General features: G+C 31.6%; 10 protein-coding genes and 1 long non-coding RNA gene across 19 annotated transcripts in view; 4 read left to right on the forward strand and 7 right to left on the reverse strand.

Annotated features, from left to right (window-relative positions):
• The first annotated feature begins 13,077 nt into the window (after nt 1–13,077).
• LOC143048326 (uncharacterized) lies at nt 13,078–19,971 on the forward strand. Of its 4 annotated transcripts, none has more exons than XM_076221958.1 (5): nt 13,078–13,206; nt 15,543–16,167; nt 18,491–18,573; nt 19,135–19,241; nt 19,746–19,971. In XM_076221958.1, exons 1-5 carry the CDS (start codon nt 13,194–13,196, stop codon nt 19,956–19,958), a joined length of 1,041 nt encoding a protein of 346 aa, XP_076078073.1. In that variant the 5' UTR covers nt 13,078–13,193; the 3' UTR covers nt 19,959–19,971. The 4 variants fall into 4 exon arrangements, with proteins under 4 accessions (XP_076078073.1, XP_076078074.1, XP_076078072.1 ...); XM_076221959.1 differs by lacking the exon at nt 13,078–13,206 and adding an exon at nt 14,363–14,447; XM_076221957.1 differs by lacking the exon at nt 13,078–13,206 and adding an exon at nt 15,346–15,366.
• Nucleotides 19,972–21,569: 1,598 nt separating this feature from the next.
• LOC143048328 (uncharacterized) lies at nt 21,570–34,776 on the reverse strand. The gene is made up of 6 exons (XM_076221961.1): nt 34,700–34,776; nt 33,593–33,659; nt 32,011–32,106; nt 30,027–30,131; nt 22,432–22,557; nt 21,570–21,793 (listed from the first exon to the last, which is right to left on the reverse strand). Exons 2-6 carry the CDS (start codon nt 33,606–33,608, stop codon nt 21,645–21,647), a joined length of 492 nt encoding a protein of 163 aa, XP_076078076.1. The 5' UTR covers nt 33,609–33,659; nt 34,700–34,776; the 3' UTR covers nt 21,570–21,644.
• A 158-nt stretch (nt 34,777–34,934) lies between these two features.
• LOC143048325 (IST1 homolog) lies at nt 34,935–38,822 on the forward strand. 2 transcript variants are annotated; one of them, XM_076221955.1, is made up of 3 exons: nt 34,935–35,302; nt 36,033–36,513; nt 37,593–38,822. In XM_076221955.1, the coding sequence occupies exons 1-3, from the start codon at nt 35,034–35,036 to the stop codon at nt 37,905–37,907; spliced, it is 1,065 nt and encodes a 354-aa protein (XP_076078070.1). In that variant the 5' UTR covers nt 34,935–35,033; the 3' UTR covers nt 37,908–38,822. The 2 variants fall into 2 exon arrangements, with proteins under 2 accessions (XP_076078070.1, XP_076078068.1); XM_076221953.1 differs by having other exon boundaries at nt 34,936–35,302; nt 37,590–38,822.
• Nucleotides 38,823–42,583: 3,761 nt separating this feature from the next.
• LOC143048318 (uncharacterized) lies at nt 42,584–44,558 on the forward strand. Its single transcript, XR_012969790.1, has 3 exons — nt 42,584–42,718; nt 43,378–43,495; nt 44,013–44,558. It is a non-coding gene; the product is annotated as an uncharacterized LOC143048318 (long non-coding RNA).
• Nucleotides 44,559–49,125: 4,567 nt separating this feature from the next.
• On the reverse strand, nt 49,126–70,951 carry LOC143048319 (protein mono-ADP-ribosyltransferase PARP14-like). Its single transcript, XM_076221942.1, has 22 exons — nt 70,567–70,951; nt 68,625–68,725; nt 66,652–67,681; nt 66,035–66,208; nt 64,970–65,272; nt 63,766–64,002; nt 62,977–63,213; nt 60,929–62,653; nt 59,594–60,064; nt 59,152–59,237; nt 58,106–58,336; nt 57,299–57,520; nt 56,771–56,846; nt 56,283–56,423; nt 55,730–55,795; nt 54,872–55,051; nt 53,767–54,006; nt 52,564–52,766; nt 51,591–52,008; nt 50,689–50,837; nt 50,137–50,311; nt 49,126–49,717 (listed from the first exon to the last, which is right to left on the reverse strand). Exons 1-22 carry the CDS (start codon nt 70,754–70,756, stop codon nt 49,425–49,427), a joined length of 6,948 nt encoding a protein of 2,315 aa, XP_076078057.1. The 5' UTR covers nt 70,757–70,951; the 3' UTR covers nt 49,126–49,424.
• Nucleotides 70,952–72,921: 1,970 nt separating this feature from the next.
• LOC143048324 (xaa-Pro aminopeptidase 1-like) lies at nt 72,922–100,096 on the reverse strand. Of its 2 annotated transcripts, none has more exons than XM_076221951.1 (21): nt 99,968–100,096; nt 97,918–98,009; nt 93,265–93,381; nt 90,835–90,990; nt 88,084–88,188; nt 87,723–87,830; nt 83,929–84,075; nt 83,457–83,555; nt 83,010–83,103; nt 82,306–82,438; nt 81,482–81,598; nt 80,506–80,589; nt 79,863–79,913; nt 78,918–78,985; nt 78,437–78,586; nt 78,157–78,217; nt 77,643–77,826; nt 76,439–76,516; nt 75,714–75,790; nt 75,287–75,385; nt 72,922–74,880 (listed from the first exon to the last, which is right to left on the reverse strand). In XM_076221951.1, exons 5-21 carry the CDS (start codon nt 88,091–88,093, stop codon nt 74,692–74,694), a joined length of 1,749 nt encoding a protein of 582 aa, XP_076078066.1. In that variant the 5' UTR covers nt 88,094–88,188; nt 90,835–90,990; nt 93,265–93,381; nt 97,918–98,009; nt 99,968–100,096; the 3' UTR covers nt 72,922–74,691. The 2 variants fall into 2 exon arrangements, with proteins under 2 accessions (XP_076078066.1, XP_076078067.1); XM_076221952.1 differs by lacking the exon at nt 99,968–100,096 and adding an exon at nt 98,305–98,467.
• Nucleotides 100,097–101,526: 1,430 nt separating this feature from the next.
• Nucleotides 101,527–149,411, reverse strand: LOC143048320 (xaa-Pro aminopeptidase 1-like). 4 transcript variants are annotated; one of them, XM_076221943.1, is made up of 22 exons: nt 149,253–149,411; nt 141,880–141,980; nt 139,074–139,184; nt 138,353–138,416; nt 135,552–135,656; nt 134,708–134,803; nt 134,049–134,195; nt 133,674–133,769; nt 132,757–132,844; nt 130,234–130,366; nt 129,556–129,675; nt 128,978–129,061; nt 128,106–128,156; nt 127,551–127,615; nt 126,662–126,811; nt 122,319–122,379; nt 115,654–115,732; nt 109,411–109,515; nt 108,420–108,497; nt 106,620–106,696; nt 105,432–105,530; nt 101,527–102,390 (listed from the first exon to the last, which is right to left on the reverse strand). In XM_076221943.1, the coding sequence occupies exons 1-22, from the start codon at nt 149,302–149,304 to the stop codon at nt 102,199–102,201; spliced, it is 2,154 nt and encodes a 717-aa protein (XP_076078058.1). In that variant the 5' UTR covers nt 149,305–149,411; the 3' UTR covers nt 101,527–102,198. The 4 variants fall into 4 exon arrangements, with proteins under 4 accessions (XP_076078058.1, XP_076078061.1, XP_076078059.1 ...); XM_076221946.1 differs by lacking the exon at nt 115,654–115,732 and adding an exon at nt 115,905–115,974; XM_076221944.1 differs by lacking the exon at nt 126,662–126,811 and adding an exon at nt 126,835–126,984.
• A 4,224-nt stretch (nt 149,412–153,635) lies between these two features.
• On the reverse strand, nt 153,636–162,955 carry LOC143048321 (lambda-crystallin-like). The gene is made up of 6 exons (XM_076221948.1): nt 162,866–162,955; nt 160,911–161,145; nt 158,441–158,602; nt 155,435–155,629; nt 154,699–154,804; nt 153,636–154,054 (listed from the first exon to the last, which is right to left on the reverse strand). The coding sequence occupies exons 1-6, from the start codon at nt 162,901–162,903 to the stop codon at nt 153,831–153,833; spliced, it is 960 nt and encodes a 319-aa protein (XP_076078063.1). The 5' UTR covers nt 162,904–162,955; the 3' UTR covers nt 153,636–153,830.
• Nucleotides 162,956–163,163: 208 nt separating this feature from the next.
• LOC143048322 (uncharacterized) lies at nt 163,164–184,646 on the forward strand. Its single transcript, XM_076221949.1, has 7 exons — nt 163,164–163,266; nt 166,548–167,782; nt 168,942–169,442; nt 170,010–170,207; nt 172,271–172,344; nt 173,447–173,704; nt 178,852–184,646. The coding sequence occupies exons 2-7, from the start codon at nt 166,594–166,596 to the stop codon at nt 178,894–178,896; spliced, it is 2,265 nt and encodes a 754-aa protein (XP_076078064.1). The 5' UTR covers nt 163,164–163,266; nt 166,548–166,593; the 3' UTR covers nt 178,897–184,646.
• A 30,328-nt stretch (nt 184,647–214,974) lies between these two features.
• On the reverse strand, nt 214,975–242,107 carry LOC143048323 (uncharacterized). Its single transcript, XM_076221950.1, has 2 exons — nt 241,943–242,107; nt 214,975–216,620 (listed from the first exon to the last, which is right to left on the reverse strand). The coding sequence occupies exon 2, from the start codon at nt 216,608–216,610 to the stop codon at nt 215,234–215,236; it is 1,377 nt and encodes a 458-aa protein (XP_076078065.1). The 5' UTR covers nt 216,611–216,620; nt 241,943–242,107; the 3' UTR covers nt 214,975–215,233.
• Nucleotides 242,108–286,862: 44,755 nt separating this feature from the next.
• Nucleotides 286,863–288,358, reverse strand: part of LOC143049573 (uncharacterized) — a 4,420-nt gene continuing 2,924 nt past the window's right edge. Inside the window, exon 3 of the mRNA XM_076223175.1 lies at nt 286,863–288,358. This exon is cut by the window's right edge and continues 139 nt beyond it. Within this exon, the coding sequence (XP_076079290.1) occupies nt 286,863–288,358 (1,496 nt within the window).

A 288,358-nucleotide genomic window follows, 5' to 3' on the forward strand; every position in this document is an offset into this window, starting at 1 on the left:
CATCAACAGAGCAATCTAAAACCGTATTTGAGACAACAGTCAACATGATGACCAATAGAGAAATGAAATGGAAATAACAGTCAACGGCTGACAATAAGACACTACACTGAGACCTAAAGTCTATACGATGTGAACACAATGATAAAATAGGTTAAACATAAGGGGAAAGTAAAATCACACAAATTCCGAACACCGAGAATAATTCAAAATGCAAAGTACCTAATCAAACGGTCAAATCCAAAGATCAAACGGATGGATAACAACTGTCATATTCATGAATTGGTATAGGCATTTTCTGATGTAAAAAATGATGGATTAAACCTGGTTTGATAGCCTGCTAAACCTCTCAGTAATATGACAGTTTCAAAAAATTTCATTATATTGACAACGATGTGTGAGTAAATCAGACAGACGTATTAGGTAGAAATGTCAAAATAGAGGTACAACAGTCAACATTGTGTTGAATGTGTATGATTTGCAGAAGTGAAAACTACAAAATTGTGTCTATTCTAGCTTTTTATCCTATTTGATTTTTTCAGCTTTTGAACGTTCACATTGGGTTTTGATATTCAAATATGTCGGCTGCGAGCATCGCTGAAGAGACATTAATGTTGGAATGTCCATCTGGAGCAGTGAAGTTATAACCATTAACATCACAGTGTCACTTGCCTAATCCGACACCTTAGTATTCCAGAATTCTGCTTCAACAGGCACACTTTCATGGTCCCAAAATATGCCTATCCTTGAGGACAAAAACCTGAGTGTTCTGACACCCGGCTTTTTTTTTGCTGGTCCCCTAGTGTGTCGAATTACACAGGTTACACTGTATTACTAAATTCGGTGGCTATATGTGCTGGTGGACTTTAAATCCCCGCGGATATCACCAGCCTGATAGCCAGATTCGGTAACGATTTGAAAATACTGGTATTGTTTTTTTTTAAATTAAAACTTTTGACATCATTTTAGACAAAAGAATAATTCCCCCTAATGCAAAGCTCTGGTTCCTTTCCGGATTTGGGTATACTCAAGATCCGTTTTGTGATTGATCATAGATTTTGACTTTTGGCATCATAGAAGAGACATTTATTATCGAAATGCACATCGTGTGCAGTAAAAGTGGAACCCGTTATTTCATTCATTTGTCAAACCAGGACTGACGTAATACAATTGAGGCAAATGTCATTGATAAGAGCAATGATCGTAAGTAGGTTATCCGCCTTCAGTCAAACTTACTAATTTTACACGTTTTTCTTCAAATGTTAGCTCGTCATTAAAAATTGGGACACAAAACTGTTTTAATTGTCATGAAGTTCATATTTAAGTTTAATGATCGTTATTAGATTAGTAGTCCATCGGTCTTCTTTTGATTAAAAGTAAGTCAAACTATTATATAGGTCAAACTATTATATAGGTCAATTGTAATATGTAACTACTCGTCATATCAAATACTGTGGATTCATGTGTTTTCGTGGGTATCAATTTCCGTGAATTGTTATAAAGTTGCATATTCGTGGATATTTGATTTTATTGTTTTGCCAATCACTGTATACAAAACCTATCTAAAATATGTTATTCGTCGAACATTTGAATACGTGGTACACCTGTACCCCTGAAACCCACAAAAAAAATGATATCCAACGAATAATAATGAATCCATAGTACCTGTTTTTTTCGATCTCGGCATCACTTATTATATATTTTTTGCCGAAGTGCGTATCTGGTGCAGTAAAATTATAATCATTAATGTTAAACCCCGTTAGGCAGAACCTCGATATTGGTATATTGTTTTATTGGCACCATTCATATCATACATATATATCTTAAACACAGCGAGAAAAATCCTGATTTCGGAGGTGGCCTCCAATTGGCCATTAATAAAAATGTGTAGTAGTTCAGTGAAAATTGAAGTCATACTAAACTCGTATGCATAAACATGAACTGAAATCAAAAATAATATACAAAACTAAAAGCTTCTGACTTTGAACAGATGCAAAAGTCCGGCGGGGTTGAACATGTTTTGTAAGATCTCAACCCTTTCCCTATACATGCTATACATCTAGCCAATGTAGAACAATCAAATACACAGCAAATTTACTTACTATATGTTTGTTGAAGTACGAATATGGTTCAGAAAAAATATTATCATTAATGTTAATACTTGGTACGGTATCTTTGTTGCTTGACTGCTAATCCCCGGTAGACAGGACCTTAATATGAGTCTGCAAATACTGATTTTGTTTTATCGGAATGTCTTGTTATAAAATTAATGGAGTCATTTTAGCTTTATGCATGTATCTCCTTCATGCGTATGCCTAATAAATTGTACAGTTTAGTCTAAGCTTAATTTGATTTAATCCGCTGCTGTCTTGGGCTTTCGATTTTCACATATGTTCGCGTCTGGTCAGTAAAATGCATACCATTAATGTTAAAACTAGCACTGGTTTGATAACTCTACTGGTATGCTGTTAATCCCAGGTAGCCAGAACCGTGGTATTAGTCTGAACATATTGATATTGTGTTATTGGAATGTCTTGTTATGCCATTTTGGATGTCAATTTGCATGAAATTCTTACATATATCTAATTAACTTTTTGGTTTGGCTATTCGTATCTTCAATCTTGGTTAAATCAAATTTAATTAATAAAAATTTGACGCTTGTATTGGGCTTTGGTCTTTCAAATATTTCGGCCTCTAGCATCACTAAATAGACATGCATCAGGTTCAATAAAATGCATACCGTTAACGATGTCATGATAAGGTTTAAGAGAAAATCTCTATAAGAACCAACCAAATTCTGGCACGCATATTTTTCTTCAAATTTGGTGTGTTGGAAAAAGTACGTATACGTTCAACACCTTCAAACCTACGGAATCATTACACAAGTTTTTTGGTATTAATATCAGCTCTTTATTAGAGATTGTGACAGATAACTGGTGTGAATATTGTAATTTACACGACATTATAAGTCAAGTCTAATGAACGTTAGTAGCTTAGTAGTCCATCAGTCTTGTGTTTGGTAAAAGGAGGTCACACTTTACCAAGCTCATACGTTGTATGTAACTAGTAGTTATAGAACTATTCATCAAATATTAAGTCAATCCTAGGACTGAGGAATAAGAAAAGATAAAAAAAAATAATGTATAATTCCAATGCCCATAATCAAATCAATTATCTCAAACGAACTTTCAGGTCATCTGTGAAAAAAATGAAAGTTTGTTGTAATATTTTTTTGTAAATGTATCTCCCTTATACAACATGTACAAGGCTCTGTTTGTCTTTATCAGATTTGCAACGTTTTTGTTTGGTTTTCTTTTTCAAATATGTCGGCTTCAACCATCACCGCAGCGACATTAATGTCGAACTGTCCATCTGATCATTAAAGTTATAACCATTAACATTATTACTAAACTGGGTCGATATATCTGCTGGTGGAATGATAATACTCGCGGATATCACCAGCCCGGTAGCCAGAATCTCGGTACCAATATGTAAATAACAATATTGATTTTATTTAAATTCGCTGTTATTAAATTATTGTACATCATTGTAGACAAAGAAATGTGTTCCCATCATGCAAAGCTCTGATTCTTTTTCCGGATTTGGCTATACTTGTAAGTCCGTTTTAGATTATGATTAATTCTTCAATTATATAAAAGAATTTGTTTGGGTTTTCAAATATCTTGACATCGGGCATCACTGAACAGACATTTATTGTCGAATTGCACATCTGGAGCAGTATATTTGGTACCATTTATGTCATTAATATGTCAAACTAGGACTGACGTCATACAGTTTATGCGAATGCCATTTAAGGGCATACGATACAGTTACAGGGAAGGTAATGACGCTGCTAACGTAAAATGTTATTTTGGCGACGTCAAACTATGACATATCGGGAAAAGATGCATTTTCGACTGATTTTTATCATTCAAACTGATTTAATTTGAAAACGAGTGCATGGACCCCTATTTTTTTAAAACGACATTTTGTTTCATATTCCAGGGAGATTATGTGGACCGAAATTTTATAAAACTGTAAATAGAGCAATTTTTTTAATTTTGATAAATATACAGCAAAAAAAGACGTTTTTTTCTCAATTCATGACAATTTGATAAATATGAGTTATTTTTTAATAAAACATGCATAAATTTTTAGGATACTTAAAATACAGAAATTACAAATTATTTAACAAAAAACAATTTGTGTTTATCTTTTAAAACAAAAAAAGTTATGTCTTTCTTTCGAAAGGAAAAATTCGTCCACAAATCCGAATTTTGAGCGAATATACAAAATTTCGACCTCATTTAACTCAAAAAGTAGCACATGGAAGTATAATTTTTATTACATTTTTGATTTAATCAGGCAAAAAAATAGCCTATATGGAATCTTCATCAAACTGTAAATACAGGATCAAAACTGTATCGTATGCCCTTAATAAGAGAAATGATCGTAAGTAGGTTATTCGCCTTCAATCAAACTTATTTATTACACAAGCTTTTTTTTTTCAAATGTTATTTCGCCATTCAAAAAACTGTTGAAATTGTAATTATCATGAAATTCATATTTAAGTCTAATGATCTTTATTAGGTTAATAGTCCATTGGTCTTCTTTTTTTGTCAAAAGTAGGTCAAGTATTATCTAGGTCACATTTAATATGTAACTACTCGTCATATTAAATACCTTTACGGGTTTATTACCTTTTTAGTGTGTGTGGGTGTGTATAGGATTTTGATTTTCAAATATGTCGGTCACGGAATCCCTTGATAGACATGTATTGTCGAAGTTCGCATCTGGTCAGTAAAACACCATTATTAATGTTAAAACTAGCACTGGTTTGATACCTCTACTGGTATGCTGTTAATCTTGGTGACTATGTTGAACGAATATATCCCATCGAACTTGAGATAAAGGATACAACAGATACAGTTAAGTCTGCCTCTTATCTTGACTTTTCATCAAGAAATTGACAATGTGGGTCAGTTAAAAACAAAATTTAACGACAAAAGAGAAAACTTCAGCTTCCCAATTATGAACTTTACATTTCTCTGTAGCAACATTCCAGCAGCGCCTGAAAATTGACCTTTTGCTATCACATGAAACCAGTTTTAAGTTTGGTATTTCAGACTATAGGGCCCTTATCATATTTGAACGGTAAAGGGAAATAATGTTTTCGGATCAAGTATATTCAAAATTTTTTAGGGAATATCTGAAGATTTGCGAACACTTTAGGCAAAAAAATCTAAAACTATACCCAGAAAATATGTTTTGACATGGAGTGAAGTTCCCTCTTCAGTTTTTGCCCTCATACTCTAACCGTGTAGCACATTTAGGCCGTGGAGGGAAAATGTGATTAGTTTTGGTCGGGACCAATCACAATTTTAAGTTACCCTGAATTACTTGAGAATAAATTGTATAGAAAAAAAAGAGGTTTGCGTAGAGAGCAACAGAGAGACATAAGCAAATGTACCTGTCATTGACCTATCATGTGTTACACAATTAAAATGATCAACTGAGAAGGGCATGCAGTGGTTGGTACGAACGCCAAATTTATAAAATAGGAAAAGTAAGAAAAATTGAACCTATTATAATAGTTAATATGTTATATAAAATACACAATATGTATTCTTAATTACGGCCTCAAGTTGGTCAATATTAAAAAAAAACAAATTAGTGGGTACCAAATATCGGTGTAAATTGTTAAGTGACAGTTGGAGGTGTAAATTAGTGGGGGACACATTAGGTGCAACATCTGGTGACAAGTAACATTTAATTTTATTGTAATAAATCTTGGATAAATCTTGGATAAATCTTATATAAACCCCGATATGTGTGACATATAGGGGTTTATATACGTGGTGATAACATATGGTGTGAATTGTGCCAACATTGTAAGTGTTACTGTTATACATGTCTTTTATCATATGTTTAGCAGTAAATACAGTAAGTTTGCATATTTGATAAATAGCCTACTGTTTAATCCATATCGCGCAACTTTGATGCGCACCCTTTATCGCATACCCTTTATCACACCCCTACCCTTTATCGCATATCCTTTATCACATCCCTACCCTTTATCACACCCTTACTTCTTTTTTTTTATACATAAAGTCAATTTATTTATGTAAGCTTAAGAAAAATAGTCCAATAGAACGGTCTTTCGGGCGTGACGCAATTTATTGAATGACGTCATTGTTTGGTATGTGACGTCACGAACGTCAAGTTTTCATATTTTATGGCACACTAAATGCAACTATGAAAAATACAAAACAAACAAAAAAAAATACAATAATAAACAAAATATTTAAAAAAAAAAAACAACAGCACACAAATTGTAAGGTAACCCAGGTGCTTCGGATAAGTAATTGAGCAGTTCTTTTAAGGCTTTTGAAACAAGACAAAAGTAGAACTGATTCAGAAGGTAACCCAGTGCTATGGATCGGAAAACAGTTCATATAATATAAAACTCTCCTGTTGAAATATATGATAAAGTGTATACAACATGGCAAAATCCGTATCACATGCCGTATCACCCTCGACCAATATCATCCCTCGGGTCTAAAGGCCCTTGGGCTGATATTGGTGTCTCGGGATGATACGACATATGATACTGATTTTGCCATGTATTATTACTCTATTTAATGACAATATTAGCAAATAACTGAATGATGATATAGTTATTGACAATCAATGCTGATATTTATAAAATTAATTGTTGATATTTATAAGAAAAGAATGCCGATAGTTATTAGAAATTAGTTTGATAAAAGACTGTGTATGACTTTTAGAGGTAGTATTTAAAACCACGGTTATAAGTTTGTTCTAGCTCTATGCTACCTGTAGTTTTGAAAATAGTCAAGAGTGGTGAGTGACTGGATTGATATGTTCATTAGGCAACCCCAGTCATACCGGGGACCAGACCGATCAATAACAAAGCATGTGCTCTCTGTGTATATAATTGTACAAAATATTATAAAACTTACATGTCATGTCTTTATGTCTTATGCACATGTAAGATATAGAAAACTTTATAAAAATATAATAAACGAATCTGTAAAGTTAACTGATTCGACGGTATACTAACTAGACGTCGAGCCAACGCCCGTAGCCAGGAATTTCCAAGGGCAGTCAGGATTCTATTTCGTCAAAATTATCTCCCCATTACGCCAGTTCATTTTCACAATCCTAGAAATGGAGGCCATTATAGTAATGGCGGCTGGCAATTTTGCTCTTGAAAACCGACGAATTTATCCACATAGCACTATTACGATACTTATATGTCAGTTGTATTTTAAAAGACAGATGTATCTACTAGTTATTGAGCATCAGTTAATGATCTTGTCTGCATTGAGCCAACTTAAAAATTATTGTCTGATCGATTGTCAGGTGGAATTTTCGAAAATTCTTAAACATTTAAAAAGATTCTAATTAAATATTTCGTGGAAGGGCAAACTAACAATTTCCAGTGGTTGAAGATTATAAATAAACTCATCATAGATACCAGGATTAAAATTTCATATTTACGCCAGTCGCGCGTTTCGTCTTCATAAGACTCATCAGTGACGTTCGAATAAAAAAATGTTTAGAAAGGCCAAATAAAGTACGAAGTTGAAGAGCATTAAGGACCAAAAATTCCCAAAAGTTTTACCAAATAACCCTAATTATCACACAAAAAAAAACCCTTTTTTCGAAGATATACATTTTCATCATCCAACTTAAAAGACTGTCGTCAAGTTCTTTTAGTAAAAAAATAGTTGTTCCAACACACCTACTCTGTTTTTGTGATTCATTAGGGCCGAGTTCACTTGTAACTCTTCAATCGACTTCAGAGTTAATAGATTATCACGTGAACGCACTAGAGTTGATATTCGGAACAACTCTAAGGCCGAGTTCACTTGAAACTCTACAATCATCTTCACAGTTAATAGATTATCACGTGAACGCACTCGAGTTGATATTCGGAACAACTCTAAAGTAACTCTAAGGTAAGGCCCTGACCAAGCATAAAAAATAAAATAGTCTCGTTGGTTTTGACGTCATTCAAGAGTTTCTCGAGTTTAACCCTGGCTCGGTGAGGGTTGGAACCAGAGTACGAGGGGTTAACTCGAGTGGTTAAGTAAAATCGTATTGTTGAAACCCGAGTAAGTAAAGTTAACTCGAGAGTTTCAAGTGAACTCGGCCAAAGTAACTCTAGGGTAAGGCCCTGACCAAGCATAAAAAATAAAATATTCTCTTTGGTTTGACGTCATTCAAGAGTTTCTCGCGTTTAACTCTGGCTCGCAGGTGAGGGTTGGAACGGTCCGGTTGGAACCAGGGAACGAGGGGTTAACTCGAGTAGTTCAAGTAAAATCGTTTTGTTGAAACCCGAGTTAGTAAAGTTAACTCGAGAGTTTCAAGTGAACTCGGCCTAGATAGGTATTTCACTTGCCCCATATATTTCATCTTTTCGTACTGTAATTGTTTTATGTTGTAAAGTCAACCTGTAGCTTTGATATATAAAAATGATATCTGAAGCGAGATGATATATCAAATACTCTTGCTTTGTACGTTTTAAAGATAAAATATACACCTCAAACAAAACCTAACATAAAAAGGTGCACTCGATTTTCTCTTTTCGATACAATTGTTACCCATTTTTTTGGATTGTTTTCTTGAGTCACATAATGGAAAGGCAGACACGAAAATTACTGAACTAATTGAATGATATGTTCTCCGTCCGTGAAATTTTATTATTTTTTTTTTAAATCGGAGGTTATGCATTTTGTACATTCAACTTGATAGATATCCATGTCGTCGACTTGATATCTAATTGTTCTGCATTACTATGTAATAAATCAATTGAAAACTTATGCAAATGGTGTTTTTAAAATAAAACACTTCGTAATTGAGAAGAAAATTGTCGTTTTATTTGTTTCTATTAACTTTTAAAATTTTTGTTACTCTAGTAAACATTACAGTAAGCATTTATCGCCTTCTCTAACAAAGAGCTTCGATTCTTTTGTTCTATTTCAACTGGGTTTCCGCCTGAGGGTAGCTACATGGAGTTGCGATACAATCATACTCAACTTTAACATTTACAATTCAAACAGAACGTCCACTTTAACAATGCTTATTTACGTTCAAGGGGTTACGTACGAACACCTCGAACACCAACCCCAAGCCCTGGCTACGGGTGTGGGGCCTTATAAATATTTACAGTCATACATATTATTAGTTAATGATCTTCTTTCTCTATGTAACCTGTGATCTTTCTGGTGGCCGACTATAACCCAAAGGAGGCAACGCTATAATAGTTTGCCATGCAGGGACAATTTTCACCTATTAAATGTGTCTGGTCTCCACTGTAACAAGAAATTAAGTTACACAACAGATCGACAAGTAAGTCACCATAACCGAAATCGACTCGGTTTAAATGTTTAGCAGCTTTAATTAATTAATTAATCCTTACTCAAAATGAAAGGATTTTCCATGTTTTGTGTATTTGGCTATTTTCTTGAAAACTATATTATCTATAAATAATTACATAAGATGTATGTTTGATCATAATACTTTATTCTGATTGGCTAACAGCACATCACGTGTTATTCCGTAAGCAATTGCATCACTCAATAAAACTTTTTATTCAAGATAACACGTGGTCCCACAATAAAGTGCACAGGTGAATTAAATAAAAACAATATAAAATTCGTTTTTTCTTGATCATAGCTAAAAAATGTAATTATAAGTATTGAATGCTTCTTTTTGTAACTTCATAGGGTTGTAAAAGCGTTGACCGTGCGCACATTTTTAGAATGAAGCGCTTCCGCGCTTCATACAAAATGTACTTCGGTCAACGCTTTTACACCCCAATGAATTTACAAAAAGAAGCATTCAATTCTTAAGGTTCATCATAACAAATGGACAAATATGGCTGTATTTTCACCTCAAAAACTACTATGTGTACAGACTTACCTGTGCTGTTTGGAAAGTTTTAATGCCTAGCATCCACTAGATATATAAAAGTTAAATGCATTTTGTGATTAGGAAAGATAAAATCTTTCTTGGTTTTTGATGGGCATTTTTTTTCCTTCCTTTCTGCAGAAGCTGTAAAAATAAACAAACACCTGAATTACTTTGATACTGTCCACTCACTGACTCAGATAAACTCTTTAACTCACCTGTAGTTGTGAAGATAACTCTTGTCCATGTCAATTAAGGACAATCAAAACAATGCAAACCAGTTTTTTACCTGAGGGAGCATCTCATAGTTGTACCACAACTTAGTTAATTTTCACACCTTTTGGATGAAGGAAAAAAAATGCCCATCAAAATCCAAAAGAGATTTTATCTTTCTGAAACACAAATGCATTTAACTTTATTATATCTAGTGGATGCCAGGCATTAAAACTTGTCCAACTTCACAGGTAAGTCTGTACTCAGAGTAATTTTTGGCATGAAAATACAGCCATATTTGTCCGTTTGTTATGATGAACCTTAACGAATTCATTAAAGTCGGGAAAAAAGTAAAATGAGATAAATTATGATGAGGTTATTGTCCTGAAATGATCAAGTTCACTGTTATTTTGTTCTGACTGATATCTAAAGGGGAATTACCTTGGTTCAGGGAGATAACTTTTTAAATTATTTATGCGTTTGTACAAGTAAAGCTTCGTCAATGTATTTTAAGCCTATATCTGAAACAGTTTAGAAATAACCTATACATGTATTAACCTAGAAGCTTAGAATATATCTATGGTTGACACAAAAGTACACTGATGATTTTAAAAGTTATTTCCTTTAACTGTTTAACCTAGGTCTACCTCCTTAAAGGGGAACTAGCTGTCAAATTCATGTTCACCGATTCTAATCAAATTCTCATATTTGATTTATAACAATGTAAAACATTTATCCAAACTATTAAAAGTCTAAATAAAACAATAAACAAGGCACAGGCATGACAATACGTAGCTTGAGTCTAGACGCCATCTTATTATTTATCGAGTTGACCTCTATATGTCATCCGATGACCATACAAGCGATGTAAACATAAATATAGATATAAATAGATTAAGCAAACACGTGCTGTTGAATTATACTAGGTCTATTTGATTTCATATTACAGATAAAAATTAAATGTTTATCATCGTTTTTACCTGTATTAGAATGTTTATTTGTGTATCGAATCAGTCAATCAATTGATTTACCTTTGTTTCAATTTCAATGTTGACATTCTCTTCCTTTAAATACGTGTACACATACATTTTCCGTGTTATCCATCTCAAGCTAAGGGATTAAATTAAAGTTCACATGAATACGGAATCAATGAGGTTGAATTATTCACTTTCAAGTGAATAATTCATAATCAATGGGTTTTTGTTTTTTGTTTGCTTATTTTGACAAAACTGAACCTTATTGGCTACTAAATGGGAATTACTATTTCACTATTTGTATTTCATTACTGATTGAGCCAAAAAAATAATATATTAGGTTCAATGTTCATATATCTCGTAGCTTGTGCCCCTTTAAGACCTATACAACGTCAAGATAGAGAATCTGTTTCTGAAAAACGGGATCATCATTTTAAAGATTTAAAAATAAATTGACATAACTTAAATTGTCAATCGACTGCTTTAATTTTACAGATCTTTATAGATCATTTACCCTTTCTGTGTTATATAAGCATACAATCAAGAAACTTAGATTTTGACGATCCAGTTAATGCAAATTGCCAATGTATGTTCATTATTATTATTATCATTATTATTACAAGGCATTTTTATAGAGCATTATACACAAGTTCGTACATACACAAAACTACAATGGGAAAAAAGGAAAATCCTAATTGAAAGAAAGAAGTGCACGTTTTGTATCATATGTAAAAAGTTTTTTTTTAATCTTTCTGAAACTTTCTCCGCTTTTTGTGGCTTCTATCTATTACCATTTCTGACCAAGGTGACTTGTGTCAAATTAATCAACATTAAATGTTTAACTTCCGCACTAATACTCATTCACTACCAAACTTTTAAACTGTTGAATAGCAAGGTCACATTTTTAGAAAAAAATGATAAATTTATGGTTAACTCCCTGAATCCAAAATATTTTGTTGTAAATTATTACAAGTGTGGACACAGATCAGTGTGGATAGTATGTTTGAATGTTTGACAGTATTTTCTGATAAAAAGGGTACTCTGGTTTTCCACATAGGGTCCTTTTTTTTTTATCGCAACCAAAATTTAAATGGGTACGGATGAAAAGTGTGTTACGCCTTGGTCCATGTAAAATATGTATTTTATAATAAATATTTTTATAAAAATATTACTGTCCCTTTTAAAGTGTAAATAATACGATAAATGTGTTTTGGATACGGCATTGTTGTATAGATGATGAAATGTTTTTATGATAAGGCATTGTTGTTTTGAAGATGAAATATGTTTTGAAACGGCATTATTGTTCTTGAAGATGATTTTTTTTTATGATATGGCATTCTTGTTTTGAAGTTGTAGTGTTGTTTTGTTCGTTATAGAGTTTCATATTCCTGGGTAAAGAAAAAAAATACAACAAAAAATAAACCTAAACTGTAGGCTAAGACAAGCTATAGGGAATATGTGATCATGTGTTTCTAAATCTTAACAACCCCAACCCTGTTTGCTATCATAGACATAGAGCATAAATGCTCTTCTTACTGAAACGTATTTTAAATCAGAAAATATATAATCATGTAAAAGAAAGCGAAATATATCAAAGGGACAATCAAACTAGTATGTTGAAAAAACTAACACCGCCATGGCCAAAAAACAAACGAACGACAAAAAGACAAAAACATTACCTAAAAAACACAACATATAAGGCTGAAGACTGACAACTGCTGTTATTTCTAGTTTGTTCCAGTCAGATATATAACTTTTCGTACATTATATAAACCAACTTTAAAATCTTCAAGCATTTAAATTATTTAATCAAATATTCTAGTCAGGACATTCATATTCAATTCGAAATGAAATGTATACGTATGACACTTAAACATGTTAAAGTTGAATGGGGAAATTGTTCAAGTTCTCAACAAGCTAACAAATCAGTTTAAATCTCCTATGTCAATTTGTTTGTGTAAAGATCTTTAAAAATTGCATATCTTTACAGATGACTTCCTTTCAATGATTACATGATTTTTAATAAAAGTGCGAGTGATAAATACAAGTGATTTTTTACTTACTTTAAAAATGGCGGAACAAGGTATGTTATTTTGATAAATTTTATGAAAATAATTATAGAAACACAATATTCTTATGAAAGTTCATCAAGAAACAGTTGTAAACATGTTATTTTATTATTTCAAATGTCACCAGTTTTGTGCGTGTATTCATTATCATAAATTTGAAGAAAACAACCGTAAAAAAAAGAAAGCAGCTGTTGTTTTCAACTGTCTTAATAATGTATTTCTACTTTTAGAGTTGACCTTTTACTAGATTTTGACATCCATCATCACCGATTTTTTTCTCTGGTGTACGTGTTAAATATGTCGTTCTGTCTTTAGTTTTCTATGAAGTGGTATGTGGACTTCTTTTTCTATATCTATTCTTCTTTCTTTTTTATATTGACTGTTCTTGGTTTTTGTGGGGTTTTTAAAGAGTGTGCAATGGCTATAACAATTTCTTTTGACTATGAAGTTTAGACTATCTACTTGGTACCTCCCTGTCTTTTATTCTTATTAGGAAAGTTTCAAAATACGAAATTGTTATAAATACTTTATGTAATTCTGACAAAAAACTTTGGATGATAAACATCAAATATGTTGTATTATTCATGGCACGAAATAACCAAACGTCATAAAAACTACAAAATAAGAAACAGTGTTGTATTGCAGTTCTCCATCTCAAAGTCACTGTTAGCCTTTTAACTGATATATAAATGATGCTGATGTTTATTATACTGCATGATCAAATGTGACATTCAGTTAATAGTATCGTTCAGTCGATATCTTGCTCGATGTTTTAATAAAAATAAAAAAAGTCGTTATTTTATCCATCAATGAACTAATAAGTTAATTCAACATTACAATTTAATAAAAATTGTTGTGTAGGCTTGTTAACACTTGTTAATTCTATCATAATACATGTCAATTTTATTTATCAACTAGAGTCAAATGAATGTTTAGATCTCGGTGCCCGTTTGCAGGTCTTAGTATGTTGACGCATAGATTAAGTTCAATGCACGACTTTAAATTCTTAAGTTAGCAAATAAATTTATCTCACATTATGTTTAATTTGTAATTCTTTCATGGGTTTTCATTGATTCTTCTCAGTTAATTTCGCCAATTATTGAAATGTTAGAAGAATATAATATGATAATCAATAATAGACTACAGGAACATCGATTTTTAACTGTAGCATTTAATACATTTTATTGGATTCGATAAATAAATATATGTATTCCAGTTTTAATGGCACATTTTCTGTAAATTTACATATTTAAAGGTAAGTGTGTGTTGACAAGGATGCAATACACAAACATTGGCAATATATCTCTCTTTCTTTCTTTTTTGGGTGGATTTGGGGGGGGGGCAACACAATAGCATTGCCAGTTTAATTTTACCCTTTTACTAGCTAGTAACATTTCTTTATTTCCTATGTGTGATGGGTATTGGATAACAAATATCGTCGAATACCTACCAGTAGCTATAAAGATGAACACTCTTTGTGTGTATTTTTTCTTAAAATCAATCTGTATTTTATGTTCTATACGGAACCTTTGTATTTGTGTTTCTATGTGCAGTATCGCCCATGCTACATAAATATGTCTCTGATATTTTATAACTGCACTAGTGTCAGTCCGAATGTCCGCCGTCATTTCATTAAACACTATAACAGTAAATCAATTAGTCATTTGAAGGGGTTTATACTCATCGTCCGAACTTTAGTGCGTCACATTCCAAAAAATCCATGATATTTCTCCAAAGTCATTTAGCTATTGGGGATTGCTATGAATAAAAGACGACGTATGGTATACATCAATGAGACATCAACCCAAACGTCACAAACAACAAAAATATATCTACAGGTGAAATTATATAGGTGCTTTATTGCGTTACAATCTCTTTCTAAAATCCATTATGCTGTAATTAAATTTTGTTGAAAGTTTAATTAGGCTAGCAATATCAAAGTCAATTAGTAAATATCGTTTTGATATTAGGGTTGAAGCCGAGTACTTCTGAATAGTCCAAATTAAGACTTAATTAAGATTAAATGTTGTTTTGAAACTAATTAGTGCCATTTTTAATTAGAGCCATTCGAAATTTTGATTAAAACGGGCTTTTAGGAAGTATAGACATTCAGTTTTCCGAACAATAGAATACAGACTCTATGTGGACCTTTCCATCGGACTGTGCCCGTTTATGTAACTTTAAATAACTTAAGTTTTTTTTTTGAACAATTTATAGAATATTTGATGTACTTCCATTTCTATGAACACTTGTAAATACATGAGCCAAGGAAAAATATCAATGTGATCATCTCTTTTAAAGTCAGCTTACACGTCAATGTTGTGCTCTAAGAAACTACAATATATTTTAGCATCAATGAAAGGACAAGTAACTTCTAGTAGTGAACAGACAGAAACAGAAACAGGAAGTGATAATATTGCTATAGGAATACCAACTGGTGGAACTCAAAATGAACAAATAGTAGCTATTCCATCAAGTGATCCTCCAATGGCTACCAAAAAACCAGCAACACCAGAATTATCTTCAAAAGAAAAGATGGTCAGAGAATTAGAAAAAATGAAACGAGCAGACTCACTTAAGGAGGAATGGCGCACTTATGAATATAAAAAGTTATGTAGAAAGAATAAAGATGATTTAGAGAGACAAAGACTTTCAAAGGGAGTAGAATTAAATGCTGGTGTAAATGAAGCTAAACAGGCCATTAAAAAAATAACAGACGATGAAGAATTTTTCGCACTGAAGAAACAGCGAAGACATTTTAGGGAAGAATCAGCATTAATCAGAAGAAAACTTGAAGAGAAAATGGGAATTTTGATTCGGAGAGATAACCCAGAACTTAAGCAAATGGTGGAAACATTCATATTCAAACCAGAAGATAATTCAACAATTCCTGAACATATATTGAAGGTTTTGTCGTGGTCAGAAATTGAAGATCTCAAAAAAGCTTTTGATTTATTTGACATGAAGAGCAAAGGGTATGTCATAATATTTACTTCCATTTTTTTGTACTTGATGACGAATTAGAATTTTTAAAATGAGACATACGTATACATTTACATAGATAGGAAATATAAATACGTGTATTATTATCGTAAATACCAGTAATAACCAAATGGTATTAGCTTTATGACAGAGTCTGAAACTTTAATGACTGTCTTCGATGTACATTTTTGAACCGTGTGTCTGATTTCGTGTCCCCGGACCCTTTGAGACCCTTTTTAAATCACTGTGGGTTTTGCTCACTGTTGAAAGCTGTACGATGACTTATAGTTGTTTACATACTAGTTTTGGAGAGACTATGACAGAGTCTGAAACTTTAATGACTGTCTTCGATGTACATTTTTGAACCGTGTGTCTGATTTCGTGTCCCCGGACCCTTTGAGACCCTTTTTAAATCACTGTGGGTTTTGCTCACTGTTGAAAGCTGTACGATGACTTATAGTTGTTTACATACTAGTTTTGGAGAGACTCTTTTGATCGTTTAACTTATTGGTAGTCATACCATAATTACTCATTTACTTTCATAGAGCTAAAGGCTTCAAATGATTCACAAATTTATGTTTTATACCTATCTTTGTCTCCTATACATTTCAAGATAAAAATGAGAAGTACCTTACATGTAACTAGTTCAACTCAATTACATGACATATCGATGTGCCTATCATAATCCCAAGTCTCATCAAAGTTATATATTTTAGTGTTTGTACTTTAAAAGAGTGTGCTGTCAATGTCAAACACTGTTTCATTCATAAGCACCTTATCTACTAAACATTTGAAGATACAGAGCTTGACAGGGGTACAGAGGCAAATAAGAGATATACCAAAGGGAGGATAGGAATGCCCTTTACCGTCAGGCGTCACACGGTCAATTTCTGATACCGTTAGCGTCAAATTGGTTAATATTTTTCCTTGATTCGTCAGAAGTCTCAAATAATTATCGTTACCGTTATTTTTTGAAAAATTATTATGATTCGTCAAAATCAGTCGATTTTTTTTATCTTCTATTTTAGAAAGTGTACATTTGATCGTTATGTTCCAAACATTACCGTTTACGTCATTTGGCAAGACATTTTACCGTTATTCGTCACGAAGGTGTCCCCATTACTATCCCCAAAGCAAAGGGATATCCAAACTCATAAGTCAAAGAAAAACCCACAACGTCTAGGTAAACAACCAAAAACGATCAAAAACGTACAACAGTCTACAAAACACAACCTGAGACTGTTATGTCATGTGTAATTATAGTAATCTCAGACACAACTGAGTAAACTTCGTCTAGATTAGGAACTCGAACCCTCTAAATACAGATATATCCATACATACTAAAAATACAGACCTTTTAAAAATAAACTCATAAGCATATTAAATGTTAAAAAAAAATCCATGTGTTATAAACATTTCTGGTAAATAAGATTAACTAAATAACAGGATCAGTACAAAGAGTGTAATAAAAGACAAATAACTTGAATCAAGATGACCAAAATAAATCGAGTTTGATGTAATGCTGGCGTCACACATTGGCGTATAGACCGGCGTGCACCAAACGTACAGAGAAAATTGGCAAAGTCGGTATACGCTAGTTGCACGCCAGAGGAACGCTAGGTAATCGTTAAACGCGCGTTGTATAAGTTTGAAGTACGTCGAAATACAAAGGTAAACGCTTGGTGAACGCTACAACTAGAGGAAATTTTTATGCTGATAAAAATGTTCATCCAGCTCAAGCGTGTGTCTAGCGTATACCTGTACGCTAAACACACGTTATACATACGCTACAAGCGCGTTAAACGCGCTACAGATAAGTTTGAGACACGTTTAGGGCACGTTGTATACGCTTCGAGATCGTTCGACTTTAACTAAAACGTATGCGGGTGTGTTTGTAACAAACACCCCATAATAGAACTTCCAAGATACGACCAGGGCGCGTCTCAAACACGTTCAAGAAACTTTTTCGCCTCGTAGCGTACATTCCATCTAAGTTAGACAAACGCCAGGCATACGCAACCATACGTTTTTTGAACGCCCGGTAAACGATTGGGTACGCTTCTCGTACGCCCAACACACACTTAAAGCTCGTTTTGGACACGTTACAGATATGATTGACAGGTTGAATATATCCAAAATTACTAGCGTATTGGCAGCGTACATGATAGTTTAAAACGCCCGGCATACGTCGGAGCTATACGCTGATGTGTGACGCCGGTATAAGATTACTATTTATTAGTATACAAGAGGCCTAAGTTGTGAGAATAGATTGAAAAGTATGATATTATTATATACATTAATGTAATATTTTAACAGATATATAAATGCAAGAGATGTCAAAAGAATAGCAAAGATGCTTGGATTTAGAGCAACCAAAGTAGTGTTTGATGAAATGATAAGTATGTATTTAATACAGTTACTAAATAGGTCTATAGAAAACAAGGAATATATAATATATAGAAGATGTGGTTAGAGATTGATGTACAATCTAGGGGACAACTGTCTCTATATATAAATTGTCTTATTAGAATAAACATTTATGCTGCCATCAGAACACTTCCAAATCAAACTGAAAATTCTTGGCCAGTACATATCGTCACATGAATCTGTTCACCTACACATTTGGACAAAGGAAGATAACTCTAATTTAATATTGCAAAATACTTGTTTTCTTTCCATATTTTTTTTTTAATTTAAGCATTTTTTCAGCTTTTAGTGTCCTAATTAAACAATAAAGTAATTTCAAAAGAACAAACATCCTCATAATTGTCTGTTCTCTGTAGCATTGTTCATTACAGCAAATTTCAATAAGCATTTTAAAGTTTGATAAATGTTCATTATTGTGTCCAAGAACAGACTTTATGACACATTTAAGAAAAAAAAACACTATTTTATGTTCCCATCTGCTATAATGATGGGATATTAAAAAAATTATATATATAAATGGATATATTTCATAGGTGAATTAGCAGGTCCACCTAAAGATAGAGTGACATTTATAAACTTCCTAGATTTCATTGTAAAGAGTCAAGGAGAAGGTCCTGATCCGTATGATGAAATACTTCAGGTAAGATTAGGTATATAGCAATATTGTCCTGAATATGCCGGAAAAATGTGCCTCTGGACATAAAGCAAACAACAATCAATCAGTACCAATACTATCCTATCCATTTAACATATCAAATTACAAAAGACAAAATCCTATTGGAAACAAAATATTACCACAATAATCAGAAATTAATGCGAGGTTTTTATCCTTGCGAAAAAATGCGACAGAGTTGTAAACGCAATAATTCCAACTCGCATTGTGAAATATTTTATATGAATTAAACATGATTTTTCACAAAATCGTAAAAATTAAAATGGCATTTAAGTTTAAAATGACAAAATCGCAATAATAAATGCACGCATAGTAGCAAGAGATCAATTAAAATAGATCTTTAAGTCCTAGCCATACGTAACACATGCTCATTGACAAAACAACAAGGGAAAATATGATGCAGTATACTAGTACCTGTACATTACACATTTTTTAAATTATATTTAAAGTGCAAATGTATTTTTCTTGCAGGCTTTCAAAATAATGGACACAGAGGAAAATGGTTTTCTGACATTAGCTGATCTTAAACAAATATGTGAGAGTGTAAACTTAAACTTTTCCAATAAAATCATACAAGAAATGATTGAAGAGGCTGACAATACTGGAGATGGAAAGATCTCATTAACAGAATTTACCAGTATCATGTGCCAAACAGGGCGCTTCAAATATTGTGCTCCAAAATAAATATTTAAATTGTTATTTTGTTGAACTTATAACAAATTTGATCATGTCTGTTAACAAAGATGTTCGTCCATTAAAAGATGTCATAATGAAGAACCTAAATGCACAATTTAGCAAGTCGTTATTGTAACTTAAGGAAGTTCGCTACTCAGTTTAAAAATAAACAACTTTTCATAAAATTAGTATATATTGATAGCGGATTAATTGAGGAATCAAAAAAGCAAAAAATATATAGAGGTCAATGTTCTTGTTTTCGAGATATTAGCCATTGAAATTTTGGCTGGGAAAATGTTCTCTCTTGATTTTTCATAGCTTTATCATTGACAAGTTAAAGTTCTAAAAAACTATTAAAAAATAAATCAGATTTTTTAAGACTTTTACAAATGGTTATAATTATACATGCAAAAAATTTATTAAAAGAAAAATGGGGGTCAATGGGCAAAACATTTTAAAGCATTCAAATGGATAAAACCAGAGGATTCCGAAAATCTGACAAAAATTCCGAAACATAACAAGCGAACATCCTTAAAAGCAATGATGAATTCTATTAGACTTTGTGCAAGCATCAATTAGTAATGAACCAAATTTATTTTTGACATACCGGGGTATATGATATCCGAGTTCAAAACACAGTGTCTGGATTTACCTTCATCAGGTATACTTCTGACCAATAGTTCCAAAAGTCAATTATACAAAACAAGTGTAAACAAGTTTTTAAAGGGTCTAAACAGGAATTGCTGAGGTCGACCAGGCGACTTTAGTACACGTTATTGAGTGACTTTTGTAGATATGTTCACTTCTGTTTTTTTTACCTTTATTTGTCAAAAACAACAACATCTATATCATAGAAAAGGATATCCATGATTAATTTTGCCTTATTAATATATTCTAGTCACAAATCAGTTTCAAAATAATTAATACATGTACTTACTTTGAATTACACATCTTTCACTAATCCAGCTATGTATAGATTATTGGGTTTTCTACACATTGATATCGTAAAATATCAGCCACAAGCCACAATGTGAACCTTTTTGGTAAGTGAGTGAAAACTGATTATTTAAGTGAATTTTCTCAAGTCCAAGGACCATAACTCTGCACAAATTCATCAGCCTGGTACAAAATTCAAACTTGATCTGAACTTGTCATGACAAAAATATATACCAATTTTCAAATCAATGTCTTAAAGCATGACGAAAGAAAATGCAGAAAACTGATCATTTAAGAGATTTTTTAAAGTCTAAGGACCATAACTCTGCACAAAATCATTAGACCAGAACAAAATTTGATGTTGATCTGTAACTTGTCATGATAAAACAATACACTAAATATCAAATCAATATAATCTACAAGCATAAAGAAATGTGTGGAAAACTGATTTGCTGAAATGACAGATGGACAGACAGACAGACAGAGTGCAAACCTAAAGTCCTGTTTGATCTCCTCAGTCGGGGACTAAAAACCAGTGGCCTCATAATCATTTGATGTAATACACTATATGTAAATCAGATCCAGTTGCTCATGGTCAAGTACATAACATAACATGCAAGGCAAAAGGTCCAAATCTAGAATAAGAACTTCTAACAGAAATATTATTACATTCATAGCAGGAAAAAGTATTGATACTTTTTTATTTATTTCTCATAAATACAGAATACTGAAATAAATCAAACTATGATGTCTTTATCATCAGCTGTTGGGAGAGTGTTGTGCAGCCTTTTTATAGTCCTCTGCTAGCTTTGGATTTTCTTGGACCCATCTCTCAGCTGTATTCTCTTTCAACCAATCACCAGATTTAATGTTTTTATTTAAAGTCTTTAACATATCTTCTATGGTATCTGCAAACAGATTCAACAAAATAACTTCTCTTTTTCATTTAAAAACTTCAGTTTATTCAAGTTTCCCCAAAAGTGATAGTAGGGGAGATAACTCCAATGTCTTACTATAAAGAAATCATTCATAAACTCCAAGGTGAAAAGTTGGTAGATAATAATATAAGGAAAACATGAATTGTGTAATATATTTTAACAGCGAAAAACACAAAAGAAAGCTTCGGTGGCACATGGAAACAAACTTCTTGCACTTGGAAATCATTTGTTTAAAATTTTCATTTAATAGATTTTATCTAAATGTTATTTCAAATGTGAATACATTTCTAAACATTAAGTATCTTTTCTGACTGTGGTATTTTTCTTACCATTTAATTTTGCTAAATTAACATCTATGTCATTTGGTCTCTGGTGGAATGTTGTCTCATAAACAATCACATCACATCTTCTTATATATATTTTTTTTAGAGATACATGAGGTTTGTTTTTATGTGTTTTCCACATTATGAATTGCTAAAGACTTGATATAAGGCACCTATTCATCTTTAAACATTTTACCCTGACCTTTAGATATTGATTTGTAATAGCCATGATGAGTTAATGATTTCTGTTTCATTGAATTTAAGTTCCAATTAATGATTACAAACCTTTTCCTTTTCCTCCTCCTTCAGCAGCTTCTCCTTTACCATCTGTTGTTTGATCCCCAGAACATTTTGATGTTCCTTCTAAGTTTTCTGCCACTCTGTTCAGTAAGTTCTCAAGTCCTGGAAGTTCTGTAACAAATAGTTAGTTATATATTATCCAAAATTATTTTAAATTTATGAATATCTATACAATAATCTTGCAGTAGGTTTTCATACGCCCGTCAAAATTTTGACGGGACGTAATATGGTATACAAATGTCCAGCGTCCGTCCATCCGTCCGTCCGTCCGTCCGTCCGTCCGTCTGTCTGTCTGTCTGTCTGTCTGTCCGTCTGACTGTCTGTCCAGCGTAAACATGTTGCACCGTAACTTGAGAACGACTTATCCAAATTTCATGAAACTTAACATAGTTGTTTCTTATGATGATCAAATGATCTGTATACTTTTTGGTGAAAATAAGATTAAAACTTTTTGAGTTACGGCACTTTGTAACTAAAACAGGGGTGAGTTTTTTTCACATGTCGCACCGTATCTCAAAAATGATTCTTGATTATGGCTTAAAACTTTAAACACTTCTTAGTTATATTAATCTTAATATCTGTATACTTTTTGGTGATGATTCAAAATTTTATTTTTGAGTTATTGAGTATTTTGTAAAAAAGGGGGAAGTTTTTTTTTACATGTTGTGCCGTATCTCAAAAACAATTTATGATTATTGCTTAAAAACTTTACACACTTCTTTGTTATATTAATCTAAAGATCTGTATACTTTTTGGTGATGATTCAAAACTTTATTTTGAAGTTATTGAGTATTTTGTTAAACAGGGGAGGGATTTTTTTACATGTCGCACCATATCTCAAAAACGATTTAAGATTTTTGCTTAAAACTTTACAAATGTCTTTGTTATATTAATCTAAAGATCTGTATACTTTTTGGTGATGATTCAAAATTTCATTTTTGAGTTATTGAGTATTTTGTAAAAAAGGGGGAGTGTTTTTTTTACATGTTGTGCCGTATCTCAAAAACAATTTATGATTATTGCTTAAAAACTTTACACACTTCTTTGTTATATTTATCTAAAGATCTGTATACTTTTTGGTGATGATTCAAAACTTTATTTTGGAGTTATTGAGTATTTTGTTAAACAGGGAAGGGTTTTTTTACATGTCGCGCCGTATCTCAAAAATAATTTATGATTATTGCTTAAAACTTTACACACTTCTTTGTTATATTAATCTAAAGATCTGTATACTTTTTGGTTTTGATTCAAAATTTTATTTAAGTGATATTTAGTTTTTTGTAAAAAAAAAAACAGGGTTGGGGGTTTCACATGTCCTGCCGTGTCTCAAAAACAATATATGGTTATTGCTTAAAACTTTCTCAGAAACTATTTATGATTATTGCATAAAACTTCCACACAAGACGTCAGGCGTATCATGCGCTCATGGCGAAGCTGTTTATTTATTGATATCAAATAATTAATTTAAAACTGATCCCCCCCATAATCTGTATGTAATTGTGGTGACAATCTTTCCCATAAGTGTGTTGTAATTGAAAAGTAAATATTTTGATGTGGGAATTCCATATTAATTGATACAATAGTATATAAAGTACAGAACTACATAAGAATAAGAATAAGAATAAGAATTTTATTAGTCAAAAATCCAAACAATAGGATTGTTACTAAAATACAAAACAAAAACAAACAAACAAACAAACAGACAGACAGGCATATTAAGGTAGCACAATACAAAGATTTTATTACTTCCAATCACTAACCTTTAAAATGCTGTAACTTTCTTATGAATGCATAAAAAATAATAAAAGAGGTATATATAGATAGATAAAAGATTAATCTTTTATATGAATGCAATATTTTTATTATGCAATCATTATGTAATCAATTATTATGTAATTAGTGACAAAATCTTGGTCAGTTCACTTGAATGAATTTAGCTCTATCATCTCTTTAACAATACAGAAAATTTTAACGAAATCTTAATCAACACATCATGGGCTTCAAAAGGGTGTCTCAAATTGTCCCTATGGGATTCCATTCTCTCATAAATCTATAATTAGTGTAAACATCCTAACCTCATAAAAGAAGATACTGTTTAATTAGGTGTAAAATTTGTTCTATACATTCTATCTGAAATCTGAGACACCCTTTTGTAGATAATGGCCATAGGAACAAAATATAATGAAATCAACTCTCTAGGAATACCTATGTAGAAGCTAATTTCATTTGAAAGTGGAAATTTGGTGAAAAATATTTTAGACACGGTTAACATTATAATTGGTTACATAATTGTTGCATAATACTAACATTGCATTAATTTGAAAGAGTAATCTGTTAGCTATCCAAACATACCACTTTTATAAATTTACAAGCATTATTAAGAAAGTTACAGCATTTTAAAACTTGGGAGTTGGAGTTATGAAATTTTTGTATTGTGCTACCTTAATTACAAAACAATAGACATTAAACACTACAAATATGTAGCATTGAAAGAAAAAAAATATAGATTATTAATAATAGTTATAATACTATTTTTGACAGCATGCCTCCTCTTTAAAATTATTAACTCAAATATTATGCTTACATGTATATGTTACAGTAAATAGGTGAAATTAGAAATTACATGTAATTACTAAAATTTAGGAATTACATGTAATTCCCGATGCACTTAGTAAATACAAGTAATTCCTAAAACTGCCCAGTTATTACCAGTAATTACTAATTTTTAAATGATTTTTTACACCTATTTACTAACTGTTAAAACAATGTTGTAATATGGTCAGCTGATCAAAAGTTATGGTAACACCTACTAAAAGATCAATGAATACTCTTCGAAAGTGATCAACCTAAAATGTTCTTTTTTGTTATTGGTGCATAAGCTACGAAATATATAGCAAATTAAATATGATTTTTGTGTTGTTAAGTCATTAATTATAATGAAATTAGAATTCACTTTTAGCAGGCAATCTCACTGGTTCTATTTTGTTAAATATGCTGAGAAACATGGTTGAGTAGTTGTGCACTTGCAAGTTGATAATTGAATGTATATTAATGTTAACTTGGAAAAAACTAAGATCAGCTATAAGTAATATACTATAAAAGTATTATTTTACAAACTTTACTTCAAGATATTATCTTATGATCATAAACAAGCTTCTGTCCAAGTTTGGTGGAAACCCAGTCATAGTGAAAAGTTAATGTTAAATGGCATGAAAACTACAAACAAGTTCTTTATAACATGTATAATAAAATGCAGAAAAAAAAGGATTTCATTTTTACATGATTTATTTACCTCTTAATATTTGTCTTATGATCATAAACAAGCTTCTTTTCAAGTTTGGTAGAAATCAAGGATAATTTAAGAAAGTTATCAAAATTTAGCTGCTGATGACGGAGCATAGGTTGGTTCGCTATGTCTAGCGTTTTTGCAATAAAAATCACATGCATGCTCGATAAAAATGAAAATTATGTCAACAAAAGGGTCGAAACTTTTAGGTGACTTATTCAATCCACAAAAAGATTAGATTCATCACAAATATCCGACAGAAGAAGTCATTGTTGTCGCTTTAACACATTCCTCATTACCTTTCTCAATTTTATAGTTAATAGATATAGGAAGATGTGGTATGAATGCAAATGAGAAAACTCAATTCAAGTAACATATCTTTTTTTTTAAGTAAACCATTGTATGTCAAGGTATGGCCTTCAATACTTAGCCTTGACTCACACCGAACAGCAAGCTATATGAGCCTCCTAAGAATACTAGTGTAAAACCATTCAAATGGGAAAAAGAACAGTCCCCCTATATAAAAACGAGAAACTAGAAAAACTAATGAACTATTTAGAAAAAGAAATTTAACTTTTGTCATTGGGCAACTTGAAAAGCAAAATTTTCCAGTTTCGATTCACAAACTCTAAAGAGTATGCACTTTTGATGTGCTTTATATTCCTTAATCCTTAAGTATAAGCCCTAAAAATCCCTATCCCTTTACTTTCTTGTTTGGTATCTTGAATTATGTCTTTAATTTTAAAACAAAAAATTCAAGTCAGTAAATAGCTGTAAAAATGACAAAAATAATCAGTAAATACCAGTAATTACTGAATCAAGTAGTAAATACATGTAATTGCTAAATTGGCTAGTGATTACAGGTATTTACTGAAATGTTTAGTAATTACGTGTAATTCCTAATTTCACCTATTTACTGTAACATATATATAACATTATAAGTTGAGCCAACAGTTCATATATTGACATTATAATTGTTTCTCTCATTATACATTTTACTTATATAGTTAACAATAATAAGTAAAATATCACATTCTTCGCAGGAAAATATAAAATCAAATTTGTTTTCTTCACTCATTGAATTAAAACTGGGAACAACTTTTTACTAGAAATTTCATTAAACATTTTGCTCCTAGTTTTATTAATTTCTGAACATGTTATGATAAAATGAAATTCATCTTCCACCTCTTTATGGCATAAAGGACATATTCTATTTTCTAAAGCTGTTTTGTTGTATCTACTGCCTTCAACAGCCAGCATACTATTACTTATTCTTATTTTAGCATAATTTTTTGTAACATTTGATCTAAATTCAATAAAAGGTACTTTTCTAGTTCATACTTTACTTTAAATTTTCTGTAGGTTCTTAGTTTATTTCCATTTACTGAATTATCATCATTAAAGAGACCATTTTTCCAAAATATAATGTGATTTTCATTGAGCTTCTTCACGACGGCTAAAAGTAATCGTTTTTTTGAAATGATACATTGATTTTCCCAAACATGAGTGAAATTCAATTTTGAAAGTAGCATTTTAACTTTTGAAGCAAATCCATCATTTAAATGCTTGTTAGTTTTATAAACATTATATAATAAAGATTCACTTTCATTTGACTTTAAAATATGTAACCAAAATCCTACAGAAGACTTAAGGGCCTGTATACCAATAGGGTACATTCCCAATTCAGCTAATACAGCTGTATTTACTGCCTTTGAATTAACATTTAGAAGACCTTTCGCAAATTTGATTTGGAGTTTTACTGATTCCATAGATAAGAATTGATTTTCAAGAGTTTTGTTGTTCTTCACAATATTTAGCGACCATATCTCACTACAATACAGTAATATTGGGGTAACACAAGAATTAAACAGTTTCATATGGGAAAAAACATCCATCTTATCTGAGTAGAGTATTTTTTTAATACAAAACAATGCCTAAGAAGCTTTTTTAAAGAGGAGATTTACAGCAGTAGTGAAAATTCCTGATGGCTTGAATAGTATACCTAAATATTTATATTCTGTGCAACATTCAATTACTTCATTATTCAATACAAACTTGTCTTTAGTAAGTTTTTTACCACTTTTATTTTAAAAATATCATTGTTTTTGTCTTGTCAAGATTGACAGTCAAGTTCCATTCTTCACAATAAGTATTTAACTTATTTAGACAATTTTGTAAACCTTCTGAAGATTCTGATATCAATACTAAGTCATCAGCATATAAAAGACTAGACAATTTTATGTCATGTAATGTTACAGGATCACATGTGTTATCAAACATTGAGGTTAAATCAGTTATATAAAAAAAATAAGGTAGGGCTTAGAATGCAGACTTGTTTTACTCCATCTGTGGAAGGGAACATATTAGTAATTGCCTTCAGTGACTTTAACTGCAAATAAAACTTCTTTGTACATATCTTTTGGAATATTAAAGAATGGTCCATTTATGTTATATTCAGCAAGTTTGTGCAACAGAGCCTCTCTATGTATAGTATCAAAAGCTTTTTTAAAATCAATAAAACATGCATATATTCTTTTGTTTGATTCAAAAGCTTGATCAATAACATGATTTTTTGTCAACAACAAAAAAACTACAATTCAACAAAAGAATGGAAACTACCTATGAATGAATACATTACGTTGAAAGTCTTAACATCTTAAAGGTAAAGATTTCACTACAAGTATAAAATAAACCAAACATTTATTAATATCCATGATAATGTGGTAACCAGGGTTTCCCCTGGGTCAATTATTTTTTTCGCCACCTCTTTCGCCAAAATAATATATTTTTCGCCACTTTATTATTTTTTTCGCCAAGTAACAAAACTATATTTTTCATTTAGAATTTTACTTTTTTACCCCCCCCCCCCTTCCCTTAAATAAGATGATTTTGCCCCATTGTGTCTATGATTTTTCTCTCAAACTTATTTTAGAGTGAACATTTTAATGAATATACACTAAACATTTACTTTAAAACAACAAATTTTTTTTTAACTTAAAACTTTTCTAAATGAGGGGCCACTATACTTTTAATAATAAAGAAGGTATAAGTCCTGGAATATAACAAAATTAATGGATATGTTTTGATTATATAATACCAGTATAGTTCATAAGGAAAGTTTCTTTAAAAGAAAAAAATGCAGGATGTGCCCTTTTGTACTATAGTAAAGAAGTGGTTTGTACAACAAGACAAAAGATTTTATCACATGAAATTGATCCCTCATTTCATGTGTAGTCATTTCATTGAAGGGTTACTCTCATTCGAGGGGTTGTTTGCAACCTTTTGGATAGATTTCTTCATAACAACTGTTTTCTTTTCTTGACCATCGTAAATGAAAAGGTTGATCCGTTAAACTATGCTTGAAACACACGTGTCACGCAAATGACTTTAAAGTAGTCTACCTACTCAATTACCTGTATTAAAGTCAAAGGATAATTATAGTTTTAAATCGGAGATTTATTCTGATTTTGAATATTTTTCGTCACAGCAACAGCTTTTTTTTAAAAACTATCTTTAAAAGGAGAGGAGACGTCAAAAGTTTGCTCCAAACACGTGCGTCGCAAAGTGGTAAAACAATTCTGAATGTGACATTTATCGGAAACCATTTAACCATATCATTTTTACAAACAATTCAATCAACACCTTTATTAATTAGTCCTTTGTTGTCTATAGCTATAAATGCAATCAGCTGATTATTGATTTTCTGTCCAAATCTTAATGAGGTCAAGGTGAATTCCGAGTATTGTCTGATCGGGTAAAGTCCGAGAAACTCGAAAAAAGTAAAGTAGTAGATGGAGGAAAATAAATCGTTATATATTTCTTTCGCAAATGACAAATTTTTATCGCCACAATTATTATTTTTTCGCAAATTGCGAAAATGGCGACTGCCAGCAGAAACCCTGGTGGTAACGGTCACAAAAGTTCTGTCTAACAGACATATACACTCTTGTATTTATTCCTACACCTCTATTGCTAACCCATATCAAACATAGTCATCCTTTTGCTCATCATAAGTGAGAAATTCACATGACAAAAAAACTATTTTTTTTCAGTCACCAAACCATGAAAGTGAGGTCAAGGACAAGCCACATATGACTGATGTAAATTTCATATCATAAGATATCTGCATACAAGGTATGAAGACCCCAGGTCTTCTATCTTCTGAAATAAAAAGTTTTATTCAAATAGTTTATGCTGCTGCCAGATAGTAATCCCTATCTATTGCATAGTGTGACTTTTGTCACAGGCTAGACAAAAATTATGTTATATCTACATTTTGTAGTTCTACCGGTACCTTTAATTTGAAGATCTCCCTCAACAGGTTTAGATGCTGGTTTTGGTGGTGGTAGACTATCAAGCTGACCAGTGAAATCTCTCATCAGTTCCTCTAGGGATTTATCTGTAGCAGATAGTAAAAAAATGTTAAAAAAATCTAAAACTATCTAATTCATTTATTGAATTTGTCATACATTACAACCTTTTGTCTCAGAATTATTTCATTATCTCAAAACAGAAAGGTGTAGGTCCAGTAAGACCCCTTTTTGGCCCCAAAATATAGCAGTTTTACAAAATTGTTAAAATGTTAACTTTTAGTTATTCATTGGACAGAAGAATGCTTCTGCTACATAAATATGAGCTGTTTTTGACAATACAATGCACATATATCGGGTACTAGCACCATAAAGTCATGCTAAATTACTGAAATCTTCACAATTCTAGCATTTTAGTTAAATTTTGGACGGTTTTCGTGTAAAACGAAAGTGCCCGCATTCGTGTTCATCCTTAATATTAAAATGTAAGTTGTATTTTATGATAATACATAACATATATAAAGGTTGAGGATGAACACGGATGCGGCCACTTTCGTTTTTGACAAAAACCATCTGAAAATTGACATTTTTCGCATATTTGGTAGATTTTTCACATTTGAGCTTGAATCAGATCGTTTTTAAAGACTAAATCAGTTAAAATCTTTCACATAAACTAATTTATTCAAATGAAATAGACACTTAAGTGTTTAAAAAGTGGTCAAAATCTTTCGTCAGATGAACCTGAAATTTGAGGCCAAAATTGGTCCTTACCGGACCTACTCCTTTGTAAATGCTATGTTACTTAATACTTTTATTAATGCAAAAATGTGTCAAACAATCTACATTTCTATTTTTCAAATAATTTGACAATTAATATAATATTATATTATACCATGTACATGGACCACATTTAGCATTCTGAATTCATTATTTGTTGAAGACTATTCACCCTTATACATGCAGTCATTAACTTAAAAATATTTCACAAAAGTAAAAAAAAAAGATTTTTTTTATTCTATCATCTTCATAAGAAACTAGAAACATGCCAAATTACACAGCACACTGATAATTTGTTGACTGATTAACACTGCCTTTTTCACTTTGAATCTCATTAAGGATATTGACTAATCTGTGAGAAATATATATTTTTCTATTCATAACATTTGTAACAGGAATTTCCAAAATTAAAATTGAATGCAAACATAACTTAATGTGAAATGTTAAAATTATGTTTTTTAACTTGATTGGTTTATTGATTGCTTGTTGCCCAGTGGAAATAATTAATTATTTCATGCATATTCAAGATAAAAACTATTCTCACTTCAACACAAATTAAGGCTTTTGCAAAAGCATGGACCAGAATGAAGGGTGGAAATGTTGACGTCACATTTTCCCTATGCAACAGTCAAAACATGTATATGCAAATGTTTGCACCTGTCTCAAGTCAGGAATCTGATGTACAGTAGTTGTCGTTTGTTTATGTAATTTATATGTGTTTCTCGTTTCTCGTTTTTTTTTATATAGATTAGACCGTTGGTTTTCCTGTTTGAATGGTTTTACACTAGTAATTTTGGGGCCCTTTGTAGCTTGTTGTTTGGTGTGAGCCAAGGTTCTGTGTTGAAGTCCGTACATTGACCTATAATGGTTTACCTTTATAAATTGTTATTTGGATGGAGAGTTGTCTCATTGGCACTCATACCACATCTTCCTATACCTACATGAATCCTTCTGAAATTATGCAATGTTCTGCAGTACATGTATGCAGAGAGCTCGACATTCTCCCAGCAAGAGGCAACCAAATGCAGTTTAGTACTTTTATAATGACAGCCATAAAGACACTGCCTCATCAAAGTATTACTGCCAGACAGAAAAAATCCAGATCACACAATTTCTGTACTTTTATGGTCAACCATTGAAGATATACCTGTAGCATATATTTGCCATATAATTGAGAAAATACATATTAACCTATTTTTCCTGTAGATCTATCTACTTCCTGTTCATTGGAATGTTTGGGTTTTGGAGGTGGTAAGTTGTCCAGCTGTTCCAACAAATATTCAACACCTAGAAAATTATATATAAATATAAATATATATTAAACATAAATAATAGACCACCTCTGTCATTGTTGTCTTTTTCTAAATAAATTTGATAATTTTTAACTAAAATTTTTTGAATCGTTCATTTGATGAATTGCTTGATTGTCCCAATAGGTCAGGATCCGCTTGAATTGTCTTTTTTCATATATCATTGTATATTGGTGTTGTTATTTTTGTTATTTTAAGAAATAAATGTTTTTGACAGATAATTTAAGGGGTCTCTGTAGACTTTGTTCCTGTCTTGTTTTGTGCTCATGGCAATATATTGCTTGTCTTCATGTGTAGATGTCTAATGATGATGAACTTATGATGTTATTTGGTTGTCTTTGTTATTGAGTTAATTACTATCAAACTAATGTATTCCTATTAAAAATATTCCTTATTCTATGTACTCAATTTGAATTGAACAATTAACAAGGAAATACTAAAGCACTGGAAATGAGCTTTATGAACTTCCCAATACGTAATTAGTGTTTCATTTACATGTACTTGAAAACAGTAAATTGATGATGTTTTAAACATACAAATCTTAGTTTAAAAGTGTTCAAAATCAGAGGATGCGAATAAAAGTGAAGGACCTCTATATTAGGGGGTAAGGCCGGAGGCCGAATCCCCTATGAATTTTATTCACCCTCTATGGTCTGTAGGGGTCAGTAGTTAATCGTATAACGAATTTATCGCACGCTGGACTTTTTCTGCTGCGTTATGTTGAAAAATAAACAACGAAACACAACAACATTAATAGATGACATCACCATTAACGTGTCATGAACCCCCTATGAATTTACTAACCCCCTACAATCTCATAGGGGGTCACCACGTGACGGCGTTAAACGAATCACAACGTGATATTTTACCTGCGGTGTGATGAACATTGTAAGTCATCTTTTTGACATTAAAAAGCTGGTAGGTTGAAAAATAAAACCCTTGTTTAAGCCTGCTTATAATTAATGTACATTGTACATGTGTCTGCTCAAAGACAGAAACCTCTATAGTGATTGCATATAAGTCATTTCTGTTGTTTCCATATAACTATCATGCTTATGTCATATTGTTATGTCATTATAATTGTTAATATATTAGATACCCGGTATTGTTGTTATAGTCTGTTTTGAATATATCAATTGTGCCAATTTGTGGCCCGAGTTTCTTTTTAATATACATATTTCTGGGACTATTATCATGATTATACTAACCATGTGACATGATAAGCTGTTAATCAAAACAAAAAATCAATAATTCTCTACATGGACAATCATGACAATGAAATCTCAACAGACCAATCAGTTTCCAGTTCTGTTAGTATAATAGTCCCAGCATATACAAAATATATAGGGTATTTTACAGGTTGAAATGAACAATGTATAGATATTTTATGTTTTATGATTGTTTGATATCTATTAGCTTGTACTTGTAAGTTAGCAATAATATTAATGCATTCAATATTATACCTTTTCCCTCAGCCATAATGATTATAAGCTTATGCCATTATCTGCTGAACAATAATTCTAGCATGACCTACAAAAAAATAAATATCTTTATCCAATTCTTCTATAAATCAATTATGTTACTCGATAATTTACAAGAGTAAATGAGAAACAAAAGATGAAAAAAGTCAGCAGCATATCAAACTTGAAAGCATAAAAATATTTACACTTTAAGTATTTAGCCGAATTTTGTCTCTGAATCACCTTAGATCTACTCTGAACAATGCTGAATAACCTTATGAGTCACGACAACAAACAACTTTTTAATTGTGCTGTCAAAGTTTACGGGAACCTGTGTTATTGTACGTAATGGCGGACAAATTTGCATACAAGTTTAAATACGTCTATTGGGTGAACAGTTCTTATGTTATTACTCAGTTACACCTGGAGCAGATCCACAATTAATCACCCCCGAATGTAGATGTTTGCACAAAATTGTAAATACCTCATTCAAGTGCATGGGTCTCATTGGGGTTTAAGCGTGACACGGGATTGGCAGATTTTTTTGAAGCATGACACATGAAAGTCAAATACTTAAGCATGAAAACGGGAAACAAAGTATGATGGGACACAGGAAATGACATGTGCTATAATGGCAATGAGAAGCGGGAGGTATACGAGATTCTAACTAACAATACGCAGGATCCAGATTAGGCCAAATAATTATGACGTCTTGAAAGGCTATTATAATTTACTGCGTCAAAGAAAAAAATTATAATAGCCTTTCAAGACGTCATAATTATTTGGACTAGATCCAGATCAGACCTTCCCCAATGAGACCCCCATTCATATGGAAATTTGCAGATATTGAGTCAGACAATATCTCATATCAATAAACACTAATATCTAATTATGTTGAGTTCTGGTGTCTTTATTAATTTAACATTTTTTGTATCATCTTATTCATTTAGATTTTCTGCTCAGTGTTTTTATCTTAAAATGTTCCTTATTATTCCCCACCCCTAAATTATAAAAGAGTCACTTCATATTTGTTGACCCAAGGATTTGTATACAGTAAGATCTTACTATACAAATCCTTGGTTGACCCCTGTATATAATGTTTTTAAAAACCTGTAAATCTAAGACTAAGTTCTGATGGTCTTTTCGGTATTAGCCTAAACCAAAATAAACCAAAGTAAGATTATCTTCGTAATTACTTTTATGATTTATAATGTATTCTGATAGATATTGATTTAAAAATAAAACTTCAAATTTATCTTGATTCATCTACAATTGATTGCATTTTACGTTAATGATATGATATTTCTATTTTTTATTTTCGTACGATAAACAGGGAAGTGACGTCAAACACAAACAAATCCTGTCAGGGTCGTGTGACTGTGATTCTATATGTTGAAATAAAACTGTGACACAGTGGTTACAAACTTACAAGGCATTCGACAAAATGTTCAGCAGTAGCGCAAATTACAACAAACTGAAAACCAATCTGCGATTGGTGATAAATCGGTTAAAACTACTTGAAAAGAAAAAGACAGAACTTGCTGCTAAAGCCAGAAAAGAAATAGCTGATTACATTTCAGGAGCAAAAGATGATAGAGCAAGGATAAGGGTAGAACATATTGTTCGAGAAGATTACCTGGTTGAAGCTATGGAACTCTTAGAAATGTACTGTGACCTTCTGTTGGCACGATTTGGTCTAATCCAAACACAAAAGTAAGCATTTCACATACTTGTCCAAGCACTTGTTTTTATCCATGGGAAGGTGGCTATCCATATACATGTTTGTAGAACTCTAGAATGCAATGGTACTCTGAACTGCCATGGTCAGGCTGAGGTGCATCTGATGGTTTGACCTCCGCAAATAGTAAAAAATTAACTTAAGGACCTAAGAGCTACAGTTCCGCCGCTAGCTACATGTATTGGTATGCTTTTCGTGTTTATATAGAGATCAATGTGTAAAAGCAGTTTTTATGTTAATAAGGGCTTACAATATGTAAACTGTTGATGCAACAAGAAACGGGGGGATGGTCTTTTCATAATTATATGACCATCAATATGCTGTTACTGTACACTCGTACATGTACATGTGATGTGATTTAATTCAACAAAAAGTGAAACCCATATAGAATAAGCTGCTTATTAAAGGCCCTGTACATGCTGTAGTCCATTCTATTGATTGTTTTTAGTTGGTTCAATATAAGCAAGAATTATTTCTCTTTTCTTGGGATGTTTGATGTCTAAAATATATGTTCTTTCAGGAAGCAATTTTAATTTCCATGTATGCCTTGATTATGTTGATTAATTAATCATTAGTCTACCATGATTACAATTATGATAATCTAGTTAGGATTCATTTATTAAACCTGTTTGTAGATTCTTTTTCATTTGCTTAGTTTTCTTATTAAAACGTATATTAAAATGAGTCTGTTTTCTAACTTTACAGAGAACTAGATCCTGGTTTGGAAGAGCCAATAGCAACACTGATCTGGGCAACCCCAAGATTACAAGCAGATGTTCCAGAATTAAAAATTGTCGCTGACCAGCTATCAGCTAAATATGGCAAAGAATTTGCCCAGAGTTGTAGAACAAATGAACTGAACAATGTTAATGAAAAAGTTATGCATAAATTAGGAGTTCAAGCACCACCCAAAATTTTAATAGAAAGATACATGATTGAAATAGCCAAGACATATAATGTACCGTTTGAACCTGACCCCTCAGTAATGGCTCAAGATGAAATATTTGCTGCAGAGAACCTGTTGATTGATTTGGACGAGAAGAAAGGAGGTGGTGGTGGGGGAGGAGGGGGAGGTGGCATGAGTGTGCCACAGATACAACCATCAGCATCAGCACCTTATCCACCAAGAGCCCCACAAGATCCTGCCTATCCTCCTCCACCAGGTGGAGGATATCCACCTCAACAGGTAAGAAATTTGTTAAAAAAGAAATAGATGGAAATATTGTTATTAAAAGTTTAACTATTCTTATCCACATCCACCTACATGTAACAATCTCAGCTGGAAAGACATCAGGGCAAATTTTGTTTGAAAGAGTTGTTGTGGATTGTTGTCTCATTGGCAATCATACTACATTTCATGTCTGTGGACCTCAGCAGGAACATGTACATTTGATCAAACTCAGTATTGTATATCTGTACATAAAAGAGAATGGAAATGGGGAATGTGTCAAAGAGACAACAACCCGACCATAGAAAAAACAACAGCAGAAGATCACCAACAGGTCTTCAATGTAGCGAGACATTCCCGCACCCGGAGGCATCCTTCAGCTGGTCCCTAAACAAATGTATGACTTTTTATTTTGAAAATTATACACCATTATCATGATTATTTAACATGTTTAATGATTGATGTATCTGAAATTTGGAAAATCACAAAATTTTCACAACTTTTGTTATTACTCAGGAGGCGTAGAAGTGACATCATTGAAAATATACTTCAACATGTATTTCACATCTTTATCAGTCTATACCTATGGTTATGAAAATAAGAATATGGAACTATGATTGCCAATGTGAACTCTCGATTGTCTATATTCATATTACATAACGAGCAATTTAAATTTTAATCCATTTGGCTGATGGATTTTTCCTACCTTAAGTTCTTTGTCTTCAACATTGACAACATTGCATATATATATTTATAATATTTATTCAACTGAGATGCATGGATGGATAATTGAGGACAAAACAAATTTTAACAACACAGCAACCTTAGGATTTAAAAAAGAACTTCACAAGCAGTCATTCGTCCTGAACATGCATGAAATATTTGCCACTGGACATTAAGCAACCAACAATCAATCAATCAATCATGGTCATACCAGAATGCTATGAATGCAGCTGACAAAAAATCTGGAACTATGTTACTATGTATCAGGTACCAGTACATTGAACATTCTGCAGACTAAAACTTAATATTCCTAATTATTTGTCTTTGAAAGTACAAACAATGTAATTTAAATACAATTTACTATATTTCAGCAGAATCAACCAGGTGGGTTTCCACCACCAGTTCCCCAGTCAGGACCAATTGGACCAGGGGGCTTTGTGGACCCAGGAGCAGTTCCACCAAAACCATCCTATGATGATTGGTTAGGTGAAGACCCAAAGAAGCAGGTCCATAGTGCACCCAGTGGACCCCCACCTAATGTAGGCTTTAATTTACCAGATCTACCAACAGTACCTAATAATACATTACCTGACCCTGGTAATTCTGTGGGGACATCGTCAGCAGGGGGAGAGGACATTGACTTTGATGATTTAACAAAAAGATTTGAAAAACTGAAGAAAAAGAAGTGAAAATACTTGGATGCTTTTATTTCTCATGTAGGAACCTTGTAATCTTTTGTCCTTTCTTAAAATTATAGCAACTATTTATTTGTTTTGTGACACATTGAATCATTTACATGAATACACTCTTTGTATTTTCCTAATTAATCAGTGAAATACTTTGTCAAACTCATAACTTGATAATTTATGTTTTATATACTACTAACAAACAGTTTATTATGAAAGACTCTTAAAGAATGGAGAAATGTGTCCTTGTTTACACCAAAATAAATTGGTTCAGGGTGCACATATTAAATTACTTTTGTTGGTAAATAAAGTAAAACTAGAAATATTCAATGTGAAAGGCAAATCCAAATTTTTCACTTATAATGTATCATCCCCCTATCATGTCCTCATAATGAACTGTAATGGTATGATGCTTATGTTGTTACATGTACAATTTGAAATGTATGCATGCAGGTGTTAGGTTATTTTATGTCTCACATTAGGAGTGAGGGGCTCTACTGCAATAAGTTTGTCTATTGGTTTTTACAACTATTTTAATTTCCCGGTACATCTTTAGTACTATTGAACAGAATTACTAAACAATCCTGTCTATAGATTTAAAGTGTTAGCACTTTTTAGAACTGTCAGATACCTTCCTGCTTTCAAAACTTTTGATTATTGGTGAAATTATACATTGTACAATAACATGCACAACCACTTGTTTGCAATTGTTTTATATCTGATCTGTATTTATTCTAATCCAATCTAGTTCAAATGAATTATATAATCATATATGTTACATAATGTGACTTCTTATAGTAATTAATTTTGTTGAAATATTCATATCAGAAAAATATGATAGATTGTACAAACCAATATTGTTAAATTAAGTCTTTAGAAAAATTGACAACTGATTATGAGTAAATTAATCTTTGTATACCTTTGTGTTTGGTTCTCTTCTGTTTAATATATTCATACAAACTGTATAAGGCATAATTAGAAATGGATGTTGCTCCAGTAAGACAGGTTTACAGAGATAAATAAAGGCAACAGTAGTATACGGCTGTTCAAAAATCATAAATCGAAAGAGAAAAAACAAAACCGAGGTTACAAACTAAAACTGAGGGAAACTTATCAAATATATAACAGAACTACAACACAACAGAGACACAACACAGAAATGTAACACACACATAAACGAACTTTTATGTAACAATGGCCATTTTCCTGACTTGGTACAGGGCATTTTATGAAAAATAGTGGGTTGAACCTGTTTTGTGGCATGACAAACCTCCCGCTTTAATGGCAGTGTTAATTATAACATTAAAATGACAGCATTACATGACAGGGTTACAATAAATAAACAGATAAATGGGAGAAAAAATAGGACAGAGAAACAAACGAATAATAGCCATTAAAAGGTAATAGTGTTTTTTTTAAATGTATACGCCAGACACGCGCTACGTCCACACAAAACTATGCTCAGATGTAAAAAGTTTGAAAGCCATAACAACTACAAAGTTGAAGTTGGCATAGGACCAAAAGTTCCAAAAAGTTGTGAGGCCAGGTTTATCTGCCTGGGACAAAAACATCATTATTATCAAGAATAATGCATAGTTTTACAAACAGTAAATTTTATAAAATGACTATATAATAGATATACATGATTAAACTGAAGTGGTGACTAGCTATAAAATAAAAACGAATACATTGCAAAATCACAGCCCTGTTAGCCATAGTCAATGCAACGCCCAAAGTGACATCACATTTAAATTTCTAAAACATGTTCTGAAAATTAAGAAAGAATTTGGATGAAATTCAAGATTAGATTTGTATGAATTATCTAACTTATATTAATAACAGTGAAAATTACAATACTAATTAATATTTAATTGTAGTAGTAATTAGATAATTAAATGTATTATCTAGCTTTGTGGGTGTTTCTGCTGATCAATCTGCAAACCAAATATATCGTGTAAATTTCGTTGATCCAAAACTAAATCTACCAAATGAACTGAATGAGTAGTTATCCCCAACACAACACACGAATACAACAGAAACAAATATGATTTACAACTACAAATGTTTAGACATTTGACAAAATCAGATGAAAACAACATCAAAACCCAACAAATTAATTTGGGCTGGAAAAGTACCGTACCATGTCTTGAAGCAATACGAGTTCACACTCATCAAAACGAAACATTCGGGAATGAGTCATGTTTGGTAATAAAGAGATCAGACGACGTAATGACAAACCACAATCTAAAACGTGGTAAAAATGTCCATAGTTTGGACAAAGATACATCAAATGGATCAACCAATTCGTGATGGTGTCCGTAAAATTTACGGAGTGTCATTTTTAATCTGTCCTCATAACTTTGTTGGATCAGTTTCTGTGTTAGGAGCACACTCCTGTATATGAAGTCCGTATAGTGGGAACATGCACGAGAATAACATATAAATAGAGCTATGTAAACACCTTAGAAGGGGCAGTGGGTATGTTACTGCTGAGAAAGGGGAAAAGGATAATTGGGAAGTTGGTTTCGTCCCGTTTATCATAGATTTTCGTTTGAAGTCGTCCATCTGTGCCAATATTGAGGAAAAGGTCAAGGTATGAAGCAGTCCTTCTAATATCAGTAGTATACTTAATTGAAGTTCACTGGGATATATGAGATGCAAGTATTGGCTGAAATATAGGTTATTCTGTGATGGGACATCATCAATATATCGGAAAGTGAAATTAAAGAATTTTGCAAGGTGCTTTTTCTGTTTGTCTTTTAGATGGGTTTGAATGAATTCTGCTTCACATGAGTACAAAAATAAATCGGCTGGTAGGGGTGCACAATTAGTACCCATTGGAATATCGATTGTCTGTTAAAATATGAATCCTCCAAACTCCACAAATATATTATCGATCAAATAGTCCAGCATTTTGATAATATCATCTTCCGTATATTTAGTGTGGTTCTTCACAAAATATGAATTATTGTAACCCAAAACAAGAAATTTGTATCTACGATTCCCCATTTTTATAGAAATAGCTCTGTTTAATGAAATGGATAGCAGCTCTTACTTGTTTAAATCAGACTTGTGACCTTGATGTATGGCAAGCCGTTTTACTATTTATTCTAACTTCAAGATATCTTATATAAACTTAATAAGATATCTTATATAAACTTAATAAGATATCTTATAAAGAAAATTATATTAGATATCTTATAAATTATATAAGATATCTTATAAACTTTATAAGATATCGTATATACTTTATAAGATATCTTATAAAGTTTATAAGATATCTCATACAATTTATAAGATATCTCATATAATATATGATATCTTATATAAGCCAGTTTTTATAAGATATCTTATAAACTTTAGGAGATATGTTATAAATAATTTTTATATAAGATATCTTATAAAACATATAAGATATATTATATAATATATAAGATATATTATATAATATATAAGATATCTTATAAAGAAAATTATATGAGATATCTTATAAACTATATAAATATATAAGATATCTTATATAATTTATAAGATATCTCATATAATTTTCTTTATAAGATATCTCATATAATTTTCTTTATAAGATATCTTATATACTTTATAAGATATCTTATATACTTTATAAGATATCTTATATACTTTATAAGATATCTTATTTACTTTATAAGATATCTTATATATTATATGAGATATCTTATAAAGTATATACGATATCTTATAAAGTTTATAAGATATCTTATAAAGTTTATAAGATATCTTATAAAGTATATAAGATATCTTCTAAAGTTTATAAGATATCTTATAAAAACTGGATTATATAATATATCTTATATATTAAATGAGATATCTTTAAGTTAGAATAAATAGTTAAACAGCTTGCCATATTGATGTCTCATTTATAAGTACCTGTGACCTTAAAAAATGTTATTAAACTAGTTATTTTATAGTTTTACATTGCTTTTAGATATGCTCAAAAGTGACCTGGTGTCGAAGTAGCAAAGGGGACTTAAAGTTTTACCCTTGTCAGTCTGTACATCCGTTGGTTTCTGTTCTCCTACTTTAGTTTGACTCAACTAAATGTTATGAAACTTAAAAAAAGCAGTGCTTATTCACGCAAAACACAGATCAAGTTTGAATTGTGGTGGTGTCACTTTAACCGTTCTACACTGCAAATATTGCAGACGCCTGACGCGTCTGGACGCGTTCCAATTTTAAACACAATATGTTCAGTTATTAACATTAGTGTTCCACATTGAACACCAGCGTTAAAGAATATAACACATTGTGTTCAGTCTTTTAACGCACATATTCAAGACAAGTGTTCTAAATTGAACACTAAAAATGTTCTTATATTGTAATGGGGAGTGAAAAAAAATTCATCATTTCAGAGTCAAACAGACGATGAATAAGGGTGATTCGTACTATGATTTGACGATAAATGTATTTTAGCTGTATCGGCATATAAGCAAATTATAGTTTGGTAAAAAAAAATGAAACATTTTACAAGAGCGTATTTATAAGCGTGCAAATGATTGATTTTTAATATGAATCTTTTTCTAAACGACTTAAGTTCTTAAGGTATTTTTTTTAACAATGTAAATGCGTAAATGCTCATGAAAACGTTGCTCTTGTAAAAGCGTTCTGGTGTCGAACATGATGCGTTCAAATTTACCATTTTCCCTGAACGCCATGTGTTCCAAACATATCCGCGTACATAACAGCGCGTGACGTATTAATGTACCGGAAGTTTGGTTTTTGATCGTGATTGAAGAAGCTTCACTGAAGAAAATTAACAACAAAACTTGATATAATAGGTATGTTTATCTATATTTATCTACACATGACGAACATAAAAAATATTTTTTTTAGTCATGAAATCAACAAATGTCTACTTGGACAGGACACACTGAAGTATAAATGGAAGAACGTTTTGTTCGAACATAAAACTGTCCCCTCCACTTCCACTTAACTGTGCTGTCATAATTCGATTAAAAAAGTAGCGGTTCTTTGAGAGATTACATTCAAATTATCATGTTTAAAAAAAAATTAACCTCTGTAAATTTATACGTAAATGTTAAATGATATCGTTGCTATTGTAAATGTGTTCTGGTCTCGAACATGATGCGTTCAAGCTAATCGTTTTCTCCGAACGCCATGTATTCCTAACACGACTCAAACATTGTGTATAGAAAGCATTAAGAAGATCAAACGATCATCTACACTTTTGAGGATGTACATTTTTTAATTAAATAAAACCAATGCATAAAGATTTGTTCACAAATGCAAAAACTGTCACGACATTGCAATGTCAAGACAGAAGTTTGTAAAAAAAGGCATACTGCAACACTAATTTTAAATTTCTCATGTATATGTTATTTATAATAGCTTTGTAATTAGTAATTCATTTTAGCAAATGTCCACCCTTGTGCACTGCATTCATGTATTGTAATGTATTCCTCTGTTACTTTTATAGGGTACAAACCCAACTATACTGTACTTAAGGGTAATTGTTCGTGCATACCTCTAGAATAAAGAGAACATGTTGCAGTTCAAGAGATGACTACTTATCCTGCACCATAAAAGTACTATATGTAAGTTTAAGAATTTTGAATAGGAGTGCATGTCCATTGACTTCTTACAAGTGTTGTTATTGCAGATTTATCAATAAAATGTGCACCATTCACTTGTTTACATTAATCAGAAAGCTATTTGAGCTAAATTTGATGCAATTACATCATCCGTCAATTATCCGTATACAGATCATAAGTGAAAAAATTACTAAATATCTTTCAAAATAAAGGCAAATGGTTATTAGTTTCTTGAAATGTTAGCAGTTAATTTAGTGACAAGTCTAAGTTGACGATAAAGTTTTGCCTAAAAAACATAATAGCACTTGCTGGACACTTTCTATCATTTTTTTTAAAAGATATAGAACACGAGAGCACATTTGACCACTCAATTACCACTCATTGGCAAATGCATCTTATCTTATAATGCTGACAAGTATAATGGAATTACAAAAACGAAATAAGATTTTCTAATATTCTTAAGGAATGTCGACATGATGAATAATTTGTTTACTCATACACTTCATATTTCACATTTTAGAACCTACGGTTGATGGATAACAAGGTTAAAGAATAATTATAACCCAAGGAGACGAATCCTCTAAAAATGGAAGCTCAAAATCAGTTGTAAATGACTCAAATCATGTTTAAAAGTGTCCAAGGAAGCAGTGTTACATGAACACCGACTCGACTACTAGCATCATATACACAGGGTATTTTATGTTTGATATTGACTATCTGAGTGCTATGCAGCCAGTGGATTATGGAACATTTTGGTGATAAAAGAGTCAGTGGCATCAGTATTTTGTAAAGAAATTCAGAACAGTTCTTGACTTAGGAAGTTGCAAACGATGAGTTAAACATAAGACACTTGACTTTGTTGTAACATAATAATTTTAAATATATGACGAACATTTTGTTTATGAGTAAATATTTGGACACATTTTGCAAATTACAAATGTTATATTTCTAACTTGTCTAACTTGTCATTTTAAAGTTGCTTCAATATTTCACATTTTATTGTACTTTTTTTTTTAAATGTTGCCTTTTTTAATCAATTAAAGACGTTTTTAATCAATTAAAATATTTGTTTTACAAGACCACAATAATGTTTCAGAGAATATAACACTTTTTCTGGAACATGTAAAATTGTGTTCCAGTAATATACACTATGTGTTCTGGATATTAACACATATTTCTGGAACACAGTCCGAGCGTTCCAGAAGTGTTACAAGGCTTAGAACGCGTAACGGCATACAATTTTGCTCACAAGGACATGTTCCAGATTCAAACACTAGGCGTTCAAGAAGTACACGCTATCCGTTCAAGAATAACACATAGCGTTCGAAAGATGCACACATGATGTTAAAAACTGGAACACGAAAGTTAATATCTAGAACACTGTTACGCGTTCCAGATTCAAACACTAGGTGTTCAAGGAGTACACACTATCCGTTCAAAAATAACACACATAGCGTTCGAAAGATGCACACATAATGTTAAAAACTGGAACACCAATGTTAATATTGAGAACACCGTTACGCGTTCCAGAAGTGTTACAAAAGGGCGTTCAAAAAGTGTTCAGATTCTTAACACTTTTATTTACAGTGTAGAGTTATGCCCCTCTACAAATGGAAGAAAATGCTGAATTTTTTGTTTCCATTCTCTTAACTTTAGTTCGGCTCAACAGACCGTTATGAAACTCTCACACAATGCTTATTACCACAAAATAGATCTAGTTGGAATGTTGGTGGTGTCACTTTAACTGTAACAGTTCTAGAGTTATGCCACTTTACAAATGGAAAAATTGCTAAATTAAGGTATAATCCACATTTTCATAAAAGGCAACACAGGAATTCAGAAGCAATTGCATGTCAAAACTGAGTGCTCATGAAAAGCTCAAGATTGCACATGCAAAAAGATCCTCCAATAACCCTTTCAAAACTTTTGTGAAGAAATCTGTATTTTACTGCCTCAAACAGTATATCTCACTACAAGTCAAATGATTGATTATACATGAATTCCTGGTCCAAGTGTTAACCTGTGTCACTGCATGCAATTTATATTGGTAATATGTATACTGGAGCATATATGAGGATTCCCTTTCACCTATGCCAAAAAAAACTGTGTAGTAAAGGTTCGTTGTACAATGAGTGTTGTATTAAGCTGCAAACCAAATATCAAATCATTTTCCTTTCGTTTGAAGCTGTAGTTTACCGATTGTTACCTTATAAGATATTTATTGTAAACAATCTACTAAGACGCATGGGTATTTAGCACGTGTATAACACATACAATAATGTAATAGTTTATTTCAATGACTGATCCATGTGTATTGCGATAACCAGATTTTAAGAAAGGTCACGCTGTGTTCACTGCATACGAAAAAAATTTCGTCGAATTGTTTACTAGAAGCAATTTTTTATAATAAAAACTAGCCATTTGTAGAAAACTTTCCTTGAAAAATGTGTGTTGTATTAAGCTGTGAACCAAATATAAAAGCATATCCTTTCATAGAAACCAAAACAAATTGTAGAAAACTGTCCTTATAAAATTGCATAACCCCTACAATTCAACATTATAAAGATGCAGACCAAATATCAAATCAATCATATAGAAGACAAGAAAACTTTTATACATACGAGTCATCTTTTTTTTTCTTATGGAATTACCGGTATCCCTAAAAGAAGCAAACCGTCTTGTCTTTTTTCTTTCTAATCATGAAGTAATAAACATTATCAAGATATCATTAAAAAGCTGTCACAATGGCTAAACTGAACTGGAAGATTAATTTTTACGGATAAATTGCTCTGTACTCCGAAGTCAAAGGTTTGATTTAAGTGTGCTCTCATGCTGTGACTGTGTTATTCATTTGTTAAATTGATTAGGTCAGTTTCCGGGAAACCCCTTATTATAACAAAGTAACTAAGTATTCGCCTAAGTCATGTAAAAATTATAGTAAAAGTAAGTCAAGTGAATTTGGTTTGCAGCTTTTAAATACAACACACATTTTACCATGAAAAGTTTCTACAACGTATTATGGTTACTATGAAAGGGAAATCATTTGATATTTGGGCTGCAGCTTAATACAACACACATTTTACAAGGAAAGTGATAAATTGTACGATTGTCTAAAACAAGAACTTGATGCTCAGTTGCATATGTCTCCAAAATGTTCTAATTATAAATATATGTTAGATAATTTTTATCTGCAATTTTATTTATGCAAACCAATTCCAAATGTTTACAAAAAATGTATAACAAAAATAAGTTTAAGTAGTCACAACTTAGCTATAGAAAACGGACGATTTTATGGTATAACAAGAAATAATAGAATATGTACTTTTTATAAAAACGATATAGAGGATGAGTTTCATTTCATCCTCAAATGTCCACGTTTTTAAGGTTTTAGAACAATTTATATTAAGCCATTTTATTGGAAAAAACCGTCGTTGACAAATTTATAAAACTGATGAGTACCAACAATGTAAATGAATTGTGTTATATTTGTTATTCTCATCGGATTTTGTCTAATGCTTAGTCCGTTTCTGTGTATGTTACATTTTAATGTTGTGTCGTTGTTCTCCTCTTATATTTAATGCGTTTCCATCAGTTTTAGTTTGTTATCCCAATTTTGTTTTTTGTCCATACATTTACGAGTTTTGAACAGCGGTATACTACTGTTGCCTTTATTTAGGAACATCTATGTTTAGATTTTTTAAGCTTAGATCCGAAATATTAAAATAGTGTTTGTTTATTACTACAACACCTTCTGCTGTCACATAGTCTGTGTTTATGTATGTATTATATGTATTATTGATGTTGATATAATTGTATACCTATAGTTTATATAGACTTTGGTAATAAAGATATATACTTTAATAGGAATCAAAGCCGGGCTTCATTGTTATTGTGAAACTGCCATCTTCTAGAGATGGCGTGAATCAGATGGGGATTTAAAAATTCCAAATATCTTTTTGAGTATAAACAATCTAAGGCTTTCATCTTGCAATAGCATTAGAACATTTGACTTTTCTACACTTTACACTAGTATTCCCCATTCCAAACTAAAAGACAGATTGAAAGAACTTGGTATTGCTTTATTTCATAAAAAAGAATGCCCAACGTAGATATACGTATCTTGTCATAGGGAGGAATAAATCCTACTTTGTAAAGAATCACTCTGATTCAAACAAAAAATTCTCTGAAACTGAAATTATCATGATGCTAGATTTCTTGATTAACAACATATTTGTTACGTTTGGAGGACGTGTTTTTTCAACAGACTATCGGCATTCCAATGGGAACCAATTGTGCCTCTCTTTTTGCTGATTTGTTACTTTATTATTATGAGGCTGACTTCATACAGATACTTCTTGGGAAGAAAGATTAGAAGTTAGCAATATCCTTTAACTTTACTTTGCGCTATATAGTTGATGTTCTCTCACTAAATAATTCAAAATTTGGTGACTGTGTTGAATGCATTCAGCCCATCGAACTAGAGATACAGGATACAACATATACAGTTAAGCCTGCCTCATATTTTGACTTAAATCTAGAAATTGATAATTAGGGTCCGATGAAAACAAACTTTGCATCATAAGAGACGATTACAGCTTCCTAGTTGTGAACTGTCTATTTCTATGTAGCAACGTTCCAGCGCCTGCATACGTAGTATATATCTTCCCATTTAATATGATATACCTGGGCTTGTATTTCCTATCTTGATTTCCTTGATAGAGGGTTGCTGCTCACAAGGAAGCTATCGAACCAAGAGTTCCAATTGTGAACTTTCCATTTCAATGTAGCAACATTCCAGCAGCGCCTGCATACAGAGTATATATCTCCCAATTGATACGATATTCCAGCGCTTGTATTTCTTATCTTGATTTACTTGATAAAGGGTTGCTGCTTACTAGGAAGCTATTAAACCAAGAGTTCCAAATGGTGAAGTTGCAATCATCATTTGGCTTCGTAAGTTTTACGGACACCATCACAAGTTTGTTAACTGTTATGAAATAACCGTTTCACTGATAATATCGGATATGTTCCCTATGTGGTAACTACAATCCCCTTCCCTTTTCACGAATGAGACCTACAGAATTAGACTATTTACTAGGTCTGTAATAACATGTGCAACACGACGGGTGCCACATGTGGGGCACTTTCTGCTTGCCCTTCCAGAGCACCTGAGATAACCCTCAGTTTTTGGTGGGGTTCGAATCGCTTAGTCCTTAGTTTTCTATGTTGTGTCTTGTGTATTATTATTTATCTTTTTTCTTTTTTAGCCATGGTGTTGTCAGTTTATTTTCGATCAATGAGTTTGACTGTCCCTCTGGTATCTTGAACCCCTCTTGTATAATCCTCTTATTATTTGTAACTTGTACCAATTGCAACTTATATAAATATTGAAAATATAGTGCTATGTATATTATGGAATGATTGAGTATTTTACCTTAACTTTTAATACGTGTATTAATTTGTCATGCAGTATAGGTTTTGTTATTTGGTGAAGACCATACTGTGACCTACAGTTGCTAACTTCTAAGTAATTTAATCTCTGGTGGAAAGTTGTCTTATTGGAACTCATACTACACTTTCTTTTTTTTATTTTGTAAATGTAGTCATATTTCAAGAAAACATACAAAACTGGAAAATATTTACCTTCTAACTTATAGAGAAATTGGTCACATATTGATGTTGTGCAGTTTAAATAATCATCATTTAAGTGTTTACAGATATATCAATATGAATTACAAAATGTATAACTGATGATTTCTTGGCAAAGCATCTGTCAAAAGTTAAATACAATAACTGACTCATGGATGACAGGAATTGAAAAAAAAACAAAGAGAATTGACAACACCTAAAAAAATAGAGAGCAATTAATATATCTGATTATATTTCTGAGTTTATAAAAAGTTTGAACAAATGACAACCACCATAATTTCTTCTATTTAAAAGTAACACGATATTCTGCTACAGCTTGCGAGTCATGATATATTACAAACATTATAGGACTGGTAACATTATTCGTTGTAGAATCATACAAGATATGGCTTCCTGCTGCAGATTGTGTCTTTGGTGGTGGTGTTTTCATTGCGCTGTTACCAACTGTATATTCTCCTGCTAAGACTTTGCACATGAGCATACGTTTCAACCCATCGGTGGGGTCAACACTCGAGTAACCGGATGCAGAGTAACTAACATTTACAGCAAAGTATACTCCTTTTCCATAAGCAGTAACTAAAATATTCAAAAAGATAAATCAGTCTTTAATTATCTATAATGAGAAGAAGAGTAAGAAAAATCGTTTAAAAGCTGCCTTTCAAAGGAACTATGATTAGGTCTCTGTTTTCGAACCAAGAGCTCCAAAATAATAAAACTGAAAATAAATTCAAATACTACTCAGTACTAACTCAATTTCAATATAGAAAAAAACGGCTTTATCTTGTTATGAATGTATATAGGCAGCAGCCTCTTCAAATCATACATGTTCTAGAAGAAGTTTTAAAATACAATGATATTTATCTAATTAAGTTTAATTATGTCAAGGTCAAATGAACTCGCCAGACAACATGCAGCTGTTCCATCATTACATATAGCTGATCTATTACTTAGTCTTGATATACATCTTGTATAATCAAACCAAGAAATAGTCTTACCATTACAGTAGCTCCTATTAAACCCAGTATTTATGATGTTTTCTAAAGCTTGTTTATTAGTTCCATGCCAAACTGGTCTTCTTTCATTCTGATAACCAGGTGGATTTGTAGCATCCATTAAACTTTTCTTTGCAATATACTGCTGGTTTAGGACTTTGTTCTGAATTCTCTCAATCTGAAATTGTAAGGATATCTATGATAAATATTTTCAATTAACTACTCAACAAGGGATGTATTTTGTAACAGAACATGCATTTAAATAAAACAAATATTTTGTACTACTTTAGAAAGTTCAAATCACTAGAAACCACAGAAAATTATCTTTCTTTATAGTAAATAGGAAAAAGTCAGCATACACCTTTTGTTCAAAATTTTCACCGTTTTGTTTTGATCAGGTATCTGTTTTTGGTTTGAGGCCTTTTTATGTGATACATTGTTCTGAGGGGTTAAGTTTATTAACAAATACAAAATAACACACAAACTAGCATAACAAGTTGGCTTATTTCATGGACTGTTTAAAATGTTATCGGGTTATTTCAATGTTTAAAATACCTTTACAACAGTGTAGCTGGTTCCCCCTGTTTTGTTAAACTCTGTAAGGACACTATTGTATTCTGTGGATGATTGTACAAGGGGAACAATCTTTATATACTCATCGTCTGCCATGTCGTCCCAGTGATCTGGTGGTTTGAAATCAGAATCTATAAATAGATATACAATTTCCTAGAACAGGTAGAATGTCCATGCAAAACTGATTTGTTCGTTAAAAACTGTTGTACGAAAATGCCAAAAATTAATTAACCACTGACCCAAGATTATTGCATTTTTGGTAGCTGTATATATTTTGTAAAAAGATTAACAGCTGTCAATACAATATGATAAATCAAATAGATTAGAAAATTCAATTCAACCCTCATTTTATGAAGATCAACCAAAGTTTTTGTATATGCACATCTCCATGTGCTGTACATGTTCTAGTTTTTGTGTAAAATTTAGAAATTTAAACATCAGCTCAATTATCTCCCCTTTTGACATAAGACCAGAAATATAACCTTCATGCACACATTGAAATTTACCCGACCATTTAAGGAAGGGTGTTCTCACAAGATTCAGACAGACAAAGAATAATTACTCGTATTATACCAAAGACTATATTTGTTGAGGAAAAAAAAGTACGGTTATTGAACCAAAATACAAATTATGTATCAAGTCACCTCATTAATATAATCATCTTTTCTTCTATTAATTGGTAATGTTTTTCATGTTGAAATGAATTATTAACTTGCCATTGGAAATTATACAAGCAACAATCACAATGAAATAGTGTTCCATAACAAAATTAAAGATGTGTGTAACTTTTTTGCCGGAAAGTGCAAAATGGGTCTAAATCAAGTTTTATCTGCCTAATAAGTTTTGTATCTGTTAACAACGTACATCCTTGATTATGAACTTACCACTGACAAGTTTTGTCTTCCTGATTACACCATTATTATCGGTGGGATCATCTTCTGGGAACATTTTATAAGACGTAAGGTCAATAACCATCTTACTACCATCAGAGGCCAGAAATGTCACCTTTGAGCTATCGTCTCTAAATGCCTCTTCCAACAGGAGATTAACATCATGGGGAAATTCTACAAAAGTTTTCTTTCCATTTTGCTCCTCAACAAATGACCATTGAACCATGTCTGTTACTAACTTGGCTTTCTGATTTAGCTGTTTTTGTTCTTGTGCAGTTTTGATGATTTTATTTGCTGCTGTCATGGCTGAGGAAATGTTGTCAATAATACCAGTGAGAACAATTTCTTTATTTCCTTTGTCTACATGTATTTCTACATTGTCAGACTTTCCTATAAATTTCAAGGCAGTAATCTGCAGAAAAATAATAATACATAGATTATATATCACATAATTATTTTTACTTTCCAGTCAAGGATTAACAAGTAACAATCATATGGTAACATATGTAAAGGGTTCTATGGAACCTTAATTGTGGCTGGCCTGCAATTGCTGCTGTCAGTGTAAACGTGAAATGTTTATGACAAAATCTTTATCACATTATCAAGAGAAAACATATTGTTGTTTTTTTTAATTCAAAAATGTTTCTTATGATTCTACTACTTGATCATGTTGATTTTGAAAAAAGCATTTGACAATGTTGCATAACATTCCAGGAAGGTTTAACAAAGTTACGCTAAATTATTTCATTACAGGCTACGTGTGCATGCTAACTGCAAAACAAATAAGTCCATCTATCAGTAACAACCTAAAATCATAAAATAAAATATTTTCAAAATATTGCTACAAACAACTGACATGCTAGCTCTTAATACTAAAAACCTTAAAATAAACTTTAAAAATAAGGATTTCATTATCATATGTATATTTATTTGACAGTATACTTTAATAAGTCTGAAGTTCCTATACCTGCTCAGAATTGAGTTGTGCTACCATCTTATCTTTTATTTTCCTTGATACATATTCTTGATCTAATTCTGTTTCTAGTACAGTGACTGCCCTTTCAGCGTCTTTCTTGTTTTTGGCATATATAACAAAGGTTACAGCAGTGGACTGTTTTTCCATAGACATCTTTGGTCTGGTCTCAGTCAAAATCTTAGTTTGGTTGTCACCTATCATAAAAAAATTTAAAAAACATTTTATAACAGTAAGAAGTTTTATAGATTTTTTTGTTTTTTTCAGTGGACAATGGCAGTGGCCAACCAAGATCTGTAGCTCCTTAGCGATCTGATTTCCTGAAGTAGCAAACAAGTTTTCACCCGCCTTTTCAAATTATATGCTGTTTTTATGTCCTTGTTCTAGAAGGGTTAATTCTTGTGGCAGTTTTACTGTGCAGGTATTTATTATGTGTTTTAGTTTTAAAGTAATCTGCAATGTGTATGAGTTTTATTAAATCTTGAGGAGTCAAGAAACAAAAATGAGATGTACAGAAGGACAGAAGGAAGGCAAGACGGACACACAACCAGGGCAGCACTTGATAAAAACAAACTTTAAATGCCTTTATGACAGTTCATTTCTCTGTTAAGTTATACAACCATTAAGTTAGGATATTTATTTTTACTGCAGCTAGCTATTAAATTATACCTGTTTGCCATTTCTTTTTTCAACTTTTGAAAATGAAGATGTAATGCTGACAGACAGAAACATTGAATGGACACAAATATCACTATATACTATGGTCTCTGTAATCAGGCTTTTTATTTACGTTTTTTGATGGAGTTAAGCCTGCCAATTGATATTTTATTGTATGTTTTTCTTTGTTGTGATGTTATGCTATTGTTTCAGAAAAAGGGAGAAGGTTTGGTACCATTAAAACGTTTAATCCCGCTGCAAATGTTTGCACCTGTCCTAAGTCAGGAATCTGATGTACAGTAGTATGTAATTTATACGTGTTTCTCGTTTCTCGTTTTTTTATATAGATTAGACCGTTGGTTTTCCCGTTTGAATGGTTTTACACTAGTAATTTTGGGGCCCTTTATAGCTTGTTGAAGGCCGTACATTGACCTATTTATATTTTAAATTTAGCCTTTTGTTTACAATATTGATTTAGGCACAAGAATTGCAGCAATATAAAAAAAAAACTCTTACACAATAAATCAACTCTGTACTTACTTAGTTGACCATATCCTAAGTAGTCTATTGCATAATCATATACATAATCCATCCAGCCCTTTTTATTGCCAGTACTAACACATGCTTTAATAGTTTCCATAAATGTCTTCATATGGTCATTCTTGAAAATAACTACATGCACCTCCTTCACATGTTGTGGAGATGTACTCTGGAACTGACGAACTGCAATATACATTTCTTCTGCTGCATCTTTTATTGTTATGTTGGCATTTGATGTTCCTACAAGTATAACAACAAACTTCATATTTGTTCTTACCTAGAAAGCAATTGGCCTGTTCTAATTTTGTAATACCATGGAAAACACATACAACCAGGTTTATACAAAGTATAGGTGTACATGTATTTAAATTATATATTCAAAGAGACCTTAGGTAATCTTGCTTTCCAAGTGACTTTGGTCAAACTATTAACCAAAATATGGATATGTCTACAAGATTAAATTTTATTGTTAGTGAAATACAATTTACAAGATTAAGTGAAATACAATTAACAAGATTAAGTTTTTAAGTGAAATACAATTTACATGTAAATCAAATTTTTGATATCTCAAAATAATTGTAGTCATCTTCATACCTTCCAACCTTTCAAAATGTTCATTTTGGAATTTAAGCACAAAAGGACCTACATGTAATGTTGACTATGAATGTCATTAGTGTACATCTATGGGTTTGAATATATATACATGAGTATGAACATATGTTTTACTCCTACGAATGCCTTATTTAAAGTATTTTAGTCTAAAATAATTGAGTTTTATTAGGCTCAGGTCAACACCTTTTATAAGGAATATTTCTATACAGCAAGAAAATCGGCTGGTCTGCATCATCAACTGTTCTAACACTGATGGCACAAATATACTGGTAAAACCAGGTTTAATCCACCATTTTCTACATTTGAAAAATCTGTACCAAATCAGGAATATGATAGTTCTTGTCCATTCGTTTTTTATGTGTTTTGTTATTTGATTTTGCCATGTGATTATGGACCTTTCGATTGGATTTTCCTCTAAGTTCGGTATTTTTGTGATTTTACTTTATACAACATGCAAAATTTATTAACACAAATTGTAAAATTTCTTTAATACCTAAAGCAGGAAAAGCCACGGATATCTTGCCAAGTTCTTCTGTCTTCTCTAAAACGTATGTAATTTTCTCTTTAAGTTTATGTGTTGTATCCTGCATGTCAACATGTATCACTACATCACAGAGTAACCCACTTCCTTTACACGCTGTTACAGCTATACCATCATTCTTCATATCTCTTTCTATATGATTGATTTTAATATTTTTATAATGATATATACAATCCTATAATAGTATAATAAAAGCACACAACAAGTACAACTTTAATTTCAACTATCAGACATATTCTTATGTTTATTCTTCATGAAAGTGCAAACAAAATAAATCAAAGATACCAGGCTGATGTTGTTGTATGGATGATACATGTTTTTGTATGGCAGAAGCACGTTTCCTCTGCAAAATACTCATAATTGACGCCCTAAGAAACATTGAATTTAATTTTAAACTTTTGAATTTTCTCCGAGAACATAAATAACCATGTCCATATAAACAATATCGACAAAAAAAAATCGTAAACCCACTTTTGTCAAAACAATTGATCAAAATTTTAGTCACAATATCAGCAAACCTAAAATTTTAATGGAAAATAATGTGAAAATGTCAAGCAGCATAACTCAATATCTTTTCTTTTGTCTCTTAGCAAAGCTACTAAAGAATACATAATTGCTGTATTTTCTTTTTAATTTACATACTTAAAAATAAACTTCAATCCACTGCTACACCATCCAGACATCAACATTCAATCAGCAGTTTTTATAGTTAGTTAACACTGAGTATACTACATGAAAATATTTTTCACAATATTTCGATCTAAAATTAACTTTTTTAAACCAAATTATAGTTTGCTTCGAACTGCTTACTTTGATTTAATAGTTGTTTCTTTATTTTATCTCCTCCTTTCTGCAAAATAGCTTTTGAAACTTCACCTAAAACGATGCAATAGTTAAATTGAGAATGAAAATGGGGAATGTGTCAAAGAGACAACAACCCGACCATAGAACAGACAAGAGCAGAAGGTCACCAATAGGTCTTTAATATCAAATTAGTTTCCACTTAAAAGAAACCTGTAAAAGTTATATTTCAAGGGGGATACCTCCACACAAAATATCAATTTATACAAGTTTTAAGACATCTTTTTTATTTCTATAAAACATATCAAATTTATCTTATTTTATTTTCTAGGGTTTACAACCTCTTTTTTATTTATTGATATTATTTCATTGTATCTAACACATTGGGGAATCTGGGAGTACATATGTTCCAAATTAAACTTCTGAACTGTTGGGGAAAGCGAGATTTTATAACAAACTGGTACCTGATTCTTTTGTCAAAAAGTAAAAAGCAAATAAAAGTCTGAGAAATTATGGCAAAGTCATCATAAAATCATAATATATTTTCTTAATACTGACATACCTAAGGACATATCTAGGTTTGTGTTGCTGCTGTTTACAATGACCTCTACTTGTACTGCAGTTATGTCCCCTTGGTAAACTTTTAGCACAAGTTTTCCTAGATTTATACTGTATACTTTGTCGTCCTCAGGCTTCTTATTGCCTACAAAATTCGACCAAGAGTTAATGTTTTAATTTACAGTAGAAAAACGATTAAAGTTTTATAAAATTTTAAGATATCTTTACACGACGGGTTACAACTGAAACTGATTTAATTTTTTGTCTTATTTTTAAAACAGGAATACAGGTCAACTTTCTTGGACCAAAAACTGTTCTTAAATATCCAATTAAATAACTATTTTTAGCAACATAAATTTCTTACGGCTAAAAAATCACAATAATAAAAAGACAACAGCATTAATTGTTGAGTTCCCAGTAATGCATATTCAAAATGCTTGGTCAAGTATTATTTTTATTAGAAAAAAAAATAAACTAGTAAAATAATATTACCTTTTCCCTGAAATGTTGTTGGCGTTTCATGCTCTACTCTCGATTTTACTTGAATTTTCTCCTGGTCTTCGAAAGCCTGTACAAAATCAATACAAATCTGTTCACAAATATGACTGGCACGATTGTTAGAACTATAAGAAAATCAAACAATTGAGAAATCCTGTCATCAGCAGACCTAATATTCTTTTTAACTTGTTTGCTTTATAAACTAAAATATTCAATTTGGTAAAAACAATTTGTGAATCCACATAATGATAATGACCACAACTTAATGCTTAGCTTTTTTGACCAAAATCTATGATGAGCACCAAACTGAATAAAGGATGGACAGAGTATCTTTTACATCGACCAGAAAATTTAATGTCTCCCTACTATCATAGGCCTGGCACAGAAAGCGATACCCCTTAACTGCATCAAGGAGTAAACATACTTTCTTAAACATTATACATTGTATTTTGCATGCGCATAGTCATGCATGAGTTACCACCAATATGGTACACATTCTATACCATAATCATAATATTTTACCTGAACTGTAAGATGATCTTTGTAATAAAGAACAAAAAAAACCTCTGTAATTGTTGACTTTGGATTTTTACTTGAAAAGTCTTCGACACATTTGTACATGTGCTTTGCCACCAGATTCCTCGGATAATTCAACTTTCCAGTTCCCATAGCTGGGAATGCTATAGATCTAAAACCTTTCTTATCTGCAGTGTGCAGACAGTTCATTATGAATGATTCAAACACCTAAAAAAAAATTACATGTATGTCAATGTATATAATAAATTATTTCAGATTTGTTTTTTAAAAACATATTTTGTGAAAATCCTTTTCCATAAAATGACTGTAAGGAGGCACATGGTGGAAAATCATGAACTAGTCAATGGTTTGAGAGCAAACCATGAGTGTTTACATTGTTATTGTTGTTTATCTAATTATGCAAAAAAATGGTAATGCATAAATGTATGCCGACTCAAGCATTGAAAACTGAAAAAAAAATGTATATTCCAACAGCAGGTAAGGACATTATATATACTATCTAACACAATTTTCAATTCCTTTGCCTCTAAATACTCAGCAGCATTAATAGTCATGAAAAATTAATCTCAAACTACTGTATTCAAAAACTACCACAACAAACCTTTATATTTTCTGACAGAATTATTAACTTGTAATAGCTAAAATCATAAAAACGATGAATGGTGAGGTACTAGCAGTCTATTTTAGATGAGTTGGTAGGTTGTCTAGGTTTTCGAAACTTAGTGTAAAAAACGTACCCTTTTGCAGGTGCATGCAGTCTTCTTATCAAAAAACAATATTAGTCAAACCTACCTTTATTGACGATCCATCTGATTTCCATTGCTCCAATGACCCATGACAGACAATTTTACAGTGTAACCTGCCACCAGAAGTTACAGCTACCTTTCCATACTCGATACCATTGGGATGTTTCTGGTAACATTCTCTCTGAAGGACTGAACCTCCATGTTTTAACAGTGAAGCAGATACAATACCTTTACTTAACTCTAGGTCTCTGGATGTTGTGTTTACAATAGCATCAACCTATTGTCAAAAGTATTTATATCTAATTATTTTTTTTAAATTCCTATACTCTAAACAGTCACCTTTTCAATAGTTACGTTTAGATACATTAAAAATTAGACTCAGGCCTTTCACAGTCGAATAAAGAAATAAAATAATAACTATAAATAAATGTCTAGATCTATTTTGATTTCTTCCATTTTCTTTATTAATAATGATGAATGATCATAAAGGACATACACAATCAAAAAAGAGTTAGAATGCCAAAAAAAATCTTTACAAAACTGAAATGAAATGCCTGTTTTTACAAAGTATAACAATGATCTACAAATGATGTACATATATCATTACAAGGTAAAACATATAAAATATAAACTATATTGGTTGAATAACTAAAGACTAGGATCAGTACAAAAGAATAGTTTGGTCGAAGAAATCCACTAGAATTTGAAATGTTTCCCTACATATTTAATGGACCAACAATGTTTTTAATCATTTTTCAACTCCTACAACTGCTGGAATTGCACTGCAATCATCCACCACAAACTAAGAGTCCCATAAACAGATACAAAATTAATAAATTATATATGGATCACTTCTGTCAATTCACAGCAAAATATTTTAACGAATTATAAAACAGTATTTATCAACCATAAACATAATGATAATGAATGAACATGACTACTTCTAATTTAGAAAGTCAAAAATGCAAAAGCCAATACTCTATCATTGTTTATTTTAGATATGAAGAAAATGTTTAGTTTACTCTTTAGATATTTTCATTTAAAAGTTTGATACAATCAGTCTGTTTATAATTTATATATCATTAACTTTACCTTCATCTTATGTAGGTCTTCTTTCCGTATTTTAATCTTGATATTTCCTGATGTAATATTTTGCCTTCCTTTATTGTGGGATGCATCTGGAAAAAATATCTGCATTACTCAAAATTCTGTTATATAAGCAGAAAGGACAATTTTTGTGAATGCAAAGAATTTTATCTGAAAGCTTACACAATCTGAAAACTTCTTGTCATTTGATGGACAGATTACAGCATGTTTTTGTCATCTGTCTTATAACGAACAAAACACTCATATCCAAACTTGAAACAAATGTTTTGTAAATCAATATATATCTATATCTTGTCAGAAAGGAGAGGTTACTTTTTAGACTAAATGAATGTATTCTTTTATTTTGGCTTGATAATATGTATTGTATGTCTGTCAAAAATACACAGCAATAAACTGTTAACTAGAAATCTTGCATAATGAAAATCACCTTCAAATCTATTTGCAGAACGTCCTCTTCCAGGTCTACTATGATATTTACTATCAGGCTGATTAAAGAACTTATTTGCAGCTTTTACAAACAGGTCTACTGTACTGGTAACTATGTCACACAGGAACACAGTCTTTATACTACTGGAGTGGGGTCGCTTGAAATAATCTCTAACTGATTCTGTTATCACCTTGGTTGCTTCTGATGCAGGATAACCAAATATACCAGTACAAAGAGCAGGTATGGCTATACTTGACAGGTTTATTTTGTCTGTTTCTTCTAGAGATGTGGTAACACAATCATATAACTGTCCCTCTTCTTTATTTCTACCACCTTGCCAGATCGGTCCTACTGCGTGGACGATATGCTTACAATGTAAAGATCCAGGTCCAGAACAGAAGACTTCTCCTTCAGACAACTGACCATGATGTTTGGTATACTGATCACACTCATGTTGGATACTAATACCACCTAAAATAATAGAAAATGACTTATACATATGGACTCGTGATACAATCATACTCAACTTTAATATTTACATTCAAACAGAACGTTGACTTTACCAGTGCTTATTTGTTTTCAAGGGGGTTCATAAAACCCTTCGAACCCCCTTGGTACAGTTGTGAACAATGATAATTTTATCTATACGCAAACAATTTATTTACCAGACAAAATCATGCAAATATATTTTTTGACAAGCAAGATAAATATTTTTGGCAAAATTGAAGAAGTTCATCACAATTGTTCCTATTTGTTATAACGTTAAATGGATTTTTTATATTTTGCCTTGTGTCTAAAATTTGAAATCTGGAAGAAAACCAAGACTTCATTAATAATATCTTTGACAAACAATTATCATAACATATTTTCACTTTTTTACTAATTTACTTTAATCTACTGAAAACTACCTGGTTATTCACATATTAAATTATCTGTGGTTTGGATAGGGAAATAACTACTAGAAACTGCAAAATACTACTTCTTATACAAATACTATCATCGTAAAATTTCAAGATAAAATGCATTGGTTTTTCCAATTGAGATTAATATGAAAATCTCCTCCTAAAATAATATTAATTTCTACTGATGATTTACTGTCTTATTAGACTTATATTGTATTTCCATGAACAATTAATTGAACCAACTATCTCTCAATAAAAACGGAACAGTACCTACTTTCACATTTAATCGTTGAATGTATAAATTTCAATTTTTTCAAGATGTAAAAAAAAATTACCAAACATTTTTTTAGTGACCTTCTTATTCATTTAATTCTCAATTTCTTTTGTAACTTGCTGTCATTTATTTACTGGTTAGCCATAAAAATGAAAATACCTTTATTGATTAAAACTTTTGCAAGCCCACCAGTATGGACAAGATCCTTATTTGCTGCATTTACAATAACATCGACAGAAAGTGCAGTGATGTCGGCTTTGATGACTATGACTTCTTGACCTCCGGCTGCAATATAAATCACTCTACCATCTAAGTTTGTAGAGGACTTGGATCCCTGAATGCTTCTGTCCCCACCTTCAATGCTGATAATAACTCCAGCTTGCTTACCAATCATTTTCAGCTTACTTTTACCTTTGTCAGTATCCATGAGTTTGTGTAAACCAGGCTTATCTACAGAATTTTCTGTCCTATAAATATTCTTCACCAATTCATTTACACATTTTTGTGCTTCTTGAATTCCTTCTTGATTAGCTTTGACCAGGACATTATCACTTTTCACAGCAACAATAATCTGCTGTTGTTTCATTCGTCTTTCCAGATTTTCAACTTCATCTTTCATGTATTCTTGAAGAAATTTTAATTTGGATTTCTCTACCTCTAATTTCAATTCTATTTCTGTATTTGAATAGAAAAAGTTTTGAATTTCCTCTTTTATTGTAGCAGTTTCAGCTTTTGAAGTGCACAATAAAATAATATCCTCTTGTTTATCTGCAATGATTTTAACGGATATTAATTTTCGATGACATTCATCTTCTATGGCTTTTAAGTGCTGAATCCACTTTTTTGAATGCAGCAAAGATTTTTGAAAGTTGTCAACATCAACCTTTGTTTCAATAATTGAATCTTTGAAAACATCAGCAACTTTACTGACTTCTTCATCTGATGTAGAATACAAAGTGATCTTCCTATTGTTAACTTCCCATACCCCAATGCACTGTTGATCCTTCATTCTTTTCAACACAGATTTTGTAACTTTTGGCTTGTCTAAAAACTGTATAAACTCTGGGGATCTGTAACCGAGTGAAGTTGAAGAAATATTTCCCGTCACCTCATACATTTGCAGCTTTGCGTTTACGACAGAACTTGAAATCCCTTTAAATTTTATCTTCAGAGCTTCAATGTTTATGTTTATCTCAATATTGCCTAGTGTGTTTTGAGTATTGCTTGGGAAATCTGTTAAATCTAAAATTACCAATTGGTGATGTTTTAACTGTACATCCTCAGTTACTTGTTGTTTCTTTATATTCAGGTCTTCAGTAATTTCATCAATGACGTTCTTTATTTTTCGGGAAACTGCTGCTACATCAGACGTAATGCCAACAATTTGTATTTCACATATTGGTGGCTTTTCTACACTTAGAATAACATTATCTGGATTAGGAATGTCAATTTCCCTGACCTTGTTCATAACTTGATCCCAGGATTCTTGTAAAGTGCTGAGTTTTTCCACTAACAATTTCTGTGAAAAAACATCTACTTCTTTTCGAACATCTACTTCCCAAGTTTTGGAAATTTTCTGCCAATCTTTGGTATTTCTGGTCACTGTTGGGTGGATTGTCAGAATGCTTTCTTCACCATGAGATGGCCAGTGAACTTCAGCATGCATTTTGTTTAACTCTTTTTGAAATTCTTCTTTACTGGAATTTAAATGCAGCATGAACTTGACCTTTTGTTTATCAAAGTTGTGAACTGTCACTGGTGGTAACGGTTTAAACTTGGACCCCTCTTCATTATCTGTTGGTATCCCAAGACAATCATAGAATATATTTACGCTCAGTGTACATTTGCTTACTACATGTTCCCTCTGTGTTGCCACTATTGCATCTGAAACAGAGAAATGATAGAACAATTGTGAGACCAAAGCAAAATCATAAACTTGTAGCGAGGTGATAGTTGTTTTTGCTCTGTGTTGAAGGCCTCACTGTGACTTTAAGATGAAGAACAGCAATAAAAGCACTGTGCCTTTCCTTTTTGTGTTGGTTTTTTGTTGTTGTTGATGTGCTGATTTTTTGTCATGTATGGATAGCCCATATGGTTTTTTTTCTAATATCCGTTTTGACAACTGTAAGCCTTCTTTCATATTGCCTTTATAAATTGTCCATTCCTACTGTATGCACAAACATAAAAACATATTTTTTCACGAATACCTTTTGGGTCTTCAAAGTATATCACACAATAGTTTTCCTCTTCATTCATTTTGCATTCAGTAACATTCTCAACTCCAGATCTTCTTTTGTTATCAAAGTAATTCTCTATGGCTTCATATGTTGTTTCTTCACTGTACCCACGGACAATAATACAGTTGCTCACTTCTACTGGATGCACTTTTAAGTGGTTCCCGTCAAAGGATTTGTTTTTAAGTGCAGACTGTATTTCCTCAATGTCTGAAAAGAAAAATTCAAAATACCATACCACTGTAGACAAATGCACATTTAAACTTGTTTCCTTAAATGATTTTTCATTCAGATAGTAGAGGTCCATTTGTAATGGTCAGGACTGTTTCATGGTAAAGTGCTTGCTGTTACTGTGTGAGATTGTGAGGTTTTTTTTTTTAAATTGCTGCCCTTGTCAAACCACAGGCTTGAAAATTAGTATATACTGAATATCTGCTATATCCCCGGGCACTTAGCAGTATAAGATCAAAATCTAAAGTTTAAGAGAATTATAGACCTAGGCTTATATTTCATGAAATTGTTTATTTTTAAAATCTTGTATAAAAATAGAGTTTGGTGAAACTTGGTTAAGCTTCCTGATGCATATTCACTGCATTTTGTATGTTTTACGAAATTTATATAATTTTTCTTATAGAGTTTTCAATATTTGTACCTTTTCTACTGTTTGTTGTGTCAATAGGATATCGTGTCCCATTCACAATGTATTGTAGGGATAAGCATAACAGTAAGATTAAATTTAAAAGCACATTTTTCAAAACTAACCTATAGATTTCTCAAATGTTACAATGGCTTTTCCAAAACCTTCTTCGCCCATTTCCACAGTCTCTACATCGATCTTAGTCTTAGCTTCCAAGAAGTTGATCAGACCATCTGCTGATATATTCTCTCCAAGTCCTGATATTAATACCTTATTGGGGTATCTTTTTGGAGGGACATGCTTCTTTACATGAAGTTCAGCACCATCAATTCTGTGTTTCTTTGCCATGGCAGTATTTACAGCTAAAAAGACAATAATAACATTTTAAATCAGCTTATCTGAGGTTTCCAAGAGTGTAAATCCTCATCTGTTTGGGTTTTTACTTTATGAAGTCCTGCTACCTGGACCATACATGGGTTATTTATTGTTTATTTTGTGGAGGAGTCAAAAGTTTGCAGTTTGTGGACTATTGTACAGTTCAATATTTGTTGTCATAACTGTAAGACTATATATATTTTATTCTATGTTTATTCAATAAGGTTATAAAATACTGAGAGTGAACCATTACCCCATGAACTATCCTCATTCTTATGAAACTTATTCTCAATGACTAGGTAGACGTTATTCTTTGCATGACAATCAACATGGATCATTGTACAATTAAAAGACGACTGAACTACCTTTTGATAGGTTTGATTGTAGAATCATTTCAAGAACAATCCTGTGAAAGAAACTAACAACTGAATTTTCGTCTTTTGAGTAATATTGGATTTACAGTAAACACCAGTAACTTTTGATTTTTAATCCATGTTCATAAACATTTTGAATTTTCATCTTTTTTTACAGATACATAAAAAAAAGAAAAAAAACTGACTGGACATTATTTTTTTTTAAATTTTGGTTTATGATCATTTATCAATGCAATGATATGTCTTTGGTTATTTTTAGATACATTTTGATATTGGTCGAAAATGCTGGCATTTATTTCCAATATGCCCGAGCTAAGACTTTAGGGGACATTTCTTGTAAATTTGTTTTCTTTTATCAAGTAATTTAATTTGGAATGTTACAGAAGCCTGTACATATAAACTGGTTATCTTAAAAGTTAAATACTCCTTTCTCAACAGTGAAAATAACACAAGTACCAAGATTTGTTGATATACTATATGGTCATGTTCAGTTGAAAAAGTATTTGTTTTTACTAAAAGAAATATATATCTTAATCATACTGTACCTCTTGATTTCGATAACCTTTAAGACTTATCTTACCTTCTTTATTTTCAAAAGTCACCAGATACATATTCTTGTTCTCAACGAATTCAATACTTTTAACATCATCATGGGCTCCTTTTCTACTTTCAAAATAATACATGACAGTATCTTCAGTGGTGGTCTTTTTCATTCCAGAAACTTCTATAGTACATACAGTCTCAGCTTCAAAATCACTCTCAGGAGAAATGTAGTCATCTTCTGTTGACTCATTTTGAAGTGACTTGTCTGGTATATAAGCTTCTACTTCTAAGATGGTTTTACCAAAAAATATTGGTACTTTTTTCAGAACTTTTTCAACACCTATAATAAAATAATTGCTTATCGATATAAAAATGATATCTATATTTTTTCCTAAGCTATTCTAACCTCTCTATTTTTTTCTTGTTGTAAATCTATATGTCTGTTTTCTAAAAGTATAATAATTTTGAACTAACAGGGTATAAATATTAGAATTAGTTGTTAACAAAGAATATATATTAGGGAGGTAAACATTTGAAATTGAGAAAAGGGATTTGCTTTTATTATAGCTGTGTACAGCAAATATTTTGCATTATAAAGGTATTTAACCAATTATAATTTATAAGGAGTTGTCTCACTGGAAAAGTGAGGGAAACCCAAAATATAATTGAGACCCTCTCCCCCCATCGCAAATCTACACTTTGGTATCGGAAACCCTTAACAAATATGGATATGCACAATGGTATTACATGTATATGGTATTATCAGTTCTGAGAATGTTTCATTAAGTTATGATCATTTGGGATTTTGAAATAACTGGATTTATTAAAGTGTACTATTGTGTACAGGTATAAAAAAAAGGCTTAATTTTCCTTTTCCAGTGTAAACCCCAAATTCAATTTGATGAAGAAATGAGAAAAGAAGTGTAAAGCTAGTACACCATGTTGGTAAGATTCTGTGAGAGTTTCACAAATTCTTAAAAGTAACATGAATGGACCAATGAATAAAAAACTACTTCACTTATCATTATAACCACCAGCGTTAGAGACCACGGGGCATACATAATAAGGCATTTCACAGAAGAATTAAATGTATGCTAATTACCATCATCTTCTTCAAAAGTTATAATGGCTGTTGATGATCTTTTATCATAAGATATACTCTCTATATCTCCTCCGCCGTACTTTCTTGTGTTCTCAAAGAAAAAGATCAAAGCGTCCTCTGTAGAAGTTTGGGGAATTTTTGAAACTTTTAGCATCTTTGTTTGGTGTTGACAATCTGAGGTATAAAAATAGCATAAAATAATAGGTTCTACTCATTCAGCATTTTTCTGCATGTTAATATATGTCTTAAGAAATTACATATACGCAAAATATACTATTAAAAACATTTTCTTGGACAAGTGATTTTGGGACACTTGAATATTGACATCATACAGCAATCACGTTTGCATTGCTGCTTCAAACATTTTTTCTTATGATGTCAAAATTTTACGGATATGGTCTGTGATGACAGACAAATAATATAGTAATTAGATGTATACTTGCATTTCCTAAACAAATGTAGGAACAATTTGTGCAAGTTGTTGCAAATCTGTATTTTTGTAAATTTTATGCAATGTATGAGCTGACCTGAACCATTCATAATATAAAGTACAAGTACAAAATGTATAGGGCTACCATATTTTATTTTAGTTGATAATTCGCAATGAAATATCCTACCTTTGTCTTCATCATTATTTGAATCATTTCCAATAACTTCCCAGTCATCATTTGGTACTGTTTCCTCCATGGTTTGATCAGATCCCTGTTGATTTTGATCCTCATTCCTTACCCCCTGACCTTCAATCCTTTGATTTTCATGACCATCGTCCGATGCAAATTGTTGTTGATATGCATCCCCATGATTTCCAGGAGGAGGGTAGTATCCACCATATGGACTGTATCCTGCCTGGTGCATTACATATTGTCCATGTTGTGGCATGCCCATATGAAATCCTTGTCTGAATGGAGAAAACTGTTGCTGTGGACCCCAGTAGCGAGGAACTGGGTAATGAACCTGCATGTTTGGATGTTGAGGAACTTGTCCTGGAGACACAGCTTTTTGTGCTTGGTTTGCATTTCTTGGTTGTTGTGTTGGTGTACCATCATCAGCCACAGATTGCTCCTGGTTTTGGTTTTTTACGTTTGGCTTTTCAGCAGTTTCCTGGGACTGTGCATCACCATCATTTGTATTTGGTTGGTTTGGTGATCTAGGATCTCTTACAGGCTGCGGAACCAGAGGACTATACTCATCAGTACGTTGTTGATACTGAAACATAGGATTTCCTCCAGCACCGGGTAGACTATCATTTTCTTGATGCCTTTGTAATGGACATATTGGTTGTTGATTAATTCCAATGCCAAAACTTGTTTTTTGTAGTGGAAACCTGGGGCCTATTATAGGCTGAATAGTAAATGGTGCTCTGTCATTTCGTCCCTGTTGGCCTGTAAATCTGTTTTCTTCTCCTAGGTGTAAGTGCTTGGGTACACTATCATTTTGTACACATGGATATCTAGGAGCTCCTGTAGGTTGATATGTAGAATAGTTATCACTATTATGACACAATCTAGGATCACCATCATACTTCTGTGTAGGGGGGACCCATATATCGGTCTGATGTTGGTATGAACTGTTGTTCTCCAGGCTTGACTGTGCTGTAGATCCAGTTTCATTATTAGCAGATAGTTGTAAAGAAGGATACAAACGTGGCTGAAAAAATGCATTAAAATATTATTAGAAATACCAATGGTACTGCACCAGATGTACAATTTGTGATGCTGGAGGTCAAAATATTTGAAAAATCGCAAAACCTAATGGAAATTGTTGAATAACTTGAGACTATTGACACAATTATGATGCTTGATGGAAATTGGTGAGCATCGTTCATTCACATTTAGATTGTTTTTCCTCTGGTAATGGGTTCCTGTCTTATTCAATAACCCAACCTCCTTTGTTAATGTGAAATTAGAAAATTATGGCCAATATCTTTCATGGGATCCATATAAGTATGCTTAATCAGTAGCACACAACTAAATAGTAATCAAAGGTACCAGGATTATAATTTTAATACGCTAGACGCGCGTTTCTTCTACATAACACTCATCAGTGACGCTCAGATCAAAATAGTTATAAAGCTAAACATGTACAAAGTTGAACAGCATTGAGGACCCACAGTTCTAATAGTATGCCAACTACGGCTAAAGTAATCTATGCCTGGGATAAGAAAATCCTTATTTGTTCATAATATTAGAGTTTTGTTAACAGGAAATTTATATAAATGACCATATAATTGATACTCATGTCAACACCGAAGTGCTGACTACTGGGCTGGTCACGTGATACCCTAGGGGATGAAGCGTCCACCTTCTTTCCAAAATAATTTTAAATCATTCATAAAAAGGGCAGGTTTGTAAAGTTGAATTGAAGGAGGTTATATGTAACTGTTTCATTTTTAAGGGGATGGTACAAATAGTGGAATTATTACTACCCTTCTCTAAACTTTACTTCAAAAGTCTCAATTTTAATCCAGCATTGTTGGAAATGAGCAAAACATTATGAAATTTCCGTTTTGGGGAAAAGAAAGAATGATTTCCATGCTTTTGTTGGAAAATGTCTCTAAAATGTTTGTGACCTGTTATGCAACTATATTTACCTGTAACCATTCCTCAGGAATATCACAAGGCAATTCACAAGCATTCACTTCAAGACATCCTGGAGGACAGTCTATCTTTTTCCCTATGTACTTCTTTGTTTCTAAACAAAATTATAAACATAAAATTTCATATGTGTTGAACAGGAATACAAAAAATGTTTCTTAATGTCAAGCGGCAAATACATGAATAACTGTTTTTTTTACAGTGAAAAGGTGTCTTATTGAAAAACAACCTTTACAGGACATAATTTAATAGTATTTCATCATGAAATTATTCCTATTGATTGAACACTTTTTCACAGCATCGGACACATCTAAATATATAGCTTTTCTGCCTTTTCATAGGACAATTTTATGGCTCACATAGTTGCAATAAAGTTTTGATTTGAATTGCATTGAATTTATTTATATTTGTTATTTACTTAATAATTCAAGTTAGTCAACCCTTACAGATTTGAAAAGGTTGCTGCAATATTGCAACAAATTTATTGCAGTAATATTGCAGCAAACGCATTTGTTTGCAAGAAAGTTACAGGGTATAGCAGCTTCTTGCAACATTTTTGTCAATGTTACAGCAACGATATTTGATTGCAAGAAAATTGCAGCAATTTGGTGCAATGTTACAAGAAAGAATTTGTTTGCTAGAAAGTTGCAGGAACCTTTTCTTATATTGTCTAAAGAATAACTATTTCCAACAACTTTACAAGAAACTTTTCTTTAAAAATGTCAGACACGATAGTTTGCCTAGTCTTTAGTTTTCTATGTTGTGTCTTCTGTACTATTATTTGTCTGTTTGTCTTTTTATTTTTAGCCAAGGCGTTGTCAGTTTGTTTTCTATGTATGAGTTTAAATTTCCCTATGGTATCTTTCGTCCCTCTTGCTAATTATTTCAAGCATTTGAAAAATTACACATGATTATTTTTTTTAAGATTAAGTTCAATACACAACATTTTTCTTTGAATTATTGGTTATGATTCCGTAAGAAATCTAAAATTGAGAGTGGAAATGGGGAATGTGTCAACGAGACAACAACCCGACCATAGAGCAGACAACTTGTTTTATACTATTGGGGTACTAGAAGTATTTAAAAAAAAAAAAAAATAATACTTTAAATCAATTTCTTAACCTCAATTTAATACATTTTTGATATTTGGTAACAAAACGAATTTCAAGAATACTTTGGTTTTTATATTTTCACAAGTTTATAAATACTGAATAATTGTGACACATTTTTTATTTTTATCCTTTGACTTGTTGGAACTTTTTTCATGAGCTTTTTCTGTTAACAAAATTTTTATTTTATATTTTTCATCAAATGGAGTAACCCTAACTTGTAGCAGTTTGATTACAAGTATAATTATCAAATCGTGTATACACAAAATAGATTCAAATACCCACCATTTTGAATATTGAAGTGCATCAGCTCTTTTACTAATTTAGTTTAAAATAGTGATATGTAAATTTAAGTGTCTTCGTAATTTCTTAGAGTCAAGAAAAAAATAGACAATAGATTTATGCATATAAATATTATCAAAATTGTGTAAGACAGGGGACATAATTTTGTAGCTTTATATAGTACACAACTAAGCACCAAAAGTTAAATGTATATTTATCAGGTAATGTTGCTGATTCAGAATTTTGAAAAATGGTTGGGGAAAAAAATTAAAAATAAAAAAACGTTTAGATTGCAACATACAGTCACTCTTCAGTAATATACAAATCTCCATACAATATATTTCATGTATATTGAGCAAGTGTTTTTGAAACAAGTTGACTCGGGAGTATTACAAGGATGTAAAACAGGAGCTTTACTTTCTTTTTCAAATATTTTGTTTATTCCTGTGAATAGGTCCTCCTAAGTAGCAATTATAAATTTAAAGAATGAAAAAAAAATATATATATCCCGACTTCACATGGCTCTTTGTAATAAACCAATATATACCATGTATTACACGAAACTGGACGATCCATTCTTTCTCAGGTAGTTCAAAGTTGACTGATCTGATAACTGGTGCCGACCGAACAGACTCCGGGAAAATAGTTCTAATGATGTCAGCATTAGTTTCTTTGGTAAATCCTTTCACTATAATACAAAGTCCACACAAATCTTGTCTTACTTCCCAGTTACTCATCGTTGCTGTCCAATCTGGGTTATTGCCATTTTTGATTACAATAGAATAACCTCAATAATGTTTCGATCATTAATATAGACGCCAATAAAACACGCTGTAATACTTCATTTGTATAATATCAGTTAACTTCAGTTACGAGATTTACCAGACGGGTACTTTCGTTTTCTAATATTAAATGCACCTTTAAAGTCACGTAATTTTATCATGCATATACTATGTGTGTGTGTCAAAAGATTACATCTATAAGATAATGGCCTTCAATCTTTTTGTTTAATATCATATCATTATCAGCATTAATGTATTACAGTTTGAGACGGTACTGTTTTACACTTTAAGTACTTAAATTATGAAAACCCAAATCACAATCAAAATATTTTATCATAAATGTTAAAATTAATATTTTAGTGGAACGCATCAGTGATCATCAAGACAACAAAGATATATCCATACCAGTACGTAACCTTTTTAACGGGAAATCAAGGGCGGATCCAGCCATTTAAAAAGGGGGTTCCCAACCCAGGACAAAGGGGGGTTCCAACTATATGTCCCCATTCAAATGCTTTGATCGGCCAAAAAAAGGGGGTTCCAACCCCCGGATCCGCCAATGGAAATCATATTATAAACTTTATCATAAAAGACACTCGTCTTATAGATTCCTTGATGATAGAAACTCCTGCCTTTCGAAGAAGAAAAGACTTGGTGTGTTTTTAGAGAGGAAAATATAAGAATAAAAATTTGTCAACCAATAGTTTTGCGATAATTTCCAAAACATGCCGTTCTGTGTAGTTTTTGAAGGCAATAGAACGTTTGGGCTTTAAAATTCCATATAATCATTGATTTTATATTCAAATTTGCCCTTGTAGAATATCTGATGTTTAATCAATAATACATAGATACAAAGCAAAAACATTTCTTAAAACGCTGCAAAAGATTTCATTCTAATTTGTAGTTGTATTCTCATTAAGTATATATGTGGTGAAATGAACCGTGGTACAGCAAACATCGAATTCCATCACAAAATGTTATCACACATTATAGAGTAAAATGTCTACTGTAAGAAACTGTTACAGAGAACTGTTGCTGAGAATGTTCTATAATGTTGTATAAAGTTTTTGGTTTTCAATTATTGAAGTCGCGATCGAGTATCCCAATTTATAACTTATAAATTTATAAGAGGATTTTGGACACGTTTACTTAATTTAAGAACCTATTTTTGTGATTACTTTTGCTATTTACAATTTCTCTCTATCTATCTACTTATATATCTCAATTAATAACTGAAAAGATAATTGTAGGCAACTGATGATTTTGGACACCTAATTGATGATTTTCATTTCTACATAGATCTCTTCTCGGCTAATAATAGCCTCTATGGCAAAATCATAATAAAACATGATTATTCATTTTTTTTAAAGTTGTATAACTATCCTATCCAATCTTATATCCAGGTTACTTTGTTCATACCCTTAAAAGTACATTTTTTAATATAATTCCGGTTTCAACTATAGAAATATATATCGTAAAACTGATCTAGAGCTGAACAGCTACTGTAAGAAGCTGTTTTAATGTGTCAGGTGAACTGTTGTAGAGAATTTTCAATAATCTTTTATTTCGTTTTTATTCAAATGTTTATTCAAATGTTAAGGCCTGGAGTATCCCAATGTCTATCCATAGATATTTAAATTGTCGAAATGCATACCTGGTTCAATTCAGTTGCTGCTTTCAATATCAATACTACCAATATGATACCTCTGCTGTTAGACTGACAGCCCTCGAAATTATTACCAACCCTGAATACCTCAGTACTATCGATGTAGGTATCTTCCTCATGCATAGTGACTTTTTTGGTTTTGGCGATATATTTAGTTTTTTTTTGGTGATGAAGTTTTGTAGTAGTCTTATAAGCTGGGTTTGATTTTCAACAAATCTTTACCTCATAATGTAACAGTCTACAGGAAGACCTATAAAATACTTTTTTGCACCTTATTCTGATATTTTGCCAACTGGTCTTTCATGTTTATCAAAAATTCAATGTGATAAGTAGTAAAAAGGAAATTCCCCATACAAAAGATTTTGGTTTGACTGAATAATCAGTTATAGCGTTAAAACATTGAGAATATAATCATTGCACAATTAATTGGTTTCTACAAAAAATAAAGAACAAAAAATGTAGTTCTGGTTTATTAATCATATTTGAAAACAAAATACATATATAGACAATAGACAATATAGACAATATTTTATTCGCACATAAATATACATATTTACAGTATAAATAAACATATGAAAACAATATGTTTTCATTGAACTAACAATAACAAACAATGATTCTCCATGATTATTAATATGTACATAACATACAACTAATGAGATACTGTGTTAGGCACCTAGCTTTTTCTTGTAATATTGAATAAATATAAAGTAAATGTAATACATAATCATAAGGGGTCATTAACACATTTAATTAACTGCAAGACCACAAATTAATTAGATGTTTTTTTTAAATAATACAAACAATGTAACAGGATGGAAGCTGGAATAGTTTAGAACTACGATTTAGTATTTGGTATTAATCATGTTACAGGTTCAAAAATCTGTCTTACTCTTGTGGCATTAAAAGGTATGTGGAAATTAAAGTATCAATTTACAGTATTCAATTGGCTTTAGCGGTCAAATTTATGTTCATCAATTGGACTCAAGTTCTCAAATTTGATTTGTAACATACTAAAACGTATATCCAAATCACAAAAAGTCCATGGCAAAAGATACAATAAAATAGCATGGGCTGGCTATAATGTACCAGCAAGTTGTGTATATTTCAGTAGACTCCAAATAGTTAACCATTAAGATTACCTCTGAATAATGCAGATAGCCATATTATCTAATGTAAACATAAATATTTATATAAATACAGACAAGCACTTATAATTGTATAATGAAAAATTTTCCTGATGATTTATTTCATTTCTAAGATTCAAAAATATGTCAATCATCTTTTTACCTGTATAAGTTCTTCAAGGTATCTCCGTTTGTTTACATTTTAGACATTAACTAAACATACTTAGCAGAAGGTTTAAATGAATAAAAATGCAATAAGAATTAAAATTGACTTGAATTATTTACTTGCAAGCCAATAAAACAACAGTGATGTTTTTGAGCTTATTTTACAACCAAACTGACTAGTAACATATTATTTCACAATTCTGCTTTAATAAATGTTTGAAATAAAACAAATCATATTTTAATTTTTTGTCAAAATTGAAGCTAATCACCCATTAAAACTGTTTTTCTTTTTTTTCGTTTTCTTTTTTCCTCTTTGGAAGCAAGAAGTTATGATTTCTTTGCCAACTTCAAATTCCTTTTATATAAAATAATCTATCAGTATCAGTTTGTACATGCATCATTTTAAAGTATTGTTGTATGTAGAACTATAAATTTATTATAAAAACAAAACTTCTGTTTCAAAATTTATGATGTAAGGGGAATTATTATGGGAGTATTTTATGTTGTTATAAACTATCAGTAGATCAAGGAAACATTATTGTAAATTGAATCTAATTGCTTTATCTAAACATATTTTAAAAAATATATCATTTACAGATATCTAGATTAAAGTACAAGATGAGTAAAACATACTATTCTTATATCTTATGCCTGGTTAAATTCTCCCCAAATACACATAATGACATATAGCAAATTTGAAATGTGAAATCTGATGAAAGCAGGTTATGAATATGACACTGACAATAAGTGCAACGACTTGACATCTAATCTAATGATGAATTTGCGATTCACAATTACTAATATGGAAGAAATGATTTTTCTCTCTCACTTTTATAAACAATACATTATAAATTTGGTAAATATGGTGTAATTATGATATAATGATACCTTATAACATTGCTTTCATTCTGAATTATAATGAAATAGATTGCTTATGAAATGCCTAAAATAAGACAAACAGAGCTAATTAACAAAATAAAATTAATTTTCAAATTATCTCCCTTGTTGATATTAACTGATACTGTTCTTGCCCTTAGCCATGCTGTGGCTAAAGTATCATTAACAATCAGCGGTCCTATTTCTCTCTGTACTTTGTTATGGTAATTGTTCATCCAATCAATCTACAAGAAAATTCAAATTACTTTAAACTGTTTTTCTATTACTAAAGGCAGACTTGCCAACTTTTGAAATTCTCCATGGGTGATTTTACCTTTGGAAAGAAAATTGAAATGTGTCGCTTTTTGTAATTTTTTTTTTAATAATGTCCAGTAGAAAAACATAACATGTATATTTCGGATCAACTTTAGTTTGTTACTGTATTTATTTATTAAGTAAAGACCTTGATGGAGTTTATAGAATAGAGAATAATTTAAATAAAAATATAGAGAGAAGATAAGATGGACAAAAAGAATAGAATATAGAGAATAATGGGATGCTAAATAATATACAAAAGATGAGCAAAAACATCAAGCAAAGAGAAAACTGATCTAATTATTTTAATAAATTTCATAAATGAGATATACCAACCTGTGCAGGACTCATAAGGCTAAAGTCTATCAGAGTCGGTTCATATGGTACTAATGTCAAGGTTTCAAATCCTAGAAATACACTGTCCATAAACTGATACTGAAAATATAATATATTGAAATTATTATTGGAATTCCATGTAATGGTTATAATTCATTTAGAAGTCATTTTTCTGATTGAATAAGCAGTAGTCGCAAAATTGATAAGATATGATTCATTTTCACCACCACTGTAAATTATTTCATATTGAAGGGCTGCGTATTCAACTTATAGAAAAAAAAATTAACGAAGGACTCATATAACATTAACATGATTATGCCAGACTTCTTGGATTTCATAATTTGCCTAGATTTTCTTTTGAATTGAAATATTAACAGAAATCATGTACAAACTGCCAAAAAAAACCAATGCTTAATATTTCTCTCACCTTTGTACTTTTTTTCACTATCATCACCATATTTTCTATTCTCACTCCAAAACCATTTGTTTCATAATACCCAGGTTCTGAAATAAAATACTAATCAATTAACAAACTTCACAGCCAAAACACAAATATGTGTTTTATCAATATGTAATTTAATCTTCAAGGAACAATTATATTATTCTTTCTGTCTATACACTTTATCGCTATTTGTCCGACATTATTGGACATCAAAAAAGTTCTCATAAAATTTTGATGTCATAATAGAAAATATTTGATGCCACAATGAAGAAATGATTGTAACGTACGACGTCAAAAGCTCATGCAGGACAGATTCTCAGGTCAAGCAAGACAGATTTCCAAATAGCGATAAGGTGTAGTATAAATTCTTTCCTTTTTCAAAATAAGCTATTTTTGTAAAGCATGTGCGAAAACACCGGACATTGGAGGAACTCTCAGAGCAGAGGTTTCCCTAATTTTGGACACTCTTTACTCAAAATCCTCAGGATGAAACCATACAAACAGAAGATTTAAGAAATAAAAGTATGTTATGAATGATCCAATTATTAGTTTTATTAGTTGAATGAAGTGGTCATGAGTCTTAGGTGGGCGGATACACCAGACTGCACCGTACTTTTCTTCCTTATTGATCTGTATAAATTTAGAAGAGAAAGTATAACTTAATAATTTTCTTATACAGATATCATAAATACATGTGTGTGCTAACATACCATCAGAGAAGACTTGGAATTCATCTAAAGGTATATCTTTATCTACTCTGGGATGAGCTAGGGATATTCTTCCTGGTCCTACAAACAAAATACATTAAAATAAGTTTATATGGTGTTTCCTAGATTTCCTAGCAAATGTAGTTTTTTTAAATTTATTTCCTTGAATAGTGTGTGAATGTCTATGCTTGTTTAAAATGGAGAATTGTTCATCAATTTTACAGCAATTGAAACTTTTAAAATGAACTAGATGTGTCAAAGCAACACAAATGGCCCCGTCTCAAAAAGTTGAAAAATCTGCAATTTCAATAACACATTTGGACACAAACATGATGGTAGTCTCACATATCAAAAATCAGCTCAAAATCTGGAAGTGTATAGAAAAAAATCTGTATAACTGTGATTTTCATCAATTTTCAAAGTTGTAAACCCATAATTTCAGCAAAAATAAGTGGAGCGGAAGGAAACTTAAACTTGATCTGTAACTCATCATGGTTAACTCACATACCAAAAATCAGCCCAATATCTGAAGGCGTTTAGAAAAAACTCTGTATAATGGTTTGTTGCGGAATGATAGAATTACGGACAAGGGTAAAACTATATGGCACCGACAACTTCGTTGCGGTGCCATAAAAAAATTTATTGGTCTATTTTCAATGAATTTCCTTATACTCATTGATTTGAGACTTTTTTACTTTTTTTTTTACAGCTTTTCATGTGATACAATGCAATACAAATTGTCTTGATATAGAAAATGTTTTGTCCTCTTAGATTTTCAAGAGTAAATATTTGAAGCCATTTATTTGGTCTACCCAAAGATTGATTGATTGATTGTTGGATGCTTAATGTCCATTTACCCAAAGAATTTAAGTATCAAACATAAAAACTCCCATTAACAAGAATGTGTCCCAAGTACACGGATGCCCCACTCGCACTATCATTTTACATGTTCAGTGGACCATGAAATTAGGGTAAAAACTCTAATTTGGCATTACAATTGGAAAGATCATATCATAGGGAACATGTGTACTAAGTTTCCAGTGGATTGGACTTCAACTTCATCAAAAACTACCTTGACCAAAAAACTGTAACCTAAAGCGGGACGAATGGACGGACGAACGAACGAATGGAACCCACAGACCAGAAAACATAATGCCCCTCTACTATCATAGGTGGGGCATAAAAATATATTTCAACCAATAAATACCTTCATGCACACTTAGATATGCCCCTACTCCATGACCAGTCCCATGCCTATAGTCTAGTCCAACTTCCCACAGTGGTCTCCTGGCTATAGCATCTATTTCTCTACCATAGGGTCCATATGCTCCTTTATAGAAAATAAATCTAGCCAGGTCAATATGTCCCATCAGAACTCTAGTGTAACATTCCTGTCCAAAATAAATTTTCAATTTTTAGTATGTACAGTAGTTCAAATGATGTCAGATGATATGTTCTTTTATGACACAAATAAAACCTTTAATTTAAAGAAATCATTTGATGATATATAAATAACACAGAAACAGCATAAAATATGGGAACCATTTTTTTTTATTTTCAAAGAAACAATAATTCTAGTGTCGTTCTTCATATTGAGAACTTTATTTATTGTATATGCTTCTCACAGCATTTCTAATCTTTAACTTATACAAATTCTCCAAAAAATTACCAACAATACACTCAATATGATTGTTTGAAAAATGATTATCAAAATTATGTACCTTCTGACGATTCGTTGGTACTCCATAATGAAATGTACGTGTCACATCAGTGGTTCCATCCCTGAAGAAAAAATAACAATAAAAACTCCATTATCTCTGCTAAAGTAAGGTAGTATTCATTCTGAATCCAGGAATTTATCTATATACTATTTGCTTCCGGGACAAAACAATTACTGACATTAATACAAGGATTTCAATTCAAAACAACTACTAAACAAGTTTAAATAAAATGGATGTTTAAATTTCATCACAGTAGATTTTTTAATTATTTTGTACTTACAGATACTGTCCGCCAGAATCCAGAAGATACATGTTATCTGTTTTGATCTCTACATTTGTAGACAAACTTGGCATGTAATGTATGATAGCAGCATTAGTTCCGTAAGCTGACAGGGTTGGGAAACTGGTACCTCTGTTGTAGATCTCCCTTCTGAAATATGGATTTTAGACTTTAAAATTGAGAATGGAAATTTTAGACTTCTTCATATATAAAGTACAAAACAGAGGATATACTTTTCACAAACAATGCTACATGGACAACAACAACACCAGGGATTGCCATTGAAGCCGGTAGACGGCGGAAATCCGTCATTTACGGTGGCTTCAAGTGCCTGCTACTTCACTGACAAAAATATAAATTCAAAAAGAAAACAATATCTTTTTCAAATGTTTACAAGCAGCGAGAGACGTATTGTCACAAAGTCGCGGTCACGATAAACAAGGATGAAAAGTAGATTAAATGACAAAGACTATTAACTCACCCTCTGAATGAGTCTAGTTGGTTGGCTGCAGATAGCTCAGTTGCAACAGGAAACTGACCACTTTTCACCTAAAACAATCATAAACATTCAACCGATTATGTATGAGCCCTCAAAAAAATGACCCATTAGAGGTTTATCCATTTTAGAAGAAGGGTTTTATTTACATTTACTGATTCTTACCTGAAGAGGTGGAGGATTTTGGGAATCTATAACATCTACATATAAAATGGGAATAAAAATAAAAAATTCAAGGAACCAAACATGAGGTAGTCACTTTTCTCAAATATTTAGGTAAAGATTTTATTTTCTGCAGGATCTTTAAATGCATACACAGAAATATATTAATGCATGTCTAACTTTTGTGTTATGACAATAGTATAAATGCAAATGTTGAAATTTAAACAACAATACTGAATGACTATGAGCAAACAACAATCAATAAATCATGTATAAGTGTATAACTTTCTTCCTCATCATATCTCTGCTACATGTGTATATAGATTTAAAATAATTTTACTGTGCAAGAATTTCAAAGTCAATGGACTGCATTTACAGGGCAACATTATACCCATGGACATAAGATGTGCCAATGCTATATTAGTGACCTTAAGTAACTTTAACACAAACTTTAACAATGCCACAAGAAACAGCAAGCTCAAGTCCTTTCCTACATCTGTTGCAGCAGAGGCAAAGAATAACTAATGGTGGATTCATTATTTTGTTGAGTGAAGATTTTTAAGTATGGACGTAATATTCATACAATTGATTTCAAGGTTTTTATAATGACTGTATACAAGCTGATAGAAAATCTGTACTATTTTTACATCTAAATTCATGGTTCCCTTAGAAACACAAAAAACAAGAAATGGTATCCCATAAATAATGAATCCACAATATGCAGGCAAACTGGAGATTAAAGTATGCATTCAATAAATTATATATTACCTGATTCTCAAGTCTTGCAGCGAATGTGATAAGTGCAACTGCATCTCTTTTCTGAAATAAAAACAAAAGTCAACTATACTTCCATATGTAAAAAGAATTTCAACATGTGTTTCTAATCTTTTTAATGCCAAATTCAATAGATCTTTTAAATACGAAAATTAACATGTGTGATTCCATTAAAAGTACTAGTTATGTGATCAGTACTAAATCATTCTCTTAATTTTGGAAAACAAATTATGATGAATACTCCAGTAACTCTCTCTACCTCAGAATGTGATGTTTATTCTGAAATTCCCCACTAATGCATATACAAAACTAGTAATGTGATCATAAGTGCTTAAAGATAAACGTCTATATTATATACATTTTAATCAAAAACCTTGATAGCTAGAATTTAAAATCTTTGGCCCATGGTTTTATTATTGCTTAAAGTTGGACTGGATAGATTTCACAAAAGTAAAACTAACTTTTTAAATTTTGATAGTACAAATCTCATTTTAAACTTTGATAAAATTTATAATTACATAAAGAATTTTCTAAAACTTAATATTTATTCTCAAATCTTTGTTCAATGTTCTACAACTTTAATTTTAAATGTAAGCAAAAATTTTCAAATCTAATTTATTTAATCGATAAATCTTACATGTGCATTTCTAAGACCCTGTTGCTCTGTTGGATTTTTCTGAAACTTTTTCAGAGCTGCTGGTGTATTTCCTTGATATATTTCCTGTAAAATAACAATATTCCCTAATAATGTCTGTTTTTTGTCATACAATAGAATGATCACAACATAATTCAGTGTTATACAGTGACATACTGATAAGAGGAATACTTAAATTTTTCATGATGTACTATATATAAACATATTCTGATTTACTTCTTCATTTATTTCAAAATACATTTAACTTATATTATATTGCAATACTTTCAGCTAGCAATGTAAATTGTCAGGCCCACAATACCATTTATTGAGACAATGAACAGAAGTGCTAGCTAGTGAATAATGTGGATTCATTATAATTGGTGAGATACATATTATTGTGGGTTTTGTTGATAAAGATGAACCACAAATTTGCTATTTGGTGTGGTTGTAAACAGACTTTGACAACACATAGAAATCAAATATTCACAAAAATGCAATATTTCCTCAATCAACCATAGTTGATACCATGAAAATAATTGATTCCACAGAAGCATCAAGTTTAAAATAGGACAAGACTTGAAACAAGTATTTTCAAGACAGCGTCATTTGTCATGATATTATATATCTACACAGTGTCATAGTCACTTTAATAGTAAGACAACTTACCTTTGTCATGATATTATATATCTACACAGTGTCATTGTCACTTTAATAGTAAGACCACTTACCTTTGTCATGATATTATATATCTACACAGTGTCATAGTCACTTTAATAGTAAGACCACTTACCTTTGTCATGATATTATATATCTACACAGTGTCATAGTCACTTTAATTGTAAGACCACTTACCTTTGTCATGATATTATATATCTACACAGTGTCATAGTCACTTTAATAGTAAGACCACTTACCTTTGTCATGATATTATATATCTACACAGTGTCATAGTCACTTTAATAGTAAGACAACTTACCTTTGTGATGACTTTATAAATGGCATAATTACACTGGAAAGGTATCCAAACTTTCTTTACATCTCTTTTGTTAACTGTGGCTATAACAGCATTTATAAAGGTGTTGTAATCTTCTACCTGTAATATTAAAAGCAATAAAAAGCACCTTTTTAGTATTACAAAATAAATAGGCAAACAAGAAGTTGGCTAGTTTATGGTATCATGTCTCCAGCTATAAAATTAATAGACTTTCTGCTTTCTTTGAAACCCTTATTCAAGCAATTATCAGGGTTTTTACCTGTTGTTCCTCTTCAAATGTTTTACTCAGACCAAACTGTAAGATTTCAAAATAAATGAATTCAAGAATCAAGTTGTCAAATAAAAGTTCTTTTTTAACATTATTTAAGAGAAAAGGAAACAACAAAGTCAAAAGTATTTCATGATAAAATGTTGACACAGATATATGTCTTACTTTTTTGTAATTTAATAGTCTAGTGCAAATGTTGAAATTTAAACAGCAACATCTTAACATGCAAACTATGCAAAACATTTAAACTTTGTTGAAGTGACACATAAAATCATCAAATATTTCCCAGCATTGAATAAATAAGAACCTTACAGTGATAATCTTCTGTATTTTGTGCATTTATTATTGCAATTTTAATTTTCGCGATATTGAGAAAAATCCTGTTTAACTCATTTAAATGAATTTCAACATGCGAGTTTTTAATTAATACGATTATCACCTTGTTGTTATTTCGCAGATATCAAAACATCGCAATAAATTCTGAATTTACAGTAATTGTATTAATTGTTTTAAATATTCTTAATGACAGTCACTTTACCTCCACACACATTCCTATCCTGTCAGTACATGACCCACTGACTCCTGTGTTAAGGAACACGTTCAGTTTTGATGTAGACTCTGGATCTGATGGCTGTTCTGTTAACTTCCTTAACTTATCCCATAAAAATAATCTGATGAAAGAAATTACATAACAAAATATTATTTCTACTTTTAAAAGATTACTATAACAAGTTATCCACTCTGTGTTAGGACAATAGGACAATAGGACAATGGGGTACTGAGTTAAGTAAAACAAAAGAGTGCAATTTGGGGGAAATAACCTTTGATGTTTTCTGTATACAACATAATTTTACAAAACAGTTATTTTTTCCCCAAGTTGAAGCCATTGTAGATTGTAAGCTTGGTTTTACTTGTTGTTCTTTTTTACCAAGTACCAGTAGCATTATTTTAAATACAAAATCTTTAGACTAAATGCAGAGACACAAAAATTATCTACCCTTTATGACAAAAGAAAACCCTTTTAATCAAAGTTTCTAAATTTTAATTTATAAAAAAATCTCTCACTTGCGTTGTACACTTTAAGTTCAATATCTTGCATAAATAGTTGGAATTGGAATGGAATAGTTGTAAGAAAAGTTTGTTAACACACATAGAGTCTACAGTATAACAATGATTATAAAATTAATCTAAAACCTTCAAACCTGAAATTTTTAAAAGAAATGTATGCAGCTCATATCATACCTAATTCTAAGATTTCCATTTTGGGTTTCAAGAATAGCATATGACATGAAGAAAGGGTTATATTTTACATCTGATCCTCTCAAATTAAAAAGCCCTGTAAATAAATAAAGGTAAAAACAAATGTATAGGCACTTATAAAAGACAAATATTTTTCATTATTGCAAACCAATTCTTGCAAACGATTTCTATTGTTTATTTTTAATATTTTCTGAGAAACCACTTAAGTATTCATTTTATCTAATAGTCAATGCTTTTACTATGTACACGTTTCATCTTTAATTCAGTGATTCATATTATAAACTGGAAAATACTCTTGACATTTTATAACATTAGTAAGTGACCTTTGAAGCAAACTTTATTCAGATACATCTTTTGTTGGGGTAAACATAATTATTATATAAAGTCTGAACCGTTAAGAAATTAATAAAATGTATTAACTAAACCTACATGCAATCTCATCTAGTTGTGTGATAATTAAGACATCAGCTTTACGGTCCAACATTGCTTTATATACATCTTCTGTTACCTTCTGTTGCCAATTTTTACCTTCAAAAAATGTCAAACTTTTAAAAATTCACAATTGTTTTTTTGGGGTACAATTTTGCATCAGTTGTAATTCCCAATTTCTCTCTTTCAAAACAATTAAAAATTTACCTTCAATTTACCTGGCATTTGTATCAGATTATCTATTTTGACAATATTTGATTTTTCCAATAAATTTCTAACAAAAGTACAATATTTATAATATTGGAGTATGAAAACTTTATATTTTTTGTTACACTACTTCATTACTCAAAACAGATTTCATCAACTTATTTCATCCTATCAAATTTATAGAGGATAAAACAAAATGTCCCCCAAGGTAAACACAATAATACTATTAAGGTTGACTGTTGAACAATAACTAACGAAGCCTTACCTGAAAATCTATCTTCTAAAACATGAATTTTACTACTAGGCCTTCCTGGTCTACCAAACTGCCAGATTGCATCAACTAAATCTTTATTCATCTGGTATAAGTTGATGTTTTCTGCCTTTAAATTTCTATCCATTGTAATCCAAGCACCTAAAGCATAAAATTAAAGAGAAAATAAAATAAATGATTATAACAAAAAACTACATTTAAACTTATACAACTTTCAATGCATTATAACTACATTAGTTGTATGTTTCATTATTATATGCTATTATTATACGCAATCTTGCATCATTCTTCATTTCAAAATGAATCAGTTATGAATACAATCAAATTTTTGGGTCAGAAAGGATCTATAATATTTTTTCCAATCAGAATAAATATTACTTAATACTTTTTCCTATGGGAATAACTATGACATAAGATTTTTTTCCCATTTTTTTCTCTCATTTTAATGAATGATATGTCAAAATGATACAAGTCAAAATGCTATACTAGTCATAACATGAAATTTCGACCATAATATTTATTCCAAAGATAATTTATTATGTGGAATTTATTTTAAGGGATAAAAATTCTGAGGCATTCGTCCTTTTATTATGCTGATGGAATAAATATCACATAACAATAATTCCAATTGGAACTTTTGTTACATAATTAATTATCTTTGGAATAAATATTATGACGGTACTTACTTTCTGTGACACTGATCCCAAAATACTGGGCTAAAAAACACGAAATCCTGAGGTCCTGAATTTAAATAAATTTAAATCCCAACATCTCGAGTTTTAAAAAAAAAATATTCCTGGATCCCTAAAGGGTCAATCCGGAAATCCCGCGCTTAAAAACACCCGATCCCAGAGTCCCAATAAAGGTCCTATCCCCTCTTCATAGCGTTGTAAAATCGTTGAATGTGTGTCCAATTTTAAAATAAAGCACTTCCACGCTTCATACAAAATGTACTTCGGTCAATGCTTTTACACCCTAATGAATTTACAAAAAGAAGCATCAATTCTTCAATATATAATCAATGTGTTGTCATCTAAGGTAAAAATAAACTCACTTAATGGCACCTTCCCCCAAGTATGAAAGAAACTATCAAATTATTTAACACAATAATCTAATGCAGGGATCTCCATGGCCTGTTTAACGATGGAGCTCCGCCATCGTTCAAATGTCTTGCGCCATCGTCAAATGACTCGCGCCATCGTTAAATTGTCTTGCGCCATCGTTAAATTGTCTTCCGCCATCGTTCAAAACTTCATCGTTTTTTGTAGCCCGACGCCATTTTTTTATCAATTATAATCAAATGCATGTAATTGCATAACCCTTAGGCTTTTTATGTTATAATCCAATGCCTGAGGGATATCCGGATTAAGATCGCTAATTACTTGTACCTGAGCTTGTGTAACAAAAAATTTGTTCCGGCGTGACATTTGTTCCGTTGGAACAAATTTCATAGGAAATATGTTCCATCGGTACTTATATCACAGAAAATTTGTTCCAGCACTATAAAATTTGTTCCGGAACTAATTTTTTAACTAAACGTAAAATAAGTTCCGGAACAAAAATCACAGCTGCATGAGTTTTGTTCCAATATTAAAATTTGAAAAAAAAAGTGAAATAAGTTCCTGTGATATTAGTTTTGAACGAAATTATTTTTCAGGAATCAATGAAAATGTTCTGCTCGGACCTATTTCACAGAAAATAAGTACCTTTAACCTATTGCACAGCGAAATATTTTCTTGTTACACTAAAAAAATTATAATGCAAGCTGAATGCTGTACTTTTCTTGCATTGGGCATTTGCAATTAAGGCATGACTGTAGGATGAAAATAAGAAATAAAAGCAATGATTATGTATCATTATTTATCTACAATGTATGTTTTATCATTTATATGACTGAATAGTATTCAACCTTCTTGTTTCCTGTTGATCTGTCATGGGTGTTCTAATCATACATGTACCTAGCTATGGTCGTTGCACAGTTTAAAAAGAGTGTGTCTTTTGTTTGTTTATGCCTTTAAAATAATTGATCAGTTACATTGTCCTTTTCAAATAGGTACAAATGTTCAACTTTAACTATAATACTTTTTTACGAAATTACTTTTATTATTATTTCTTATTCTACTATTTCCTAGTTCATAAGTGTAATTTTTAGTATTAATAATTGAGAATGTTATTAAACTTTTGATTTACTCCACAGGATCCAAATTGAATGTTTACACTTATTATTTATTACATTATCAATATACTACACGTTTTTTATAATGACTTTAAACTCACTGATGACAAGTGCTCAGTATATATATAAGATAACTTGTTTAACCAGCAGAACATATTTCATAGACGAGGAACTTATTTCACCAGGTGAGGAACAAATCTCACAGATCCAGAACTTTTTTTACCAGGTAAGGAATAAATCTCACAAACATGGAACTAATTTCACTAGGTAAGGAACAAATTTCACCAACCAAGAACTTATTTCACTAGGTAAAGTGTGGAACTTATTTCATAGAGATGGAACAAATTATATGGAAATTGTCTGTGAAAAAAGTTCTCTCAGAACATATTTCATGTGAAATTAGTTCCACTGGAACTTTTTTCACAGGAACAAATTTTGGCTCACACTTGTACAGGTAGATCAACAAACCAGACAGGAGAATACTATCTGAGGATAGACGATCCATTTGTCGAAGTAATCAACTAAGTTTCAGCAAATGATTATGATCATTTAGATTAAATAAATAATTTAATAAATTAATCCAGTTACAAAGAAAACAGTTTAACAAGTCGAACACGTGCTTTATTTTGAATTACGCAATCAGCATCCCCCTTTTTTAAGAAGTACAAAATAAGACGCAAAACAGTAAATATTATTTCATCGCAAATAACTCGAGTACTGCTGTAACGATAATTTAGAATTACTTTAAAAGTTTAAAAGTGAAAACTTAAATATTTCCTGTAAAGAAATATCGTATCTAAATTCCGAATTCATTTCGTATATTACAATCAAATTGATACATCCGCGTTTCCGGTTTCTTTTCAGACTCGAAAGATGCATGTTGCACAGCATCAATTTTTCCAGATAAAGTCATTAAAAACCTTTTCATTTGTCAACGTTTGCTTTACAAATCTCTTTAACCTTTTACATAACCCGTACGAATTGTTTTGTTGTTGCTGCAAATCTTTTCCAGATAAAGTCATTAAAAACCTTTTCATTTGTCAACGTTTGCTTTACAAATCTCTTTAACCTTTTACATAACCCGTACGAATTGTTTTGTTGTTGCTGCAAATCAGCCATACCGGTAATGGGCTCTGAATTTGACAGTGTCCACGAAAAATAAGCTCCACATCAGATGATTTTTAACCCCCATAACAATTACCAAAAATAAAAGAAATCTGCATGGGGACCTTCATGACAGCTTTTGGTCATTCTCGACTAAGGGGGACCATGAAGACTTGGCATCTCAGCTTGGCATTTGAATGGTTAAAAACGGCAATAAATGAAAATATTGATACTTCTAATTCTATAATGAAAATTCAAATAAATATAATTTAAATAAGCAATGAATTAGCATGTTCACCATTCCTTGTATGGAGGGATAAAATACTTCCGATCGCGCTACACTGTACAGCGTAGACAAGGTTTGTAATGGTGAAAGTTCCTCCATGGTTCAATTTTCATCCATGGAGATCCCTGTAATGGTAAGATTTTAACACTCAATCTGTAACGAGAAGCCTGGAATTATCCATGTATAACCTCAATTTATTCACTGTTATACTAATATACTTACTGCTAGTAATAAACAATGGATTTAGACCAATATTTCTGTTGGACATTGTTGAACTGGTTCCCAGGTTGGCTAGGATCCATTCTTCATAGGTTGGTGTGTTTGGTTCATCTGAATAAAAACATAAAATGTTATAGATTCACAAGCAAATTACCCCTTCCCTCCCCCTCCAATAAATAGAAAATATATCTATAGGTAGTTTTAAAACTGTATTTTTTTTCTCTTTCAAATCTACTTATATTGAAAAATCTGAATATTTTATTCAATACTTTGAAAAATTTTGCCAAGTTCAATTAGTTGATTTTAAGTTCTTCGGATTAAAAAATACCAAATCAACTAAAAATAAATTTGAAGGCATTCTAACCTTGTTTCATAAGTATCCAGTTACAGTCTAACTGGTTCTCAGCCTGGGTATAGTATCTACCATCAGTCCATAGTGCAGCTTTGTCCTTCAATACTATAGCTAAACCTATCAAAAGGATACATTATATGAATTATTATCATCTTCATGGCTGCCAGGTCATCAGCCTATGATAGAAGGGAATAAAATTACCCTTTTCCTATGCTCTCAAAAAGATTTTTACAGTGTAGTGTACTACTATCTGAACAAATATTATCAAAATTATAGCATATATATACAAGAGGCTGTCACAACGACAGCAAACCGGATTTATTAACATTTATTTGTGTCCTGGCTATATCACAAGAACCATTACTGATGAATGGTGAAAGTGAAAATCATCAATATCAAATTTGACCTCCATTTTGTCATCAGTATCAACATATTAAAATTTAAAAAGCTTAGATTGAATGGTTCATGAGTAAATGCAACAACCTGAATGGAAACGCCATTTTACGATCTTTCAAGAACCATAACTCCTGAACGGTAAAAGTCAAAATCGTCATTATTGAACTTGACCTCTATTTTGTCATCAGTAACAACATATTAAAATTTCAAAAGCTTTGGTTGAATGGTTCATGAGAAAATGCACGGACACGACGGGAAAAACCATTTTTCAATCTTTCAAGAACCATAACTCCTGAACGGTAAAAGTCAAAATCGTCATTATTGAACTTGACCTCCATTTTGTCATCAGTAACAGCATATTAAAATTTCGGAAGCTTTGGAAGAACAGTTCATGCATAAATGCACGGACACGACTGGAAACTCCATTTTTCAATCTTTAAAGAACAATAACTCCTGAACGGTAAAAGTCAAATTCGTCATTATTGAACTTGACCTCCATTCTTTCATTAGTAACAACATATTTAAATTTGGGAAGCTTTGGTAGAACAGTTCATGCGTAAATGCACGGACAACTCCATTTTTCAATCTTTCAAGAACCATAACTCCTGAACGGTAAAAGTCAAAATCGCCATTATTGAACTTGACCTTCGTATAGTTGTCAGTAATAACATATTAAAATTTTAAAAGCTTTGGTTGAACGGTTCATGAGTTAATGCACGGACAACATTTGATTGCCGCCCGCCCGCCCGCCCACCCGACAGCCCGACCGCCCGCCCGCCCGCCCGCCCGCCCGCCGTAAATCCCCAAATCAATAACCGACATTTTTGTCACAAAAATCCGGTTAAAAATTAAGAATGAAAATTGGGAATATGTGAAAGAGACAACAACCTGATCAAAGGGTAGACAACAAAAGTCTATGCACTGGCTCTTAAATTTAGTTTGATAGCTTCAGACAATCTATGTTTTTACCTTTTTCAATTAGGCCAAATCCCTTCTTAACATTAATATTCAGCACCCAAACATGTATGTATTACTGAAAAATTATTACACCAGGGTTTTCGATATCACAAACTAGTCAAAACATTTACTAAATTTTATCATCGGTATAAGGACATCATTCGTAAATATAGCTCAACATGCAGACTTCTTATACGTTCAGATATTTCACATCCAATTTTTTATGGAAATATTCTTTATAAAGCACAAAGGTGTCAGTGTTCACCTCAAAAACTAACAAAACCTTTGAATAGACTTATTAAGAAGGGATATAGTTACGATACTGTTGTCAGGTCATTAAAGATTGCATATTTTGGCATTAATATTGATTCACTTATAGGGTCTTTGCATCGGAACTAAACACATTTATTCAAAAACCAGTTGTTGGCATGACACGGGTTATGTTCTTCTCATATATGTTATGATGGTATGATACTAAACCCCTAACAGGAAGGATTGTGCCTGATGTTCATATGATGAAATCATAATCTTTCAGTCAGTTTAATTGAAGTCTGGAGCTGGCATGTCAGTTAACTGCTAGTAGTCTGTTGTTATTTATGTATTATTGTCATTTTGTTTATTTTCTTTGGTTACATCTTCTGACATCAGACTTGGACTTCTCTTGAATTGAATTTTAATGTGCGTTTTGTAATGCATTTACTTTTCTACATTGGCTAGAGGTATAGGGGGAGGGTTGAGATCTCACAAACATGTTTAACTCTGCCGCATTTTTGCGCCTGTCTCAAGTCAGGAGCCTCTGTCCTTTGTTAGTCTTGTATTATTTCAATTTTAGTTTCTTGTGTACAATTTGGAAATTAGTATGGCGTTCATTATCACTGAACTAGTATATATTTGTTTAGGGGCCAGTTGAAGGACGCCTCCGGGTGAGGGAATTTCTCACTACATTGAAGACCTGTTGGTGACCTTCTGCTGTTGTTTTTTTCTATGGTCGGGTTGTTGTCTCTTTGGCACATTCCCCATTTCCATTCTCAATTTTAACTTCATCCCTATACTTAATATTTCATGCATAAAATATCAAAAAATAAATTGGGAAAGTATGTGAAAAAAAATTACAAGTTATACACCGATCACACTTGGAACTATATTTGTAAACAACAAAAACCCAAAGGGAAATAACTGTGTCCTCAGACTAGTTACTGAGGGTATTAATCATTTCCGATTTGTAAATTTATATCCCTGATATTAGACAGGCAAACTTAAGATTTCATTCTTATTAATTTACACTTCAACAATCAGAACAATAATCTGATACAAACCATGAGATCCATTGAATCCTGAGATATAGGCTCTTCTTTCATCTGATATTATGCTGGGAACTCACTTTAAAATCGTAATATATTGTATACTTACCATGTGATCCATCGAATCCTGAGATATAGGCTCTTCTTTTATCATACTCTGCTGGGAACTCACTCTAAAATTGTAATACATTGTATACTTACCATGTGATCCATCGAATCCTGAGATATAGGCTCTTCTTTTATCATACTCTGCTGGGAACTCACTCTAAAATCGTAATACATTGATATATGGATGTGTTATTTCATTTGCCAAAAATTGCATGCACCTCAGGATGATAACATGTAAAATTAATTTGTTCATGAGCCCTTTGTACTTAATTCTAGACATATGTGTAAAACACATTTATACATAAAATTAAAACAAGCCTAACTTTTCCCAACAAAAATTCAAGCGCAAGGGATGTAATTTGGCATCTTGTATGGTGACTTATGGTATTGATAAAAGAAGAAGGGCTCACATTAATAAATCAGTGACCCACAACACAAAAAACCAAACATAACAAAATCAATTGATCAACATAGTATTCATCAATATATAGGTATGTGTGCAAAAAGTTACTGCTTCGATCAGAATAATGATAACAAATATGTATCTATCTTTAAACAATTTCCATTGAGAAGTGCCATATCAAAAATCAGAATCAGGGCCCAAGATCTCAAAATAGAAAGAGACAGGTGTATTAAACTTTATATATAGAAAGAGACCAAAGGCTTCCCCGAGGGTATCACCAGCCCAGTAGTCAGCACTTCTGTGTTGACTTGAGTTATCATTGATATGTTCATAATTATAAATTAAACTGTTAACAAAACTTTGAATTTTTGAAAAACTAAGGCTTTTCTACCTCAGGAATAGACTACCGTAGCTGTATTTGGCAAAACGTTTAGGAATTTTTGGTCCTCAATGCTCTTCAACTTCGTACTTTATTTGGCCTTTTAAAATTTTTTTTGATTCGAGCATCACTGATGAGTCTTTTGTAGACAAAACGCCCGTCTGTCGTAAATAAGAAAATTTTATCCTGGTATCTATGATGAGTTTATTTGTAAGGACATCTAGTTGAAGATGAACAACATTTTATTACTAGTTGTTCAGCATTCAAAGAAATGTTTCAAGGAGATAAACAGTATTTGTCCTTATTTTTCATATTTTTCAAATGAGACAAAATTGTTTGGTTATTTACCAAAGTAATGTGTTTGTACTTAAATATTTAGGAAACTTTATAATTACATGTGTAGATGTTAGACAAAATGTCAACTAACATATTTCATAACAATTATAATCATAATGATTGTACAGTTCTCAGGTCCTGTCTGGAATTAAATGTAAGTGGCTTATATAGAATGAAGATAATAACATCTGTCTGAACTTTTAATATATCATTTCAATTGTATAAAAAAAAAATAAAAAAATTCTGTTACAAATCATGATGTATTTTTGTATGTGTACATGTCATGTTACCCATCAAGGGCCCTTGATTAGAATAATAAATGTTTTTATTTAACAGTACTACTGTCAGAACAACTGACCACACTGACCACAAACTGTCTGTCCTTCAAATATATAAAACTGGCTTAAAGTTATTTTTATACTTTTATGTGTTGTAGTAAGACATTTTATCTTGTAAATTTTTTTGTCAAAGTAATTCTCTTAATTTAAGCTTGACACAAGACTAAAATGATGCACTTAATTTCTTTACTTTTTAAAATTCTCTATACAAATATTCTTTCAAATAGCTCAAGGTCATCTCTGGGACAGTATCATATTCAGTATTGTTTAAATACTTCTTAATGAATTTGCATTTTTGTGGTCAAATTTTGAAATTGCTATAATTTTACACAATGTATGAATGCATGAACGAATACTTTATTTGCAAGCAGCATACACATGCTATTTCAAAAGAAAATATGTACAAAAATTTCGTAAGGGTTCCACAAAACCAAGTGTCTCGCCTACTTTTTCTGTAAATTGCAGGCTCAACAAAAATGAGGAAAAAAATCATTAAAAATATTCCACTTTCATCTTTTGATTGTTTCTTTCCAAATTTGGTAAAAATCCAGGATAGTTTATGAATCTAATAAATGTTTTTAAAACTTTAACTGCAGACTGTATGTAATGTTAAATGGAAGAAAAATTAAGTAATTTTATAAATACAGATACACAGGTATAAATTTTTAACAAAACTTCCTTCTAGATATTAGCTTTTGATCATAAACAAGCTTCCGTCCAAGTTTGATACAAATTAAAAATAGTATAAGATATTTATTAAAAATGTATTAACTTTAACCACAGAGTGATAGAAATCCAGTATAATTTAAAAAAGTTAATGAAATTTCAAAAACTTTAACCACAGAGTGAATATTTGTGGACACCACCGCCGACGAAATGTAGGATCTCTATGCCTCGCTTTTTCGACTAAAGTCGAAGGCTCAACAAAAATGTACATGGTATACATTCCTGTTGTAAAAATTAAAAAAAGCATACCTGGTGAGCATCTTCTGATGGTATTATTACCCCTTGTAAGTTGACACCATTGGAATTAAACTCTTGTCTCAGATCATATAGTCTTTGTGATGAATCAACTCTTACCAGTGGAACTTGCTGTTAAAATACATGTAGATAAGAATTAACATACTGTAAACATTATATTTTTTCACAACTTCAATGCATAAACTTTTCACACAGGATTAAATTCATGAATCAAACCATAACATAAATGTTGTTTCTTTCTGTAAACTAACCTGCTTCCCAAAAAAAACTAGATGTGTCAAAGCGACACAAATGGCCCTGTCTTAAAAAGTTGAAAAACATGCAATTTCAATAACACATGTGGACACAAACATGATGATAGTTTAACATATCAAAAATCAAAATGTGGAGGAGTATAGAAAAAAAAGGTCTGTATATAACTGTGATTTTCAACAAATTTCAAAGTTGTAAACCTTTAATTTTGGCCAAAATTAACAGGCGGAACGAAACTTGAACTTGATCTGTAACTCATCATGAGTAACACACATACCAAAAATCAGCTCAATATCTGAAAGTATTGAGAAAAAAGTCTGTACAACGAATTTTCAACAATTTATCAAAGTCCATAGCCTGTAATTTCTGCAAAAATTAGATGAGCGGAAACAAACTTAAACTTGATCTGTAACTCATCTTGGTTAATTCACATGCCAAAAATCATCCCTGAATATCTGAAAGAGTTTAGAAAAAAAAGTCCTTATAACTGTGATTTTCAACATTTTATCAAAGTCCAAAGCCCGTAATTTTGGCAAAAATTAGTGGAGCATAATGAAACTTAAACTTGATCTGTAACTCATCTTGGTTAACTCACATACCAAAAATCAGCCCAATATCTGAAGGCCTTTAGAAAAAAACTCTGTATAATGGTTTGTTGCAGAATGACGGAATTACGGAAAGGGTAAAACTATATGGCAACTTCGTTGTGGGGCCATAAAAACATTTCCCCTTTTAAGGAAGTCAAGGTTAATTGGGTTCATTCTTGCTTCAACGAATTCAAAATGTCAACTGGGTCAAACATAAAATTAGTTCACATTATATTTAGCACTTAAGTCTCAATGAAAAGCCCTTGAAGTAAACACTCTGGCTGCCTCCATCAATACAAATGTAGAAATAGTGCTGAATGTGGCATTAGGCACCAACAATCAAGTAATTAATCAGTATAAATCCAACATGGTAACAAAGTACAATTATTATTTTTAATCAAGAAAGCTTTGGTATAATTAACTAACTTTGGCATTGAAATAAGGTCAAGGTAAATGTCATAAGGAATGTCCATAAAATCAACTTGAGACTGGGGACAAGGTACAATCAAAGCGCTGCAAGCGCTGAAGGCAGTTAACCAAAAACCAAGGCAACCGTAATTATGAAAACTGTGGCAATGTTGCCTCAACATTAAACATTCATATATAGCACATTCATGTTTATCTAATGATTTATTTATTAAGGCAAATAATTTATATGTTATCAAGGTTTCAAAAGCAATGCATATATCAATGTATATTTTTTTATGGTGAGTCTGCAGTGGTACAAGTTCCCAATGATTGCAGTTGTTCTACTTGGTAGTTAACCTTGGTTTTATTTGACTGCTAGAAGTTCAAGTTGACTTAGTATGAAGATGTAATAGTATGAATGGACTGGTTTCCCTGGAAAGAAAACTGAGTTTGTGTTCTATAGTACAAAAGTTATGAGACACGAATCAGACAAATGTTCACTACAACAGGGATCAAAGGTGAGGTCTGACTGACCTGCCCATAGTAAATGTAAATGATTTGTTATTTTGTCCCATACATATGAATATATATAATTTAGGGGTGGGGATCTCAACGGTTTTCAAGTTCTCAAACAGGTAGGGTAGGCCGAGGATTTATAAAACTGTTATATTGTCCCATACATGAATATATATGGTTTAGGGTGGGGATCTGGACCATTTTCAAATTCTAAAACAGGAAGGGTGGGGTGACCCCCAGTGACCCTTCCTATATTTCATTTGATTTTTCATATAGTCACAAACATGAATATATATGGTTAAGGGGTGTGGATCTCGACCGTTTCCAAGTTCTCAAACAGGAGGGGGTGGTGCAACTCCAGGGACTCCCCCTATATTTCATTTTATTTATAATATTGTCCTATACTTGAATATATGCAGGGGTTCAGGCGGGGGGTTGCGGGCTTGCACCCCCCTTAAATTTGCAAAGCATGGGTTGTTCTCAGCTTAATAAAGAATATTCCGATAATTTTACCTCAAAATTTTTTTAGCCTCGCTCTGCTCAGCGAAAATTTAAGTTTGCGCCCCTCCTAACCTAAAATCCTGGATCTGCCCTTCATATGGTTTAGGGGTGGGGAGCTCGAGTTATCAAACAGGAAGGGGTAGAGTGGCCCAAAGAATGTCACCTATATATCATATGATTTACTTACATTTAGGTATATATAATATAGTTGCATTATTTGTGAAAATAAAGAAAGAAACTTTCAGCTACTTTAAAATTGAGAAAAACAAATAACCCTTCGAAATTGCAGTAATATGTTTACACCTTAAAAGCATCTCACATGCATTATCATCATTTATCACTGATAAAGAAAATTTAGACTGTGACCATGAACATGGATATTGTTAGATATACTGTTCCCAGCTGTTACGTTGTATTGGATTTTTAAATTAAAATTTGTCAAAAAGTAATTTTGAGTTTCTGTATAAAATATTTTTCTGCTTTTTCTTTCTTTTACATATATCTTTTGGTTTACAATTCTAGTGTTTATATTCATTTACCATGCATAGATTTATTTTTTCACCTGCTTTGATTTATTTTGTAATTGATCGCCGAACCCGGAATTATCCTTATCCGCTTCCGGAATCGGATCCGATATTGTAAAATTTTGACCTCACGGCCGACATTGTTATGTGTTTACAATGTTGTTTTTGTCAATCAGATACGATTTTACTCGAATTTATACAACATTTGTCGGCGATTTTCTTTATAAAGCTAGCGGTTGAACAAAATGAACATCGCTGTCATGAATAATAATGATAAAAATAAGTTTTTAGCTCGTTTAATTGGAGACTTTGGTGACTTGCATGGAAGGTTTGCAAAGTAATTTAAAGTAATGACTACGTCGGGCGTAGCTAGAAACCAACTATCCTGGTCGAAATTCCGCTTGCAAAAGTGGAAGGTCGCGGATCTCGGACCACCGCTAATTTGCACACCTGCCTGCAAATTCAAAAGCTACGAAAATTTCTTTTTCTAATTTGAAATTGCCGCCAACAGCATGAACAGTTGAACTTATTATATAATAGACTACTGACGTAGTTGTACTACGTATTGATGACAAACAATATCCCTACGACTTTTGCCATTTGGGAAATCTAAACTACTTGTCTTAAGAGATTTTCGGCGATTAAATATTTCATACAATTGTTCTTTGACATCTTAGCTAAAAGCACAAGTCATAATGAACTACACAAGGATTCTTAATAAGCACTACTTCCTATGTGTAACTTCAAAACTTTTGGATAAATCGACGATCATTTAAGGTTTTTCTGGTCATATTTTTTGTAATCCAGAATAAAAAGTATTAAAAAAGTGTTCAATTAGTTATATATATCATAGTAGCGAGCTAGATAATAACAATGGCAAGTATTTCAGCATTTATTGGGTAGAACACAAATCTAGGGTGCTCGCATAATGCAGCTTAACTGCATAAAAATGTTTATAAAGTACGTAATAACAATGATTAACATATCCTCTATAATAGTTACAAGAAAAATACTCACAGCTTACCACAGATGAGGCAATACATTCATCAGTAAACAACAACTGCTTATAATTGTAACTTTAAAAGTCTTTCTAATGTAAAAGTATTAAAAAATACTGGGAAATAAATTCAGTTTATCAAATTCTTCTTTAACAAAATTTTGATTCTTAGTTTTAATTTAAACTATATGTACATGCATGTAATATAAAAATGTGTCTTGAGGTAACATTCACCAGTAAACAACAACTACAATTTACTTATAATTTTATATTTTCTAATGTAAAAATATAAAAAAAAAATAGTGAGAAATAAATATAATTAATCAAATTCTTCTTAAACAAAATCTTGAATCTCAGTTTTAGTTTCAACTACATGTACATGCACAATTTAAAATGTGTCTTGAGGCAACTATATAATTAGAATGAAGATGTTAGCAACTGAAGTTCACATTACAAATATTTTGTTAATGATCTAACATTATAACATTAATAAGTTTTTAAAAGTGCAACACACTAAATATTTAAAGTGATTTCTACAACTACTGCTTTGCACCAACTTAAAAAAAGATTTATCAAACTGACTGTTAATTGGAATTAAAGGCTTTCAAATCGAATTTTCAGAATGTAATCAACAATGCATATTATATATTGTAAAATGCAATAAAAAGTTAATAGATCAAATTTAAGTCTCATGTTATTGTATTTTTTTTTTAAATATTTAAAAAAATTCCAATAAAAACAGCCAAGAGACATTTGATCTAATAAAATTATGGTCAATAAACTGTTTATCATAATGTGAGATCTCAGAGATCTGTAGCTGACTATTTGTAAACATCAGATTTATCTATAAAAATCTACATACTGCTCCAGGCTTGCAACTTGGACGATCATCTGGTGACATACTCTTAATGCTGGTCTGTCTCTTAAATCTTTCATGGTTGTTGACAAATTCAGCTGCAATAACAAAATAATTAAAAAAAACTTCAGTTTAACAAAAGTTTTAGCTGTTCAGTTCTAGTCATGAGTTTTCAAAATTTACCTTCTGAAGTTTATGTAAGGTTTAATCATGATATTTATAGAAATAGTTTTATAACTGCAAAATTAATAAAAAACAGATATTTAATTAATTTATCTTGTGTATTGGTGCAACACTTAGAACATGTTTCTACTTAGTGAAACACAAATGTTTAACATTTCCCTTCAATTCATTCAAGTTGTGTAAGAAAACAATGTAAACTAATTTTCTTACCTGATAAAGTTTTATTCCGATTTTCCAATTGATTTTCAAGAGAAATTATCATAGAGAGTATTATCATCATAAGCATTCCAAAAAATCATGGTCAAAAGTAAACAATAATTGTGTTCATTTATCCCTCAGACAAAATCTTCCATCATCTTTTACATACACAACATGTACATTTACCTGTTCTTTTCTACATTTGTTACGCTATTTAGATCTACATTTATCATCATTACATTTAGTAGAGGTGCTTGCACTCATTACTGTAACACAGTCATAATTCATGTTTTTTCATTGTGATAAATTTACAGGACTTTCTGAGAAAATTTTAATGAACTTTACAAATTTTCAGAAAAAGGGAAGGTTTAAATATTAAACCAGGCTCCATGCAATATATTTTTCTGTTTTTCATCTTATCTTATCTAAGACAATTAATGTATGCATTTGTAGATCTTCAATATTAAGACCATTTTGTTTTTTACTCAAAGGATATTGAAATGTCAAAAATATTGAGAACATTTGGTAATGTTGGGGACTAGAATAGGAATGGGTTTTGCCCATTGTTTAAGGCTGTTTAAATCAACATCATTTGAACAAACTCTTGTGGAATCTCTCCTTGGCAGTCATACCACATTTCCTATTTATTAAAGCTTATGTTGAATTTAATTCATTTAATTTTCAATTTCAATGAAAAAGATCTTGTGTATAATGTTGCTTTGTAAAAAATTGAATTTGTCATAACTATTGCGCAATATAATTTATAAATTAATAATGGCCTAACTACTAGTACAAAACAGGATTCTGACAAGGTAAATAATAATGTTCACTACAAAACATGCAAGAAGTCTCTAATTAGGGAAACTGTTTCCTTCATGTGTCTCCCTGTACCAAGGCATTGATTTATATCATTTGTTATTACATAAATAATGCACTGAAACACTGTGTGACTCCTGTACTTTGTAAAACAGCGTGGCTTATAATTATTCTTTCTTGCTGCTGAAACTTGGTGAGAAAGCATAAGACTTAAATTGAAGCATTTTTACTATCAAGTTTATATGACTTCACTTCAGCTCAAATCAACTTAAAAAAGAATACTGCAAAAAAGTTAATACTAGCAGTATTATAGTCCCTAAGGTTTATAGGACATTACTTCAGCTAAAATCAACTTTAAAAAATACAAAAAAACTTAATTCCTTCTATCAATTTCAATTTAGCAAAATCAAAACATGAAATTACAGTTAAAATATTATATCAATACATTTAAGAGGGAAAATGTCAACAACCCAACAACACAAAAAACAGGTATATAATATATCTATGTTTTATCTCGACTTCATTTGTAAAATTAAATCTTTAAAATACCTAAATCTAATTTCATTTCAATAGTTTATTTTGATTTTTTATATGAGAATATGCTCTTTACAAATTTAAATGATTTAGATAAAATTACATATATACTCAACCCAAGATAACACATTCAGTCTAGAGAACTATTTAAGGACAAGACTTTTGAAATATTTACTTTATTAATATTAATGATCTTGTTGCCATTGTTTCTTTTTTATTTTGTTATGTTATGTTATGTTACATGCTATAAATATAGGCAATAAAGATTTAAATTGAAAAAAAAATTGAAAAAATAATTTCGAAATATCATCTTTATAAACCTCACCTGCTTCGGCACAACAAAAGACTAATAAAACACAGCTTATCCACATGTATTCCATCATCTTTTAATTCCACTGTTTACAATTCAAAGAAATTGACGCGCTGTGTTTATCATAAAAATAATATATAACAATGAGGATAGATCATTGTCCTTATTAGTAAATCTAATCTGATGACATTTTATTGCCTTAGGACAATTTTTCAACATTTTGATATAGCCGCATTTTTTCATCATAGTAACAAAATTCACAGAAATAATAAAACTTATTTTTAACACTGGATGTTAAGCAACCAACAATCAATCAATCTTACTTTAATAAATTGAAACTTTACTGTTCCTCAACCTTTTTTAAATGCAGAAACTGACAAATAATTTATACGAACTTCATGATCAATCTTTTTTTGCTTACTTTTACCTTCCCATGATTCTGTTAACAATTTTCAGAAAATTAAATTGTATTTTTGATATCTATGTATTTCAAATAAGCACCAGTTTTGTTTTCTTTAACACTAAATTTACATTTTTTTACCAGTAAAAATTATTTTTTAATTATTCAAACTGCTACAGTTTGTTAGATCTTATGAGTACAAACAAGTGAAACTGTGAGGTACTGCTCACTGATTATAACCAAAATACTTGACAGTTAAGGATGTTCACTTGTCATGTTTTGGATTTTTCATCAGATTTTTGGAATCCTCTAGTTTAATCCATTTGAATGCCTTAAAAAATTTGCCCATTGACCCCCTTCTTTCTTTTTATAAATCTTTTACATGTATAATGATAAGCCATTCATAAAAGTCTTGTTAAATTTTTTTTTTTTTTAAATATTTTTGAGAACTTAAACTTGTCAAATTGATGATAAAGCTTTGAAAAGCCAAGAGAGAACAACTTCCCGCCAAAATTTCAATGGCTAATATCTCGAAAACAAGCGCAGTGACCTCGATATTTTTTTTTTTTGCTCTTTTGATTCATTTATTAATCCCCTATCAATATAAACTAGTCTTTTGAAAAGTTAATTATTTTTAAACTGAGAAGCGAACTCCCTTAACAAGAAGTTGTTGGGTGATAAATTTATGAACACATCGCACAGTATAGCTGACTTATATAAACCCTGAAACAAACTTTCAGCAATCCTTTTAATGTAGTTCCAGAGAAAAATTTTCAACTTGGATGTCATGTGAACAATGATGTAAGTGTTCAGTAAACAGCAAGTTGTTGAATGATGAATCTGAAAATGCAGCACACAGTTTAGCTGACTTTTATAAACCCTGCAACCAAATTTCAGAAAACCGTATAATGTAGTTTCTGAGAAAAATGTGACGAAAAATTTTCAACTTAATTGTCATGTGTCAAATGATGTAAGTGTTCTGTAAACAGGAAATTGTTGAGCCACGAATCTGAAAACAAATCACAGGGTATAACTGACTCATATAAACCCTGAAACCAAATCCTTGTAATGTAGTTCCTGAGAAAGATGCAATGAAAAACAATCATGGGACAGATGCACAGACCGAAAAACATAATGTCCATAAACAGAGCATAACAAAAATAAAGTAAGAAAATAAAGAAAATTATTTTATTTATATAACATAAAATACTTTTGAATGTACAGGTGTATTTAACAATGATGTTATTTTTACAATGTATAAAACATATGGATATATTATAAATGAAGTGCATAGGAAAGAAAAACATCCATCTTGATCAATATTACCTAAAATATAATATAATTAATCAAGAATTTGCTGAGCAGAGTGTTCACTTTGAATTTTCTTGACTTGGTACCTTGTGGAATGAGGAAAAACCTTGTAGATACTTGATTTGGTCACACAATCTGCATATATACTTATTACGAATTTGTATTCGGTTGAATACTTAAATTTGAGGATCACATTTATATAAAAGGATTTGAAACCCATGAATCAAATAATAACGATTCAATAATCTACAAGGTATTTTGTTGTTCATATTTTGATGCTTAATATGTTTCTATTAGTACAAAATTGTGACAGAATTCAAGGCAGAGTATTAAAACACTATTATTTCAATTCCCATGATGCATTTTTCAACCAAAGATCCATCTGAATGATATGATATTGAGTTTCAAGATCTACCAGAATCGTAAATTCATAAACAATTCAACAAAATCAAAATGTATAGAAACAAATAAAAAAGATTATAAATATAAAATTTGTACAAGTAGGAATTTACACATAAATATATTTTGGATTATTTTACAATAAAGTTGTCAGTATAGCACACAATACGAGGAAGACTAAGTTTGTATGAAGATTATCTCCCATGTTGGTACGTCCCATCACTATCTGTGTTCTAGAACTTAACCATTCGGATGCAACTGGATCACTGCTGACCAAAGGACCTATCTCTTTCTGTACTTTTGAATGGTACGTATTTATCCATTTAATCTGAAAAACATGGATGATCCTAATCAGAACAAATCTTTAACTTGAGGGTAATAGTAGTAATGTTTGTAAACATTCTACTGATTACCATCTTTACCATGTGACATCTGTGACCTAAGGTGCCTAGGACTAATCATTTTGGTATTTCGAGGTAAGGTTCAATAGAAATGAAATTAATAATGATAAAATCTATTATTACATAAATTGCAATAAAATACCAAGATTTCCCAGTTAATTAAATAAACACTGATAATTTTTACTTTATTTCTATCAAAAATTCAATGGTCAAATATTAACTTCTCCAAGAACACAAAAAGCAGAACAATTATTCAACTTGTGACCAACCAAACATTTAGTTAAGGCATACATTATGCATATTCATAAATAAATGTGTTGTTTGGTCACTGGCTGAATAATTTTCAAACTTTAAATTCTTGGACTAGTAATCCTATAAAATGTTTTTCAATATTTATTATGTGGTTGAAAATAAAAGTGTTTTGCCTCCTAAATTTGAGATTTTATCATTATTTTAAAAGTCATAATGTACAAGACAGCTAATTGAGAAATTTCAAACATTTTTATTCAGTATGTGATTACTAAAACAAGAGTGCACACACTAAAATGTCTCGCCTTCTTTACTAATCATTGATATTATGATAATAGCCCTAAATATAAAGCTTTATTACAACTGTCACATAACCTTAACATTAACTAAAGAACAAGAAAACTAAACATTGACCAATGAACCATGAAAATGAGGTAAGGGCAGATGAACCATGCCAGGCAGACATGTACAGCCGAATCACTATTCCTTTATCAAACTTTCTGTGACAAATGTCGCAGGCTTGACAGAAACCATAACATTGAAACAAACACACTATGATAAACATGTTTTAGTTATATAAAATTCATGAAAAATAGCTGCTTATCAAACCCCCTCTTTGTCAAAATAAATTGCTAAACATCTGTTCTTCTCTGTGCTAATGTCAAATATATACTACATGGACTAATTAAGCTCAGTTTAAATAAAAATTGTTAACATTAAGACTTATTTAAAATTTTGACCTAGCAAATAAAAAACAATTCCACAGATCCTTACCAGTAGTTACATATATAAAATTTCATAAATCAATAATGCTCTTTTAATGCGTTAATTCGGTCACAAATATTTTACCTAATTCATTCAAAGTTTTGATTGTTATTCAATTTATTCTACATCATTTCCTATCTGATTGCTCTGTAGTTTGTCAAATAAGCACCCGCAGCAATAACTGAATACAGGTATATACTAGATTAGCAGTCAGCAGGAAAGTACGACCAGGTTATTCAGGACAATGCCACTAATTTTGAATTACTGCAGTTCTAACATTTTCTATTGTTATCTAAATATAATACATGTACAACAAAATCTTGATCAGCTTCTCTTACGAATATCATAAGTGTTTTCTAGTAATTTTAACGAGTAGATCTTATTTATTTTTATTAAAGACACCAAACAAACTATTTGTAAGAAAACTTAGCCAGTCATTCTTTTATTAAACTCACAGATGCACTTTCACATATGTTGAGGACAATTTTATCTGTTATTGATATTAAAAGAAAAGGAAACATTTATTTTGACATCATGCACAATCTTGAAATTTTATCTTGAAAACATTTGTCCAATGAAACTCATCCTTAAACAATTTTGCAGTAAATATCAAAATGACCAACAATAAATTAAAGATCTCTGACTTCCTTGAAGACCATTTCGTTTTATCTCTAATCTATTCTTTGACTAGAGGCTAGCTAACACCCACCAAATGTTGCTTATCTGGCTCATATATAATACATTCTGTGGTAATGACCTCATAAATTTCGCTATGTAATTTGGGCATATTATTCAATAATTCTAACATCTTATCATGAATATATTAATCTACATTCTACTTAAAACATATTGAGGTCAAAACAAAATTTAAAATTGCATTGCATTCTTTCCTAAAAAAATTATTCAGGTCTATGTAGACAACTATTTGAATTGCAAAGTCAATTTAAACTAAAAGTATATTGCATAATTGTTTAATCTGTATATTTAACCTACCAATCAGATAACAGATATGTTAGGACGGCATGGCCTCATAATTAGCTTTAAGTAAAACATGTCCTTTGCTTTTGCTTTTTGAATGCCATATTTTTTGTAGGGTGGCTTTTTATCAGAGGGGTTAAATCAGGGGCATATAAATGTTACCCTTTGTAAGATTATCTCCCCTGTTGTAAATAAATTTGATTGCTTTTAATAAATGACATTTTGGTTGGAATCTTTCTCCTTGTTACTAATTCCCCTCCTTACAAGAATGTGTCCCAAGTGTATGGATGCCCCATCCGCACTATCATTTTCTTTATCAGTGAACCATGAAAATGGAAAAAAAACCTCTAATTTGGCATTAAAATTAGAAAGATCGTATTATAGGGAACATGTTTCCTAAGTTTCAAGATGATTGGACTTCAACTTCATCGAAAATTACCTCTACCAAAAACTTAATACTGCAGCGAAAACTTTAATCTGAAGCGGGACAGACAAACGGAAGAACGAACGACACAAAGACCAGAAAACATAATGCCCATAAATGGGTCATAAATACAGAGCAAGGTGTGTCCTAACATAAGTGTTCATGCACTCAGATATTTAGTCATGTTGGGTGGCTTTCTGTATTTGGTATCATCAGCTTTGATTTAAATTGATAACACTGTTCCCATCAGACATAAACAAGAATGTGTCCCAAGTACATGGATGCCCCATCAGCACTGTCATTTTCTGTGTTCAGTGGACCGTGAAAATGGGATAGAATCTCTAATTGGCATAAAAATTAGCAAGATCATATCATGGGGAACATGTTTACTAAGTTTTAAGTTGATTGGACTTCAACTTCATAAAAAAAACTACCTCGACCAAAAACTTTAACCTGAAGCAGGACAGACGGATGAAAAGCAAATGAACTGACCGATGGAGGAATGCACAGACAAGAAAACATAATGCCCATAAATGGGGCATAAATACATACCTGTTCTGGACTCAACAAATCATAATCAATCAAGTTTGGTTCATAGGGTACCAGAGTTACTGTTTCAAATGTCAGGAAGGTACTGTTCATAAAGTTGTACTGAAAACATAAAGTTGCATAATAAAATTACTGTTCATCTAAATTATCCTGAAATAGGGCTTTTCTATGGCACAAAAACATGTTTGGGTGCTCATTAAATTGATTTAAACCAACCACATTTTGTACATGAACAAAGTCTGGTAATCTGGAACATGTTTTATTTTACATGTCTGTTTTTTCAGAGGAGTTGGGTGTTGGTATAGCACTGTAAATAAATGAGAAAATATGAGGTCTAAAGAATTCCAAAAGTGCAAATGCTTTATATGTCATCTGACTGTCAAGTTGCAGTCTAGATTTCAAGTCACTCTGTATTTAAAAGTAGAATTTAAGAAATGTGGTAACAATATTAAGTTCATTCAACATAGCAAAAACTCTTAGTTTTGACAAACATATAGATATCTGACAGATTCTAAAAGTGCTCAAATTAAACTTCATCACTGTTAACCTGCAATCAAAATATTAAATTCACTCAAATGTAACCAAAAAAATCTGTTGAACAAATAAATAAATGCAATATAACGTCTAATCCTATATAGCTAAATGTTTGTGCAGATAACATCCCAACACATGCATGCTCAATAAAATGGCTAATTTTTAAAACGTGATATCATAAGAAATTTCATCTAGTAACTTAGATTATGACAAAATTTTAATCCATATATAGCTGTAATATTTTATAAAAGATTTCTCCAGAGCAGTGATATACAGAATTCCATTGGTTATTTCATGGTTTTTGAATGAAAGTCATGAAGATATCTTTTTCTTCACATATTTCAAACAAAAGGTATCATCTTAAAACCAGTTGTTTCAACCTATGGATGGACAAACAGAAAATAAGCTCACAAGGATTTTACTGTAAATGAAAAAAAGGTCTGATATCTTGTAGGCAGTTTGAATTTATTTTATAGAAATATTTTGTGAGATTTCCAAGCCTGCATCTTTTTAATTGTTTAATTGTTGAGCATACAAAATCTCCCTAGACCTGGTTTTTGATTACCTCATATAACTTCTAAAATATTATTTTGACAAATGATTTTCATAGTAAAACACCTCTATGGACAAATAAATATATGTATTACATAACCTTACTGTAGTTTCTGCCTCTGTTACCATGACAATATTTTCTAATCTGATACCAAATTGTCCAGCTTCATAATAACCAGGCTCTAAATATAAATAATACAAGAGTGCACACGCTGAAATGTCTCGCCTTCTATACTAATCATTGATATTATGTTGATAGTCCTAAGTATAAAGTTAAGCTTTATAACAACTGTCACATAAACTTAACATTAACCAAGATAACTAAACAAAGACCAATGAACCTTGAAAATGAGGTCAAGGTCAGATGAACCATGCCAGGCAGACATGTACAGCTAGCAATGCTTCTATACAACATATATAGTTGACCTATTACTTATAGTTTAAGAAAAATAGACCAAAACACAAAAACTTAACACAGTGCAATGAACCGTGAAAATGAGGTCACGGTCAAATAAAACTTGCACGACTGACATAAAGATCATAAAATATTTCCATACACCAAATATAGTTGACCTATAGCATATAGTATTAAATAAAAAGACCAAAACTCAAAAACTTAACATTGACCATTGAACCATGAAAATGAGGTCAAGGTCACATGACATCTGCCCGCTAGACATGTACACCTTACAATTATTCCATACAACAAATATAGTAGACCTATTGCATATAGTATGAGAAAAACAGACCAAAACACAAAAATTTAACTATAACCACTGAACCATGAAAATGAGGTCAAGGTCAGATGACACCTGCCAGTTGGACATGTACACCTTACAGTCCTTCCATACACCGAATATACTAGCCCTATTGCTTATAGTATCTGAGATATGGACTTGACCACCAAAACTTAACCTTGTTCACTGATCCATGAAATGAGATCGAGGTCAAGTGAAAACTGTCTGACAGACATGAGGACCTTGCAAGGTACGCACATATCAAATATAGTTATCCTATTACTTATAATAAGAGAGAATTCAACATTACAAAAAATTTGAACTTTTTTTTCAAGTGGTCACTGAACCATGAAAATGAGGTCAAGGACATTGGACATGTGACTGACAGAAACTTCGTAACATGAGGCATCTATGTACAAAGTATGAAGCATCCAGGTCTTCCACCTTCTAAAATATAAAGCTTTTAAGAAGTTAGCTAACACCGCCGCCGCCGCCGCTGGATCACTATCCCTATGTCGAGCTTTCTGCAACAAAAGTTGCAGGCTCGACAATAATGTATATATTTCAACATTACATTAATTTCTAACATGTTGCATATATATGCCAACCTACCAATATTGTTTTTATAAAATTATATATGTTTTTTTCTATGGTCGGGTTGTCGTCTCTTTGACACATTCCCCATTTCCATTCTCAATTTTATTGAAAATGAATACATTTTTTTGTATATGTTAAACTTATTATCTCAAATTTGTCTTTTATGGTGTAAATTATTGTAAAACATTTTTCAAACAAACTTATTTATGTTGTAATGTTACACTCCTATCTCAGGTTATGGTGAAGGTTAGCGCCTGTTAAAACGTTTAAACTTGCTGCATTTTTATGCATCTGTCCAAAGCCAGGAGACTGTTATTCAGTGGTAGCTGTTAGTTGAAGTGGTTCATAAGTGTTTCTCATTTTGTATATAAATTAAACCATTGTTTTTTTCACTAGTCATTTTGGGAGCCCTTTAAACCTTGCTGTTTAGGTGTGTTCAAAGGCTCTCTGTTGAAGGCTATACTTTCACCTATATTGGTATTCTTTTTACAAATTACGACTTGCATGGAGAGTTGTCTTATTGGCACTCATACCACATTTTCCTATATCTATATAAGACATTCGGACTTACCATCAGAGAAAAACATGAACTCATCCAGCTTCTCATCACTATCAAAACTGGCATGAGATAATGAAATTCTTCCTGGACCTGTTTAATAATAAAATAATATACCGGTACAACATTATCATTGGAAATCTAGTAAATAGAGTTTTCTATGTGTTTAGTGGCAAATGAAAAAAAAATAGTTCTTAAAGTCTCAGTTCTTTTTCTCCACCTTATCTTAAATTCCTTAATGTTTAATGCATGCTCAAGCATTGCATAAAGAAGCATATTTTTTAAATTCATCTTTTTATTGTTTTTCAATCCATTTTTCCATTCATCTTATTCATCTCATTTATATATGGATAATCAATTTTCATCATACAATCTGGAACTGGTTAAAACTTAATATTTTTTGATCATTTTTGTTAGATATATATTCTACCTTCATGTACACTGAGATATGACCCTATACCATGTCCTGTGCCATGTCTGTATTCTAAACCTACCTTCATGTACACTGAGATATGACCCTATACCATGTCCTGTGCCATGTCTGTATTCTAAACCTACCTTCATGTACACTGAGATATGACCCTATACCATGTCCTGTGCCATGTCTGTATTCTAAACCTACCTTCATGTACACTGAGATATGACCCTATACCATGTCCTGTGCCATGTCTGTATTCTAAACCTACCTTCATGTACACCGAGATATGACCTTATACCATTTCCTGTGCCATGTCTGTATCCTAAACCTACCTTCATGTACACCGAGATATGACCTTATACCATTTCCTGTGCCATGTCTGTATTCTAAACCTACCTTCATGTACACTGAGATATGACCTTATACCATGTCCTGTGCCATGCCTGTATTCTAAACCTACCTTCATGTACACTGAGATATGACCTTATACCATGTCCTGTGCCATGTCTGTATTCTAAACCTACCTTCATGTACACTGAGATATGACCCTATACCATGTCCTGTGCCATGTCTGTATTCTAAACCTACCTTCATGTACACTGAGATATGACCCTATACCATGTCCTGTGCCATGTCTGTATTCTAAACCTACATCCCATAATGGTCTTCTGGCTATTGCATCAATTTCACGTCCTAAAAATAATTAATATGGAAGTAGTAATCTCGACATAATAAAGCTTTAAAACTTGAATGTTATGTAATTGAAGTGTACTATGCACAGATATTTAAAAATGTTGTGTGCTAATAATTTATCCTTAATGCATTCTAGCTCAAAATTGATCCTACAGAAACAATTCCATTCGTTTGACGTCTGTGTTAAATTTTTTCATTTTGCCATTTGTTTAGCGACTTTCCTTTTTCTTATTTGACTTTTTCAATGTCAACTTAAACACATTATAGAAGGCAGTGTAAAACAACGAACACAGTGTGAATATTATACTGCCTCTTTTTTCAACTTAAACCACAAAACGCAACCAAATGTTAAAGTAACAAGATATAGGTATCATAGTTTAAAAACTTTTCAGGTCAAAGTCAAGGAAGGGAACTGATTAAATTTTTCTTTAGCATCAAATATTAGGTATGATTATGTTTCTCCTCTGTAAAAGTGAAATAATGTTTTGAATTCATGTGTTATGTACTGTACAGTATTCTTGGTGACAGTGTAGTCAAACTATTACAGGCTAATTACATTTTTTATACAATATCAAATACATGGTTTTTTTTGTTTTAAAATGAAATACATGAGATTTTGATATATGATTTGATCTTCATATTATGAACTTAACTAAAATGTGCTGGTTTTTGCATTAGCAACAACAAACTATGATTATAAAAATAAACTATTGGAAGGATTGTGCCTGATGTTCATATGATGAAATCATAATCTTTCAGTCAGTGTAATTGAAGTCTGGAGCTGGCATGTCAGTTAACTGTTGTTATTTATGTATTATTGTCATTTTGTTTATTTTCTTTGGTTACATCTTCTGACATCAGACTCGAACTTCTCTTGAACTGAATTTTAATGTGCGTATTGTTATGCGTTTACTTTTCTACATTGGCTAGAGGTATAGGGGGAGGTTTGAGATCTCACAAACATGTTTAACCCCGCCGCATTTTTGCGCCTGTCCCAAGTCGGGAGCCTCTGGCCTTTGTTAGTCTTGTATTATTTTAATTTAAGTTTCTTGTGTACAATTTGGAAATTAGTATGGCGTTCATTATCACTGAACTAGTATATATTTGTTTAGGGGCCAGCTGAAGGACACCTCCGGGTGCGGGAATTTCTCGCTACATTGAAGACCTATTGGTGACTTTCTGCTGTTGTTTTTTTCTATGGTCGGGTTGTTGTCTCTTTAACACATTCCCCATTTCCATTCTCAATTTTATAGCTCTAAATAAATAAAAAGTTATTTTGTTATTGTTACTTGGAATATTTTTTCTAGTTATTATTAATAAATGATATACAAGGGAGATAATGTATGTAAAGGAAGTACACCACTAATTATGGTGACTTGAGAAACACCGGTATCAGTCAGATTACAATTCTACCTTGACAGGTAAGTTTGTATTTAGCCTATAAAATACTTATTTAGCCTTGAGAATTGAAAGGTCAGTTTATCCCATTCATACAATAGAAGTTTACCTATGAGGGTCAGAATGGGGTTTACAGAATAGAGAATACATGTAATAGCAACAAAAAATAGAGAATAGAGAAAATTAACAACAAAATAAAGAATAGAGATTAATTTAAAGCGGTGCAAAAGTATAAAGAATAACTGTGCAAAATAAAAAGGTAACTTAGGTAACTGTAATGCAATACTGATAATATACTGATCAATGTACAGAATTGATAAATAATCTTGTAACAGCATGAACAGAAAGACTAAAATAGTAAAATCATTTACATGATAATTTTACAGAATGAGAGTTATTTTTAAGGCTATTAAAAGAAAAATGCCCTAAAATTTAAAGAATACAGATATTAAAAAAAACCTTGCAGGTCCTCATGTCATTTAAATTGTCAAAATTTGGGACACATCTAGTCAAACTGGTTTTAAACTAGACATCTAGTCAAACTGATTTGGTATAACTGACTGTTTCTTGCCCTAGATGTCTATTTCACAGTGACCTTATGTGTGTGTGCTAAGAGTACATTGTACTGTCATATTTATTGGTTTTCTGTTGGGACATGACCAACATTGTTAACATGCAAAACAGCGGCTTGAGATTTCAACTGATATTAGTATAATAAATTAATATTTTTAATTATATATCCTGGTTGATGATGGCTTTTTTGGGACCAAGATGTTTCCTTCATTCTTGTTCACATTATGATTATTTTAACCTTCAATGCACATATAAAAATAGAAAAATTTCAGATCTCATTTAAAATATTTTGCAACTAAATAATAATCTGTCAGATTTGGTGTAAACACAAAACAAGACAGTGTTATAAGATAACCTGCAAGCATTGTCTATTTCTATAACAGTCAAGCAGATAGTTTTTTTTATAACTGAAAAAAAAACGACCTTGTAAAGAAATATTCAATAAAAAGGCCGAAAATAACCCCAAAATTCAACATTAACAGATTTTTAACAATTAAATCAAGATGCACAAAGTTTTAAGTATTGGTAAGAAATTATAGGGTTCTTTTGTACTTTAAACAATATCACAATAACAATAAAGTGACCTTAATTTTGGACAAGGTAAATGGCATGAAGCCAAATTTATCAACTTCTATTGTATGAATGGGATAAACTAACCTTTCAATTCTCAAGGCTAAATAAGTATTTTATAGGCTAAATACAAACTTACCTGTCAAGGTAGAATTGTAATCTGAGTGATACTGGTGTTTTTCAAGTCACCATAATGGCCCCATTGGTTTCTATGTTAAATTCCTCAATTTCGAGTGGTCACAGCTCTTTTATCTTAAGTTCAAATAAAGTGACAATCATTGCATGTCAAAGCAACACCTTCTGGTGTCCTGTACTGAAAAAATCAACATACCTTACATTGCATATAAGAAAGAACTGGTTCCTGGAACTTCGGATGTACCAAAACAGGTACTTCCGATCTGACAAAAAGGCAAAATGTACCCTCCTTTTTAAATTTCATGCTATTTTTTTATTATTCAAATTTATCAGTCAAAAATTGTTCTGCAATGATCACCAGTCATGCAGCTTTCATTTGATACCAAAATTAATAAAATATTCTAAATATATTGAAAGTTATGTCCATGCGTAGGAACTATTTTGTGTTAAATATGTACTACTTTCTGGTATGTGCTTTCTGGCCGGGCCTGAATTAGTGGTGTTACACCTATAACAGAACCAAACTTGCTATATTGACTTGAGCATTACTTTATTTCATTCTATGATCTATTTCAAGCAATAAAAAACATATAAAGCTTTAGTCCAAATACTATTTTATTAATTTTAAGCTCAAATTGGACTGGTAGTAACATATGGGTTATTCAAAGAAAACTGCATATGGATATTACCATTGGCCAATATACCTTTTTTATTCTCAATATTATTGTTTTATTTATTAATTTCTATTAGGAAAGCTATGTGCTTACTAATAGTCATATTTTTATCAGAGGTTCTTCATTAAATAAAAATATATCAGTTTAAACTTAAGACATAAATGAGAAATTATCCCCCCTTTTTTCTTGAAACTGGAAAAGGTTTTTTTTTTTTGTATATACCATAATTCTGAGGTAAAACATAGATTAATAAGAGCAATTTATATATCCCTCAGCTAGATAACTTGCTAAACTGGTTCAAAATTGCATGTACAGTGAGATTTTAGAATTCTTATATGAGTATGTACCATTTGCCTTGATTGTAAAAGGCTACCATAAGAAAAACAAAAAAACTTGAAAAATCATAAGATTATTTTGACCAAGAGCTATTTTGTTCCATATACAAGTCATAAAATACTTGTTTTATTGATTTCAATCAGAAAAAATGCAAAAATAAGAACTTGGAGTCAAGTCTTAACTGCATGCATGCTGTATGACCATAAAAGGCTAACATACTTGAGTATGCCAATTTAAGAGCTTAAATTTCCCATAAGCAGAACGGTTGACCAAAAAAAGATGATTAAACATGATTACTAACATCAAATTGGACTTATTTTCATTGGAATAGGTACAACTTCTAAAAATTGGATTTCTGGTGATTCTCTTGTAATAGGAAGCACACCACTAATTAATGGCCCCATTGCTTTCTATGTTAAAATTCTCAATTTCGAGTGGTCACAGCTCTTTTATCTTAAGTTCAAATAAAGTGACAATCCTTCCATGTTAAAGCAACACCTTCTGGTATCCTGTACTGAAAAAATCAACATACCTTACATTGCATATAAGAAAGAACTGGTTCCCGGAACTTCGGATGTACCAAAACAGGTACTTCCGATCTGACAAAAAGGCAAAATGTACCCTCCTTTTTAAATTTCATGCCATTTTTTTTTATTCAAATTTATCAGTCAAAAATTGTTCTGCAATGATCACCAGTCATGCAGCTTTCATTTGATACCAAAATTAATAAAATATTCTAAATATATTGAAAGTTATGTCCATGCGTAGGAACTATTTTGTGTTAAATATGTACTACTTTCTGGTATGTGCTTTCTGGCCGGGCCTGAATTAGTGGTGTTACACCTAAAACCACAACAACCAAGGTTATCTCCCATTCATTACTTGTTTTCAACATTTTTCATTTTCCGGATTTAATAGAATTATTGAGAATATTAACTGGTTTATAATCACTAATAATTTGTTTAAACATTGTTTTTAGATCAAATCCAAACTAATGAGCTGCATTTTACAGATATATAATATGCACAACAAATGTGGTACATAACACTACAGGGAGATAACTCTGTAGAAATCAGCTGAAAATATTCATTACGTTCTATTGTTCAGGAAATATAAAGCTTTTAACAATCAAAATTGGTGTTAGTCAAACTGCTATTTGTCCAATGAAACTTTTCCGATATAGTGTGGGTTCAATTTTTTTGAAATATTCATATTTTTGTCTTATGGTTAAAGTAAAAATTTGTCAAAATTTTATGAAAATTAAAATAAGTCAAATATCTTTTAGTGAAGGTGTTTGGTACCACCTTAATTGGCTTCTTACCTATACATTTTTAGTTTTTGTACATTTACAAAAGACATTTCTCAAAGTTTGTAAAACAAAAACTAAACTTTTTTTCAAAATTAAAGAGCTGAATCTCACCAAAATATAATAAGCATATTATGCACAATTATTGAAAATTCCATTTTCCTCCTACATAGACTTTCTAATTATTTGCTTTCACAAAAAAATGCAGATCGACAAAGGGAAAACTACACGACTCCGAAATGTTTGCAGCAGGGCCCTATTCTAAATTGTGTTACAAACTATTATGAAATAAAACTTATAATATCCTGGTTTTGTTCCCTTAATGACATCTAGCTGTATAATCTTATGCATAACATATTGGAGAATTGTAGCTTATAATGTACAACACTAGTTACATCACTTTAACATCTATATTAAATTATAAATAAATTATACATGAATTCAAATCATGCCAACACTAACTCACTCAAGCATGGTGTCAACATTCTCAATAGATTTTACGTGTTTACTTTTACCCTCACAATCTAAGGTTATGTCATGCAAAATTAAAAAAAAAGAATAAGTTATATACAAAGGCTTCATTTGAACAAATTTAAAAAAAAAACCAAAAAAAAACAACAACACATCCTTTCATTTTCATGAATGACCTCTAAAAAATAAGACAATGGGTGTAATGAAAAGACAACATTTCAATTTATCAAAAATATAATTTCAGTCAGATGATTTTATGAATTAGAATGAAATTATTTTCTTCTGAATTGTATGCCCATGGATAGAATTTTAGGTTAAGTTTGTTGTGTGATTTTTGCAGTTTAATCAATTGGCACAACAGGGTCTACTTGATAGGCCATTTTAATTTATGTATCCATGTTATTTGATATTTTGTATCATGCATGAAGAGATTGATTGATTTATAATGATTGTGTTTATTGAAATATATATATGATAAATATTATTAAATGGTTGTTATTAAACCAGCCCTCGACTCTGTCGTGTGGTATTGCACTTTACTCTTTTCTGTTATTTATTAGTATGATTATTATCTATGGTTGAGATACATGGGTGTTAACAGAAGAAACTTTTAAATAATAAAAAAAAAACACTCTACATGCTTTTCTATATGTACAAACAAGGTGCATAACTCACCATAGGGACCATGGGGCCCCTTGTAAAACTTAAATCTGGCCAAGTCAACCTGACCCATGAGGACACGAGTGTAACATTCCTGCAGTAACAAAGAAGTGCATTCATATTTTAATTAAAATCTTTTAATCTTACTGTAATTATCATACTTAGTTCACATAAACGTTAAAATCCTAAACCCAATATAGAGACACATTGTTATTTTAAGTTTCACATTGTGACAATTTTGTGATGGAAATCACATCCTAACTTACCATATAATGTGTTAGGAAATAAAATGCGAGCTAAATCAACTTGTCCCATCAGAACTCTTGTGTAACACTCCTACAAAATCAATCATTTCAAGATCAATGAATACTATCATCAACATATAGATGTTTTAATTTAAAACCATAAAATATCTTTATATTCACCATGAATAAACATATGAAGAATTACAAGATATGCTCATAATTCAATTTTTTTTCAAAACATAAAATAGGTATCAAACAGACCTGAAAATACATTAAAACACAAACTTAAGCAAAAGGAATATAAATTGATTGGTGGTGTTTTAACGCCACTTTTGGGTTATTTTGAGGTTATCAGTTGTTATGGATGGAGGAAACCAGAGTGCTTGGAGAAAGCAACGACTTTCGATAAGAAAACTGACAATGCTAGCTAATTAAAGATTGGAGTTAAGTGCACCAGCACAATTGGGGGTACAAACTCATAACCTAAAAGTTTACTGGCCAGTGATAGAACTACTTATGACAAGAATGTGTCCCTAGTACACGGATGCCCCATCCACACGATCATTTTCTATGTTCAATGAACCGTGAAAATGTGGGAAAATCTCTTAATTTAGCATTAAAATTAGAAAGATCATATCATATGGAACATGTGTACTAAGTTTCAAGTTGTTTGGACTTCAACTTCATCAAAAACTACCTCGACCAAAAACTTTAACCTGAGTGGGAGCGACAAACGGACTAACAAACAGACGCACAAACCAGAAAACATAATGCTGTTACGGCCAGAAATCGCCTTTAAATTGTAGCCAACAAAAGACACAAATCAATAATAAAATTTAACAATATTTATTATACAAAAGTTTACAAGAAGTATTACACAAATATTACTGTCAACTTAACTGTCAAAATATGAGTCCAATCTTTTATCTTTGTCTGTATCAGGAAATCTTTCGGAATCCAATCTGCATATTACGTTCACTACTAAGGTCACAATCCAGTATGATGTTGTTTGCAGAATAAAAATGTCAATCCAAATGCTATGAATATTAATGTCTATCGATGTCTAAGTCCAAATCCAAGAGTGAGCGTTTAACTTTAGTGTCTGCATATATATAATTGTCAAGGAAAATTCTAGAACAATCTATACTGGAACATCCTAGAAAGTTACAATGGAAGTTTCTAGTAAAATGTAGAAGTTTATATAACACATCTTTTATTAGGATCATTCTGGAAAGTTCCAATCATTCTGTAATTGTTCCAGTGATTTCTAAACTGCACAGTTCTAAGATTATTCTGTAAACAACTATCAGGCCATACAACACAAATTAGGCCAACATAAATAAATACAATAATTACAATATCATAACACCTCCCCCTTAAAAGAAGTTTTAGTGTAACAAAAACTTATCATGAATAATATGAACAAAAAAACATAGTATATACAAAGTGTTTTAATAAGCTCTAGATAAAGCATCTGCTATTACATTATCTTTACCCTTAATGTGTTTTACAATTACATCATATTCCTGTAACAATAAACACCACCTAGTCAACCTCTGATTCTTGTTTCTCATTTTATGTATGAAGGTGAGAGGATTATGATCAGTACAAACAAGAATAGGATATACAGTGGGATTTAAATATACATCAAAATGTTGAAGTGCTGACAACATTGCAAAACACTCTTTTTCAATAGTTGAATAATTTTTCTGATGTTTATCTAATTTCTTAGAAAAATATGATATAGGTTTCTCAACATTATCATCTGTCTCTTGATATAAAACAGCTCCAATTCCTACATCGCTTGCATCAACGGCAAGTTTAAATTGTTTTTCAAAGTCTGGAGTAATCAGAACTGGACTATTAATTAAAAGTGATTTGCTATTTTCAAAAGCGTTTTGACAATTTTCACTCCAGATAAATTTAGAATCGTTTCGTAAAAGATGAGTCAATGGTTGAACCACAGTAGCAAAATTTGAACAAAATTTTCTGTAAAATCCAATCATGCCTAAATATCTCATAAGTTGTTTTCTATTTGTAGGAGGAGGAAATTTGGAAATGGCTTCCACTTTAGCCATAATAGGTTTCACTTGACCTTGGCCAACTGTATGCCCTAAATAATCAACAGTGGTCTGACAAAATTCACTTTTACCAAGGTTAATAGTCAAATTTGATTGTGACAATCTATCAAAAGTATTATACAAATGTGTTAAATGCTGTTCCCAGCTATCACTACATACAATTAAATCATCAATATAAGCATAACAACAGTTTAAATCTTTTATAACATTATTGATCATTCTTTGAAATGTAGCTGGTGCACTTTTCATGCCAAACGGCATTACAGTATATTGAAATAAGCCATCTGGTGTAACAAAAGCTGATATTTCACGAGCTCTCTGTGTCAATGGAACTTGCCAATAACCTTTCAACAAATCAAATTTGCTCACAAATTTTGCTTGACCAATGTTGTCAATACAATCGTCTATCCTTGGAATCGGATAGGAATCAGATTTTGAGACTGAATTTACTTTTCTGAAATCAGTCACGAAACGAAAGGTTTTATCTGGTTTTGGCACAAGGAGACAAGGAGAGCTCCATTCACTGTTACTTGGCTCAATAATATCATTGTCAAGCATATATTTAATTTCTTTTCTCATAGCTTCAAGTTTGAGTGGATTAAGCCGGTAAGGATGTTGCTTAATTGGAGAAGAATCTCCTACATCAACATCATGACAAACAGCAGTGGTTTTGTTTGGCACATCTGGAAAAAGATTTTTAAAAGAAAATACCAAAGTTTTTATTTCTTCTCTACGATCAAAAGACAGATGTGCAAGTTTTGAGTCTAAATTTGACAAAATTTCTGTATTTTTCAATCTAACCATCTCTTCCATAGTTTTAGAACTAAAAGGTGGTTCAATTACATCTGGTTTGTCATGATTGTTCTCAAATTTAACCATGCCTAAAGTGTCAACTGGTTTACTCTCACATTCATTAGTACGCTCAAAATATGGCTTTAACATATTAATATGACACACTCTGTTTTGTTTACGCCGACCTGGAGTTTTTACAATATAATTCAAATCATTGATTTTACTCTGTATTGTATAAGGACCACAATATTTAGCCTGTAAAGGATGTCCAGGGACTGGCAAAAATACAAGTACCTTATCACCAGGCTCAAAAACTCTATCCCTGGCATCTTTATCATACCAAATTTTCATCTTGTTCTGTACATTTTTTAAGTTTTTCTGAGCAATTTGACAAGCAGTATACAATTTTTCTTTAAATCTAGATACATAGTCTAAAAGATTCAAGTCAGTATGTTCAGTAAGCCACTTTTCCTTAATCAATTTTAACGGTCCCCTTACAGTATGGCCAAATACCATTTCAAAGGGACTAAATCCAAGGGATTCTTGAACAGCCTCTCGGACTGCAAAAAGTAGAAAGTGAACTCCATCATCCCAGTCTCTGTCAAACTGAAGACAAAAAGTTCTCATCATGTTCTTCAATGTTTGATGTTCCTTATACCTAAGTGTCCAGCCAAGGGGGTGTCATGGGCAAGACCAATAATTTCTTGCCTATAAACTTTAGGCACCACCACTTGGTATACCACTCTCCATTCCTCCTCCTCCTTCCTCTCAGGAGGCCTCCACTTCCTCATTAAAATGCCGTCCTGATGGTAATAGCATTCGGCCACTTTGACTGCTTCCTCCTGTGGTTGAGCCCTCTTGCAGAGCTGAAGAACTTCAGGGTCTTTATTTTGTTCTTCGAAAAGGTTCTTTCTGGTTAATGAATGGCTGTTTACGTCTGGCCATGGCATAATTACATTCTTGTTAACATTAGGAGGTCTTATTATGGCCTTTTCTGAGCTACCAGGACCTTCAATGTCTGTTAGGAAAGTGTCAGAAAGGTCCATGTAATCAAACTTGTTTTCTTGCAAATCCTCATCTTGTTGTTTTCTAGCCATCGCCCTAGTTACAACACAAGCTGGATACTTGAGCAACCACTTTGTTCCTAGCTAGATCATTTCCTAGCAATAACGTAACACCCTCAATGGGGAGGATTAGGACGAACACCCACAATAACTGGTCCAGTTATCAAATCTGACTTCAGATAAATACGATGGAGAGGAACATCTATACAACCTAACTCTACACCTTGTAACAAAACGGAGGCACCAACAGAAGTCTTCTCGGACAAAGGCAACACACCTTCTAACAATAAAGACTGAGAAGCTCCAGTGTCCCGTAAAATCTTAATAGGCTGAAGAGTGGTATCATCAACAATAGAAATAAACCCATCAGACATAAAGGGTTTATATTCCTCCATGTTATCACAAAAACTGGACTTAAAAGCCTGACTCGCAGGACATTCCAACGTACTGGTAATATAAGGTGTCGTACAAGCACTGGACTTCGGCTTATTATCTCGTTCATTCTTCTTCTGGAGTCTAAAACAATCAGCCATCAGGTGACCATTTTTCTTACAATAAGCACAAATCAGTGACTTCTTCTCAAAGGTATCAAATTTTGGACTAGACATATTATAAGTGGACTGACTCTTATTCTGTGCAACAGGCTTACTATCAGTACGCTCAGTGCTTTGATTTTTGTAATTTCCACTTGAAGTATTAACATTTTGACCCTTGAAACTTCTTTTATGTGAAAGGGTATAATTATCTGAAATTACAGCTGCATCATGTATTGTCCCAACAGTTTTGTCGTCTAAATGTGTTTTTAAGTCTAAATGAACACATTGTTTGAACTCTTCTAATAACATCAATTGTCTTAGGTTATCAAAATTGTTATCTGTTTTCTTTGAAGTAAGCCATTTATCAAATAGAACATTTTTTTCCCGAGCAAATTCCACATAGGTTTGTGAATCAAACTTTTTATAAGATCTAAATTTCTGTCTATATGCTTCTGGTACTAGCTCATAAGCTTTCAAAACTTCCTGTTTTACCGTGTCATAATCGGAACTTTTTTCTGATGGAAGTGCGGAGTATATTTCAGCGGCCTTACCCTCAAAAACACTTTGTAGCATTGCAGTCCAATATGGCTTTGGCCAATTCAAATTATGAGCAATTTTCTCAAACTGCGGAAAATATTTATCGACTGTTTTTTCACAAAATCTGGGAACCAAACGTATATTTTTTGCTGTATCAAAATATTCTGATTTTGACTGGACTTTAGTGTTGCTTTCTTCTTTGACCATTTCAAGTTTTAGTTTCTCCATCTCTAGTCTTTCCCTCATTTCAAGTTCTGCCTGTTTTAACTTTAATTCATCTTGTTTCAATTTAAATTCATCTTCTTTTTCTTTTTTATCCATTTCCAATCTTTCCTTCATTTCTAGTTCTTTTAATTTAAGTTCATGTTCTAATTCAAGCTGTTTTAATTTAAAGGCGTCAACATTTTCGACCTTAAGTTCAAGAGCCTCTTCACCTAAAATTTCTGCGTCCACTAATTTGTCTATAACCAAATTTTTTATAATTTGTTTTCTCATAGATACTCTAAAATCTAATTTCAGATGTTTAGCAAGCAACACTAATTCCTCTTTCTTTAAATTATCAAACCCCTCCAGGTCTGGCGTTTTCAAAAATTTATTGGCATCAAATGCCATTTTGTAGAATTTTGTTGGCTAGTTATAATAAAAATTACTAAACAAATTTTGAATAAGATATTTTTAGTCTCCCGGACGAGCCCCCAATTTCTGTTACGGCCAGAAATCGCCTTTAAATTGTAGCCAACAAAAGACACAAATCAATAATAAAATTTAACAATATTTATTATACAAAAGTTTACAAGAAGTATTACACAAATATTACTGTCAACTTAACTGTCAAAATATGAGTCCAATCTTTTATCTTTGTCTGTATCAGGAAATCTTTCGGAATCCAATCTGAATATTACGTTCACTACTAAGGTCACAATCCAGTATGATGTTGTTTGCAGAATAAAAATGTCAATCCAAATGCTATGAATATTAATGTCTATCGATGTCTACGTCCAAATCCAAGAGTGAGCGTTTAACTTTAGTGTCTGCATATATATAATTGTCAAGGAAAATTCTAGAACAATCTATACTGGAACATCCTAGAAAGTTACAATGGAAGTTTCTAGTAAAATGTAGAAGTTTATATAACGCATCTTTTATTAGGATCATTCTGGAAAGTTCCAATCATTCTGTAATTGTTCCAGTGATTTCTAAACTGCACAGTTCTAAGATTATTCTGTAAACAACTATCAGGCCATACAACACAAATTAGGCCAACATAAATAAATACAATAATTACAATATCATAACAATGCCTATAAATGGAGCATAAAAAAAGAGGACGACTTGGCCACCTTGGAGACCACAAGCAAAATGAATAAGTTTTGAACTAGTACTATGTCCAATATTAAAGATGTAATATAAGTGACAATGTCTTACTTTCTGGTATGCTGTAGGAGAACCAAAATGGAATGTTCTTGTCACATCAGTTGTTCCATCCCTACAATATAATGGAATATTCTAATATCTTTTATTCACTCATTACATTTTTGCAAAACAATATATAGCCATCTACAATAAATATTGTTCCTAATATTAAATAGCTTGGGAGAAAGATTTTGTTTCATAAATAATTACACATCCCTTCTATTCAATCCTCTTTGCAGGCCATTTTCTAAGTTATAAAGAATAGTTCTATGATTTTTTTTTACACACATGAAATATGAGCAAATAGGTACCATACAACCATGTTAACTTTTTAAAATTCCTCTCATATGGAACTAATGGGTACTTGTGTCATCTATATCTATTTTATTAGAAAATGTTTCGAGCTACAAAGGGCATTAACTCTAATGTAGAATTATACAGCATACAAAAAACAATTAACTGCCATACATGATATATTCACAACTAAGTTTATGCTACTGTATATTCATTTTACTTTTTCTATTGGATATACATGCAATACTTAAATATTATCTAAAATTCCAAAATATTTTTCTTGTTAAGTTGTCTTTCATGTTTAGCCACAAAAACATTTTACTGTCATTGGAACTTATGAAAAGGCATTTATTATATGTTAACTTTTCAAATGTCCAAATGTGGACTTGTATGCAATCAATGATATATTAATTTTGTCAAAAGAACAATGCATTCCATCTTTCTGCAATTAGATGTCAAGAATTTTTTCAAGCAATAAATTAAACATTAAGATTGGAAGAATGAAACATAAATGTATGCAAGAAAAATATAAGCAGTAATAAGAATAAGTCATTTCAGCTGAACAAAATAAAGCTGTAACACAAAGTTTAAAAATGCACAAAAGTAAAGTTTATGGTGAACAGAGAAACTGTCATTTTAATGATAAAGATTATATGTGTTCAGAGTGGAGAAATCATAAATTGTAAGGCACATTTATAAATAATTCCCCTTTGTGACAGTCTTCAATGCACAGAAGTAATATTATCAACATCTAACAAAGAGTTTCTCCTAGGCCGAGTTCACTTGAAACTCTGCAATCGACTTCAAGAGTTAATAGATTATCAAGTGAACGCACAAGGGTTGATATTCGGAACAACTCTAAGTAACTCTAGGGTAAGGCCCTGACCAAGCATAACTAGAGGCTCTCAAGAGCCTGTGTCGCTCACCTTGATCTTTGTGCATATTAACAATGAACACAGATAAATTCATGACAAAATGGTGTTTTGGTGATAGTAATGTGTTTGTAGATTTTTCTTTACTGAACATTCTTGTTGCTACAATTATCTCTATCTATAATGAACATGGCCCAGTAATTAAAGTGGAAAATATTTCCTAAAAATTTACAAAAATTAACAAAAATTTATGAAAATTGTTAACAATTGACTATAAAGGGCAATAACTCCTTAAGGGGTCAATTGACAATTGACAATTTTGGTCATGTTGACTTATTTGTAGATCTTATTTTGCTGAACATTATTGCTGTTTACAGTTTATCTGTATCTATAATAATATCAAAGATAATAACCAAAATCTGCAAAATTTCCTTAAAATTACTAATTCAGGGGCAGCAACCCAACAACAGGTTGTCTGATTTGTCTGAAAATTTCAGGGTAGATAGATCTTGACCTGATAAACAATCTAACCCCATGTCAGATTTGCTCTAAATGCTTTGGTTTCAGAGATATAAGCCAAAATCTACATTTCACCCGTATGTTCTATTTTTAGCCATGGCAGCCACCTTGGTTGGTTGGCCAGGTCACGCCACACATTTTTTAAACTAGATACCCCAATAATGATTGTGGCCAAGTTTGGTTAAATTTGGCCCAGTAGTTTCAAAACAAAAATTTATAAAAAATTGGTCAAAATTGACTATGAAGGGCAATAATTTAATTTTGGATGTAACGCCTCTTCTGATTGGCTGACGTTATTTTGTTATGAGCCCATAGATATAATTCAGTCATGTGACCGTGACGTCATCAACATTTTTTCATGGTTTTCTACGGTTTAAAATGGAATTTAGAATTAAATTATAAGAAATGACTGTAATATTTTTTCTGTCTATTCGAAATAACATAAAAAATGTGGTGCACACTGTTAAATAACCCGCTATGCGCGTTATTCAGTGTGCACCAAATTTTTTATGTTATTTCTTCATAGACAGAAAAAATATTACAGTCATTCCTTAAATAACTCCTTAAGGGGTCAACTGATAATTTTGGTCATGTTGACTTATTTGTAGATATAACTTTGCTGAACATTATTGCTGTTTACAGTTTATCTCTTTCTATAATAATATTCACGATAATAACCAAAATCTGCAAAATTTCCTACAAATTACTTATTTCGGAGCAGCAACCCAACAACAGGTTGTCCGATTCATTTGAAAGTGTCAGGGCTGATAGATTTTCACTTGATGAACAATTTTACCCCCATGTCAGATTTGCTCTAAATAATTTGGTTTCAGAGATATAAGCCAAAATCTACATTTCACCCCTATTTTCTATTTTTAGCCATGGGGGCCATCTTGGTTGGTTGGGCGGGTCACGCCACACATTTTTTAAACTAGATACCCCAAAGATGATTGTGGCCAAGTTTGGCTTAATTTGGCCCAGTAGTTTCAGAGGAGATTTTTGTAATAGATTACCTAGATTTACGAAAAATGGTTAAAAATTGACTATAAAGGGCAATAACTCCTAAAGGGGTCAACTGACCATTTTGGTCATGTTGACTTATTTGTAAATCTTACTTTGCTGAACATTATTGCTGTTTACAGTTTATCTCTATCTATAATAATATTCAAGATAATAGCCCAAAAACGGTATAATTTCCTTAAAATTGACAATTCCAGGGCAGCAACCCAACAACGGGTTGTCCGATTCGTCTGAAAATTTCAGGGCAGATAGATCTTGACCTGATAAACAATTTTACCTCCATGTCAGATTTGCTCTAAATGCTTTGGTTTTTGAGTTATAAGCCAAAAACTACATTTTACCCCTATGTTCTATTTTTAGCCATGGTGGCCATCTTGGTTGGTTGACCGGGTCACGCCACACATTTTTTAAACTAGATACCCCAATGATGATTGTGGCCAAGTTTGGCTTAATTTGGCCCAGTAGTTTCAGAGGAGAAGATTTTTGTAAAAGCTAACAACGATGGACAACGACGAAGGACTACGATGCCAGACGCAAAGTGATGAGAAAAGCTCACTTGGCCCTGTGGGCCAGGTGAGTTAAAAAATAAAATATTCTCATTGATTTGACGTCATTCAAGAGTTTCTCGAGTTAAACCCTGGCTCGTTGAGGGTTGGAGCAAGGGTACAAGGGGTTAACTTGAGTGGTTCAAGTAAAATCATTTTGTTGAAACCTGAGTAAGTAAAGTTAACTCGAGAGTTTCAATGAACTCAGCCCTACTGTTGCTAGGGGTCATCTTAAAACTTGTGATTTTTTTACTCTCTGTTGAAAATATTGTGCATTAAAATGAAGAGCAGCAATTAAGATACTGTTTCTTAGCTTTAATTAACTTAGGAGAAAGACTTTGTGTCATGAATAAGTACACATCCCTTTTAATCAATTCTCTATACAGGCCATTTCTAAGTTATAAAGGATAGCCGCTATGATTTTTTTCCACATGTGAAATAAAATAAACATGTGCCATACAACCATGTCAAGTGTAATTCCTCTCATATGAAACTAATGGGTACTTGTGTCATCTTATGTTTTTTATTAGAAAAGATTTCAAGGTACAAAGGGCAGTAACTCATTTGAGAATTGTTACATTCACAACTAAGTTCATGCTACTGTACATTCACTTTACTTTTTCTCTTGGATATACATGAAATACTTAAATACTAACTCTAAAATTTCAAAATATTTTTCTCATGTAACCCGTCTTTCCTGTTTAGCCACAAAAAACATTTTACCATCATTGGAACTTATGAAAAGGCATTAATATGTTAACTTTTCAAATGTATGCCATCAATGATATATTAATTTTGTCAAAAGAACAATGCATTCTATCTTTCTGCAATAAGTTGGCAAGACTTTTATCATTATGAATTTTTAGAAATAAAAGAAACAATTGTTTAAGATCTGAAGAATGAAAAAAAAATGTATGCCAGGAAAATATAATTAGTCTGAGTGCAGCAGTGAAAGAAAAAGTCATTTCAGCTGAACAAAATAAAGCAATAAATCAGAGTCTGAAAATGCATGAAAGTTAAGATTGTAGCAAACAGAAAGAAGCTGTCCTTTTAATGATAAAGATTATATGTGGTCAGAGTCAGCATTAGAACAAAGCTAACTTACAAATACTGGCCACCAGAATCTAACAAATACATTTCATCAACACTTAATTTCCTATCAGTAGCTGGTGTCGGAAAATAATGTATAACTGCCCCATTAGGTCCACTTCCAGATATACTGGGAAAACTTAAACCTCTGTTATGTGTAGCATTGCTGGAAATAAAATAATAACTTACAAATATTGACCACCAGAATCTAGAAGATACATTTCATTGAGAGATAACTTTTTGTCTGTGTCCGCAGATGGGTGGTAATGAATAATGGCTCCATTACTACCAACAGCTGAAATACTGGAAAAACTCAAACCTCGGTTTTTTTCTTGAGATCTAAATTGAAAAATAATCATACATCATTTTATCAATCCTCTTTAGAATTTACACAATACAATATGTTCATGTGAATATGAAAAAAAAACACAAAGGAAACAGGCTTCTATCAGTCACATTCTGTGACAATATAAATAAGGTCAAGGTGAATATTTTTTCAAAGTTATAGGAAATTCCCATAGCTATTTATATGCAAGAATATTTTTCCATAGTTGGCACCATGCCCTGCTCGCACTCACATTTCCATTTTCAATGAACTGCAGATCAGTAATTCAGCATATATCTTTATAATAATTATGCATACTAACTTATATGCAAGTTAAACCAGAACTTTGACCTTTTGTTAACCACAGCCACAACTGTATCAGGCAACAACAAAATCCGAGTCAATACAATAATTTGTCATTAAAACCTATTTGAACTCCATGGTCAACTTGAAAATGAAAGCTGAAGACTTAAAAATTTACCAAAATCAAATTTCTGGAACTTCCTCAAATGTGAGTTATCTTAGTCTATATCTTAAACATGCAGCAGCAGATCTATCTAGAATATCAAATATATCTTACAATCTATGCTCTTTGAGGTCTAATGCTGCTGATACCTCTGTCCATTCCTTTGTACCATCTTTCATCTATCAAAGATACAAAAAAGAGATGTTTCACTGGTCGAGGTTTATGAAATGATCCTACATAAAGACAGTTTATATTAAACTAGCAAAGTGTATGAATGTTAGATAATTAAATGAAATAATGGTAAACCCTACTGCTCTTGTCACTTCTGTATCCCTATATATATAGCTATGCTGCACTTAACTGTCCCCCATTTATGACTAGAGATAAAATATAATACTTGGTACCCCACAGTACCATGTAATTGTTTTGGTAGACACACTTTTTTGTAAAGTGTGATACAAAAAAGTGTGATCACAATGCTATCAATGATTTTTCTTGACAAATTTCTATAAGTTGGCGAGATCACCATCTTGCCAAATCTACTGGTCCGATGCAAATTCTACTGGTCTCCGACCACTGGACCATTGCTTATTTGGACCCCAGGTTGAAAAGCAAAAATTTATCTCTCAAATGCAATGAATGCACAAAAATCATGTCTTTTGTACTTACAGTTTTCTCTAAATTGGCTATGAAGGTAATCAGTGCAACTGCATCTCTTTTCTAAAAATATATAAATCACTGAAAAGTCAAATGTCATTCTAGAAGTCATAAATCTAAAAAGATCTAAAAATTGACATACTTTGGTTGTGCTGTCGTTAAAATAGAATCTGGTATTTTTCCATTTTAGTATCATAAAGAATTATATCTATATTTTTAAAGTAAAATAATAATATGGCAGTTTGTTTTGTTAAACAAACATTCCTACTGATGCAAATGTGAAATAAACAGAATACATGTGCTGGCTGCCATCTCCAATTAATACAAGCAGAAATGACAATGCCCAGACAGATCTCAGCATATCAGTATCTTCATTCATTCAAAATTTGTATGTCTTGTTGCTTCTTGTTCAGCTGTTACCAAATCTGGTACTAGAAATGTCAAAATGTTAAAACTAAGCAGCACAAAAATTAACTTCAGAAGAAATTATAATTCATGCCCACATTTTTAAAATTTCTAATAAAAATTGCTTTGATTTTTCTATCTTTCTTTATCAAAATGAGTGACAAAATAAATAATTCTGATTTGAAATGATATCATCATAAATCAGACAAGGAAGAAGTTCTTTAAATTCCCAAAAATTTAAGCTTTTATTATTGTGCTATTTGATCAATGTACAAAAATGCAAAGATTAATTATCAAACTTCAGAAATCACTGCCAACAAATAATGCTAATTTTGAATGTTAATGTGCAAATTTGCAAAAATTTAACCTATCCCATCACAATTATCATAATAATAAAACATTGCACACATTTCAGAATTGAAAGTATTAAACGAATAAACAGTTTTAACTTTCTAATATTTGAAAGAAATAAAACTTACATGTGAATTTCTCATGCCTTGTTGTTCTATTGCATTCTTTCTGGTCTTTATCAAGGCAGCTGGAGTGTTAGCTTGATGAACTTTCTAAAAAAAACAAAAATTTCAAATGCACATACATAATCTGCAAAATTGTGAGCATTTAGAGAATGGTTGAACATATGTAACCTTTTGTAGGAGAAATTTTTGTAAAAGATTTTATGACTGGCGAATTTTATGAAATGTGACTATGCATGCATGGTACCTTTGGAACTCAAAGGCATGATGATTAATTTATTGGGATGAAGGATGAGAAGCAACAAACAAAATTAAATCTTCTGATCTAATAGTATAGATATTAAACATTTCTGACATTAAAAGCAATAACTGCCACAGACCTATTCCCCTAAACCTTTTTTAACAGAAAAAATGGTTCTGAATCAAAGTCTTACTTTGGTTTGAGCAATAAACTTAATTTTTTTAGCTGGCATTATGTGTTTTTTGGATGATACCTTATAAAGGCTTTTCTTCAGGGCCTGATAACTTTTACTTTTCTGTAAATTCCATTATATTTCAAGACTTATATTGTAATGACTACCAACCTTTGACCTAAGAGCTGAATATAGAGCATAATTACATTGGAATGCCACCCAAACTTGACTGATACCAGAATCTGTATTTATATTCTGTACTTCTGTCAGCATTGTGCTATAATCAACTACCTAAATAATAAAATACAAAAACATACAGTTTGTGTCAAATAATTCCTGTTTTAGCGAGGTCAAGATTAATGTTAGGCCGTGTTATATTTAAAAAATATATTAAAGTTTTAGAGGGGCCTCAGAATATCTACTGTATCACTAGCCTGTCCCCACTAAGCTTGTGAATTCAAAGCCTGCGAATTTCAGGTGCTTCTGACTCTCTTAATTGACCATTATAATCAACAATCAATCATCAAGTTTAACATCATGACCATTATTTTTGACATTTTTACCTATTATGTTTGTTTGTTTTATTCACACATCGTTGTCAATTTGATAGAATTTGATGGGACTGTCATACAAGTGAGAAGTTTAGATAGCTATAAAACCAGGTTTAATCCACCATTTTCTACATAAGAAAATGATTGTACCAAATTGAGGAATATGACAGTTGTTATCCATTTGTTTCCTGTGTTTGAGCTTTTGATTTTGCCATTTGATTAGGGACTTTTCCTAAATGTTGAGTATTTTTGTGGTTTTACTTTTAGAAACCATTATATATGGTCAGTTTATACAAACCTCTACACAGGGTCCACTCATACCATTACAATTACCAGTATTCCCTGTATTAAGATGTAAATGAAGTTTCTGTTTCGTGGCATCATCTGTTGAATTTTCTGTTAACTTTCGGTTCTTATCATTCAAGAAAAGCCTGTAAAGATGTAACATTGCATTTGCAGTTATCTAATTGAAGGGCTGTGTCCAACATGGCTAGAAAGAACAGCAGATAGTATATTAATAAACTTGTTTGTGACATAAGAAAAAAGAAACTGAAATCCTGTCTTAAAAAAGAACATGAAGATGAGGGTTTGTGATGCAAAACTTTTCAAAGCTGGTCATAACAAGTTGAACTGTGGTCTATAGCTCAATAATGATGCATACCTTTTAAAGTCTTGTATAGTCTGCAGTTTTTATTTAACCTGCCAGACAGAGGTGCGGAACACAGAGTACAATAAGCAAGAAATAAGAGAACAAGTTCAATTTCGCGGCGAGGTGGTTTGTTTACGTTCCGCCATGTTTGTTATTGATATTGTAGCAGGCACTCTTACCATTTTTCAAACTTATAATTTTACCTCATTCATATTAATTAGTTATTTTTATTCAATATCAAATTAATAGTGATAAATTAAACAATAGTGCACACACTGAAATGTCTCGCCTCCTTTACTTATCATTGATATTATATTGATAGTCCTAAATATAAAGCTTTATTTGAACTGTTACATAAACTTTACATTAACCAAGAAAACTAATCATTGACCTTTGAACCATGAAAATGAGGTCAAGGTCAGATGAACCATGCCAGGCAGCCATGTACAGCTAACAATTCTTCCATACAACAAATACAGTTGACCTATTACTTATAGTTTAAGAAAAACAGACCAAAACACAAATACTTAACACTAAGCAATAAACCATGACAATGTGGTCAAGGTCAAATAAAACCTATGCGACTGATATATAGATCATAAAACATTTCCATACACCAAATATAGTTGACCTATTGCATATAGTATTAGAAAAGAAAAATAAGACGAAAACTCAAAAACTAAACATTGACCTTTGAACCATGAAAATGAGGTCAAGGTCAGATGACACATGCCAGCTAGACATGTACACCTTACAATCATTCCATACACCAAATATAGTAGACCTGTTTCATACAGTACAAGAAAAACAGACCAAAACACAAAAACTTAACCATAACCACTGAACCATGAAAATGAGGTCAAGGTCAGATGACACCTGCCAGTTGGACATGTACACCTTACAGTGCTTCCATACACCGAATATACTAGACCTATTGCTAACAGTATCTCAGATCATGCAGATATGGACTTGACCAATAAACTTAACCTTGTTCACTCATCCATGAAATCAGGCCGAGGTCAAGTGAAAACTGTCTGACAGGCATGAGGACCTTGCAAGGTACGTACATACCAAATATAGTTATCCTATTACTTATAATAAGAGAGAATTTAACATTACAAAAAATCTTAACTTTTTTTTTCAAGTAGTCACTGAACCATGAAAATGAGGTCAAGGACATTGGACATGTGACTGACGGAAACTTCATAACATGAGGCATCTATATACAAAGTATGAAGCATCCAGGTCTTCCACCTTCTAAAATATAAAGCTTTTAAAAAGTTGGCTAACACCGCCGCCACTGCCGCCAGTTCACTATCCCTAAGGAGAGCTTTCTGCAACAAAAGTTGCAGTCTCGACTGCAACAAAAGTTGCAGTCTCGACAAAAATTAAACCCTTCATTACAAAATTCTATTTTCTTTTCAATGCATTGCTTAAAATAAACTGGTATCTGCTTGAAACGGTACAAACCAAGTAAAAAAGACAACCCTAAACCAGCTTTAATACGATATGCAAACTACAAAACGTATTTGGTTATTATTCGTTTCGTTTTGGTGTTTCATACAGAAAATATGTTTTGTATTAGCTTAAGACCCTTCAAACATTAATGTGATAATTATATTAAACACTGTTTTACATAAGGATGGAACTGTTTTACTTTCAAAGTTGTATTAAAGTGATATCTATTATGTATGCATTTTGACTCTCACTATTTTTTCCCTTCTTTTACTCATGCTATTCAAAATTCTGATTTAAACATACACAAGTTTCTTAATTGATTTTTGTGTGATTTAGACTTTTTTTAACAATCATAAATTGTTCTAGAATCATTTAGAAACAATTTTAGCTTCTGTCTGATGATGGAAAACAGTTTTTTCAAAGAAAATACAGCAAACAACCACAAACGATTTGAAATTACCAGAGTTTCATTTGACATTTTCTAACAGTTACAAAAAGTTTTGTTAACTGAAATTTTATGGGAAAAGGGCGATTTGGACTATATACCAGTGCAAACTATACTGAATATGGTAGCATCATTTGTTTATAGCATTTCCTTAAATCACAATAATAAAATAAGCATTTGTGTAGATTGTCCAACATTGGTAAGTAAATGCACACAATAATTTCTGATTTTAAGTTATTTATATTTCGAAGACAGCTAAATAACCATACCTTGTTTTACTGTTTTTTCTATCAACAATAGCATATGATATGAAGAAAGGATTAAAGGCAATGTCCTTAGCTCTTAAGTTAAACAACCCTGTAAAATAAAATTATTATATAATCAAACTTATAAGGTTTCTATTTTTTCTAAAATATGCCACATAATTCATTGTTATATTTTTTGCAGAATACAAATATCCATCTTATCACAATGGAACAAAAACTGAGTCTCTAACACATATTTTAATTTCCATATGTACTGATGGGCTTTCAAATGAAGATAATATGTTTATGTCATAGAGTTCCATTTCATACAGTCACAAAAATAACTCTTTCTATTTCAAGGATTTTTGCATGACATGTTGTTTCTGTTAACAATTATCTGTTTTAACTAAATCAAACTAGTATCATAAAATTTCATAAAATATTTAAATACTGTTCCAAACAGTCTAAAACTGTTTGCTGATATTTAACAATTTGTAACAAAGAAAAAGTTTTTAAATTCTACTAATAATTATTTGAATCTTATGTGCCACAATATTTCTTATAAATTGCTGAATTTTTATAGTGTCCTATTGAAAATTCAGAAACATAGGGTCTGAATGTTATATATTGACCTTGTTATTAGGTTAAGAGAGCATAAACTGTCCAACACAACAGAATTTATGTCTGACTGAAAAGGTTTTAAATAATAAAACACTAACAATTTGCTCAAATGAAATGTGTAGGACTAAAGGTAGTTTAATATTATAAGCTTGCATACTAAATTACTTAAAATATTTCAAACAGTTTAAACTTCTAGATCTGTAAATGGCTGTTTTTCATTACAACTTATAACAGTAAAAAAAAAGTACAAACATTTTTCACATCACAAATTTGTAATGTGTTTAGCTGAAAACTCCAGTGATCACTATAAATAAACCTACATGCTGTTTCGTCTAGTCCCGTTACAATCAAGGTATCTACATTCTGTTCAGCCATAGCTGTATGCATGTCAGTTATTTTATCTTGCCATGACCGTCCTGTAAAATATGTTTACCATTAAAACAGATTAACACAAAAATATTGAGGCATGGTCAAATTTCATGAGAAAAATTCAATGATTTGAAATAAGAGTTCTTTTTTATGATATATGTTGCAATCAAAAACTTTGTTGCAAACATGGAAATATTCTTTCTTTAACATTGTTGTTCAGCTAGTAAGCTAAAACTAAAAAGGCCTACGTGAAAGTTTATACTAGAATATGCTAGGCCAAACTAATAAGTTTTATTTCCGAAATAAAGTCAAATTTAGTTTCTCACCTGCATATTCCATAGGTAAGGCATTAATTGTACTGTTGGGTTCAGAAGGTCGGCCTGTTGTCCAAATCTGGTCAATTAAATCATTTGTGATTTGTTTCATATTAACTGTCCCTTCCTTTAAAGTACTCTCCATGGACAACCAAGAACCTGGAAAAAGATAAAATAAATTTAGTTATTGTTTCTAGAATGTTCAGAACTTCAGAGAATACATTTTAAAAGTCTGTCGAAATGAAAATTATGATATACCTTTTTATTTCCATTTCAAAAGTTGACTCTTTCTTTTAGAAATGAAATCATTTTATCGAATTCAAATAACACATTAGACTTGTTAACAAAAGACTGCATAATATACTGACATTATGGGAGCACATATATGTTGCTACGACTCAAGAATATAAAGTTCAACCAAAGCTCAATTTTTAGTTGTATGTAAGACTTATAAGTCGCTGCCAGCTGTACATCCCAAAATCAGTAATTTAATTTTTCCTTCAGAAATTCAGTTAAAATTAAGATGATTGCCAGCAAGACAACTATCTCCAAAAGTTCAAATGACTTTAATATAAGCAAATATAGGTCAAAATGCAGCCTTCAACAATGAGCAAAACCCATACAGTATAGTCATATGGATTCTTTATGCATTTTAAAATATATATACTTACTACTGCTTGTAAAGAAAGGACTAGCTCCAACAGTACCATTTGTTGCTCCCAGATTATCTATTAACCACTTTGTCATAGTTGGTGTATCACTTTCACCTGAAATATCAAGATTAAATTAATAGAGATTTTGTGTAAAGCTTTTTATTAAAATGTAAATATTTCAAAAAGTTAAAATAAGCCATTAGCTGATTTTAAAATTAATGTCATTATTGCACATATTTCTTTTAAATCCAACTTATTCAATACTACTGTATTATGATTGGATGAGAGAATATTTTTGAGAAAAAGTTTAGATTTCATTTAAAGTACAGTCAACACCTGCATATAAAGATATAAAGAACAAGAGACAAGTGGCCTTATGAGGTAACCGTTGAATTGGGGTTCTGATGACATGGTTTTCTTATTAAAGAACAAGAAAAAGGTGAACTGACAAGAAAGGTTTTTGTTCAGTAGAGGACACTACAGGTGACCTTTATGGCAGTTTTACTAAGACAGTTTCCACAAAAGACACTTATCTTTAAATCACCTATCTACATCTGGTGCACTTATATTTTCCTTATTCTCTTTATCATTAGTCGTTTTTGGGGCCCTTTATAGCTTGGTCTTCAGTGTGAGCAAAGGCTCTGTGTTGAAAATGTTGAAGGTAGTAGTTTTACCTATAATGGTTTACTTTTCCAAATTGTGACTTGGATGGAGAGTTGTCTCATTGGTACTCATACCACATCTTATTTTTTATATTTAAACAAAACAAGTTTAAATAGCATTCCTAACTTAATATATTCATAACAGACCTCAAAAATCTTTGTACTGAGTTTTCGCAGCAGCAATTGTTTTTATGACTGACCTGCTCTCATTAGTATCCAGTTACAGTCCAGTTCATCTTCAGCAGCTAGATAATATCTCCCATCTGTCCATAGAGCTGCTTTCGTCTTCAGGACAATAGCAGTTCCTTTAAAACAATTACAATTACTTTAAAATACTATAAACACATCCCAATTCTTCGACATGAAATAAATATACAATAAAAAAATAAAATGCATACATATGTAACAATGTTTTAATTTTTAACGAGAGAAATTTATGTATTACTGAAAAATTATTACACCAGGGTTTTCGATATCACAAACTAGTCAAAACATTTACTAAATTTTATCATCGGTATAAGGACATCATTCGTAATTATAGCTCAACATGGAGACTTCTTATACGTTCAGGTATTTCACATCCAATATTTTATGGAAATATTCTTTATAAAGCACAAAAATGTTAGTATTCACCTCAGAAGCTAACAAAACCTTTAAATAGACTTATTAAGAAGGGATATAGTTATGATACTGTTGTCAGGTCATTAAAGATTGCATATTTTGGCGTTAATATTGATTCACTTATAGGGTCTTTGCATCGGAACTAAACACATTTATTATTAATAAACCAGTTGTTGGCATGACACGGGTTATGTTCTTCTCATATATGTTATGATGGTATGATACTAAACCCCTCACAGGGAGGATTGTGCCTGATATTCATATGATGAAGACATAATTTTTCAATCAGTTTAATTGAGGTCCTAAGCTGGCATGTCAGTTAACTGCTAGTAGTCTGATGTTATTTATGTATTATTGTCATTTTGTTTATTTTCTTTGGTTACATCTTCTGACATCAGACTCAGACTTCTCTTGAACTGAATTTTAATGTGCGTATTGTTATGTGTTTACTTTTCTGCATTGGCTAGAGGTATAGGGGGAGGGTTGAGATCTCACAAACATGTTTAACCCCGCCGCATTTTTGCACCTGTCCCAAGTCAGGAGACTCTGGCCTTTGTTAGTGTTATACTATTTTAACTTTTAGTTTCTTGTGTACAATTTGGAGTTTAGTATGGTGTTCATTATCACTGAACCAGTATATATTTGTTTAGGGGCCAGCTGAAGGACGCCTCCGGGTGCGAGAATTTTCTCGTTGCATTGAAGACCTGTTGGTGACCTCCTGCTGTTGTCTGCTCTATGGTCGGGTTGTTGTCTTTTTGGCACATTTCCCATTTCCATTCTCAATTTTATTCTACATTATATGTATTAAAAACTCCTTTCAAATTAGAATATGTGTCCATTGATAACATGCCCTACTTTCTCTTGCATATTCATTGCACTGTAAAATCTGGGTCACATCTTTGATTTGACGTACATTTTATATTTTGAAGCAATTCATGTTGGTAACTATTTAGTTTGTAAAACATTTTATGAACTTGCTAGTCAACAGGTTTTGTCAGTTTTTCTTTCACTTAGTGGCTTTTGATTTCCCCATTGGTATATTTCCCCCTATGTCAGAGACATGAATTTAAAATTGTGTGTCTATGGATGGGTATTAAAGTGAATTATGATTTTTCCTCTTTTTTTATGCTCTGGTACATAATTGTGTAGAGCCTTGGTGTAGTGGTTAGTGCATCAGACTACTAACACAAAGGTTCCTGGTTTGATTCCTGTACCGGAATGAAAATTTCAGAGACTTAATTTTTTGCTTTCCCTTGACACTATTTGCGAGTATGGTCTTGAGGAATCGATGGTAGTCTGTTAGAAGGTGACAATAAATGCCTGACCAGTGTTAAGAGTGAGCCATATCTTTTGCACATTAAAGACACCCTTGTAGATTTCGAATAACTTAAGAGAAGGCTAATGCCGCTACAAGGCAGTACTTGCATCTGCAAAGTGGAAAGAGATTATTATAAGTTGCAAAACCTGTTTCCCAATCCACTATCCACAATCTACAATTGTGTGATGTAAAAAGGTACATGACACACTGTAGATATTTTTATCAGAATATTTAAACATATAAAATTATAGAAGTGTCTTTTTCTTCAGTTCTCAAGTCAGCAGGATTCTCAAAAAAAAAAAAAAAATTGAGTAGATTAACATCTTCAGAGACAGTCTTAAACATAAGTATTAACACATTTTATAATTATATTGTCCTATAATAAGTGCCTGTGAGTTGTCAACAATAATCTATTCTACAATACTGGACTTGGAAAGCGTGCTTGTTTTTGGTTTTAATGTTAAATGGGTCCAAATTTGATAATTTGTATTTTATGTTACAATACATCATAAAAATTTACAGGTACTTTTTCATTAAGTAGATTTGAAAACACTTCAAAAACTTCATAAATTAAACTTTATGACTGTAATAAACCTATTAGCAAATAAGTGGTCTGTTTGAATATCAGTCTAACAGGTAGGTACTTTACCAAGATATCTCCGACAGATGATCTACAGCTGAATACAGATGTTGATTTATTTGTTCATTATACAATGTTATGGCTTTGTTGTCTAGGGATAAACAATTTATGGGACAGTATGTAAACATGTGTGCAACAGATCTTTGAAAATTATTGACTAATAAGTATAAATATGTTCATTCTCACATCCTCCAGGTAGCTTTAAATCATTGACCTTTTAAAAATTAACAGGGGATTATTTCCCAAAATTACATAAAGCAAGGTTTCAATATTTTTTCAAACTCTTGGTGACATCATAGCACAGATTTATGAAGATTTTTTTACAAATAAATTATATATGCACTACTGGAAAAGTTGAAACAAACAGATATGAGCATTGAGAAATCTGCTTAATGATGAAAAATTAAATGTTTACTACTGACCTGCTGAGCCACTGAACCCAGAGATGTATCCTCTTCTGAGATCATAATCTGATGGATATTCACTCTAAAACATAAACAACATATACATTGAATGGAATACCTTGTACGACATTCTTCACAAAAAATTAATTCAACATTATTATTCTACTTTGTATTTGATGCAAAGTTTAAATTATAAGACAAAGCAATAGTTGTACTTATGGGTTCTTTTCTAAACATAAGCATAATATCACCAGTCTTTTTCTTCTTCTTTTTTCCCAGGGGGCTAGTACAAGGTAGGTGTTACTTAGAATTTCTTGGTTATCAGATATATAAATTTGCAAGGAAATCTAAGCTTTTAAGATTTTAACCTATCGGTCTACAGAGTACAGCACCAGTACAAATGTTGTAAAAAAAACTCGAGAAAGATAGTACATTGATTCTTACATTGGTTTTTCTACTGTCGTGAGGACTTTGTCCTATATATTAAGTTGACCCCACGGTCCTGATTTTTCTACTGTCGTGATGACTTTGTCCTATATATTAAGTTGACCCCATGGTCCTGATAGACTTGATCGAGACACAAACTGTGGTGCCTGGTTAAACAAATTTAATTTGTACACTAAACTTCTCCTTTTGCCTTTCTTAACTACATTGTGTTTTTACTAAATACTTGTTATCAATAGGCATAACTTTTTTAGAATTCCTTAACAGATAAAAGTCACTGTGACTATGTTTGTACCTGATGAGCATCTCCTGAAGGTATAATATAGCCATCAATTCCATTACCAGTAAACAAGTCTCTCAACGCTCTCAATCTTTCTGTGGTGTTCACTCTAGTTACAGGAGAAGCCTTGAATAAAACAAATACAATGTTTACGGTCCATTAACATCTAACACTAAAGCAGTAAAAAGTAAAATCACAAAAATACTGAACTCAGAGGAAAATCAATTCGGAAAGTCCATAATCACATGGCAAAATCAAATAACAAAACGCATCAAAAACGAATGGACAAGAACTGTCATATTCCTGACTTGGTACAGGCATTTTCAAATGTAGAAAATGGTGGATTGAACCTGGTTTTATAGCTAGCTAAACCTCTCACTTGGTCATAAATAGAATAAAATTTAGAAAAAATATATATAAACATGTACCAGTCATAGCATTGACAAAGTTTGAACATAACAAAGTATTCCTTTTTTTAAATTTTGACAAAATTCATCTTAATTAGTTCTGGATGAAAAAAAAAATTGTAGTTTTAAGCAGTCCATTTGTATTGATTTTATGAAATCTTTCATTTACTAGAATGACACTATTTAACAAATATTGTGCCTATATTATATCAAATTTGTGCTTTCTGAACACCCTAGACTATGTAGTTATAGATTATCCGTTTTTCTACACATTAATGTTGTAAAATATCAACTGTGAGCCACAATATGTGAACTTTTTTGGTGAGCAAAAAGCTTCACTATGTGTCCAGCATGTGATAAGATATCTATAACTAGAAAACCTGATTATCTGTTTATAGTTCTAGATCTATAACTGGTCTTTTAACATACAAATGACAGTTTTACTTCAGACATTGCAATGTATTGATAATGCCTGCTCTCATCTCAATGCTGCGAAATAGATGTAAGAAAGGACAATAAACATTTATATACATGCATATGATGAAGAAATATTTTTTTCGTTGGACAATTATATTTTATTTCGAATCATTTATTTTCATAAATTCATGAAAACTTGTATTTTCATGGATATTTAATTTCATGGATTCATGGATATTTATTTTTATGGATGGGCCATTAAAAGTCAACACAAGCTGTTAGAAGTTGTGTCTTATGTTGAATATTAAATACCATGGTTACTCTATTCCACTAAATTCAAGTAAATTGGTATCTCATTAATTATCATGATAATAATGAATTCACAGCAGGTTTGACAATAAAAAAAGAACACAAAATATAATTGTCACAAATTTGTCAAACATGCATCTTCTCTTACCAGGTACATGAAATATCAAAGGCACAAAAATAGTGAAAATTAATAACCTTGAATATGTTGAAATCAGCATGAAAAAGTATAAATAAAAATTAGTAGGTTTAGAGTATTTAAAGAATTTACAGAGGTACTAATGACATGAATGAAAACATTATGAAAAGATAAATATTTAGTAATGGTAGTTGACTTTCAATTTATGGAACCTGAAATCAAAGTAGGCTTGGGACATATTTTGAGGTTAATACATTAGTTACCTTGCTTGAAGACTTTAAAAAAATGTTAGCCCATATGAGAAGTGGCTTATTATCTGCTACTCTTTTCCAGGACTTATTAAATGGTAGATTCTGATAAAAGTTTGAATAAATAATTTCTATGTGTATAATATGTGTATAATATGTGTCAAACAATAGCTTCTTGCAAACTTATGAACAAATTATCAAACTTTCATGGAAAAAAAACCCACACAAATTAATTGACATATCCTTGCTATTACATATCTCTGTGTGTTAAACTTTAGCCATCATGAAATTTGACCACATTTACTTAAAGATTCAAATTGATAAGACTATGACTTCATGGTACATTACCCTAAACAAAACTTAAACATCATAAGTACTGATTTCATTTTTTTATATTTCATTTTATGTTTAGAAGACCAACAAACAGCAGATACACAGTCCGGAAAACATAATGTTCACCTAATATTGTAGAAGAGGCATATAAATTTGACCACCAGATGATAGTGAATTACATCAACATGACCTTTTCCCCTGAATATAAGTAGAATAGAAGGCAGATAAAATATTAATTTGGGCCAATAAAACAGGGCTTTAGTACAACTATCAAAACTTAATTATTTTAATAAATAAAACAATGATAAAATGTTGAATAAGAAACAAACTCAGTCAAGAGTATTCTATTTCTATTTTAAATTTTACATTTGAATTACGTCAAACTGTCCCTTTATACAAAAGACTATCTGTAGAGTTGAGTGTCAAGTGTTAATATTGATAATGAAGAAGGGGAAATGATTATTTTGTTGACAAACATAGAGGTCATTGAGGTCAGGCACTTGATACTGAAGAACACTTGACTTCCATATAGAAAGGTGATAATATTAAAGTAACTTGAAGGAGTTTCCTTGTGATCATAAGTCTTATTAACAATACAAATGATACAATACATTAATTTTTTTAGCCACATCTTATTTGATGTACACGTAGTACAGTAGTACTGGATCTTTTGGAAACGTCTACATGTATGTTAAAAAATCGAAATTCCAATGGATATAGTCTTCTTTTATGGATTTTTGAACTTTTGGGTCCAAATGTCTACATTGCAATCTTTACTAAACAGACAAAAAATTAAAAACGATTTAAGGACATTTTGACAATGTCGCTTCATAAATCATTCTGTGCGTAAGCTTCCTGATAGTGCTGTAATCCCAAACTCATTACAAAATATTCTAACTTTGATTTCAGATTCAGAACAATGAATTTTAACTTTAATCTCATTTTATTTATTTACTTCTAAATAAACTTACTACTCCTGGCTTACAACTGTCCCGGTCATCAGGAGATTGAGTTTTCAATCCATTGTTTCTTTTGTATCGGTGATGCGAATGGTCTAAAACAGGAACAGCCTCTGAAATACAAATGTTTGACAAAATATTATAACAATTGTTTCAAAGTAAGCACAGTAAATGCATTGTTAGGATGAAAACCAGTTAAATTTAATACTTTTTAAGCACAATATGACAAACAAGTATGATGTCAATGTTATGTACATGTAATACAAAATTTTTCTCTCACAAATTCATTAAACCTAATTCTTCTGTCCTTATAACATGTATAATGCATATATTATATTCTTTATCCCATTTACTTTTTATTGATTTTGCTATTTTTTGGGATTTTTTTTTGTGCAATATAGAGACAGAATGCAGTGTCCATTCAAAACAGGAGATTCACATACAATTTGTTTGTGCTGGACTTTTGCTGATTTTAAACATTTTTCAGCCATCCTTACCTATGTATACACTAGTACTAGATAAACTGTTTTTCTATATTTACATGTGATAACTATGAACAATGATCTTTCTGAGTCTACAAAATCTACCTTTTTAACTGGTAGAGAATGAAAGAAGAATGTCATAAAATTTTAATGCAGACTATCTAGGTCGTTGTTCATTGCAAGGCACATGAAAATAGAGAAAACACATTTATCTACATGTATTAGCACATTGGTTAGGTATATTGGTACAGATGAATGAAAAATGTATAAAATCAGCAAAAATCGAGCACAAACAAATTGTATGCAAATCTCCAGTTTTAGAATGAACACAGCTTTCTTTCTCTGAGGGGGGATAGGACCTTTATTGGGACTCCGGGATACGGTGTTTTTATCCTCAGGATTTCGGGATCCAGGTGCTTTTTTGAGAATTTCAGATGAATTTAAATTTATTTATTTAAATTTGGGACCTTGGGATATCGTGTTTTTAAGCCCACGTTTCGGGATAGGGACCCCTCCAACCCCCAACCTTCTCTATATATGTATTGCACCAAAAATATTCCAAAAATTAGGAATTATGGGGACAGAAGAATTTGGTCTACATAATCTATACTCAATCTTGGAGTCAGAAACATTCCTAAAAGGCATCATTATTCACCTGGTATTATTATTTTTTTTTTGGGGGGGGGGGGGGGGGTTCTTGAGAATTTTTTTTAAATAAGGATATAAGATGTGGTATTAGAGCTGATGAGACAACTCTACAAGTCACAATTTGTAAACTTGTTTTAAATAGTCTCCTATTCACAATTATTTCAGACTTCACGTGATTTAAAGTTTGGCATTTATTACAGATCTTTGCTGTCTAAACCTGGATTTTAACTTCTTAATTGTCCTTGATATTGGAATGGACAATAGACAGGCAATAGATATCTACACAACTAAAGGGGATTTTGAAGATGTAATTGAGTGGGCAGTATTAAAAGCAAATTTATTCAGGTGTTTGTTAATTTTTATTTTAGACACCTTTTGTAGGAACGAAAAATAAATTGTTCAAGACATCATAACTATTTGGACTTTTTCAACTGTACATGTAAGTGTGTACCCAGAGTAGTTTTTGAGGTGAAAATACAGCCATTTTGGTCTGTTTGTTATGAAGCTTAATCTTGAGTATATTCACACATATACAGTCGATTTGAAAAGCTCACTAGAGATTTCTTTATGTAGTTTATTGGATATATACTTTACAAAAAGTTTGAATTGAATTGAATTAAGGTTCATCATAACAAACGGACAAATATGGCTGTACTTGCATGCCAAAAACTACTCCAAGTACAGACTTACCTGTGAAGTTGGAGAAGTTTTAATGCCCAGCATCCACTAGATATATAAAAGTTAAATGCATTTTGTTTCAGAAAGATGAAATCTCTTTTGGATTTTGATGGGCATTTTTTTTTTCCTTCATGCATAAGGTGTGAAAATTAACTAAGTTGAGGTACAACTTTGAAATGACTATCAAAAACCAAGAAAGATGTTATCTTTCTTAAATATAAAATGCATTTAACTTTTATATATCTAGTGGATGCTAGGCCTTAAAACTTTCCAAACAGCACAGGTAAGTCTGTACACAGAGTAGTTTTTGAGGTGAAAATACGGCCCTATTTGTCCATTTGTTATGATGAACCTTAAATTTGTAACTTTACTTTGTTTGGGTCAAGGATTTGTATAGTTAGCTACATGAAACCTTGTTTTTGTCATATATATATGTCGGATAAAAGCTCTACAGAGCTTATGTTGTATTGTTATATGTATAACCGACTTTAAATAAATCTTTTATGCTTTTATGCTTCACGTATTTTTCTGTTTTGCAAATTGTGGCGGGAAAATGGTTAAAATATCTCTACCGTGAAGAACACCGACAGATATGACTAATTACCATTATCTAGAAAAGAAAATTTATAAACAATAACGTACCTGTTAAGGATGAACTGATTGCATTATTAGTTGATTGACTAGCTGCCGATAACTAAATCATTGATTATAGTAAACCGGACTATCAAACGCCCCCTTTTCTTTTTTTATAAATAAATGAGGGTTTGAATTAAGGTAAATCAAAACACTCAAAAATAGATAACTCTAATTTATTATTAACATAGATATATATTATGTATTATATGTATCTGTTATTAATCATGACACTGGCAGTCACCTTGTTCCCATGTCATCGAGCAAGGAATTGTATTTTCGTAATTTATAAAGTTTAATTTTGTTTCACTCAGGAGGGGAATACATTTTCATTTGTAATCTTTCGATTACATTTTATTTTTTTATTGATTTGGAATATCATCCATTTTTTAAAGATTTGTATAGTGTGGGTCCCGGTTTTGAACATATTTTTTTGTTGTTGCGAAAATGACGAATTGACCCATGACAAAATCTCAAATAAAATAATAAATGCCTTTGAAGTTTACAATATAAGTCATTGTTCGTCCTTCAACAATCGGAACAAAACCCTTGAGATATAAAAGGCTCGGCAGAAATCATCAATGAAAATCTATTCGTACGCGAAAACTAACGGCCTGGTAGATGTAGAAAGCAATTGTAATGTTTATTTGTCATTAAGGGTACAGTTGAGTAGAATCTTAATTTAGAAATGCATGGTTTACGCTAGAGAAAGAGTTAGGCAGATTTAGACGTTTGGCGGGAAAGTTAGTGGTCGGGTCGAAAGTTATAGGGGTGATCGTAAAGGACTCTCTATGCTCCGTAAGGGTAACATATAGAGAACACCCCTATCAAGGAAATAGTGGTATCGACCACGGGTATATAAGAGAGTGAGAAACGGCACTCGAGGCTGTCGGTTAGCTGACGATGAGCCGTCATAAGTCAACAGAGCGTACGTCGGTAATATTAAGGGCTGAAAGAGCTTTAATATTTAGAGGACTCTTTGTACTGGGTACAAAGTAAACGTACGAGTTGATTGGATTGACAAGGCAGACTGTCCCACTCGGAGGACAAGTTGTACCAGCCCGCACTGTCTGGAAGTGACAGACTGTCCCATTCGGAGGACAGGCTGTAACAGCACACACTGTCTGATACAGATAGACTGTACCAGCCATACTGTCTTTTAGTGACACATCGTCCCATCTTGAGGACAGGCTGTTCCATTGTATTATAGTTGTACATTGTATATATATTTGTCTGTTGTAACTTTATTTCGACAAAGAGTCAGTGTGTATATTTTAGTTCATTGTGCATAACGTAGATAGTTGTAGTTTTAGTATTGCCGTATTGATTGTAGACAAATTGGATCCAAGTATTGACTGGAACGGACGTTTGGGATATAAACGCCTGGTTACACGTTACACAATAAACGAAAAAATAATACGATATACAGCAACAAACTAAAACCACTGAATTATAGGCTCCTGTACGATAAACTTATAAAAAAGTAGCATATATTTTGTATCTCCATTTTACACAAATATGTGATATAATGAGGAAGTGCTACCTGACGAGCTCTAGTCTTGAAAGGTTATATATTGGTTATTATACTACGTTCATTTGTACATGATTGTCTTAAGTCGTGCCTATATATATATATATATATATATATATATTCATGATAATCTGATATGCTATAGGAATCTTAAGCTGTTTTTTTTTTTTAAAGAACTATGTTTTATTTAGATCATCATGTTGATAAGAGATGGTCCGAGCCGGGGGTCTACTCATGCTGTCCGACGCGGATATATTTGACGGATATGTTTGTGTCAGATATCAGGGAGTGGCAACTTGGTTCCTCTTGTCAACTGTGTTAAAGTTTGTTTACGTTACTCATTATAAACCATATAATTCGTAAAATAAGGAATTCTTTGGACATGATACGACAACTGAGGTCGAAGTCAAAGGTGAAGGTCCCATTCTTTATTTTGACATTTGACTCAGAGTGTGTCCATCTTGAATCTTAAAATATGGGTTAAGAAGAACTATAGTCAAATTCAAACGTTTAAAACATAGAGTTTCGAACTGAGCACCTCTTGAAGTATCAATGCTCAGGCCCTGAAATGTTGTAAATGATTATTGTTGAGTTATTATTATTAATAATAATAATAATATGAGGAAGGCGCTACCTTAAATGTCAGCTTTATACCAAGACTATGTCCTATATATTGATTGATTGTTGGTTGCTTAACGTCTAGTGGCAAATAGTTCATGCATGTTCTGAACGAATGTCCTACATGTATATAGTTTTTGTCTAAAATAATAATAAATGCAGATGGAAAACGTTTTTGGAACGATCATTGAACTTCAAAAGACAGGAGGGGGTATGGTATTTTTTCTTAAAAAAATATTCGGATTCCCAAAATTGATTCGAAAAAAAAAATATTCTGTTCAAGCAGAGGACCAAAAAAAAAAGAGTTTTCCAATACACAATATACAATACAAAAGAAAGAAAGTCATAACACATACTTTGTAAAATATAATGGCATTTTATGAGTTTAGTACCCTTAAATGCATTGAAAAAAATGCTGATATTTTAACAGGGATAACCATTTATAACCCATGAACGCTATAAATATATATATGAAAAAAAAAGAAGATGTGGTATGATTGCTAATGAGACAACTCTCCACAAGAGACCAAAATGACACAGAAATTAATAACTATAGGTCATGGTACGGCCTTCAACAATAAGCAAGGCCCATACAGCATAGTCAACTATAAAAGACCCCGAAATGAAGCTTGTTTCCAGCGGGATCGGCCTTCATGTAAACGGCTTAATTACAGTTTAGACATACAAAAAATCATAACACACAAATTAACATGACAAAAAAGCTTCATATAAAAATAACTTTTAATAAAAAATAAGTCAAATAATATAAAAAGAAGTCTGATTAGTCACATGATAGTCTCTTGGATTGGAATGGACGATTTCAAACACGGAAATGGCTACATACCAGGACAGTATGTCATGTTTTTATGTTATTCAAAAATATTTAGAATCAATCTTTTTTAATACTGATAACTCATATGAGACCCTCATGTGAGTACGAGCACATCTGAATTTTAATTTGATTGCCGCTATACAAACTGATCCTTGAATAGTAAATTCGAATGCAAGCATCTTTTAGTAATTAATCAGCTCATCATATGACCAACTACCGGACACATCTAACATCAAATATAAATTCAAAAGGCAACCATATTTTGGATAAACTATTAATGGCCAACAAAAAACTATGTGAAATGTATGATGTAACTTGAATGTAAGCTACACTGTACTGTGTACATATAGTGTGAACAGGGCTTGTTTAGCAATAAAATGCATAAGTGATCACCTAAGTCATATTGGATAAACGAAGTAGTGAACTCCCGGATGGACGTTGTGTTTTGTATCATCACCACCTTAACTACTTGGTCAGGATATCCTTTAATCATCGAAACTGTACATATGTTATTTTTCTGTGTATAATTGAAGTCTGTTTCATCTTTCAGCTATGCAATTGGAGCATAATGAATTGTTATTTGTGTAACCTTCGGAGCGGTTGGTGTCAACAGTAAACAAGTGTCTCTGTTCAAATGAAACCTAATACGGAGCTTATTTTCCCCATATGAACATAATAAACGACGACATTTTGGGGTCAAAAACGTTTATTTACGCAGTTTATTGGTCTATAAATACACGCACAAGGTTTTAAAGTATCAATGAATGAGTTATACACCTACATATTGGTCTATAAATACACGCACAAGGTTTTAAAGTATCAATGAATGAGTTATACACCTACATGTAAGGGTAGCATCTAACCTAAAAATTCAATTTTTCAGTTTCGTGTATAGAAATAAACTGCCAGTTAACCATGCTAACTAAATGTATACAACTCCTGCACTCAAGTTATTCAAATCACGTTCATAGTCAAATCAAAGGGTTTTAAGCAAGTTGACATTCCATAGCGATATATTTGAACATATAGATAATGATATAAATTGCCGAAACTGGAAGGAAATTCCAAATTAAAACACAGTAATAAACCGTGACCGTGCTTGCATATTATTCAGATATTGTGAGTTTTACATCACTGCAATGCTTTTCATGAGTACTGTTTTAATAATAAATGCTCTCAGAAATCTATAAATGTACGGTTTTTAAAAAATATGATTGTCTTAGGCTATGCATGAATCTGAATTATAACTTTTCTTTTACTCATTTCCAAAAACAAAACAAACGTACACTGATTTCAGCTAGGGGCGGATTCAAGGTAAGGGTTCTGGGGGTTGGACCCTCCTTTTTGTACAATCAATGCATTGGAATGGGGATATATTGTTAGAAACCCCCTTTACCGTAGAATGTGAACCCTCCTTTTGAAAATGGATGGATCTTCCCCTGAAATAAATGAGCGTTTCTGTTAAATATAATTCTGACGTCTATTATCACTGAACTAGTACAGACTTTTGTTTAGGGGCCAGATGAAGCACGCCTCTGGGTGCGGGATTTTTTCGTTGTATTGAGTATCAATTGGTGGCCTTCGGCTGTTGTCTGCTCTTTGGTCGGGTTGTTGTCTCTTCAGTGAAACATTCCCCATTTCCATTCTAAATTTTATTACAAATTTGACGCATATAAACTTACGAATTTTGCGGTATATGCATGATAACATATTGTTGTCTATTTCTTTATTGTTAAAGCTATCAACAATAAAACAAGCCAACGATAAAACATAAGCCAAATAAAAACAAAATAAGAACAAAAATGTACTTCATAAATAAAAAAGGCAGCTGAGGATAGAATAATGAATACTGTTTTATTTATTTTTGTTTTCATTTTCTTGATGGTCATCTGATTTGTCCTCTAAAACTGAAAATAAATTTCTAATAATTGTACTTTTCTAAGGAAGAATAAAGTTTTCCTACCTGCAAAACAGATTATTATAGATATTCCAATTATAATATTTAGGTGATGCATTGTACTACCCAACTACTATGATACTACACTAAGACTGGCATGTGTATCTGTTTATCATTTAAAGTACTATTAATCTGCCAGATTTTATAGCCTGGTAAATAGGCTTTATATTGTTCATGCTGAAGAAGTTGATAAGAAATGTTAACAAATGGGTTGATAAAGCTAAATCATGAGCAAATAATTACCAATTATTAAGTAGGATAGCATGTAACTCTTCAATAATCATGCTAATGAAAATGTAACTTGTTACAAAATGTACGTCAATTCTTTTCATGTTTCAATGACTGAGAGGAGTCATGGGGATGTAACAATTCGTTACTCTCAGAAGTTATACAAAATATTGAGTGCCGATCGTCATAAATTCTCTGTAGAGTTCGGGTAGACGAAAAAATTGAAATGAGAAAGTTAATTACTTGAGTAATAAACAATGCTTGGCATAATCTGCATACGTGTAAAAAAAATCCAACTTTTTCTTGAAAATATATGTATTGAAAAGCAGTTTGACGATGCAGACGAACAATGTCATCGTGAAAGAGCCATACATGTTAAAAAAATCAATGATGATCTGAAAAGCTTGGCAGATCCTCGGTGATTTCTCGAATTTATTCGATTTAGCAAAACGAAGCAAGAACTCAAAATATTTAAATGATGTCTATATATTACTCTTTTTGTATTGGGTATTTCTTTAATGATACATACGTCATAACTGAAGTAGCAATGCATATTGAACAAACATAATTTCCCTATCATAAAATTGAGAACAAAAAGGGGCCGAATGTATAAAAAAGAAGATGTGGTATTATTGAGACAACTATCCACAAAAGACCAAAATGACACAGACATTAACAACTTTAGGGGACCGTACGGCCTTCAACAATGAGCAAAGCGTCAAAGAGAGATATCATCTTTTATTTGTTCAACATAGCGAAAAATCCCACACCTGGAGTCGAGCTCTAGCTGGTCCCTCAATGTGTACTAGTTCAGTGAAAATTGACGTCAGACTAAGCTCTAAATCATATAAAGGAACCAAACTCATGGCTTCATAACCTTTCCACATTTGTCTATACAGTAGTTCCTTACAAGTATCACACAGTATATCGTGCAGGGATCATGCTAATTTTACGGCATGAAATGTTGCATTGATGAAATTTTTGTTATCATAATTAAATCATAACTTCGTTATTATACTGTGCATACATCAGCCGACAGCGAACAATAGTATAAGCTGATTTCCTAATTACTGCCTAAGAACAAAACCTCAATATTGACAGGGTGTATGTGAATGCTATGCACAATTTACAATAAGACATGCGATATACGCCTGTATGTCAATCTATATGTACATGTGTGTAGACATGAACATGAAGATGACTACCAGTTAACTTAGTTGATCATTCAACTGTTAAATCTGCACTTGAATATTTCTTGATTCGCACTTTTTCGTTAATTCCTGATTTAATTTCTTGTGTTATATGCAGAATCGCCGTTAGATTGGACTTAGATTTTACTCAATCTTAAAAATGTTTCATTTTTTGCAAGCTCAAATTAGTTCTTGTTTTACTTTTAAATTTGAACATATCATTATTCATGTACCATACTCTCAAAATTTCCAAGATTTTACATCCAGGACATCGAGACACAGAAATGAAACGTACGGATGTAATTGTATAGGTTACATATCGTAACAATAATGCATAGTAACTACTAGTGTTATGCAGTGCGATATTTTAAATAAGACATATCCTTTTTATTTATCATGCAATGTTGATTAACGCATACATGCTTATTTTGTTTGTGTGGCAATCTTATTACCGGATTATCAAATAAACACCACGAATCCCCTTCTTTTCCATGCCATTGAATAAACAGGGTACATAATAGATCATATTACCTATGCAAAAGTAGATGTGTATAGATGAACACAATATATATTGTGCAACTATTCTACACCAGTCTGAAGTAAGGGTAGGACTGAACATACACATACATGCTTTGCCCCTCCACTTTACATATGTGTCTGTCCCAAGTCAAGAGTATGTTAATGATTGACGTTTGTGGCAGCATATTCCAACTGTTTTTACATTCTTCGATGTTTAGTACATTATTCAGACCGTAGCAGTTTCTCATCTGATTTATTTATAGTTATCATTTTGAGACCTTTTTATAGCTTGCTATGCAATGTTGTTTTTTTTTGCACTTGGTTGAAACCTGTATAGTGGTCTATAGTTGCTAACTTCTTTGTCTTCAGTATCTAGTGTAGTGGAGAGTTGTCTCATTGGAAATCATTCCACATCTTTATATCGATATACACCAAACAAAGTTTACCACAGACTTAATCACAAAAGCTTCACATTGACAATACTGAACTATTGAAAATTGATTGAAATCCAGTGGCAAGTATTACATGTATACTAGGACTAGAAAATGTTGATGTGAATGGAATATGAATATTATTGATTGATAGTTGGTTGATTTGTGTCCAGTGGCAAGTATAACATGCATACCAGGATGAGAAAAATTGTTGTGAATTGAATAGGAGTATGTCCAGTGGCAATTATTTCATGCATGTTCAGGTCGAAAATATAAATATGAATCCTGCATTATAGATACACAAATTGGTGATGTCACCCCATGATAACATTATCTCGACTGGGAGACAGCAGAACAACTGACCGGGTCCCAATTATGAAAAATTAATATTAATGTGAAATCTTCATCAGTATCATTGAACAATGAAATGCAGTCTTGGCTTGTCGACTTATTTGTAGATCTTAATTTGCTGATTGTTGTTGTCATTTCCAGTTTCAATCTACAGTACTAGTGCATGAAAATAAAATGCTTTGCTGAGCACAGTCTGATCCTACCACAGATGTCGAACCCTGAACAGTTGGGTCAAATTTAGACACAATTTTCAAACTAGATACTGTCTGAATTTGGCTTGTGATCAAATGTTTTGACATACTATAGGTTTCTATAGGTTTCTGACACAAAATAAATGTGGTCAAGGATCTAACAAATTTATTGCGCAATACTGTAATTGAAAATTTCTTCTTTGAAACTTTTCAAATATTTGAAATTGAAAATTTTGAAAAAAATATGAAAAAAATACCCCCTCCAACTTTTTTAACCCCCTTGATGAAAATATCCCTAAACTCAATCCAAGCCTTTCCTTTGTAGTATAGAACCTTATAGTACAATTTTAGAGAGATCCATATACTAAAACACAAGTTATTGTCTGGAAACTAGAAAAGTGCTTGTTTTTGGCCCTTTTTTTATCCCCTAACTCTTGCATGTTTGGGGCAATTACCCCCAAACTCAATCACAGCCTTTTCTTTGTGATATGGATCGTTGTAGAACAATGTCAGAGAGATCCACACACTTACATACAAGTTTTTTTCTGGAAACTACAAAAATGCTTGTTTTTGGCCCCTTTTTTAGCCCTTAATTCCTAAACTGATGACACCATCATGGATTTCAGAGCAATCAAAATACTTGTACACAAGTAATTATCCTGAAACTAGAAAAATGCTTGTTTTGGGTTCTTATTTCTAAACAGTTAGGATCATCATCCCAACCCTCCTTTTGTGGTATTGAATCTTCTTTACAAAATCACCTAACTCATTTTACTGAGTTTTACTGTGCATATTGCTCTGTGTATGTTTATTCTACAAGGACAGTTCATATCTCACAAAACATGTTTAACCCAGCTGCATCTTTGCACCTTTCCCAAGTTAAGGAGCCTCTGGCCTTTATTAGTCTTCAGTTGTATGTTTTTTTTAAATTTTAGTTTAGTTATAAGTTTCTACTGGACTAGTACACATTTTTGTTTAGTGGCCAGCTAAAGACCGCCTTCTTGCAGAGCCCTTGGAAATATGAATATTCTTGGGTGAACAAATCTTCATATCTCCCTCTGACATGGGAAATAAATGTTTTATTCCACTGTCTATGCTTTGTTTACTATCAATACATTAAATATTATTTTGCATACATTTGTTTTATCCGCATATTTTTTTAAGTCAAACTAAACACGACATAGTCATTGATAAACAGTACGGATCAAATTTTAATCATAAGTCTTTTTGTTTTATTGTTGAAAATTAATTTGAACATGATGTCAGATGATTTTTGCTATCGCTATTTTAAGAAGAATAAGAAGTTTAAAACATTATTTATATTAACCGTGCGTAACGTCGCATGAAGTAATCCCGACATTTCAGAGGGGAATATGATCCTCAGAATGGAATATAGAGATTTGTTCAATGACATGTGGGATAGTCTCAACCAATCGAATATTGTTTAAACTATCAATATGAATAAACAGTGGAATAAAATAACATATTCATCTTTTTATTATGAAGTCTCAAGCTGGAAATTATTTTCACGAATTAAGAATTAAATATAATCAATCACATACACTTATTCTTTATTTCATTTCTTTCAATTATTCACAAATCTCTTTTGAAAATATCTCCCGTACTCTGGTGTACAGATTAATTTTAAATACAACTTTAAATAAATTATTCTAATCAATCATTTTTGCCCATTTCTTTCTTCAACTTTGCTAAAGCTGCTAATCTATTGTCTCTCCATTGTCTTTTATTTTGTATTTTATCCAATGGCATTGACGTATTGTATTCAGCCTGTATTTTCTCTGCTGTTGGAACATCATACAAGGTAGGGATTGGTTTGAATGTTTTGTTCTGTACATCTACAGCACCTTCTGCATATCTCTTACAATAATCAACTATTCCTACAAAAAATAAGGGATATATCCATATAAGGTGGTCATAGGCAGATCCAGGAGGGGGCCTTGGGGGCCTGGCCACCCTTTTGTTGGAAAAATTTGGTTGATTATATAGGGAATCATTGAAGCATGACTGGAGCAGGGTCCTCCTTAGATCAGTCAGTGCTGCCCTCCTCTTACCAAAAGTTGTGGATCCTCCACTGGTGGCAAAATTTTCAGGCACATCTTACATGTTTCAGATGTTTAATAAAAGTAATATTATTTTTTGATGCTCCTAAATGTTTTATGTCTTTCATACAATTAGTCTTTCAAAGTTTAACTCTCAATTTATTTGCTGAAGATCATTTACTACTGACCACATGACCTCTGAATTAAGTGACAGATGTACCATGGGTAGAAGGTTTTATTACAATTTTGATTGTCTTAACTCCTATGTCATAGACTAATAAGATAATTATCTCAAGTTCTATACATGGCTGTAAATTTTTTTTTATCAAAAGTCTTCCATGACCAAGATCTGATCAGAAGTAAAATATCAAATTATGAATTTAGAAGTAAATACAAATATACCAAACATATTTTTTTCATAATTTTGTTAATCTTCAAGAAAAAAACTAAAATCTTCTGTTTCTATATTTTTAATATGTTACCATCAGCATTTAAATGCATTGTCTCTAATGGTCCTATGAAAGCATATCTTGGACCTAATCCATCATAACACACTTTGTCTATATCCTCTGCACTTAATAGACCACTCTGAAATATATCATGTGCATACGTTTAATTCGAAGCTTTTGATGAAATTAAAATTGAAACCACAACTTTGTTAATTTTAAAGAGTAATTGTGCAGTTCAGTGTTAATTCAAGATTCTTTAAAAAAAATAAAAAAATCTGATGATAATACCATAATTAGGTGTCACTAAGTTAATTGTTATAAAAAATAAAATATTACTACATGAGAAATCTTTTTCAAATCTTTGCAAATTAATGAAATGAGCAGAAAGTATTCATTTTGAGATTAACAAATTAAGATTTTTTTTCCACATCCACTTGCAAACAATCTTAAACCTTAAAAGGCCCCTCCAAAGATATATCATTTTGATGAACATTATTAACTAACCCTTAAAAGGCCCTTACAAAGATATATCATTTTGATGAACATTATTTACTAACCCTTAAAAGGCCCTTACAAAGATATATCATTTTGATGAACATTATTTACTAACCCTTAAAAGGCCCCTACAAAGATATATCATTTTGATGAACATTATTAACTAACCCTTAAAAGGCCCTTACAAAGATATATCAGTTTGATGAACATTATTAACTAACCCTTAAAAGGTCCTTACAAACATGTATCATTTTGATGAACATTATTTACTAACCTGATACATATTCCAAGCTTCATTAATACAAGCATATTGTAATCTGTTTAGAGCAAAGCCTGGACATTCTCTTTTTAATGATACTGGGGACTGTCCTATTTCTTCCATTAATGTCCTTGTTGTTACCATGACTTCTGGTTTTGTCCATGGTGCAGGAACCATTTCAACCAATGGAATAAAATATGGAGGATTAATCTGAAAATATTCAACAAAAGCTGATAAATATAGATTCCTGCATTGATACAATGAGTACACTTCATAAAAAAAAATATGATAGCATTCAGAAAATAAGTTTAAAAGAATAACAAACAAACCTACCATAAAATTCTTCAAACAATTTACTCGCCGCGATATAGTCTTTTTGTGCTAATGCGGCATAAAGCAACCAACAATCAATCAATCAATCAAACAATTTACCAAAGAAAAGAAAAATAAATCCAAAATGTCTTTCATCATTAATGCAATGTCTTTCAACAATCTTTGAAAAAATGACTTTATTCTCTTTGAACAGAAATGTAGTAATTATTTTAAGTATTTCATCAAAAATTGAATTCTTAGGAAAGGGCTATAACTCAATAATGAGAAAAGTTAAAATTGTGAAAACTTGACCTTGATTTAGTCACCAGAATCAATCTAAATTTGAAAAAGTTTTGTCAAAGTGTTTTTATGTTAATGTATGGATACAGTTTTGCTGCCAACTGCTCACCCACCAGACATACATCCCCAAATCAATAACCAATTTTTCCTTCGAAAATTTAGTTAAAATTATTCTTTTAAAAAAGAAGATGCTATCCTGACAACAACAGAGTATTACTGTATTGGATGCATGGTCGTTAAACATTATATTCTCATAAACTTTGTTGCTTGGTTGCACAAAGTAAAAATAAATATATGCACTTTTTTTGTGAGTGAAAAGTAGATTTTTTTAGTTTTAATCAGTTCATTCAGTTTTAAAAGATATTATGTAACACAATATTCATCAGTAATAAAACTCAGTAATAGACCAGCCACCACTGTTCTTTAAAAATGTAAATGTTATAACAAGGATTTGTATAGTAAGAGTAATGTGTAAATCCTTGATTGCAAGATCTATTTAAAAGTTGCACCTGAATAAAGTGTTCAAATACATAATATCACCATCATCAAAATAAAAAAAACTGTTATCACAGAGATAAGTCTCGCCTTTTTGTAATTTTGATTATGCAAATGTTGAAATCCAAATAGCAATACTCTAACATCTTACACAAGTTATGCAAATATTCAAAGTCAATGAACCATGACTGAGTTATATGGCTAAACAATCTCCATGTAAATGAAATGTGCCTATGCTAATTACAACTGCATACCATATACCATTGATTTATTATAAGTCATTCCTATACCTAAATACAAACATTAACTTGTAAACTATGTAAAAGTTTCAAAGTCAATGAACCATGAAGAGGGGATGGGGCTATAATATAATCTTCATGGAAACAATACTTGCAAATGCCAATCAATTTGCATACCAAACATCATTGACTTAACATAAGCAGTTCATCTCAAACTGATCTAATCACAAACTAATACATGTAAATTACTTAGATAAGTTGCAAAGTCATTAGACTGTGACTGAGGGGTGAGGCCAAGTATTCTCCAATGGAAATGAGATGTACCAAAGCTTATACAACTGAATACCAATTAACATTTGCCTACCACTAATGGTTCCCCTTGAACTGACCTAATCACAAACTAATACATGATAACTTAAAAAATTTCAAAGTTAATAGACCATGACTATTAAAGGGGGGCAGAGCCAAATTATCTCCATGGAAATGAGATTTGCCAATGCTTATACAACTGCATACCAAATATCATTGACCTATCACTTGTGGTTCCCCATAAACTGACCTAATCACAAACTAATACATGTAAAATAAGCAAAAGTTTCAAAGTCAATAGACCATGACTTAGGGGTAGGGCCAAATAATCTCCATGGAAATGAGATGTGCCAATGCTTATACAACTGCATACCAAATACGATTGACCTACCACTTGCGGTTCACCATAAACTAGACCTAATCACAAACTAATACATTGTTGACGCCATCACCGTTACCGTCGCCGGAAACAGCATACCTATGTCTTGCTTTTTGACTCTGTCAAGGCGAGACAAAAATCTCTGCTCAGTTATCACTTAATATCTCGCTCCACCATTTTATAAGTTTATTATCTTGTTCAAAATTCAGATAACAAACAGTGCTTTAAGTCATCTGTCCTTACATTATATATAATATTAAAGATCAAGGAAGGTTTTATTCAGAAAATAAATTAAAAGAAATATTCATGTGTAATTATTTTAAACTTTACAGCTGAAAAGAGTAGGCAATAACCATGCACAACTTAAATTATTATATGCAAATATCACATATTGCAAAAGCATTGAAATTCATTCATTTACTCCTAGGTTATAAAAAACCCCACTGTACATTTGAAATAGTAAATTTGAATAAATATATGACTTTCAAGTGTAGTCAGAAGTAAAGGTAACCAATTATAGATGATATTATAAGGATTAGAAAAAATAAAATGTTGAAAATGTCCTGTCTAATTTGCCCTTTTTATAATACCTACTATTTATCACAAATATTTTAAAACAACAACAAGAAATGCTGATCTGTTATTTTGATGATAAACTTTCAATGGCTATTTTAAAATGTGATGCTTCAGTTATCATTCAGGTAAATCTTAAAATGCATTCACAAAAATGACATTGTTATTTTTTATCATCATATTTTCTTAAAACCCCTCTTAAAGTAGAAAACAACAATATTTTAATAAAATTTTAAATCAGAAAACATTCTGCATGAATAACTTCTGTTTTTAGGGTTTAAATTTATAAAAACAATTTGTCAACTTCTGTTTTCCCAGTTGAAATTTATAAAAACAATTTGACAGCAGGTAGTGTTTCTCTTTTTCAAACAGAAATTATTCATGTAGAAATATACAATTACAGGGATTAAGTACAGGGTGTGCCACAAGCATATGGTCTCTATGGTTACACTTCTCTGTAAATGAGGATGCCACCAGACAGCTGCTGGAACTGGCCACTATTACATCATCACCAATCACTTTGTCTATCTGGGCAAACACTTTGGTCTTTAATTCCAAATTTTCTGGCACACATTCCTAAAGTTAAACATATAAATAAATAAAAGACAACATATACTACTGTATTTCCAATTTATACATGTTATAACTAAAAAGTTGTGATTCTTCAATTTTTCGTGGTAAAAAGGATTACTTTATAACTTTGAAAATAAGACCTCAGAAACCCTACACCCAAGAATTAGTGATTTTGAACTTCAAACTTAACAAACCATGTCACACTATCATTAATTCAGTGATAGTTTCAGACTATCTACTTTCATTTGCAAATATCATTACAAGGTTCAATTTTAATATTAGATGCTGGTAGAATAACCCCTTTACTGCCAGATATTCAAACATTCATTGTTGGCTACAGTTAGTGTCAAATCTATTTAATTTTAACTATCAAGATACATGAATAAATTCTTAACATTTTTCTTCAAGGCTGCTCTTAAATAATTGAAGTATGCATTATCATGATTATTATGTGGGAAAATTTACCATGTATAGAGGGGGGGCAAGGGGGGTCCCAATAACAGCAAAACAGCAAATTGATTTGGGTCATAACAGATAACAAGGAATTAAAATGGACAAAAACAGATAACAGTAAATGAAATATTAAAATAATTCGGTCTTTGACAAATCAGTATTTCTTATTACGGATATAATCCTTTGTAATGCATTCCATTTTTTGATGACTATGTTTTTAGTATTAATTTATGAATCTAGAATGTGTTTAAATTACTACTCAATATATTATAATATTTTTATACGCTCGTTTACGGAACGTATTATGGTATACTGTTGTCCGTCTGTTGTCAACATGTCGGACATTAACTCAAAAACTCTTTAACCATTTGCATTAAACTTTGGGAAATTGGTTATATCTATTGACGTGAGCTCCCTTTTTTTTCTTTTTTTTTTTTATAAATTTTAGATTTTAAGTTTCTGGGTAATGGGTTTTTATTCAATAAAATTGGTGGGTTTTTTTTTTCAGTTTTCTGATAATATCTCAAAAATGCTTTCACAAAGCAAGGAATTTTGGTGAATTGTTTATATCTATTAACATGAGGTAACTTTCAATTTTTATAAATTTTAGATTTTACGTTTCCGAGTTAACGGGTTTTATTAATTAAAAAGGGGTGATTTTTCAGTTTTCAGACATTAACACAAAAATCATACGGTTTTCAGCAGTTCTCATGAAACGTTGGTGTATTGTTTATATATATTGACTGAAGCTCCCTTTGTTAATAATCAAAAAAGTGACCTAAAAGAGTTGAATATTCTGACTTTTTCTAAATGACCATTTAATGAGGTGTGTGAATTTTTCTTAATAAAACTTTGAGGCAAAGTGGTATATAGGGTAGAAAAATCAAAAGCACCAATTATAAGCATGCAATTTATCAAGTACTTCGAACGAATTTTGACACTCTAAAAGCAATTTATTCCACTATTTTCAAAGGCCTTATTTGAACAATTTTTTATCAGCTGAGGTTTTTGATTGTACCAAGTGTACTAGTAAGTAGAATATATAGTTTAGTAGGGAAACAATGGGTTGAAACGAAATAAATCTTTGTTTGTAATGAGTTATGTGCAGCTTCGGACCCAAGTACATGGTTGGAACTTTCATTGTACAATGCATTTGGTTCTGCTTTGAAAAGAATCACAGAGCTGAGTCTATGTACCATATTATATAAAAGGTTAAGTGGTTGTTAGGACCTAGTCCTTAATTGAGATCCTTGTCAGATATTCCTGGCCATATGTTTTCCTTTTTGTCATATTAAGAATTGTTTTAATTTAATATGTTCGTACGGAAAACAAGGAACATTATTCTCATACAAAAAATTAAGATAATTCTAAATACACATTCATAAAAAAAATGGGATTTATTACAAAGGATAATCATAAGATATACTTGAATTGTCCTGGACCTCACTTCTGTGATGGGTATATGTTAATGGAATCCTTCTCTGAATACGGGACAAACATATTAGTAGTGGTAGACCCCAATGGCCAATGATCTTCAATTTATACCGAATATTGACTGTCAAAAAAAATGCTAACATTCCAATTTTCAATAACAGTTAACAGCAAATACATTATCACAATAACAGATAACAAAAAAACTAAAAGCCCAATAACAGCTAACAAAGAATAAGACAATAACAGCTAACAGCAAATACATTTTCAAAATAACAGATAACAAAGAATTAAATTGCCCCATAACAGCATAACAGTTAAACCCCTTGCCCCCCCTCTGTATACTGTAATTTCTCAAAATCTTCCTTTTTTTTGGTGATTAAAAAATAGTTGAACATGCCATGTTGTTACTGGTATTATGACTTACCTGGACATAAAATGTACTATGAAGACACTCTTCTAATGAGGTAGAGGTTGATACTCGTGTAGACTGTTCTACTGCTGTGCCTGTTCCCCTCATCAAACCGTCCTTCTCATACCTTTGTAATGTGCTACTGATATTAGACTTAGCTCTCTCCAGCTGAGCGGGGTCCACATCAAATAAACACACATTGTATCCTGCTCCGGCAAATATCATGGACCAGTTCTGACCAATCAGACCACTAGAAAATATTTTTTTTATAATATTATCAGTGTAAATGAAAAGCAAAATATTGTCCTATGAAACATTATATTGTCCTCCAAGACAATATATTTCATGATTATGTATCATTATGTATCATGATATTTTGTCCCTATTTATAAAAAATCTCAAGAAGGACAAAGTTTTATATGAAATGTTGTCTTATTGTACAATACCTCATAGAGAGATACACAAGCAAATATATTGATAAACTGTTCCCAGAATTGAAGGTAATAAATTTTTGTCTTTTTAAAGGTAGGTTATCCAAAGTTACATTCTGTGTACATATTGAGACAATATTTCATTGAAGGAGTGTCATGGAATTTTGTCTTATAAAAAAAAGTTATAAAAATTAATATTTTGGACAATGATATATATATATCATTAATTCTATCATTAATTCTTTTTTTTGGTTATTGATGATAAAAAAAAGACATTTTAGGTGATTGTCACTTAGTACTGATGAATTTTAATCACCACAATTATCATGTTTTTGCAAAATGCGAAAAAATGTTGACCGCCATTAAGACAATATTGTAAAAGTTTGTGCAATTAAGACAATATTGTAATATGCTATGTCAAAGTTTGGTGCAGTTAGGACAATATTGTAATATGTAAAGTCAAAGTTGGTGCAATTGAGACAATATTGTAATATGTAATGTCAAAGTTTGGTGCAGTTCGGACAAAATTGTAAAATGTAATGTCAAAGTTGGTGCAATTAAGACAATATAAGGCCCGCTGACTGACCTAAGGGGGGCCCGCTTCAGTCATGCTTCAATTATTCACTATATAATCAACCAAAATTTTCCCACGAAAGGGGGGGCCCAGGCCCCCCAGGCCCCCCCTGGATCCGCCTATATATATGTTGCACACCTTATTCAAAAAGTTTTCTACTGACTCACTCACTGCACACAGTCATAGTTTGTCTCATTGTTGTTATTAGAGAGTTGCAATCAAAAAGTTAAATTAAATGTAATTCATCTTCAACCTCAAAGCTTGAGCATCAGCATTGACTGCATGAGGAATATATATACTCTGATATCTTTGTATGATTAAATATAGTCCGCTATGTAATTATCTCCACTTGACACTTTTTCAAAGTAAATTGTGTCCATGGACATAATGTTACTAAGAAATATTGTCCAGACACCATATTTACCTATAAAATCATGTCCACAGATGTGAAAAAGTGTTATTCAAAGAAAATTAGAACAATATGTCTTATGAAAAAAAAAAACACTTTTGATTTACATAGTTACTAGCTTTTATAAAGAACAAAGTAAGTGAAAGTTTATTACATGTAATTATAATTTCTGAATATGCACAAAATGTGATAAAGTCCTATAAGAAATCAGAGACATATAATATATTACATGACAATTGTCTCTGGTGAAATGTTGGCCACTGGACATATTTTCTTGGAATCAGGATTGATTTAAATAATTGTTGATAGGTTAATGTCAAGTAGCAAATATTTCATAAATGTTCAGGATAAGCAATTTTATAACAAATTATATTGTCCACAAATGGGTTACATAACTAATGTGACCGCCCACCAAAATAAAACACTGAATATCTATGAAAGATTTATATAATTATAGGTTTCATATTAATTTTCCATTCTTTTATATTAATGGATTCAGACTTATGATTGATGATATGCTTAAATCATGATCCTAAATCAGTTGTTACCAAATCACCTTCCAACAATAGATATTTTCTTTGTATTCTGAGCCATACTAATCTTCTAAATTTAACCATCAAAATGAAAGTAGGTCATAGGGGAAAACACCAGATAAGTGTCAGTTCAGATCCTAGATTTAAAAACAAAACGAAATATATAATTCATTTTTGATATGTCCGTACAAAAACATTCTTTCATTTTATTTGCCAAAATATATTATACTTATATTTCTAAAATTTTAATTAATCATTTAAAGTAACGAAATAGTTCCTTATTTGCTCAACAATATTCACTTTCGTTTTCTAAACCTTATTCACTAAAAAAATAGAAAATCCAGTATGAAGATTTCGCAGCACTCCAGAAACAGAAAAGATCTTCAATGAATATGTAACTTCTACCCCGACAACAAATCGAATAGTAACCATATTTATTTATTGATTTCTTGATAAGATTGTTGTCTTGATATTTATAATGTACACAGTACACTCAACCTGGGAAGGGAAATATGAAGATTAAAACAACACAATCAATAGGAAAATAAATTATATCTTCAAGATTCTTAAATTTGTTTAACCCTCTTGCTTCTGTGCTCTCCTGAGTGTTTTGACATTTCACACTTTTTACTTTGATCAACTCGTGCTTCATAGAAAAGCCATCTTTCCTACCATCATGATCATTTATTACTTTTCTTGCATTTTCTTTGTTGTATAATCAGATTCAGATTCTTCATTAGATAATAGGGTATCGGGATCGTTCGCCCTGATTACATGTTCGCCCTAGGTTCGTTCGCACTGAGTTTGTTCGCCCTGATAGTCCGTTCGCCCTGGGTTCGTTCGCCCTATATTCATTTATGATATGTATATGTTACATGTACATCAATGAACGAAATATATATATATTAAAATTTATTAAAATTTATGTATATCTATTAAAAGTTGAATATTTTTAAATTATTAAAATGTATCAATAAAGTTAAATATATAAATAACTTAGTCATGTTAGTCTTTAGTTGTTTTATGTCAGGTATAAGTCAGAAACTTATCCTCGTAGAAGCAAGATAACAACTTAGTCTTCAGTTGTTTCACATTTAAAAATACAATGTAGTGCTGAAATTCCAAGAAACTTATTTCCTAATAGCAGTACCACAGAACACATCATAAATAAATATTCGGTGAATGTAAACTTCAACATATTCAATTACATACAAATAATTTAGTCTTCAGTTGTTTTACATTTAAAAATACAATGTGGTGCTGAAATTTACAGAAACTTATATTTCCTAGTAACGTAATTACATACAGATACAAACTTAGTCCTCAAAAACTTATAGTCCTGAAATGTACTGAAACTTATAACCTAGTATAGCATGTAAAGCAGCTAGCTTTAGACAATTTAACATGATACATCGTCATCGTAAATATTCGGCGAAATTGTAGACCGACTTCAACACATTCAATTATATACACACAACGCAACACTATACTTAAAAATAAAATCAGGGCGAACGGACTCAGGGCAAACAGGTATTAGGGCGAACAGAAACTAGGGCGAACCAGAATCAGGGTGGACGGACCCGGATTCAGATAATAGATACATGTAACTTAAATATTACATTAGTGTTCTCCTTTACAAATCATATGATAATTATAACAAACAATGAAATACAAATCCTTGTTGTAATCAGGAAAAAAGGGTAATTTTTTATACTGTATTTATAAATTGTGAGGCAGCAAGACAATATTGCCCAATATACTGTTGTTTACCAACTCTCTGGATCCCCTCTTATGGAAAGAGGTTAAATCCCGTTAAATTTAGTATTGACAACTGGCCTCACTTATGAAGAAGGGTAAAATTCAGAAAAATTAATGGTCTGCCAACTCCTCAGGAATCCTGATGAATTTATATACTTTTCCATTCTGTAGGGGTAATCATGCCATCTTGCCCCCACTGATGAAAAGGAGTAAAATTGTGATGAATTAATTCCTGCGTGCCATTAAACAAGGATATGTTTTACTATACAAATCCGAATTACCAACTAAACCCACTTATAAAAAGTATTTCAATCTTCAATCTCTCCAATTGTACAGCTAAAATAAAAAATTAAAAAAAAAACAAAACCCCATTGTTATACCATTCAATAAGGTCTAACTATACAAATCCTAATAAAAATATCAAATTTAATATTTGATTCTAATTAAAAACTAAATGATGCTTTGTTTCTTAATATTAAATTGTAGATACATTATATTATTATGTACCGGTAGTTCTAGTTATTATATTAGAAAACTACCTTATTCTTGCACACTTACTTTTTTGCATAATAAATTAATTGCAAAGAAACCAACTACACTTATTAAAATTTTAAATAGTGTATTATAATGCAACATATCATCATAAGAATTCAACATGTTTAACATGTTTAAGGTTCATCATAACAAAAGAACAAATATGGCCGTATTTTCACCTCAAAAACTACTCTTGTACAGACTTACTGATGCTGTTTGCAAAATTTTAAGGCCTAGCATCCACTAGATATATGAAAGTTAAATGCATTTTGTGTTTAAGAAAGATAAAATCTCTCTTGGTTTTTGATTAGCATTTTTTTCCTTTCTGCAGAGCCAGAAGGTGTAAAAATAAACAAACACCTGAATTACTTTGATACTGTCCACTCACTAACTCAGATAAACTCTTTAACTCACCTGTAGTTGTAAAGATACTTCTTTTCCATGTCAATTAAGGACAATCAAAACAATACAAACAGGTTTTTTAACTGAGGGATCATCTCAAAGTTGTACCACAACTTAGTTAATTTTCACACCTTATGCATGAAGGAAAAAAAATGCCCATCAAAATCCAAAAGAGATTTTATCTTTCTGAAGAACAAAATGCATTTAACTTTAATATATCTAGTGGATGCCAGGCATTAAAACTTTTCCAACTTCACAGCTGGTAAGTCTGAACTCAGAGTAGTGTTTGGCATGTGCATTTAAATATAGCCATATTTGTCCGTTTGATATGATGAACCTTAAGAATTCCAATTTAAAAGCAATTAGTTTTTATGACAAAAAACAGACGGGTAACTTTTGTCTTTGAATTAAGAATAATCAAATGCTAATGAGCAAGATTAGATTTAAGTAAGATTTTATTGTTATTTTTTTCATAATTCATATGATTGAGAGTGTAAAACTATTCAAACGAAATAATGAATATGATATACACAATGTACATGTACAGCAACAAAAGACAAGTTAACCACTGAATTGCAGGCTCTTGACTTGGGACAGGCACATACAGAATTTGACAGGGTTAAACAATTTTGCTGGTGCCAATACCTCACCCTTCCCAACATTTAAGACAATGGTTCAACATGTTCAATGGTACAACATAAGATCAAACTATAAAAATCAGTTGAAAGGGCATTGCTGATCAGATCTATTTAAAGTGTGTGCCAAAACCCAAACAAAAACACAAAGAGATGAAGAACATATCTAGATCTGACTGTAGTCACTACTCACAGTTACAAATTTCAAATTCAAGTTCAAATACTATATTGGATGAAATCACATGATAAATGTCATATCCCAAGTGTACAACATACATGTACATAACATATAGAACATTACAATATTGGAATTTAAACAATGCATAACAGAGTAGGTTACTGAAGGCAAGATCAAAATAGTATTTTTTCTTTGCAGGTGAACATGTAAAGAAGTACTAACACATATTTAGTCATATAGAATAATGGCGGAGGCATCAGCTGGAGAGAAAAGGTCCCCTAGAAAGGTCCAACCTGTCTCTGGACTGAAAAAAAGTCCATCTTACCGTGAAGCCCAAGAACTTCTAGAGCAACATATAAAACGGCAAAAATTACTGAAGAAATATAGCGGCCAATCTCCAATTCAGAGTACTCATGATGTTAGAAAAGAAGCGGAAAAAATTCTAAATGAATTTCTCAAAAGACAGCTTCGAAATGACAACAATCAAGCACCTGTTCTGAGTCAACACTATCAAAAAGTTGTTGTAGAGGATGAATATGACAGAACAGAAAGATTTGATGATGAATATATAATGAAAGGTGAAAACTTTTCTGGAGATGAAATGCCAGGAGCTTATGCCTCAGTTGATGGAATTGATGACATTCCTTATATAGATGGCGTTGAAGAAAACGATGGTCGATCAAGAAGTCTGCCAAGTAGTATTCAACTCTCTGTAAAACGTCCAAATAACATTCCAGTGACTCCATTACTAAGTCCACATGATGTAGTAATTCACAGTAATAATAGAGTAGAATGTAGGACTAATGCCGATGAAGTTTCTCCGTCTATAAGTAGTCACTCAAAATCTCCAAGTCCTCGACAGTCCAAATCGGATGATGTTAAACCGACTGAACCAATTGTAAAAGAACGAAAAAGATTCAAATCTGGTTCCTTGTCATCCGAAGATACTGAATCTGGATCAGTAATCTCCCCTGATCGCAAAAAGAAATCTGTTATTAAACGCATACAGGAGAGAATAGCAAGGGCAGTAAGTCGTGATAGGGAAAAACAGGACAATAATGGCACAGGTTCTCCCAAAGTTTCAAAGAAACCAAAGAAAAGAAAAGCTAGGTCAAAGAAACGCACAGACAAACACAATGATGATGTTGATATTTTAAAAGAAAAACATACCCACAGAGAAGGCCATGTTGAACAACATCATTGTGGTGAAAATAAAGATATAATTTTGAGAACCGATGAAACCTGGGAATCAACAGATATAACAGACTTTGAGAAATCTCAAAGTCAACACTTAGATAAACATAGAAAAGTGAAAGAAAGTACAGATCTTAGTGGATCATCAGAGAAAGGATTCTTTAATGCCATAAGGAGAATGACCTCTAAAAAAGGGAAGAAAAATAAATCATCTAACATGTCTAAAGCTTCAATTAAATGTAAGTGAGAAGGTAATTTTTAAACTTTTAGAAAGTCTTTTGGAACTCCAATTACAAAATGAATTATTTATTAAGATATGCAGGAGTAAAAAAGTCTGCAAATTTAAATTGATGGGAAAGATAAATTTTATGAACAGATGGAGGGAAATACATTTGTACCTATTTTAAAGGGTAATTACTGTAAATTATTTTACATTATCATGATTATGGGATGAACATTGATATTCAAGAAGATTTTTTTTGCACAAATGTTTATTTTTAATCATTGCTGGGATTAAACATGTTAAATTCATGCAGCCATAATTTAATTCATAATATTTCTGCAAATGATGACACTCTGTCAGATGCATATATTGTAGCAGCATTGAAAAAAAAACTTGTTAGAAGAAAAACAACCCTGAAAGTATCTTCAACACTGTTTCACTACTCTGTAAAAGTAAGGCTATTGGGAAATCATCAATATGTAATTTGGGTTATTTATTTTGGATGTAAGCATTTTTTTTAATCAGCACTGAAAATTGGTCTTATCACATATTCTTTACCTGTTACAACCAAAGCGAAGAAGATATTAGGCAATGTAACCAAATTGAATAGAGTTATCTCACATTGATAAGTCCATGAAATTGCTCACACTGGACTTCAAAATGGGAATATGAGACCAGATGATTAAAATACACTTACAAAATGGTTCTAGCGGAACTATTAATGAAATATATACATATTATGGCCATACATGCTTTTCTTCAGTTCAGTGTTATGAAATGTTTTGAAAATCTCTTAATAATTATTTTCCTGAATTGTTTTGGTTTACTTTTCAAGCACAAAGTGCCTGAAAGTGCCTTTCATCATCTACAAAAAGTAAAATGCTGCTCACAGAACGTGTCATACTGCAATGACCATGCCAATTTAAATACTCTGTAATGTTGTTACATACCTATATTACTCAGCTTCTGTTTTTCATAGTTTTCTCAACTTTATAATAGATAAATAAGTAATAAAACTCTAGTATAAATGCACTTGCTCAAAACAGAATAGGTCTATACAATATATCTATAATTTCTACATAAGCATGCATGTTAGAACATTATAATTCCAGAATGATTTAGTTTTAATTTTTTATGCTGCTATTTACTAGATTAAATTAAAATTCTATTTTTAGCATCACAGTCAGCAATCATACAAGAACCAACTGGTGGTAAAACTACTGTAAATTATGATAGAATCTTGTCCTTACCCAGTGGGTCACATGACCTTAATCTCCACCTTACAGAAACCACAACTCAGACAAACAAAGGACGATATCGTCAAACCACCAAAGCCATAACATCCCCTAGATCACACGACAAGCAGCAAGGAGCACAAGGTCTTCCAAAGATGGGTCCTATTCATGAAAAGTCACGATCCGAACCAGTCCAACCCACCGTGCCAATGATAACAAATGGCCATGATCCTGTTCCCAACACCATACCACATGGTTTTACCTTCCGTCAAGTATCAAGGGAAGACGATGTTAGGCTTCCACAGAATCAATCATTTAACATTAACTACAGTATTGATGAGAGAGAGCGGACAATCAGAACTCAGAATGGCGATGTTGTTGTAGAGTCTGATGTACATAGGTCTAGCTTAGAACCAAATGATGTAGAAGTAGATGGCTCAGGTTGGTTTTCTTATAATAATTGTTTTACAAAATGGATATACATGTATAACGGTAATAAGTGAGAACATATTGTTTAATCTGGAAGAAATTATTGAGTGATATTCTTTTTCCAATATTATGTTTGGTTTATGATACAAAAACACAATAGGGTACCTATTACTATATAGTATAATTTTTGTTCTTGTTTATTTCTTGCAAAGACTTTAATTTTCTTCAAAAGTAAATTTTCCATTTTAATGGAGTAAAGAATCAATATTACATTAATTGTTCATAAGCAACAGTACTTCATTTTTTTCCCTATCTAAAAATACAGCTCAAAGCCAGTCTATAGAACCGATAATTGAATTGGAATGGTGTCAGTCTGGTTTAAGGAATAAGAATACATTTAAGAACTAAGAACATGTTCTGCTTTTTTTTTGCTTCAGAAGATTCTTAAGTTATTATCCCTTTTCCCGTAAACAATAATTGTTTCAAAATGTTATTTAAAAGACAAAAAAGGATAAACATGGCATACCAGTAGCTTAAATACAGAAAAATAAGCAGGCCTAACTTTTTGTTATGTTTTAGGTATGTCAGTGGCAGCTGGTGGCAGATCTCCTCCTCGATCCATTCCCAAAGAGGGAACGTTGCAAGAAGAATCTGATATAGATGATGAAGATCCCTGGATAAGCTTGGTGGCACAGCGTATTGCTGAAATGGGGGATAGCTATATATCAGGGGCTAGTCAGGTGGGATCTCCTGTTAGTAATCCTGATGAGAGAGATGGTAGGTTTCGAAAGAAAAAATAGAAAGAGGATTTAACCCACATAATAGGTAGTAAAATTTATGGGTTTTACCTGAACAAAATGCAATTTATTATATTCAATGGCATATTTGTTAGTTAAATATATGTGTAATATGCCCAAAAACTGACTTGTATCACACAAGGATGAACAAATACCATTTTTGTTAGCCATAGGAAAACTTAATTGCTAGATTACACATTGCTTGTTTATTCTTTAAGTGAGCAAACAAATGAGAAGCAGTATAACATGTTATAATTAAAAAGAAACTAGATAGTTTTTATACGACCACAAAAATTGAAAAAATTTTGGTCGTATATTGGTATCACGTTGGCGTCGTCGTCATCCGAAGACATTTGGTTTTCGCACTCTTACTTAAGTAAAAGTAATTAGAAATCTATGAAATTTAAACACAAGGTTTATGACCATAAAAGGAAGGTTGGGACTGATTTTGGGTGTTCTGGTCCCAACAGTTTGGGAATAAAGGGGCCAAAGAGGGCCCAAATAAGCATTTTTCTTGGTTTTCGCACAATAACTTTAGTATTAGTAAACAGAAATCTATGAAATTTTAACATAAGGTCTATGACCACAAAAGGAAGGGTGGGATTGATTTTGGGAGTTTTTGTCCAAACAGTTTAGGAATTAGGGGCCAAAAAAAGGTCAAAAATAAGCATTTTTCTTGGTTTTTGCACAATACATGTAACTTTAGTATAAGTTAATAGAAATCTATGAAATTTTAACACAAGGTTTATGACCATAAAAGGAAGGTTTGGATTGATTTTGGGAGTTTTGGTCCCAACAAAATAGGGGCCAAAAGGGTCCAAAATTAAACTTTGTTTGATTTCATCAAAAAATGAATTATTGGGGTTCTTTGATATGCCAAATCTAACCATGTATTCAGATTCTTAATTTTTGGTCCTGTTTTCAAATAGACAACTTTCGAGTTCAATGCATTTCCGTCAAAAACTCTGGTTTTAGTGAACGTCATTTGTGTGTTTAGGGGCGTCGTCACTTCCGTTTCAATGTTGAGTGAGTGGTTGGAAAACTATAATTCTATATTGTACGAATTATTCAGCCAAATTAAATTCTCAAAATTGACAATCAGCACTGCTGTCATTAGGGAATTGTCATTAAGTACCTACAGAACAACCATTATTTCTAGTTTATCCTGCACAACGACGATCACTAAGACGCTTGATGAACGTAAATAGTGCAGGGATACAGGCGATCCCCTCTATCTGGTAAATGACGTCATAAAGGCGCGCATAATTGACGAGTTTTTGCCGGTGACGGATGAACTCGAAAGTGGTCTATTGGTCTACATTAAGGTCCGAAGGGTCCAATATTAAACTTAAATTGATTTTAACAAAAATTTAATTCTTAGGGTTCTATAATATATATGCTGAATCTAACCATGTAATTAGATTTTGGATATTGGACCATAATAGGTAAATGTCCAATTTAGAATTTTTAAGTTTTTAAGTTTAATATTAGACCACATTCATTCTGTGTCAGAAACCTATGTTGTGTCAACTATTTAATCACAATCCAAATTCAGAGCTGTATCAAGCTTAAATGTTGTGTCCATACTTGCCCCAACTGTTTATGGTTCAACCTCTGCGGTTGTATAAAGCTGTGCCCTGCAGAGCATCTGGTTCTTGAGTTGTTAATTCAACTTTGCTAGCTCTTTGTATTTTAGATTAAGGCTGATTAAGAATGTTTCTTAGAACAAGTAAAGTCTGTATGTTTAAAGTGGTACCCAACACCTTGACTAAAATTAATTTGGCTCTTTTAATTTTCTTAAAACTTTGACAGAATATTTACTTTGACCCTATGAAAAAAATATAAATATTTCAAAACAATTGAACCAATCACTTTCTCAGAAAAATTTCACTGGATATATAGCAGTTTGAAAAACACTAACTATGATCATTGAGAAGCATAATATTTCCTTAACAATACAATGAGATTAAAATGATTAGCTGATTTTATAGAGTTATCTCCTTGTAGTGTTTGGTAATTGACAAATGAATGATTTTGTTTAAGGTGAAGGTATGACAGAGCTACAGAGGAGATTAAGAGACAGTTTTAGAGACTTCGGAGACACAGTTAATGAGACGGTTAGTAAGTCATATCATCTATGATATTTAAACTGCATGCTTGCTTTGCTTTGTGAATCATGTTTACCTTATTTTATTCGAGGGGCACTATTTACAAAACAGTGTATTTATTTGCATTTAAATTCTAAAAAGTGTGATCAACAATATTCCATGGTAATTGGTGAAATTAAGTTTTAGTGTTCAAATTAAAGTTTTGTAATGTACCAAGGCTCCTTGTGCCTGTACATGTCATGTAAATTGCTGTAAGAATGCATTTCAGGGAGATTAACCACCACCGAAAAGATTTCCTGCTTCATAAACTGGCATTAGGTTGAACATGGTAGTCAATTAAAATTACTATTAACTAAGTGATCTACTGATAAAATTATATAAGGATCTCAACTAGTAGTCTGCTTGCAAAAGCCAGTTACTATGATATAAATTTTATTTATTGACATATTATTAAAGGTTGTGCATGACGAAGTCACCTTCAATTACATAACTTTCATACTTTCTTTTTAAGTATGTACATGTGTGTATTCAGCCTTCAAAAGTAGATCACACATAGTTAATGCTTCATTGACTAAGTTATTTTTTGTGTAAGCTCAGTTCTTAGATACTGACTTACCTACATAAGTCATTTTGACCTACATCTTTTACTCACTGATTTACTATGCATATGGTATTATAATGCATTCATTATTGATGTCATCATAAATTTATGGTCTGTGTTACAGTGTAGTCATAATGATTTATATTTCAGTCCCCCTTTTTTTATTTCCTATACAAGCTTGATAATTGTATAATGAATATTGTATACATGTTATTTGGAAAAGGTCAAGTTTTAGAAAATATATTATAAATGTAGATTTCTTATGTTTCCTCTTGGAGGAGACCTAAAAGGGAATGCTTCCATTTACTTCCTTATTTAATTACTCATTTATATAAATAAAGCATACATTTCAACATCATATTTTAAATGAGGAACACTACACTTTGATGACATTCTTATTTTTTGTAAAAAAACTATATATTAGCTATTTTCATACATTGAAAAAAAGATTGTTGTTGACATATTTAACAGTTATTCACTCATGTCATCCTCTTCAAATCTTTATTTCAGCTTTCCTTGTCAGTTGAACCACAGCAGGCAGCTCTTAATATTGCCAGGCAAGTGACCTATACTAAGTTCAAAGACACCATACAGGATTTGGTTGGTGACAATATTGGGTGGCAGCAGCTTGCTATGGTATTCTATGTAACAAAGAAAGCCACACAGTTAGCAGGAGCTGGCGGGGCAGTGGCATCACAGCTAAAAGAGAATTGTTTACAATATGTTGAGGATCATTTTGCCAGTTGGATATTGAATCAAGGTGGCTGGGTAAGTATTATACCGTCATCAATATAAAATTGGTGAGATAGAGGGGCGTGGCACAGTTATAAATTTGAGACGAATGTAGAATTTTTAAGTATTAGTTGAAAAAAATACAAATTACAAAGCCTATTTTGTATCAAGCATTGAAGAGTGAATTGGTTAAAAATATGCTATACTCTTGCATTACTTTTTTCTTGAAACTCAATTCTCACATTAACTTCAAGTATAAAATAATATGCATATATATCTGATCAGAATATTAATTGAAGTATTTATAGTTATCATTATTTTGTGCATTTTTCCTTTGATCTTTTTTTGTGATAATTTTTGGTGGAAGAAGACTTCAAGTCTTCTGAAGGCCAATGGTGCCGACTTTAAAATCATTGAATTCTCCGTATGCCGCATTCGTTTCTGTGTGTTACAATTTCATAACAGCTTCTGATTCCTGACACCGATTTTTACACATGATTAAGCATCTGAATCATTTAATTTGTAAATTAGGATTGAAAAACAATCTATATCGTTAATATATACCATTTTATTTATGTAAATTATTAGATTTCATCTCATCTACATGAACCTTTTTTGTTTACTTGTAACCGGATGTTTTTACTGTAGATATTTGAAGTACGCATGCGTTTTTTGGTATAGGGACAACTCACCCTGTTTACATGTTCGCCCTTGAAGTTAGGAATTTGCAGACAAGAAGATTTTGTTTTTAATAAATAAAAAGGATCTATTTCTTATTAAATTGTTGTCTTTATTCATTGTTTTCCTTTGTCATGTGAATTAGATGCCCTTCTACTTCAAATGGTTTGAATCTATTTATGAAATTATTCAAGACTCAGTTGACAAGAGCAGTATGTTGCTGTTAGAAGAATTTGGATTAAACTCTAAATGCTCATAGAATAAGAAATATAATCTAAACTGAATGTACCTCCTTCTGAATAATTTATTGCAATATGAATATGAATCCCTTTTGACAAGAGAAATCTGACTTTTGTCAGAAATATTTGTTTCACATGTGCAAAGGTAATCACGTGTGGCGGCCATATTGGTTTGTTTACAAATATGTGAAGAAGCCTCTAGAACCATGACCTAAACATAAATAGTCTTCCGAAAACGTAAACTTTATGCAATACTATTTTATCAATTATGATTATTTTCTTAAATTTAAATTTGATTATTTAAAGAAATAAAATTATAAAAATTACGATTTTAGATTAGAGATTCTACACAGACATGCTTTGATGTATTTATAGCCAAATTAGTTTACCTGTGTGAAAATGTAAATAATGGTCATAATTGATAGTAATTTGCTTACTAGTACTAAACAAGTAAAGACAAACTTCGACAAACTTCTTCTTCTTCTTCTTCTTCTTCTGTATTGTACCAGGTTTAGTAAAGGGGCTTTATATTTTCTGGTCTCTGTATTGTACAAGGTTTAGTAAAGGGGCATTATATTTTCTGGTCTCTGTATTGTACCAGGTTTAGTAAAGGGGCATTATATTTTCTAGTCTCTGTATTGTACCAGGTTTAGTAAAGGGGCATTATATTTTCTGGTCTCTGTATTGTACCAGGTTTATATAATTAGTAAAGGGGCATTATATTTTCTGGTCTCTATTGTACCAGGTTTAGTAAAGGGGCATTATATTTTCTGGTCTCTGTATTGTACCAGGTTTAGTAAAGGGGCATTATATTTTCTGGTCTCTGTATTGTACCAGGTTTAGTAAAGGGGCATTATATTTTCTGGTCTCTGGTCCATCTGATAGTCTCTGTATTGTACCAGGTTTAGTGTAGGTTAAGGGTTAGATTTATGATAGTTTGAAGTCAATTCATATTGTAACTCAGTAAACATGTACCTTTATTATGAAGTGATCTGTTGAATGTTTACATGCCATTTTAAAGTTTTAAGCAGTATTTTAGGGTTACTGAACTTTGAAATAAGATAGTGTGAGTTGTGCATGGTGTTTAATGGACACATATTCTTGTTTGATTACACACCCAAATTTTGTATTTTGTTAGTTTAAACATGTCAAAGGAAAAGTAATATTGATTTGTTGAGGTTTCAGAAAGCTTTTAGATGAGAATTTTAAATTTCCATGATGAAGTTACAGACTTATAAGTAGTCTGTAGAACCCTATAGTAATCACTCTGTCTGTATATTTGTCTTTTAATCTGTCTATACAAATGATAACCATAGTTATAATATTAGTAATAGATTCCTAATTTAAATACAGTAAACTCTGCTAGTAAAAACAACTTATTTTACTTGAGCACCTCTTGTACTATGCAGCCAAAAATGCATGTGAAAAGTAAAATAACAAAAATACTGTACTCTGAGGAAAATTATAAATGGAAAGTCCCTAATTAGCAAATGCCAAAATCAAAAGCTAAAACACATCAAATTCTTATTTTAAATACAGTAACACTGTTAGTAAAAACAACTTATTTTGCCTGAGCACCTCTTGTACTATGCAGCCAAAAATGCATGTGAAAAGTAAAATAACAAAAATACTGAACTCCAAGAAAAACACATCAAATTTTTTACTTTTAAATACAGTAAACAATGCAAGTAAAAACAACTTATTTTGCCTGAGCTCCTAATGTAGTTTGCAGCCAAAAGCGCATGTGAAAAGTAAATTAACAAAAATACTAAACTCTGAGGAAAATTCTAAACATAAAGTCCCTATTAACGCAAATGCAAAAATCAAAAACTCAAACACATCAAATGAATGGATGAATGAATACATCCCAGTATTATTCAACATATCATTGATGAAGATAAAACAGTGAAAGAGATACATGTAAAACAAAATTGAAATGTCATAAAAAAAGTATACATTTATTATGTATATTCTAGATGACCTATTCAAATGGCACAAACATGGTCAGTTTGATTTCTCCAGCTGTAAATTGTGCTGTCAATTTGAGCACCCTTAAATTTTTCTCATTAATTTTTTAAGATTTTTATGCCCCACTTAGTGTCATTATTTTTTTCTGTCTGTGAGAATGTTTTTTTCATTTGTCTGTTTGTCTGTCAGTCAAGCATCAGGTTAAAGATTTTGGTTAAAGTTTTTGGACGAGGTAATTTTAAAGTTGAAGGCAAATCAACTTGAAATTTAGTACCCATGTTACTACACATTATTTTTTTTTTTTTTTTAATGTCTTTGTAGTTAGTTAGAGGCATTATGTTTTTCAGTCTGTGCGTATGTTTGTTCGTTGTTCTGTTCCTCTGTCATTCCTCTTTCAGGTTAAAGTTTTTGGTCAAGGTAGTTTTTAATTAAGTTGAAGTCCAATCAACTTGAAATTAAGTCCACATATTACTAATAAAATAACTATGAACTTTTAATGGCCAATTAAAAGATAAACAGGACAAATAATTAGTGGAATGAACCTATGGAGGCAATAGAATTATACTGTATGGCCATTAGACATGATGATAATCCTATTTTGTTCCATTAGACAATGTTAGCAGTGATTCGATTTTTTGGTGTTTTAATGTCACTTGTAAGCACTGCATTTAGGCTATTTTGTTGGGTCCAGTTTCTATTGGTGGAGGAAGCTGGAGTGCCAGGAAAAACCATGACCTTCGATAGGAAAACTGACAATCGTAGTTAATGGTTAAATAAGATTGGAGTTGAGTGCATCAGCACAAGCAGGGTTTGAACTCACAACCTCAGTGTTGACCGGCTAGTGATTACAGTATTAACTACCTAGACCACTTGGCCACATGGGAATGAAAGCCATGTTACTAAGCTACAGGTTATATTTTGTGCATGTTGTTAATTTGTGTCATGTTGTTACCATGACATATTTCAACATCATGTTTACAGGTTACAGTGATGTTATTAAAGTCCTTGACATTGCTCTCAGCATTGACATTGTTACATAAATCATTCTGCTATTATCTATCTTTTTTTTCTTCTTTCCATCAGAACTTTTGATCATATAAGATAGAAATATCAATTTAAAGGTTGTTTTATAAATTTGTAGCATAATCTGAGAGCTTTTTGAAGATTATATAAAATCATTATTTTTTTCTTTGGTTTGTACTTAAATGACTTTATTACTGACTTGTGTTTAATTAAAATTGTGGAAAACGAAGTGTCAAATATCAGATTAAAGGAAAAATTCAAAGTTACACATAAACATCAAAGCAATAAAATGCAATGTGTTTCATAATAATGATGTTGTTGGTATTCTAATCATGGCAATCATCAATAAGTCTATTTGTTAGAGATGTCAGATGTTAAAATAGAAATTTATTGATTTGACATATTTATGCTTGAAAATTATCTAGCAGATTTCGATATGCACACAAAGCATAAAACTAAGGAATCCTATAAAATAGTAGAATTTGAATGTAGGATAGATAGTTGCATTTTATACATGTTATAAAGGACAATAAAGAGAGGAAACATTGTACTTGGTTTCAATTAGTAAATTTTTGCTGTTATAATGCATCGTTTTGAATATAATATTCTGTTTTGTGTACTGCTTCTTCTTTTGATCAGCTTGACCAATATGTAACTCAACCAAAATTTCAAATTATAGTTGTACATTCTTCTAGGTCATGTGTAGTGTCATGAAATGTACATATCTTGACCAAAAATTAATTCATAACTGTAATTCAAATTTGATCTAAATATTCAAAGTAAATGAATGGAACAAAGTAAGTAACAGGTTGATCTCTCTATTTGTGATTAATGACTTCAAATAAATAAAATTTCATCTTCTAACCATAAGGAGCCCTTTCCTGAAAAAAAAGTGCTTTTGATGTCATTGTTGGCCTAAACTTACTAAATAATTAATTTGCAAAAAAGGAATCTTTATACAGTGAAAGAAAAATATGTAAGGACTATTTTGAGCCAAATTTACTTTTCGATGAGTTTGCATAAATTTAAGGATACTCCATAGTATACTTATTTAAAATTTCCAGAAAACCAGGGGTTATTTTAGTAGTAGTTGCCTCTGAAAGGTTGTGTTTCACTACAAGACTTTTAACATTGGTTGATAATTTGAACATAGAAGTTTAATACAATTCAGGATATACATGTATATGGTTTCTATGAAGGTAAACTTATGATAGGTTAGAAATTACTTTTTTTTATCATAAACAAAGAGATTTAATTGTTGTTATTTCTTTACAGGATTCTGTGTTGGAGTCAGATGAAACAGATTTTGATGTGGATTAATGACTATGAATATTACACATGATATAATAGCTCATATTGAAACCTGATCTCCACAACATTACCATATTTGTATCTGTGTTTATACATTATTTATGCCTTGGAGGAGAAAATCTGAAACTTCCTTAAAGATGCTATAGATTTTAATTTGATAATGGCAATAAAATTGTACATATTATATTATAGTAAGACATTTATAGAACAAAGATATAAGAGCTGTGATCCTTAACGTATTGTTGTGATAATCAATGTTGTATTTCATTTATTGAAAAAAAACCTTAGTGTATTTGTAGGAACTAGGACAGAAAATCACAGGACAATAAGTCACAGACAAATATGCAGAGACAAAAAGTCACAGGACAAGAAAGTCACATTTCTGTTTGAAATTATTTTTCTATGAACAAACAAACACTTCATTTATTTTTTTTTAGTTTTTTCTTGATCTATGATATATAACATGTATAAAGCAACTTTGTTATTAGAATTTATTCAATAAATATCAATAATGATCAAATAATTGTCAAAGTTTCTTGGTACTTAAATGGCTTTATGGTGCCAAGAAGTATTCCTTAGCATGATTAAAATTTAATGAATTTCATTTATGAAGGCTTATGGACATTTTCCCAAACTTAAAAATGGATATATGAAAATGTAAATGTAATAAAAAGACAAAAATCAAGATCTTTCTCATATGTTCAAACAATTGTTCTATCATATTTGAGACTTTCAATCCTGTGACTTTTTGTCCTGCGACTTTCTGTCCATTTACCATTTACCATTTGTACCACAGGGAGTGGTCTCTTTCTATACAAAAGTATTCACAGAGGAACCACTGAGATTGGTAATATTTTCAGAATGTCAATCAATACCTTTGTACCCAAATGTAGAAGTAAGAACCAAAAAGTGATTTGTTCTATGTTCCTGTGTCAGAATGAAATGTAGGTAGCAGGAGATTTGCTAAATTTTTTATATTAGGAAAAATGTCTTCAATTAACACTTTTACTATATTTAAACTTACCAAAAGACAAATAAAAGGGGATATAATTATTTGTGGGTACTTTTTCATGGAATCAATGATTCATCAAAACCCAAATGTGAATTTTTATAGCCATAATTTGGTGTGTCATATTTTTGGATATAATTTCAAGAAAATTGTTCCATTAGTTATAAAGCTTGCTTTTCTTAAATTTGTCAACCACAAATAAGGACATTTTCAGTTTAGTTATTCATTTTGATGTATGGATGTTTTAGTATTAAAAATGCCATATAATAAAACCATATTGGTGTTAAAATTTACTCAGTGCCAGTAACTTATTGCCATATTAACCAACATATATTTTTATTGTCGACAGAAAGAACAACAACAATATATTTTATTGATTATATTTAAAGGGAGATATTTGATATTTTATTTATTTAAAAAAAACATTCTTCCAGAACAATTGTCATTTTGAAATATAACCCTTACATGCTTTTTAATTTTTAAAAAGAATAAATTTCAAATGATTAAGATGATATGTATTTCTGAAACACTACAGGATCTTCAAATTGATGAACTAAAATTATGCTGTGTAATCGTGAGTAGGTTAGTCATACATAATGTGGGAAATGTGCTTAATTGTCAAAAGTATTTAGTCGTTTAGGTTCTCACTATATCCATTCAAATCTAAGGAGTGTTAAAACATCTTTGCTTTTAGAATACTGTGAATTCATTAGTATTCATTGGATACCAATTTTCGAGGATTTCTTGGGTACAATTGAACCACAATAACACTTTCATGGAATGACACATTTTCTGAAGACTTTTATGCAGACTTCAATTAAACCACGAAATTAAATATCCACGAACATGCAAGTTTTCCTTCATCAACGAAAATTGGTACACAAGAAATATGAATGAATACACAGTACTTTTATTCAGTTATCACCTACCTGTCTGGTTCAAAATATTTTTGCATTGTATTTCATTATTGTGCATTATCATTTGCCATTGTTATGAATAATTTGTGATATGTTCAAGTGCTACTTATACAGTTAAGTTTTATTTTAAAATTTTATTTCTAATGATTTGTATTTCAACGAATTGCTCAATCTCTCATTTATTGTCTTCATTTCTTGCATAATTTTAATTTTATTTATATGTAAGTCAGTAAGATAAAGTGTAGTTTGTCAAATAGTTAAACGATTTAAGTGCTAATTTATTGTAAACAAAAGGGCACCAATGAAGAAGCAACCCAATGAAACACAAACCATATCTACTAACAGTCATCTTTAAGTCTTCAACAATAGATAACCATATGTCAGGCTCTAAATTGCCTGAAATTTTAACAAATTGTGCATGAAATGAAGAGATACTGCTTCAGTTCTGCCATCAACACTAGATTCATATAAGGACTAAAATCATTAAGACATGACAAAAAGTAAAATCACAAAAATACTAAAACTTCCGAGAAAATTTACAAAACAGAAAGTCTGTAATCAAGTGGCAAAATCAAAAGCTCAAAACACATCAAATGAATGGATAACAACTGCCATATTCCTGACATGGTACAGATAGAATACCTCTAGAAATACTTTGTTAGAAAAATTTGGTCTCTAAATTATGAAGAGCAGTAGAAGAAACCAAAGTAAAATTCAGAAAGAACAAAATGTATAGGACAAAATTGATTTTTGAAAATTGAAATTAGCATGCAATTTAATTGAGATTTTTGTATTTATTATAAAGGATCTGTAAAAATGAACAAATCAATGTATGATGATTGAACCACATATATGAATTTTTCTTATTTTTTAAGGAATAAATTTCTAATTGTAAAAGCTGGTATTTATATGTTTTAAATTTTTTCACACAAAAAAATTCTGATCTAATTGATGTTAAGGCAGCTTATTGTCTATAACATTCCCTTGTAAATATGCAGCATGTATTTAAGTATGAGATTTTAAATATTACAGAACAAATTTAAAGGTATTGACATTTCTTGAATGTTCATCCAGATGCAGTTTTCATTTTATGTATATTGGCCATAATCACTAATTTTCATTTTTTTTCATTGAACTTTTCATGGCACTGAAACCACTTTTGTTTAGATTTTTTAAGGAAGTCAAATTTGTCTCTATTCACTAATATGATTTTACAATCATCAATATGTGTTCAGAATAAGTTTTGTATGTAGCACTGTATATGTTAAATGTTTGTACTTGTTTTAATTTTGACTTCCAAACCATATTTATTATTTTATAGATAAAAAGCTTTCAGGAAGATTTTAGTTTCCATGCTATGTGTGGTTTTAAACCAAATACATTAGTTGTGTGTCTTTTCCTGTTTTAAATGCCTTACGCAAAAAAACATTCTCAAAATAACTATGTGATTTTCTAACATTGATGCATACAGATTTTTTAATAAGAAAAAATGTTTGGATTTTTTTTTGCATGAATGAATTTCAGCATTTGGAGAGATATAAGGTTGAAACTCTAATTCCAACAACATCCAATATGTGATACCTTCCGTCCAATAGCAAGAATTTAGGTGTTCACATAAATAGTACATTTTACAGAAAATTCTAATTATATAATTGATGTAGTTGTATTTAAACTAATTCAGGAAGGCTGTACTGTTCTCTTAATGTCTAGATCTGTTTATTGAATTTTTGATTATATCACCATATTAAAGAGTCCATATTAAGACGCCAGATTTAAATACAAAGGAAATTTTTTAACCTATTTTAACTTGTTTCAAAATTTGATCAAATATTAGTAATTTGTTTTGTATATTTGTTAAATCTCAATTCTCATATATCTAAGATATGTATATTGTAGTGTTCCACTGTGGTTTTGTGTAACAGTATATGTCAAAACAATATATATATAATCAGGATAATTTATGGCAAGGGAAATACTAACTGAAATGTTAATGATAGAGGGTCTTCTAAGTGCATATTATTTGAGTTACGATTCAATGGTAACTGATCTTATATATTAAATTTTGTATATAGCACTGATTTCTTCCAATATCTTAGTCCTTTAGGGCATGTGAGCTCTTGCTAATACTGGCTTATGGTGTATAAAGGTATATGAATTTGACATATTATCTTTCTTATCTTATTCAAACTTTGCAGGAATGATGAATGAAAAGACTTCTGCAAATAATAATATGAACAAATTACCATGCACCTGATGGAACATAGTTCCCATTGATATCCCTATGAAACATGCATGTTTTTTTATTTAATAAATGACATAACTGAAAATTAGTTATCTCTTTACACTGCATTGTCAAACTTTGTAAACACAACTTAATAATTAAATTATATATAACCTGACAGTTATATGTCAATGATATGAAGAATAACTTGTGCACAATAATCTTAAATATTATGGTTTCTATTGAAACTTTATGAAAAAGCACAATTTGGTCTCCCTCTTTGTAACTCTTTTGCCAATTCTAATCAAACATGATAGGAATAATGTAAGGAAGGTGATCTGATGCAATGACAAAATTATGCCAACAAAAGCAATCTTTAATTCTTTTTAGCCAATACAAAAAAAATTTAAAAAAATCAGAAATCTGAACTGTTGCAAATATGCTGAAGTCAAATTTGACACAACTTTTCCGAATTTTTGGTTTTAATGCTCATCAGATTCATAAATGGTTTGATTCAAGCACTGCTGGTGAGTCTTTTGTAGACGAAATTTCAGCCTGGTATCTATGATGAGTTATTGAAACCCAATTGAACTAATTACTGAAAGACCTTTTACAAAACTTCCTCATTTAAGGTAGCACAATACATAGATTTTATAACTCCAACTCCCAAGTTTTAAAATGCTGTAACTTTCTAAATAATGCTTGAAAATTTATAAAAGTGGTAGTTTTGGATAGCTAACAGATTACACTTTCAATTTAATGCAATGTTAGTATTATGCAACAATTATGTAACCAATTATAATGTTAACTGAGTCTAAAATATTTTTCACCAAATTTCCACTTTCAAATGAAATTAACTGCATATGTATCCCTAGAGGGTTGATTTTATTATATGTTGTTCCCATGGCCATTATCTACAAAAGAGTGTCTCAGATTTCAGATAGAATGTATAGAACAAATTTTACACCTAATTAAACATTGTCTTCTTTTATGTGGTTAGGATGTTTACACTAATTAGAGATTTATGAGAGAATGGAGCACCAAAGAGACAATCTGAGACACCCTTTTGAAGCCCATGATGTGTTGATTAAGATTTCGTTAAAATTTACTGTATAGTTAAAGAGATGATAGAGCTAAATTCATTCAAGTGAACTTACCCAGATTTTGCCACTAATTACATAATAATAGATTGCATAATGATTGCATAATAAAAATATTGCATTCATTTAAAAGATTGATCTTTTATCTATCCATATATACCTCTTTTATTATTTTCTATGCATTCATAAGAAAGTTACAGCATTTCAAAGATTAGTGATTGGAAGTAAAAAAATCTTTGTATTGTGCTACCTTAATGTTAACAAGTAATGAAGGACAAACGAGGAAGCATTGGTGACACATAGCTGTAATTTTATCTCCCTCTTAGAATTATGGAAAGGACGTTTTATTTTCCTTTGGGAAAGTATAACATTTTACCATAGTGCTCTTACGTACAATTAATACAAAAAGCTTGTAATCATTACTAAGAAATTTTGTTTTAATGTTTTTTTGGTGCATTGTGTTATATTATGCAAATGTTAGTTATTTTGAAATAAAATGAAATATTAATGTTGTTGATATCATTTTAATTATGCTTAACAATTGAAATCGATAAAATTTATGTTTGCAAGGAAATCATGTATCTTTTGATCCTCTATAACCATAGAAGAATGTATATAGATTTAAATTATTGCAGGATAAACACATTTCTTGTTGCAAATGAAACCATTGTCTATACGAGTAATTTACAGTGTTGGTGACATTTTATTCTACATCGTTTTTTGTTCTTTTAATGCATTTCAGTATTATTTTCCTAATGTAGGAAATGGTGGATTGAACCTAGTTTTATAGCTAGTTAAATCTCTCACTTATATGACAGTCGCATAAAAGTCTATTATATTTACAACAATGTGTGAAGCACATAAGCAAAAATGAAAGACAGGAATACAAAATATGACCATAACACAATGACAGGATGTATACTGAGCGACGTCAAAAGGATATTACCAATAAATGGAATAAACAGTAAAGGCAAAAAATATACAAAGTATATAAAAGAACACTATATCATGTAATTTAGATGATGAACAAAGTCAGTATCTAGAATCTATATTCCAAGACCATTATCATGTATTATTGATACACAAAAGTGAACTATTTAGGTCTTTATACATCCCTGGCTTCAAATATTTGGCTTTGAGTGTTCCTGGTGAAGGTAAATCCAGAAAAACACTTCGGACGAATGACATTTAAAACTTGTGTTCAATTGTTATGGACGCCATTACGAGTTGGTTGACCGTTATGGGATATCCGTTTCACAGATGATATCGGATATGTTCCTAATGTCGAAACTACAATCCTGTTCCCTTTTCATGAATTTGACCTACCAAAATTGGACGATTTACTGGGTTTGTAATAACATGAACAACGTGGCGCATGCTACATGTGAAGCATGATCTGCTTACCTGTCCGGAGAACCTACGATCAGTCCCAGTTTATTTTGTGGTTTGGGTTGCTTAGTTATTAGTTTTATATGTTATGTCACGTGTACTATTATTTGTCTGTTTGTCTTTTTCAGCCATGGCATTGTCAGTTTATTTTAGATCTATGAGTGTGACTGACAACACTGATTGAGTAACCTAAACAGAAAAAAATAGTAAAGAGACCATCAAAGAACGATTTAGGTCAGGTAAGTTAAGATGTCAAATGTTCTCATAGATGAACTCAATAGAAAATCAATGGTAACTTTTACATAAAGTTACATAAAAATAATAAAATATATAGCTTGAAATAATTGTTTATTTACACGAAATCAGAATTATCTAATATTAACCAAATCGTTCAAATTACTGATAATCAGTCTATGGAAGAAACGTTGTGATAAAAACTTTTCTTATATCACATAACGATATTGTCTTATATCGATTGTAAATATGCAGACATACCGTGCGGAAAATGTGTTCGCTGTGAGCCAAGGCTCCGTGTTTAAGGCCCTACTTTGATCTGTAATGGTTTACTTTAAAAAAATTATTACTTTGATGGAAAGTTGTCTCATTCGAACTCATGCACCATCTTCTTATATCTATAAATCTTTAAAAAATTCCCCTTATAAATAACTACTTTCCAGTCCTCCAACTGAACGATCCAAATTTATAAATATAGAAAAGATATATACACATTTCTAACGTCAAAAGACATTTAAATTTTATTTATTTGTGTTCTTATCATGTTTTTTAGTACTCATTGAAGAAATGAATTTATAACAAGCGATACGAACTGTTTTCCTTCTCAATGTTTTTTCTATGTTAATAATAAATACATTTTCTGTTTGACAAGATTTTTGATTTTCGTTGTATCTGAAGTTGTACAATTTATAGTCTGAGGCTACTCAGTTGGTATCTTCAAAGTTCGGGACATCAGTATATGTACATTTTAATTTGTTTGGATTATTAATTTTACCATTTGAATATTCATTGTAATTTGGAGCTGTATTGGATTGGATTGTTTGAATGAATGTTTCTTTTAAGTAATGATATTTTTTGTCTATTTCGATATTACCAAGGTGGATAGGCTATAGCAGTGTGACCAGTATATTAAAATATTAGAATCTAATAGGTCGGTAGACTATTTGCAACCGCATTTAAATTCCGCCATTGCATCATCACTTCAAATAGAATTAGTCGGTTAAACCATAACATTGAAAACAATAGACTGAACAGGTTGTTAACACTTCAACTATCCAATAGGGTCAAGCAATATTTTCGAAATGATAAGTTCATGTAAGCGTTAATTTTGTTACAGTTACGAAATTTTAGTGATATTGACCCTAAAAAATTAAACCGGTCATGATATAAGTTTGTGAATTATGTTTGCAGTTTTCTTGGCATGCATTGTGACGTGTCATCGTATTCCTTTTATATTAGAAAACTATAGCAGTTACATGAGAAAAGTATCGCATTCATAATTTTTTTATATTAAAAAATCATAACTATGATATAAGACAAATATCGCATTGATATCATAAAATATAGCAGTATCTTTGACTTATAGGTGATTTTGGCTTAGCAAACAATTGAATTTATCTCAATTGCATTCTACTGAATTTGCTACATGATATTTATAGAATGTGTACATCTACAAATGATAAATCGTGCATTTTTGTTTCATTTATTCAACAATTCAATTTTCTCGTTTAAATACACCTTGCTTGTTATTACATAAAATAATTCATGGAAATTATATGTTGTGTTAAATGTTACCCTGTTTTAAGAAGAGAGTCATTACTTTGTGCCTAGAAATCTACCTTTCTTCGTACAAATGCTAACATTCGTCTAAAATTTCCCACAATGCAACTAGTTGATATAAGACAATATCGGTCGTTGATATAAGAAAAGTTTTTTTCGAATCGCTTCTTCCGTAGACTGATAATGGTATAATATCACATGCAATGGTAAAAACATAAAATCCAATAATTATTGTACACATCTAGAAAAGAAAACATAAAACTTTAAAATCTAACCTTCATCTTCGTTTAAGTTTCAAATTAGATTCATTTCAATAATATTTTGTGTAATTATCTATTCATTCCATGAATAAGACTTTCAACAATTAATAATGTTTCAACGATTTTTGTCAACAAAATTCAGTCCTGTCCATATCATTAGTCTTGAAAACCTGACTCAAAATGCTTTACAATTTTCAATACAATGACAAAACAATTTTATCAGTTTCTATAATAATATACATCCAAAGTGTGGAAATTAAAATTCACACAAAAGAGACACACATGACTTGCAAATATAATACATGAAGACCAAACTAACACAGATTCTCAAAATCAGACATAAAGTCGAAGTACTAGCATTACAGAAACCCATATAAAAATAAAAAGGATTCAGTATAAAAGTAACAAAAATATACTGACTGTTTAAAGATTCATTATGCATATGCAATCATTTTGGTAAGGCATAACTCAAAGGTAACACAATAAACATCAGTTTAATAGAGGGAAAATATTCCATAATAAGTTGTTATTAATTTCATGACAATCACCAATACAGATTTAAAAAAAAAATATTCCATTTATAAGTTATCAAAAGAGACATTTATTGATTTGACATACAATGGATTTGTACTCGTAATTGTTTAGCAGATGATTATATACACGTTATGATGGATGGTGAGGAAGGAATTCCAGAACATTTGTCGAAACTAAACTTCCGAAAATCATTTCATTTTTCGAAGACATGTTTTTTCGACCTACTCTTCCAGAGCACCTGAGATCCCCCTCCTGTTTTTGATGGGGATCGTGTTGCTCTCTTTTCTTGGTTACTAGTCTTGTTGTATACTTTCGTCGTTTAATGTCATATCATTGTCAGTTGATGTTTAATATCACTATGATATATTTCGCCTCTCTTTTGTATCTGTTAGCACATTTTCATTACAAATTCCTTGAAAATCAGATTCGAAATTCTGCAATTATTTTTTTCTGAAATAGTTTGACTGTCAATCGTACCCATATTCTAGGTGAGTATAGTGGACAATCCTAGTATTCACAAGTCATATTTCTGGTGTGTATGCATTTAAATTGCCATATTGGAATCGAAACTGACAGAACCGTTAAATCATTGTCAAAAGTTAAATCTCAAAAAAACTGAACTCCGAGGAAAATTGAAACGGAAAGTCCCTAATCAAACGGTGAAATCAAAAGCTCAATCACATCAAACGAATGATAATACCTGTCATATTCCTGATTTTGGTACAGGCATTTTCTTATGTAGAAAATGGTGTTTAAACCTGTAATGCATCTTTAGTTGCTTGATCAAGAATCATATCAATTACAGAACTGCTTTTCAGTTGAAAACATCTATTAAAATATTTTTAATTGTTTTAAGTCTTATTCTAGGTATGAAGCAGTAACTGCAAGTTATTATGAAAATGTTTTATCTTGGAACAGGAAAAACACCCAAAGATTTAGGTATACAATTTATCTGCGTTCATGTTTTGTTGTAATTTTCCAACAATTTGCACAGCGATTATTAGTTAATAGATTTTATGTCATCACTAACGTAGATGCTTGGTGTACTATTACATAATTAAGTTTTTATGTAAATATCATTTTTTTAATTTTTGTAAAACTAATGGAAATCTTATGTTTGAATAAGGTTATTCTATAGATTTTATGGTTGCTATTGATTTGTTTTTATGCAGGCCATTTTTAGGCGAAAGTTACTTTATAATATGCATATTCGATTTTACTTTACTTGACTTGACACATTTTTGGATGTTTTTGTTTGTTTCAAATATGTTGCCTGAACTATATTTAAAGAATTCGATGATAAATAATTAATAAGCTAATGAAAGCTGCTATTTGTTGCAATTGACACATCTATTTCTAACATTTTGCTAAGATATTACAAATTGAGTTCTCTCCAAATGATAGATTATTCAAACTGAAAACTGCTGCTTGCGATTATTTTACCTTTTATTTCTTGTTAGCTTATAAAACATTAAGAGTGCCCGCTAAATAAAACCCTACTAAGAGGATTTTTACCGTTCAATCCTTAAATGCATGTTTCGATGTCCTGTTATCATATAATTTGTCATGTTTGACAAAACAATGTTTAAATTAACGAGGATGTTATGAGATATAATGTTAATTTAAGATATATTTTGATTGCTTTATTCATTTCAAACTCGTATTTATTTTCATATCTTCACTATTCGTGTGAATTCATAAACAATTTTTAGAAGTACGAATATAAACAACTACATTGATGAGTACAAAAATAAGGATCAGTTATGGAGTCAGATGATCGAAATTTGAATGTTGACATTAAAACGACAATGGACATTACATAAATGATAGCTCATATTGCAATCTGATCTCCACAACATTAACATATGTGTACATGTGCGTTAAGGCAATACATTAAGTAAGGAGAAGTACTAAACATTATCATATAGTTGCTAAAGAATTACAGAAAGATATGTTATTCTTGCATTCGGTGAGATATCAGTAATCATTCTAATCTTAACATATCGAGCAAATTGTGTACTTAGATAATGAGTTGTGTTTGCTGCTATAATGATTATTATATTTATCAAAGTTGTACATATATCGATGCTAGTTTGTTTTGTTTGGTAAGGAACATGTGTTGATACTATTTATGGAAAGGTCTGTTTGATTGGGTATATAAGGTATGCGGGAAGAATTTCATGCACGGGTGGTTTGATAGTAGTTAAAGTCATTCGAGTCATTGCAGTCAAATGCTCTAGATGCTTTTTTCCAAATAAATAATTATGAAAATTATTTATTTACAGGTTGATAGTCCAAGAAAAGTCGCAAATATTGATGTTGCAGTGCTAGTTAGAGACAGGACAATTTTCATAGTTTTCATTGATATAAAATGAATTACATGTACTTATTACCTGAATAGAAATGCACTTCACTTTTGCAAGTGGCTACTCCCATGTGAGAGTTTTGTATTATATTGATAAATGTTTCATGTTCGTTTGAGGTTACGAATCAGAACATAATATACATGTTTGTAGTCTAATCATTTATACAGATTTCTGACAATATTCTATCTGTATTCACATTTGTAACAAAAGCCACACAAAATTAAGAGATGTTGTATATTGTGGAAAACACTAGTTTACTAGTAGACTTATTTCAACAATGAGAAAAAACCCATATCGTATAGTCAGATATAAAAGGCACCGACATAATAAGTTGAAACGATTTCAATTTAGAAAATCACCGGCCTTATATATAACAATATAGTATACGAGAAACAATCATGAAACAATCACAACACTACAGGCAAACATATAATTTTGCAGGGATAAAATGTTAGTGTGAGGGTTGTGATCCCGTTTACATGTTTAACCCTGCCACATTCTGTATGTATGTGCCTGTCCAAAGTCAGGAGCCTGTAATTTAGTAGTTGTCTTTGTTGATGTGTTACATATTTTTTGTATATAAATTAGGCCGTTAGTTTTCTCGTTTGAGTTGTTTTACATTGATTATTTCGGGACCTTTTATAGTTGATTATGGACTGCTCATAGTTGAAGGCCGTACGGTGACCTATAGATGCTAATTTCTGTGTCATCTGACCTCTTGCGGAGAGTTGTCTCATTTTCAATCATAACACATCTCCCTTTTTTATATAATATACATCTCTGCGTTTGTGCTGAGTAAAGATTGATCGAAAATATTAACACGGTTTTACTTTATCAGAATCATGATAATTCATGCAAGCAATATATTTGTTGAAAATTTTCACATGAACAAGACAATTATTTCGATTCTTATAAGATTAATAAGGTAATTAAAAGAACTGAATGAAGATAAGTGCAGTGTGTATGGCTGTTATTCTTTTTGTTATCCCTGTAAGATAAAGCTTAACGTTTCCGTTAAATCTATGGCTTGCATGAATTATTTCTAATTATTTCTTAAACATCTCCAGCAAAATTTATCAGTGTATACAAATGCGAGATTTATAATTGCAAGATCAGAAATAGGTGCATTCGAAATTGCTATCGTAAACATTTATGCCAATTTTTGTTTTTGTCATCCAAATGTCGTTGAATTCTTCAAAATAATAACCCCATCGCATACATTTTTTAACTTACTGTATACATCGTCAAAGTCTCCATTTAAATCTTGTGGCTTAGGAGTAAGCCGCCATGCAGAAATCCTGTAATGTTTAAATCATTAAATATGATAGAAAATGAAACAACACATACACCAAAGGTTTGTCTGAATAATATATTATCCTTCCAAATTTGGAACGTACAAGTTATTGAATAACGCTGCAAGTTAGCTTGAGACTTTTCATTTGTATGACATGACCTTAAATCGCCAAAATTTTATATGAAATTTGAAAGCATTTTTTGTTAATGTAAATTTTATACATTTTTATAGCTCTAATGCATTTATTCTCTTTATTATGCATTAGAAATATCAGTACCGTTTTATTTTTAATTTCAATTTTTTAACACTTCGAAATCGAGATTTTGATTGCAACAAGGTTAAGATTTATACAGTTTTAAGTATGAAGTACACTGTAACAGCCATTATATGTGCATCTCTGAGTCTGCCCGAAGTATAATTATATCGAAAAAATCAATCTGTTGTTTACAAAGAGAAATAAGCACGTCAAAATATAGTGACATGTAAAATACAATTACAACGTTTTAAGCTTAACTTAGATGGAAGCATAGCTAAACGTTAAAGCTACACTAAGATTTAATACACATATACAAGTTATAGCACAACTTGAAGCTAAAGGCGTACTACAAGTAGCAAATGTTTGTACTGCTCTTATAACAAATAGAACCTTTAGTTGATAGCTATATCGTTTGAAGAGAGATGAACGTTAGAATCTCGAAGAAAGATAAGTTGTTATTGCATGCATTCCGTTTGATTACAAAATGACACTTACCCTTTTTTACTCTGTACAATTAGACGAGTTATACAGAAGCTCATACTTACATCTTCCTATATCTTTATACAAAACATTCGTTAGCAGCCAGATTTTAACCTTCTTTTTTCAACTTTCGCTGCTTTTCGAATGAATATTATTATGTCTCATTATATATCAGAGTAGACAATTAAATTATGCATTGTAGATGTAGATTTCAAATTTGACCAATGGTGATTGTGGAGACTTAATAACATACACATTGGAATATCTTGTGAAGGAGCTTACTTTGATATGCTATATACTAACGTTAATGAGGGCGGGATGAAGTACAGGTACTTGGTGTATCTCTAACAAATATTAAAGTCATATAAAATTACATACCCCCTAAAAAAATGAAATGATTAACTAATTCAAAAGTTTGTGTTCTAGTAATTGTCATTCCATTCCAAGCTTTTCATGCACGTGAATTGGGTTCTCAATAGCCTGTATTAAGAAAAATGCGACTGATAATTGGTATGTATTCTTCATTTCATTACAGTGAGAAACTCTATAATCAATTACAGGGACGATTTTTATAATATTTTGAATGAATTTCTCGATTGATGAAGTTTGACCTTTATATTAACGAGCGACTTATAAAAAAAACACAGATTACAAAACGTTATTCATTAGATTGATCGAATTCAAACATAAATATACGAAATATCTTTCAGACGAAACTATTCTTTGCTTTGTTATGGAAGTAAATAACTTTGAAGAACTGACTTGCATATAATAAACAGTAATGGTTTTCATTGGTTCAAAAATGGAGCAGGGAAAGTAATTACATGACTGAAAATCGAAAACGACATTACTGAGGTGACGACATATAATAAAAAATTAAAAACCAATTCTTCAGAGAACAATTGAAGGTCTTTCCACCTCGATAATAAGAATGAAATTTAAAAAACGATGTTAGAAAATATCACTCCTTGTTGATGTAATTTGGTTCTTCGAATTGATATAAAAAAAATAAGATTTATAGGTATATGCAGAAGACTTAATTGTTTTAGTATGAACAGAAAATAATTTTTAGCAAATGTCAAAATCTAGAACGTCAAATTGACCTTTGACCTTGACCTCAATTTCAAGGTCATAGGTCAGTGATCTCAAATCAAAAGACCCCAGGTCAATCATTTTTATGGCTGTGGAGAAATACTGATTTCAAATACATAAGGGGAGAAAACTCCTATAAGGGTTAACCAAAACACTTCGACTGAAATAGGTTGAAGTTGCGCCTTTTTGTAAACAGTAATTTGGCAAACAAATCATATCATTAACTGTAACAGTTTCGTTTGAATAACGATAACAAGCAAAATTCAAAATTTATATCATGACCTTGACCTTCGACCTTGATCTCAATTTCAAGGTCATAGATCAGTGAACTCAAAACGGAAGACCGGAGGTCAATCACTTGTATGGTTTTCGAGAAATACTGATTTGAAATACATAAGGGGAGAAAACTCCTGTGAGGGTTAACCAAAACACTTTGACTGAAATAGGTTGAAGTTGCACCTTATTGTAAACAGTTATTTTGCAAACACATCATATCATTTACTTTCACAGTTTCTGTGGAATAACGATAACAAACAAAATTCAAAATTTAGAACCTGACCTTGACCTTTGACCTTGACCTCAATTTCCTTCAAATGGACCAAGGATTTCATATCAAAAGACTGTAGGCCTCTACGACTTATAACGTATGAATTTATCCAACAAATCGCCTATCTTAAATTTTCAAAGGGAAATAACTCCCATAAGATGTCTTCCGATCACTCAAGTCAAAATACACCAAATCATTCTCAAGAGTAGACAAACAATTTGGTGAAAACAGTTTGCTAAAATCTTTTACGGTTTTAGAGATATAGCGATAACAAGAAAAAAAGAACGCGGGGAGATAACTCCTATAAGAATAAGTGTTCGGTCACACAGGGTGAGTTTTGAAACCTCCATTACTGTACAACATCATTGGCCAAAAAATCCATTCGATATGTTGTAAGACAAAAAAGCATCTCAGACGGTAGAAGAAAAAAAAAAATAATCAGAAGAAAAACAAAAGGTCTTTCCACGAAAAGTGGAAAGACCTAATTAATAATAAATGTATCACTTCTTCGTGTTATGTGTTAATAGTAAAACATTCACGATTTCACATCCCACTATATATACATATAAATATTTAGAAATCGATATAAGCAAATGATGTATGAATGAATAAAAGAACAAAAACAATGTTGACCAAAATTATTAAGGTCGGTATGTTAATATCACTTGTCTAGAATAAGAGGAACAGCTTCATGAGGGCATTTAAAATATACATCATGTCTTTAACTAGATCATTATTCACCCCCATGTCTTAATATTCAATATCTTACAATTGACTTCTGGCATTCCAATAAGAGCCAACTACTCTCCGAACCTAAAGGCGACAAATGATTATAATAGCAAAATAATAAACACGAACACGATTACTTCAAATATTGTATAGAATTTTACCATTCTATATATTTTTTTTATATTTTTCATCATGTAATAAGAGATGAAAAGGCGTAAAAATTAAATATATTGACCTTTTTTTCACTGCTATTGTTGTTTGAATGTATGTGTCTTCTGCTCAGTTATTCCATTAATATTTCAGAATACTCAATTAAACTGTACATTGAAGCTTTCATGTACTTCTTTACAAGTAGCTCGTTTCTATGTCAAATCCATTGGCGAATCTTTTTGTTGGAATTCAGTGTTTCTATTCCTCTTATAGTTGAGTTGATTTGTTTCCCTTGGTTTTAGTTTGCCATCCTGAATTGTTATCTCTCAATCGAGTCATGACGTTTGAACAGCGGTGTTCTACTGTTGCCATTATTTCTCTATGTGGAGACTTGATGAGACATATGAGAACATGGATGACATATGCTTAACTCTTTTTGAAAAGGACTTTTTTCACAATTTAATTTCATAGGTATTCAAGATTGTAGTTCTGTATTTATTGTTAAAGTTTGTCCGTTATTAAAATGTTTATTTACGTAAATCAGATTATGAACATAAACTTTCTAAGAAATGAAACTGTTTAAAAATATCTAAACTTGATTCGTCTTTCGCTCGCAATCTCAATAATTTATATCGATAATAAAAAGAGATGTGTTTAATTTTAAAATCAATTTTTCAGTGTATCAGTTTTGATTTTTTCTTTAACGAACGAGATAGAACAAATCAAATATCAATGATGCTAAAACGGTCAACTTCATGAATACATATTTATGGGAAAAATATGTTCGGTAAACATATTCTTTTCTTTTGTACTAGTATGTAAAAGAGGGACGAAAGATACCAAAGGGACAGTCAAACTCATAAATCGAAATTAAACTGACAACGCCATGGCTAAAAAAGAAAAAGACAAACAGACAAACAATAGTACACATGACACAACATAGAAAACTAAAAAATAAACAACACGAACCCCACCAACAACTAGGGGTTATCTCAGGTGCTCCGGAAGGGTAAGCAGATCCTGCTCCACATGTGGCACTCGTTGTGTTGCTTGTGTGATACCAAATCCGGTAAATAGTCTAATACGGTAGGTCACATTCATAAAAGGGGAGGGGATTGTAGTTGCCACGTAAGGAACATATCCGTAATATTCAACTTTGAAGGACCAAATAACATATGTTAAAAAGTAATAATATCCATTGAGAAAAAATGTAGTATTATACTGAAAATGAAATCATATATATTTAGGAACTCATTACTGCGGTGACGACTTCCATTACCCCAAAAATATTTAATCGCGAATTCAAATCAATTTTTAATATATAATGTTTATGAATCGATTGATACAAGTGTATGAGTTACTGCACAAGGTCATACGTTCTCAGATTATTTTAGACGTCTTTTCATTAAATCTGTTGAAGTTAAATGATTGATACTTAAGTCGGAGATTAATTCATAAGTTTTAATTTATTTTGAATTAGTTTTCAGTAACTGCGAGTACTCTTATCGAGGTGCTTTGTGTTTATCGTTTTATGTTAGTTGTTATGTGTCTCGTACTTATCTTTTGAATTAAGCCAATTGCATCTGATAATAACATATTCTTATCTAAAGTAGTGCATATAAACAACAAACTCCCCGGCAGTTCCAGTTCCGATCCGCATACGGGCCCGAATACTACTCTACACTAATTATTTGATGGAGTAAAGGAAAACACTTCCGGAACGGAAACGATCACTGTCCGGAGTTTGTATAAACAACTGTGCGGGGGAAGTGCGAGGTTTGACCGCCCATGGGCATCTTTAATCATGCCATATTATGCAAGTGGCTGTCCCAAGGCACTGGTTGTCGTTGGTTTTTTTGTCGTGTTTCTTTTTTTCGTAAATTGTTTTGTTATAAATAAGGCTGTTAGGTTTCACATGGTTCATGTCTATCATAATAACTATAGGTTGTTGATATTGTTAAAGGCTGGTCGGACGGTTGCCTATAATTGCTTACACTCTCCTCATTTGAACTTTTGTGGATAGTTGACATCTCATTGGCAATCACACCACATCAATCTTCTTTTTTATATTTACCCTTGATTTTCTAATGGTATGAACGCACCAGATAAACTATTAGTTCGTGCTACTTTTGCCAGGATTAACAGCATGTACAATGCTATAGTAGAGCATTATGATTTTCAAAATATTAAAGTCCTTGTTCTTGTTCACGACCGACGAACCTTATTGTATTCCTTACGCTACAGTACGATGACAGTTGAAAACTGATATATCTTATAAAGGATGATAATGACTATCAATTAGATTATTGTTCATTTGATATTATTTACTTATGAGGAACAATACATAAAAACAGGGGACTGAACTGTAAATAAAATATATCAACATGGATATATTCATACAAATATGAAGTATACGTCATTGTCACGTATTCGTAAACAATAACAGAGATTAAACGCTTATTAAGCCTTTTCCATGACAAATTACCGAATATAATCACCATATTGCAGGAAGGGTGTATATCTTTATTATGAGAATGACGTCAAACAAGCCTCAATCAACTCGGTAGACTTTTCAGACAAATTTAATTTCACTATACAATGAACTGTTCTTATCGATCAGATCGAAAGGTTGGTAAACAATATAATTGTTCATTCAGTATTTTTTATGATATAAAGGCAAGCCGTTATCACAATAAAAAAACATACTAAGATCATGATTCAATTTATCATGTATAGATAAACTCATCAAAGATATCAGGATTAAAATCTTAAACGCCAGACAAGTGTGTAAACGCTCACCAGTGGGGCTCTCACAAAAAAAGTAAAAATTTCCAAATAAAGTATGAAGTCGATTAGCATTGAAGTGTATGCAGGGTTTTGAATATACTAATTGGGTTATATGAAAATGAATATTTTATATCGACTCCCAAAAATAAAGTACGGTTAAACAAATTTGACTTAAAGACAATTTTGTACAAACATATTAAGACGGTAGATCACAAGTGTCTTATAATTAATTCTAAAATAATAAAAATCTTACACCGTGGGTCCCTTGTAAATGACAGCGATGTTGGTTTGTAACTGTAGTTAATGCAATACATTACCAAGAAAACAACAACAACAACAACAACAAAATAAGGCCATTTACTAAAACACAATTAAGTAAATTGGAAAATACCTGTACCAAGGTAGGAAGATGACAGTTCAGTTGTTATCCATTCGTTTGATAGGTTTGAGCTTGATTTTGCCGTTTGTTTAGGACTTTCTGTGAGTTCGGAATTTTTGTTATCTTACTTTTTAATATGTCTCGGAAAAGTATTTATCCTCTAACAGATCCTATCGGAACATAACATACAAAAGTTTCAACAAAACATCAATGCGAATATATATATATATACACACACATTTTGAGTAATATGATACCAAGGGGAATATGTAAAAGGGACGATAACTCATTGAGAAAGAAATAACGAAAAGATAAACCATTACAAAACATTGAATTTACCAGTCAGGAATGTTACAGTTGTTTTCGATTGGATTGATGTGTTTGAGTTTTTAATATTACCTTTAGATAATGGACTTTCCAATTTGAATTTTCCTTGGAGTTTTTTCGTATGATGTACTTGTTTAATTCTTTGCATGACAAATATGTCGTTGTTCCTGCAGATAAAGCCTCCAATAATATTGTCTTCATATGTAAAAAATCATTATTTGCAATGTCTCACTACAGAGCTTGGAATTGATAAAACTACTGGTAATCCTACATATTCTTTAACATCATTTACCAAGGACGAAATTTTACAAAATCATAAATCTGTCCTTCTTTCTTTTGGTATCAACATCAAAGAAAACGAAGAAAACTTGCCCTCATTATACTGGATACCTAAATTACACAAAACTCCATATAAAGAACGATACTAACTGGTTCTTCAAAATGTTCGACTAAACGTCTTTCTAAAGTACTGACTACTATTCTTTCTACAGTTAAAGATGGGCTTCAAAAATATTGTGAGGAGATATATTCTACCAGTGGTGTTAACCAGATGTGGATTCTCAAAAATTCCAAAGATCTACTGCTTAACCTTCGATTACAATCTTTGCAATTTTGCAGCAACATAAAAACTTTTGATTTTTCTACGTTATATTCCCCATGCTCAGTTGAAAGATCGACTTCACCATCTCATAAAACAGAGCTTTTTCTATAAAAATGGGAATCGTAGATACAAATTTCTTGTTTTGGGTTACAATAATTCATATTTTGTGAAGAATCACACTGAATCTTCCAGAAAATATACTGAAGATGATATTATCAAAATGCTGGACTTTTTGATCGACAATATATTTGTTGAGTTTGGAGGATTTATATTTCAACAGACAATCGGTATTCCAATGGGTACTAATTGTGCACCCCTGCTGGCTGATTTGTTCTTGTACTCGTATGAAGCAGAATTCATTCAGAACCTTCTTAAAGACAAAAAGAAAAAGCACCTTGCAAAATTCTTTAATTTTACTTTCCGATATATTGATGATGTTCTATCATTGAATAACCCATACTTCAGCCAATACTTACATCTCATATATCCCAGTGAACTTGAAATTAAGGATACTACTGATACTAGAAGGACTGCTTCATACCTTGATCTTTTCCTCAATATTGACGTAGATGGACGACTTCACACGAAAATCTATGACAAACGGGACGATTTCAACTTCCCAATTGTCAATTTCCCATTTCTCAGCAGTAACATACCATCTGCCCCTTCGTATGGTGTTTACATATCACAATTGATACGTTATTCACGTGCTTGTTCACACTATACGGACTTCATATACAGGAGTGTGCTCCTTACGCAGAAACTACTCCAACAAAGTTATGAGGAGGACAGATTAAAATTGACACTCCGTAAATTTTATGGACACCGTCACGAATTGATGGATCCATACGATGTGTCTTTAACCAAACTAGCTAAGGACATTTTTACCACATGGTAGATTATGGTTTGTCATTATGTCGTCTAATCTTTTAATTACCAAATATGACTTATTCCCGATTGTGACTGTTTTGCTGAGTGTGAATTCGCATTACTATAAGACGTGTTACGGTACTTGTCTATCCTAATTCATGTATTTAGTTTAAATTTAATGTTATATTTGTAATTCTCATCGGATTTTGTCAAATGTGTTGACGTTTTTTCTATTATATTGATGTGTTATGGAAATAAAAATTAATCACCGCCATCATTTATTAGATTTAATTTTGGTCAACGTAATCTGTACGATAATTTACGTTTGAAGTTGGATTCATAACAAACTGGACATATATATATATATATTATAGTTAATTGCTATTAATAAGTATTCCAATATGCATTGTGTTTAAATGCAATATCAGTATTTAGTTCTATTATAATCTTTAATCAATCCTAATTCTATCTTACTTTTGAGATATAATTTTTCATATGTGACGTCCTTCTTCTGCTGTTTCAGAAATTTCATCAATTCAAATGTGACGTTATTTTTAATGCCTTTTCACCATCGTATGTGACGTCATTTTCACAATTTACTGCGTTGAGGCCTGGACTGAGTCGGGTGTGTCTATTCTGTGTTGGTCTTTGCAGTATGTATTCGTGTTTGTTTTCTGTAATGAGTAGATACTTCAGTTTCATTATGTATATCTGTAATATTCATTTGATAAAATTTACTGTTTGCAATAGCATTAATTGTTCTAAATAATAAGGATGTTCTTATCCCAAGCATAAAAACATAGCCGTATTTGACACAGCCTTTTTCAACTTTTGATCTTCAGTGCTGTACAACTTTGTACTTTTTTTCGCTTTCGATCTTTTATATCTGGGCTTCACTGGTGAGTCTTGTGTGGACGAGGCGCGTTTTTGATGTATTGAATTTTAAACCTGATGCTTTTTGTTATTCATTAATCATGTGTTTCTTTGTCTAATACGTTCTCCTATTTATTTGTATTGTAGTCCTGTAATATTATGTTGTTATTTCAATGTTACATTTAACATTGCCATTAAAGTGCGAGGTTTGGCATGCCACAAAACCAGGTTCAACCCACCATTTTTTCCTTAAAAAATGTCCTGTATCAAGTCAGGAAGATGGCCATTGTTATAGTATTGTTCGTTTCTGTGTGTGTTACATTTTAACGTTGCGTCGTTTGTTTTCTCTTATTTTTGAGTGTAATTTCACATTGCGATAAGACGTGTCACGGTACTTGTCTATCCCAAATTCATGTATTTGGTTTTGATGTTATATTTGTTATTCATCATGGGATTTTGTCTGATGCTTGGTCCGTTTCTGTGTGTGTTACATTTTAGTGTTGTGTCGTTGTTCTCCTCTTATATTTAATGCGTTTCCCTCGGTTTTGGTTTGTTGCCCCGATTTTGTTTTTTTGTCCATGGATTTATGAGTTTTGAACAGCGGTATACTACTGTTGCCTTTATTTAACAGTTCCTTTGTTGATTTCATGCATTAAAGCTTTGGGATTCATCATCGCTAGTTTAGTCCGGCCCAAAGAGTATCAAAGATCAGCTGCAAGTGCTTTGGTACTGGCATTGTTTACGACAGATTTTTCTCTCTCTTAACTTCACGATTGATAAATTAATAAATAATTTAAAAACTTAGACTTTAAAACCCCAAGGAAAGTTACAAAGATCTTTTAGAGTATAATCTAACTCTCTTTCATCTTGCAATAGTATTAAAACATTTGACTTTTCTACACTTTACACAAGTATTCCACATTCAAAACTAAAAGACAAATTGAAAGAGTTGGTACTGCTTTGTTTCATAAAAAAAAATGACCAACGTAGATACAAGTATCTTGTCTTACGGAGGGATAAATCCTAATTTGTAAAGGATCACTCTGATTCAAACAAAAAGTTCTCTGAATCTGACATTATCAAGATGCTTGATTTCTTGATTGACAACTTATTTGTTTTTCAACAGACTGTCGGCATTTCAATGGGAAACAATTGTGACCCTCTTCTTTCCGACTTGTTTCTTTAATATTATGAGGCTGACTTTATACAGGAACTTCTTAGGAAGAAAGATAAGAAGTTAACAATATTCTTTAACTCAACTTTCCACAATAGAGATGATGTTCCTTCACTAAATAATTCAAAATTTGGTGACTATGTTGAACGCATCTATCCCATCGAACTAGAGATAAAGGATACAACAGATACAGTTAAGTCGGCCTTATATCTTGACTTACATCTAGAAATTGACAATGAGGGTCGGTTTAAAACATAAACTTTACGACAAAAGAGATGGTTTCCGCTTTCCAATTGTGAACTTTCCATTTCTAAGTAGCAACATTCCAGCAGCACCTACATACGGGGTATATATCTTACAATTGATACGTTATTCCCGTGCCTACATTTCCTATCCTGATTTTCTTGATAGAGGGTTGTTGCTTACAAGCAAGCTTTTAAACCAATCGTTCCAAATGGTGAAATTGAAATCATCTATTCGTAAATTTTACGGAAGACAAAACGAGATGGTTGACCGTTATGAAATAACCGTTTCACAAATGATATCGGATATGTTCCTTACGTCGTAACTATAATCCCCTTCCCTTGCATAATTGTGACCTACCGAACTAAACTATTTACCGGATTTGTTATAACATGAGCAACATGACGGGTGCCACATGTGGAGCAGGATCTGATTACCCTTCTGGAGCACACGAGATCACCCCTAGTTTTTGGTGGGGTTCGCGTTGCTTATTCTTTAGATTTGTATGTTGTGTCATGTGTACTATTGTTTCTCTGTTTGTCTGTTTTCATTTTTAGCCATGGCGTTGTCAGTTTATTTTCGATTGATGAGTTTGGCTGTCCCTCTGGTATCTTTCGTCCCTCCTTTAAGAAGAACGTGTATGCTTAAATAATGGTTCTTTTATGTTTTCATGTCGTATACATCTTCTAAATGAGTTTAAATCCATATGCATTTCTGTTAGACATTACAGAAATCGAAGTGTCCATTCGCTGTTTTAAGTCATGTCGACATTGTGTATCAACTTTATTAATTTATTTAATTGTTAGTATTATGAATATATTTGCATGTTACAGTGGAATAAGTCAATAGAGATAAACAGAAGGTTCAAACATAAGTTGGAGATAAACAAAATTGACAACATCGAAAGAAAATACCAAAAAAAAAAATCAAACCCAACATTCGAAACAAAAACAGTAAAATAAATTATAAAAATTAGGAAAAACGAGGCTACCTTAAACGGAGACATGACGATCGTCAAAACACTCATTAAATCAATCAGCTATTGAGTAGTTAATAGCAGATACCATGTTGTAAAATCAGAAAGTCTACGATACTAAAGAGAGGAGACATTTTTGATAGAATTAAAAAAAGATTGTATATGCATATCAGAAAGAGAAATATATAAATTGGCATTTTATATCGAAAAAGCACTGCTCTAAAAAATATTGCTTGATATTGCATGGAAGCTTTTTTAGGATGTCTGAATAAACAAAGGGATACAGCTGGCTGATGAAAGCAGTTTTCTTTACGATCCTTAATGTTTGATACATCAAAAATAAACTCATCGTAAATACCAGGATTAAAATTTTATATTAACGCCAGATGCGCGTTCCGTTTACAAAAGACTCATCACTGACGCTCAAATAAAAAAATGTTTAAAAGGCCAAATAAAGTTCGAAGATAAAGAGCATTGAGGACCAAAAATTCCTAAAAGTAAATGATCGTTTGATTAGATACGCTTGTAAATATATATTTTTTTAGATGTTATGATAACAAATCCAACACACTGAGAGCATCGCGTATTTTCTTGATAAATTGTATATGTAGATTTTTTTATAATTAAAGTATAGTTATTCGTCTGCAATATTAGCAATTTTCTGGTATATTGACGTCATATTGATAATATGACCTTTTTTAACGACATCCATATATACCTTTATATGGAAATAGTTATATATTAGTATCAATTTTTAACATCACTATACAGTAAAACGTTTTTTAAAATAGCATAATTAGTTGCTGTAAATTCCAAAATTATAGCGTGCAATTATAATTGCAATTTAAAAAAATTAATACAGATATTTTATTTCAAAATGCAAGTTTATAATAATGCGATACTCGACTCATTGATTTTAAAAAAAACTTTACAGTAATTTTTGAATTTACAGAATATGTTTAATTACTGTCAACAGTCTAATATGATGCAGACATAATCTTTCTATCAATCTAATTGAGGTCTGAAGCTGGCATGTCAGTTACTGCTAATAGTCTGTTGTTATTTATGTATTATTGTCATTTTGTTTATTTTCGTTTGTTTCATATTCTGACATCGGACTCTGACTTCTCTTAAATTGAGTTTAACTGTGCGTATTGTTGTGCGTTTGTTTTTTACATTGGCTAGAGGTATAGGGGAGGGTTGAGATCTAAAAAGAAATGTTTAACCCCGCAGCAGTTTTGCGCCTGTCCCAAGTCGGAAGCCTCTTGCCTTTGTTAGTCTGATAGGATTTTTAATTTTAGTTCCTTGAGTATAATTCGGAGTTTAGTATGACGTTCATTATCACTGCACTAGTATGCATATGTTTAGGGGCCAGCTGAAGGACGCCTCCGGGTGCGCGAGAGTTTCCCGCTACATTGAAGACCCATTGGTTGCCTTCGGCTGTTGTCTATTCTTAGTCGGGTTGTTGTCGCTTTGACACATTCCCCATTTCCATTCTCAACTTTATCATTTCATTTGTCAAATTGTTTTGTTACACTGGGAAAAGACAAAGGACGTACTAGATTCATGATGATCAAACCTTGAGACATCTTGTCAGGCGCAATGACCTAGCGATGGTTAAGCTTTCAATGACAACAACAATACAAAGTAAAATCACAAAAATATCAAACTCTGAGGAATATTCATCAAGGAGATTCCTTATAATCAAACGACACAATCAAACTCTCAGACACACCAAACGAACGGATAACAACGGTCATATTCCTGACATGGTACAGGCATTTTTTTTATGTAGAAAATTGTGGAATGAACCTGATTTTTAAGCTAGTTAAACCTTTCACTTGTATGACAGTCGCATCAAATTCCATTATATTTACAGCGATGTGTGAATAAAACAAATTAAAGGTAAAAAAGTCAAAAAATTGGGATACAGCAGTCAACATTGTGTTATAATCTTAATCACTATAAACAAACATCTCTTTCCTCAAATAGTGATACACTAGATCTAGAGATTAAATTACAATATACAATTATTCCTGATACAAAATGCTACAAATATTTTTGTTTATATTTTGCTCTTATGCTACATTGAAAGTTCATGTTGATATCTTGTAATCAAGTGTTACAAAAAGATTTAAAATCATAAGAAAATTTTAATCCCGACTTTTTGTTTTTTTGTTTTCATATACCATTTTTGTTTACTCGTCACATCCGTGTTTTATTTGGCCTTTCAATATTTTTATTGCATCTAGAGTAACGATTGTAAACAGTATATTTGATGTGTTTTTCTATCATCAACTATAAAACTGTAAAATGATAAATGCTAATGAATAGTAATAATAGAAAGCAAATATGATCACTTCTTAGCAGCGAAAGTTTAAAGGGACTATGTATCGAATAATTTCGTATCCTATGTATATACACCGATGACAAGATTAACATTCAGTATTATAGCTATGTTGGATGATCATCAACTTTCTTAAATCAAGGTTTGTGTAGTGTCAATGTTACTTCGAATCATTCTTTTCTATCTAAATGTAGGTTTCTTCTTTTTGCTGTCATTATATATATACACCAGAGAGAGGTAATGACAACCATTTTAGGTGGTTCCAGACGACCTTATATTGCATATTTAGTTAAAAATATCTAGTAATCCAAACCTCTGGAATGACAAAAATAGATAAGAATATATTTTTTTTTGTGTGAATAGTATCTATCTCATGAGTGCAAGGAAACTATTATCACTCTGTTATCGTTGCTTACCGTATGTTATAATAGTTTTCAAAGGTACCTGGCTTATAATCTAATACGCCAGACATGCGTTTCGTCTATATAAGACGCTCAGATCAAAAAAGTTATAAAGCCAAACAAGTAAAAAGTTGATGAATATTGAGAACCTAGAATTCCGAATAGTTGTAACAAATACGGCTAAGGTAATCTTTGCCTGCGATAAGAAATGTCTTAGATGTCACTAAAAGTGCTGACTACTGGCCTGGTGATACCCTCGGGAACTAAATGTCCAGCAGCAGTGGCATCGACCCAGTGGTGTAAATAGTTATCAAAGGTATAGTGTTTCTTATTTCTTATGGAGCAAAAATACTGCAATCTGATTGGTTGACTACCCCGGTGTAAATAACACCCCACCCTTGTTCACCCGGGGATAAATAAAATTTTGTCAAAATTAAAAAAAAAAAATGAAATTATGCCAAAAAAAATAAAAAATTAAAATTTTGCCAAAATAAAGATAAAGATGAAAATTTAGAGAAAAAAAATAATAAGAAGAAAATTGCTAAAAAAAATTAAAAAAAAATATTTTTTTTCTAAATTTTTCAAAAATATTTTGTTTTTTTGTTTTTTTGTAAACTCATAAGAAATAAATTCGTTATCTTGGTGTAATCAGGGGTGTACGGAATTTTACACCGTTGTTGAAAATTCATACACCCATTCGGCTGCGCCTCAGGGTGTATGAATTTTCAACAACGGTGTAAAATTCTGTACACCCCTGATTACACCAAGATAACTAATAATAGCATATTATTTGATAATTCCATAACGTTTGTTACATTTTACACTGTTTCATGTTTTGTTTTTCCGGACCTTTAATAGAAAAGGAATTCTTCTAGGGAAATTGGTACTTCCTGTAGTTCATCAAATATATGAGCAATGGTATTTTTATTGGCATGTTTAACAATTAACGAGTATAGAATCAGTTCAATAGATATATGAACTTTCTTCAATTGTAAATACAATATCAAATAGTCTACATTAAAAAGTTTGATATCGGACTCTAAATTGGTTTTGTAGAAGCTCTGGCTTTTAGTTCCTGGATTATAAATCGTTTGTAATCTCTAGAAACTATGTAGAATAAAATGCTATAAGTAGGCGAAACAAACAGTGCGTGCTTAATTCAAAAATTACATTTAAGTAAAAAATTAAGAAAGCAGGACATGTTAGTTTCCTAGAATTAATGGTTGTCATGGAAACAGTTAAATGCGTAGCAGTCGATTATTTAACGAACTCAAAGCATATTAATTCAAAGTTTCATTAAAAGTCGATATTCGGAAAACTAACTGGCATAGCAAATAAGTCAGTTTAGATTTTATAGGTTTTTCCGAGTTTTGAAAAGACATCATAGCTTGGATTTTGCAAAATGAAAGAAGTCCCATTTAAAGAGCAAGATCAAAAGTAATTTTGTGATCGTCTTCAATACCTATGTAACATTTGCCGCTGGTTATTATATATCCATCACCTCGTTTGAATGTAGTACAGATGTTTCAACCATCTTGGATCGTAGATGACCATATATGAATATTCGGTCAAGATTTTACCTGAACAAACCACATCATGATGAAGAACTGCAATTCATATTCATGTTACTTTTAATAATGAATGAAGATGATTTGATCCTAATAAACAAAACATGAACACGATTGTTTTACTGATTAAAGATATTTGTCAGACGGCGATAAACAAAACCAATATATATATATGATCCAATTGATTTATTAGAATGGCTCAGTAGTGTTCTGGAAAGTGGAAGGTACGATTTTGGATCACATCGGTCTTAAAATATCTTTGATTTCCAGATACATGAACTGAGAATTTAGTATTTTGTTGACCATATATATCCTATAATGAGTTTAACAGTCATGAGTTCAGTTAAATGTCGACTTGATGATTGTGTCCTTATCTTTCTATCTTTCTATATACACTGCCAAAATGCTTTTGCCTGACGTTTGAGCTCCGTGTCAATTAAGTGGAACGTTATTTGTAAGATCAATAAATGAAGAATCTTGTGATATAGGTCATTCTAATGACGTCACACTCAAATAGTGTTATCACATCTTTTTCAATATTCATTGTTTTTGCAGATGCTTAAAACATGTTTATACACGTTTTATTTTCGATCATCATAACTCCTTAATGACCTTTGTCCTGCATCTATTTCATATCCTTTATTATCTCTTTATTTTTAATATCAGTTTTGCCTGACGTTTGCGTTCTGTGTCAATTAAACCGAAATGTTCTTTGCAAGAACAATAGATGAAAAATCTTGTGATTGAGATATTTTAAATGACGTCACTCTCAACAGGTGCTTTCACAACATTTTTAATATTTATCTTCATATTTTTTTATGCTTAAAAGATGTGATTAATAACGGTTTCACATGTTTCGTTTCGATCATGATAACTCCTGGGCCTAAATCTATTTTCATATCATTTATAAGTTCTTTATTTTTTTTAAATAAGTTTTGGATTTTCAAATAATTTGGCCTCGGCCGGCATCAAAGAAGAGGCATTTATTGTCGAAATGCGCTTCTGGTGCAGAAAATTAGTACTAATCTTATTTTATAATATTTTGTTTGTATCATAAAGCAATTTAACGAGAATGCTTACGATATTTTTACTTAAATTCTAGAATTTATTTTAACAAAATCCATTTCATAATATTTCTGTCAAATTTCCATAGTTTTCTCTAGTCACGTGATAGTGCCTACTTCCTGCATTACTATTATAAATTATGAGAGTTTTGTAAACTGAAAGCTTGCTACAAGCAAGAACTTAAAGAAACTGATTTAAGTAAATCATGGTTTTGATGTAATATGTGAGTGTACTTTATTAGTAAAATAAGCTGTTTTTTTTACAGTTTGTTAAATAACTTCAATTTGAATTATTCGACATATCTCTTTGAATAACAGCCGCTTTCTCAACATTTAATATTTAATTTGAATTATAATCAAATAAGAAGTTTCACTTAGGTAGCTAGGGATATTTCTTTTAATCATTTTCATTCGATCAAACTTAAAGTTCGAATATTTTAAGGCATCATGCAATCAAAATGCACGTTATATATGTATCTGCTTGCCTCTCATTTTACTAACAGATTATCTACTCGAAGTATTCATATAAAGTTATTTAATATTGCTCAAACTTTAGTAGTTTTTTTTTATATGTGGGGGATTTTGAATACATATGCATATTAACTTGAGGAAAAGTATATTCACCGCGCAAAACGTCACGTGCTTTTACGTGTATAATTTTGGTTAAAAACGTTGGATTTATAATTGGTCTTGGTAAATAAGTTCCATTACAGACACTTCTCTCTGAATATTGAATATTACAATTATTGTCTTTTGTTTAGGTAGATATGTAGTTTAATTGAGTTTTGAAAAAAACACGATTCTTCTCTGCTGTTGTCCTCGATGAATATTAGTTTTTCAAAGTCCAATAAAACCACGGCGCATTTACCTAGGCAATAAACTCATCATAGATACCAGGATTAAATTTAGTTTTTACGCCAGACGCGCGTTTCGTCTTCAAAAGACTCATCAGTGACGCTCGAATCCCGAAAATTTAAAAGGGCCAAATAAAGTACGAAGTTGAAGAGCGTAGAGGACCAAAAAAGTTTTGCCAAAAAGACAGTTACTGTATATTATTCAATATTGCTAAATCTTAAGTAGGTTTTTCTATATGAAAGGGATTTTGAATAAATAAGCATATTCACCTGCGGAAAAAGTATATTCACCGCGCAAAACGTTGTGTGCTATTACGTGTATAATAACGATACAATGTTTAACGTTTAGTCTGTTTCGGTAAATAACTGTTATTTTATACATATTATCTTCTCTCGGATTAAGGAATAAAACAATTATTGTCTTTTGTTTCGGTAAATATGTGGTTTAAACCTCAGTGAATATTAGTTTTTTCAAATGTCAATAAAACCACACATTACCTCATCAAAAGATAGTAATTGTATATTATTCTTATTATTACATTGACAATGGGCTTTTCAAGGAACTATATCATTTTCTATACATTTCTACATTTCACATCAAATAATAATTTAATTTTGGATGTAACGCGTCTTCTGATTGGCTGACGTTATTTTGTTATGAGCCCATAGACATAATTTAGTCATGTGACCGTGACGTCATCAACGTTTTTTCATGGTTTTCTACGGTTTAAAATGGAATTTAGAATTAAATTTTTAATTTTTCTGTCTATTCGAAATAACATAAAAAATGTGGTGCACACTGTTAAATAACCCGCTACGCGCGTTATATTGTCACTAGCGCTTTCATGCCTTCTGGAAATCTTCATGCGACGTTTTAACAATGTCCTTGACGACACTGCCGTTGGTAACGTTAATTACGTTACAATAACGGTAAGTGGAGATACATCAAACGTGTTTACGTAGATCCGTTTAATTTTGGCTGAAATTTCTTTATAAAGTGTGCTTCCTTTGCCAGTCTTTTATATTTATTCGATTCTTTCATTTTATAGAACGGATAAACGGTAAATTTTTCACTACTGCACGTTTCGTAATGTTCGCTCACATCTTGCATTCGTGTGGATGGGTCTCGTATATGTTGTCTTAGAACACGGACTCTTCGACAAATTGAATTACCAGTCTGTCCGATGTACCATTCTTTGCAAGTGCTGCATACAATACAGTAAATTAGGTTTACCGTTTTGCAATTAATGTCTGCATTTGGAACAATGGTTTGGCCGTTTTTTAATGTTATTTGTGGGCCGGTTGCCATATATTCACAAAGACCACATCTAGGGTCATTACATTTTAAACGTTGTATTGTATTCCATTTGGGTCATAAAATTTAGCCCTTGTTAAAATCTTTTTAAGATTTAATGACTGTCTCTTACATTTCATGAATTTTTCTGTAGGGAAAAGCTTTTTTCTAATTTTTTCGTTTTTTGTAAAACCGGCAAATTTGCTTTTATGACGTTGAATATATCAGATTGTACGGGTTATGAGTGCTAACAAACGGAATAAGTTCTGTATTACTCTCTTTACGTGCTGTGGACCTGAGTTCCGTCATTGGTATTGCTTTTGCCTTTTCTATTCCCTTATCTATTAGTGGGTTTGGATAGTTTTGTTCTTTCAAAAACACCTTTAGTTCATTAAAACGTAATTCCTTCGTGAACTCATCACTTACAATTGTACATACACGTCGTGCAAGACGAAACGGAATGTTTCGTTTCGTATGTGAAGGATGACATGAAAGAAACTTCAGGTATATATGGGTGGGTGTTCGTCTTCTTATAATATATATCTGTGGTTAAGGTTGTTCCATTCTTTAATATAAAAATATCTAGAAATGGCATCTATGTTCGCTTGATTCGATGGTAAATTTAATCGAACGATGTAATGTGTTTATCAGACTATGAAACTTCGCTAAATTGTGACTTGTGTTTAAAATGACAAAACAGTCGTCTAAGAATCGCTTCCATTTCGATTTTATGTACACTTTAAAAGCTGTATCAAATTCACTTTCAACTTGTTGATACATTTTATCCTCCAAAAATCCCATCACGAGAGTTGCGTATGTTGGAGCAACTTTTGTTCCCATAGAAGATGGACGAAAGATACCAAAGGGACAGTCAAACTCATAAATCTAAAACAAACTGACAACGCCATGGCTAAAAATGAAAAGGACAAACAAACAACAGCACACATGACACAACATAGAAAACTAAAGAATAAACAACACGAACCCCACCAAAAAGCTAGGAGTGATAGCTGTACCAGAGATCTGTAAATAATATTTTCCATCAAAGAAAAAGGTGTTATTATCTAGTATGATTTTCAATCCCTCCAACAAAAAAATATTCGAAAATCTTTGGTCGATAATATGCCTATATGGCTCTATATACGATATTTATCCACTCGAGACAGTTAAATTTTCAAATTTAAAACGCAAGGCTCGCCGAGTTTTTTAAATATTTAAAATTTAACTCTCGAGAGTGGATAAATATCGTATCACACGAGATTTGGTGGTAAAATCTGTTTATCTAATGATTTTCAAACAATACGCAGGCAAACTTTTTCTCCTTTGCGACTGATCTGCAAAAAGATGTGTTCTATTTAAGTGACGTCACCAGGCATGGTCGCCTTTTTCATGCCGTCACAATAGGAATCTCAGAGGAAAACAAGACAATTCGACGTCATAATCAAATTTTAACCAATGAAGAACTGAGATCAAACGGACAACATGTTGATTAAGTTTTTTATACAATGGGTGCAGAAAGGGACAATTTGACGAAGAATTAGAGAAATATGTTAATATTACTTTATGCGACGTCATCGACAACGTCTTGACAACACCTTTTGATGTATGACGTCAGAGTTGTGAATTAAACTAGTTTTATTTTGCTGGAAAATCATGGCAATTCATTGCAACCTATATAATCAACAAAATTAACTTTACAAGTAACTCTGTCATTTCGCCCTCATCACCACAAACGAACAAATAGCGGGTTATTATTTTTTTCAACAACAGAGCTTCCTAATGGCACTAATCCTCAAGTATCTATAACTGAACATTTCACAGAACATAATATTATCATCTTTTAGTTTATGTCTGAACCTTCGCAAATCAAAATAAAGAATAAAAGAAACATTTTTGCATAGGTCCAAATTATATTTACTAAATTAGTGGTCATACACATCTCAAAAACTAAAAAAAAAAAAAAAAAAAAAAAAAAAACAGCAAAAGAAACTCAGACAAATTAACTGGACGACATCCAGATCGTAATCAATGGCAAATGGATCAATATATTAAAGAGCAGACATACAGATGAGCACTTAACCACAAGGGCAAAAAATATCAGCTTTGTAATATTAAAATCTAAATGTACTTTGATACAGTTGAGCACTCAAATAGAAAACCAAATACCATCTAGTAAAACAAGAAAGATTAGACTTGCTCGTTATGAACTCACGTAATCTAGCTCAGCATAAATACTTATAAAAGTTCATTAAAAAAAACGTAACGTTAGGTGAAATGTGGTTCAATTTTCCTTTCAGAAAATAATAAAATGTACTTGGACAAAAACATGGATTTATTGATTTGCTGACGATGCATAGAGACATTATCTTACGGAAGCGTATTAGCGCCACACATTTTTTTTTTTTATTTTTCTTCCTATGTTTGCGTTATAACGCAAACCTTTGCGTTATAACGCAAACATTTGCGTTATAACGCAAACCTTTGCGATATAACGCAAACCTTTGCGTTATAACGCAAACCTTTGCGATATAACGCAAACCTTTGCGATATAACGCAAACCTTTGCGATATAACGCAAACCTTTGCGTTATAACGCAAACCTTTGCGATATAACGCAAACATTTGTTTTATCTTATTTCTTATTTAAGATTCAAAGGAAACAGTAGTTATTAATGGACGAGGCTGGATATAATAAAATTTATCACCTTTGTAGTAATTGCAAAGTAAACTACTTGAATAATTAGATCATATCAATGACTAATAATGAGCATAATAATATAAGAAGATGTGGTATGAGTGCCAATAAGAAAACTCTCCATCTAAGTCACTATTCGTAAAAATAAACCATCATAGGCCGAATTACGGTCTTCAACACGGAGCATTGGCTCACACTAAACAACAAACTATAAGGTCCCCAAAAACGATATCCAAGTTACTACTAGTATATATATTACAAAGAAAATTGAGTAAATTGAGGTTATACCTAAGAAAAAAATCAACCCTGCTAATATAGCTATAACCGAATATAAATATACTTCCAAAGTAAGCTCTCGTTTGAGAACTGTGTAAAGTAGGTTACATTCAAACAAGCTACCCTTTGGCAATAAATGTATAGAATGAAGATGTTTCATTAATAAAATTATGTTCTCTCTATTCAAATTGCTACCCAAAGCATCTTAAAAATACTTCATTACATTGAAATGAAAATTCAATGACTTTCTATCAAAGAATCTTGATCATATTCTGAGATTTAAAAAAAATGTTTCCTTATTAATAATTCATTTTAAAGCAGAAAGATCATTTTGTCTATTTGACTTGGAGGTTTCACAATTGTATGACATTATTTTTGATCTTTCAATTTTAATATGACTATATACTATATCTATTTTCTTGTTAAATTATATACTTTTCTGATGCACAAATCAGTCTTAATTTATGTATAATTGCACTTCAATTATTCCATTATTCCTATGCATATTTATTATAATGATTTGGCCTTGTATGTATGTTTCTTTTTTTATCTACTAGTAAATCACATCCGAAATGAATGACAGACGGACATATATACAAAACTTAATGAATAATTGAAATAAAGATGTTTGCGTTATATCGCAAAGGTTTGCGTTATATCGCAAAGGTTTGCGTTATAACGCAAAGGTTTGCGTTGTAACGCAAAGGTTTGCGTTATAACGCAAAAGGTTTGCGTTATAACGCAAAGGTTTGCGTTATATCGCAAAGGTTTGCGTTATATCGCAAAGGTTTGCGTTATAACGCAAAGGTTTGCGTTGTAACGCAAAGGTTTGCGTTATATCGCAAAGGTTTGCGTTATAACGCAAAGGTTTGCGTTATAACGCAAAGGTTTGCGTTATATCGCAAAGGTTTGCGTTTTAACGCAAAGGTTTGCGTTATAACGCAAAGGTTTGCGTTATAACGCAAATGTTTGCGTTATAACGCAAAGGTTTGCGTTATAACGCAAACATAGGAAGAAAAATAAAAAAAAAAAATGTGTGGCGCTAATACGCTTCCGTATTATCTTCCCCTTGCTATCCCGCAATATTGGTATTTTTTTATGTCTTCTTTGCACAAAACGCAGTTCAATGTTTTTTAAGTTTCGTGCAAATAATCTTTTATTTATAGCCAACTTTCGGTTATTCTATATTTACCTCGTTTATAGATTAACTACAAATCTGAATATATAATAATCAATAATAAATTTATTTTGTATCAATAATTAAAGTCCTAGATTATGCTCATTAACACAAAAAAAGGACAGTCATGGCTTAGATCAGTTTGAACATGACATATATTTAGCTTTAAGGATTTCTGACCATATGAATGCGAGACCCATTACAAGTGTTACACATGTTTTGAAAGAACTGAGAAAAATCAATTGAAAATTGTCAAAGCTATCACAATAATATGTGTTATGTTCCCGTAATTATGACAAATATCTAAGTATCACAATCGATCCATGCACATTTGATTGCCTGTGGATCCGCAATGTTTAAGTAGTCATTCCCAAAGGAAACAGACGGCTTGGCTTCCGGAAATATTCGCCGCTCAAGGTCTTCAAGTGTATCCTGGAATCCTTGATTGATTTCTACCGACGGCCTTTGATTCTTGACGAGATTGTATGCTTGTCTGAGCAGAAACTTTTCTTGTTTCATCATATATTGGATAGCTGCAGCTGGTGCACGCGAATTGCCGTGATAACTAAAAATTAAAACTCGCCTTCCACATCGCTTGGAGCTATCAACAAATTTGTTTATTTCATCAAAGTACTGTTCGATATCTTCGGTCTCCTTGTCGTCAAGACGGATAATCAGCCTTGATCGAAAATGTCGAGAGTCGTTCCCACAGAGACATGGACAATGCAGTTTTTTGTTTGATGGAACTTGAGAGGCAGACATATTACTCATGTCAACTAGGGAATCTATCTTCAGTTTACACAATAAAGGCTCATTATAGGCAGATTCAACGCTTCCAATATACACATAGTCCAGTAATTGAGAAACGTATTCGTTCCGGAACATTTTAGATTGTAAGCAGGTTGATATATTTAGGTTTAAGTTACTTCCGGTCCTTTCAACTCTAAATGGAAGGGTGGGAGATCGAGATTTGCCAATGATTGGTTGGTCTGAATAACTGCGTCTCAATTTTTGTTTGAAAACCGACAAGTTGTTTTTCTCTAATTCCTGCACACTTTTACACTGATGTTTTGAAATTGAATGAGTGAACGATGTCGTAAATAAAAAGTCAGATTTTGGCGAACTTGTAGGTGGAAGTGAAAGATTGCGAATTGATGTTTTTGTCGATGATGAAACCGTTAATAAATTAGGAGTAATTCGCTCTACTTTTGTTTCAGTATGAATGTTTGCACTTTTTGGACGAACAGCTATATCTACTTCAATTGGAGTTACTGGTTGATTTAAATCAGGACAAGAAATATTTGTATGTATAGCAGCCTTTTTCTGTCCTTCTTTTAACGATGACAAAACCTTAATGGGTAAAAGATGTTTGTTTACCAGACTTCCGAATTTACTCTTTGTTTTGATCGATGTTGATGGATCAGTATCTGTCTGATTTTTAGTATTGAAAAACAAGTTTTTGAAAGATCGAGATCTTTTCGATACAAATTTAAGTCGGCGTTCCTCAACAGAAACAGAGGAAACGATGTCGTCTTTACTTCTTTCTGTTGTTGTTTCGTCCTTGTTTTTACTTTTGGAAACACAAAACACAGAGTCTGTCTGCTTTTTAGTCAACAATGGATTTGAATTATCAAAGTGATGATGTATTCCATGTTGTGCACAGGAATTCCCAGCAGACATTATAGTACATCTGAAAATTAAAAAAAGATAAATCTAAAGTAAACTGAGATATTCTTTGAAATAAACTTTCTTATCGATATGTATCTATGAAGTATCCATCTTTCATCAAACAGATAGTTTATATAGCATTAACACGCAATACATGAAAACAAAGGATGTTGAATCTTTAGATTAATTGCAATATCCATTTTAAATTTAAACTAATATCTAAAGAGAAACACGTGTAACGTAGCATTTCTTCTCAATGCAAAATATTTTAACTTAATAAAAGAAAACTCTGTGTGCAAGATCTGATGTTAACCAACTATTCTTTTACGTAATTTTTTTTATGACGGCAACCATTATCTTCGAAAATAGATAGTTCATTCTATTGTTCCTTAATGTTTGTGTGAGGGAGTTTGCTTCATATCTTTAAGACCAAACAGCCTATTCAGTTTTGCCAGTGATTTTCCCTTAAAATTTTGTGTGAGGGTATTTCATGATTTGAAGAACAAAATATGATGAAAAAAATTTGGAGTCACCGACTTAGTTTTGTCACTATAGCAACCTCAGTTTCGTGTTTTCCGGAATATTAACATGATATTCGCTTGTTATGTAACTTTCAAAAAAATTCTTTATATCAAACCTACAAGCATAATTCTTGTTTTACGTTAAATAGTAGATTTGTGTCTATCAAATACAGGATCGAGAATTCAAGACTCTTATTGTGTTGATCTTTAAAAACATGATTTATTTCTTTCCCGCCAAAAATAAAACATAAACATGAAAAACTTTTCCAGTATTAAAAAATATCAACCAGTGATTTCTTCATAAAAATTTCAAGAAGAAAAGTGCCATGTGTACTCTTCAAAATAAAGCGAAAAAAGTGTATGTCACCGACCTTTCAAAAAAGTTATGAGTAATTTTCATGTTTTTTTCTCGTTCGTTTCGAAGAAAAGAATTGTCTTCTTCAGAACATTGAATCTGACGTCATAGTGCAAGCTATCCTTGCTTGTGCACTTTTTGATAACAATCGAAAATTGGACGTTTGTAAAACACATTTAACAGTAACAACTATATTCATCTACTTTAGTATCCAGTAATACAATATATCACATACATGTATGTATCTCATGGTGTTGTTGCCGCACAATATTAACCTTCAGCAATACCTTCCGTCGGAATAAAAAAAATGTTTGAAATAACTTTCTACGCCGATTTTGTTATGTCCGCGTCACACTGTCCCGATTTTTACGCCGATGGCAACACGATAATGGAAATTTTCAAAATCGGGACTAATCGTATCTAGATCGGGCTATTCGAGTGCCATCTTTATCCATCGTAGAACCATCGGCCACTTTTTCTAGCCTTCGGGGACAACTTCGGGAAGGGTTCTAAATTTTTTAACATGTTAAAAAATCCCCGAAGGTGCGTCCGATGTTGAGGGTTCGTATTGAGTTCGTATCACCATCCTCACCATCGTATTGTCACCGGGAATGCATCTTTGCACATCGTATTGCATTCGTGTTTCCGTCGTTTCCATCGGGCAGTTTTGATATTACGATGTCTACACGAATGAATCCCGAATATACCCGAAGGTCTTACGATGGCAACACGACTTCGTGAAGACCTTGTAATCCCGTCGTGTTGCCATCGAATAAAAGTACGAAGGCGACAAGATGGAACTACGACGGCAATACATCCAGCTAAATATAAGTTAATGTTCGCGCTAAAATACATTTAAAGTGCCATGCGCGATATGCACTGGTCAGTCTAATACGACAGTAAAGAAAGACGTTCACAAAACATGGAGCTCATATCATATGATTCTATGAGAACAAGAAAGGCGACAGCGTTGTTTCTATTAATTCAAATGGAACAAGAAGAGCAGCTTTTACAGGCTCAGGATTTTCTTTTTAATGAAAATCATAAACGCGCCTCGTACACCAACACTGCAGGTACGCGTATATAGGGAAACCAACTTTTTCTTCATTATTCTGATTTTCTGATGTATCGTCTGAGTTGTTGTCACACGAATCCATTTGTTTCTTTCCCCTCATCCTTCCTTTTGTCTATATTATTATGATATTCTCCTGGAAAGAGCTCTTTTTGAATAAAAGGGATCAACGAACCCATTACCTTACCTTTAAGATAGATCAGAAAACATGGGCATAATTATGGGTGATTATTCAGACTAGTGCACACATTTTACAGTTTAAACAAGGCAATGCCGCGCGTGGCATCCCCTCGTATGTAACATATTGGGGACAAATATGGACACTATATTTGTATATGACACATGCAGAAAATGGTAAATTGAATATGCATATTTGATACATAAACTATTTTTTTAGAAATCAACCAAAACAATCAGTAACTGGAAATACCTTTAATATTGTCTTTAGAACCAGCAGGTAAAAAAATGAGCAACCAATTTCCTGTGTATTATGCTATTTCAAGGAGAAAAAACAAGTCCATCTGCATGACCTTGACCTTTGGCCTTGAACGTAAAAAATGTCAGATCATTACAAGGAGGAACAATATACCAAATGTGGTTAAGGTAGCAATACACAGTTAGGAGTTTAGTTTCGCATTTTGGCCCCGGTGGATTTTTCAAATAGGAAAGTTATTGTGTAATAAAATTCATTTTTAGACAGATGAGTGCTATTTTAGCCTTCAAAGATGGTTTATAAGTGCATCAAGATTATTTTTTACATGTTTTATGGGCTGTTTTCTGTTTGACAATCCGTATTTTCATAGCTAGACCGGCCATCGGTCCAGAAATTAATGTACTGTTTACAAACACTCTTTTTCTACACGAAGTTTTTGACGCAATTTTACAAAAAAATGAGACGAAAGACATATGATTTTCATTGGATTTGCTGAATGATATATGTACACAGTTTCAGAAAAGGTATTACTTCAAGCGATTGAAATTCTACTTTTAGCCAAATTTTGGGGAAATATGTGACATCTTTCCCCCCCTTTTTGCAATATTTTATAACAAATAAATGCAGATTGTTGCCATGGATACACCAAAAAGAAATTATATTTTCCCATTTTATATACTGGATATAAAATCTATGGAAGATTCTGATTACATACATATGCCCATATATGACACAAACAGTAAGCTTGATATTGCAAGAAAGCAATGAAAAGGGGATGGTAAAATTCATAAAGGCAAACTTTAGTATTTTTTCCTAACTGTTTATTGCTACCTTATGGCATACTTACCAAGCTCAGAATTGTATAATTTAAGACTTTTCATGCCACAAATCTATTGATATTTAGATTCTAAATCACCTTCTGAGTAAATTAAGTGTTTAAGAATGACAATATATGTCAATTTTATTGTTTACAGTCCTTAGCAACCAAAATTAGACATTTTGACACAAGGCTTATATTTGTACTCTATCGGCTTAACTCTTGCTTCTGATGGATTGGGCTGCATGTAGTAGCCTAAGTATTGAACGCGTTGGTTTTTTTCTTGCGAATATATCAAATTATTGTTTTTATCAAGATTTCATGTTACATTTTGGCATATATTAAATGTATAGTTAAATCAGATGTAAGAAATTGATTCCCTATCACCAAGTTTTTTAATCAAGTCTTTGGTATGCAATAAGCATAAAGATTAACATTTTTATGCTTGAAATTGCTAAATTTTATACAATGTTGCATCATCAGAGATCTTATTAAGATATTCAACATCAAAAACTGACAAAAGAGGTACAGTTTTTAAGATTTGGCTAAATATTGAGGTAGAGACAAGATTTTACACTTTGACTTGGCACCTTTCTTTAAAATCAGTTTTTGTCGCGTTTTAGTGTCAACTGCTAACCTTCATAAAATATTCATTACTCAACCAATTTTCAAAAATAAAAGGCCATTTTACTCGTATTAGCTAGCAGAACTCAGAAAATAAGTTAAAAGGGAAAATTTGAAAAAAATATATACTATTAAGGTAGCAATACACAGTTAGGAGTTTAGTTTCGCATTTTGGCCCCGGTGGATTTTTCAAATAGGAAAGTTATTGTGTAATAAAATTCATTTTTAGACAGATGAGTGCTATTTTAGCCTTCAAAGATGGTTTATAAGTGCATCAAGATTATTTTTTACATGTTTTATGGGCTGTTTTCTGTTTGACAATCCGTATTTTCATAGCTAGACCGGCCATCGGTCCAGAAATTAATGTACTGTTTACAAACACTCTTTTTCTACACGAAGTTTTTGACGCAATTTTACAAAAAAATGAGACGAAAGACATATGATTTTCATTGGATTTGCTGAATGATATATGTACACAGTTTCAGAAAAGGTATTACTTCAAGCGATTGAAATTCTACTTTTAGCCAAATTTTGGGGAAATATGTGACATCTTTCCCCCCCTTTTTGCAATATTTTATAACAAATAAATGCAGATTGTTGCCATGGATACACCAAAAAGAAATTATATTTTCCCATTTTATATACTGGATATAAAATCTATGGAAGATTCTGATTACATACATATGCCCATATATGACACAAACAGTAAGCTTGATATTGCAAGAAAGCAATGAAAAGGGGATGGTAAAATTCATAAAGGCAAACTTTAGTATTTTTTCCTAACTGTTTATTGCTACCTTATGGCATACTTACCAAGCTCAGAATTGTATAATTTAAGACTTTTCATGCCACAAATCTATTGATATTTAGATTCTAAATCACCTTCTGAGTAAATTAAGTGTTTAAGAATGACAATATATGTCAATTTTATTGTTTACAGTCCTTAGCAACCAAAATTAGACATTTTGACACAAGGCTTATATTTGTACTCTATCGGCTTAACTCTTGCTTCTGATGGATTGGGCTGCATGTAGTAGCCTAAGTATTGAACGCGTTGGTTTTTTTCTTGCGAATATATCAAATTATTGTTTTTATCAAGATTTCATGTTACATTTTGGCATATATTAAATGTATAGTTAAATCAGATGTAAGAAATTGATTCCCTATCACCAAGTTTTTTAATCAAGTCTTTGGTATGCAATAAGCATAAAGATTAACATTTTTATGCTTGAAATTGCTAAATTTTATACAATGTTGCATCATCAGAGATCTTATTAAGATATTCAACATCAAAAACTGACAAAAGAGGTACAGTTTTTAAGATTTGGCTAAATATTGAGGTAGAGACAAGATTTTACACTTTGACTTGGCACCTTTCTTTAAAATCAGTTTTTGTCGCGTTTTAGTGTCAACTGCTAACCTTCATAAAATATTCATTACTCAACCAATTTTCAAAAATAAAAGGCCATTTTACTCGTATTAGCTAGCAGAACTCAGAAAATAAGTTAAAAGGGAAAATTTGAAAAAAATATATACTATTAAGGTAGCAATACACAGTTAGGAGTTTAGTTTCGCATTTTGGCCCCGGTGGATTTTTCAAATAGGAAAGTTATTGTGTAATAAAATTCATTTTTAGACAGATGAGTGCTATTTTAGCCTTCAAAGATGGTTTATAAGTGCATCAAGATTATTTTTTACATGTTTTATGGGCTGTTTTCTGTTTGACAATCCGTATTTTCATAGCTAGACCGGCCATCGGTCCAGAAATTAATGTACTGTTTACAAACACTCTTTTTCTACACGAAGTTTTTGACGCAATTTTACAAAAAAATGAGACGAAAGACATATGATTTTCATTGGATTTGCTGAATGATATATGTACACAGTTTCAGAAAAGGTATTACTTCAAGCGATTGAAATTCTACTTTTAGCCAAATTTTGGGGAAATATGTGACATCTTTCCCCCCCTTTTTGCAATATTTTATAACAAATAAATGCAGATTGTTGCCATGGATACACCAAAAAGAAATTATATTTTCCCATTTTATATACTGGATATAAAATCTATGGAAGATTCTGATTACATACATATGCCCATATATGACACAAACAGTAAGCTTGATATTGCAAGAAAGCAATGAAAAGGGGATGGTAAAATTCATAAAGGCAAACTTTAGTATTTTTTCCTAACTGTTTATTGCTACCTTATGGCATACTTACCAAGCTCAGAATTGTATAATTTAAGACTTTTCATGCCACAAATCTATTGATATTTAGATTCTAAATCACCTTCTGAGTAAATTAAGTGTTTAAGAATGACAATATATGTCAATTTTATTGTTTACAGTCCTTAGCAACCAAAATTAGACATTTTGACACAAGGCTTATATTTGTACTCTATCGGCTTAACTCTTGCTTCTGATGGATTGGGCTGCATGTAGTAGCCTAAGTATTGAACGCGTTGGTTTTTTTCTTGCGAATATATCAAATTATTGTTTTTATCAAGATTTCATGTTACATTTTGGCATATATTAAATGTATAGTTAAATCAGATGTAAGAAATTGATTCCCTATCACCAAGTTTTTTAATCAAGTCTTTGGTATGCAATAAGCATAAAGATTAACATTTTTATGCTTGAAATTGCTAAATTTTATACAATGTTGCATCATCAGAGATCTTATTAAGATATTCAACATCAAAAACTGACAAAAGAGGTACAGTTTTTAAGATTTGGCTAAATATTGAGGTAGAGACAAGATTTTACACTTTGACTTGGCACCTTTCTTTAAAATCAGTTTTTGTCGCGTTTTAGTGTCAACTGCTAACCTTCATAAAATATTCATTACTCAACCAATTTTCAAAAATAAAAGGCCATTTTACTCGTATTAGCTAGCAGAACTCAGAAAATAAGTTAAAAGGGAAAATTTGAAAAAAATATATACTATTAAGGTAGCAATACACAGTTAGGAGTTTAGTTTCGCATTTTGGCCCCGGTGGATTTTTCAAATAGGAAAGTTATTGTGTAATAAAATTCATTTTTAGACAGATGAGTGCTATTTTAGCCTTCAAAGATGGTTTATAAGTGCATCAAGATTATTTTTTACATGTTTTATGGGCTGTTTTCTGTTTGACAATCCGTATTTTCATAGCTAGACCGGCCATCGGTCCAGAAATTAATGTACTGTTTACAAACACTCTTTTTCTACACGAAGTTTTTGACGCAATTTTACAAAAAAATGAGACGAAAGACATATGATTTTCATTGGATTTGCTGAATGATATATGTACACAGTTTCAGAAAAGGTATTACTTCAAGCGATTGAAATTCTACTTTTAGCCAAATTTTGGGGAAATATGTGACATCTTTCCCCCCCTTTTTGCAATATTTTATAACAAATAAATGCAGATTGTTGCCATGGATACACCAAAAAGAAATTATATTTTCCCATTTTATATACTGGATATAAAATCTATGGAAGATTCTGATTACATACATATGCCCATATATGACACAAACAGTAAGCTTGATATTGCAAGAAAGCAATGAAAAGGGGATGGTAAAATTCATAAAGGCAAACTTTAGTATTTTTTCCTAACTGTTTATTGCTACCTTATGGCATACTTACCAAGCTCAGAATTGTATAATTTAAGACTTTTCATGCCACAAATCTATTGATATTTAGATTCTAAATCACCTTCTGAGTAAATTAAGTGTTTAAGAATGACAATATATGTCAATTTTATTGTTTACAGTCCTTAGCAACCAAAATTAGACATTTTGACACAAGGCTTATATTTGTACTCTATCGGCTTAACTCTTGCTTCTGATGGATTGGGCTGCATGTAGTAGCCTAAGTATTGAACGCGTTGGTTTTTTTCTTGCGAATATATCAAATTATTGTTTTTATCAAGATTTCATGTTACATTTTGGCATATATTAAATGTATAGTTAAATCAGATGTAAGAAATTGATTCCCTATCACCAAGTTTTTTAATCAAGTCTTTGGTATGCAATAAGCATAAAGATTAACATTTTTATGCTTGAAATTGCTAAATTTTATACAATGTTGCATCATCAGAGATCTTATTAAGATATTCAACATCAAAAACTGACAAAAGAGGTACAGTTTTTAAGATTTGGCTAAATATTGAGGTAGAGACAAGATTTTACACTTTGACTTGGCACCTTTCTTTAAAATCAGTTTTTGTCGCGTTTTAGTGTCAACTGCTAACCTTCATAAAATATTCATTACTCAACCAATTTTCAAAAATAAAAGGCCATTTTACTCGTATTAGCTAGCAGAACTCAGAAAATAAGTTAAAAGGGAAAATTTGAAAAAAATATATACTATTAAGGCATACTTACCAAGCTCAGAATTGTATAATTTAAGACTTTTCATGCCACAAATCTATTGATATTTAGATTCTAAATCACCTTCTGAGTAAATTAAGTGTTTAAGAATGACAATATATGTCAATTTTATTGTTTACAGTCCTTAGCAACCAAAATTAGACATTTTGACACAAGGCTTATATTTGTACTCTATCGGCTTAACTCTTGCTTCTGATGGATTGGGCTGCATGTAGTAGCCTAAGTATTGAACGCGTTGGTTTTTTTCTTGCGAATATATCAAATTATTGTTTTTATCAAGATTTCATGTTACATTTTGGCATATATTAAATGTATAGTTAAATCAGATGTAAGAAATTGATTCCCTATCACCAAGTTTTTTAATCAAGTCTTTGGTATGCAATAAGCATAAAGATTAACATTTTTATGCTTGAAATTGCTAAATTTTATACAATGTTGCATCATCAGAGATCTTATTAAGATATTCAACATCAAAAACTGACAAAAGAGGTACAGTTTTTAAGATTTGGCTAAATATTGAGGTAGAGACAAGATTTTACACTTTGACTTGGCACCTTTCTTTAAAATCAGTTTTTGTCGCGTTTTAGTGTCAACTGCTAACCTTCATAAAATATTCATTACTCAACCAATTTTCAAAAATAAAAGGCCATTTTACTCGTATTAGCTAGCAGAACTCAGAAAATAAGTTAAAAGGGAAAATTTGAAAAAAATATATACTATTAAGGTAGCAATACACAGTTAGGAGTTTAGTTTCGCATTTTGGCCCCGGTGGATTTTTCAAATAGGAAAGTTATTGTGTAATAAAATTCATTTTTAGACAGATGAGTGCTATTTTAGCCTTCAAAGATGGTTTATAAGTGCATCAAGATTATTTTTTACATGTTTTATGGGCTGTTTTCTGTTTGACAATCCGTATTTTCATAGCTAGACCGGCCATCGGTCCAGAAATTAATGTACTGTTTACAAACACTCTTTTTCTACACGAAGTTTTTGACGCAATTTTACAAAAAAATGAGACGAAAGACATATGATTTTCATTGGATTTGCTGAATGATATATGTACACAGTTTCAGAAAAGGTATTACTTCAAGCGATTGAAATTCTACTTTTAGCCAAATTTTGGGGAAATATGTGACATCTTTCCCCCCCTTTTTGCAATATTTTATAACAAATAAATGCAGATTGTTGCCATGGATACACCAAAAAGAAATTATATTTTCCCATTTTATATACTGGATATAAAATCTATGGAAGATTCTGATTACATACATATGCCCATATATGACACAAACAGTAAGCTTGATATTGCAAGAAAGCAATGAAAAGGGGATGGTAAAATTCATAAAGGCAAACTTTAGTATTTTTTCCTAACTGTTTATTGCTACCTTATGGCATACTTACCAAGCTCAGAATTGTATAATTTAAGACTTTTCATGCCACAAATCTATTGATATTTAGATTCTAAATCACCTTCTGAGTAAATTAAGTGTTTAAGAATGACAATATATGTCAATTTTATTGTTTACAGTCCTTAGCAACCAAAATTAGACATTTTGACACAAGGCTTATATTTGTACTCTATCGGCTTAACTCTTGCTTCTGATGGATTGGGCTGCATGTAGTAGCCTAAGTATTGAACGCGTTGGTTTTTTTCTTGCGAATATATCAAATTATTGTTTTTATCAAGATTTCATGTTACATTTTGGCATATATTAAATGTATAGTTAAATCAGATGTAAGAAATTGATTCCCTATCACCAAGTTTTTTAATCAAGTCTTTGGTATGCAATAAGCATAAAGATTAACATTTTTATGCTTGAAATTGCTAAATTTTATACAATGTTGCATCATCAGAGATCTTATTAAGATATTCAACATCAAAAACTGACAAAAGAGGTACAGTTTTTAAGATTTGGCTAAATATTGAGGTAGAGACAAGATTTTACACTTTGACTTGGCACCTTTCTTTAAAATCAGTTTTTGTCGCGTTTTAGTGTCAACTGCTAACCTTCATAAAATATTCATTACTCAACCAATTTTCAAAAATAAAAGGCCATTTTACTCGTATTAGCTAGCAGAACTCAGAAAATAAGTTAAAAGGGAAAATTTGAAAAAAATATATACTATTAAGGTAGCAATACACAGTTAGGAGTTTAGTTTCGCATTTTGGCCCCGGTGGATTTTTCAAATAGGAAAGTTATTGTGTAATAAAATTCATTTTTAGACAGATGAGTGCTATTTTAGCCTTCAAAGATGGTTTATAAGTGCATCAAGATTATTTTTTACATGTTTTATGGGCTGTTTTCTGTTTGACAATCCGTATTTTCATAGCTAGACCGGCCATCGGTCCAGAAATTAATGTACTGTTTACAAACACTCTTTTTCTACACGAAGTTTTTGACGCAATTTTACAAAAAAATGAGACGAAAGACATATGATTTTCATTGGATTTGCTGAATGATATATGTACACAGTTTCAGAAAAGGTATTACTTCAAGCGATTGAAATTCTACTTTTAGCCAAATTTTGGGGAAATATGTGACATCTTTCCCCCCCTTTTTGCAATATTTTATAACAAATAAATGCAGATTGTTGCCATGGATACACCAAAAAGAAATTATATTTTCCCATTTTATATACTGGATATAAAATCTATGGAAGATTCTGATTACATACATATGCCCATATATGACACAAACAGTAAGCTTGATATTGCAAGAAAGCAATGAAAAGGGGATGGTAAAATTCATAAAGGCAAACTTTAGTATTTTTTCCTAACTGTTTATTGCTACCTTATGGCATACTTACCAAGCTCAGAATTGTATAATTTAAGACTTTTCATGCCACAAATCTATTGATATTTAGATTCTAAATCACCTTCTGAGTAAATTAAGTGTTTAAGAATGACAATATATGTCAATTTTATTGTTTACAGTCCTTAGCAACCAAAATTAGACATTTTGACACAAGGCTTATATTTGTACTCTATCGGCTTAACTCTTGCTTCTGATGGATTGGGCTGCATGTAGTAGCCTAAGTATTGAACGCGTTGGTTTTTTTCTTGCGAATATATCAAATTATTGTTTTTATCAAGATTTCATGTTACATTTTGGCATATATTAAATGTATAGTTAAATCAGATGTAAGAAATTGATTCCCTATCACCAAGTTTTTTAATCAAGTCTTTGGTATGCAATAAGCATAAAGATTAACATTTTTATGCTTGAAATTGCTAAATTTTATACAATGTTGCATCATCAGAGATCTTATTAAGATATTCAACATCAAAAACTGACAAAAGAGGTACAGTTTTTAAGATTTGGCTAAATATTGAGGTAGAGACAAGATTTTACACTTTGACTTGGCACCTTTCTTTAAAATCAGTTTTTGTCGCGTTTTAGTGTCAACTGCTAACCTTCATAAAATATTCATTACTCAACCAATTTTCAAAAATAAAAGGCCATTTTACTCGTATTAGCTAGCAGAACTCAGAAAATAAGTTAAAAGGGAAAATTTGAAAAAAATATATACTATTAAGGCATACTTACCAAGCTCAGAATTGTATAATTTAAGACTTTTCATGCCACAAATCTATTGATATTTAGATTCTAAATCACCTTCTGAGTAAATTAAGTGTTTAAGAATGACAATATATGTCAATTTTATTGTTTACAGTCCTTAGCAACCAAAATTAGACATTTTGACACAAGGCTTATATTTGTACTCTATCGGCTTAACTCTTGCTTCTGATGGATTGGGCTGCATGTAGTAGCCTAAGTATTGAACGCGTTGGTTTTTTTCTTGCGAATATATCAAATTATTGTTTTTATCAAGATTTCATGTTACATTTTGGCATATATTAAATGTATAGTTAAATCAGATGTAAGAAATTGATTCCCTATCACCAAGTTTTTTAATCAAGTCTTTGGTATGCAATAAGCATAAAGATTAACATTTTTATGCTTGAAATTGCTAAATTTTATACAATGTTGCATCATCAGAGATCTTATTAAGATATTCAACATCAAAAACTGACAAAAGAGGTACAGTTTTTAAGATTTGGCTAAATATTGAGGTAGAGACAAGATTTTACACTTTGACTTGGCACCTTTCTTTAAAATCAGTTTTTGTCGCGTTTTAGTGTCAACTGCTAACCTTCATAAAATATTCATTACTCAACCAATTTTCAAAAATAAAAGGCCATTTTACTCGTATTAGCTAGCAGAACTCAGAAAATAAGTTAAAAGGGAAAATTTGAAAAAAATATATACTATTAAGGTAGCAATACACAGTTAGGAGTTTAGTTTCGCATTTTGGCCCCGGTGGATTTTTCAAATAGGAAAGTTATTGTGTAATAAAATTCATTTTTAGACAGATGAGTGCTATTTTAGCCTTCAAAGATGGTTTATAAGTGCATCAAGATTATTTTTTACATGTTTTATGGGCTGTTTTCTGTTTGACAATCCGTATTTTCATAGCTAGACCGGCCATCGGTCCAGAAATTAATGTACTGTTTACAAACACTCTTTTTCTACACGAAGTTTTTGACGCAATTTTACAAAAAAATGAGACGAAAGACATATGATTTTCATTGGATTTGCTGAATGATATATGTACACAGTTTCAGAAAAGGTATTACTTCAAGCGATTGAAATTCTACTTTTAGCCAAATTTTGGGGAAATATGTGACATCTTTCCCCCCCTTTTTGCAATATTTTATAACAAATAAATGCAGATTGTTGCCATGGATACACCAAAAAGAAATTATATTTTCCCATTTTATATACTGGATATAAAATCTATGGAAGATTCTGATTACATACATATGCCCATATATGACACAAACAGTAAGCTTGATATTGCAAGAAAGCAATGAAAAGGGGATGGTAAAATTCATAAAGGCAAACTTTAGTATTTTTTCCTAACTGTTTATTGCTACCTTATGGCATACTTACCAAGCTCAGAATTGTATAATTTAAGACTTTTCATGCCACAAATCTATTGATATTTAGATTCTAAATCACCTTCTGAGTAAATTAAGTGTTTAAGAATGACAATATATGTCAATTTTATTGTTTACAGTCCTTAGCAACCAAAATTAGACATTTTGACACAAGGCTTATATTTGTACTCTATCGGCTTAACTCTTGCTTCTGATGGATTGGGCTGCATGTAGTAGCCTAAGTATTGAACGCGTTGGTTTTTTTCTTGCGAATATATCAAATTATTGTTTTTATCAAGATTTCATGTTACATTTTGGCATATATTAAATGTATAGTTAAATCAGATGTAAGAAATTGATTCCCTATCACCAAGTTTTTTAATCAAGTCTTTGGTATGCAATAAGCATAAAGATTAACATTTTTATGCTTGAAATTGCTAAATTTTATACAATGTTGCATCATCAGAGATCTTATTAAGATATTCAACATCAAAAACTGACAAAAGAGGTACAGTTTTTAAGATTTGGCTAAATATTGAGGTAGAGACAAGATTTTACACTTTGACTTGGCACCTTTCTTTAAAATCAGTTTTTGTCGCGTTTTAGTGTCAACTGCTAACCTTCATAAAATATTCATTACTCAACCAATTTTCAAAAATAAAAGGCCATTTTACTCGTATTAGCTAGCAGAACTCAGAAAATAAGTTAAAAGGGAAAATTTGAAAAAAATATATACTATTAAGGTAGCAATACACAGTTAGGAGTTTAGTTTCGCATTTTGGCCCCGGTGGATTTTTCAAATAGGAAAGTTATTGTGTAATAAAATTCATTTTTAGACAGATGAGTGCTATTTTAGCCTTCAAAGATGGTTTATAAGTGCATCAAGATTATTTTTTACATGTTTTATGGGCTGTTTTCTGTTTGACAATCCGTATTTTCATAGCTAGACCGGCCATCGGTCCAGAAATTAATGTACTGTTTACAAACACTCTTTTTCTACACGAAGTTTTTGACGCAATTTTACAAAAAAATGAGACGAAAGACATATGATTTTCATTGGATTTGCTGAATGATATATGTACACAGTTTCAGAAAAGGTATTACTTCAAGCGATTGAAATTCTACTTTTAGCCAAATTTTGGGGAAATATGTGACATCTTTCCCCCCCTTTTTGCAATATTTTATAACAAATAAATGCAGATTGTTGCCATGGATACACCAAAAAGAAATTATATTTTCCCATTTTATATACTGGATATAAAATCTATGGAAGATTCTGATTACATACATATGCCCATATATGACACAAACAGTAAGCTTGATATTGCAAGAAAGCAATGAAAAGGGGATGGTAAAATTCATAAAGGCAAACTTTAGTATTTTTTCCTAACTGTTTATTGCTACCTTATGGCATACTTACCAAGCTCAGAATTGTATAATTTAAGACTTTTCATGCCACAAATCTATTGATATTTAGATTCTAAATCACCTTCTGAGTAAATTAAGTGTTTAAGAATGACAATATATGTCAATTTTATTGTTTACAGTCCTTAGCAACCAAAATTAGACATTTTGACACAAGGCTTATATTTGTACTCTATCGGCTTAACTCTTGCTTCTGATGGATTGGGCTGCATGTAGTAGCCTAAGTATTGAACGCGTTGGTTTTTTTCTTGCGAATATATCAAATTATTGTTTTTATCAAGATTTCATGTTACATTTTGGCATATATTAAATGTATAGTTAAATCAGATGTAAGAAATTGATTCCCTATCACCAAGTTTTTTAATCAAGTCTTTGGTATGCAATAAGCATAAAGATTAACATTTTTATGCTTGAAATTGCTAAATTTTATACAATGTTGCATCATCAGAGATCTTATTAAGATATTCAACATCAAAAACTGACAAAAGAGGTACAGTTTTTAAGATTTGGCTAAATATTGAGGTAGAGACAAGATTTTACACTTTGACTTGGCACCTTTCTTTAAAATCAGTTTTTGTCGCGTTTTAGTGTCAACTGCTAACCTTCATAAAATATTCATTACTCAACCAATTTTCAAAAATAAAAGGCCATTTTACTCGTATTAGCTAGCAGAACTCAGAAAATAAGTTAAAAGGGAAAATTTGAAAAAAATATATACTATTAAGGTAGCAATACACAGTTAGGAGTTTAGTTTCGCATTTTGGCCCCGGTGGATTTTTCAAATAGGAAAGTTATTGTGTAATAAAATTCATTTTTAGACAGATGAGTGCTATTTTAGCCTTCAAAGATGGTTTATAAGTGCATCAAGATTATTTTTTACATGTTTTATGGGCTGTTTTCTGTTTGACAATCCGTATTTTCATAGCTAGACCGGCCATCGGTCCAGAAATTAATGTACTGTTTACAAACACTCTTTTTCTACACGAAGTTTTTGACGCAATTTTACAAAAAAATGAGACGAAAGACATATGATTTTCATTGGATTTGCTGAATGATATATGTACACAGTTTCAGAAAAGGTATTACTTCAAGCGATTGAAATTCTACTTTTAGCCAAATTTTGGGGAAATATGTGACATCTTTCCCCCCCTTTTTGCAATATTTTATAACAAATAAATGCAGATTGTTGCCATGGATACACCAAAAAGAAATTATATTTTCCCATTTTATATACTGGATATAAAATCTATGGAAGATTCTGATTACATACATATGCCCATATATGACACAAACAGTAAGCTTGATATTGCAAGAAAGCAATGAAAAGGGGATGGTAAAATTCATAAAGGCAAACTTTAGTATTTTTTCCTAACTGTTTATTGCTACCTAAAATCTTTTGAAGAATATTGGTTTTAGAGTGTTCACAACGGTGATATTGCCTTGTATTACAACTGCCACTGTGACCTTGACCTTTGAACTTTAAAGTCAATAGCGCTTAAGATATCCTTAACGAGTAACACCATACCAAGTTTTGAGCATTTTGGTTCTAGAGTGTCCATAACAATTTTATCTACACGCAACTTACATGTAGTAGGCGAGGGGATAATAAACTAAGTTTAATAAGAATTAGACAAAAAGATCGATTTCCCGCCATGCATGGCAGACTTGTACAGAAATGTTGTCGAAATTCTGTTCGTATCTTTTAGACATCGTATGGCCATCGCGCCATCATTGTAATCCATCGTGTAGCCTTCGTAATCCATCGTGTAGCCTTCGTGATCCATCGTGTAGGCTTCGGCTGATATATGAAGCTTAAATACCCGTCTTCGGTTAACCTTCGTATGTCCATCTTTTGCTATCGTATATAATTTCGGCACCATCGTATAGACTTCGTTATTCATCGTACTTGCTTCGGTCACTTTTTGGTATTTTAACGAGATCGGGACCAACTTCGTACGAACTTACAATTTTCGCATTCGGGTGTCCATCGTATATAAAAATCGGGACAGTGTGACGCGGGCATTAGCAAAGTCTGTTTTTGTACTCTGCCCTTCATTAGCAAAATTATTGAAAATATAAAAAAATGAAAGGTGGCACTGGCTAACTTGCAGACAATTTGACTATATCAGACTAATGTGTTTTGCATCTCAAACTATTGGGTCTATTGGTATCAAATGTTTTATTCAACTGCCAGTTAAAATAAAAAAAATCAATAAACATCCTTCCCTTAAAAAAACCCCAAAAAAAAAACATCGAAAACACCACACCCAATAACACAACTAAAGATTCACTGTAAACTGTTTTTTACTTCTATGTTTTGTGTTTAAAATATTTTAGTACTTTTTTAAAGTTTGCGCACAGATTATATTTTTTTCGCTGGCTAACTTGGCTTTGTCATCAAACTTATCATAAGTTTAGTCTCTCTTGTACGGATGTATTTTGCTTTCTTTTCAAATGCGGTTTTTATAGTGCGGCGGCTACAAGCATATTTCAGACAAATTGTGCACATCCTGCTACAAGCATGAAATTTTGCATAGACCTTCCTCAACTATTACTCTTTTATTTCAGATAGGGAGGCATTTGAAAAAAATGTCTTACTTCCTATAAAATCCAAAATGGCGGACATCATTCTTAAATCAGCCCTATATCGAAGGCTAGTATGTGAAAGGTGTGATTATCATTCTACTAACATAATATTTTGTACCAACAACGACAATCCTCTATGTTCCTTCGCCATCCATTAGCGTCTGAACTGGGTAGCATAAGAGCCAATTCCAAACTCGTCCCTCTAAACATTGCCTTAGTATATTGCACGTTTCACATGCTGGAAAAGACTGAACCAAGTTGAGGGAATACCCTCAATTAGTCTTCCCTTTTCACAAATAGTTATTTTCTTAATTCGTTAACCATGTTAACCCCATCTGATAAGTTTGTGTGATCTCACAGTAAAACTTCCGTGATTTAGGCTGATCAATCATCATTTTGTATGTTAAAGTCACATCTTCAAATGCCATCAATGTCTCCCACGCAGTCTTTTTTTTTCCTTTTCAAGCAATCAGAGAACCATATCACAACCGGTAAAGACACGGATCACAATAAGTGTGTGTAATCACTTATTGCCAGGTGCATTTGAAAGGTCATTGATATATATTTATCCAACGTTTTTTGCCCTCTAAAAAACAATCCATAGTTCGTCTACCCCTGTCACGGAATAGCAAAACAGTAATGACAGCATCATCAGTAACGACTATTCGAATCATGACTCGTGCAAGTTCGTGTTTCTTTGCATCAGACACATGCACCATGATTATATTGTCAGCCTCTTAATGTGAACATGGTGATATACTTGAAATACATCTCGAGGTAGATAAGATAGAATATCCTTAGCATTTGCTATAAGAAGCAAGAGCAACATTTAGGGGAAAGGGAATACACAGACGAATCCAGAGTCAAAACAAAATCCTCAAAATAGGCAAAGTTTTCCTAGAGGAAAATATGTGTTTTTGGAAGAGGAAATACTTATTGAAGCTATTCCCACGACTCGGCGGGTGCGAATGATTAACAAGTTTGGTATTGGTTCCTATGCTAACTAGTCCATCGCTTATGAATGGCGGAGGGAAAAATATGACCCATGGGAACTCTTTTGGACAAATCTTTGTGAGGCCTCTTCATCTTATCAGGAGTTTGTACATTATAGATGTATTTTATTTTGTTTAAATCAATCTATCCAAAACTTTACATCGAAGAAATGAATTGAGGACTCATCTTTTTAGTTTACGCCATATTGTGTTTTTTACCGGAAGTGTAAAATTTGTATTTAAACAGATAAAGATGAAAAGAATTAGTGGTTTTGAGGATGACTTAAAGCCCGAAGTTTAATGACCAGCTAAAAAAAACCTTTTTCTTTACATTTTGAAAAAAGTTGAATATTAAAATGAAAAATTATCAATATTTCTATGTCCACCATATTGGATATCACCGGAAGTAAGGGTTTAAAGACATATGTCTTATACATTGTATCCATGAAAAACACCAAAGAAAGGTTTCTGCACAATATAATGATAGTAGCAATACTTTAAAACACATTTCAATTACACTCCCTAAAAATTAGCATATTTTAGTAAAATGTCCACCATGTTGGATTTTCCCGGAAGCAGGGTTTTTGAAGACATCGAATCTATATTTATATATCCAAAATTAGTACATAACAAAGGTTTGTACCAAATATTATGATAGTAGCATGTCAATAACACCTTTTCACATACTAGCCTTCGATATTGGTCTAATTTAAGTATGATGTCCGCCATTTTAGATTTTACCGGAAGTTAGACATTTTTTTTCAAATGCCTTCCTATCTGAAATAAAAGAGAAATAGTTGAGGAAGGTCTATGAAAAATTTCATGCTTGCAGCAGGATATGCACAATTTTTCACAAAGCTGCCGTACTATTACGAGAATAGATTTATATGCTGAGTTTTATACTGTTATTTGTCTATATGGTCAGTTGTTGTCATTACAAATGATGGAATTAACTATTAAAGGTCATCGTAAGGAAAAGGCTTTAAAAGGAAAAATGTAACACAATTCATACGACAAAACTAACGGCCTAATTTATGTACAAAATAATGAACGAAAAACAAATATGTAACACATCAATAAATGAAAACCACTAAATTCGAGCTCCTGGTCACTTGGGACAGGCACATGCATACATAATGTGGTTAGAATATCCTTTTGTTATCTTCTGCCTCTCTTTGACAACTCGTACATTTATAATAGTCCATTAGTTAAAAAATGGTTTTTTAAGTATAACAGATATGTTTTATTGACTTTGCAATTGATTTTGTAACATATGAACTGAGTACAAGTCTATAATGGTACTATTACTCTCGTCAGATCAACACATCTTGTCACGTAAAACATTGATAAGGCAGTATTGACGGTGACGAAAATAAATATAGTGGAAACTATTTCAAAGCTGAAACTGGTGTCAAACTAATGTAGCTATCAATGGATATTCATGCAAAATAGGATATATTGTTGTTTGATTTATTTTCTAGGGCAATTATTCAAAGACGTGCAACAGAGGGACGAAAGATACCAGAGGGACAGTCAAACTCATAAATCGAAAATAAACTGACAACGCCATGGCTAAAAAACAAACAAAAACAAAGAGACAAACAGACAAACAATAGTACACATGACACAACATAGCAAACTAAAGAATAAGCAACACGAACCCCACCGAAAAATAGTAAATGTGAACAGAAACTCCATTAGGTAGGGTTTGCAAAGTGTACTGCAGATATAGATACAGGGCAGATGATTAGAACCCGAAAAGAGGGTATAATGGATATATGGGCGAACATTTTACCTGACTTTAGGCCACATTTGTACCCTTATAATATAGTTTCAAGACTTAAGATCATGTATCATCCCTTTCCGTAAAGAACGTGGCTGCAAAAATGGCACTTTTAAGGTGAACAGATCGTATACCCCTCAGTAGGGAATCTGCTTTCAATTTTTATACTTCGGTGGTATCGTCAGAGCTAAAATGTCTATATTCATCTGGCGTATTAAATTATAATCCTCAGGTACCTTTGATTACTATTAATGCTAAACAGCCATTTAACCAGAAAATTTAATGAAAATTGATACCATTAATCAAATTCGTAATTCAATGTCCAAATTGCACGTACAATGTACCAACAGTTTTCTTAATTTTAAGACAGAGAACTGAAATCTTCAAAGTACGAGCCATTTTAGTTTATGCATCACTGTCATGTTATGAACATAACGACGGGTGCCACATGTAGAGCATGATCTGCTTACCCTTCCGGAGCTCCTGAGACACCCCCCCCCCCCAGTTTTTGATGGGGTTCCTATTGCTTTGTGTTTATTTTTCTTTGTTGTGTTTTGTTTACTACTGTTTCTCTGTTTGTCTTTTATTTTGTAGCCATTGTGTTGTCAGTTTATTTTTCATCTTCGAGTTTGAATGTCCCTCTGGTATATTTCGCCCCTCTTATACACCTTTTTTGTATCGTTACTTAGCTCTTTTAATATAGTTTGGTTTGATGTTAACTGACTGCAATTGTTGTGGTCAACATAGATTTAAGTTTAAGAAAGATAAAATAGATTGACAAAATATGCTGCACACCCCTATATTTTGACCTTTGCAAAAAATATTAGTGCATGACACTTTTTATTCCATATTGGTATTATTTTAGTAGGCTTTTCTATATGAATTGGATTTTGAATAAAAAAGCATATTCACCTGTGAAAGTGTTATTCACCGCGCTAAACGTCACGCGCTTTTACATGCAACGTTATGGTAAAATGTTTCATGTAAAAAAAAATTGGTATATGTTTGTCATTAGATACATTTTCTTCTCTCGGACTATGGAATAAAACAATTACTGTCTTTTGTTTCGGTAAATATGGGGTTTTATTGACTTTTAAAAAACTGATATTCACTTCGGCCGTCGGCCTCAGTGAATATCATTTTTTCAAAAGTCAATAAAACCGCATATTTACCTCATCAAAAGACAGTAATTGTATACTATTCTATATTGGAATTATTTTAGTAGGTTTCTCTATATGAATTGGATTTTGAATAAAAAATCATATTCACCTGAGAAAGTGTTATTCACCGCGCTAAACGTCACGCGCTTTTACATGCAACGTTATGGTAAAATGTTTCGTGTAAAATTTGTTTTAGTATATGTTTGTCATTAAATACATTTTCTTTTCTCGGAATATGGAATAAAACAATTACTGTCTTTTGTTTCGGTAAATATGGGGTTTTATTGACTTTTGAAAAACTGATATTCACTTCGGCCGTCGGCCTCAGTGAATATCAGTTTTTCAAAAGTCAATAAAACAGCATATTTACCTCATCAAAAGACAGTAATTGTATAATATTCCATGTTATAATTGTTTATGAAACTTCACAGTAAAAGTGGCACTTGAAGTCGTACATAGAAGAACTTACAGAATACTTCATCGAAGTTTTTTTTATTATAAAAGTAGTGACGGAGTTGTCAATGATTTTTGGGTCTTGTTTATCTTGTCCTACATTGCCGGCTGTCTTTGATTATGGAACCGTATTCAAAATAAACATAGATAGGGTTAACTCAAGCTGTGAAAGTGTGACAATTAATTTTAATTTTGTTTATTTTCCCAATGATCCTCTCGAGAATATTTATACTATGAAAAAGGTTACGTCTATACTATTGATTTTAAACTTCTCATTAAAATAAATTGATATTTCTTTTTCTTTTTATACATCTGGACTATTTACATGAAATTGAAATTAGACTTCATCGTATTTTTCTTACATTAACGATGACGTTGGTATTCTGTTTATAAGCACAGAAGTCGATATCCTTTACAGAGTGTAAGAAGGCATGATTTCGTATTTATCAACAGATTAAGTATTCGATATTATAGTAATCGTGTATATTTATTTTGGAACCATATGGTGATGTTTTCATGACAATAAAAAAATTGTTTTCCAGGAAACCGATATAGATAGATAAAAATAGAGACGAAAGATACCTTCAAGTAACATTCAAATTTCTGAGTCGAAAGTATACTGGCAACGCCATGGTAAAAAAAAAAAGTGAAAAGAGAAAAAAAATAACACAACAACAGTACTCACAACACAGAAAACAAAACTGAAAAGTGAGCAACACGACTCACAAAAACTGGGAGTAATTTCAGGTGCTTCTGAAGGGTAACCAGATCCTGCTCTTCATGTGACACCCGTCGTGTAACTCCTATACATTATATCTAGTAATTAGAAAAAAGCGGATTGGTAGTTGACTTTTATCTGTTCTTAAGGGTTTTCAGTTTAAGTTTCTCGACTGTGTATCTTTAATTATATATTTCCCCGTTCAATTACTTTAGTAATACGGGAATAATTAATTTCTAGTTTGGTCATACAACATACTTATGGGTCTGTAAAAGTCTCTAGCAATTTTAAAGGGTTAACATAGATAAATTTCCCAGCAGTTTATGCGTGCATAAACTGGACCAAGTAACGAACATACAATAGTTTTTGCATACGTTTAACAATAATAATTATTTAACTATGTCGTTATTCAACATCCAAGAAACAAAGTTAAAACGCTAAGGACCCCACCCCCCACCACCCCCACTAAAAAACCAAAAGCAATTTAATAAACAACAACAAAAACCAACCAAACAGACCGACACCAAACACATAGAAGGAAACAAAATAAAAATATCTATCGGTTATTACTGTAGCCAATCATGGTGAAATGATTTGTTATATTGCAAAGCGTGTTAGAATTTGTCTATTAGGTTAAATGCTTGAAATAGTTACAACTGGACGTTAAACAAACATCAATCAATCAATTAGAAAGTCTATTCTTGCAGTTGTCAGATATTTCTTAGTCTCCGAACTTTATTTCTAAATAAGCTTGTATATTGGTGTACATATATAAGAGTGACTATTATGGCTAACATGTAACATCTTTTGTTGGTACCCAGTTTTCCTTCTTCGCATTCTTGTTTTTAATTAAAAGATTTTATTTTTTAATCTAATTGAAATATCTGACGGATTTAACCACATGCTTGCAGCCCCTAATACTCCTTAAGTTGTATGCAAATAAAAAACGAAGACAGCTATTTTTTTTAGAAGTTCATCCTGAAATGTCGGGATCTTACATTTGGACTCTTCACTCGCGAATCTACTGCGCACTATGATTGCAAATTCCTAGATTAATCCCTGAATAACTATCATATACAAACTCTTTAAATATAACTATTAAATGTTACTCCTGGCAGTGATGTCATGCATCTGAAATTGTTATTATACATTAGGAAAATGTCACAATTAAATATTTGCGAGATTTGTACTTACTTTGTAGCATCTACCATTTGTATGGCAATGACATTCATGTTTAATGTCCGGATAAGAGTCAATATTATTCACTCGGTACTTGAATATCAAAAAAGATGATTGCCAATGACATAAATCTCTACAAGAGACCAAATGACAAGACATTAAAAACTATAGGTCACCGTACAGCCTTCAACAATGAGCAAAACCCATACCGCATAGTCAGCTATAAAAGGCCACAAAATGAAAAATGTTAAACAATTCAAACTAGAAAAATAACGGCCTTATTAAAGTACAAAAAATGATCGAAAAACAAATATGTAACAAATTAACAAACGACAACCACTGAACTTGGGATAGGCACACACATACAAAATGTGGTGGGGTTAAACATGTTAGCTGGATATAAACCCTGACCCTAACCTGAAATGGTTGATTTAGTTGTTTGTTCATAAACGCGGGTATCATTTCTTTTTTTTTGGGGGGGGGGGGGGAGGAGGGTATACTCCCAGATCCCGCTTATTGTTTTGTCGTTTTGTCAGATTCCCATATCCCGCTTATCAATGTAACGATAACTTGTAAATTCTCGTGTCCCTTTGTTTCCCTTTTTCACGCTTAAAATTTTGATTTTCATTTGGCACGCTTACAATTTTTTTTCGGTCAATTTCGCATCAAGCTTAGACCCAAATGGGACCCTCATAAATGACCAGCATCAATATTTCACATAAATCCAGGAATGCAACACCTAAAAACAATTCTGGACCATTGTATTTAATCAATGGCATGTTGCGTTTGTTACATGATTAATAGACCATTAATTAATTTCCTTCCGTATATTGTATGAAGAGGTTCATTAACGTAATGGCAACTCTAATATTTATAATGACATTGTATAATTTTTCCTAGTTTATTTTTCCTAGTTTATCATGTTTAATCAGACCTGACACTCTGTCGGTTTGGACACCGTACTATATTTAACATGTCTAACATGTACTATCCTTTGAAAATTTAACAATTAAACACATATTTTTCCTAATTCAATCAGTCCTCAAATCTGCGTCTGGTGCGTTTCAACATGTACTTTCAGTTGAAACCACTATCATTTAACACTGAGGAGCACGTTATACTTCTACTTCCTTGTTTGAGCTTTAAGTAGTCATTTAATTAAAAGCTAACCTTTAAGGTTTTTTTTTAATGTTTTACATTATTCCGTACTTCAAAGTACAAAATCAATAATTAGATCTTGTTAGCTGATTCAATGTATTAGCACATACATTTGATATTTGGTTGTTAAGAAATGATACATAAAACATGTTCAGTTTTTGCGAGTTCTTAATAAATTACACATTTTTGTGTACAGTTATCTCAACAGTTTGATATGTATTACGATTCCCGGTATACATTTCATTGTTTTGTTTACACTTTTTGCATGCAACAGTCTGAAGTGTGAACAACAGTTTTCTACTGTGTGCACTATTAAAATGTACTATATAGCGTCATGTTTTAATATACAAAATGAATTACGCAGCGACATCGCGACGGAAAAAAAGAAGAAAATATATGTTTGTCTCTCTGCACATAGTTTTTTTTTTTGGCCTAGAACATTTTTATATTCTAAAATAAATCTCTTCCTCCCCTCCTCCTTCTACTATTACTACTTTTAATACCTTTATCATTACCATATTAATAATAATACTAATGTAACAATATTAAGATATTTACCTGTTTAAGAGCAGTTATAAAATTAGAAATTAAACCACCGAAGAATAAATATATTCGGAACAAATTTCTTAGAAATCCAATAATACAATAATAAGGAAAAATATTTTTCCATTAACTGACGACAGGAAAATCTCATCATGAAATTAATCAGTCGGCAAAAATTGATTTTGATTAGAAAATATCAATTTCTCTTACCTCGCACGTGTTTCTTGTTGGAACTCCTCAGTATTAATGTTTTTCCTCTTAAAACATAGTAAAAACGTTCTTTTTTGTGTAGGAAAGAGAGACCGCCACACCCTATTTCAATGGTGTTATCGTATTATTCATCTACCTGCACAGGTGAGACCGTTTCATAATTATCTCCACAGACAATAAACATGCGCGAGAAGAGGATTATTGATTATTCTTTCACAGACAATTATCATAAGTGACCATAATAACAGCAAAAGCTGATAATATCAGATTATTGCATGGCATTTTTCATATCGCATGTATTATCAGCCATAGGTTCAATATCAGCCCAAGAGCCGCATGGCTCGAGGGCTGATACTGACCAAGGGCTGATAATACATGCGATATGAAAAATGACATGTTATGATCTTTTTATCATATGCTTCAACAATGGAGAAAAATAACAGATTTATATATTGATCCTTTTACGTGGTTTCCAAAAAGAAGTTCAAAGAGTGAAAAGTTCACAGACGTCGGACCCTAAATTTAGTACATTCGATATGAAATCTTTCTATCATATGCAGAGAAGAAACATATTTGAATATAAACAGATCGACAAAAATATACATAATAAACACTGTTTGGAAAAGTCAACTTTTTAAAAATAAGTTTCTAAATTATGTTTGAAACTTTTAAAAAATGCATTTATTTAATAATTTTTTTTTTTTTTTTTTTATTATTATTATTTTACACAATATACTTTCCAGTATCCAAATAATTGTTTTGTACACTACTGTGTAATGTTTTTCATAGAAAACGTAGCCTTGAGGTGTATTTTCCGGAATTTGCCGAGTATCACTGGGAAGCCATGCGATAACGTTACGGAAAGGCATGTGATAACAATCGAAGCATGTGATAAACTTTTCATATCAGCCCGCTAAGCACCAATTCGAAAAATATGGAATTTACGTTAATTTAATGCTATTATCATACAATAAAAATCAGATGTTATTTAGTCTAAGTATATGATAATAAACTTTTTTTCATATAAACACGTCACCAATGATATACATGAGAACATATTATGAGAAGACAATAGATGTTTCATAACTGTGAAAATGATAATGCCATATGTCTTAGAATGATTATGATAATCATAACATCGCTACAAACGGAGACATTGAGATATTTTATAAATTTAGATTTAAGAATCTATATAAAAAAGAAGATATGGTGAGACAACTCTCCAAAAGAGACCAAATGACACATAAATAAACAGCTATAGGTTATCGTACAGTCTTCAACAATGAGCAAGGCCCATACCGCATATGCAGCTACAAAAAGGCCCGAAGTCATAAATGTAAAAGGAGAATGTCCAGTAAGGGCCGATTTTGGCCTCAAATTTCAGGTTCATCTGATGAAAGATTTCGGACACTTTTTTAACACTTAAATGTCTATTTCAGTTGATTCTATTAGTTTAGGTGAAAGATTTTTACTGATTTAGTCATCAAAAACGCTCGAATTCAAGCTTAAATTGGAAAAATGTCTCAAATATGCCCTAAAATGTTACTTTTCAGATGATTTTTGTCAAATTTGAAAGAGGCCACATCAATGTTCATCCGCAACCTTTATATATGTTATGTATTATCATCAAATACAACTTACATTTCAATAATACGGATGAACACGAATGCAGCCACTTTCATTTAATAAGGAAGCCGTCTAAAAATTAATTAAAATGCTAAAATTATGAAGATTTCAGTAATTTCGCATGACTTAATGATGCTAGTACCCGATATATGTGCATTGTATTGTCAAAAACAGCCCATATTTATGTAGCAGAAGTATTCTACTTTCCAATAAAGAGCTAAAAGTTTACATTTTGACAATCTTGGGGAAACTGCTATATATTGGGGCTAAAAAGGGGTCTTACTGGGCTACTCCTTTCAAACGTGAAAACAATGGCCTTGTTAATGTATAAAAAAATCAACGAAAGACAAATACATGTATGTAACACAGCAACACACGGCAACCACGGAATTACAGGCTCTTGACTTGGGACAGGTACACACAGAATGAGGCGGAGTTAAACATGTTAGATGGATCCATACCTTCCCCTTACATGAGACAGTGGTGTAACAGTACAACATAAGAACGAATTATAAAAATCAGTTTAAAAAGACTGACCTCATCATATGATACGAATAGAAATACATATAACAAAAACACAGAGTGAACGGGGTACTTGTACACCCCCAAAAATAAAAAGACACTTAAGTACAGATCTGAGAGTACTCGCAATTACTGACAACTAGTTCAAAGCCAATAACAACTTATAAAAAAATCATGCATCATAAATTTAGTTGGGAATTATTGCTCCGTAAACTACTATCTACAATAATCAAAGCAGAGGATTTGATTATGGTCTTTAATTTGGGTGATAATGATTATAATTTCAAACTATGTTGTAATAAAGAGAACAATTGTTTCCAACATGTATCAGTAAAGAGAGCACAAATACTAAATGTGAGAAGGAAACATTGATTTATTTCGAAGGCTCCCCCAGCATTTTAGTACAATCCTTACTATGTTACTTATTGCATAACTTCTTTCTCTCATTTTGGTGACAACAAAATCTGATTTTCATTTAAAAACTAATAAACAAATGAATAAAACCAAACTCAAAATTCGGCTAAAATTGGATTCCTTGTGTGCTTTTTAGCAACCTAATATTATTAAAATACAATTACATTAATTATTCTTTAAAAGTTTCCAATAGTTGTTTGCAACATTTAAAACATGCATTCAAAGAAGCACTGAACACTATGTTGATGTCGGTACTGTCTAGTACACTATTCGATTGTTGTAATATACTGGTAAGATATTTACAAAATCACACCTGCAAAGAGTGTTTGTTACGTTGCGATGAAATATGTCTATATATGGGTCATTTAAAAAAAATGTCGAATTTTGAAATTGAAAAATTTATTAAAAGTTACTTATTTAAACAACCCTCTACATAAGCAAATCAAAACAAACAGTACTTCAAGAACAACATATTAAAAGATGCAATCTTAATGATGTCATACAAGAATATCTTGAAACATTTTTTTGATCGGTGGTACAATATTTTGTCTATCCTGTTACCATTTTCAAAAGAAATTTTGGGTTATTAAGAAAAGGTTTAGATAAAATGTTAAGCTTGTTTTACGTTACCAATTAGATGGTTTTCAAGAGAATAAACTTCTATATATATTCATTCTGTAAAATAATAGATTATTTGCCAATTTTCTAGGTTGTACTGAAAAAATGGCTCTAAAAATTGGTTTTCAAAGGTTGTAAAAATTACTACCAGTAATGCAAGTCTAAGATAGCAATTTATATTGCTCGGCCTTTTTTCACCCTTTCAAATAAACCCAACATCAAGTAAATGTAGTTTTTGTCTATAATTGTCTATCCTGTTACTGTAACCATAGCAACCACAGTAACAGGATAGACATAACAGATAGACAAATTTCTTCGTTTTTGATTGCTGTTGTGAAATAACTACTCCCTTTGGTGAAGTGATTATGGTTTTCTATTGTGAATTTGGTTTCCAACACGTTATTGCACTTTTTACAACCATACTGTTAGTGTAATTAATCAAAATGGTTGGTAACAGCATAGTTATCAAAGGTACCAGGATTGTAATTTAGTACGCCAGACGCGCGTTTCGTCTACATAAGACTCATCAGTGACGCTCATATCAAAATATTTATAAAGCTAAACAAGTACAAAGTAAAAGAGCATTGAGGATCCAAAATTCCAAAAAGTTGTGCCAAATACGGCTATGGTAATCTATGCCTGAGATAAGAAAATCCTTAGTTTTTCGTAAAATTCAAACTTTTGTAACAGGAAATTTATTAAAATGACCTCATTATTGATATTCATGTCAACACCGAAGTGTTGACTACTGGGCTGGTGATACCTTCGGGGACGAAACGTCCACCAGCAGTGGCATCGACCCAGTGGTGTAAATAGTTATCAAAGGTACCAGGATTGTAATTTAGTACGCCAGACGCGCGTTTCGTCTACATAAGACTCATCAGTGACGCTCATATCAAAATATTTATAAAGCCAAACAAGTACAAAGTTGAAAAGCATTGAGGATCCAAAATTCCAAAAAGTTGTGCCAAATACGGCTAAGGTAATCTATGCCTGAGATAAGAAAATCCTTAGTTTTTCGTAAAATTCAAACTTTTGTAACAGGAAATTTATTAAAATGACCTCATTATTGATATTCATGTCAACACCGAAGTGTTGACTACTGGGCTGGTGATACCCTCTGGGACGAAACGTCCACCAGCAGTGGCATCGACCCATTGGTGTAAATAGTTATCAAAGGTACCAGGATTGTAATTTAGTACGCCAGACGCGCGTTTCGTCTACATAAGACCCATCAGTGACGCTCATATCAAAATATTTATAAAGCCAAACAAGTACAAAGTTGAAGAGCATTGAGGATCCAAAATTCCAAAAAGTTGTGCCAAATACGGCTAAGGTAATCTATGCCTGAGATAAGAAAATCCTTAGTTTTTCGTAAAATTCAAACTTTTGTAACAGGAAATTTATTAAAATGACCACATTATTAATATTCATGTCAACACCGAAGTGTTGACTACTGGGCTGGTGATACCCTCGGGGACGAAACGTCCACCAGCAGTGGCATCGACCCAGTGGTGTAAATAATTATCAAAGGTACCAGGATTGTAATTATTACGCCAGACGCGCGTTTCGTCTACATAAAAAAAAAAGTACGCTCTATTTTTTTCACTAAATGTCTTGAAATTTCTTTTCTGTACACTGTCGTTCAAGAAACGAGGCGTTTTAAATGTAAAGATTACTTTGCATTTTTGAAATCAACACTGACTGATTCAATATTCATAGGGAAAATAAGACTGATTTAAGTAGCGGTAACAGGATAGACATGAACCTCCTGTACGCTGATTGAATTTAATTTGTAGATAATCTGTTACATACAATGATAAAGAAACTACAATTTTTCGTTAGAATTATAATTAACGTTCTTAAAAAGTCCCTTTTGCAGATATCAAGGCGATCAGAAAATCGGAAAAAAATCATTTGAAATGTGTTTTTCTGACAATGTACGCACACAAATACCCCAAAATCGGACTTAAATGCAGTTTAATCTTATCAAAATAAATGTAATGTGTGTTTATTATTAATGTTCTGAATCACAAATCCGACAAGCTTTCATTTAAACCATTACAACTGAAATTTCCATTAGAAATAAAAATTCTAAAAAAAATAAGATACTTTCAATACTTCCATGCATCTACTAATTCCAAATTGGGCTTTATTTCTGAGGACTTATTTAGTCATAAAACCTCTAAAGGTTAGGAAATGTTTTATAATCTTATACAAATCGGTCACGTTCACATTATTATGGTAAATGTCAAGTTTTTCAAGTTGCTAATTATTTGCCAACTTGTTTTCACACACACAAGGGTGGCTTACTTCTGTTATGAAATATTTTTTTTCTTTTTAATCTATATCGTTAAATTTGGTGAAGATCTGATTTATGTTTCTTCTTTAACATATTTACTTCATCACGTAGTCCATACGTCGACTTTCGATTAGCGCTAATCTTAAAATGCTCCGTGACATATGTTCTCTCATGTAATCTGACTAAAAATTACTTGCAATTCATGAGAATTTCAGCATGATATTCAAGAAATGAACAACATTATAATCGTAAGAGGTTTTTTTCCAAAAAAAAAAAAAAGAGTCACTTATATTTTCCTATAAATAGATAAACAAATGAATAATCTTTATTTCAAGAATATGATCTCAATAGACCACTTTCGGGTTCATCCGTCACCGGAAAAAACTCGTCAATTATACGCGCCTTTATGACGTCATTTACCTGATAGAGGGGGTCGCCTGTATCCCTGCACTATTTACGTTCATCAAGCGTCTTAGTGATCGTCATTGTGCAGGATAAACTAGAAATAATGGTTGTTCTGTAGGTACTTAATGACAATTCCCTAATGACAGCAATGCTGATTGTCAATTTTGAGAATTCAAATTGCCGAATAATTCGTACAATATAGAATTACAGTTTGAAACCACTCGCTCGACATTGGAACGGAAGTGACGACGCCCCTAAACGCACAAATGACGTTCACTAAAACCAGAGTTTTTTTACGGAAATGCATCGAACTCGAAAGTTGTCTATAGTTCAACTAATCCAACTAATCTCCCTGCGAGTACTCAAAATAATGATAACATATATATGCTACTAATGAAAGAGTTGCAACTTGTGTAAAACCTAACAAAGTCGAAATGTTTTGTAACATGACTTACAAATGTACCAGTAGTATTTTTTACTTCCTGAATGTTAACGCCAATTTTTTTAAGAAAATATACAAATCCGGAGACTGTTATCGATCTGTGCCTTTTCCGCTTCCGCGCATGCTCAGTTGACGAACTGCTGAACAACTCGGCTCACATCCAAGACGCGCAACTCAAATACTTTCAATAATTATTACGCCTTGCATCACTTTATCAAACTCGCACCACTCAAAAATAAAATATAACGAACTCGAAGAAATGTTAAATTGAGAATGTAAAAAATGTGTTTAATCCATAGATTCCTTTCTTTTTATCTTAGTTTTTCTACTTTCTCGGAGCACCCGTGTCACACAGAGACAGAACTTCCACCACTAGAAAAAAAGATAAACACACACCACTAAGGAAAAATTTAAATCATCAGAGAGTTCTAGATTTGGAACTATTGGTTTAAAAGCTTCCTTGTGAGCATCAACCATCTATCAAGAAAATTATGATATAGAAAATGAAAGCCCGGGAATATCGTATAAAATGAAAGGTATATACACCGTATGCCTGCGCTGTTGGAATGGTACATATAAATGGAAATTTCACAATTGAGAAGCTGAAATAATCTCTTTTGTCGTTAAGTTTTGTTTTCTACCGACCCTCATTGTCAAAGTTTAGATAGAGTCAAGATATTATGCAGGCTCAACTGCAGCTGTAGAAAAGCGCTTCGGACACAAGAAAGTATTAAACGTGTTGTTTTTATTTTTTTTGTATCCTTTTTCGCAAATTCGATGGTATAGGTGCGTTCAACATAATCTTTATAGCGAAACGTAAGAAGTTTCTGTGTGAAGTCAGACTCATAACAAAATGAAGGAGCAAATCGGCAACAAGAGGGGTACAGTGGGTTCCCATAGGAATGCCGATAGTTTCTTGAAAAACAAAACAGTCTCTCAGAGGTAGCAATTATGCTGTCAATAAAGAAATCAAGTATGTCAGTTTCGGAGACTTTTTTGTTTGAATCTGAATGATTTTTTACAGAGTATGATTTATCCCCCCCTTAGACAAGATACTTATATCTACGTTGGCCATTCATTTTTTTTTTATGAAACTAAGCGATGTCAACTCTTTCAAGTTGTATAATAGTTTGGCATAGGGAATACTTGTGTAAAGTGCAGAAGAGTCAAATGTTTTGATACTTTTGCAAAATGAAACAGTATATTGTATGTACTCTTAAGATCTTTGGACTTTTTTAGCATCCACACGTGATTCATGCTTCCTCTAGAATAGGCATTTTTAAATTCCAAAGGAACATATAACATGATTTTCCAGGATTTCCTCTTTAGTAAATGTCGTGGGGGTATATGTTGAGTTTACAAGTTTATTGTCTATACCTAATTTATTCATCAAGCAGTTTATGTAATATGATTTACACACAGCTTTCATCAACATCTTTATTTTTTTTTGTGTGTGAATCATAAAGTTTATGGAAAAACGCTTGAAAAAAATCCAGAAAGAGAAGAACCAATCAAATGGTCATCAGTTACACAAATATGCTACTGTCTCTCAAAGCTGATTCGTATCTTCTTTAATGTGTTTTTATGGTGAAATGTAAATTTGAGCTAGGATAGGCTTTTCTACCTCAGGCATAGATTACCGGGTGCAGTATTTTCTCACTGCGTTGAAGACCGATTGGGGGACTTCGGCTGTTATCTGCTCTTTGATCGTGTTGTTGTCTCTTTGACATATTCCCCATTTCCATTCTCAATTTTACAATGCTATGGTTTTGTTGTTGATTGGAATGTTATTATGTTATGTTGTTGATTGGAATGTTATTATGTTATGTTGTTAAATACGTCAGGAATACAGCTATTAAATTAAATTATCAAATTATAAGCTATCAATATCAAGATGACTTTTATGTAAACTCTGAAACGTCACTGCCTGAATTAGATCGCTCAAAATATCAGCAAAATTCACGTTGTCGTTAATAATTTAACCATAAACAATCCTCTTTGCTATCAGAATATACATCCATATATATTAAGGTGTTATCAAACAATTTCATTTGGTGCCTTGTATCAAACAACTACAATTTTGTAAGCTTATAATTACAATGGATAAAGGTAGGATCGCTTCAATTTTATTTTAGATGAGGGCTTATAATAAAACAAAAGTGAACATGATACACGATTTATTTTCAAAATTTTTAGCTACACGTGAAAATAAAACATTACTAGCATGTAAAATGAATATGCTCCATCCCTTGAAGTCAATTCAAGTGATTGTTGTCGAAAACACATATTGACAATAAAATAACTGAATCAAACATTAAAGAAAAGGTACTCTGAGACTAACATTGTTTTTTAAAAAAAATATATGACAATGCCGCACTGTATTTTGACGGTGAATTTTATCCACATATTTAATCAAAATGACCGACACACACAGAAAATATAATCAACCTTGTCCAAATGTTTGTTTTAATATCTTAGTACAAAATAGTCAACAAAATATGATTGGGTGAGACTATTGCTGTAATCAAAATATACATTATAAGATATCAAAAGGATGCGATTTTAGCAGTTTTTGCATTTTTTCAAATAGTACAAAAAGTTTGAAAGCAAAATATAACAAAGTAGTTTATCAATGATCTAATCTCGTAAATTTATTTAAGAAAATAAATCAAGGTAAAAAATAAAAATTATGAGAATTGCAGGAACGAAACCGGCTACGTTGAGAAGGTCAGGTCTCTCTGTTCTGAAGCTTCCGATCGTCATGCAAATCCACAAGTTACGAAATTGTCACAATCGGGATTTAACACAATCTGTTAAATTACAGATTTAACGAATATTCTTGGATATATAAAGTTGTTTTTTTTTATATGTAAACGCTATACATTGAAGGATATTTTACTGCTGAGAAATGGGAAGTTGACAGCAACATGTTTGTAATTAGTTCTGTTTTGAAGTAATCGTAAGGTGTCAGTATACAGGAAAATTTAAATCACAAAAATACAGAACTCCGAGGAAAATTCAAAACGGAAAGTATCTTATCAAATGGCTAGATCAAAAGCTCAAATAATAGATAGCCTTACATGTATTTCACTAAAAGTTTACGAAATTTTGGTCCTCAATGCTCTTCAACTTCGTACTGTATTTGTTTTAGCACATTTTTTGATTTGAGCTGTCTTTTGTAGACGAAACGTGCGTCTTGAGCAAATATAAAATTTCAATTCAGGGGCATGATTTTCGAAAGTATCGTAAAAGAGGGACGAAAGATACCAAAGGGACAGTCAAACTCATAAATCTAAAACAAACTAACAACGCCATGGCTAAAAATGAAAAAGACAAACAAATAACAGCACACATGACACAACATAGAAAACTAAAGAATAAACAACACGAACCCCACCAAAAAACTAGGGGTGATCTCAGGTGCTCCGGAAGGGTAAGCAGATCCTGCTCCACATGTGGCACCCGTCGTGTTCCTTATGTGATAACAAATCCGGTAAATAGTCTTATTCGATAGGTCACATTGATGAAAGAGAAGGGGATTGTAGTTACGACGTAAGGAACATATCCGATATCATTTGTGAAACGGTTATTCCATAACGGTCAACCAACTTGTGATGGCGTCCGTAAAATTTACGTAGGGATGATTTCAACTTCACCATTTGGATCTCTTGGTTTAATAGCTTCCTTGTTAGCAACAACCCTCTATCAAGAAAATCATGATAGGAAATGCAAGCACGGGAATATCGTATCAATTGGGAGATATATACCCCGTATGCAGGTGCTGCTGGAATGTTGCTACTTAGAAATGGAAAGTTCACAATTGGAAAGCTGAAATCATCTCTTGTCGTAAAGTTTTGTTTTCAACCGACCCTCATTGTCAATTTCTAGATGTAAGTCAAGATATGAGGCCGATCTAGCTCGATGGGATAGATGCGTTCAACATAGTCACCAAATTTTGAATTATTTAGTGAAAGAACATCATCTATATAGCGGAAAGTAGAGTTAAGGGATATTGCTAACTTCTTATCTTTCTTCCTAAGAAGTTCTTGCATGAAGTCAGCCTCATAATAATAAAGAAACAAGTCGGCAAGTAGAGGGGCACAGTTTGTTCCCATTGGAATGCCGACAGTGTGTTGAAAAACACGTCCTCCGAACGTAACAAATATGATGTCAATCAAGAAATCAAGCATCTTGATAATATCAGTTTCAGTGAATTTTTTGTTTGAATCAGAGTGGTACTTTACAAAGTAGGATTTATCCCTCCCTAAGACAAGATACTTGTATCTACGTTGGCCATTCTTTTTTATGAAGCAAAGCAATGCCAACTCTTTCAATTTGTCTCTTAGTTTGGAATGTGGAATACTTGTGTAAAGAGTAGAAAAGTCAAATGTTTTAATACTGTTACAAGATGAAAGAGAGTTAGATTGTATGTACTCTAAAAGATCTTTGGAATTTTTAAGTATCCACATCTGATTCACGCCCCCTCTAGAATAGGCAGTTTCACAATAATTTTGAAGCCCGTCTTTGATTGCTGATAAAATAGATGTCAATTATTTAGAAAGAGGTTTCGTGGAGCATTTGATATGTCATAAGATATATCTTAGTACAAATCTTATGCCCATCATATGACTATGATATAATATGTCATAGAATGTAATTTAAAGCCGTCAGAAGGTAGTGATAACTATGATGCTCTAATGAATGTCATATATGATAAAACCTTGAACTTCGCGTTTGTGTATTATCATGCATGAAGTGTTATTTTTTTGATTGTGAATACTTTTACCATTTGGTACATCGAGTACTTGCTTAACGAAATGACCGTGCAAATACGTAAATAAAGTACTATATAAGGTTATATATAATCATATATACAGTCATATATATTATAAGTCAAAGTACAGTCTTCATCACGGAGCCTGTAAGGCTTCAAATATTAATGACGTCGTGATATTGCTGATTTTGATGCAGAGTCAATATATATGAATGAATAAATTGCATAACAGTGAGACATGCAAACAATTAATTTTTGGGACTTATAATATAAATGACAACGTGATTTTTGCTGATATTTAGGGCGATGTAATTCATGGGTGACGTTTGAGCTATTACATATTAACGTCATTATCATTTTGAAAGCTTTGTGAATGATTAAGTAATTAATAATGATAGTATGTATGACGTTTTTATCAACATTAAATAACTTTATTCCAATCAATATAAAAATATTACTTTGTACAAATAGGTATATATAACAAACATTGAATTTTTGTTATAGAAATTGTTTTTACAACAGAGAAAATGGCACGATAAATAGTAATCTATACATGGAACATCATAATTAACGTAATGTCCTCGTCATATTACATTTAAAAGACCACTATGTATTGCAATACATTGGTAGGCTACAGGTCTTTGATTTCACAAATACTTTCAAGTTCAAGTTAATATTGTCATCATTTAGACGGATTACATATGAGACTAAAATTGAGGTATAGTTTCTCATTTTGGTACAGATATGCCCCAGACATTAGGTGTGTAAATACCAAAATTATTCGCCTCCATACTACTGATCTCTCCAAAAGGCAAATATCTAACATTTTGACTCTTTTAAAAAAATATCAAAAGATAAAATGGCAATCCAAGACATAATTACTTGTTTTAAGTCAGCAAAATCATCCTTTATGAAAACTAAACTAGTTACAAAAACTAAATTGGGTGATAACATCAAAATGCTGAACTTTTTCTACTAAATATATTTTGTTGATTTTTTGTGGATTGATTATAATAGTCGGTATTCCAATGAATGATGAATGTGGATTGTTCTGACCGACTTGCTTATATTCTCATATAAATTCATTAAGACTTTTTACCTTTATTTGTGACATTTTTACCTATTGTGTCTGTTTGTGTTGTTCATGCATCATTATCATTATTACTAAATTTGATGCGACTGTCGTACAAGTGAGAAGTTTATGAGAAAATAACAAAAATACAGAACGCCGATGAAAATTCTAAACGGAAAGTCTCTTATCATATGGCAAACTTAAAAGATGACGGATGCTATGGAAACTGTTTCGTTTCTTGATCTTTTCCTAAATACCAAGTCAGGAATGTGACAGTTGTTATCTATTCGTTTGATGTGTTTGAGCTTTTGATTTTGCAAATTGATTTGGGACTTTTGAATTTTCCTCGGAGTTCATTCATTTGTGATTTTACATTTTCCTATATACTTACACAGATGCATGACTTTAAACCAGAACCAATTACAAATATGTTGATGTCACCTTCCCATTCCTCAGCAGTAAAATATCCTTTTTTGCTGAGTGCAGATTATCATGACAGGTAATATCTTCATAGTAGGTAAATCTTACTATGTCGGTAGCTAGTAATTTTGTACCATAACCATTTTGTACCATAGCCATTTTGTACTCAAAATTACCTTTTTGTAGCATGAGTTTGCTAATTCGTACCATGACCTCTGTCAAAACACACAGTCCCTTTCAGTGATTCTCCTCTTTTTGTTACCTTGGCTTATCTTCTGAATTCGTTTTACCAGTTTGGAACATTGCTAAACTATTGTTGTCTTAACCCTCTCCCTTTCACACCGGTACAGCTTACCGGTGAAACTAATTTCAAGATTTTTTGGGGACATTTAGACTTGTTTAATCGCCATTTGCTGACGTACAGATGTGGTTAAGGGCTCAAATTAATCCTCAGATAACCAGCAATGCGATTTAATGTGCATCAAATCTCTATCATTATTAGTTAATAAACAAGTCGCCCCTTACTGATGTGTAATTTTTCTGTAAAAACCATTTATTTTTCTTCGAATTTTGAGGGATATTCTCAAAAAGAAGTGCAAAGAAAACTGCTCTTTAAAGAGGATTTATGTCTTTTTTCAATAACTGTGCAGTGAATTTTTGAAGAATAGTATTAAACTAATAGTTCTAACTTGTACACTAGTTGCAAATGTAATTTTTAGTGTAGCAGCGCAATCACAAACTTGAATTACGCTAAAAATCTGAAGTCATTTCTTAGAGATATTATGAGAAAAGAGACAAAAACCGCTAAAATATTCTGATTTTTTTTTTGAAAAGTTGAAATAGGTGTAACAAAACATGGTTTCGTAAGTGTTGCGGTATACTTAAGTTGAAAACACTTTTGTTTGAATAAAGGAACATGTATATTTCAATGAAAAAATGACAGTTTAAAGAGTGGATTCCTCCTAGATTTGCGTAAAAATCATGCATTTGGCAACAAAAAATTATCATCTGAACACATAATTCTAAAGAGAAAACAAACTGGGTGAGAATCTTTACATTATTTTTTTTTTAATTTCTTCCGTAGTAGTAGGCTTAAGTACTTAAATTTCGACAAATTCACTACAATGCCAGTGGCGCAGGGGTACGTTGATCTATCCCAAGGCGCTTAGATTTCGAGTTCGAGTCTCACTGCCGGAGTTGGAAAAATAATTTCCTATATTAAATGTAACTTAACTTAACTTTACTTTCAATTTCAAAAAGGAAACCTACGAATTTTTTTTTAAAGTATTTGTGTGTGCAACCCGCCCCCCCCCTTTACCCCCTTTGCTCCATCGGGCTCGGTCAAGGGTGTCCCAGATCAAGCTAGCATTGGTAATTCAATGAATTTTCCCTTGTAAAAACAAAGTTTAGGTTGCTGATTGATTGAAAACGAATTAGACAAATAACTAGGGTCCAAGTTTGAAATCGGACAAAAAGAACGTCTAAAATCAATTATTTTGAATGTTACGGACATCGATATTTCAAGGCCTATAGCACCTTATGCGTCTATTTATACCACTATGATAACTTATATGGCTTCAACAGACTCGAGGCATTGTGTTTCAATCAAAACCCGACCCTATTAGCCCACCAATATGTCTCTGCACGACTTTTTGCCCAAGGATTTCGTATTTTTCCCTTTTTCTCCAACAGTCACGTGACTTTTGGAAATATACCACGTGACCAAAAAATGACGAATTATCTTCAAACTTAATTTTTTGAAATATTTTACCAATTATCTTTCATTTGAGCATGTGTATGACCATTGATGCGAATTCTGTATTCATTTAAACTTCGATAATGTATTTTCTATATATATTTAGTTTTGTCTGATTTACATATATGCCTGATATTTGATCTCGATTTAAAACCTCTTGAAAATCTGAAAAAAAACCTGCCCAAATAGCATAGTTTTGATATCTTGTAATCATTATTTAGATTACAATAAAAGTCCACTCCCCAAAAGATATTCTGTATATTTCTTGTACAAAGATGATAATACAGTCAAATTGGGTAAGGCTGATTCTTAATTACCAAATGTCTATATAGATATGTTTAAGACATCACAGTGAAGTTATAGTAATATGACCGGACTAATTGGACTGTGCAGTGTGAAATTAGTTTTTAAACAACATTTTATTAATTCGATTGTTTTAATATATGTTCATGTTTTGCAGTTATTTTATAATTCTAGACTTTGTCGTAAATTTAGGCATAAGTGTTTTACACGGATTATGTGTCGTAATCTTGGACAAAGGTTTTAAATACATTTACTCTATTCATTTATAATTATTACTTGTTCTCTGTGACAATTTGGTCTATAATTTACAAATACGTGTAGTACACTAATTACTCTTTTAATCTATTGTTATTTCTAATTAATTATCTGTTAATCTGCTGAATCCTTTAATTGCTTGTGTTTATAAATATTGTTATTGTTTGTATGTTACTTTACATTTAGTTTGGAGTTTGCTACTCGGTCTTGCCGGACGGCTGAAGTCATTTATCAGAAAGTATCCATCAATATATATCGACGCTGCATCAAACGATTTATTTAAATGCCTTGTCTGAAACTTTATTTTGAAAAAAATAAGGTAGAATAACTTCAAAATATGTTTTTCTTCAGATAGATATGATATGAAATTAATTTTAAAAAATCTGCCTCACGTGAATGTAATACATACGTAATACAAAGATGGGGGTTCAAATATGCTTTATCACTTTAAATTCAATTCAATTTATTGTTGTCAAAAATGCATATTGACAATCTAATATCTGAATCAAACATTAAAGGAAAAACATTCTGAGTCTAAAAAACGTCTTCTGAAAAATATCATCATTTGCCCCAGTGATGTTACTGTAACTTCACTGTGATATCTTAAACATATCTTGATAGACATGTGGTAATTAAGAATCAGCCTTACCCAATATGACTGTATTTACATCTTTATACAAGAAATATACAAAATATCTTTTGGGGAGGGGACTTTTGTTGTAATCCACATAATGATTACAAGATATCAAATCGATGCTTTTTTGAAAGTTGTTTTTCAGATTTTCTAGAAGTTTGAGTCCTGAGAGCAAATATGTAAATCAGGCAAAACTTAAAGGGTGCACTGTCCAACTAGAAAGTCGTTGCCTGTAAATGAACCAAAAAAATATTCTATTTGATATTTATTCTAAATTTTATATTGCAAAATTAATTTGATTTAAAAAAAAACAATTGTTGAAGTATGTTATATTTGTATATTTTGTTGCTTATTGAAGTATGTTTCATATTAAACACAACAGTTTAATGAACAAAAATTATCTTAAAAATTGCAATGAAATGGTTTTTTTAACTCTTTTTTTCCCTCAAGTATTGTTATATTTAAGTGCTTAATTTAAAAAAATTTCATATTTTTTTTATTATCAATTTTATATTTTTTACACAATTGTGCTAGTATCAAGGGTTCTATTTTACAATTTTTGTCCTTTTAGAATTTTTTTATTATTCCATTTTTACTTCAACACAATTTTACAAATACTTTATTTTTTTTCTGAATTTTAAAGAGTAATATTTAATGCTTAAATATACTGACTGTATTTTACCTTTTATTAATTAATAACTGCTATAACAACACCTATTGTATTTTGTTTGTAGGCATAGGTTGAATATATTTTTATCAAATGTTGGCATAGGTTGAAGACACCAGATATATGAAATCAAATCAAATCAAACAGTCAGACAATAATAGTTTAGCAATGTTCCAAACTAGTAAAACGAATTTAGGAGTTAAGGTAAGATAACAAAAAAAGGAGAATCACTGAAACGAGACCGTGTGTGTTGACAGAGGTCATGGTACGAATTAGCAAACTCATGGTACAAAAAGGTAATTTTGGGTACGAAATGGCTATGGTACAAAATGGCTATGGTAAAACTGACTAGCTACCGACAAAGTAAGTGCTACCTACTATGTAGTTTTAGTTGTCATGAGAGTCCGCACTCAGCAAAAATGTCATAATCGGGGATAGGACACTATCGGTAAAATTAGATTTATTGACGACAACTAAGGTATTTAAAGATCTAAGAATCCGGAAACATTCACTGGAGAATTGAGACATACATTAGCATCGATCTGTCAATTATTCGCGGTGGTGACCGTAATACTTATATACTGTTGATTTAAGTCGGTCTTTTTCATAACCCCGCTGAAGCAGTGTTTGTTTAAGGATTTATGTAAACGTCATACAATTGGGTAGATTAGAGATGAAAATTCAAAATTAGAAATCATCACGATTGATATAGAATTTAGAAGTTGCTACAGAGAAAAAGAAAGTTCATATTATGAGGAAAGATGTAATTATCTCAATCTTTGTAAATCTTATGTCTCAAACGATAAACTATGCTGGTAGAATGTAAATTCCTCTGGCTGAGTATACGGATATCGTTTTAACCAAATTTGGAATTATAAATCTTTGAAATTATCTTGCAAATAGAAATACAGCCAAACCTGCTTAAGAGACCACCTGTATTAAACAAAAAATGTCTTTAAAGACCAATTATTTTTTATCTCCCTTGAATGGTCTGTTGAAACAGGTTTATACTGTATGTCTCAACATGCAAAGCTCTGATTCCTTGACCGAATTTTGCTATACTTGATTATTTCTGGTTTGATATGCTCTTTGTGATGCCAGTTTAAGATAACTTTTTGTTTGAATCTTGTGTTTCACATACATACATAGTATGGTTAACCCTTATAAAACAAGATAATTGAACCAACGTTGGCCATTCTTTTAAATGAAACAGAGTGAACTTTTTTGAATCTTTTATAGAATGATAAATACTGTTGTTAAGACAGAGGAGTCATATTTTGACACCATTGCAAGGAAATAGTCTTATATTACATAAGACAACAAAGGTAATGTACTCTGATAGATCTGTGGACATTCACTTCAAATCCCTCTTTCAGGATCTAACAGGATATTACAGAATTTAGTTTTACAATGGCAGTTTTACAATGACAGAACTTGTTAAATACGGGCGTCTGGAGTACACACTTTTATTCCTGAAATATATATGAAGTATTTATTCTTCTGTAGTAAGTGTCAACGTCAACGATTCATGCAGTTAGGATGTTTAGTGGTTGTCGTTTGTTGAAGTGGTTCGTTAGTGTTTCTCAATTTGCGTTTTTTATATAGATAACGCCGTTGGATTCTCGTTCGGTTACACTAGTCATTTTAGGAGCCCTTAATAGCTTGCTGCTCGGTGTGAGACAAGGCTCTGTGTTGAAGACCGTACTTTGACCTATAATGGTTTACTATTACAAATTATGACCTGGATGGAGAGTTATCTCATTGGCACTTTTACCAAATCTTCTTATATATATATATATATATATATATAAGAAAATTCTTAAAAGATAATAACGGTTTCAATACATCACTTTTTTACTAGTACTTTCACTGCTTCCGCAGATCTTCAGGTAATGTCATATCCAGGTATATGTTACCAGCATACGGACTTTACTTAACTTTTTCTTATATATATATATGGTAGTGACAAGTGTCCGCAAACAAGTGTTCTACCAGTTTAAACTAAAGCCATCAACTGTTAAACAACTGCAGAGATAACACAGTTTGAAATTATCTATATAACTGAAGGTTATTAACTTACGTGAGTACAAGGACAAGTTTACGTAAACTCTTCCTTTAATGATCCACATCAAATTTCTTCTCATAAATGTTATGTCTCCCGTGATACTTAATAAAATTTCCGGAATAATTGCTGTCTTGACATTAGCATTAAGATAAGACTTACGTGTTTGGATTACGAAATTAGGTGTTCTCTAACTGGAATGGAAGATAAGATGACAATTTTTTTATTTAATTTTACTGGAAGCATTTTCTTAAAAAACTGTGTCAAACATTACATGACTGGTTTCACTAATGTTACTAGAACTTATTCCATGACTGATAAAACATATGCATATACAAATGTAAACATACAATACGAAAATACAGAATAAATTCTAATTGTCATAGTGGAATAAGATTCAAAGTTTAACACATATGAATAAAAGAAGATGTCAATAAGAAACTTAATCCGATCTTAATGTATGAGGCCATTGTATTTTTTAGGACGTAAATCATGCAAATATACAAATGTGTGACTTATTGAAAATAAAGCTTAATATTAAATTTGTAATAGTAACTTTAATATGTAAATATTTGCATTATTTTATAAATGTGTTTTGTTCCACTTAAAAATAGAATAAAACAAATTACGAGCTATCCATCAGTTATAATTTGGTCCTTTGAAAATTGTAACCACTGCATTACTGTTTTCATATTTGTTTGTTGAGATAAATTAATCATACCATATCAATAAGTAACCATCTATGCATATTATTCCTGTTGTAAGCCAGGACACTGGTCAGTAGCTGTCAGTTATCATATTTGGAGGGTTTTATTTCAAGAAGAGGATAAGTATTGTTATTGTTATTTTGTGCATTTTCCGTCGATTGTTTTTTCTATGATAATTTTTCATGTCATGCTACTCGTATGAGATGAAAAATTAGCGCTAAAAATTAAGGAAGCACGTGGCGTTGCTAATGAAAATGACATGAAATTGACAACGTCGTCATTGGTAAAATAGCGATATTTATAGCTTATCATTGGTCATCCAAACTCGATTGCTTTTCTCGCTTTCGCAGTCCCGGCTCAAGCGAGAAAATCAATCTTGTTGAGATGATCAACAATAATCTATAAATATCGGATATTTGGATATGTTATTTTATTTCACGTGTCCATGAATTGTCAATTTACAGTTTCACGCGTAGTAACTGCAATGTAACAGTTTTTTAATGTGTGTTTTACTTTTATAACATATGGTTTATATAAGGAAAGGTATGTACGTAAAACTGATTTTGATTAACATAATTACATTAATTCCATGCATGTACACAATTTTGTAATCTGGATTATGTGTTGTTCATAAATGTTTGTCATTGTGCTGTTTTTGCGGGTAGGTGGAAGTTGTTGGTTGGTTTGGTCTTTTATACTGTGCTTTGTTCTTATTTTTTATCCAATTGTTCTGTTGGTTGCAAGCAACGAAACAACTATGTTAGAAAACGTTTTGTCAGAGTTGAAGCACCTTTTCCCGCTGAACATCACTTTAAACAGTTAAAACTGTCAGAAAACATAAAAGCATAAATTTTGAAATTGTCTGCGCCCCAAGGAATCTCTGCATTTGTTTAAAAATTGAAAGCTACAGGAATCAAAAACTTTCAACCGAAAAATGCATCTTTTTAGACGCATTAATAATATAGCCTTATTGTGTAGGTTCGTGTTGAGAACATTTGGGTTTATCTAGGTTTTTTTTCGATTTCAATTCTTTATAGTTCTTTTTTGTTTTTTGTGACATTATTGTCAATATTTCTCCGAATTCAGATTTTTAATGTCCCTTAGATTTATTGTCCCTTATTGTGCTCGATTCATAAAAGTCTCATATCACTTCAAGGTTTCTCGAGGAAATTTTATTTAAATGATCATTGGTTCCAAGTTCATGTTCTTGTTCTCGTGTACTTTGGTGGATCCCGGTACTTTATTTCGTAGACAGCGATATTGAAAACCAAATTTTATTTTAAGGCCTTAACATTTTTTCAAGTTAAAAAATACACAGGACTTTTCCAACTACAACCAGTTCTCATGGAGCTCTGTTTTAAGTGATAATATCTAGACTGCATTCGACACTTAAATTCCAAGCGTGTCCTTATTCCTATGTATTGTATTTTCATGTCTGTTAATGAAATGTTAATCAACGATAAAGTTTTACTACAGGACTTCTAAGAACATTTACTGTAAATTCAGAAATTATTACGTGCATTTATTATTGCCCTTTTGTCGAATGGACAATCTTGCGAATTTAATTCAAAAACAAAAAATCTGCATAAAGATCTATACTGTTTCAGTTTTGAAAATGCGAGTACTTACTATTCAGATACCCTAGTCACATTTATATATCAATTTCAGATTAATTCGGAATTTACTGTATGCATATTGACAGAAATTGAATGGGTTAATACTTGTCATTGAAAATAATAAATCGTAAAGTTTTGATGTAATGAAAACGGAGAATGTGTCAAAGACACAACAGCTCAACCAAAAAGCAGAAAACAACCTAAGGCCGCCAAAGGGTTTCCATGGCAGATAAAATCCAATATCCAGAGGCGTTCTGCAGCTAGTCTATTAAAAATGAATGCTAGGTTAATGAAACATTTCATATTGAAGTGATCCTTTTTCGTCTTCAATTATCAACAACACTGAAACAGTTAGGCATTATATATACATTGCCACCAAGCATTCACAAGTTATTGAACCTTAATTCTACTTGTTTATATCTCCTAAGTAACTACGATAGAATAATGAAAAGAATAAAATTAATAGCTTCAACAGACAAGGGTTTATAATGTCAGTAAAAAGAAAATCGAACAAAAACATTCAATTTATTTCCAATTATTGAGCAACACGGTATAACGGTATAATCTGTAGCGGCTGTAAATAGAATCAAGGTCTCAAAGTTGTACTTAAAAGAAAGACATAATAGTTTGAAAGTATTGCGCTGTGTATACTCACAACATTTGGTCTCTGGCTGTTAGTTGTTTTAATGCTGATTAAACCTCGTCTTCAAATTCTATTTCGATAAAGATTCAGATTAACAAAATAGTTTTTTTATAGATTAATAATCTATCTTATGACACATCATTATGATCAACCAGGTTTTATTTTCTTCTTTAATCAAACATCTAATGAAATACCTGGTATTTATTTAAATGTCGTTGTAATCAATTTATCTTAATTGGTCCAATCTAATTTGAAATTAACCTATTGAACCTGTTCATTTAGTGATGGAATTTGATCTGGAGACTCCCAGAGAACCAGAATCGCTCATCTATAATATGTAAGTTTGATTCTGGAATATATTTTAATCTTTTTTACAATGTGTTGTCTTAAAGCAGATCATCTTTATTATTTATTTATACTGGTATTAAGTAAAATTTTAGTTATTACAATATATCACAAAACCTTTTTTACGCACATCATAATAACAGATATTGCTGGGATGTTTACTGTAATAACTTCATTAAACAGTCTATTGACAGTGTTGACCACGTTACTTATTGTAATCTCATACATTTGATACTTTTGATATTTGATTTTCGTCCACCTGTTACAACTGTTTTAGATAACACACGACAATCGTTATTAATAGGTAATAACTAAAAAATGAACCAAGAAAGGATCTCAGTCAGATGAGAAGTTTTGTAGATCTAGATGCTGTAGTTATGTTACTTTATAGTGAGTATTTGATGTCTGTCTATTGGACAGAGAGAGTGTGCAGAATAATGTCACGGTTATTTTCAGATTGCGGCAAATAAAAAAGTTAATCAGAGATATAAAGCAGGAATAGACGTACATTCCATACGCACAGAGTTTAGTCTAATACACCCGCCAATTATTTAGCACTTCTGCCGATTTCAGAGTGTTTATTGCATTTCAATCCACAAATAAATTCGCCATCTGCTTTTAAAAAAATGTATATATCTACATGAGGACGTGAATAATAACATGTGAGTATGGCAAATTGCCCTTTAAGCGTGTAAACCAAACCTTAAAAGTATAATTTAAAATGATAAAACCTGGTTTTATAGGTAGCTAAACCTCCTTCTTGGTTAGTAGTTATGCTGTATTGATAGATTTAGATAAGCAACCCAAACAGACATTATAGACTTAAGTGGCAATAATTTGGATCCAGCAGTTTAAACGGTGTTAACATACATGACAAACATACAACACAATTGACAACAAAATAAACCAAACAAATTCAGCTAACAAAGACATTTACAAAATAGTGTGTCTTTCGATGTTGTGATGCTACACTATTGTTTCAGGTAGGGTGAAAGTTTGTGCCTATTAAAATGTGTAAATCTGCAGCATTTGTTTGCACCTGTTTTAAGTCAGGAATCTGCTGTTCGGTAGTTGTCGTTTGTAAATGTGGTTCATAAGTGTTGGTTTTCCTATTTGTTTTTTTCCACTAGTAATTTTTGGGGACTCTTAATAGCTTGCTGTTCGGTGTGAGTCAAGGCTCAGCATTGAAGGTCGTTGTTGGACCTACAATTGTTTTCTTTTACGAATGGTGATCTGGATGTGAGTTGTATCAGTGATATCGCATCTTCTTGGATCTATTGAATTAACTTTTAAATTTCACAAAAGAAGCATTTCATTTCATCATTTTTAATTTTTGTAAGGTACAAAATGTGATTCATATAAGGACCGAAAATACCATTGGCTGTAGAATATAAATAAATCAGCTGTTAAATATATTTACTTCTACTGTGATTAATAAAAAGATGTTCTTCATTAATATGTTACATAAATTCCATTCATACTGATAGATAGGAAACTTATATAATTTTTACAATTTTTCGTACCGTTGTGTTGTCTACTGTCTAAAACACAATTTCTTAAAATATAAAAAAAAGTATCTATAAATGAAATGCTAGGAAAAGAAGTCATGCATAAATTATAAACATTACACTGACAACGAAACAAATTCATTTCTAAAAATTAATCATCCATCAAAAGTGTCTGATCAAGTTGACAGACTACTGAATTGATGATTACAACTGGGATGACACGACAACCAGCAGTGACATCAACTCAATGCATGTAAAAACTCATCAAAGATACCAAGCTGTGAATGCATTATTATTTGTTGGATACCAATTTCCGTGGTTTTCATGGGTACAAGTGAACCACGAATTTAAATGATCAAAGAAATACACATTTTCTATCAGGTCGCATGCAGACTTGAGCAAACAACGAAAATAAATATCACCGAAAAGACAAATTTTCAGAAATCCATGAAAATTGGAACCCAAGACAATTGATGAATCCATACTTGAAATTTGCCTACAAACTACTTCAGTTACGCTAGATTCAAAACAGTTGCAAAGCCAAATTATATAGATGTATTACGAAGTTTAAGAGAATTAATAACCAACAATCGCTAAAAGTTACTATAAAGATTCAAGAAATGTTTTTATATGGATTAATAAATTACTTTATGGCACATCATTATGATCAGCTATGTTTAAATTTCTCCTTTAATACAATATCCGATAATTATTCAACTATCGCCGTAATCAATATCTTTTAATAAGTACAATCTAATTTGTTATGAACCTATTGCACCGTCTCATTCAGCGGCAGAAAAATTTCATCTGTATACTAATAGAGAATCAGAATCGCACATTTTTATGTCATTTTTGTCGAGCCTGCGACTTTTGTCGGAGACATCCGACATAGGGATAGTGATCCGGCGGCAGCGGTGGCGGCGGCGGCGTTAGGTTACTTCTTTAAAGCTTTATATTTTAGAAGGTGGAAGATCTTGATGCTTCATACTTTGTATATAGATGCCTCATATTACGAAATTTCCGTCAGTCACATGTCCAATGTCCTTGACGTTATTTTCATGGTTCAATGACTACTTGAAAAAAAAGGTTTTTATAATGTTAAATTTTCTTTTATTATAAGTAATAGGATAACTATATTTGGTATGTGTGTACCTTGCAGGAAGTACACCACTAATTCATGGTCCTATTGCTTCCATGTTAAATTCCTCCATTTCAAGCAGGCACACCTCTTTCATTTTAAGTTCAAATAAAGTGGCAATCATTGCATGTGAAAGCAACACTTTATGGTGTCTTGTACTGAAAAAATCAACATACCTTTAATGGCATATACGAAAAAACTGGTTCCCGGAATGTACCCTCTTTTTAAAATTTAATGCAGTTTTTTTTTATATTCAAAAAGTCCAAAAGTGTTCTACAATGATTACCAGTCCTTCAGCTTTCATTTGATGCCAAAAATACCTAAATATTCTACATATTTTGAAAGTTACACTCATGCATAGGAATTATTTTGTATTAAATATGTACTATTTTCTGGTATGTGCATTCTGGCCGGGTCCGAATTAGTGGTGTTTCACCTGCAAGGTTCTCATGCCTGTCAGGCAGTTTTCACTTGACCTCGACCTCATTTCATGGATCAGTGAACAAGGTTAAGTTTTGGTGGTCAAGTCCATATCTCAGATACTATAAGCAATAGGTCTAGTATATTCGGTGTATGGAATGACTCTAAGGTGCACATATCCAACTGGCAGGTGTCACTTTACCTTGACCTCATTTTCACGGTTTATTGCTCAGTTTGTTTTGTGTTTTGATCTGTTTTTCTATAAGCAATTGGTCAACTATATTTGTTGTATGAAAGAATATTTAGCTGTACATGTCTGCCTGGCATGGTTCATCTGACCTTGACCTCATTTTCATGGTTCATTAGTCAATGGTTAGTTTTCTTGGTTAACGTAAAGTTTATGTGACAGTTGTAATAAAGCTTTATATTTAGGACTATCAACATAACATCAATGATTAGTAAAGAAGACGAGACATTTCAGCGTGTGCACTCTTGTGATATGTATTTTCATCTTTTTCAAGACATTATATACTTGTTCGATGTGAGCCCCAGCAACATGTTGAAGGCCGTACTTAGACCTATAATTGTTAACTTTGTATATATTGTGATATGGATTGAGAGTTGGCACTCATACCACATCTCCTTACCTATAATGTATACAGAATTAGTGTACTGAAGTAACCGCATTATATTTTTTCCGCAAAAGCAGACATCACAATATCAGATATTATTAGAATGGTTTCTATCATAACTTCGATAACCAGTCTTTTGACCACTTTATTCACTGTCATTTCAGTAGAACAATTAAAAAAGGATTGATATCAGTCATAAAGGAATTTTTGTTATTTCCGTAGTGATGACAATTTACGCACATAGTTCAATTTTAACACACCCACAAACTATTCACCACATTTGATATGTGTTTTTCTCATTAGCACTCATACCACATTTTCTTATTCATATTGTATACATAATTAGTGTATTGAGGTAACCGCATTATATTTTTTACGCTCAAGCAGACATCACACTATTATATATTACTGGAATGGTTTCTGACATAACTTCAGTTTATTGACAGATTTGACCGCGTTACTCACTGTTATATCATGCCTTTGCTGATGATTTCGTATTCAGTTTTCTTTCATTAATTGCAACTGTTTTAGATAACAGACGACAATCGTCATTCAGGAAAATAACTAAAAAAAGAACCAATAAAGCATCTCCGTCATATCGAAAGTTTTGTAGATTCTGTAGTGATGGCTTTTTTTTGCTGGTTACATTTTACGTATGTCTATTAGACAGAGAAAATGTGCACATGTGCATTATTATTAGATATTAGAAGATGTTGTATAAGTGCCAATGAGACAACTCTCTATGTTACAATTTGTAAAAGAAAAAACATTATAGGCCAAGGAACGGGCTTCATATGGAACCTTATTTTTAATGATTTTTTCAGATCGCGACAAATAAAGAGTTAATCATAAATAAAGAGTTAAGCAGGAATATACGTACATTACAAACGCACAGATTTTACTTTAACACACCCACAAACTATTCACCACTTCTACCGATTTGAGAATGTTTATTGCTTTTAATCCACAAAACATTAACTTAAACTGTGGATTAACCATATTCGTCATCTGTTTTCCACAAATATACATCTACTAGAGGATGTAAATGATTACATGTAAGTATTGCATATTAATTAAACTACATACGTTTATAAACCAACCCCAAATGTATTAATTTGTACAGATACAGAAAATAGTGTATTACACCTGGTTTTAAAGATAACTAAACCTCCTACTTGTATGGCAGTGATTAATAGTTCCATTGATAAATTTAAAGCTATAGACAGAGAGAGTGTGGAAATGTGGATAAACATTAGATATGAAGATGTGGTATGAGTGCCAATGAGACAACTCTCTATCCATGTCACAATTTGTAAAAATTACATATTAGGTCAAAGTACGGGTTTTCACGAGTAGGCTTCGTTTTTAATGATTTTTTTCAGATCGCGACAAATAAAGTTCATAAGAGATATTAAGCAGGAATATACGTACATTGCATACGCACATAGTTTAACACACCCACAAACTATTCGCCACTTCTACCAATTTGAGGGTGTTTATTGCATTTTAATCGATTACATTTTAATCCATAACAGTTGCCTTGCACTTTGAATTAACCACATTCGCCAAGGCAACTCTTTTTCAAAAATATATATTTACAAAAGGCTGTATATGATTGTATGAAATATGACAGATTAATCTAAATAAGTTTGAAAAAATCCAAATGTATTACTTTGTGCATTTTGATACAGAAAATTGTGGATTAAACCTGGTTTTTGAGCTAGCTAAACCTCCAACTATGGCAGTGGTTAATAGACCCGTTGTATCTAAAGAGTTAAGTAAGAAACCCAAGCAGACACAATAGACTAATGTGACAATAATTTGGATCCAGCAATAAAACCTTTGACATATAGTGGCTTACTTATACAAATTTGGACTTAAATGGAGAGTTGTCGCAGTGGTACCACATCTTCTTATATCTATTGACTTAATTTTTAAATTTCACAAAAACATGCATTTCATTAAAAAAAATCAAATGTATTGTAAAGTACAAAATGAGAATTATATAAGGACCTGGAATAAAATAGACTGTAGAAAACAATTAAGATGCATGTCAGATTTTAAAAATATTAATCTTTACTGAGATCAATAAAAGAAGAGAATTCATAATTAAGATATTGCAGAATTTACATTCATTCTGATAGATTGGAAACTTTTATGTTTACCTTTTTTGTCGTTGTGTTTCTATAATGTCAAAAACACATTTTTTGAAAACATCCGGACCATGTTGGTAAAGACAAAAAAGGCTAAACAAACAAACAAAGATAACCTATAACTAAAAATAATAAGGTTTAAAAAAATGGAAGCGACAAAGCAGGAACGCTCATATTAGAAAGACCGAAAACAAAAACCCGAAGCTATTCTTGAAATATGACAAATCTAGAAAAACATGACAATATAAACATATCATTTCTGAAAAGTAACAGTCATTCAGAAAAAGACAGTAAAAGGGAAAACAGAAAAACTGTAACTAAAATTTATTTCTAGAAATAAGGAGAAAGCGTTGGTAATTTATCCTTAACAGCTATATCCCACAAAAACCATCAGATCAAGTTGTGATATTTATTTAGAAAAGAATCATAAGGGACTGATTTAAAACTAGCAACTGTACTTATATTGGCATACATCATATAATTTAACACCGATTCTTTTCGAACAGTTCACGACTGGCTTATCGTCTCGAAAAAATCTAAAACACATTATCTATTTGCACATACCTGCACCTAGATAAGCACATGGTATTTACAACACTTAGTCTTTGATTAATTTTGATTATTCTTATGAAATCCTACTATTACTTACACTTATTGACTTCATAAAATCATATGATGCTAATAACATTGATGTAAGATAACAGGCTTATAATCTTGTACGCAGGAGCGCGTTTCGTCTACATAAACTCATCAGTGGCTCTCAAAACAAACCAACTGCAAGGCAAATTTAAATATTACGAATCTGAATATTATTCATAAATTATTTTTTTAGCGTTTGATATTTTAACATTGTTTTAAAGTAAATCAACAGCAAAATCAGCATTTCAAAAATGTACATGTCAGTCTAAAAGAGAAAGCCAGACACTACTGATTTTGATTTTAACAAGGATGACACGACAGCCAGCAGTGCCATGAACTTTTAATGCTTTTAAAAACTCATCAAAGATACTATACCTATTATTTAGTACTACATTCTTGAAATTTGTCTACAAACTACGTCACAACTACGTCAACTGCGATTGATTCAAAACATTTGGAAAGCCAAATTATATACATGTATTACCAAGTTGAAGAGAATTAACAACCGACGATTGCTATAAGTTTCTTTCTCCTTAATTCTTGAATAAATACCCGTTAATTATTAGAATATCTATAAGTACAATCCAATTTGCTATGAACCTATTGTACCGGCTCATTCAGCGGATGAAATTCATCTCGATACTAATAGAGAACCAGAATCGTACATTTAAATGTCATTTTGAGATGTTTTATTTTTATAATTTTTCACGATATTTTGTCAAAAATCAAATCAATTTCTATTATATACTTGTTGAAGGCCGTACTTTGACCTATAATTGTTAACTTTTATACATTATGACTTAGGTTGACAGTTGTCTCCATGCCACTCATACCACATTTCCTTATCGTTTTTGTATACAGAATAATAATATAGTGTACTGAAGTAAAGGCACTATATTTTAGCGCAAAAACAGACATCAGAATATCAGATATTACTGAATTGGTTCCTGTCATAACTTCAATAATAACCAGTCTATTGACAGTTTTGACCACGTTACTATTACGATTGTTTTATTTCAGGAAAATAAGCCAATAAGGAACCTATAAAGGATCTCAGTTATAAAGAAAATTTTGTAGTTTTCGTAGTGATTACCATTTTTGCTGAGTACATTATATGTATGTCTATTAGACAGAGAGAGCTTGGACATGTGCAGAATAATTAGATATAAGAAGATGTGGTATGAGTTCCAATGAGACAACTCTCTATCATAAATTGATTGAAAAAAAAAACACAAATCCGGGTTGCAAACTAAAACTGAGGGAAACACATCAAATATAAGAGGATAACTACGACACAACAATAAACTTGTAAAAAAAAAAATCCAAATGTGTCAGTTTCTACAGATAGAATATGAATAAGCATCCATTGAATGTCAATTTTAAAATGAACAACACAAAGGAACAGATGACAACTAAAATGAAGTAAACAACTGCACATTTTTAGACATTTACCAAATTATATAATTATAAAAGATATTTATGTTGATGTTAACGTATAGCTGAGTTAATAGATCATTTTAAATTGCTACAATCAACGCTGAATTAATGTTCCACTAAAGTCAAAATATAGGATATTTTATAAACATCTAAACTTTGACTGTATTTTTCAACTTATAATGAATAAAGTCCTAATCTGTGTGAACAAATGTTTATTAAAACATACTAGCACTTAATATATACATACTGCTGAAGGACGCCTCCGGGTGCGAGAATTTCTCGTTGCATTGAAGTACTGTTGGTGACCTTCTGCTGTTGTCTGCTCTATGGTCGGGTTGTTGTCTCTTTGGCACATTCCCCATTTCCATTCTAAATTTTATACTGTGTAAATTACAAATAAACTTGAAATTGTTATGTTGTGTCGAAATCAGTTCTTAGGGTGAACACTAAATTTTCAAATCGGATAATGGTAACTAATCCAGCACAAAAGGTCAAATACAAATAATTAACTGTGTCAATGATTATAAACATGGGAAATTGAATACAAATTCGGAAGGCAAATTGATGTTCCGTAAACACGTGATTTATACCATGAAATTTTATTTTTAATATGTATACACTGTATTTAAAAGAATGTATATGTTATATAATTTTAACACTTGAATAATTTAGTATACTTTACTGAGCTTTTCCCTGGAAATTCAGTAACTAATAACAGGGATACTCGGGCTAACGCTGTAATCCGAGTAAATTGTTAAAACAGCAGATTTGTAATAAAAGATATTTTACTTGGAAAAAAAAAAAAAAAAAAAAAAAAAAAAATTTCAAATCAATCTGGAGGCGTGCTAGATGACTTAATTTGTTTAAAATTAGTATGGACGAATACTGTTACATGCAATGCAGTGCAAGATAATGTTGATTTTTTTAGAAAATGTATTGATTTACGAGTTTCGGTTAATTCCATGTATCTAAGTGTACAAATATCTAAGGTACAATACAGAAATTGGACAAATATGCCCTTGACACATATTTATGTGACAAAACATTGGATTTTGTTCATTTAGATGTTTATGAAGTTTCCTATATTTTGACTTTAGTGGAACCTTAAGTAGACCTAATGGATACATGTTACGTTATATACTTGTGATCGTGCAACAAGAAATATTAAGAATATAGCAAAGTGTTATCGACCATTGAAGTTGAAGGATTTAATGTTCCTGATTAGTTTATAATAAATGAAAATCATGTTCTTTGGAAGGGATTATACTTTTCGTTTGGCCTATTTTAAATTTAACAAAGAACGTCTATAATTGAATAACAACTGCTCCAGACAGCTTGAAAGGATTTTTTGATTGAATATTAATCAAACACAACTTTTTTTAAATGAAATATGTTTGAAGTTTACTGGTGCAGAAAAGTTGTCACCATCCATATTACGTGATTATTTAGAATCTTAAAATTACTAAATATATAAGCAATATGAAAGCAATGAAAAAGGGGGAAAAAAACAAAAAAAATCTAATATAACGCAATTCATTAGCTAATGCGCCAGCCAAAACTTCATACAGCATTGGATATACATATTCAAGACAAGGACATGTTAATGTAATATGGATATTTTCCATGCATTATACAAGACGACATGCTGAACAAGATATTTAACGTAGCAAGCTCACAAGGCAACAGTCCACAAGAAGACTTGTCACGTTACCGGGACAGATAATATGAACTCTGAGTCGACATATATTTACTCTTTTTCCTTAATGGCACGTGCTTTGCGAATAAAAAGCAAACCTCAATTTTAGTCTTTGGTTCGAACCGGCAAGGGCTTAAACACACGACCTCATGAACTCGAGGCAAACACGCTGTCACGAAGTCACTGAGGCGGTTCTTAAAACAAGAAATACAAAGTCACAAAATATCATCCAGTAGAACATTACAAGGAAATAATTAAAAGTAAATACAACAATATGACACCAGAAACTAATCTTTTCATAGCTATAAACCAAGACCATACACTATCAGACAACATAATCTACGCATGTATTAAAGACAAACAACGACACCTTAGACAACCACTCTCGAAATTTTCAAGTCATAACACACAAAGCAGAAAACAATTAGAATAATATGAACACATGGAACAAGCAACTGTATCCCAAAAGATTCAAATATTTACATCTATAATAGCAGTTGCATAGCAAACAACCTTTTTATTGTGAGAGCATTCTTATGAAGTATATCAACTTTCACCTTCAAACAGTCATGCATTGCTCCTTTCAAATGATTATCATCCTACTGATAACAGTCAATAGGGAACAATAAAAAGAACCGGCAATACAAAAGGAAACTCCAGGAGCATTTATATATAATATATATTGATATATAATTCAGCCGTGTGTACGGTGGGTTCAATCAAAAGGAGCAATCAAAGCCAGTACAGAAATAACAGCGGATGATTTATATAACTTGTATGTAACGACAATAGGAGTAGAAAAGTCTCAATTCAAAACAAGATGTGAGAAAAACGGGTGAGTAAATAAATTTAAAACACGCAAAAAAAGTATTTATGTTTTACTCATGTCGCGTTTATTTATCATTCCTATCTGACTTCAATATGACCAAACTGACTAAAACCACACTTTCAGAGTAAACTGCCACCCACATTATATACGCACTTTCTAATAACATACTTACTCTCAACCAAAATCACCTATGTATCAAAAATGGTACAGCCTTGCTTGGATAAACCACTAAAATCAGGACTAATAGGCTTTTCCAAAAATAAATGGAAGCAACAAGTCAGTAACGATCATATTTGAAGGATTTGAAAACAAAACCCTGAAGCCATTCTTGAAACATGACAAGTCCCGAAAACAGGACAACATAAAAGTGTCGCTCCTGAAAACCAACAGTAATTTAGTGAACGACGACAGTCAAAGGGAAGTAGAATTACTGTTACAACAATAGGACAAGAAGATGTTGGAAAATTTGCAGCAAACAACTATATCCATCAATATACGACAGATCCATATGGTATTCTATATAGAATCTTATAGAATTGCTCTAAAACAAGCAACTACAAGACTTTTTTAGTATATGAATATATATTAATTTAATTAACACTAATTCTTTGCAAACAGTTCAAGACTTGCTAAAGGCCTCGAAACGACTGTTAACAAATGGACAGATAAGCAATGGCCGTTTACACAACTGCATGTTCCTGAGATTTTGGTCATTTTATTCGTGTGAAACCTTACTATTACTCAAACTACATGACTTCATAAAACCATAGGATGATGGTGAAATCTTATTGAAATTTGAAGTGACTGCCATACAAGTGGGAGGATTAGACAGCTATGAAACCAGGTTTAATCTACCATTGTCTACATAAGAAAATGTCTGTACCAAGTCAGGAATATGACAGTTGTTATCTATTCGTTTGATGTGTTTGATCTCTTGATTTTGTCATTTGGTTAGGAACTTTCTGTTTTGAATTTTTTTCGGAGTTTAGTATCCTCATGCTTTTACTTTTTTCAAAGATACAAGGCTAATAATTAGATACGCCAGACACGCGTCTCGCCTTCATAAACCCATCAGTGGCGCTCGAAACAACGTAAATCCAAATCAAATATAACGAATTTGAATAACAGTTATTCAAAAAAATCCTTATCGTGGAATACATTGTTTTTCATCATTTTTGACAGTTAACAGAAAATGTGTTTTTCAAAGACATTTCATGTCAGCAAAAAAAGTTCTGACTACCTTATTAGTAATTCCATTTGTTACGAAACATCCAGCAGTAATGACATCAACCCAATGCTTGCAAAACTCATCAAAAACGCTCTGCTTATTAATTGGCATACGTGTAATTCGTCTACATTAGACTAATAATTGATGCTCAAATCAAAACAGTTGCAAAGCCAAATCATTTATTACTATATAAACGAGCAAAAATAACCGAAAATTCCGAAAAAAAACTATGTCAAATAAGATAGTAAACGTAGTATCGCCCTTTTGTAATTTTGATTATGCAAATGTTGAAATCAAAATAGCAATTCTTAAACATATCTCATAACTTAAGTATTGCATATATTCAAAGTCATTGAGGTACATGTCTAAACAATCTCTATGACAATGAGATGTACCAGAGCTAATACAACAGTTACTGCATACCAAATACCATTGACTTCTTATAATTAGTCGTTCCCTTTATAAACAAACCTAAACACAAACAATAATTTGCAAACTATATATATGTAAGAGTTTCAAAATCAATGAACCATGAAGTGGGTTGGCCGTTGGGGCTATATGGTCCGAGACCACAATTGTCGTCCCTTGATTTTCGTTGTTCACGAATATAGTCCCTAGTGTTAACAGTGGGTTACTTGCCAATAATTTTTATACCCCTTCCAAATTTATTTCTCCGAGTTTAATGCCTCAAATTGTAAGTAGGGGGGTGAAATTACACTGTAAAAAAATTTGGGTCCAGAATTTTACAGGAAAGTAGTGATTTGGTCCAGCTGAAAAAGGTTAAAAATTAGCACTTCGGAAGCTGTCAAAAGATTTCAAGACACCCTAAACACAAAATTGTCCATATTTTGAGTTAGAGGCGATGAAGTTTTCTATAATTTTGATATAATTTGTCCCAAAAGTAGTACAACACACTGTAAAAGTTTCATTGGGAAAGCGCAGGTGGGATTTTTTTTATTTTCATTTATGTTCTAAAAGAAATGCACTACGAATTAATTGTGTTCTCGGACCTAAGAGGTGAAGTCTGTAAATATAGAATCTGAACTTTGGCAACTTCCCTAAATGATTTGGTGGTGTCACTTTGTCAAATAGCATGAAACTAAAGGATTTAAACTTTTATTTTATAGAATTTCTGCAAAAATGACCAATTTTGGCATTTTATGGTCAAAATAGGCATTTCAAGGCTTTTTCAATATTGATGCATTCATGGCATCCTGACTTTCTATCTGACAGGTTTTCATGTGTGAATACTTGTGTTTATGTGCCTTCATCTAGTACTTTTACTTGTTTATGAACTCAGAATCTACAGAAAAGAAGGTTATTTCAGATAATATGTACAAAATGTGTTGTATAAATGACCCTTGTCTAACGCCCTGTTTGGATGAAGTCAAAAGTGGGGTTCTTGGTATATAAAATTTGAAGTCTACAATAAAGACCTCACTAAATTTGTATCAAAAGCACTTTACAATGTCTAATGTACCTGTTCCATTTCACATAATATCTTTCTTTTCTTCTGTAGGATAGCAAGTGGTTTAAATATAAGCCTGTTGAGACTAAAATTGCATTCAAGTTTTTATTAAAAAGGCAAAAATCTTTGTATCAGACCATACTGTCTGTAAGAAAAGTTAATTGCAAGAGCCTTTTTGTGCTCAGATTTGTTGTATCATGTCACATGAGTATAGAAATGATAAAAAGGACACAATTTTTTATTTCTTATAGCCTCAATATGCATTTTTTAATGTAAATATGTGGCACGGCTTAAATTGACCCTTATTTTTTTCCAGTCTTGCTTGGCTTAAGACCCTTTTAAAGTAATATGATATGCTATTTGTAACTTTTCTTTCTATTTAAAGTACATTCAATACATATGTAAGGATTATTTATAACCAAAAAGCTTCACAAATTTAAAATTGCTGGAATATATTACATCTTCATGTAAGGCCCCCTTTCATTGAAAAACCTCAATTTTTAGGCCCAGGCTGATATAAATTTGACTTTTGAATAATTATGCTAAGTCTGATAAATCAAATGAGTACTCTATTGCTTTTAGTACATAATAAATGATATATTAGGGCATTTGAAAAGTATTTTTTTGCAACATTTTAATTTTCAAAGCCCAAAATGTTGATAGTTGAAATTTTTCAATTTTAACGTCAAAATTTAACACGCAAAGATGAGTATAGAATTTAACATAGTGTCTATAATATATATCCTATTGTTATGAAACTTTGCAAGCAGTGTTATAATTTATTAAGCTTTGGTCATACCAAGTTTTTTTAAGATTTGTCAACTCTTTCTATCCTATTAGGTCCGAGACCACAATTGTCGTCCCTTGATTTTCGTTGTTCACGAATATAGTCCCTAGTGTTAACAGTGGGTTACTTGCCAATAATTTTTATACCCCTTCCAAATTTATTTCTCCGAGTTTAATGCCTCAAATTGTAAGTAGGGGGGTGAAATTACACTGTAAAAAAATTTGGGTCCAGAATTTTACAGGAAAGTAGTGATTTGGTCCAGCTGAAAAAGGTTAAAAATTAGCACTTCGGAAGCTGTCAAAAGATTTCAAGACACCCTAAACACAAAATTGTCCATATTTTGAGTTAGAGGCGATGAAGTTTTCTATAATTTTGATATAATTTGTCCCAAAAGTAGTACAACACACTGTAAAAGTTTCATTGGGAAAGCGCAGGTGGGATTTTTTTTATTTTCATTTATGTTCTAAAAGAAATGCACTACGAATTAATTGTGTTCTCGGACCTAAGAGGTGAAGTCTGTAAATATAGAATCTGAACTTTGGCAACTTCCCTAAATGATTTGGTGGTGTCACTTTGTCAAATAGCATGAAACTAAAGGATTTAAACTTTTATTTTATAGAATTTCTGCAAAAATGACCAATTTTGGCATTTTATGGTCAAAATAGGCATTTCAAGGCTTTTTCAATATTGATGCATTCATGGCATCCTGACTTTCTATCTGACAGGTTTTCATGTGTGAATACTTGTGTTTATGTGCCTTCATCTAGTACTTTTACTTGTTTATGAACTCAGAATCTACAGAAAAGAAGGTTATTTCAGATAATATGTACAAAATGTGTTGTATAAATGACCCTTGTCTAACGCCCTGTTTGGATGAAGTCAAAAGTGGGGTTCTTGGTATATAAAATTTGAAGTCTACAATAAAGACCTCACTAAATTTGTATCAAAAGCACTTTACAATGTCTAATGTACCTGTTCCATTTCACATAATATCTTTCTTTTCTTCTGTAGGATAGCAAGTGGTTTAAATATAAGCCTGTTGAGACTAAAATTGCATTCAAGTTTTTATTAAAAAGGCAAAAATCTTTGTATCAGACCATACTGTCTGTAAGAAAAGTTAATTGCAAGAGCCTTTTTGTGCTCAGATTTGTTGTATCATGTCACATGAGTATAGAAATGATAAAAAGGACACAATTTTTTATTTCTTATAGCCTCAATATGCATTTTTTAATGTAAATATGTGGCACGGCTTAAATTGACCCTTATTTTTTTCCAGTCTTGCTTGGCTTAAGACCCTTTTAAAGTAATATGATATGCTATTTGTAACTTTTCTTTCTATTTAAAGTACATTCAATACATATGTAAGGATTATTTATAACCAAAAAGCTTCACAAATTTAAAATTGCTGGAATATATTACATCTTCATGTAAGGCCCCCTTTCATTGAAAAACCTCAATTTTTAGGCCCAGGCTGATATAAATTTGACTTTTGAATAATTATGCTAAGTCTGATAAATCAAATGAGTACTCTATTGCTTTTAGTACATAATAAATGATATATTAGGGCATTTGAAAAGTATTTTTTTGCAACATTTTAATTTTCAAAGCCCAAAATGTTGATAGTTGAAATTTTTCAATTTTAACGTCAAAATTTAACACGCAAAGATGAGTATAGAATTTAACATAGTGTCTATAATATATATCCTATTGTTATGAAACTTTGCAAGCAGTGTTATAATTTATTAAGCTTTGGTCATACCAAGTTTTTTTAAGATTTGTCAACTCTTTCTATCCTATTAGGTCCGAGACCACAATTGTCGTCCCTTGATTTTCGTTGTTCACGAATATAGTCCCTAGTGTTAACAGTGGGTTACTTGCCAATAATTTTTATACCCCTTCCAAATTTATTTCTCCGAGTTTAATGCCTCAAATTGTAAGTAGGGGGGTGAAATTACACTGTAAAAAAATTTGGGTCCAGAATTTTACAGGAAAGTAGTGATTTGGTCCAGCTGAAAAAGGTTAAAAATTAGCACTTCGGAAGCTGTCAAAAGATTTCAAGACACCCTAAACACAAAATTGTCCATATTTTGAGTTAGAGGCGATGAAGTTTTCTATAATTTTGATATAATTTGTCCCAAAAGTAGTACAACACACTGTAAAAGTTTCATTGGGAAAGCGCAGGTGGGATTTTTTTTATTTTCATTTATGTTCTAAAAGAAATGCACTACGAATTAATTGTGTTCTCGGACCATATAATCTCCACGGAACTGACATTTGCAAATGGCAAAAAATGTGCATACCAAATATCATGGACTTAACACTAACAGATTTTAACCTGATTTAATCACAAACTAATACATGTAAACTGAGAAAACATTTTGATATACCATGACTGAGGGGGCGGGACCAAATATTATCCATGGTAATGAGATGTGATAATGCTAACACAACATAATACCAATTAACATGTGCCTACCCTAAATGGTTCTCCTTGAACTGTCCTAGTCACAAACTAATATATGTTAATGCGGCAAAATTTTAAAAGTCAATAGACCATGACTTATGGGGTGGAGCCAAGTAATTTCCATGGAAATGAGATATGCGAGTGCCCTTTCAACTGCATACCAAATATCTTTGACCTACCACTAGCAGTCCCCCATTAACTGGCCTAATCATAAACGAATACATGTAAAACAAGTTACAGTTTTAGACCAATAGACCATGACTGAGGGGTCATTGCCAAATAATCTCATTGGCGGATACAAAGGGGGGGGGGTTCCAGGGGTTGGAACCCTCCTTTTTTGACGATTTTTTTTTTGGTACCGTTTTTCTTTTTTACAGGTTAATTTTCAAAATTGTATTAACATATCATACATGCATTAAAAAAACCAGTATGCATTATCGTAAAAGTCAATATTACGGAATTTTAACTTAGTCCAAGCTTGTTTTGCGATGTCACTATTTGCTGATGATTTGTAAAACTTACGGTGCTTGATAAGTTAAAAAAGGGACAATGAAATAGAAAGTATGTTTCAAGAGTGTAAAACTTTATTGAAAGACAGGAGAACGTCAGCGAATACCTGCTTTGATGGTTTTTCGTTAGACACTTTATCAAAGCATTAAAACCAGATGATTGTACCTGTATTGCCATTAAAACCAGAGGAAATGAGAACTGCCTATACAATATTATGTCAATGTATATATCAGGTTAGTTCTTTTATTCGTACTTTATAATATAATGGCCTGACAGTGAGACGCCACGTCGTTTCACCCCACTGAGTAGGCCCCCTTTTTCCATTACATGAATCTTACCAATCACGCAAGCAGTAAACGCGTGTGTAATGACAAAATTAATATCAGTATGTCTGATTAAGCCTTTGTATAAAATTATAGTAATGTATCGTTTTACTTCAATACAATAAAGTTATGAATAAGTTTAGCATACTACTGCTGTCACTGTGAGTAATTAAATAAGTAATACATGCTTGTTGTCATTCAGATCAGTCTCAAAAAGTGTATTCATGGTGACGGAGTGATATATTTAGTTATTTATTATCTTCATGGAAATGAGATGTGCCAATGCTTATACAACTGCGTACTAAATATGATTGACCTACCACTTGTGGATAACCATAAACTAGACCTAGTCACAAACTAATACATTGTTGACGACTCCGCCGCCGGAAACAGCATATCTATGTCGCTTTTTGACTCCGTCAAGGCGAGACAAACTCTGTCGTATATGCAGTGGCGGATCCAGAAATTTTCATAAGTGGGGGCCCACTGACTGACATAAGAGGGGGCCCGCTCCAGTCACACTTCAGTGATTCCCTATATCAGCAACCAAATTTTTTCCCAAAAAGGGGGGGGGGGGGGGGCCGGGCCCCCCTCTAAATCCGCCTCTGATATGAGCAATAACGGCTAGATAGAATTATCTCATTTTATACATTTACCATTGCCATAGTAGAGCGAGATTTGGCTAGCAACAAAAAGAGTCTAACCCACTATTTTTCTTAAAATGTCCTTTACCAATTCAGGAAAGTGGCAGTTGGTATCTTATACATGTAAATCGTTTCTCTGTGTGTTGCTTTGTCGTTTATTTTTGTAGCACTTCACTGTTTCTGTTATTCGGATTTTTTTTCTCTTAATAGATTTATGACTTTCAAACAGCGGCGATGATCCTATGTGAAATCTGATTCCATGGAATATACCACATCTCCTTTTTTATAATGAGGTCAATGTACAGGAACACTTATAGTATATAATCCTGGTGGTCACATTATTACCGGTGACCTCAACATTGTTAATAACACTTTTTCTCTACGAAATGTGTTATCTAAAGGTCCGAAATATCATTAGCCTAAATTCATCAATTGGAAATAAATATTTAAAATTTTGATGGATTCAGTCGAGGATTATGCCAGGCAATGGGCTAAGCCCGAGAAGGAAGATGTAGACACTCTTTCCGAATGGATTAAGGCAGTAAGGTCGTTCATACAAATCAGAATTAAGAAACTGAATGGGTCTATCAATGCCTGTGCTACGTCAATCTTTAAAGACCCAAATGTTGCAAAACATCTATCCTACCTCCATGACAAATATGTTGTTGTCCCTGCAGATAAAGCCCCAAGCAACATCGTTTTTGTGTGTACAACTCATTACATTAAGGCAGTGTCTGCGCGTACCCGCATGCGGGTACGAATAGTCAAATTGCCGTTCTAGGCTGCGCGTACCCACATCCGGTTTTCTAATAAAATGCCATTGGATCGGGTATAAAACGTGAAATATCTACGGAAATTATCGATAAAATGGGGATATCGTGTAGAACGAGTGAAAAGTATGAAAAATAATATTTTCAAATTGTATTTATTAAATAATGATACATAATAATCATTAAATGCACAATGATGGAAAATGAACCTGTACAGTCCCTTTAGAAGAAAAACATGATAGAAATTAATACTATTATAAAATTTTAATGCAAATTTAAAGAATTTTTTTTTTATAAATTAAAAATATACCCATATGATATTTTAAAATAATCTTTAAGTAAAATGTTAAAGAGAAACTAAAATTTTAAAATATATAAAACTACTAAAATTAAAGCATGAGTTTATAAAAATTAAAATTTAAAGAAGCAAGTAATAATGATTAATGACACGTGAACGGAGGCTGGCAACATTTGAAATGTGCAGCCGGGTTGAAATCCGTGTCAAAACAATCATATTTGATGTGTAAAATGTGTTCCAAATCTTAATTAGTTGCATGAATCTTTTGTAATTGGTTTAAATTGATATTATAACTTGCTTCTTTAATTTTTTTTAATTCCAGCTTTAATTTTAGTAGTTTTATTTTACTTTTTTCTTTTCAGGGACTGTACAGTTTCATTTTCCATCATTGTGCATTTAATTCTAATTAATAAATACAATTTGAAATTAATATTTTTTCATATTCTTCACTCGTTATACACGAAATCCCTATACTATCGATAATTTTCTTACATATTTCACGTTTCATTCCCGATTCGATGGCCTTTTATAAGAAAACCGGATGTGGGTACGCGCAGCCTAGAACGGCAATTTTACTATTCGTACCCGCATGCGGGTACGCGCAGACACTGCCTTTTAACTGCTTGATAAACGAATTAGGTATTGACAATTCACTTGGAAACTCAACATATACCCTCACGACACTAACATAAGAGGAAATCCTGGATAATCATAGGCCTGTTCTATGTTCATATGGAATTTCAACCAAAGATGAAGAACTGGATCTTCCATCACTGTATTGGATACCTAAACTACACAAGTGTCCTCACAAACAACGGTATATAGCTGGGTCTTCCAAGTGCTCCACGAAACCTCTTTCTAAATTATTAACATCTATTTTATCAGCAATCAAAGACGGGTTTCAAAGTTATTGTGAAACAATATGAATCAGATGTGGATACTTAAAAATTCCAAAGATATTTTAGATTACAGACAATCTAACTCTCTTTCATCTTGTAACAGTATTAAAACATTTGACTTTTCTCCTCTTTACACAAGTATTCCACATTCCAAACTTAAAGACAAATTGAAAGAGTTGGTATTGCTTTGCTTCATAATAAAGAATGGCCAACGTGGATACAAGTATCTTGTCTTAGGGAGGGATAAATCCTACTTTGTAAAGGATCACTCTGATTCAAACAAAATATTCTCTGAAACTGATATTATCAAGATGCTTGATTTCTTGATTGACAACATATTTGTTACTTTCGGAGGCCGTGTTTTTCAACAAACTGTCGGCATTCCAATGGGAGCAAACTGTACCCCTCTACTTGCCGACTGATTACCATTCTAGACCTGAGATCCCCCTCAGTTTTTTATAGGGTTCGTGTTGCTTAGTCTTTAGTTTTCTATGTTGTGTCTTGTGTACTACTATTTGTCAATTTTGTCTTTTTAGCCATGGTGTTGTCATTTTTTTATGAGTTTACATTTCACTCTGCCCTCTGGTATCTTTCACCCCTCTTTCAATGGATCAAAGCAATGCTGAAGGAATTTCTTGATAAATATCAAAAACAAATGGAAAACAACGTAACAAATTTATTGCACATAAATATTTTAAGGATGATACTATATATGATATGTAAATGTAATGTATTATCAAATAAAGTTCTAATTGAAACACTAATGATCTTATGAAAGAACACAACATTAATAACATACCTGTACTATTTCAAAAACCTTACTTTCTGCAGCTATTAACATGATAATCTAGTTTATTACTAAACAAAAAATTAGACAAATTTAAGAGAAATTTGACAAAAAAGTGTGGAGTACAAATGAGGCATTGATATCAAAAACAGCACTTTCTTAAAGCTAAATCTAACCATTGAAGTAAAATATTCACAGATTTAACAGAAAACAAACTTTCAACAGTATTTTTACTGTTACGGTACGTAGGAGCTGGATTTAAGTAAAATGTCAATTGCTGAATTGCCTCTTACTACAGCTGTTTCAGTGATTGAGGCAATGGTCACAGGAGGATTTCCAACCTATTGTTTTCAATGGGATAAAAGAATTTGGAAGTTGTAGTTCTTAACCAATGCCCTGAGAATTGAAAAAAAAAAGAAAATTAACTCAATATGGAGAAAATGCAAATTGCTGCATAATTTATCTACTGCAACACAACACAAAAAGCAATATTTATAATGTTTAAAGATTCATCGATAGTGTGTGCTAAATAAAACTATATTATAAATGTCTGAATGTATTCATATATAGTACTAACACTATTCCAATTACAATCATAGCAATTAACAAGCACCAAACAGTTTACAAATTAAGTCTTATCGTGACTTAGCAATGTACTTCCTGATCTGTACCAAGATAATCTGTTTACTTTATAACAACATTTGCTTCGATGAACAGCACTTTCATGATGGCATATATTTGGTTTCAAAAAAAAGCACAGAACAATGTGCAACTGTTTTTACATGCATGATAAAAAGAGTCATGATCTGGTCAGCTTAGTGATCAAGTATAAATTTAACAGAGATAAAAAAAAAAATATTTAGCTTTAAAGTAACAATATAAATTAATAACATTTTAACAATAAAAAAAAACACCTAATGCTGACACATCTGATTAATCATAAGATGTACATGTAACATGGTTGGACATTTGTGGCAAAGATCACCTTGCATCTCTCACAATATATCTACCCATGCTGATGTTCATGTTTAGAATATCTTTCTTTTCGTCTTGTTTGTCATGGCATTGTCACTTTGTTTTTTTATTTTTGAGTTTGAATATCCTTTTCTTATCTTTCTCCCTTTTTCAGGAACAGTAAAATCAGGGTCAAAATCACAATTTGTTATATAATTTGAAAAATTCACCTCCAAATGAACATTTTCTCGTTTGAATTGTTTTACATTGTCTTGTCGGGGCCTTTTATAGCTCACTATGTGGTATGGGCTTTGCTCATTGTTGAAGGCCGTACGGTGACCTATAGTTGTTAATGTCTGTGTCATTTTGGTCTTTTGTGGATAGTTGTTTCATTGGCAATCATACCACATCTTCTTTTGTATATGTGTACTATTACTAATTTTTAAAGTTGTGACCAAAACTTAACTGAAAACTACCTGCGCCAAAAAAGTTATCCTGAGAATGTAATAAATTCTCACTAAATGTATCACATTTCTAAAGAGTATATTTAAAATTGTAATTTGGTGAATTGGTGTACATACATGTATATAATTTGGTGAATTGCAATGTGAACACTAAGTTTCAAGTTGATGTGACACCTTCAGGATTAACTACCTCAAACAAAAACTTGAACTTGATATTAGACAAACACACAGACGTCAGATAACAAATCCATGCCGTCTAACTACAAAATGTATCACAGGCAAAGGTTTAAAAAAAACTAAGAAAGTTCACCTACAGGTAAAAAACAAGAACAATTCGGTAATGACTGAATATATCTACATGTACAATACTTAAGTCTAGCAGGGTAAATAGTTATCAAAGTTTGTCTTCATACATTGTCAGTACAAAGTTGAAGAGTATTGATGACCCAAAATTCCAAAAAGTTGTGACAAATACGGGTATTCCTGGGATAAGAAAATCCTTAGTTATTTCGAAAAATTCAAAGTTTTCTAACAGGAAATTTATAAAAATGACCATGTTAATTGATCGTGTCAACACAAGTAAAACAGTAAAATACACTCTTCTATCATCACATGGTCTAAGCTAGCATACATTTCTTAATCTAAACACACTCATAACATTTGTAAATCCCAAATATAATATTTAACAGATCGACTCCATTCAAAATGTCACCATATACATGATATAGGCAAGATTTGAATAAATCTTTTGCAATGTTTGGGAAAGTAAAGTAGTTTTCTTAGTAATATTACTTATTACAATAACACCATGATTGCTCCTTATATACATTATAGCATTCTTCATAACTTACCTCTAGAACCAGATTAATACAACCTTTATCATGTTAACAAGACAAAGTAGACAATAATATACTGTTAACCAACTTATTTCTGTATTTTCAGGGATACTTTATTTTGCGATTTATCTTCACCATTTTCAAATTTGCTTGATGTAGTTCAATAAGCTACATGTAGGAACGATCAAAGTTTAAAATATTTGCAACTATTTATCTTTGTGTTATTTTTCTACAAACAAAAGACGACAAAATAGATTGCTCGTGAAAATTAGTCAGTTTACAGTAATTGAATTATATAGATGTATCAGATGTTTCGTCGTACCATTGAAATTTATGTTTAAAGTGACTTATAGACCCAAAGGGTCGGGTGTTCTAATTATTGTTTTTATATCTCACTGTATTATATAATATTTTGTGAAAAACACATGTCACTATAATAAATAATTTACTTACTTACTTACTTATAGATGTATCACAAGATTGTGATTCAGTCTTATTACTTTCATTGTTTGTACTATCAAACTGTCTATTGATTTCTTTTTGGACCAAATCTAAAGCATATGCATAAGGATCAGTATCACTTGATATATGTGTGTCTTTATCCATCGAATTATTATCTGAATTCTTATTTTTCTCAATTTCCTCCTTGTCGTCATTTTTACTATCCTCTGGTAGGGAGTGTTCAGCAGATTTTTCAGCTACTGAATCATCTGTGACGAGGAACATTCCGGCATCACCACTTTCTAAAGGTGTTCCATCAATTTTCATTTTGTGTATTCTCTTCATGTGTAAAGCTAGTGAACTTTTGTATGACAATGTCTTCCTACAATATTGACATTCAAAATCGGCAGACATCTCTCCACGGAAATGAATTTCTTTATGCCTTTGCATGGACGATGCTAGTGAAAACTTTTTGTCACAAATATCACAGTTATAAGGTTTAGGGTCTGTGAAGAAATGAGTTTTCCTATGTCTTTGCATTGAGTTTCTAGCCATATACTGCTTACCACATATGTCACAATCAAACCTTTCATTGTAAGTTTCGTCATGAATCAATAAATGTTTCTTCAGAGTACTTATCAATGTGAAACGCTTTCCACAGACTTCACATTCAAGATCTTTTTCACCAGTGTGAATTTTAACATGACTCCATAGTGTGCTTCGTGCAGTGAATGTATTTCCACACACATCACATTTATATGGTTTCTCCCCTGTGTGTAATCTCATGTGTACCTGTAAAGAACATTTAGTTGTGTAGTTTTTGTTACATACACCACATGTAAATGGTTTAACACCAGCATGACTTCTCATGTGCCGTCTCACTCCACATTTGTACGACAGCTTCTTCCCACATATGGTACAAGGGAATAATTTATCTCCCGTATGAGAACTCATGTGAGAAAGTAACCTTGTTTTATCTAAAAATCCACGACCACAAACTGGACATGTACGATTTTTCTTTTTTAGGTGAAATTCCATGTGCTTTTTATGTTTTGTTTTATCATTAAATATTTTTCCACAGATATCACAGAAAGTAAAGTTTTGACTCTGACCATTTTCCCCCTTTAGTTTGTCAACTGTTTGTTTTACAAATAAATCTACATCAGATTTAGACATATTAGTAGAATTCTGAACTGTTTCATTATGGTCATTTATCAACATGGTGAAAGTATTAGAATTTTGTAAGCTGGAGTTTGTTATGTCTTGACTTGTAATTGAATAATCCTTTTCATCAGCCATGCTATCATCACAATCAGAACTATCTGAGGACTCAACTTCATCATCAACTGAATCATAGTCATCTTCATCTAAACTTACATCAGATGGCAAGTCTGATGATGACCTCATAATATCTGGTGTGACCTCATGTTCATTTTTAATTGATTTTTTCTGTATTTTTACAACAAGTTTCATTCCTTCTCCTTTTTCTCTTCTTTCATGTTCATTAT

This window comes from Mytilus galloprovincialis, chromosome 10, assembly GCF_965363235.1.
Source record: "Mytilus galloprovincialis chromosome 10, xbMytGall1.hap1.1, whole genome shotgun sequence".
NCBI lineage: Eukaryota > Metazoa > Mollusca > Bivalvia > Mytilida > Mytilidae > Mytilus > Mytilus galloprovincialis.

Excerpts from the sequence above, each read along its gene's own strand:
- LOC143048321 (XM_076221948.1), bottom strand. The coding sequence starts at position 162,903 with ATGGCTCAGAATACAAAGAAAATATCTATTGTTGGAAG. Across the intron at positions 158,603-160,910 it reads ATAGTACATTTTATGTCCAG|GAATGTGTGCCAGAAAATTT; the intron begins GTAAGTCATAAT and ends GTTTAACTTTAG. Across the intron at positions 154,805-155,434 it reads AAGCTTGGAATATGTATCAG|AGTGGTCTATTAAGTGCAGA; the intron begins GTTAGTAAATAA and ends GATATATTTCAG.
- LOC143048323 (XM_076221950.1), bottom strand. The coding sequence starts at position 216,610 with ATGTCTGCTGGGAATTCCTGTGCACAACATGGAATACATCATCACTTT.
- LOC143048325 (XM_076221953.1), top strand. The coding sequence starts at position 35,034 with ATGTTCAGCAGTAGCGCAAATTACAACAAACTGAAAACCAATCTGCGA. Across the intron at positions 35,303-36,032 it reads GGTCTAATCCAAACACAAAA|AGAACTAGATCCTGGTTTGG; the intron begins GTAAGCATTTCA and ends CTAACTTTACAG. Across the intron at positions 36,514-37,589 it reads GAGGATATCCACCTCAACAG|CAGAATCAACCAGGTGGGTT; the intron begins GTAAGAAATTTG and ends ACTATATTTCAG.
- LOC143048326 (XM_076221956.1), top strand. The coding sequence starts at position 15,509 with ATGTTGTGCTCTAAGAAACTACAATATATTTTAGCATCAATGAAAGGA. Across the intron at positions 18,574-19,134 it reads AGTGTTTGATGAAATGATAA|GTGAATTAGCAGGTCCACCT; the intron begins GTATGTATTTAA and ends TATATTTCATAG. Across the intron at positions 19,242-19,745 it reads CGTATGATGAAATACTTCAG|GCTTTCAAAATAATGGACAC; the intron begins GTAAGATTAGGT and ends TTTTTCTTGCAG.
- LOC143048320 (XM_076221943.1), bottom strand. The coding sequence starts at position 149,304 with ATGCATCACCTAAATATTATAATTGGAATATCTATAATAATCTGTTTT. Across the intron at positions 141,981-149,252 it reads TATAATAATCTGTTTTGCAG|AGGCTGTTCCTGTTTTAGAC; the intron begins GTAGGAAAACTT and ends TTTGTATTTCAG. Across the intron at positions 102,391-105,431 it reads ATTTGTTGAGTCCAGAACAG|ATTAAATGGATAAATACGTA; the intron begins GTATGTATTTAT and ends CATGTTTTTCAG.
- LOC143048322 (XM_076221949.1), top strand. The coding sequence starts at position 166,594 with ATGGCGGAGGCATCAGCTGGAGAGAAAAGGTCCCCTAGAAAGGTCCAA. Across the intron at positions 167,783-168,941 it reads GTCTAAAGCTTCAATTAAAT|CATCACAGTCAGCAATCATA; the intron begins GTAAGTGAGAAG and ends TTCTATTTTTAG. Across the intron at positions 173,705-178,851 it reads TATTGAATCAAGGTGGCTGG|GATTCTGTGTTGGAGTCAGA; the intron begins GTAAGTATTATA and ends ATTTCTTTACAG.
- LOC143048319 (XM_076221942.1), bottom strand. The coding sequence starts at position 70,756 with ATGAGTAACTGGGAAGTAAGACAAGATTTGTGTGGACTTTGTATTATA. Across the intron at positions 56,424-56,770 it reads AACAACATTTCAGGGAAAAG|GCAATAAGAAGCCTGAGGAC; the intron begins GTAATATTATTT and ends CGAATTTTGTAG. Across the intron at positions 49,718-50,136 it reads TAATAGGAGCTACTGTAATG|TTACTGCTTATGGAAAAGGA; the intron begins GTAAGACTATTT and ends TGAATATTTTAG.
- LOC143048324 (XM_076221951.1), bottom strand. Across the intron at positions 77,827-78,156 it reads TACCAACGAATCGTCAGAAG|GAATGTTACACTAGAGTTCT; the intron begins GTACATAATTTT and ends TATTTTGGACAG. Across the intron at positions 74,881-75,286 it reads GCCTTATGAGTCCTGCACAG|ATTGATTGGATGAACAATTA; the intron begins GTTGGTATATCT and ends ATTTTCTTGTAG.
- LOC143048328 (XM_076221961.1), bottom strand. Across the intron at positions 22,558-30,026 it reads GGGAGATCTTCAAATTAAAG|AACTTCCAGGACTTGAGAAC; the intron begins GTACCGGTAGAA and ends TATTTGTTACAG. Across the intron at positions 21,794-22,431 it reads AGGAGGAGGAAAAGGAAAAG|ATACCATAGAAGATATGTTA; the intron begins GTTTGTAATCAT and ends ATCTGTTTGCAG.